Raw genomic sequence first — 288,358 nt, forward strand, 5'->3', positions numbered from 1 at the left:
CTTAGAGTAACGTTTTGATTATCACTTAGAATAATCCATGGTGTAACACATATCAGTACTTGGTTCTGTCTTATTGCCAAATCTCAGTAATATTCCACTGTCTGGATACACCACATTCTATTCATCTATTCATCAGTTGATGGGTATTAAGGTTGTTTCCACTTTGGGGCTATTATTTATGAATGAATAAATAATATGAGTGAGTATTCATGCACAGTTTTTGTGTGGACATATGTTTTCAGTTCTCTCGGGTACATACCTAGGTGTAGAATCTCTGGGTCATATGGTAACTCTATGTTTAACATTCTGAGAAACTTCCAGACTGTTTTCCCAAGGAGCTGCATCATTTTATCTTCCCACCAGCAGTGTATGAGGGTTCCAGTTTCTCCACAGCTTTGCCAATGTTTGTTATTCTGTCTTTTTTTATTAGGTGTTCTTATTTTTAGCTAATTAATTTTTGTGGCTATGCTGATCTTTTTTGAGGTGTACGGGCTCTTTGTTGCACCGTGTGGGCTTTCTCAAACTGCAGCACACAGGCTTCTCTGGTTGTGGCTCAGGCTTAGTCGCCCTGCACCATGTGGGATCTTAGTTCCCCCATCAGGGATCAAGCTTGCGTGCCTTGCATTGCAAAGCAAATTATTAACCACTAGACCACCAGGGAAGTCCTCTGTGTTTTTGATCCTTGCCATCTTAGCATATATCAAGTGGTACTTCATTATGATTTTCATATACATTTCCCTGGAAGTGTTCCCATTTTACAGAAAAGGAAACTGAGACTCAAAGAGGTGAAGAACCTTCCCCGGGGTCCTGAAACAGTCATGGGCAGAGGCAGGATTCTATCCCAGGCACTCTCTCTCCCCTGAGCTGTATTCCCAGAGGAGCAAGAAAACGGCCTCCCAGGAGGAGGGCACTCCCCTAAAGAGTGAGAGGGCTGTAGATGAGACACAGGCTCTTGGGAAGGTAAAAGGAGGTCCCGTGAAGCCTCAGGATTTCCTGTGGAAAAGTCCTCTCCTGGCGCAGTATAGGTGCTCAGGGCCCATGAGAATTGTTACCACGCTAGCACGAGCCTGTACCCCCTAGACCTTCCCAGAGGGACCTGGGCTTTTCAGGCCTGCCTTGCACTTGGGGATTTCTAGAAGGGACCATGTTCATTGACTGCTGGCCTGAAAGGACCATCGGTCACAGACCGTCCAGACCGGGGATCCTGTAACCAGTCCGAGCCCTGCTGGCTTCACAGCCTCATTGATACACATCCTCATCCAGCCAGCCATCCGCCAGCCTGCTCTTCTCTGAACTTCAGCTTCCTCATCTCAAAACTGAGGATACGTGCCTCCCTTTGGGGCTGCTGTGGCGGTCAGCACAGTGCCTGGGGCACACTTAGTGCTCAGCCAACGTCAGTCATCATTCCAGCAGCTCCCAGACCCTGCCCTTGAGGAAGCTCACTCAGTCTGGCTGGCAGGGGAGCTCGGGGACAGGCAGATGCCCCAAGCTCCGTGTGGGTGATGCCAATGGTTTCTGTAGGGGCACAAAGCGGGTGCCATCTGGGCATGCTGGCTACAAAGGCTTGACTGATACACCCCCAGGCAGATTCTCAGCAGGACTGAAGTGGGCAGGACTCTTGGCTGGGATGAGCAAAGGGGAGTCCAGAGCCCAGGGCATGATGGAAGGAACAGTCAAGCTTGGCAAAACAGATTTCAATAGCTTAGCCTCTCTGAGCCCATTTCCTCAACTGTAATATGGGGGTGTTGATACCTGGGGAGAAAATGAGACCCCTAAAGGGATGCCTAAACCTCCCAACTGAGCAGTCCACGTGCTCACATGCAGGGCCATTAATTACAGTGCACCCAGATGGGACCACAGATTCTTGTCAACAGTATTAATGGATGCATAAATTGATAAGTTGTAGGATAGTCGAACGGTAATAAAAATGGACACATTACAGACACATGAAATAATCTAGGTGAATCTCACAAACATAGCAGTGTATGAAAGAACAGATAGGGTATAATTCCATGCGTATAAAGTTCTAAAAATGTAGACAAAACTCAACTATATTATTTAAGATGATATACATATAGGTAGTAACACTGTAAAAAAAAAAAAAAAAAAGAACACTGAGAATGGGATTACCTTAAAAATTAGGGTGGTGGTTCCCTCTGGGAGAGAAGAGGGGGTAATCTGGAAGACACATGGGCAAGGCAGGGGGTTCTTTTCTGGGGTTGCCTGGTGAGCTGGTAACTCACCCTTACTTCATTTATAAGTTATTTATTCACAAAACAGTATAAACATGTTTTTTGTTCGCTTCTGTATGGGTAATGATCTCAAAATCAGAATCATTCGAGCGCCTGGTAATTGGATTGGCGCTGGACGAGAGCTGGTTTTCTTTCTCCTTGAGCCCCCACTGGAGTTCGTTCTGTGCTTGGGGGGCCGAGAGCAGGCGTGAGAAGGGACTGAGTGAGGCGCGGTGTGGGCTGGCCTCCCCCCGCCCCATCTCCCCCTCCCTGGCCGCACTGTTCCCAGAGGTGAATGCCCCAGAAAGACTCTGCCCAGGGTTTTTTTTTTTTTTTAAATCGCTTTATTCAGGTTGGCTGGTAGTCACGGACTGGATCATGTGTACAGGGTAACCCACACCCCCCCAGGCAAAGCCTAGGCCTCTCCCACATCCCCCGCCTCCATCGCTGAGGGGCGGCCAGAGGTTCCAGCCAGTTCTGAGGGGGTGTGGGGCTCAGTAGAAATATTTACAAATCACCAAGGGGGTGGGTGCCCCCCTGCTCAGGAATTGTGAAAGGATTTGGTATGGGGGGGCCCTTGGCTCCCAACAGCGCCAGGCCCTTGAGGGGGGGTTCGGCATGGGTCCTGGGAGGGGGCTGGGATGGTAGGAGCTGGCAGAGGGGGCTCCTGCAGAGCCTCGAAGACCCTCCAAAGGGTCCCGCTGGTGCAAGACTCTGCCTGGGGCCAAGGGGTCAGAAGGGAAAGGCCCTCCTTCTGACCTGCCATGTGAAGGGGCAGATCCAGGGTCCCCCGCCTCCCTGGTGGGTGGGACAAGGGGCTGGTTCTTAGTGGGAGGAGACTGAACATGACTGGAGGCGGTGGGAGCAGTCTCCCTGTCCTCCCAGGGCCCCTGTGAGCCACTTGGCCAAGGGGTCACGGCTCTCCTGGGGGGCTCTGTGCCTCACTCCTTCACCAGAGGCCCTGGTTCTGCTCAGAAGATTCAAGTCCACATTTGGGAGAGGTCACCGTTCCACGCCCCCGGGGTCCAAGCAGGGGATGGGAGGAAGGAGGGAGAATAAGGCTGGGAGGCCCCCGGCTTGGGACGGGATGGGAGACAAGCAAGCAAAGCGAAACACTGGACTCAACCGAAGCTGGTGACAGACGGGGGCGGCTCGGTCCCGGCCTGGTGCCCCAGCCCAGCGTTCCGGGGCGGCTGTCCCCTGGGTGCCCCGGGCCACCTTCTCCGAGCCAGGTCGTGGCGGGGGTCTGAAGGGGGAGGGTTGGGCGGGGCTTACATGCTGAGCTGAGGGGTGGTGGGCGCAGGGCCGAGGAGGGGGCCACGGGCCGTCTCGGGGAGGGGGAGGAGCTGGACCCGGGCAGCCCCGTCCCCGGCGGTCCAGCGGCTCCTCGCACACTCGATACAGCCAGAGGGGCGCAGGGCAGGCCGGCGGCGAGCTGGGCATCAGTCTAGACGCTGCAGGCCTCCTCGTCCACCGAGCGCTTCCGCAGCTCCTTGCCGGGCTTGGGGGGCGGCGGGGCGGGCGCGGCAGGTGGGGCCTCGGGCAGGTGCAGGACGGAGTTCTCCCCCGGCTGCACCCGCAGGTAGGCCTTGACCTTGTGGTGCCGGGCCTTGCCGTCGCTGAAGTCGATGACACGGCACTCGTAGGTGCCTTCGTCCGTGGGCTTCACGCGCGACAGGCGCAACTTGTGGGAGATGTTGCTGCCCACTACCTTGACCACCTGGGGGCGACACAGAGACAGTAACCTTGGCCACTGGAATCCAGGGCCCGCTCCGCGGGTGGGGCCCCAGGGACACTCCCATCAAGGCTTGTGGAATTCAACAGCAGAAAAGCAAAGCAACTTAAGTGTCCATCAACAGATCACATGAACAGGTGCTGGTCAGTTCATTCAGTGGAATATTGCATAGCAGTGAAAAACCATAAGCTAGAACTAGCCGTATTAGAGCTCAGGGATACATGGGGTGAAAAGATCTCATTGCAAAACTCTTGCCCTATGATGTCATTTCTGCAAAGAAAGGCACGAAAACACTCTACACTGGTTTTGGTGACTTGTGTGCAGGCAAGTTTGAAAACAGACACCAGGGAACACAGTGTGGCCTCAAAGCTATGGTTGTTTCTGAAGCAGAGCCCAGGGAAGGGCTGGGGTAGACTGCAAAGTGAATTCTTAGCCTTATTTGTCAAAATAAAATAAAGGCTGATCACAAATATATTAGGATGCTAATAATAGCTCACTCCAGTGGAGGTGGGGTGCAGGAGGAGCAAGACTGTGATATTTGTCTTCATATTTTGGCTTTTTGCTCATTTACTTATTGGATGGGGTTTTTAAATTTTTACTTAAAATTGAAATATAGTTTATATACAATAAGGCACACACAGCTTAATGAAATTTCACATGTATGCTGGGTGTGACCACCATCCAGAGCAAGGCATGGGACGTTTACAGCCTTCTGGAGTGCAGCCTAGTGGCCCCTCCTTGTCAATTCTCACCCCCTTAGGTTACCTAGTACTCTGATTTTTATCACCCTAGACTAGTTTCCCCTGTTCTTGAACTCATTTGTATGTGTCTTCTTTCACACAACATACTATCAGTGAGATTCCTTCATGTTGCCTGGCTCAATTTGTTCCTTTTTATTGCAGTGTAGTATTTCATCACATGGATATACCGCAATCTGTTTATCCAGCCATCTGTTGATGGACATGTGGGTAGCTTTCAGACTAGAGCTCTTCTTAATAAATCTGCCACAACTATAAAGCTGCTGTGAATTTTTTCAATGAAGAGGGAAAAGGCAGTTGGACAGTCATATGAGATACATCACTGGGGAAGCTAGATGAGGACAGGGGACTCTGTGATCTCTTTGTAACTTTCTCTGAGTCTGCAATTCAAAATAAAAAGCTGAAATAAAAGCGAAGTTTGGCCTATAAATTGGGGGTGTTGTAAAAGGGGGCTTCCATCGTTCTTGTCCCCTTCTTCCTTAGAGCCAAAAGAAGCCCCTCCTACAGCCCCCACTCAATCTAGACAGAACAGGGGAAAACAGTCCCTAATAGCCAGCTGCGACCCCCTGCTCAGTGATGTCATTACCAGCTGGCACTGCAGGCTTGCCAGGGCCAGGATGGAGCTGAGTGAGCTTCAGACTGGTGGCCTCAGTCCGGAGCCCAACTGGTCCTTCTCTCCTGGGGGGGTGGTGATGAGGACAGATACCCAGTCTGCCTGTTCTTGCCACAACCCATATTCTGTAGGAGGACACCCTTGCTGATCACCCTTGCAGTGAGGAGGCCAGGGTGAGAAAGAGGATGGTATCTGAGGTGATGTGTTCACCATGCAGCTGGGCCCTCACACACGTGACTTCTAATCATCCTATTAATTGGCTCTGGCTTCTCTGGTTCCTTCCTCCTGGATTCCAGGCTCTTTCTGACCTCACAGCCTTTGCTGGTCTCTCTGCCAGGATGCTGTCTCCCATCACCTCCTTGACTCCCATTCATTCTCACACATCACCTCCTCCAAGAAGCCCTCCATCACATCCTCCTGTCTATTTCTTTCCTAACACTCATCACAACTGGAGAACCAAATATTTGTCTGTTTACTTGATTTTTGTTTTTCTGACTAAACTATAAACTCCACAAGGGCAGGAATGATATCTATCTTTTCCATCTCAGTGACCACTCCAGAGCCTGGTACCCTGTAAATAATAATAATGAAAAAAGAAAATGTATAAGTGTTTAAATGGACTTACTCTAGTCCCTCCTTTCTCCAAATGAAGTGGTACCCAGATATCATGCTTGTTAATTTTGGGTCACATATATATGATCATACCCACTTTACAGATGGTGAAGCTAAGCCTCTGAAAGATGTGGCTTTCCCATGGGCATCAAGTCAGTGAACCCAGGTTGCCTTTGCACACTCTAACCCTTCAAAGGTGTGATGGGCCCACAGAGGGTCACCCAGAGGTAGCAGGGCCACAGGGCACGTCCCAGGCTCCGGAAGGGAAGACAGCACTGGGCAGCTGCTAGGAGCCTGGCTCACCCTCTCTTATTCTGACCTTCCTGGCTGGTCATCATCCCCCACAAAGCAAGAGTACATGGGTTTATGGCACAGCAGGAGGCAGGAGGTGGGACAGAGGCAGAACTGCCCACCTTCCCTGTAGAGCAAGCAGTGAGAGACTCTTCCAGTTGGCCCCCTGGGTGTGGGACACCCCCTCCTCCAAGGTACTGGGGCAGGGCCCAGCTGGAGGCCATCAGCCCTGCTGGTTCCATCACCTCTGACCAAGGACACAGAGAGGTCCTGGGGCCCTGCCACGCTCTCAGGCGAGTTAGGAGATGCCATTGCAAATGCGCAGCGGGGAGTGAATTACCTCAACATCTGTTTCCCTCACGGATATTAATTATCCTTCATTTGTCAACCCTACAAGGCGCTAATGGAGTAATAATGTGAAGCGCTGGGAGGAGCGCTGGGGAGGGAGCACCATGCATGGCCCATCCCTCTGCCTGCACTTTCCCTTCCCTGGACCGGAAGCCCTGGTCACTGGCTCCCTCCTACCCCATCACCCCTGTGTGTGACCTCCCCGACCCAGGGAGGAGAAGGGAGACAAGGAGAACAGCAAACAGTGCTGGGAGGCTGGATCTGACACTGACCTGTCCCGAGCACCCTGGCCTCAGTTTTCTTGGGCTGGATTCATCCTTTCATTCGACAAGACCATGAGCGAGACCCACTCCAAGCCAGGCGCTGGGGGATACAGCTGCGAGCCAGCCAGACCCCTGCAACTCCCACCTAGGCTCCAGATCTAAGGGAGAACCCAGACCTTACATCCGTAACCAAGCACCCAGGGGAGCCGGCTTACACCAGAACGACGGGAGAGGACACACATCAGTCCTGGGGATCTACATCTGTAAGCACCACCCAGAGAAAGCAAATAATAAAAACAGTAACAACAGTTAACAGCAGAGCTGGTAGCTAATATTTATGGAGCGCTTGATCCCTGGGAGATGATGTGCTAGAGTCTACACTTTATTTAAATCCCATAATAAATAACCCCAAGATGTAGGCATTACTGGGATACCAAGATATAGGCACATTGGGATACCCATTGTAAGGGTCAGGAAACAGGGCTCAGAGAGGTAAGGTGACTTGCCCAAGGCCACCTAGCTGGTGACAAGAACCAGGTCCTAATCATATCCCTGGGGATTCTCCCAGGACCAGTAAACAAGTCTGTCTTTCCACCCGCCCTCCCTTGTCTTTCCCTAGGCCTCCAGCCTTCCATGTCTTCGGGCAGCCTGGCCCCTTCCTCAGAAGCATCTCTTACGTGAGAGAGCCATCATCTTACCCAGGCTTCATGGGGATGGTGGAGCAGCCTGTTGGATTTCAACATTCACAGACTGGGCAGAAAAATCCTGCAGCCCAGCCCCCCAGCATGGGGCTGTGAGGCAGAGAGACCCCCACGTGGAGGCCTGGCTGTAAATCATAATCGCCTCGGCCTCGGCCACGGGCATCGACAGGCCTTAGCAGTGCAATTAAGCACCTAATTATGCTGAAAGAGACAAGGTGGCCAGTCCACGCCATGACCAAGCTCAGCCTCCTTCTTGCCTGCCCACGGCCCAGGCCTCGCTGGACACGGCAGGAGCCCACAGACCATCAGGTGGGTGGGCTGGGATCCTTCTCCCGAGCTGTACCAGGAAAAGTGGATGATGGCAAATTAATCCATGGTGCCAGACCTTTCCTCCATGTGTCCTCAGCCTAAGAGTGACTTGGTAACCCTGAGAAGGTGCCGGGTGGGGAGCAGAGGGTCAGGAGGTCCTTTCCCCAGGCCGGGCTCTGAGCTCTGCCACTCCTGAGCTTTCATCAGGAACACCCAGGCAATTCACCAGTGCCCAGCTGGTAAAGAATCCGCCTGCAATGCAGGAGACCTGGGTTCGATCCCTGGGTTGGAAAGATCCCCTGGAGAAGGGAATGACTACTCATTCCAGTATTCTGGCCTGGAGAATTCCATGGACTGTATAGTCCATGGGGTCTCAAAGAGTCAGACACGACGGAGCAACTTTCACTTTCACTTTGGCAAGGCCAGACACCAACTCAGAGTCTCCCCAAATCTGGGCCCCAGAAGGCCTCACCCATTGCAGCCAGACCCTCCCAAGTCATGACCCCCATATCTCCCTTCACACGGGCACAATCTGTCTCTGAATCCCACTGATCTTCCTGCTAAACAACACTGGTCCTTCCTTTCTCTCCGGAACCCAATCCCCACACACTGGCCAGGGCAATATCCCAGCCTCCCCCAGGGTCTCTCCAAAGTGCTTTGCTGCTAAGTCATGTCACTTGTGTCCGACTCTGTGCAACCCCATAGATGGCAGCCCACCAGGCTGCCCTGTCCCTGGGATTCTCCAGACAAGAACACTGAAGTGGGTTGCCATTTCCTTCTCCAGTGCATGAAAGTGAAAAGTGAAAGTGAAGTAGCTCAGTCATGTCCGACTCAGCGACCCCATGGACTGAAGCCTACCAGGCTCCTCCATCCATGGGATTTTCCAGGCAAGAATACTGGAGTGGGCTGCCATTGCCTTCTTTGGCTCCTTCCAATCCATCCCCCTAAGACAGTCAGACATATCTTTCCAAAATGGCTCCAACTTAGAACCCTTCCTGTGGTGGCTCCCCATAGTGGCTGCTGGGGGAATCCTCTCCTTTCCCTCACCCACCAACCTCCAGCAGTTCCTCCAGCACACACACACACACACACACACACACACTCAGAGAAGTTCCCTCTACTCCAAGTCAACCCCCCTACACTCCAGTGCTCACTTCAAAGAACACCTCCTCCAGGAAGCCCTCCAGACCCCTCAGACTAGGTCAGGTCCTCTGTGACTGGCTGCACTCCTTCTTATTTTGATAGTCACAGCTGTAATTTTACTTTTTATCATGTGTGATGGTTGAGTTATCATCCATTTGCCACACCGGCTGGGAGTACCCTGAGAGTGGGGACTGGGTGTGTGTGACCATGGCCTTCACAGAGTAATCTTTGGGGCCTCAGCCAAAGGCCAGCTGCTCTGTGCCTATTTCAAGGGATTCCCAAGATGCATGGAGTGATTTCGACTCCACATGAATCTTGCTTCCCTTTCAGACTGCAGAATTCCATGCCCTTTGTATACCGTGGATCACTGCAAGAATTTTCAAGGAAATATAGAAATGTCTTGTACAGAAAATAAAGTCATAGTACACCATGACCCACTGCTTGGCCTGTTAATCCTTCATGAAGAATGCAGAGCTCGTGTGCTGCTCTCGTCCCCAGCCCCCACTCCCTGCATCAGAAACCATGCAGTATTCATGCATGTATTACATGTATGGGGTGGGCAGGCAAGGCAGGCAGGGGCTTGATCTGACAAATACTGCTGCCTCCTTTTAACCATTTATGCAGATTTGGGGGCCCGGGGTTGGGAGGTGCTGTTTGCTTTCCACAGTTTTTCAAAAATCCAATTAGGTCCCAACAGTTAAAAATCAGGGGCTTCCCTTTGCATTACAGGGGACACTGGTTCGATCTCTGGTCCGGGAAGATCCTACATGCTGTGGGGGCTGCAGCGTGCTTTCTGAGGCCTCTTTGGCTGCCGCTTGGCTTGTAGGGCTTGGCTGGAGAGGAGGCAGGGCTTAGGCTAGCAGGGCAGGAGCACAAGGCCACATGTATACTGGGACCCAGGCTGCCCATGGCTGTTTTGGACTGAAACAGGTTACATGAATCTACAGCACAAACAACTGCAGTTAGACCAAAGAAGGGACTAACAGTAACAAAGGCAGGTGAGCCTCCTGGGAAAGAGGATGCATGTGGAGAATTTCACCTTATTTTCAAATTCAGCAGTTGTGGGCCATCTCTACTTACAAAATTGTTAGTTAAGGGGAAATTAATTCCAAAACACAGCACTTCAGTGAACTCAAAAGAAAGACTTCCAGAACTTGAAAATGGACACAGGCAGAATTTATCTGAGCCCCAGGAATGAGGTCCTGATGAGGGAATCCTCAGCATATACAAGCTCCCAAGCGAGATAATTTTTAAGGCCAGGGGATCCTTCCCCAGGCCTCAAGTTAAATGAGATAAATCACATTGTAAAGTACTCATCATGGTTCCTGACATATGGCAAGCACTCAATAAATGTTAGCTGCCTTGTTATTATTGTTATCAATGCTATTATTACAGGTGCCTGTAATTTAAACGATCTCCTTATGAGATTCTGAGCTCTTTTCATTCCCTCTCCCGTTTTCTGCAAAGCTGGGCCTCCTTTCCCTGCTCCACACCCCTCCACCCCCAATTCTGGGAATAGGAATCATGTGATTTGAAAATTCATATAAAGTTTCCACTCTAGTAACCACTGTCATTTACACGGCCGAATCCAGAGGACTTTACAGTTTCCATAGCGCTGTTCATATATTTGTTAGACAGCAGTGAGCGGGGGAAGAGAGGCCCAGGGAGGGGCAAAGCTGGACGAGGACTCGAGTGGCCCTGGGACATTTGGCGCTGGCCCCACGTGTCCTCCCTGCCCTACCCCTGCATTCAGCGCTGCCGCATCTCAACCTCCCCAGGGCCACCATGGTGAACCCAAGGGGTTACCGCACCCACGATGGAGCCCTGCCTCCACCAAACCCCCGGAGACTCATTTTACTTCCTACTCTGAACCTGGGGCCCCCAAGGTGCTGACGCTGCCCAGCCAGAAGACTGAGCTGTTTGTCTTCCACAGTTTTTCAAAAATCAAATTAGGCCCCAAGAGTTAAAAAATCAGGGACTTCCCTGGTGGTTCAGTGGTTAAGAATCCACCTTGCAATGCAGGGGACTCGGGTTCAGTCCCTGATCCGGGAAGATCCCATATGTCTCAGAGCAAGTAAGTCTGTGTGCCACAACTGCTGAGCAGAGCGCATTCTCTGCACCAAGAGAAGCCACCACAATGAGAAGCAAGTAGGGAGTAGCCCCGCTCACCGCAACTAAAGAAAGCCCGCATGCAGCAACGAAGACCTAGCACAGCCAAAAATAAAATAAATTTTTTAAAAAATTGGGAGATACTTCCTGGAATTTCGGAGTTTTAGGTGACATGGGACTCTGGGGCCAGCACTCCTGCATGGCTCATCTGGCTCCTGCAGGCACAAGGCCTTCGTTCCCAGGCCCCACCTTCCCACATGACCCCTGTACACATACACGCACAGGCACGATGAGTATGGTGTTGGCATGTCCGTGTATCAAAATCTGTGTCTGGCTTTGTGCTGCCATTGGCCTGGGTGTGTGTTTGTGTGTGTGTGGCAGTCACTTGGTAAATATTTATTGGGCGCTGACTACCTGCCAGGCACGGTGCCAGGCTCCAGAAATCAGGCAGGCGCAGTCCCAGCCACACTGTCTTCAGGGAAGACAGGCCTGAAATGTCTTCAGGCAAAAGACAGACAAAAAAAGACAGACAAAAATGTAGCCAGCAAGGAGAAGGAAGGGGCGCCGGCTGAGTCCCAGGGTCCAGGGAGGCTTGATGAGCTGAGTTCTGAAGGAAGAGAAAGGAACTGTTTTCTAGGCCAAGGGACTGGCCTGTGTAAATGTCAGAAGGTAGGAAGGAATGCGAGGCTGGGAGGCAGCCAGGGTTGGGAGGGACAGGGGAACCAGGTCCAACAGATGAGATGGCCCAGAGGGTGAGCAGAGTGAGCTGCACAGAATCTTGAAGGCCATGGAGAAATCTGAGCCTTCTCTCGGGCTGCAGGAACCTAGGGTGTGCTGCTGCTCACAGATGTCCGCTAACTGTGCGTCCATGTACTTAAGAACTATCACAGGAAAGATGCTCTCTGCACATGGAAATGGGTCTGTGTTTGTCTGGGAATCTCCTAACCAGAGCCCCAGCTGGTGCAGGAATCGCCAGGGATTGGGGTGGGGGTGGGCATTGCACGATCATGCTGAGTACATTTATTTTATTTAACTAATTAGCATCTTTGCATGCCCCTCACGTGGGGCCCAGCAGCCTTGAATTCTAATCCTCTAAGTCAATTAGATTATTTTCTCCTTTGCGTTAGATGCTTCTTAAACCCCAAGCAAAATCATCAGTGAGAGAGTTGCCATGAACAGGGTATATTAATGTACACAGAGGTCTCCACCTGGCCAGGCTTAACTGATGGGTGTTTGGACAAGAAACAAGATGTTACACATGGGCGTGCCATTGGCAGAGGATGAGGGTAAGGGGCCAGGGTCGGTGGGCCAGCAGCCGCCCTGAGCCAGAAATGATTTACATTTTCCCAGCTCAGAAAGGGCCTGAGGGTAGATAGCACAAATGATGCTTTGAAGGCCTTTCTTCTGTCATCTGCCCATCTCCTGTCTGAGCCTCCGTGGGAGCCTCCCTCCCAGCCTCCCGGCCTCTGTTCTGCCACCTCCAGGGCCTGGCATGACACCTCACGCCTCCTGGTGCCCACTCTTTACACTGTGAATTCTGCTGTAGGTGATCCTCTGTGTCTAAGTGGCCTTGGGGCCCTGAGCTCCCCAACAAGTCCTTGATGGGCTTGGGAAGGAGCAGCAGAAAAGAGTGAATCTGGAGGTCACTCCCACCAACATGCATCCATACCCCTGTGGGCACCTGCATCTTCTGGGCATGTGTCCAGTTGACTCCCAGCCTCCTGCCAGGCTGATTGCATGCCCCATGCACAAACCCAACCTGGTCCCATGGCCACACGTATCACCAGGTCAGTCCCTTCTCCTCAGCCTCTTCCAGACTCTGCTTGGGGCGCCCTTCTCTATAAAAACTGGCACTCCCTGAGTCCCCTGGGTGCCCTACCTCATGGGGCTCCAGTGTAGCCTGGAGACAAAAGCTCAATGTGGCTCAGCCAAGTCATGACCTCCAGCAAGGCTTTGACCCCTCTAAGCCTCAGCTGCCCCATCTGTAAAATGGGCAAAAGCTTGCCCTTTCCTCGAGAGATGGAGCAATGATAAAAATGAGTCAATGCATTAGAAGGCCCGGCCAGCCCTGAAACCCTTCGGCTATAGTTCCTCTGTCCCGCCTCACGTCCGGAGCCAGATGACCCAAGTGACCGTGAGATGCCGCAGCCGTCATTTGTGATGGGCCGAAAAAAGCCGACTCAGTCTCATTAGTTCCTCGTTGGCTTCCCAAATAAAAAATGCTGCTGAGACAGGCACGAAGCATCAGGCATGCAGAGCCTTGGCCCCGACAGGAGAGAATGCATCTTCTCTCCCCCATCATTTGTTTGTGCCTGTCATTCAATGAACTTGAAAAATCTCTGGCTTTTAAAAAACAGCTGGGCCAATTTTTTCCCCTTCTTTTTTTCTTTTTTCCTTCTCCTCCATCTTCTTGCCAAAGCTCCCTGCTGAACTAGACCAATTTTTTTTTTTTTTAAATTACAGCTGTGTCCTCCATTAGAGCCCTTGTAAGAAGTCATTATCAAAACTCACACTTATTTTGGTGGCGTCCTTCCCTGCGTCTTCCTGCTGAGATGCTTTTAGCTGTTGGGAGCGGGAGGGTAGAAAAAGCAGAGACAAGGCGTTAGCATCACGGGATGGGGATATGGGCCACAGCTAAGATTCTCGAGACAGCAGGTGATGCTCCAAGGACCGCGGGTCTGGAGGCGGGGCTGGGGGGGGTAGTCCTTCAGCTCTGCGTCCACTCAGGGATGGAGGTGAGTTAGAGCAAAGGAAGATAAAGGAGGTATCTGTAAAACTGACTGCACATGCGCTATGCATTCTGATATGGAGGGTACTTGGAGATACACAGGGAGGGTAGGTGTGAACAGGCAAGAATGTAATTCGGGTTTGGCGTGTCTGTAGGACTGTCTGTCTGCACACTTCATCTCTCTCCATCTGTGGATGCGTCCTGTTTTCAGGTTTGTTTGCACAGATGCTGCCAGAGCCCTGCCCACATACTATCCCCTGCAAACTAACCTCAGAGGCTTCCAACTGCAAAGCCCGCAACTCTGTGCCTGAGAGCTTTCTCTGACCACTCGAGTCCTCTAAGCCAGTGTGCTGGGGAGTGGACACCTCCGGGAGCCAGATGATTTTAATATGTATTCGTGAATATGTTAGAAGCCATTTCATGAAACATGCAAGAATGTGTGAGCATGCCTGTGTGTGCATATAAGAGTGTGTCATGTATGTGTTCATATGTGAACAGGTGAGCAGACACATATGTGTTTGCATAATACCTATATACACACAAGCGTAAGAATGAGAGTGTCTTAGTTTGCTCCCCCAGAAGCAGACCTTGAGACAAAGATTCAAGTGCAAATGATTTATTTGGGAGGTGATGCCAGGAAACACCAGGAGGTGAGTGAGTGAGTGATACCAAAGAGCGAAGGAAGTTAAGGTTGGGTATGTCCTCAAGCCAGTTACCACCGTGGGCAACTGAACTTTCTCCCTCTGAGCACCTGGGGATGCTCTTCAGTTATCCCGACTGAAGGGCGAGGGAGCTGGGGTATTTACCCTCCAACTGCTGTCAGCCGTTGATGGAGCCCTTTCCCAGCCTGCCTTCCATGCCGGCAGGCTCTGTGGTCCAGAGAAAACCCACAGGCAGTGTTGCAGGGACTGGCAGTGGGGCTGGTGGTGGTGATAGCGCTGGCCAGGCAGGTGGGCGGGGACACCAGTAGCATATGCCTCCACGGTGTGTGTGTGTGTGTGTGTGAGTGTGCACGTGTGCCGTGACTGGGCTGCCTCGTGTGTCCGCAGGTATGTGGAAGGGCATGCATGCACGTGTGTGTGTGTGGGGGGGGGGACCGAACTGGGCAAAGACTGCCCTGTATTTAGAGGGCTTGCAAGAATCCGCCTGCAACGCGGGGGACCTGGGTTTGATCCCTGGGTTGGAAAGATCCCCTGAAGAAGGGAAAGGTTCAGATCAGATCAGTCCTCAGTCGTGTCCGACTCTTTGCGACCCCATGAATCGTAGCACACCAGGCCTTGGCCTGGAGTGTTCCATGGACCCCATAGTCCATGGTGTTGCAAAGAGTCAGACAGGACTGAGCAACTTTCACTTTCACTACAAAGCAAGTGCCCCCAGGGCTTGGAGAAGGTGAGTCAGGAGACGCGCCTTGCCCAGTAACCTGGAGCCAGCTTCCGTCCCTCTGGCCTCAGTTTCCCCACCTGTACCTGAAGGGCGGGACTCTGCTCCCTGCAGGGCCCTACCAGCTGCGCGCATCCCAGGTACATAGCCTCGCTCCGCTCCCTACTCCGACCCCCCCACCAAGCTTCCATTCCAGGAAGGGAGGGAGACTGCTGGGGGCTGCAGAGGACGAGCACAGCTGGAGCCCGTGCCCCTCAGAGACGATGAGGGGCAGAGACATACCCCCTCCCGGGGAGTGGGGGGGCCAGGATCCTCCCAGCCCCACTCGGATAAGGCTCTCCCGGGCGGTACCTGGTTCGAGGCCCACGCCTGCTTGTCCGTCCAGTCCCTGTGGCTCCGCACGTACCACCACTGGATCTCCAGTGAGTAGGAGGGGGAGCCGCTGCCGCGGAAGGAGCAGGCCATCTCCACGTCCTCGCCCGTCCGCGCCGTCATGTCGTGGGGCGTCTCTGTGAACAGGGCTGTGCGGAGACACCGGGGGAAGGGTAGCCAAGGGCTCAGGAAACCTCAGGGCCTGTGGCGGGGGCGGGCGGAGGGGAGGGGCGGGGGTGGGGCGGGGTGGTCTGGCTGCTGGTGAGGCGCTTGGACCAGCTCTGGGAGGCTGGGCAAGAGCGCTGGGCAGTGGCGGCAGGTGGCAAGACTTGGGGATGAAGGAGGAGGTCGGGGGGCCCCGAATGTCCCACAAGGGCCAGCCCTCGACCCCCGAGACCGCGGGCACCAGATTGTCTGGAGAGGGTAGTGACGGATCCGAGGAGGGCTTGGTTGGAAGGTGTGAGCAAGAAGGCCAGGAGGCCAGGAAGGAAGCTGCTGCTTTCATCAATTCTTCCCAATTTCTCTGCCTGCCCCGCCCTGGCGGGGGGGTCTTCTCAATCCCAGGGCACAGCATTCAGCACTGTCTTTGAGAAACCAGACCAGACCTGAGCCTCCGCCTCAATCAAGGAAACTTGCCGGGGTCCCCTCTGCCCAGGTTGGAGGGCAGGCCACTCCCACCTCCCCTTGGTCTCCATTCTGTCCTGTGAACAGGCCTCACTTTGGTCTCCGCTGTTCCCAGTGCCTGAAGTGTGCTTCCCTTGGTGCCTCTTTGGCCAGGCAGGTCACTCAAAGCTCAGCTGAAACCTGGCCCCCTCAGAAAGACCTTCCCTGACCCACTGGGTCGGTTCCCCTCAACACCCTGGTCATGGTCACACACACCCGCTGGCTGCGGGCACTGCCTGTCGCAGCTGCAGGACAGCAGGGACCAGAGCTCCCTCACTACACATTTCCTGGCACCTGTGAGATGCCCCAAACAGGTGGTACAGTCTCCATCCTCTCAAGGCCCCCAGGGGACGGTGGGAGACCCAGGTGCCTCCCGTCACCCACGCCCCCCACCCCAAGCCAGGTCCAGCTCCCCACCAAAGACGGAGCAGCGGTTCCCCAGGCCCAGCACGAGCCCCACCCTTCGGCCACCCCCACCACGCTAGCAGATAAATGGGAAAACCAGTCCCCACTCGGTGCAGCTCCCACCATATGTTCTGTCTCTTGTCTTTCCAAACAAATACTGTCCTGAGACGTAATTAGAATTCTTTCCTCTTCTCAGGACGGATTATCTCTCCCTGGAAAGATGCCTGGCAGCGGCAGGTCACCCACGGAATGTTGCCTCCGTCGGTCCCCGCCACCCCAGGTCTGTTTTGCTGCTGCCAGGCGCCCCCACCCAGCAGGCAGGCAAGCCCACCTTGCAGCCCCCATGGTCCCTCCTGGCACTGCTTGCCTCGAAGCTGGAGGAAGACAGAGCCTGACTGGAAGCAGGGGTCCTGCTCTGGGGTCACCTGTTGCCACCCCGCTCCCATGATCCCAAGCACTTTGGGAGGGTCAGGATTGATAAAATCCTGCTGTTTCTGCTGTACACACAGGGTTTCCAAATGGAACTTGACTCCAGCAATGAGCCTGCAGGCTAAGAGAATGTCTGTGACATCCTTGACCTCCAAGGTCATGGGTTCAGGCTGCCCATGTTCTCTGAGGTTTGCGAGGGACTGACTGCCGTTGCGTAACAAAGCCAGTTTAATAAGAACGGAGATGTTGTTTGAGTTACTGAACACGTGTCAAGGGTGGTGTGTCAGCAACTGAGAGCTGGGACTGTCCTTGTTTCCAATGGGCAGGAAACACAATGGGCTCCTGGAGGAAGGTACTTGCCCACCCACCTTTGACCTCCAAGTGCCCCGGCCCCCCAAAAACTGTAGGGTCTCCCTTGCCTCCTTTGTTCTTTCCCTTATGCCCCCATTCGGTCTCTGGGGATTTCCATGGGTTCTGTCTCCAGAACATCTCCTGAATCAAGCCCCTTCTCCCCGCTTGTACTGCCCCAGGCTGGGCCAGCCATCACAACCTCTCGCCCATGACAGCGGGGGGAGCCACTGGCCTCCCTGCCACCACCCACCCTCCTCATTCATTTATTTTCAACACAGCAGCCAGAGGAAATTTGGCAAAATACCAATCAGTCCCTCTCTCTCTCAAATCTCCCATAACACCCTCTCCCTAAGACGAAAAACCAAAGCCTTTACAGTGGCTGACAAGCCAGTCCCCTGTGGAGGAAAAGCTTCTGTTTTTCCCCTTGCTCATTCCATTCTTGACACAGTGGCCTCTCTGCTGTTCCTTGGATGTTTAGCTGAGATCCTACCTCAGGACCTTTGCACTTGCTGTTCCCACTGCTTAGCACTCTCTTCACCCAGATTATCACTGGGCTCCTTCCTTCCCCTGCATCAGGGCTCTGCTGAAATGTCACCTCTTCAGTGAGGCCTGAGGCCTTCCCAGGTGGTGCTAGTGGTAAAGAACCTGCCTGCCAATGCAGAAGACGTAAGAGATGAGGGTTCAATCCCTGGGTCAGGAAGATCCCCTGGAGAAGGAAATGGTAACCCACATGAGTATTCTTGCCTGGAGAATCCCATGGACAGTGGAGCCTGGAGGGCTACAGTCCATAGGGTTGCATGGAGTCAGACACGACTGAAGTGACTTAGCATAGCATGCACGTGCAGCGAGGTCTACCCTGACCACTTCACTTAAAGCTGCATCCCTGGGAATTTCCTGGTCCAGTGGTTAGGACTCAGTGCTTCCAGTGCCAGGGCCTGGATTTGATCCTTGTTCAGGGAAATAATATTCCACAAGCTGTGCAGTCAAAACAATTAATTAAAAATTTAAAAAAAAGAAGAGAAATTGCAAAATACAATTTGCATTGAAAAATAAAAAAGAAAACTGCATCTCTTGCCCCAACCCAGAGCTTTGAAACCCTCTTCCCTTCCAACATACTTTCAGTGCTGCCCACTAGAACTTCCTGTGATGAGGAAAATGGTCTGTATCTGAGCTAATACAGTGGCCACCAGCCACATGTGTCTGTTGAGCACCTGAGATATGACTAGTGTGAATAAGGAACTGAATTTTAAGTTTTACGTCATTTAAATTAATTTAACCTAAAATGTAAGGATTTCTGTGGTGGTCCAGGAGAATCGGCCTGCCAATACAGAGAACACGGGTTTGATCCTTGGTCAAGGAACTAAGATCTCATGTGCTGAGGGGCACCTAAGACCATGTGCCACAACCACTGAAGCCCACATGCCCTAGAGCCCATGCTCTTGCAAGAAGAGAAGCCACTGCAATGAGAAGCCTGTGCACCACAATCATATAATAGACCCTGCTTGCTGCAACTAGAGAAAGTCTGTGCAAAGCAACAAAGACCCAGCACAGCCAAAAATAAATATTTTTAAAAAACTTAAATGCAGATGGCCACTTGTAGGGGGTTGTTGTCATCCAGTCACGAAGTCGTGTCCGACTCTTTGCAACCCTATGGACTGCAGCATGCCAGGCTTCCCCATCCTTCACCATCTCCTGGAGTCTGCTCAAACTCATGTCCATTAAATTGTAGATAACAGCTACTGTATTGGACAGCACAGCTAATACACTTATTTTATGTATGTTTATGGTCTGCTTTTTCTTCCAGGAGGTAGGGGTGATGCCTGTCTTGTCTACTGATATATCCCGTTTCTAGAACAGTGCTTGGCACATAGTAGGTGCTCGCTAAATGCTGATGCCGACTCGCCAACTCGGGCAGGACTGAAGGGGGCCGCCGAGGACCTGAGCCACCAGGAGGACTGGGAGGTGCTCAGAGTGAGCCACTGGCCCCTGGCCCTGGGGACAGCCGGATTCTGCTTTGATCCACGCCCCCTACCTGCCCAGCACCTTTGCAGATGGGGGAAGGAGGAGAGTGGTGAGGCTCCCAGTTGGATCTGAGGTAACTGGCAGTGTGACCTTCCTGGCCAAGAGATAGTGGGAGCGACACTGCTGTTGTAACCCCCTCCAGCTGTCCCTGCCTGAGCCATGGGAATCTGAAAGGAACCACCATCTTCCCTCCTGCCAGTGGAGAAAGGAGATCCAGAGCTACTGTGTGGAGAGGGGCTTGCTCCCCCCACCAGGAGCCACCCCCCGCCCCTCACCCAGGATCACAGAGCTAGGAAGGGCAGAGCCAGCCCTGGAACCAGGGCTGTATGACTCAGCCATGGCACTTCTCCTCCTAGGCCTGGGTGAGTCCGTCCCACAGGAGGATGGGAGATGGTACGGTGGGTCTCACGGGTGGAAGGAAGGGCAGCGATGGGTTTCCATCAGGGTGAAAGGAGGGGCTGGCCTCCATCTGCCTTCACTCAGCCTCCCCCTGCCCACAGGCCCCCCAACTGACTGAAAACCCTGACCTTGGTCCACCAGCTCTTCTTATTGATGCAGAAATCTGGCCCAGGGCTACTCAGCAGCCAGGGGTGGGCAAGGTCAGGCCCTCTCCAGCCCCACAACAGCCCCTCTCCCCCAACGCGGATCCCAGTAATCATCCTCTAGAGGGCGCTGTCCAACAGACACAGAATGCGAGCCCCGTGCGAAGACAGAGGGAATTTTCAATTACCTGTCGCCATGTTTTTAAAGTAACCAAAAAAAAAAAAAAATTTAAGAGGTGAAATCAATTTTAATCATTTATTTTATTTAACCCAAGATATCAAAAAATTATTTCAACATGTATAAAATTATTCATGAGAAATTTTACATTCTTTTTTGTGCTAAGTCTTGGAAATCCACATGTATTTTACATGATTACAGCACATCTCAATTTAGGCCAGGTGCCTTCCCAGTGGTCAGTTGTCATGTACAGCAGGCATCCTGGCAGGTGGGGACTCTGCCAGCCTCAGCTCCCCACTGCTCAGAGGCGGCGGCCCAGGCCCAGTGTAGGGCAGTAACCCTTCCAAAGTCACACAGTGGAGCCTGGGTTTGAACCCAGGCCAGGCTTCCCAGATGATGTTAGTGGTTAAGGAACCCGCCTGCCAATGCAGGAGATGCAAGACATGGGTTCAATCCCTGGGTCAGGAAGATTCCCTGGAGGAGGGCCTGGCAACCCACTCCAGTATTCTTGCCTGGAGAATCCCATGGATAGAGGAGCCTGGTGGGCTACAGTTCATGGAGTTGCATGGAGTCAGACACGACTGAAAAGACAGCACACACACACACACATGCACTGTCTGACTCCCAAGGCTGTGCTCTTTCCCACATAACTCAAACTCTTTGGGGTGGTAGGACTCTTTCTTAAAAAGGAACAGTCCCCAGTGGCCAACCTTGTTCTGGAAGGTCCTGAGGAAGCACCGTCCTGTGGGGAGTCTGTTTTATTCTGAGTGTAAAGGCCTAGGCTGGTATCGAGGAGGCGTTTCACCCAGCCTGAGGCAATCAAGGGAGGCTTCCCAGAGAAGGTGCTGCTCCCCACCACCCCTACCAGCCCCAGGTGGGCCAGGCAGTCCTGAGCCAAAGTGGGGAGGGGCCCTGGCTGGGAGGATGGAGGGAGAATCTGCTCTGAGAACTGGGAGCCAGGAGAGTTGGCTGTAGGTGCGGCCACCAGCTCTCCCTCTCCACAGGGGACTCTGGCCCCTCGCTCTTTCTCGCTGATCCCCTCAGACCCTGCCAGGAGCCACATGGTTGGGTGGGTTGAAGGAGGCCCCCTTAGGATCCCATTGGCTCCATCCTCTGTGATGAAGGGGGCAATGCATTCTCAGGACAAGTGGGGAAGCCGAGGCTCTAGGCAATTGATGGCATATCTGAGTCCCCATATTCCAGAAGCAGCAACATGAGGGTTTGTTTGGGGCCCACCCCAGAGAACCCCCTTCCTGAAGGGAGAAACCACACACAGGTGAGTGCCAGGACCTGGAGCCGGGGAGAAGGGACTGAGCCTGTTTCTGCCGTCAGACTTGCTGTGTGACCTTGGGAAAATTCTCCCCCTCTCTGAGCCTCGGTTTACTCCTCTATACAGTAGGTTAGTCCTCACAGTCTGAGACCCCCACCAGCTCAGACAAACCCAAGGGAGCCAGGCCCTGGGCACTGGGAAGGGGAGGGGTCCCTTCCACTTGGGGGAAGAGGAGGTGACCTGGCCCTTCAGCTGCGCCCTGAAGGAGGGGTGAATACCAATAAGCAGAGGTGGAGAAGGATAGTGTGAACCCAGAAGGGAGGAGGGGAAACCCACGGAGCTTTGTTTAAAAAATAATAATCACACCTTTTAAGGAGCATCTACTAGCTTGATGCTGACATTGTCTCTAACAGTTTCTAATCCACTCACTTCCATTTGACAGATGAGGAAAGTGAGGCTCAGAAAGGTGACATCATTTGTCCAAGATACATACACAGCTGGATTTTGAACTTAGGGTCTGATCATCAGGCGTGACCAAGACCCTGGGAGTCCATCAGCTCCCATCAGAATTTGATCTGAATTATCAGGTCAAGTTCAGCCACCAGATTCCACACTTCTGTGTCCCATTTGCACACCTCCAGAGACGGGGAGCTCAGCTCCTCCTGCCTCCACTGAAGGTGGGTGACTCTAGTTGTCAAGAGGTTCTTGCTCCCTCTGCTAATTCTGTGATGAGGACTCAGCATCAGCACCAGAGACCAGAAGCTGAGCCACCTTAATTTTGATGATGACGATGATGATCTCTGACAAATATGGAGTGCTTGTTAGTATTCCATTATTTGTTAGAGATCATCGTCTCTAACAAGGCCCTCTGCCAAGCTCTTTAGGGAGGTGTGATCATTATCATCCCCATTTTTCAGATGGGGAAACTGAGGCTCAGAAGGGTTAAGTGACTTGACCAAGGCCCCAGAGTCAGTGGTTATGTATGAACCCAGCTCTGGAGGACTCAGGAGTGGCAGCCCATAACTTCTAGACCATGCTCCTATAACCCTCTTCTTGGTCCCCTCACCCCACCACCTCCTTCCCTCTAGCCTCTCAGACCCCTCCCCAACCTCCACATCATCCTTGCTGAGCTTGGGACGTTCAAATCCTCTTTCCTCTTTGAATTCCTCCCACCCCTCCCTGTTCAGGTATCTCCTCCCAGCCAGGGAGCTGGTATAATTATAGATGTTTGAGAAGGATATGATTGTCCTCTCCAGCCCCAGCGCCCTGAGCAGGGCTGGGCTCACTGGGAAGACAATTAAAACAGCTGTCCACAAATTAGGATTCAGCAGGAGAAGGAGAAAGGGGCTTGATTGAATGCAACATCTCCTTCCTTTCTGCTTTTAATTGGGGGAGCGATGTATTAATTAACCCCAGGCCTGGTTATCGGGCATCATCTGCAGGAAATAGTTTGTGGCCACAGCCGGAGTCACTAACTTTGGCTCCTGGAAAAGGCAGGAGATGATTTGGAAGATCTCACCTGCCCTTCAAGAGTGGGACCCTGACCTCCTTCCTAACCTTTCAAGCCCTCGTTCAGTACAAACATCTAGCACTTGGCCTCTGGCATGGATCTGAATCCTGTTTCCTTGAGTCCCTAGCTGTGTGACCTGGACAAGCCCCTTTACCTCTCTGAGCTTCAGTTTCTTTAGCTGAAAAAAGGGAAGAATGAGAGGATAAAGAGAGAGTTGCACAAGGCAACATACGCCTCATGCCTGGCACATAGTAGGTGCTCAAGAAAAAGCACTCCCTTCTCTCAGTTTCTAGCTCAAAATCCTACCATCTCCAGGAAGACGTTTAAAGATGCTTCCTTGTAGCTTCATCAGATTATGCAGTGGAGGCAAGATCTGTATTTCACTCACACCTGGACCATGACACCCCTCATCCATCAGTCCTCTACTCTCCTTCCAACATCCATGCCTGCCAAGCCAGGGAGATTCACGCAGGTCCCAAGGAGGCATGTTGACCCAGGCAACCCTAGCCTAGTCCCCACATCCCTCCATCTCTGAGCTCAGGTTCCTCATCCCAGACACTCTGGTCCAGCCCCAGGTCTCCCTCTGCCCAACCCTCTCTGCCTTTCCAGTCTTCAGGTTTCTGGACTAAGACTGCCTCTTCCAGGAAGCCTGCAGGGACTGGTCCCCAGCCCACGCATCAATCTTTGCTGGAGCTTGTATTCCCCCGGGAGACTGGTGGCAGGGGCAGCTCCTCATCAGGGGAACCAAGGCAGAGCTGGAGCTAAAGAGAGACGAAGCGGGCAGAGCAGAGAGAACCAGTGCGGCTCCTGGGGTCCTGAGGTCATCTCTGTCCCAGATCCAATCTCCTGCCAAGAAATACTGAGTCGCTGCTTGCTTAAAACCTTATGAATGGATAAGCAGGATGCGGTCCCTCCATACAATGGAATATTATAGTCTTAAAAAAGGAGATTCTGACATCTGCTCCAACATGGAAAAACCCTGAGGACATTAGGCTAAGTGAAATAAGCCAGTCACAAGAAGATAAATACTGTATGATTCCACTTCCATGAGATTTCTAGAGTAGTCAGACTCATAGAGACAGAAAGCAGAATGGTGGCTGTTGGAGCTGGGGGAGGCAGGCTGGGGGCATCACTGTTTAACGGCTATAGAGTTTCACTTTGGGGTGATGAAACATTTACGTAAGTGGATAGTGGTGATGGTCACAGTAATCTGAATATATTTGATGCCACTGAGCTGTACACTTAGAAATAGTTGAAATGGTAAATTGTACATTATGACTATTTTACAATTGTTTAAAAAAAAGCCCTACCACCTCCTGTGGCTTCCCAGCTCTGCCACAATGGTTTTCATCAACAAAAATTTCCCTGTGCTTGTGTCTAGAAGACTCCCCCTGCCCCCGTATCCATGGGAGCCTCTCACTTCTTTCGTCTTTGCTCCAGTGTCACCTCTTGTATTGTCCCTGGCCTCTTCTCCCTCATATTTTTCCTTACTGCTTACTAATATATTATATTCTCACTTAGCGTCTCTCGTGTACTGTCCCTCTTCCACTCAGGGTGTAAGCCCCTCAAAGGCAGGAGATTTGGGTCTGTTTTGTTTACTGCTGCACCCTGCCAGCTAGAATGATGCCAGACACATAGTAGGTGTTCAACGAATACTCTGCTCTCACACAGAACATATGCAGCAGCTCTGGTGAAAGACCAAGAAAGGATCCCATCCTCCCCGCCCTGGAGGATGAGCAGGGCGCTCCCAAAGGTATTCATGCTTGGGATGCCCCATTGAGAAACCGCCAGCTCTCAGGGTCAAAGTCAGACCCCCAGGTTGAGCATCGAAGGCTCTAGCTCTGGCCCCGCCCAGAACCCAGTTCAGCCCCTCCTGCCCTTGGGCCATGTGTGCATATCTCCCTCAGGGCCCAACCTTGCATGGTTCCTGGAATCCCTGCTCATAAGTGGCCCTCTGCCTGGAGACGCGCCCTCTCCCTGGGCTAGGGCAGAAGCCCTCCTTGATGCTCCCGATGGTCTCCGAGTCCTCCATTTGCTGCCCCACTGGCCTGTGTTACATGGCAGGTATTAATCAGGGTGTCTGTGTTTCCCCCAAACTGGAAGCTCCCCCAGGGCAGGGCTCCATATTGGCCAGGATAGAGGAGGCGCACAGGTGGTACTGCTGGGCATGTACTGAATGAAGTGAGAAAGGAAGGTTAGACAGAAACTTCAGAGACTTAAGTTAGAAACTTGCAAGAAAAAAACGAGACGTAGACATCATCCATTCATTCATTCATCCCGTCATCCACCCGCCCAACATTTACTGGGCATCTACTATGTGCCAGATTAGTGTTTGGGGGGACAGCACCCACGAGCGCAGATGTATGGACACAGGCAGGGAGGTCCTGAGTTGGGCCCCCCCAGACCCACCCTACCTCCCACTGGCCCTCACGACCACCAATGCCCAAGCCCAGTCTGGCCCACTGGGTCCAGCCAAGGGGCTTCCCAGAAAATTGACAAGCTGGAGGCTCCCCATGATGACGCATCAAGTTGTCATGTGAAATGTGACCAAGAGTGAACAGGCCAATAAAGAAAGGCTGAAGCTCCAAGAAGGGCCCTCAGCTCGCCTGCCCTTGAGGCCCAAGGACCAGTGCCATCAACCTTGTGGGGTGACCTTCTGACTGGAGGCCCACTAGGAACCAGAAAGTTGAGATGCGTTTTCCCAGTAATCCTCACACCGACCTGCTGGGCAGGGGTCACTGTCTCTTTATTACAAGTGGGGAAACTGAGGCTCAGATAACCTGGGGGCCATTGGGGACAGTCCCCTGCCCCGGTGTTGAAGGGAACCCCTTGATGTGGCAGACACTCTAAACAGGACCCTACTTCATCCTCCCAGAGAAAAAGGAAAGAAAGAAAGATAGCACTAAGTTGTGTCCGACTCTTGCGATCCTATGAACTATACAGCCTGCCGGGCTCCTCTGTCCATGGGATTCTCCAGGCAAGAATACTGGAGTGGGTTGCCATTTCTTTCTCCAGGGGAACTTCCCAACCCAGGAATTGAACCCAGGTCTCCCACATTGCAAGCAGATACTTTACCGACTGATCTACTTGATGCTAGTCAGATTTCAATCCCAAGGCTGACTGTGGAATTTCCCAACCCAAATCTGAGTCCCTTCTCACCCGCTGTCCTCTTGCAGCTCTAGAAAGTGAGAGTCACTGGGGGCTATTTGCAGAAAGCCTGCTCGGTGACCAGCTTAGCAGAGTGCTGAGGCAGAAAGGGTGTGTGACATGGGGGTCAGAAAAGACCAGAGCCTCCTGAACTCCCTACTGGGAGGCAGAACAGGGAAAAGGACTGCAGAGGGAGTGTTGTTTGGGAAGCTCCATCTCACATGAGACTCTCACAGAGCTCTTGAAATCAGGGGATGTAAAATGTCCATAAGAGGAAAGCCTAAAGAAGTGGGATGAAAAAGCCTCCAGGGAATAAGAAGCCTGGCAGGGATGGGTGTGGGGTGTCTGCTCTGGGATGGGCCTGGGGTCGGGGGGCACCCAAGGGTTCCCTGTTTCCTCCTGGGCAGCCAGCCCCCCACCTTGGGCAGGTGGCCTGAAGCAAGAGGGGTCGAGGTCACAGAGCCTCTTTCATCTTGGAGTGGACAGGTGTCCTCTTCTCAAGAAGTGAAGAGGAGGGTACTTCCCTGGTAGTCCAGTGGCTAAGAGTTCATGCTCCCAATGCAGGGGGCCCGGGTTCAGTCCTTGCTCAGGGACTAGACCTCACATGCATCAACGAAAAGATCCTTAGTGCTGCAACTAAGACTCGGCACAACCAAAGGAATTGATAATAATAATTAAAAGAAGTGACAAGGAGTGCATTTTGTACGAAAGTCTGAGGAACTGAATGTGCCTTCTTGGGATGATAGGGGCCTGGGCATGTGGTAGGGACTCAAGTCCTCCTTGCAGAAGAAATGAGAGATCAGCTTTCACGGATGCCTACCCTGGGCCAGTCCCTGTGCTGGGCTTCCCAAGATGCCCAGGCCAGGCCCTGATCCTCAAGGGGCACACATTCTGCAGGAGCTACAGACACACAGACCAGTAACTATTGTTGGGACTGAGTAACTAGGGCTGGGACTGAGCCTGGATTGGCATGTACGGTTGTTCAGGGTGTGCACCATTCACAGAGCCAGAGACCCTAGTGCGCTGCAGAGACATGCGGCACACAAGGTGTGTGCAGAGGCTCTGGACGGAGGTGCAGGTCCTCGGAGAGGAAAGGCTTCTGGGAAGAGGGGACAGGATTGGACTTGAACACTGATGGGATCTGCACAGCCAGGGTGCTCAGGGGCCAGAAAGGGCATAGGAAAGAGAGTTCTGCAAGCCCAGCCTTTTGGGGTCCACTTTACCATTTCTGCAGGTTCCCTGGACCACCTGCACTATTATTTACTTAATATTTATTTTCAAAGCATCTTTCTCTTTTTTACTTAAATAAATTCCACTTAAAAGGAGACTTTTATTACTGCCATAAATGGAAAATCAGCATCACTTGCCATAAAGAGAGGGTAACAGGAAAAATAAACACTATGAAAACCAAACAGCGTTCGTAAATTCTAGCCAGAGAAGGTTGCCTGCTGAAGGCTACGAGCCTCCGTCCCCATTTCCTCTCATTAACAGGGGAGATGGGTGAGAGATGGGTGTTAAATTCGAGCGGCATCAGGAAGAGACTTCCTTCTTGACCAGAAGGGCTTGGGATGCAGGTCCAGCTGACGTTGCCCATCGGTGGGCAGCTACCTCCACCACTGTCACCAGCTCTGGCTGTCTTGGCCACTGGCCCAGTCCCACGATTCATCTTTAGTTGGCACCTCCGAGATCTTGCTCGCTCTGGCCCATAGACCTGAAATCCCACTCACCTATATGGCACAGCATCCTGTCTGATTTGCCAGAAGGTTCCCTGTGTCTTGCATGTGGGGAGGACTGACATAAATTTCAGTAACGAGGAGGCCTGAATGCGTGCTCGTAGAATGAATGACCAAAGAAATGAATGGAGGGCTCCCTTCTGGCTGTACTGAGGCTTTGGAAGTGACTTTCTGAGGCATCAGTTTCTTTCCCATCCCTCCGCTGCCCCGACAAATGGGAAAAGAACATTACTTTTGTATTAAAACAAACATGAATATATTATGGCATGGAATACAGAACTCATGCATTTTGGATGAAACAGGAGACATCAAAGAAATGTTGCCCTTGGTGGGGAGCTGTTTACTCTCCGGCATGAGGCGAACCCCTTGTCAAGGACCTCCATCCCATCCAATCGGAGGATGCCTTCATCTCTGCAGCCTCAGGCTCTTCAGACCATGCTCTGCGCACTGGAGGGCTGATGTGTTGGCAAAAGGGGCAGAGGACCCAGAGGAAAAAGAGGGACTGGGGGGCAGGTGAAGTCCAGGATTTACAGATGTAGATGCCTTTTCATCCATACAACAGAGCCCTTTTCACAAGTCCAAGCCCAGTGCAGGGCATGATCCATAATCCTCACAACAATCTTATGGTTTTTCACAGATAAAAAATCTAACACTCGGGGACAGAGGACTGTGTATCACAGGGCACAGATCCAGTAAATGGTAGGGCGAGGATGTGAACCCAAGTTCCAGGAAACACCAGAGCCTGTATTATTGTCACACAGCCCCCCTCCCTAGGATGTGGCTCCACTCTTTCTTGCTGTGTGATGCTGTGTAAGTTGCTTCACTTCTCTGGGCTTCGGTTCCCACGTGTGTCATTGGTTAAAGGCTTATTTTTGAGGATTACATGATCTGTGCAGGTGAAGAGTCTGTTTCGGTGTTCTGGACACAGTAGGGCCTCAACATCCACTCACTGCTGAGTTTTAGGGACACACTAGCACATTGACCTAAGTGGGGTCCCTGCCCAGCCCCAGCTGATTGCCCACCCAATAACAATTCAAACCGCTAACACTTAATGTGCCTCGGTTTCCCCATCTGTAAAATGGGGATAATAATAACAACCACTGCAGAGGCTGATGTATGGATCTTTTAAAATTGATTTTTCTTGTAGTTGCTAATGTGGTTAGTTTCTGCTATACAGCAAAGGGAATCAGCTGTTGTTTACATCTACGCCCTTGTTGTAAGGGTTAAATCCATTACTGCTTTGATAAAGTGAGTGTCTGACTCCAAGTATGTGCTTATAAAAACGTTTCCTTTTTATTTATTTAGTGGTAATTGAAGTGAAGTTCACATAACATAAAATTAACCATTTTAAAGTGTACAAGTCAAGGGCATTGAGTCCAGTCATCAAGTTGTGCGACCACCATGCCTATTTAGTCCCACGACATCTTCATCCTCCCACTAAGCAGTCACTCCCCCTCCTCCCAGGCCCTGGCAACCACCAATCTGCCTTCTGTCTCTACGGATTTGCCTATTCTGGATATTTCACATAAATGGAATAATAGAATATGTGGTTTTTGGGGACATGCTTTTTTACACTCAGCATAATGTTTTTGAGGTTCGTCCATATTGTAGCATATTATCAGATTTCATTCCTTTTTACAGAGTTGTTTCTTTAATGAAATATCTCACAGAATCCCTAGCACATCCTGGGAAGCAGCCACTGTCACCCTCCTCTTCTTCAGATGAAGAAACTGAGGCACAGAGAGGGTGGGGACTTGCCCAGGCCCCCTGCCAGGCAGCCCCCATGCAGCAGGGCTGGCAGGCTGGGGACGGGGTGCCTCCCAAGGCCACCAGCACATATTGAAGGAGACAGCCATGGAATTACAAATCTGGGGAGATTTAAAGAGAGTGGAAATGTTCTGGCACTTGCAGGATTGTGGAAGTTGAGCAGGTTTCCCCAGTGGAATTCCCACCTCCTCTTCCCACACATCTAGGCCACAGGGGATGAAAGGGCTTGAGAGGGAGAAACCAAGTGTGGGGACGTGCAGGGAGCCAGGGATGGGATGAAGGCTGACGGCTGTGCAGGTACCATTTCTTTTCATGCTCACCTGTACATCCTGCAAAGCTGGCGGGGTGAGCCACCCACTGCACTGATAGCTAGTGAGGCTCAGAGAGGTTGGCAGGGGAAGAGCGGCCAGGATTTGAGCTTGAGTGTCTGAGCTCAGAGTCCAGGTGTGTACCCATCCTTAATGCTTGTCACAGATTGCAGGGGGTGCGGATGGAGGAAGCACAGGGAGGCTGCATCAGCCATAGAATGAGAGGTAACCCCAAAGCCCCAGAGAAAAGCTTCCGCAGATCCACCAAGAAGGGGAAAAAAAAGTCTGGAAGCATCCAGAGTGGAGTGAGAGAGGCCAGGACCAGAAAGGACAGAGCAAGAGAGCGGCAGAGATGGGAGCACCTGAAAGCCAGGTGCAGAGATCAATAGGAAGAGAGAAACTGAGGCAGCATGCCCAGGGGACGCTTCGGAGCAGAGCTTCTGGGGATGCCCAGAAGGCAAGGGCAGAGAGCAGAGTGGCTATGCTGCCCCCTCCTCCACCCTCTCTCTGACAGGACCCAGTCAAACCCAGCTCCCCTTGGGACCCAGTTCCTGCCTCCAACCCAGTCCCTGCTACTCCTGCCCAACTGTGTCTGAGAAATCCAAGACTGTACCAGTAAACATGTGGGCTCTGGAGTCAAGCTGACCTGGATTTGAAACCCAACTGTACTTCCCAGAGGTCAGCCAAACTCTGAACCCCAGTTTCCTCATCTGTAAAATGGGTATTGTGGGGACTCGAGGGGATCACACATACCTGTAAACGTCTGGCTGCTGCTATTCATGCTGACTCTCTGGGGGGCGGGGGTCTTACTCCAGCCCCGCCTCCCAAAGGCTCCTACCTCCTTTTCCCTCACCTAGAAGACTGGCCTTTAGGGAAGGCTTTTAAGCCCAATGACTATTCTAGAAGCAAATAAGCCCTAGCTGAAAGGGTTCTGCCCTACCCCAGGGCCTTTGCACTTACTGTTCTCTCTGCCTGGAATGGGATTTAATAGAAAGCAGCAGAGCTGGGATGGGGTTGGGGGCACCCAGTGCCTATGTGGAGTTCTGTGACCACTGCTGCAGTGTCTGGGGGACATGAGGAGACCAGCTGATGAGTCTTGGGGCCCCTGCCCCCAGAGCCCCGCCATCAGCCAGCCTGTCCGCCCCTCCCTCTCATCTGCCTGCCCAAGACCATCAGTGCCTTTGTTTTGAGCACTATTTCCACTACTGTTTGCTCTGGCCGCCGGGCCTCCATTAGGGACCCTTTCCTGGGGCCGATGACAGGCGGCAAACAGCTCCCCAGTGAGCCAGCTGTAATTGCTGCCGCCTCTAAGGTCGGAAATGATTTTTTTAAAACCTCACAAAGCAAAACAGACACCCTGCCGCCTGCTCTCTCCCTCCCCGCCCTCAGCTGGGAACCAAGCCTGAGGTTTCTGAGAAAGGGGGGTGCAGTTAAGATTCCCCTCAGCCCAAGAGACATCCTTAACATGCCAGGGTGGGGAAAACAAAGTTTGGAGCTCCCATCCCTCACTTTGAACTTGGTGTGGGGCCCTGGACATCTCTCTAAGCTCCCCTGCCCCCATTTCCTCCTGGGCGAGAGGAGCGTGTTGATGGGTGTCTGGGGTGCCTGCCGGGGTGACTGTGACGGGGCTCTGACAGGAGGTCACGGGCCTCTCCGTGAAGCAGAGAGAACCGCAAGGCAGGAGGGGAAGGAAGAGAGCCTGCCAAGGGGAGAAGATCACTCGGGAAAACGTTCTGAGGAGGAAGGAGTTCGTGTGTTCAAGAAAGGAAGCTAGCATACTTCTACACACGCGCGCACGCGCACACACACACACACACACATGTACACACACACCAGACACCCAGCTCCCATCTCCTTTCAAGCCCATATTCCCAACAATCCTTGGCACTTAAAAACCAGCCCCCGCATCCTATGAGCCCAGAAACTCAGCCCTCTCGCCACAAACAGCCTCTCCTCCTCCATTAGCCCCTCCAGCCTCCAAGGCCTATTTAAGGCCCCCACTTCAACCCAGGGCCAGCCACGCCCTGTGCCTTCACCACTCAGAGATCCTCCAGGCTTGCCCGTGCCCTGGGGATCAAAACCAACCCTCCCCAGCCTAGTCTCAGCCACAGCCTGCTTTTCCAGGTACGCCCGCAGGCCCCTCCAAATGAAGCCCCTGCCAGACCCAGACAGAGCCTCCTCTCAGCCCCGACGGTCCTTGGACGCAGGCAGAGAAGGCGCCCACCAACCCTAGGAGGTCTTCCCTGACTGCACCAGGACACAGTAACCATTCTCACTGGGAACCCCCTACCCCGAGACCTCCCTCCTCTGCGGCTCACCTGCCCTGTTTCTGGGGCTCCCACCTCTGGTTGAATGTCCTCCATTATGTCTCCCTAAACTCAACCCCGCGGACACTCACCAAGGACCTGCGGGGGAAAGGGAGTGAAGCTTCTTCCGAGGCCACCTCAGGTCACAACACGGAACAGTCCCCAGCGGTAGGGGAAGGACTCCAGAGCCTGGCTCTGCTTCACGCCAGCCTTGTGTCCTGGGGCCAGCCTGGAACCTCAGTCACAGGAGGGCTGCTTCCCCCAACGACCACAAGTGGGCTTTGGGGGCCCTCAACAAGCCCCCCTGACACTGGACCAAACCACGAGGTATTTTTCTGAGGAAATAACCCAGTTTTCATCAACCAGTCCAATTCTCAAGAGGATCGTGACCTCCAAAAAAAACTAGGAACCATTAGTCTAGACAAGGTCCAGCGCCCCTGGTAGCTTCCCCATGTGGTCATTCACTCGTTTATTCCTTTAGTTCATTCAACCGGCATTTCCTGGGTGCCTGCTCTGTGTGGGTGTCATTGTGATACACAGAATCCGTGCATGTGTAAGCCTGAGATGTCACCTGAAGAGAGGAGTGTGTGTGTGTGTGTGTGTGTGGTGTGTGTGTGTGTGTACAGAGAGACAGAGGAAAAGGGCAGACCGAGGTGGGAAAGATGAGAAGAGGGAGGAAGGAGATGGAGCAGACACAGGGAAAGGAACAAAGAAAGATGGAGAGTGATCGAAAGACGGAGATAGAGATTGAGAGAGACAAACCCATAGAAAGAGATTCGGAGGAAGAGAAGCAGGTGAGCATGTGGCACTGATGGGCACTGCCAGCCCCCTAATTGATAGCTCTGAACGAGGCCCCCCTCCTGGCTCCAGCTCTAACCTTCCAGATGCTCCCAGAGCCTCCACACCTCACGTCCCAAGGGCACCTGCCTGGAGGGGGCTGGGGAGGCCAGACCTGATGCAAAGGCAGAGGGCACCCGCCTGGCCCCTTAGGCCAGTCCGATAAAGGACCACCCAGGCCCCTTCCTCCCCACTGCCACAGCTCCTCCAGTCACACGTGAGCAAATACCCGAACATTCACTCCAGACTCAGGCTCAGACAAAAACAGCAGCCCCCGTAGAATCCAGGCAGGCATGACCCTACTCCCACCACTCCCCACTGATGATGCCGGACTTGGATCCAGGACCCTAGACTCTCAGCCCTGGGCTCTTTCAGCCAGACTGGGCCTTCTCAGCCTTTTGGCATCATGGACCTTGAGAGAATCCCATGAATCCAGGGCGCGCTGTGGAACAAAACACCGGCCCACAAGCCCAGCTGGTTTGGCAACCAGCAGAGGACAGATGAGCGGGTTAAGAGCTGCAAGCTGGGCTCAGGCCTGGCTCAGCCATCCAACATCTGCGTGTCCTCAGGCAAGTCGCATCACCGCCCACCCCCGCAAGCCTCAGTGTCCTCGTCTGTAAAATGGGAGTGCCCTCTGCACAGAACAGGCGAGGACTGGATGAGAGGAGGTGGAGAAGGGGCAGGCACAGAGAAAATCCCCTGTGATTCCTGGCTGGTGTTTTGGTTCAGAGCCCAGAAGGCCACTGAGAGCTAAGCGCCAGGTGCCAGATGGAATGCCAGGCCACCATCGGCTCCATCCTCACCTGTTGATGGGAGGACAAAGGACAGCACTTGGGAGGATACAGATGGAGGTGTTCTAGATGCTTAGAGCTTAGGAGAACTTGGCGCTGTTCAGGTGGGAAAATGAGGCCCAGAGAGGGGCAAGGACCTGCCAAGCCACCCAGAAGCTGGAGGCAGGGGGAGGGTAGATAAAAACCCAGGTTTGACTCCCTGCCCCAATTCTGGCATTATAAGTGGGAGCAGAACTGGTAAAGGAATCTCTACCCCAACCTCTTAACACTGGGAGCAGCGAAGGCCCCCACCCCCACCGTGTCCCCCGTGTGGGACCAGGCCTCCTCAGTCTTGGGAGCCCTGCCCAACTCAGCCCTTGTCCCAGCCCCATCACCAAACTGCTGGGTGACACATCTCATTAACACCCACTGGCTTCTGCCCACTTCACCAGTCTTTGCTCTTTTGGTAAAGAAGGCAGGCTTCTCCTCTGTGATACCCCCAGCTAATAACTGGTCCAGCTTGCATACCTCCTATGATGGGGAGCTCACTCTTGGTACCTTCACTGCCCCAGGAGGGAGTGCCCTTCTCCAGGCTGAACATCATTCCTGCTCCTTAACTCATCACAATTTACACTTACATAAATTTTACAAATTTAGTTGTCTGAGCAAGAGCCCTATCTGTCTTCTTCACTGGTATGTCCCCAGTGGCTAAAAGAGCCTGCTCCATGGTAGGTTCTCAACTATTGAAGTATTTGTTGAATGAAGGAAGGAAGGAATGAATGATCTTGCAGCCCCTGTTAGGCCAGCAGTTCCCAGTGTGAGGAATAGGAGTATGAGGTGGGAGGGGGTGGCCTGCAGGCCGGCACCCCCAAGTATGGTGACCCGCACACACGAATGCGTCTGTGCACCACCTGTACCATTACATCCATCATGCTTTTCTATAAACGGACTCACTATGTTTTAATATCCCTGTTAGGCTCATTCTAAGCAATCATATCTGTGAAATCGCAGTTTTGATGTGCTGGTTATATTCTTCCAATCCACATTAAAATAAATGCATAACTATTAAAATGTAAGAGGTTTGTCTGTGTTCTGCCTAAAACCATCTCTCAGGTAGGACCCAATCTTGCCGAGAGGGGTCTTCTTGAAGAAGGGGATGGTGGAGCTGAGCCCTCTGCTGGCTTCAAGGAAGGGGAGGGGACACAGCAGTGAACAGGGGGACCTGGAGCAGCAGCAGCCCCTCTGCCCACCCCCCTTCTCCACAGCAGCAGGTATCAGAGTGATCCTGGGGTCACCAGCTGGTAAAGGAGTGGATTTATCCCCCTAGCGAGACCATGGCCCCTTTTTCCATTGGAAGAATCCCACTGGGGGCTGGGAGAAGAGGCTACATCCTGGGACCCCATTACCCTCAGGGCTGAAGCATCTCATATGCACCCCAAGGGGCTGGGCCTAGGGGTCTACCCACTGCAAGAGGGAATCAGCCTTACTCACCCCAGATGCCCATGTCGTGGTCAGTAAAGATAAGGAGGGGGTTCGGGTTTTGTGATTTTTCTACTAATTACATGGATTTCTTATGAAATTAAAATTATGTGAATGTTTAAAATGACACTGATTTGGCATGAACACAAGTTTACATTCAGACCTTAGACGTCTACCTTATCCTCCTTGCCACCCACTCCATCATTCCCTGCCATCTCCCGGGGCTGGGCATTGTGGTGGGTACCAGGACACAAGGGACTCTGACCCGCTCCCACCGTGGAGGCCCAGTCATTACAGTGGGGGTGGTGAGAGTGCCCAGATGCCAGTCCCCATGTGCCCAGTTGGGCCCAAACTCCCTTGAGGCTGAGACACCCTTCCCATAACGCCCTCAACAGCTGGTTCAGTCCCTAAAGTCCAAGGTCATGGCCGAGCACCAGGAGGTGGGCTTGCCTCACGTCCCCTTTCCCTTCTTTCTGACACCTACCTCTCCCAAGGGCGCCAATGTCACTGTTCACACCACGTATCCACTCTCCTTACCCATCTGATTTTCTCAACCTATGACAGAAGCTAGGAAGTCACCAAGGCAGGTTCTGGTCTGGGGATGGCCAGGTCCCCTGCTGCACAGCTCGGGTGTGGAATGTAGAGGTCATCATCATGGGACCAAGGGCCTCTCCCTCCTCTCTGGGACACAACAGCATTGGGAACATGGGCCCCATCTGGGCTCCAATACTTGCTAGGTGCGTGACCTTGGGCAAGCCCTTTTAACCTCATGGAATCTCAGGTTCCTCATGAATACAGGGGAAGTCCCCTCCCCTTAGGATTCTGATGAGGATCAAATGACACAATGCCATTTAAAACCCTGACATGACAATATATGTTTGCTTCCATATAATTCTCACTCTCTCTTTTTAAAAAATATTTATTTATTTGGCTGTGCCAGGTCCGAGTTGTGGCATGCGAACCCTTGACTGTGGCATACAAGCTCTTGGTTGCAGCATGTGGGATGTAGTTCCCTGACCAGGGACTGAACTCAGACCCTCTGCATTGGGAGCTCAGAATCTTAACCACTGGATCACCAGGGAAGTCCTCTCACTCTTTTTGTACCGAGGTGGGTCAGGTGATCCCCAAAGCCAAGCACTAACCTCCCAGGCAATCTGGGTGCATACTCTCTTGCCCAAGGCCTTGGTTTTCCCCTTTGTGAAATGGGTAGAAGATGGTCCCAAAGGCCCTGCTGACTTGGCCTGAGCCTCAGTGATTCTTTTATTCCAAATGCTCATCTCCTGCCCTGATGGTTGGCGAGGACCACTCTCCCTGCACCCCAGACCCTGCCCACTTACTTGTCACCAAGAGACTTCCCCCAACACGCCTGCTGTCACGGTGGCAGCGAGTTGAATTCCCAGTCCTGCTGGCCGCCTGCGGCTCCCCTTGCTTGGGGAAAAGGCTGAGGGAGCCGCTGATAGGCAAAGTGTCAAAAGCAATTGGTGTGAAGGACTTGGGGAAAACTGCTTGCGAGGGCCAATTCCCCACAGGAGGCCAGGAAACCCTCAGCCCAGGGCACAGTGTTTACGGGCGTAATTGATAGAATAATCACCAACACCCGAGACAACGCGAACACATTTTTTAACATCATAACCTTCGGAAGACAGCACTCAATTTTCTCCATCTCCCAACCACCAAACTAGCCAGCTTATTGATGGGGAGATACCAACAGTTCGGGAAGGAACGCAAGAAAGCCTGGGTCATTTTTCAGTGCACGGGCTGATTGCCAAATGGCCCGGCAGCCCCCACCCCCTCCCGCAGCATCCCGCTGCACCCTCCTGGCAACAGAGGAAACCTCAGGACAGGGAATCACTGAATGGACAAAGGCCTGGCCAAGCCAGGATCCTTGTCTGCATTGGGGTGTATTAATAATTGAAGCTGCTGGCCTAGGGGTGCGTGTGTATGAGTGTGTGCGTGTGTGTGTGTATGTGTGTGTGTGTGTCTGTGTGGCAGGGCGAGGGCGGGAGGATGGATGTTTGCTGCAGTGAAGGGCTTCCTGGGGCTCCTCTGAGGGTCCACATATCCGTTCCAGTCGGGACCTCTTCCTCACTGGCAATCCAGCAGCTCCCCCACACCAGGCAATTTCTCATCAGGTTGGGTGAATACTTAAGGCAGTGACTCCAAGACTCCGGGCCTGGGGAGCTTATTAAAATGCAGATTCCAGGGTCCTCTCAACAATCATTTTGGCCAATGTGTCTGCATTTTAACAAACTCCCTGGGTGCTAGCAACGCAGGAGATCCACAAAGATCCTCATTAAAGATCCTGCCTTCTGGGGACTTCTCTGGTGGTCCAACGGTTAGGACTCTGTGCTTCCCCTGTAGGGGACACGGGTTTGATCCCTGGTCAGAGAACTAAGATCCTGTGTGTAGTGTGGCCAAAAAAAATAAAAAGATCCTGCCTTCCAGACCCCTACTGTGAATAAGATCTAGGAAGAGTCCTGGAGAAGAAGTCTAATCCAGTTTCCTGCTTCTAATTTGCACGTGGCTTCAACAAGATCTCATCACCTTTCTGAGCTGCTGGTTCCTCTTGGTGGAACTCACTGTTTTCCCAGTTGTCCGGGGAGCTGGAAAGGAGTCCCTGGGGTAGGGACGAGCAGGGAAAGGAGTTCCATCACATGACTGGCCAAGCCTGCCTCACAGCTGTGCTGGAGGAGGCAGGTTTGGAACTGCCAGACACACTTTTATTGTAGGCTCGCCTTCCCAGCTCTCTGTACAGACTCAGTGACCTTGAGCAAGTCACTGGCCCTCTCTAACCTTTGTTTCCTCCTATTTTGGATGTCAGCCTTAGTGAGTAAACACTGGTCAGGGGTTTGGAAGCACCTACCACACAGTAGGAAGTTCATAAATGTCAGCTCCCTTTCCTCCCACCTGCGCTGTGCTCAGGGCAATGAGCTAACTCTATCTGATCAGAAAAAATCAAATTAGCTGCCATTCATTGAATACCTACTTAGCATAGTTACTGACCATCACCTTCCTTGCCTCCTGTTTCCCGATGTCTCCCTAAGAGACAGGTACCAACCCCTCCCCATCACTCCTCATGTCTTTAAAAACCCCTCTGCGAAGTGGGCTGAGTGGAGGCAGCCGGGAGGTGGGAAGTGAGACCGATGTCCTTGCGGACCCATCTGACCATGGGCTTTCCCTGTGACAAGCCCCGGGGCGAGCAGGTGGAAGGCGTTAGCCTGGTGGCTGGGCTGGGCTGGGCTGGAACTGAGCTGGAGAGCAGCCACCAAGTGGTTGGGGTCAGTGGACTCCTCCCCGGGAGCCCCCTCTTCCAGCCTCCCACCCCCACCCGAGGTACAGAGACACCTCCCTAAGCCAGCCACATTTCCTGAATCAGCTGAGGACACGCAGAGCCCAGGAATAATGGAACGATCGGGCTCCAATCTGCTAAACAGCAATTTCTGGGCTTTTTCAGCACACACAGCTTTTATCAAATTGGTATTCTCCTCCTGAACACAAACGACTTATTAGACATGACCCACTTATCCGTCGCGTCTCACTATCATTAATAACAGTTTCTTTTTGTGATTAAGTGAGTGGCTCTGAGCCCTTCCTGTGGTGTTAGGCGTCTGGCCCGGCAGAGGGGCAGCGGTGGGGGCTCCTTGGCATCAACCACTTGGTGACTTTGAACCTGGTAGTGTTGGGAGCCGGCAGTCTGGACCCTGCAGAGCGGTCCAGCCTCCTCGCTTCTTGAGGGACAGAAAGAGCCCTAGAGGGGTGACTCACTTGCCCAGAACTGCACGATGGGTCAGCAAGAGAAGCCGGGCTCCCCTGGAGCCAGTGCTGTGTCCTTCCCATCCAACCCCTCCTCTGGGCCCTTGGTGGACCTCCCCAGGGTGCAGTGGGGGCAATTACAGCCAGCGGGGCAGAGCTGTGCCCTAAGCACACTTGGCACCAGGGGGCAGGCAGAGACTGCCACACAGGGGTGAACCCTGCTTCCCGATGAGGGGGCCACCTCGGGGCCTCAGGAATGACAGAGTAGCACCCACAGCCTGGGGGTCTGTGTCTGCACCCACAGCTCCAGGGACGGGATTGATGGTAAACCTCACAGCCCCACTCCTTGGGTCTCTCGGGACCAAAAATTCAGGAAAGCCCTTCCTTGGAACATCTTCCTAGTGTGAGTTCCAACCGTGCCAAGGATCTGAGTGGAGCCAGGAGGGGAGCGGGAGGAGGAATCCCTAGTTTCCCTTGAATGGGAGGGAGCCTGACAGGGAGATGAACGTCCTGGAAAAAGCACTGTCTTTGCCCGACAGACTCTGGGGCCAGTCTCCGTGCAACCATTCACTCACTGTGTGACCTTGGGCGAGTCCTTTTACCTCTGAGCCTTGGTTTTCCCATCTGTATACTAAAGATCAAAATAACCCTTCCCCTATTTTAGCACTGCTCCAGCCAGGTTGGTAGAAATTAGATGAGGGATAAGAAAGGTGCGCAAATGGTACAAATAGAGCAGTTACTATTTAACCTGGTCAGGAAGAAGGGTGTAGGGAGTCACAATTCCTCAAAAGCAGAGACCCTGAGAAGGGCTTACTCTCTCAGGCAATTCCAACTCACACGTCACGCCCCAGTAAAGCCTTCTCTGAGCTTCTACCACCACAGCCCTTACTCTTTTCCATCAGAAGAAATCACCCAGTTCTCTGCCCTTTGTGCAAACCTGTCCCCAGTCCTGGGCATACATTGCCCAGCATGGGTGCTGCAGCCTCCCCTGCAAGCTTGGAAATCCTTGTAGGGAAGAGATGGATGAAGTGTCTCCATTTTCATCTGTGCCCTGGTCCTCATACAGGAAGGAGTCCACCTCACGGAGGCAGGGGGAGCCCCTGCAGCTGCCGGCCTCAGACAATCCAACTCTACCGCCAACTTGGGCTCCTCTGGGGCTGGAAGGAGCTTCTGACACTCTGGCAGCCAGTGCTGGGAATGCTCACTTGCTCCCCAGCTCCCACAGTGGCTGAGTTGAGAGGTCCCACCTTTCAGTCCTCCGGGGTCAAAGATGAGGATGAGAGGGGACCCTACAGAAGGATGGCAGGGGGCTTCCTGCCCACCCCTAGAGGCAGACAAAAGCTCCAGGCTTCCCTCTTCCCCTTCCACGCCTCCGACTGGAAGCAGCAATGTCAACTATTCCAGCGTCTTTGAGGGGCTCCCACCAAGCCAAGATGCCACCCACCTGATGGGGTGGCTGCAGTCCAGGCTACCAGTTCTCAAGAAGCGGGCTCGTCTGTCCCCCGGGACCTTTCCCAGTGGGGCAGGTGTGGAGAGGGAAGGGACAAGGACAGCTACAGGGTTAAACCCACAAAGGGGAAAGGCAGATGGGCAGAGAGGGGTGGGTGAGCAAAGTGTGTTCACAAGTGTGTGTATTTTGCCAGTGTGTCTGCAGGAAAGCGGGCAGGCAAGAGTTGTGCTCTGGGGTGCCAGCTGGCAGGGTGTGAGCCCTCCGGCTGCGCCTGCTGTGTGTGTAGTGGGCACAGAAGTGAGGGCGATCGGAGAAGGTGTCTGGAGATGTGTGAGGGTAGGAGTTGTGTGAGAAAGCAGCGAGTGTGGCTGTGTGTCCGTGGCTGGTCGTGAAGGTGTATGTATCCACGCGAGTGTAGAGGGTGGGAAAGGAGCCCTCCGCGAGAGTGGCATGGGGGTGGCACCCGGGGTGCACCCTGGTCCGCAGGAGGTCCGCAGACCCTGCAGGGGGCGCCCCCCCTCGGACTCCCACCACCGGCGCCGCGGGCTCGAGTCCGGGGACCGCCAAGTCGGAGCCGCGCTGCCCAGGGTGGGGTTTGGTGGGGAAGTCCGCGGGGGCGGCGACCCAACTCACCGTGGCCGGAGATGTGATTGTCCCAGGGCGCGTGGCCGGCGGGCCGCGTGGCGCCGCCGAGTTGCAGGAAAAGTGCCAGGTAGTGGAGGGCGCCCAGCGCCACGGCGAGCGGAGCCCCCATGGTGCGCGCTCGGGCCGGAGGGGGCGCCGCCGCCTCACATCGGGGCTCAGAAGACCGCAGACCTCGCGCCCTCCGGCCCCTGCCCGGTGCGGCCTGGCTGCCCGGCTGCGGCTGCTGCCCCTTCGCTCGCGGAACCCGGTCGGGCCCGGTTCCGGCCCCCGCCCGGCTCCGGCCCAGCCCCGGCTGCGGGAAGCGAGCGCACGCCCAGCCGGCCGCCTCCGACTGCGGGACTCTTCCCTTCCGCGGAAGGCCACTCCGCTCGGCGCCGCTGCCGCCGCACCCCCTCCCTCCCGCTCCCCCCGCCCGCCCAGAGGAGGAGGCGGCGGCGGCGGAGGGATCTGCCGCTTGATTTATCATCAAAGTTTTGCCCAGGCTGGGATTTTTAAAGCGGTACCCGCAACTTCTCCCGGCCCGAGAGCGCAAGTCGGGGCGAGATGGGGTGGAGGAAGCCACCCCAGGGACCCGATTCCTGCCAAGCATAACACTACTGGTTTCACGAACTGAAATGCTCTCCAGTGGGATAAAGAGGAAAACCAATAGACCAGACCCAGCGCGCTCAAAAGGGACTCCTCAACTTTGCTAGCTGGGCGGTGCCGAGGTCAGGGAGGCAGGTTGGGGTGGGTGGGTGGATGGATGGAGGTGAGGGGGAGGTGGGAAGAAAACCTGGGCTGAGGCACTGGAGACCTGGTTAGACCTGCCTGCCGCAGGCTGTGTGATCGTGTCCGAGTGTCTAGCCCAGGCTGAGCTTCAAGGTCTTCATCTGAGAAGTGGGAATAAATAGCTGCCTTCAGGGATCCTGGTGAGGATTACAAAATCTTGTGTGTAAAGCGCTAAGCATAAACGCCGCCCTCGTGGTAGAAGCTCAATAGTTATTACTGATGTTGTCCCCCTCTCTGGGACTCAGTTTTCATGTCCGTGTAGTGGGTGTAAGTAAGGCAGGCCAGTGGCTGGGTCTCCTTCTAGCTTAGAGAGGCTGAGCCTTGTGCAGTGGAGTGGATCGCCCCCTTCTGGACTGCAGGGCTCCCTCCCTTGGACAGAGGGGCCTAGAGGTGGTGGTGAACGAAGTCACTTTCATTTCCAGGAGCAGGAATCCTAGGAGATCCTCGATTCCTCCTCTGTTTTACTGGGGCTGTTGAGATAGACCTCCAGAACAGACATAAGGCGGACCTGTGGCTTCATTTAAAAGAAGACTAAGCACGTTAAATCAGAGACAGAGCTTCTCCGAGGACCTCAGCGAGTCTGGGGCCAAGTTCCTGCCTCCCGGGCAGGATCTCTCCTACTCTCATCCCTTGTGCTTCATCAGGCATCGTTCTGGGCACAGCCCTACCCGCCGCGGTTTCAGCACCTCGGAGGAGGACAGCGTCCACCCCGGCACCCATCTTTTCAACCTCACCCACCGCACCTCTTCGGACTCTTAGATGGGAGGGTTCAGCACCATGGACAGACCTTCTGATTGCCTCCCTCACCCCCGCCGAATGGGAGTCAGAACTAGAGAAGGCCCACATCCCTCTCCAGACCACACACAGGTGGATCCAGCATTGTGGACATCACCCCAACTTTGAGAATAAGGTTAGAGCCCGAGGAACAGCTTTCCTCCTCGCCCCCGTCTTTAATTTGTTCTTTCATACCCCTTTCCAATAATATGGCGGACAACACACCCGTTGGGGCCTGTGTTCTCCAGCAACAATACAGTTTATTCGAAACCATGGACAGCACCCTGAAGGGGCGCGCTCTTACGAATACCCAACGGACAGCATTCACAGGACCGGTGGCGCGGCGCCGCCTTCAGCACCGCGGACAAACCCCGTCGTCATCTAGCTCCTTCCCGTCCATATTCTCTGGAGTAAGGGCTTTTTTTTTTTTTTTTTTGGCCTGATTAACTTAATTATCATTTCCCTCCCACGCAGAGGTAGTATTTATTTAGGCTATCCTGGAATGGCCTGGCGTCTTGGACCCTATGAAAGCGTTTCCTTATTCATTAATTCACTTTACCCTCCCTCCCAGTGAAATGGTTTCCATTGCCCCCGTTATAAAGATGGAGAATCTTTTGTTGTTTGGCTGCACTGAGTCTTAGCTGTGGCAGACGGGACCTTTGATCTTCATTGCAGTTGGGGCATGTGGAATCTTTAGTTGCTGGCATGTGGGGTCTAGTTCCCTGACCAGAGATCAAATCCTTGCCCCTCTGCATTTGGAGTGTGAAGTCTTAGCCACTGGACCACCAGGGAAGTCCTGAAGCTGAGAATCTTCAAGATCACATAACGGCTGGTGCTATGACTGAAACCCAGGACTCTTTCAATCCCAGCCTGAAGCCTCTCCAGGAGAATAGAATGCCAGAAATGGGGTGCAAACCCAGGGTTTTTTCCTCTTAAATTTCAATTGGAAGGAAGCAGGCAGAGGCAAGGGCACAGGGAGATAAAGGAGAGAAGAAAGGAGAGAAAACAAGAGACTCTACTTTCAGACTGCAGAGAAACGAGGTCAGAGTGGGACAATGGCCCTGCCCTTACCCACTGACTGACCTGCAGGCAGCCTTTCTTCTCATAGTCTGTGCTTAGTCACGTAGTTGTGTCCAACTCTTCGCAACTCCATGGACAGACTCCTCTGTCTATGGAGATTCTCTGGGATGGGGTTGGATCTTGTAACCCCTGAAGTTCCTTCAAGGACAGATTTCCAGGGATTTAATGAGTTTGAAAAGGCTGTTGCTGTAATGGTTCTGCTCAAAAGCCTCCAATGGTCTTGTTTATTAGATAAATCTGACATCTCTGGTTTACATTTAAGGTCCCAGCCTACCTTCTGCTCCAGGCACCATCCCCTGTCCACGTTGTCTTCCTACACCCATGCTAGCTTCATCGTAGCCTTACCATTCCCTGTGTTTTCCCTCTACACGCATGCCTTCCCCTCTATCTAGCTGAGTCTTCCATTGGCCAAAGTCCCGTCTGAATCCCTCACAGGAAGACATGCCTGCTGGCTTCTCCCAATCTCTGAGCCTCTGTTGGCCCATTACTGTTTACCCAGTGTTATGCTACAAGTTTACTTCTCCGACTTAATCTTCTGAACTACCAAGCCATATAGGGTAGAATAGTGTGATTTTAAGTGTGGAATCTAGTTTTGAATCCTGCCACCCACCCACTAGCTGTGTGACCTTAGATAAGTTACTTAGCTTTTCTGTGCCTGAGCTTCCTTATTTGTAAAATGAAGATAATAAAGCCTCCGTCACAAGGTTATCATAAGGATTAAATGTCTTGCTACATGGAAAGCAGTTAGAACACTGCCTGAAGAAAGTGAAAGTGGAAGTGAAAGTGTGAGTCGCTCAGTCATGTCAGACTCTATTCAACTCCATAGACTGTAGCCCTCCAGGCTCTTCTGTCCATGGGGTTTTCCAAGCAAGAATACTGGAATGGGTTGCCATTCCCTCCTGTAGGGGATCGTCCCGACCCAGGAGTCAAACTTGAGTCTCCTACATTGCAGGCAGATTCTTTACAGTCTGAGCCACCAGGGAAGCCCAGAACACTGCCTGTTAATGTTGTTCAGTTGCTCAGTTGTGTCCAACTCTTTGTCACCCCATGGACTGTAGCCCACCAGGCTTCTCCATCCATGGGACTCTCCAGGCAAGAACAGTGGAGTGGGCTGCCATTTCCTTCTCCAAGAACACTGCCTGGCACAAAGTAAATAGTAACACATAGAAAATACATAGCCATATGCTGCTGCTAAGTCGCTTCAGTCATGTTCGACTCTGTGCGACCCCATAGACGGCAGCCCACCAGGCTCCGCCATCCCTGGGATTCTCCACGCTAGAACACTGGAGTGGGTTGCCATTTCCTTCTCCAATGCATGAAAGTGAAAAGTGAAAGGGAAGTCGCTCAGTCGTGTCCAACTCTTCTCGACTCCATGGACTGTAGCCCTCCAGGCTCCTCTGTCCATGGGATTTTCCAAGCAAGAGTACTGGAGTGGGTTGCCATTGCCTTCTCCGACATAGCCATATACATGCTGGCTATTATTATTATTTATACATAAGTAAACAGGTGTTCAGAGAGGTTAAATATCTTTTCCAATGTCTCACAAGACAATTGCAGAGTGTGGTATTTTGATTCCAGAGCTGATGCTCCTGGCATAATACCTAAGCACATCTAGTTCAATCCACCCAGCTTAGGAAACTAAGACCCAGAGATGATGAATGAATTCCTCAGAGTCACACAGCCAACCACGGCAGAACTAAATCCAAGACTTCTGTCTGTCAGCTCAGGGCTCTCCCACAATACCATATTGTCCTGTCTGCATTTTCTGCAGCACCTCAACTGTACTTTTCAGTTTATAAATCACATTTACACCCATGCTGTCATATAATTTATGCAACAACCCCTGAGGCCACTATTATTACCTTCCTTCTTATTAAAAACTATTTATCTATTCATTTGGCTGTGTTAGGTCTACATTGCGGCACATGGAATCTTTGTCGCATCATGCAGGATCTTTTTTTTCAGCGCATGGACTCTCTAGTTGTGGCACTCAGGCTCTGGAGTGCAGGCTCAATAGTTGTGGCGTGTGGGCTTAGTTGCTCCTCATCATGTAGGATCTTAGTTCCCCCACCAGAGATTGAACCCAAATTCCCTGCACCGCAAGATGGATTCTTAACCACTGGACCACCAGGGAAATCCCTACCTTCCTTCTTTTACAGATAAGGAAACTGAAGCTCAGAGAGATGAAGCAACCTGTTCAACATTGCACGGGGAGGCAGGGCAAAGGCTGAATGTGAAAGGACGAATCCTCAGCCCCCTATTCCTCCTCTGTGAAATTTTGCCTCTTTTCTGCTTTGCGATCCAAGTGCAGACTGCAGACACTGTGGAAGCTAAAAGCCTACAGGAGGCCCAAGGTAAACGAAAACCGTTCCAGGAAACAGTCTCTAGGAATTCGCTAGGGCGGCAGGCTGTTGTCATTCATCTCACTCTGGGGATGCTCCAGGAGACAGTAAGCTTCCCATCCCTGGAGACAATTAAACAAGCATCTCGTGGTCACGTGGACGCCAGGAGGCAAATATCACAGCTATTTCCACCACCCAAATGAGGCTCAGAAGGTGAATATCATGTTAGGTATTTCAGTCAGGAAAGGCAATCTTTTCAAAGTTCGCCCCAAGCAGTGGAACTTGCACTGTCCCCTCCCCCTGGCGCAAGCCCACTAGAGAGTCCCCGGCCTCCCCTTAACTCAAGGAGGCCGCCCTCCCCTTCCTCCTTGAGAGGTGTCACTTGAGCACCACGGCTCTGTCAGTGGTAACAGCCGTAAGATTTGTCCTTTTAATCCAGAATCAATAACAAATTTCATTTAAAAATAAATTAAACCAGGCATTGGAAATCATTCACTGTGTGGGCCAGGGCCCTCTATAGTGCCGTCTAAATGGCTTCCTTCTGCTCATCTATCAATGCCAAGAGGGGGGAAATACCTAAGCTGCCTGATTCATGGAGAAACTACTTGAATGTATCAGCTCCTAACAATGAGCAATTGAGCCCTGAGTTGCACCTTTTAACACACCAATAACATGTGGAACACGAGTTCATGAGAGCTTATCGGAGACCCCATGGTCGCTGGCTTGGAGGGAACCCATTTATAAGGGGGAACAATGGCTTCAGTATGTAGCCACCTAATTTCCAGAATGCATTACTGAGCTCAGAGGAGCAATGAAATTCTATTAAACTCTTATCTGCCATGGGAGGGTATGAAACCGGAGGGGAAATCCAGACTCGGCAAAGACATGGCCAGAAAGGACTGGGACTGACCCTAGGAGGTGGGTGAGCAAACCCGGAGGGGAAGAGGGGCAGGCGGGGCCCTGGATGGGTAAAAATATGTGCATTAATAGAGCTCTGGTTTCCAGCGATTACGTTTACATCAGCGAATAAAACTTGGCAATAAAACATCGGAGCTGCGTCTCAGACAGCATTTCCTTTTACAGTCTGGTGTATTTCATTCATTATAACAGGAGGCAAGGAGCTTGAGGTGTCCCCATTTCTCCCCCTTTAATTAAATTTTTAAATTACTGCCCAAGATTTGGATAAAGGAAAAGACTTACAGCTTTGCGAATCGCCATCCCATCCGATCGCAGCTCCCATCCTATCACAGTGGTGGCCCTGACTGTACCAGGATCCAATATTATTAAAGTGAAATACTGTGGGCATTTCCTGCCTGGGCTCTGGTTTGTAAAAGGAGATGCAAATTTGGGAGAAAAATTGGCTCAGGCTCAGAAAAGAGGCCTGGGTTCTGAGACTGGTTTTTGCCATCCCCTTGCTGTGTGACCTTGGTCAAGTTACTACCCCTCTCTGAGCTTGACAAGTTCTCTTTTCCCTGACACATCCATCTGGAGGCTTTTAGAATTGATTAGGGGCTGGGGGTATTCCCCCCCACCCCCAAGTGCACACTGGGATGTCTTAGGGAGCTTAAAAAAAATAATAATATTCAGTGCACACGTGCTAAGTCACTTCAGTCATGTCCAACTCTTTGCGACCCTATGGATTATAGCTTGCCATGCTCCTCTGTCCATGGGATTCTCCAGGCTATACTGGAGTGGGTTGTCATTTCTTCCTCCAGGGGATCTTCCCAACCCAGGGATCAAACCTGTGTCTCTTAAGTCTCCTGCATTGGTAGGTGCATTCTTTACCACTAGCATCACCTAGGAAGCCATAATAATGTTTAGATCACACACCCAAAATTCTGACCCAAGTGGTTTGGGTGAGGCTAGTCCTGGGTATCCGGTTTTTTTGAAATTCCCCAGGTGATCCCAGTGTACAGCTGGGGTTGAGCACCACTGGCCTAGACACAAAATTATGTAATATTCATGGACTTTAGACTCTCTGGGGAGACTGGTTGTGCCTGTACTGGCCCAGGCCCCACTCCTGGGGCAACCCTCCTAGTCTGGCTGGGGGAGATTTCTGGGGATCTGCCAGCTCACCAAGCCCCAAGTGTACCTTGTGCAGGGATCCAGTGGGCCACAGAGAGGACCCCAACAGGATGGGAGGACTGGGGCTCCTACTCCTGCAGTCTTTGAATTGGGCCCAATCAGCCTCTTGGGGTGAGGAGGCTACCTGCCCCAGCTCTTATCTGCAGGGTAGTGCTGGGTGCTGAGTTGTGACCTCCTCCTCCCACGTCTGGGATGTTCCTCTCCTCTGATGACCGATTTCTTTATCTGTTCCCCAACAAGCTGGCCTCTGCAGTCAGGCCATGTCCCATTCACATGAGCCTCCAGATTCTGAAACTTCTCAAAGACGGCTGGCCATCTTTGAGGCAGACCCAGGTCCTCCTATCAGCATAAATTCTGAGCCTTCATCTTCATTCTGCCTCCCTCAGAACTCGTGGGCCACGTAGGAAGCCCCTAGCTAGGATGAGACCAGGGGCAAGGGGAGGTCAACTGGCCTGGCCCCTGTCCTTTCTAGGCTGAGTAAGCCCATGAAGACCCTTGGGACCACTCTGAGGTTTTCCTTCTAGATGGTAGCCTGGGTGGACCATATAGAGTGAAGATATGATCTGACACTCAGAATTTAAAATAGTTCCATTTTTTAACAGAAAAGGGTCATCAAGGATCAGGAGGGAGGTTCAAGAGGGAGGGGACCTATGCATACCTAAGGCTGATTCATGTTGATGCATGGCAGAAACCAACACAACACTGTAAAGCAATTATCCTCCAATTAAAAAGAAATAAAATTGTCAAAAAGAATCACCCACCGTTGCCACATTGTATAGATGGGGAAGCTGAGACCCAGAGAAGGGTGAAGACAAGCCTAAGACCTCACAGGGAGGAAATGGCAGAGCCAGACCAAGGACTCAGGGCTCCAGGCTCCAACCAGGGCCTTTCCTCCCAATGTTGTGAGACGAGGAACCTCTGCAACCAGGCAGCTCCTCCAGAGGCGTTCCCCTCTGGGGGTTCCCAAAGGGGGCACCACTCTGAGGTCCGGAGAACCCTCCACTTAGGCCTTGGCCCTCTGATTTGAACCCAAGCCTGTAAACTGTGCTCTACCAAGGCCGGTAGAACTCACACTAGATGCGTATCTGTGTTGTCCCAGCAAGGAGCCTGATGATAATCCCCATCAAAGGCAATTAATTGCATCAGAAAGACGGGGTTCCTAGGGCCCTTCACCCTGTGAACCGGGTGCTTATTAAACACGACAGGACAGCAGGGTCTCTGCCAATTTTGAGACTCTGCTTGTGGGAGTGTTTTAAAAATCCTGAAATGACTTTAATGGTGTGGTTAATGCCAGTCTAAATATGCCATGGCTGTGAGTAATTAGCTAGACCAATGCTGTCCAGTAGAAATCAAATTTGAGCTGCATATGAAATTTCAATACTCCCGTTGGTGGTCTCGTGGCTAAGACTCTGCACTTTTAGTGCTGAGAACTCAGGTTCAATTCCTTGTAGGGGAACTAAGATCCCACAAGCTTCATGGTATGGCAAAAAAAAAAAAAAAAAGCGGGTAAAGAACATGTCTGCAAAGCAAGAGACACAGGAGACACAGGTTCGATCCTTGGGTTGGGAAGATCCCCTGGAGAATGAAATGGCAATCCACTCCAGTATCCTTGCCTGGGAAATCCCATGGACAGAGGAGCCTGGAGGGCTATAGTCCAGTGAGTTGAAAAGAGTGGAACACGACTGAGCACACACACATATATGTACATGCGTGTGTGTGTGCCTGCATCCTCAGTCATGTCTGACTCTTTGCGACCCCATGGACTCTAGCCTGCCAGACTCCTCTGTCCATGAAATTCTCCCAGCAGGAACAGTAGAATGGGTTGCCATTTCCTACTCCAAGGGATCTTCCCGACCCAGGGATTGAACCTGTGTCTCCTGCCCTGGGAGGCAGATTCTTCACCACCACATCACCTGGGAAGCCACATACATGACAATAAATAAATAAATAAAAACTTCTAGTAGCCACAATACAGAAAAGTAAAAAGAAACACTGCTCAGCAGTAAGGAATCCACCTGCAATGCAGGAGACTTGTAAGAAATGTGGGTTCAATCCCTGGGTTGGGATGATCCCTTGGAGAAGGAAATGGCAACCCATTCTAGTATTCTTGCCTGGGAAATCCCATGGACAGAGGAGCCTGGTGGCTGCAGTCCGTGGCATTGCAAAGAGTCGGATGCAACTGAGCGACTAAAAAACAACAAAAAGAAACAGGTGAAATTAATAATATATTTCATGTAATACCCAAATGTTATTTCAATGGGCAATCAATATAAAACATTATTCATGAGCTGCTTTACATTCCCTTTACATTTAAGCCGTTAGGATCCAGTGTGTCTCTCACACTGATGGCACACGTCTATTTGGACTGTCCCCATTTCCAGTGTTCAGTAGCCCCCCCAGAACACAGTTATTTCAGACCTTCCAGTCTCTGATCAAATGCCTCCCCAACCATTTAATATAAAACCGCAGCCCCCACCCCTCCGAAGCCCCTGACTTTTCTGTCTTTCTGAACAGTGACCATTATCTGTCACATTACATGTCTATTTCTTGACTCTTTGCTGCCCTCACTACAATGAAAACCCCATGAGAACAAGGGCAGCGGATGTCTTGCTTTCCAGCCTGGGTCCTGGTGCAGAGCGGGTGCTCAAGAACTAATTACTGAATGAACACACAAATGTGCTTTTTGAAACTTGTTCCTGCTGGTCTCCACCATGGACTGGGATGTTTCTGAGGGAGAGGCCAAGCTGCTTTTGCTCATGACTTTGCTCCTGCAGGGCCAAGCACACAGTGGGCCCTCAGCCACTACTGGCTGAATGGACCTGGACACACCACACCCCGGGAAGGGGTATAACTTCTGTGCTATCATGACCTGCAAGCTTTCGTTTGCCGAGGGTCTAGAAGGTGCCAGTTCATATGTCAAGTGCTTACCTGTCTTTCCTTTAAATCCTCCTAATGCTGAAAGATAGATATTTCATACCCATTTCGCAGATGAGGAAACTCAAGGCTTGAGAGGTGCTCTAGGTCTTCTAGCTGACAAGTGTGGATCTGGGATCCCACTCGGCTCTTCCTGGCCTCCAAATAGGAAATAACACTTGCTGTGCAGGTCCTGATGGGCACAGACCATGGTCACTCTCTTCCTCGCAGTCACAGAGACCCTGGGAGGTCCCACCACGGACATCTCTGCTTTTATTTATTTATTTATTTTTGGCTGTGCTAGGTCTTCGTTGCTGCTCGGGCTTTTCTCTAGTTGCAGCGAGCGGGGTCCACTCTTCATTGCGGTCCACGGGCTTCTCATTGCGGTGGCTTCTCTTGTTGCAGAGTCCAGGCTGTAGGCGCGTGCCAGCTTCAGCAGCTGCAGCACAGCACTTGGGCTCAGTAGTTGCGGCACGCTGGCTTAGGTGCTCTGCGGCCTGTGCAGTCTTCCTGGACCAAGAATCAAATCTGTGTCCCTTGCACTGGCATGCAGATTTTTATCCACAGGACCACCAGGAAGTCCTGACATCCCTGCTTAAAGATGAGCAGCCTGAGACTTAGAGTGATCAGACTGTACCAAAAATGTCACAGCTGGTGGCCGAGAGACCTGTCTGTAGGGCCTGAATAGCAAAAAGTTCCTTCAGTTTCAAGAGCATCATTTGAGGCCAAAATCTCTGTTGACTGGAGGGGAGGGGGTCCGCCTGGCCCATTCCTGCTGATCTTGGGGTTGGGTCCCTTCCATCAGGTGGACCTGGGGGTCGAGTGTGCCTGGCCCTTGCCAGGCCCTCTTCCCCTGCATTCTAAGTCACCCCTGGCAGCCATCCTCCTCTCTGCACCACAGTCCTTCCCATCTCGAGAGCAGGAGGGTATAATTCGATCTTCACTACAGAGCCCTTCCAGATCCACACTCTAGAAGGAAATGAGGACTTGTGATTTGACCAAAGCATACATTTCCAACGTAGATTACTTTAGATACCTGGGCTGTTGTTCTCCACGCTGAAGGAAACGCCCTTTAAAGCCAGAACTCTGGTGTTAAACCAAAGGAGTGGCATTCTAATGGTGAAATTTCAGGCAAGGATGGAGGTAGGGACAAGTCTTGACGAACTTGACCCAGGGTCCTGGGGCTGGGACGGGGCAGAGGGGCTTCCTCGGAGGTCCCTGCCAAAGTGGAAGCCTCACCAGGCACCCCGGGTCTCTCATATCAATGATCTATTGGGAGAACCCAGTGGAGGTGCCGGGTAATTCTGTTTAAACGGCTGCAACCTGCTCCAGGGTTTCACGGCACTTGCCAAGGCTTGTAAATCATGCCACAGCAGCTCAGGGAGGGGATAAATTCCCTTCTAATTCAGGAATATCTTTAGCTATGATCTTGAATGCAGCGTAGCATCTAGGGGAGGGGGTGCTTTCAGCGCCTGGTAGACAGTGGCTCAGGCTTAGGCAAGGTGGCAGCGAGGCCCAATTTCCCTCGTGGCTGGTCTGGTTTGGTGGATGTTCTCCAGGTGGGCTCAGCTCAGGTGTGGAGGTGCTGATTGGTGAAGGAAGCTGACAGTCAGGCCTCAAGGCCCTCAGGGGGCTTCCAGCTCCACTGACACCAGAGGTCAGTGGACCAGGCCACGTGGCCGCTGGTAGGGCTGTGAGGAGGGTACAGCCTAGAACTAGGAAGGGGCTGGGCTGCCCTGATCTGTCCAGCCCTGGTCTCCCCCAGCCCTGCCCTGACTCTTCTGCGCCTTTAAAGAGGGACACTGACTCACTGGCAGGGAACAGAGTGTCAGGAGGGGAGCCTGCAGACCACACATTTTCTCCCGGGTGAGTTCATCAGCCTCTGGGGGACACAAATCTGGCTCTGTCAGTCCTGACCCAAGCATTTCCCTGCCTAGAGCCCATCTCCTCTTGAATGGCTCTCAAACCCAGCACGTCCCACCTTCACCAGAATTCCTATCTTCTCCTCAAGTCTTGCCCTCTTCTAAACTTCCCGTCTCAGGAGCAGTCCCCAGCCATCCCTCTATCCTGCCTCTGAGATGGGATCGCTCTCCCCGGGAGGTGGGATCCATCCTAGCTCTCCCAGATGGGATCCATCCCCCCAGAGATGGGATCCTTCTCCCCAAGATGGGATCCATCCCCTTAGAGGGGGAATCCTTCCCCGAGCCCTGCACCCCGAGTGAACATCTTCTGAACCCCTTCCCCTAACTTAAAACTCTAAATGCTTCCCACGTTTAGAATAAAACCCAAGCAGCTTTCTTCTGTGACATCACCACCCGTGGGCTCCCCCTCACTCTCCCTCCTAGCCACTTGGCCTTCTGGAGGTTTCTATAATGTACCTACTCCCTCCTACCACACTTCCCTCTGCCAGGAACACTCCCATATCTCTCCCATTAGTGCTACTCCCAATCTCTGGCATTAGTGCTACTTCCTGGAGGGGTCCATGGTCCCTCTTGAGGCCTCTTCTTAGCCCCTCACTCCTCTTCTTTGCAGCCCTGCCACCCCAAGTGCTCAACTGGGCTTGAGCACCCAAGGGTGTGGTCTGATTCTCCTCACTCATATTCTCTGAGCCTAGCACTTGGTGAATCTCATTGACTGAATAAGTAAGGGAGATAATGGATACATAAATGAAGAGTTGACTCTTTAGCTTGGGGAGCCAAAGACGTGACCATAGATGAGGTGGGGGGCCTGATCGCTGTAGGGGAGCCTGGGCCTTGCACTGACCCCAGCTCACTGTGTCTCTGGGGTATTGGTCCCTCAGTTTCCCTGGAAGAATGAGGAAGTTGGGTGAGGTGACCTCTAAGGTTCCTCCTCACCCTGAGTTGGGGAGGGGGTCTGTGTTCTGGAATATAGAAGGAAGCGGACAAATGACCAAGCCAGGGCCTAGAGGTGGGGCTGGAGGGAGTCAGGTCAGGCCCACTTAAGGACAAATGTTCCCACAGTCAGAGCTGTCCTACCACCAGATGAATAGCCTCAGGAGGAAGTGAGCTCACCATTGCTGGAGGTGTGTAAGCATGGGGTGCTGTGGGGAAGACCCCCATACTGCCTGGGCAGTTGGACACATGACCAGGCGCACAGCCTGGAATTGGGAGAGATGCAGACTCTAGAGGTCAGTCTCAGGTCCATCCTTATTAGCTGTGTGACCTTGGGCGAGTTGGTTAGGTCTCTGAATCTCCCAGAGCACTTAATTTAGAAATACATATAGCCTTGACCTTGCATGGTTTTGAGAAGCTACGTAGAGCCTGGAGCTGTGTAAGTGTTTGGTAAGCGTCAGCATCTTCTCCAGCCCAGCCCGCATATTGAGGATTTGACTTCTGGCTGAACACAGGACAAGCTAGCTTCTTCTTCCTGAGTCCAGCAAGGCCTGGACCCCAGTTCCAGAGTCTCATGGAGTGCTCACTTGGGCCCTCATGCCGGGGGGCCTTGGTCTTGACCCTGGGGCCTAGGAGAAAGGCAGCTTAGACTGGGCACCTCACCTCCCTGGGTGCCCCCTACAAATTCACTGGCCAGTGGATTTTTCCCTCTGCCCTCCTCCTCCGTCCCCTCCCTGCAGGGAGCCCCATCCTTTCCACGCCTCCCAATCACGGCAAACTGCCTCATCAATCATGTTCTCTCTAATTAACTTCTAATTTACCTCTTTAGTCAAATCTATTTACAATCAGAGACAAGAAAACACGCAGCAGCTCAAAGTGCGGACATGGCACCAGCTCTGGAGACCATGGAGGATCCATCAGCCCTAGACCAGGATCAAAGCCCAGTGAGGGCTGAGGGCTCTGAGGGGCAGGGGTGGGGGTACCACCCGGCCCAGTGTCCAGCCCGCAAAAGCCTGGCATCCAGCCCCTGGCATCACCTTGCATCTCCCAGAGGCCTTTCCTGCTGGGCGCCCCCAGCCACAAATCACCAGCCGCCCCTGCCCTCCCAACTCTGTGTTTCCCTCTCTCTGGTTTCCCTGCCTCACTGGATGAGAGCTCCCCGTGGACAGGCATCCGGCTGCTCACTGGCTGCATGGCCTCAGAAAATGACTGGACAGCTCTGAGCTTCTGTCTCCAGTTTTGCACAGTGTGGGGCAAAACCACATCGCCCACCTTGCCGGCGGCAGCCCGGCCAGCAGTGCCTGGACCCTGAGCCCAGGGTGATGGACCACAGACCTTGTTTGCTAGTTTTTGTTTCTGTATTTTGGATGTTTTAAATTTTTAAAATTTTGAACAAATCTCCAACATCCAGAAAGTGAAAGTGTTAGTCGCTCAGTTGTGTCCGACTCTTTGCAACCCCATGGATTGAAGCCCACCATGGCTCGTCTGTCCATGGGATTTCCCAGGCAAGAACACTGGAATGGGTTGCTATTTCCTTCTCCAGGGGACCTTCCCCACCCACGGGTCAAACCCCGGTCTCCTTCCTGCACTGCAGGCAGATTCTTTACCATTGGAACCACCAGAGAAGCCCTTACAGAAAAGCTGCGGGCATGGTTTGTGATATGCCATTACCTCCAAATTTCAGTGTGTGTTTTCTAAAGACATATTCTTACATAACCACAGTATAACCTGAGGAATTGAGAGATTTGTGTGGAAATATCACTGTTGTCTAAGCTCAGCCAGGGCCTGAATTTTAAGCCCACTGTGTCACTCACTGGCTGTGTGACTCTGGCCAAGTCACAGGGCCCCTCTGAGGCCCCTTTCTGCATCTGTAAGTGGGTGGTCATGGTAACAATCTCATCTCTATCTTGCAGGGCTGCTGTGGGTGTGAACTCAACGAGCTGCTGGGTGATGGGTAGAAAATAGCATGGTAGAGGGGGTGGGGGTACTGCCCCATCTCTATGCTCCAGGCAGAAAGGAAAGCTAAGGGGGACCAATAACTTGCTGCAGGTCACAAAGCACGAAAACTGAGGTCACAGCCCTGGAAGATCCTGGCCTGGAAGAGTCAGAACCCTGGGATGGAGGACCGGAGACTCAGAAAGCCCAGTGGCTTCGGCCCTACGATAAGGTGGAAAATGGTGCATTCCCTGATGGTCCAGTGGTTAGGGGGGCTTCCAAGGTGGTGCTGGTGGTAAAGAATTCCCCTGCCAGTGCAGGAGACACAGGTTTGATCCCTGGATCGGAAAGAGCCCCTGGAGTAGGAAATGGCAACCCACTCCAGTATTCTTGCCTGCAAAATTCCATGGACAGAGGAACCTGGCGGGCTGCAGTCCATGGGGTCGCAAAGAGTCAGACACGACTGAGCAGCAGAGAGCGCCAGTGGTTGGGACTCAGCACTATCACTGCCTGGGCTTGCATTCAATCTCTGGTTAGGGCACTAAGATGCCGCAAGCCGAGCAGCCTGGCCAAAAATAAATAATCAAAGGTGGAAAGTGGAAGGCGGAGGGGCAGGTGAGGGGTAATGATTATTAATGGTGCACCAATAATACTAACAGTAACCAATGAGCAAGTCACCTTGGAGAGGTCTCTCCTGGGGCCTTCGGGAGATGAGGGTGGAGGGGAGCTGTCCCAACACTGGGGGCAGCAGGCTGGTTCGTGGGACTCTCGGAGGGGCCTGTGAGCCATATTGGGGGGGACACCTACTTGGCCCTGGCTCCCGGCCTGTTTGCTCACAGAAGACCCCCTCCTCCTCATTCACGTGTACATCCATCCACTGGCTCATTCTGTTCACGCTCCATGTTCCCTCTGCCTGGAACATTCTTCCAGCTCCACCCTTGGCTGCCCCTGCCCACCTCTCAGGTCTCGGCTGGAGTATCACCTCCTCGGAGGGGGCCCTCCAGAACCATCTTATTTCCAGTAGAACCCCCTCCCCCCAGCAACACACTGTCTAATTTGCTCTTTATCTCATTACCTTATTTTGTTCATCGCACCTATTTCTATCTGAAATCATATCATCTCATTCTCTTCTTTTGGTTACTTTGCGCCTGTCTCTTTCCACTCATGAGTTTCTTAAAAGCAGAGACGTTTGAATTCCCCGGCGCTCCAGTGGTTAGGGACCCATGCTGCCACTGCAGGAGGCACTGGTTCCATGCCTGGTCGGGGAACTAAGATCCCACAAACTCCAGTGTGCCAAAAAAAAAAGAGCAGAGATCTTTGTTTTGTTCCTTTCCATCACCTCAGCGCCCAGCCGGGACACAAGGAGATGCTGGATAAATACGGCAGAATGAACTTGGAATTCACCCGATCATTAGTGCCTGCCCTGGTGCCTGTCGATGTGGGGAATGCAGAAATGGAATCAGACTGGGGTTCCGCCCTCACCTGCTCATAACCTGTCCAATGTCTAGTTGGGCAGCAAAGCCCAGCCTCCTGCCCCTAACACTACTGGTGGGGACAAAATCTCCTGGAACAGCCCTCCTGGGGGGTTGGTCAAAGGACAAGCAGTGCTCGATCATATCCAGGACGGAGATTTGGGGCCACGTGAGTGTGGGGTCCAGCGCAAGCTCGGCCCCGATGACCCCAGTTGGCGACCTGAAATGACACCAGTTTTCCATGGGGCTCTGGAGGCTGAGAGAAGGGGCAATGCTCCAGCCCGGTGTGCACAGGCTCCAGTTTGTCTCTTTGTGGGGGTGGTGGTGTATGCAGGGGAGCCCCCTCCTGGGGAGCAGGGATTTTATTCAAGGACTGGGAGAGGCCTGGGGTCTGGAGACCTCGGGGGGATGGGGTGACGGGGAGATGGCCCTGTGGTCTCCCTGCTCTGTTTGTTCACAAGTCTATATTCCTGCCCATGTTCCTCATTTCAGCCTGTGTAATTAGGTGTCCAGGGGTGTCTCCGACTCTGTTTCGATAGAATTTGCCTTGTTTAATAGGTAACAGGATGGCTGCCTCTGACAGCTGTTTTTCCCAGAAAAAAAAAAAAAAAAAAAACAGGGCTATTTGGGATGAGGTGAGTCAGGAAGCAGCAGAAATCGGGCTTCTTGGCTTAAATTCACCTTTGTCACAGTCTTGCAGGCAACACCAGTGCCTGTCCCTTCTTCTCCCTGGGCCTTCAGTTTGCCCGTCTGTAAAACGAGGGGAGTCAGACACTGTGACCCCGCTCAGCTGGGACCCTGAGACATGGAGGCTGGAGGTGGAGTCATAGCGGGGTGGGGGATGGGGGGTGGGCCAAGTTCGCATCACTCGTGGGGAAGCCAGAAGAGAAGAGGCACTTAAATCCAAGGTGGCATTTTTATCTCTGTGTTCTTAATTGTAATTGCCATTTAATTAGATTAATGATAATTAATAACACGAATAATGTACTGTCCTTTGTCTGGGACAATGACAATGCCGATCGACCGTCCCGAAGCAGAGCTGGACTGCACTGAGCCCTCCCCTCTCCTCTCCCTGCCGTCTCCGGGACCCCTCCTCCCAACTTTGTCTCCCTTTTCACACATGCTTGGCACACTGGCTTGTGACCACCTCTGGGCACGGTGTTCTCCCCGTTATGACTGTGAAGTGCTCCAGGGGTCTAGGGACTGGTTCAAGCATCCCAAACCCTCCCTCCACCCTGCAGAACATGGAGGGACCCGTCCAGAGAGGGGACTGATACTTGCTGGATGGAAGGAAGGGTAAGTGAGGGGTTGGGTGGATGGATGGGTGGAGATGGATAAATGCATTAATGGATGGCTTTAGCCTCCAGCCAGGGAGGTGATGGAGCTACCCGACCCCCTAGGGGTCCCACCTCTGCTCTCAACCACCCTTCTCTCTGACCAGCCCACTCTCACTCCATCACACCTTTCGGATATGTCTCCTCTTCTTCATCCTCAAGGTCACCTCCCCTGCCTGAAGCCCCAGCACACTGGCCTAGACAACAGTACCAGCAGGTCCCCTGCCCTCGCAGTCTCCTGACTTAGCCCTTTTCCACCCATCTTGCCCAAAACCGGAAAGTCTTTCAGACTCACGGACATATACGACCTGCTTGTCTTTGGTTGAGAACCCTTCCAGAGCCCCTCTTGGACTTCCAAAAAGAGTACGAGTGCGTGGCCTTGGCCCTGGAGCATTCCTTTTTTTTTTAAAGTATTTATTCATCAGGCTGCACTGGGTCTTAGTGGCGGTATGTGGGGTCTTCGATCCTCGTTGCCATGTGGGATCTAGTTCCCTGACTGGTGGGCCAAAGGACGGGAGGGGGCCCTGGGCTGGGCACGGCAGAGCAGAAATGGGTGAAATGCAGCCTCCGCCCTCAAGCAGCTCACAGGGCACGTGGGGAAATAGGGGGGTGTGGAAGAGGAATGAGGGGGCCCTCAGGGGTGAGGGCAGAGTGTGTGGTTCTCGATCCCACTGCTTACCAGGCTCTTGCTGATGGGCATTGTATCTGCCTCTGTCTCTCCCGTGAGTCCAGGAGCCCCTGAAGGCAGGACTTGTACTCTTGCTTCCAGAGAGGGAGCTAGTCTGGAGGCTCTGCAGGGGTTTGAGACGTGGAAAGCAGGACAGATCATAGAGAAGGAAGGCCGTGGACAAGGGCCTGGGGTGGGCGAGTATCAGTGCAGGCTGTAGGCAGTGGCTGGCCGCTGTTTATTCCCCCTTTGTTCCTAGAGGATCTCTGCTGAAGGCTTCCCTGGTGGTCCAGTGGTTAAGAGTCCACCTTGCAATGCAGGGGACACGGGTTTGATCCCTGGCCTGGGAAGATCCCTCATGCCTCGGAGCAGCTAATCCTGTGCACCGCAACTACTCAGGCCTGTGTGCGTTAGGGTCCTTGCTCCGCAATGAGAGAAGCCACCGCAATGCAAAGGCCCCACTCACCACAACTTGAGAAAGCCCACACGCACCAACAAACCAGCACAGCCAAAAATAACTAACTAAATAAAATTATTAAAAAAAATAATGAATCTTGCCTTGGATGTTTGTTGATGATGGATTGATGCCCTCATGGGTTTGCTCCTTCATTCTGAAAGGCAGAAGCAAAGATGACTCAGCTGCCAGCCAGTCCAGTGGGGAAGGTGAGCAAGAATGCCCAATAAGATGCGGATATAGAGAAGAGTGATACGACCACTGACCAGCACATTACAGCACTTCCTGCGTATCAGTTTGTTGCTGGTCTAGACAGTGAGTTGTATTGTATAGCACGATCATTTTACAGGGGAGGAAACTGAGGCTCTGGCAGGTGAAGTGACCCATCCAGGGTCACAAAGCTGGTGACAAGCAGGGCTAGATTTGAATTCAGTTAGCCTGTCTCTGCTAAATAGCTAAGTGATACAGTAGGCGTTAACCTGGCTTCCCTGGTGGGTCAGTGGTAAAGAATCTGCCTGCCAGTGCAGGAGATGCAGGTTTGATCCCTGGATCAGGAAGATCCCCTGGAGAAGGGAATGGCAGCCCACTCCAGTTCTTACCTGGAGAATCCCATGGACAGAGGAACCTGGTGGGCTACAGTCCATAGGGTCACAAGAGTCGGACATGACTTAGCAACTAAACAGCAAAAGCCTGCCTCTATCGTCCTTGCCCAGTGTGGGTCCACGGGGCCAGCCTGGTGAAATTTGTTTGTACATCTTTACATTTACCCCAGTTATAGAGAGACTTTTGCTTGCAGCTGCTAAGAGCAAGAAGCTGTCCTCAGGCCTTGCTCCCAAGAGGGCCAGAGTAAGGTGGGGGTCAGGGAGAGAAGACAGCCAGCCCAGGTCATGTCCTGCCATGGCTACTTAATGAGCTTAACTGATAACCATGGGCCCAGGCAGGCTGCCAGCTGGGTCTGTGCATTTGGCCAGGCTTCCTGGCCTTACACCCACTGGCTGGGGGAGGGTGGCAGGGGGCCAAGGGAGGGGCCTGAGGAGCTCCATTGTGTGAGCACTGGCAGCCAAGGCCAGCATCAGTGACCTTGGGCAAATTCCTTGAGCTCTCTGAACTTCCTTTCCTTATTTGTAAGACGGAGGTGAGCATGGCCCCTTGGAGGATGCTTCAGGGATGCAGCAAGTTGCAGCATCCCAGTCCTACCACATTTGAATAAAGCAGAAAAAGGTTGCAGTGAGAGACTGGAGACCTGGACTCTCCTGACTGTCACTAACTGAGGGGGTGAACCAGATCCTAGCTCTCTCTGGGCCTCAGTGTTCTCATCTGCAAAATGGTACAATCTCTTTCTCACGGATGTCGGGAGGATTCCAGGAGTCAGGCATTTACTCAGTTCCATCATGCTGACACCAGGGTAGTTTTGGAGGGCTGGGCCTGCAGATCCGGTTAGGTCCTAGGACATTCCCCTACTTTCTGGAGCCTCTGTTTTCTCATTTGTGAAACATCTGACCCCAAAGTCTGCTCTCCCCCAGCTCTGTTGTTCCAGGAGTTCAGCAGTGGATTTTTTGTTTGTTTAATATTTATTTATTTGACAGTACCAAGTCTTCCTAAGTGGTTCACTGGTAAAGAATCCACCTGCAATGTAGAAGACTCAGGTTCAATCCCTGGGTTGGAAAGATCCCCTGGAGAAGGAAATGGCAACCCACTCCAGTATTCTTGCCTGGAGAATCCCATGGACAGAGGAGCCTGGCAGGCTATAGTCCATAGGAGTCGCAAGAGAGTCGGACATGACTTAGTGACTAAACAACAACCACCATGTCTTGGTTGCGGTATGTGGGATGTGGTTCCCTGACCAGGGATGGAACCCAGGCCCCCTGCATTGGGAGGGCAGAGTCTTAGCTGCTGGACCACCGGGGAAGTCCAGCAGTGTTGGTTACTGCTTCCACTGAAACTCAACTCATCTGCATTAGATGCGGATAGAGTAAAATCCTTGTGTCCAGGGGTGAGGGCTTATAGGTGGGGACAGGAATTTTGTGCCTATTTCCCAGGTAAAGAGAGTAAGGCCCCTGGATTTTAGTGGCAGGTCACATAACCCTGCCCGCTGCTGCCTCGTGCCTGTTCAAGTCGTGGGGCTGGCCGGGGAAGGACCAGACTCCCCTGGGCCCCAGGAAGGCCTGAGGAGGAGGACCTGGGTCTGGACCCTCCAGGGAGTGAGGCTGTGTCTGCTCGTTTGGAGGCAGGGCCTGGGGGTTGGGGGGGCAGATTTATTGCAGCCATTCCTCTCCCCCTGCAGCGCCTGCTTCTAATGAAATTTTACGGCAGGTGGAAATGATATGACTCCGCCAGCCCTAAAAGCACTTCTATTTATTCATTAAAGATATTTATATACTGAGCAGCTCTCGGCCGGCCCCACCTGACTCCTGCTGGGCCGGTAAACTTGCTCCCAGTCCTCAGTGCTGGGGGAAGGCTCCACTGGGTGGGGCCCCTCCCTGCAGAGTGACCGGCTGGCTCTGCCTCGGCCACACCCCCAGCCCTTGTCTCTAACCTGCTCCCTCCTCTTGGTCCAAAGCACCAGAATCTCTTCTTGGATCACCTGCCTCCATTCTGGGTTCCGCAGTGTGTCCTCCATCAAACCTTCAAAGGGATCTCTTTGAAACCAGATCACGTCCCTTGCAAGCTCAAAACCCTTCCGTGGCCCTCCAAGAGCACCTGCCCCCTCTCTGGCCTTTTCCCGCACCAGCCTCTGGCTCACACACGGGCCACTGAGACTTCTTCTGGCTGTTTTCTGAAGCATGATGGTGTTCTCTCTCTCTGCCCCAGGACCTTTGCACCTATGTTTTTGCTTAGACCCCTCTTCCCTCAGCTCTTGGGCTGCCCCACTCCTCGGCATCATTCGGAGCTCAGCTCAAAGGCACCTCATCAAAGAGAACTTCTCAGGACACCCGTCCTCAGGATCGCCTGTTATCTAGTCTCCATCACTTTGCACTGAGTTTGCCCCTTGATAATGCTCTGTGATCACTCTGCGTCTTTGTTTACTTGTTTATTGTCTGTCCCTCGAGGACGTGAGCTCCTGGGGCAGGGACAATGTCTGTTTTGTTTCCAGCTATGGTGAGTGTCCAGTAAGTGATGGGGGCGGGTGGTGGTGGCTGATGAACACCCAGGTACCGTGAGCTGGTCACAGATGTGGACTTCCCCAGGCTGGCACCTCAGTCCCCAAATGAAGGAGAGCCAAGATCCCAAGAGGGAGAGGGATGTTCTAAGGTCTCACAGAGGCTGGGCTGGGGGTCCCGGTTTCTGTCCCCTGTCTTCTGGGTGTTTCCTGGATGGGCAGGATTCCTGAGGCCCCTGGAGCTGGAGCCTGGCTGCTGGAACCTTCCTCAGCTGTGACCAGACCATGGCATGGTTTCTGTGGACCCGACTCTGGTGGCTCTTCCCCAGCTGCTCCCTATGGCTTCAAGAGCAAAGCCTCTTCCCAGGGGCTGTGGGCCTCCCACAGCCTTCCCACTGCCCTAGGGGTGGTGGCCTCTTACCCAGGTCCTGGGTGCTTTCTGGATGAACCTGTGAGGTCAGATCTTGCTTGAGGAGTCAGAATGGAGGCTTCATCCCCATCCAGTGGAATCTGCTTCCCTATCACTCAGGAACTGTGGAGACTTGAACTGGAACAAGCTGTGACTCTGGACAAATGTGACCCCTGATCTCCCAGGAAGTCACCCTGCATATGGTTCTGTCAGGTTCTGCAGCAGTGAGGAGCTCATTCACCCCCCAGGGCAGCCAATGAGGTAAACGTGAAACCCCCACATGCCCAAGGGCCCCATCCCATGCAGTTCCCTTGGCTTTGAGTGATGTCCTGCCTCTTGGGCATTGAGACTCATGGCCCTCCTAGGTTCCCGTGAAAGTCACTCAAGACACAGTGATGGTGCCAGTCCCATCTCTCCCCATCTGTCCTGCCAGGTTTGGGGGCCCCTCACCTCTGCTGAAGCCCATCACTGCTCTCTTGTGACACCCTGTTTGGCCACCATGGGGGTGTTCAAACTGCCTTTCAAATTGGAGTGCACGGTTCCAGAGCCCAGCATGGGGCCTGGCACAGAGCAGGTGCTCAGCAGACATCTCCCAGGAGATGACTGGGGGGAGGCAACGTGGGATGAGGAGCGAGGAGCGGGGAGGTACTGGGTGAGGGGTGGACGGGCAGAGGCAGAGATGGTGGGGAAGGCAGGCAAGGAGCCTCACCCAAGGGTGCCTGAAGGTGGCTCCTCCTCCCTGCTGTGGTGGGAAAGCCTAACCTTCCAGACGTTTCTCGATTTCCCTCTTTATGGAAAGGGCAGCCAGGGAGCCTGGCCCCAGGGCTCCGCATGCAGGTGAGTGTTGCAGCCACCACTCAGATGGCACGTGAGAGACACAGGGAGAGAACAAGGGCCTGCAGGGCTTCTGAGGGCTTCAGTCTTGGGGCTGTTTCTCTGGCGTTTCTGCTTCCAGTGGTGCGATAAGGTGGGGCCCTGTCTCTGCCACATGGTTGGGGGCCAGTGTGGCTCTGGGGTTGATGAGTGTCGGCTTTGGAACCACTTTGCTTATGTTCCCTCCCAGCTCTGTCTCTTTGTAAGCCACTGATCCTCTCAATCTGCTTTCCGCATCTGTGAAATGGGTTGATGATAAAAAGTACCTACACCGCAGGAATGATGGTTCCACGTGCTCATCTGAGTAAAGCACTTAGCTCATACATAGCAAGGGCTCCATGAGCACAGCTCACATGGCACTTAATACATCCATCCTTGTGAAACACTGAATGACTTCACTCATAAGAGAAACGCAAATTAAGACAACAAACTCCGTTCCCTGTTCAGACAGGCAGAGCTGAAAATGGCTAACAGGGGCACAGAGACGGTGGGGCTGGGGGTTGGAGTGGCCCTCACGTACACCATTGATGGAAGGAGGGCAACGTGACAATCTATATCACAGTGAAAAACGCACATCCTCTCTGACTTAGCAATTCTGCTTGGGAATTTAAACTCACACATGTGTGAAATGATGTTCTATACAAGGATGTTCACTGCAGCATTGTAATAGCCAAAGATCGAAGACAACCTAAATGTCCATTAACAGGATTAACTAAATTATCGTACAGCTCTGCCATGGAGCTCAGCTATTAAAGGAGTGGGTGGTGGGTGGGATACTCTGTGCATCGGGTGAGTGTAGAGTGAAAAGCGAGGTGCAGAACAGAGAACAGGAGATGCCACCCTTTGTGTTAGCTATGTTTTTATTCACTTGCAAACACCTAAGACCGCCTCTGAAGGGCTACTCCAGCTCACTAGCACTGGCTGCTTGTGGGGAGAGGCTGGGGTGGCCCGGAGACGCAGCTGGTAGGGAGATTTATGTTCTGAATCCCCTTCTGTACCTTCTGAAGTTTATGCTAAGGGCATGTATTAGCTAATCAAGGGAAAGGTGACTGGAGGAGAGCTTGCCATTTTCCTGGCACAGATAACGAAGGCCCACTGCTGCGATACCAACCACTTTCCATGTGTACCAGGGAGCAGGACAGATTGAAAAATGTGGCTCCGCTTTTACCTCTACTGTGGAGTAAGAAAATCTAATCAAGAAGTTTTTGCCTTCAGGAAAGCGAGTCTCGTTTCCCTGTTGACACTAAATCGACGCTCTTGGTAATGGCAGGAGATGCCACCTGGGCACTGGTGCTGCTGTGGGGGTGACTGAAGGATGCCTGCCAGCCTCCCTGACAATGCCTTTTCCCCAGATAAAGAAGGAACGCAGACTGCATGCAAATCTCTCTAAATTAGACACAGCCCATCTCGCTGCCGCTGAATTCAGGCAGACCACCACAAACAGAGCAGCAAGCTGCGAAGGAAGAGGAAAATGAAATCTTCATTCCTTTCATGAAGAAATTCTGGCTAACAGTGAATAAAGTGAAAAAAAAAGTGTTAGTCACGCAGTCATGTCCAACTCTTTGTGATTCCACGGACTGTAGCCCACTAGGCTCCTCTGTCCATGGGATTCTCCAGGCAAGAATACTGGAGTGGTTTGCTATTTCCTACTCTAGGGGATCTTCCCTACCTAGGCAAGGATCAAACCCAGGTCTCATGCTTTGCAGGCAGATTCTTTACCATCTGAATCACTATTTTATTGCCAAGTTTAGATGGGAAAAGGAATACTGCTCACTAGGGTGCAATGTCCTGCACGCAGCTATGAACACAAGATGGACATGAAGGGGCGTTGTTTGAAGGGCGGAGCTTGGGAAGCCTGAGTGGTGGAAACAAGAATCAAGTTCAGAACCATAGGGCAAATGCGGCCTTTATTTGAGCCCAAGAAGCCCTCCTGGAGGGGCGAGGCTGCTCGGTGAGGCAGAGTCTCCGCCGTGAGCAGGCTCCAGAGGTAGAACCAGGCCCCAGGAGCCTAAGGGTGAATAAAATCAGTAATGAGGGGCTTTCCCTTGCTCCTAAGTCTTAGCCCCGAGTGACAGGTTGTTAAAAATAGCCGAGTTTAGAGGTTTCTCCTCATCCCATCTCCTTGTTTCCCCAGCTTCTAGAACTCTACACTCTTTCTGATCTTCAGTTCAGTTCAGTTCAGTCACTCAGTCGTGTCTGACTCTTTGCGACCCCATGAATTGCAGCACGCCAGGCCTCCTTGTCTATCACCAACTCCCGGAGTTCACTCAGACTCACGTCCATCGAGTCAGTGATGCCATCCAGCCATCTCATTCTCCGTCGTCCCTTTCTCCTCCCGCCCCCAATCCCTCCCAGCATCAGAGTCTTTTCCAATGAGTCAACTCTTCACATGAGGTGGCCAAAGTACTGGAGCTTCAGCTTTAGCATCATTCCTTCCAAAGAAATCCCAGGGTTGATCTCCTTCAGAATGGACTGGTTGGATCTCCTTGCAGTCCAAGGGACTCTCGAGAGTCTTCTCCAACACCACAGTTCAAAAGCATCAATTCTTCAGCGCTCAGCCTTCTTCACAGTCCAACTCTCACACCTATACATTCTGATCTTAAGGGATGATAAATCACATTTCCCCCACCCTCCCCCCCACAAAACTGCTGGAGAAGGGGACATTTTCCTCATTTGAAAGTGAAGGTGTGGGTTCAAACTTGATTTTCTTACATGCACTTGTTGGACAAACGAAATCCCAGGAGGCAGTCCAACATAGGAAGCAGGAGGACTGCAGTGGAGGGAGTGAGTGCCTGGAGCCCTACCCGTCTTCTCTTCTTCTTTTAAAATATTTATTCAGCTGTGCCGGGTGGGGCTTGTTTTCGTCACGTGAGATCTTCAGTCTTTGCGGTGGCATGCATGATCTTTAGTTGCAGCATGTAGGATCTAGCTGCCTGACCAGGGATCGAACCTGGGCCCCCAGCATTAGGAGCGTGGAGTCTTAGCCACTGGACCACCAGGGAAGTCCCCACCTTCTCGTCTATGTTGGCTTCTGATGCACTTGTAGCAAGCCTGTGGCTCAGGGTAGAATACAGCAGAAAGCGGCTAGACAGAACCTCTCTGAAAGGATAATCGGGTGACCCCGGTTGCGTCCAGGGGATAGGGAGGAGGCCTGGGGCAGGGGTGGATGGGAGGGGAGACTCCTCACTACGAACGTATTGTTGAAATCTGAACTTCTGTACCATGTACAAGCATTTGCTTGTGCTTGGGCATGCTTAGTTGTATCTGACTCTTTGTGACCCCACAGACTGTAGCCTGCTAGGCTCCTCTGTCCAAGGGATTTTTCAAGCAAGAATACTGGGAGCGGGTTGCCATTTCCTCCTCTAGGGGATCTTCGAGACCCAGGGATCGAACCCGCATCTCCTGTGTCTCCTACATTGCAGGTGTATCCTTTACCACTGAGCCATCAGCAAGTGCCTTTTACAAGCATTACCTGGGTAAAAAGAAAATTTAAAAAGAAAAGCCAAAGGACTAATGATATAAATGAAAACCTTAGTTCAAAAAGTTTAAGATTCTGAACTTATTCATAAAACAGAAACAGACTCACAGATATAAAGAACAGACTTGTGATTGCTGAGGGGGAGGAGGAAGAGGGAAGGATGGACTGGGAGCCAAGAATCAGCAGATGCAAACTATTCCATAAAGGATGGATAAACAAGGCCTGACGGTACAGCACAAGGAACTACATTCAATATCCTGTAATAGACCATAATGGAGGGACTGCCCTGCGGTCCAGTGGTTAAGACCTCCCCTTCCAGTGCAGTGAGTGTGGGTTCAGTTCCTGGTTGGGGAGCTAAGATTCCCCACGCCTTTCAGCCAAAAAACCAAAACACAGAACAAAAGCAATATTGTTACAAATTCAATAAAGACTTTAAAAATGGTCCAATCAAAAAAAGGAGAAAAGAATATGAAAAAAAAAAATATATATATATATACACACACACACACCCTGGTGGCTTGGATGGTAAAGAACCTGCCTGCAGTGTAGGAGACCTGGGTTTGATCCTTGGGTTGGGAAGATCCCCTGGAGAAGGGAACGGCTACCCACTCCAGTATTCTTGCCTGGAGAATCCCATGACAGAGGAGCCTGGCGGGCTACAGTCCATGGGGTCACAAAGAGTAAGACATGACTGAGCAGCTAACTTCACTTGTATAACTGAATCACTTTGCTGTACACCAGAAACTAACATAACATTGTAAACTTATTTCAGTAAAAATAAATTGTAAAAAGTGTAAGATTCCACAGGTTACATTCTGTGTGAATTCATTAAATTCCTTGGACAGTAGAACCGATTGAAGTGGACAGCTTCAGTCAGTGACCTGTGACGGTCTCTTGATGGAGGCTGCTGGGGGAGAGCAGAGCCTGGGCTGTGGAGTTGGACAGACTTCGCTTTGAATGTGGGCTCTGTGTGTACTGGCCCCGGGGCCTCACACAAGTTATTTACCCTCTGGGACCTCAGTCTCGGCTTCAGTAAACCGGGAATAATGACTTCGCCAGCAGTGCTGCTGCACAGGTTAGAAAGCATGGATGTAGAGGGCATGTCAGCTCTGGCCAGATGGCAGCGGCCACCAGGAGCCCCGTCCCTGGGGCCTCACTGAGCAGCCAGAGCACTCTGACTGAATGGTGGCCACAGGCACTGCACGGGGCGGGCGGCGTCCCTTGCAGTCTACCAGCTGACTCTGGGCTAACACTTCATTCTAGGTCGGCTGTCCTACTCCTCATAGTGAGGACTCTATGCTCTGGGACAGACTGAAACCATGCCAAAGGGCTGCTGACTTCCATAAAGGAGGAGACCAACTTTCTCATAGTCTCTGGGAAAGGGGTGAGACTGCAGTTCTGAAGCCACAGACTTGGGAGGGAAGGACGAAAGAAATCCCCACGTGGGGATTATTACCCCCACTTCTCAGATGAAGGAAATGAAATTCAAGAGGGTAAAGTTATTTATCCAGACAGTCCCATCTGGTGAACAATGAAGTTGGGCTCTAAAGCAGTGGCTCTTGGAACTACCTGGGGGCTTAGAACAGCGCCAGCGCCTGGGCCAAACCACAGATTCTGACTTCGTCCTTCTGGGGTGGGGCCAACATGGATACATACTTCTAGGTCCCCTCCCCAACCAGAGCAACTCTGATGTGTGGTTGAGTTCAGACCGCTGCTTGGAGGATGGCACGCTCTGTGGCCAGCCTTGCAGTGCCACGGAAGCCCTTCCACATGAGCCACGTGCCCCGTTACAGGCTCAGCCCCAGAGAGACCCCCAGTCCACGCCTGCACCTTCCCAGCTGCAGGTGGGCAGCCTCCCCACGACCCGCAGGGCAGCAGAGTGGCCACCTCATCACTGATGATCACCTCATCATCTGCTCTCAGAGCCTCTGGTTTCTCACTGGAAGGGTGAGGCCCACCATCCAGCTTCCTTGGCCGTGTCCTGTGAGCGCTGCGGGGAGAGGTGTCGGCTAAAGGTCAGACGGTACAAAGAACACCAGCCCGGGGATACCAAAACTAGCTTTAATTTGTCCAAAAGTCACATTGAGCTCCACAAAGAGTTTCCGGAGGAGCCCCAGGGTGGCCCCGCTGCTGAGCCGGCCTAGAAGTTCTCCAGCAAGGCCAGGATGCGCTTCTGCTCACTCTCCCGGAACTCTGGGCTCCGGCCGTCCCCGATGTTCTCCGCGTACTCTGGGGAGACAAAGGCAGGGTCAGGGGGAGTCTGGGGAGCGGGGGCCATCGTGGCTGGGTCATGTCGCACCTCTCCCTGAACCCTGGCGCCTGGGGGTGTGTGCCTCCAGGGGCACCCACAGCGGTGGCTGTGCCCAGAGTCCTTGGGTCCTGACCGCGAGGTCCATGGTAGACCAACTCCCTGGCCCCTGCTCGCGTTCCTCTCCAGGCCGAGCCTTCCTCCACTTAACACACACAGTGTTAACTATGGGCAGGCACTGCCCCAGAGCCGGTGGTTCTGAGTATGACCCCAACCACCAGCAGCAATGTCATGTGGGAACTTGTTAGAAATGCTGATGTCGGGAGCTCCCCAGTGGTCCAGTGGTGAGGACTCGGCACTTTCACTGCTGAAGCAGGTGTGCAGGGGAGTATGTGGGAGCGAGCGGCAGGGGGCAAGCAGAGCTGGGGCTTCAGTGGGGAGCAGACCTAGTCCCGCTGAAAGGGGAGCAGGCGGGGCGGGCATGGGGCAGGTGGGCCCCTGTCGGCACTTCCCCAGAGATGACAAGTTACGAGAGAGCTGTAAGCAGAGGAATGACATGATCTGTCTGTTCACCAGCGCTCACTCTAGCTGCCGCAAGGAAGACACAGTGAAGGGGCCAAGGGCAGAAAGAAGGGGATGTGATTTGATGGTGGTCTGGCCCAAGGTCATGGTGGAGGAGAGATGTCTTCAGATTTCAGATGTATCCTGACAGTGCCTCCAGCAGGATGGGGTGGGAGAGGAAGAGACGTGGATACTGAAGTCACCAAGAAATACAGCAGGAGAGGTGGAGATGGTGGAGAGGGTGACAGTGAGCTCGAACTCCTCCAAGGGATGAGGGCTTGTCCACACCACAAGGACGGGGGCTGGGGTACAGTCCACTGCTGCTGAGATTCAAACCAATGGGTGTTTTCTGGGAAAAAGGGAGGAGGAATAGTCTAGAGGTGCCCAGGAGAAGCCTGGAAGACCCGTCTCCCATCTTCACCAGCAGACGGCCTGTGAGAGAAAGCAGGTACCACCTGAGTGGGCCCATCCCAGGGAGACAGTTTCAGTCAGACCAGGAAGATACAGGAACTAACGTCTAGAGAGAATGGGAATGCAGGACACGATGCTGATGACAGGACATCATCAGAGCTGTAAGGTGGGAAAACGTATCCAGTTTACCTGTTACCCCAGCACAACACGTAACACTCCTTCATTTTATTCTTGAAAGTGTCCAGGCCCCCGGGTTATGTGGGCAGCTGGTTTTAGGAGGTGGGAGGGAGTGGGATATGGCACAGACATGATGTGCGGAGCTCTGGGACGAGAGGGCAGGGCTGGGTGGTGAGTGGCGCCCCGGGCTTCCTGGGGTGACTCCCACGAGCAGGGGCACAGAGCCCGGTGGACGGCAGTCCTGCTCCTCTGAGCACTGACCGTGCCCTGCCCCTGCCCTCGGGAGATGCTGCGACATCATCAGGTTTGAATCCTGACCCTGACTCACAGTCCCAGGGGGCCTTGCATGGTCTCCCCTCTGAAAATGCATGTAAAAAGCTTAGTGATAACACATGTTTCAGAAACACCGGCTCCCTTCTCCAGCCTGCTTTGCTCAGGCCAGTAACGTCTCTCACTGCTATCCCACACAAGTCCCACCAAGTCACCTCTGACTCCCGCTCCCCTCCTCGGGCCTCTGTCTCCCGTCACAGGCCTGACTTCTGGATGATCCTCTACTTGTCCCTCCATCCAGACTGGCAGCTTTATGAAAGCAGGGGCTTTTGCCTCACTTTCAGCTAAATTCCCAGCAGAGCCGGGTTGACAGCCAACTCCTGGCTGTTTAGTGAATGAACTCCCAGAGCAGTGAATCAGGACGAGTACCTGCGTGTCTGCCCCCAGCCCCCTGTCTGGGGTGGCCAGAGGTGGAACAATAGAAAACTCTCCTGCAAAAGGCATCTGCATAATAAAACATCTGCAGATCCAAGTCTGACAAAGACTGGGGAAAGGAGGAAAGCCTGCAAACCTCCCCCACCCCCTCCCCCCCTCCTTCCCCCAACCTCCTTCCCCCACCGTGCTGGGGCAACCCTCTTGCTCCTGCCACTTTTGCATGTCTCCGTCCTCTTTATGACTCTGGACATGTGCCGGAAGAGGCGATACGGGATTCAGACATGTGCCAGCTGTGTGTCCCTCCTCTCCCGAAATCATCCTCTCCTGTGAGGCCCATCCATCACCTCCAACAGCAAATGGCTGTGATTCCTTCCATGAAGGCTCCTTAAAGGGAGGGCTGGGGTGATGGGAGAACAGGAAGTGGGTGGTGGGAGAAGGCTCTGGCCTGGTATCTTTTTACTCTCATGTGAATGATCTAGCCGCTGCCCCAGGAGAGAGAGAAATGACCATTATAGCATTTAATACCCTCAAAGGCCTGGCCTGAAAGCAAGAATCTTAATGGACTGAACTAACACTTTGTTCTCCTAATGGATTCTCAGACCCAGGAGAGAAGGAAGTGAGACACAGCCTGATCCTTTGGGGCAATGCTTTTCCAAGAAAAGCCAGCTTCCCTGGAGGGACCTTATTGCTTTCCAGGGATGCGGAGAGTACAGCACCAATGTCTGTATCAGTCCCCTTGCTGAATCGCCGCTACCAAGGCTGTAAAAAAAAACGCCTGCCACCACGGTACACAGAACACCCGTCAACGGACAAGTCTCCTTGGATGCTCCACATGCGGAGAAGGAGGAAACAGTCAGATTACCTGCTCTCTGGAGACGGGCTGTGAAGAAGGGAGTAAAATGAGGAAGAGGGGCTGTCCTGCACAGAGTGGAATGGGACCTCACACGTGGGCAACACTGTTGATGTGCCAGGCATTTATATATGTTGTCTCACTGAATCTTTGCAGCAATCCTACAAGGCAAAGAGCACCTTCTCTGTTTACAGATGGGGAAACTGAGGCTTATTTGAGAGCTGAAGCAACCTGCCCAGGTGCAGCATGGCAGAGGGGCTGAGATTCAAACCAAGAACATGTGCGAGAAGTCAAGAGGGCACCTCCAAAGGCACTGGGGGGCGGGGGAGCTGGTCCCGAAAGTGGCATCCTTTTCTCTAGGCAGTACCCTACCCCGCCTGTTCCCCATCCTTTGTGGAAAAAAGTCTCCAAGGCAGTCCAGCTCTGGCAGGGCATCTGGTGTCAATATCCTCATAACAGGTAAGGCTCTGGAGGGGATGTCCCGGGGTCAAGGGGCCTCAGCAATCAGAAGAGACGTGGAGTACTGGCTGGGGCCACGCTCCCTCGTGCCCGGTCACTAAATGTCAGGGCTGACAGGGCTCTCAGAAATGTACAGCAACCCAGAGGGACAGGTGAGCGGCCAGGGGCCCACAGCGAGCCGGCCCTAGAAGCAGACCTGACAAGCCCTGAGTGCTCTCCCACTGGCCCTGGCAGCTGGTACCAGCTGTGCACCTCACATCTCACCCTCCACCCCTGACCCTGACTTGTTCTTTGTTTCCAGAGTGGAATCCTATTTGGAGCAAACCGTGGTGGTGCCAGCTACCTCCGGTTATTATGGCTGCTGCAGCAGTTTATAAATATTGAACAGATCCCTCCCAGAGGTCTTGGGAAAGAGTTCTCTTTGCTGTGTGTGTGTAAGAAAGGGAGAGACTGGAGGGGAAAAAAGAGATGCTAGATGAAGGGACAACTTCGGGGTTAGGGAGAGGGAGGGGGAGAGAGTGAGTCGGTCTAGAGAGTGAGAAAGACGGGGCAGATACATCCACTCCCTTCTCTCCTTCCCCAGCATTTTCAAATGCTCTTATAATAAAGGCTTTGATTGAGCTTAGAAACAGGCAGCAGCGTTGAACGCATACATATTAAAGCAAACTTTAGACAGCAGGTTTACTGTTCAGACATGGAATCTGAGCTATTCTGTTTATGTTAAGAGGGAGAGGGAGGGGTACCCCGACTGGAAGACGGGGAAGAACTGTTGTCCAGGACGCAGACTGGGACCGGCGCTCACAAGCCCGGTTCAGATCCCTGGACCTTCAGCCTTAAATGCTCACCTCTGAAAAAGTGCAGGAGGAAGGGTGAGTGGGGAGAAGAGGAATGTCAGCATTTTTACACTGATAACCCTTGAAGACATAGAAATAATAATGAAATAGAAACTAGGAGAGTAAGGCCCTTGAGGTCTAACAGAGATTCCTCAGCGACAAGGATAGATGCGGAAGGACTAACGTGGCTTCTCTGGAGGAGAATGTTGTGCTGGGGCTGCAAGTGGGGGTGTAAGTTTCATCAGGGACATCATGACAGTGCAACTTACTTAAGGAGAAACAGAAGGAAGCTTATTCTTTGCTTACGATGCTAACAGGGTCACATCCCCATGGACTGTTTTCCCACAGACATTTCAGCTGTCTGGAAAAGCACCACCACCCCGCCTGCCCCACCAGGCCTTGAAGAGTGAGGTCTGGGTTGGGCTTTCCTGACTGCCTCTGAGTCCAGGCTGTTGCCAGCACCGGTGAAAGGATGAGGGCAGGGAAGGGAAGGAAGGAATCTGCATTTACTGAGCAAGTATTCTGTCCCAGGTCCCCAGCTGCATCTCTATCTCAGCCATCCTTGGGGGCAATCTTCACTTTCCGTGTGCTTTTTACAGAGGAGGAAACCCAGGCTCACACATGTTATCTACTAACTTACCCCAAGTTACAGAGAGCCAGAATCCTGCTGGATTGTGCATCTCAGTTCTACCTCTTCCCACGTAAGCTGGGACTCAAGCCACACCAGTAAAGGTAGCTAATGTCATCAGACACTTATCATGTGCCAACATGGAAGCCCTTTACTGCAGAACCTCATCTAATTCTCACAGCAAACTTTGGAGGCGGGTTATCCATCTCCATCTTATAGATGCAGGAACTGCTTGGGGGGAGGGCACGTAGCTGCCCGAGGTTAAAGAGGCCCCTCTTCAGGATCCTTTCCCATCTCCCTAAATCCTAGAGGCTCCAGCAGCAAAGGCCTGGTGGAAGTCACACACACACGAACATGTCATCAAAGAGAAATCCCAGCAGCTTCTGTAGCTTGCAAATCACAGAGGCCAAGCTCAGGTTACCAAGCGCTCCAAATTAATACGGAACACATGTTTAGGAGCTCCTGAGAAAGGACTTCAAGCCATAAGGAACACAAGCAAATCAAAGGGCCAGGAGCCAATCTCTGAAAGCGTTCTGAAGTCTTTGGCTCAGACTTTTCACCACCACTGAGAGTTTTTTGAGTCAGTAATCCTCTAAGCTTTCCTCTGCCAAACAGCCTACCACCACATGGTCTTAACTTTCACCAGTGACTGAAACATTCAAGAGATTCACTGGAGGCTTCCACAGTAAGCCCTGGCACAAGTATTTATACTCAAAGTATTTCCAGGTCACAGGTCCTACTCCACATCCAACGAGGGGACCACTCAGTGTACCCCTGTGTCTACCTATGGAGGTGTCAGGTTTCGAGAAGCCACGTTCTTATTTAGTCATCAGCTTCATGGGGACAGAACATGCAAGGGTGGCTGCCAGAGGCTAGGGGAGGGGGGAATGGGGAGTGAAGGGTTTAATGGGTACAGCCTTTCAATTCTGCTGAAATGAAAGTAAGTTCTGTGGACAGGTGATGGTGATGGCTGCGATGGTTAAGATGGTAACTCCTGTGCATGTTTTACAATTAAAAAACAAAAACAAGCACCTCTTCTTGCAGCCTCTCTGGGTCTTCAGGCTCTCTCTCCATCTCCTGCAGAATTAACTATGCTTTCTTGATTCCCACTCCATCTCTTAGCACTGACTTCAGTCTGCTTTGTGTAGCGATTATTTATTCCTCATGTGATGGGACTGAATCCCCCTGGGGACAGGGTCTCCTTGGTGTGTCTAGGGAGCCCACCGAGTGCCCTGTGATGCCGCTGGGTGCTCTGAAAAGATTGCCACCCTGAATTTTCTTTCTTGAAATGCTTGAGGAGTGTATCAGCCAACTGGTTAGAGCTTTCCTTTCTGCCAGATGGAAAGACCGACTTAGTCTGGATCCAGTTTTCCTGCATTAAGAGCGACTCGGGTAATGCCGCTTAACCTCCGCAGGTCCTGGCTTCCTTGTGGGCACAATGGAGAGTGTAATCCTGCTTTTAGGGCTTTTGTGAGAACCGGAGAACAAACATTAGAAGCCTGGCACAGAGGATGTGCTTGGGAGTGACCACTCTACCTACTGTGACCCTGATTTCAGGAACACCACAAAGAAGCCTGAAGTGCATCCCCAGTAAACACTAGCCGAGCCCCTTCTCTGTGGCATGCGTGGCCTAGGCACCAGAAGATAAAAGGCAGGACCACTGTCACTGCCCGTGTGGAGCACGTGGTCCTTCTCTAGTACGGAGACCGCTGCCCCCCAGGTGGGTGCCACAGGCCTCGGGCCAGAGCGGCTACCCGCTCAGGGAAGGCTGGACTTCAGGAGCACTGAGTATGCAGCCTGCAGACCGAGGCACTTTAATGAGCCATCAATTATTTCTAGCTCTCGTGGCACCCCCAGTACAAAAGGAGGGAGGGAAACTGTGAGAAAGGGGACAGAAATAAAATGGGAAGAGTCCCCTGCCGGGCCTGCCTCATCAGCGTTTTCCTGAGACCCCAAGGGATCCATCAGCTGTCATCCTGCCAGCAAAACTTGGGAAATATGTAGGCCATAAAATCAAAGAAAAAAGCTTGCATCTAATTAGTATGATAAAAAAAAAAAAAGGGAAGCAACCCAAACCGAAAAACAAAATTAAAATCAAAGAGGACAGACTGATGAGCTGGTTTTCTTTATGAGGCTTTGTTTTTTTGTGCATTTTGATGGAATGAAGGCTGGGGGAGGGAGTGAAGGCTTTTAAGAGGTGGGCCTAAAAGCAGAAGCCCAGCCATCGCCCCCGACCTAGTCCCGTGGTAGCCTCACCCCTTTTCAACCTCAGCACTGTCTGGAGAGTGCTTGCTGGACCGCATTCACAGGCTGAGGTGGACCGTGGTACAGCTCTGCCACCCAACACCGCAGACAGACGGGTTCCTGGGGCCAGTGTGAGCCCTTTATTATAACCTTAGCCTTCCATCTGGAGAGAACGCTTTTTTTTTTTGTTTGTTTTTTGTGGTCAGCATCCTCTGAGGACATCTTTGACCTGGGCAGTGGCATCTGATTCCCTGGCTTTAAATATCACCTCCCTTGTAAAGACTTACAGTTGTCCAAACTAGCACTTTTCCTGCCCGAATGAGAATGTCTGCTCTCTGCTGGCCAACAAAGGGGTGCAGGCACTGCCTGTCCCCCCAAACTCACCGTGTACCCAACAGAACTTGAGAGCCTTGTCCAGAAACACTCCCAACCCCACCTGATGCTCCAGCCTCCCGCATCCCTGCGTGGCCTCTCCTGATGGGGGAGACCCTGTATGAAGGCCACTGACGTCCTGTTCCAACTCAGGCCTCTGCTCCCACTGCCTGGGATATGCTTCCCCCTCCCTGGACACCCTTCCCAGTCCTGAGAGCATCCTCTCTCTTCCCTGGGATTCCCGGGCGTGGCCTGTGCCTCCATTACTGCCTCCTTATCACTCCTTTAACACTCTGTTCACAACTTCAACACAGCACTTATCACGTTATAATTAGTTTCAAGTCTTTCTCCCACTAGACCATGAACCCTTAGGACAGGGATCTTGCTGATTCTTCCCTGTCTCTCTAGTCCTGGATACAGAGCCTGGCACCCAGCAATACTGGCTGAGTAGTTGCTGAAGCATGTATTCTGTTTGGCTCAGTGGTAAAGAATCTGCCTACCAAACAGGAGACGTGGGTTCGATCCCTGGGTGGGGAAGACCCCCTGGAGAAGGAAATGGCAACCCACGCCAGCATTCTTGCCCGGATAATCTCATGGACAGAGGAGCCTGGCGGGCTAAGGTTCATGGGGTTGCAGAGAGTCAGACAGGACTTAGCAACTAAACCATGTCCCCCCAAAAGACTAAAAACTCTATGAGGGCAGGAGCTGTGTGACACCTCAGTAGTACAGTATTAGCACTGTGCTGAGCCCTGAGGAGTCTCAGTAAATATCTGCCAATTTAAATGCACACAAGGGTAGGGCTGAATTCAACAACGTTTAAAATATTCCCTGGGTGTCCACTATGCGCCTGGCATTGCTCTAGGTGCTGAGGAGACACGGGGATCAAGCCAATGGCCCTGCATCACGGAGCTTACATTTTAATGCATGAGACACACAGAACAAGTAAACAGAGACATAAATAAAAATAATTACAGACTGTGATAAGGGCTAGGAAAGAAAGAAACACGCCGCTATGATGGGAAATAACAGACGGAGAGAAGTGGATTGATTCCGGATTGAGGCTGGAGGCAGGAATGGCAGATTTACTAAGGGACTGGCTGTGAAGGGGGCTGGAGAGAGAGCTGAAGGGCCGGACCTGGGTCTGGAAGGAGGGACCTGAGAGCCTGGACAGTGGGGGAAAGAAAGCGACTGGGGAGAGGAACAAGAGTGGTGGCATGAACGAAGCATCTGTGTAGGCTGTTCACCTGCTCACCCGGCCAGACAATCAACAAATGTGTACTCAGCACCCAGTATGCGCCCAGCACTTTAACAGGCACTCAGGGAATAAATCGGGCTCTAAGGGGCACTGAGGCTGGCTCGCAACAACTGAAAATCCTGAATAACCTCGGGTACACACGTTAGGATGTCAGGAAGAAAAGCATCCCCCTACTAGCTGTTAAAAACACTCTTCCTTTCTCAGAAGATCACTATTTTGATCGTGGGGATGGAGGTGCAGGGAGAAGCTTAAATGCAAGACAGCGGAGCTGAGAGTCACAAAAAGTTCTAATTGAACGTGTGGGCATTGAAAATGAATGTCCTTTAGAGGCTGGGCTTTCTCATCGCCGCAGCCGCACCTGAGGGAGGAGGCGGCGTGACACCTGAAGCAGTAACTCACGCGACTGTGACACTGACGGGGAGAAGGGAGCACCCAGGATGCCACTACGGGAGACACTAGGTGAGGCTCATGAACGGGTTCCCCCTTTCCTTTTTCTCAGGGGGAAGACAATAAATTCCAGTGCCTCATAGGCTCCATCTGCAAAATGGGCACAAGATTTACCATCCCCACGCGCCGGGAAGTGCAGTGATGATCATGTGGCTTCCAGTCCTAGGTTTTCACCCACACGGTTTCTTTGTTTTGGAATGTCTAAGACCCAGCTCAATGTTCCTACTCCCACACAGCTTCCCATGGGATATTAGTCCTGCCTCACTTGTAACACTGCTGACGATAGTTATCATCACATTTCATAATACTCACAATAGCATTTACCAAGCAAATAGCAAATACTCGGCTAGCATTTACCAAGAACTTATGAACTGGAGATACTTTCCATACATCATCTCATTTAATCCTTTTACCTATGCTAGGAGGTCTCTGAGCAATTGGATATCTTGCCTGATGTAGCACCGCAAACAGAAGGAACAGGATTCACTTCCAGGAGCCAGATCCCAGAACCCAGGGCTCTTAACGTCTCCTCACTCTATTATATATATCATTTATCTTCACATTTCATCTCCCACCTGTAATGGGAGTTATAAGCCACTTATCCGCACACCCTTCAAGTAAATCTAGCCTAATTCCTCAGCTAAGAAGTGGGCAGAACGAGGGTCAGAGAAAGACACGATGTGGCTGCGGTCCCGTCCACCATGACTCTGAACTCTGGTGTTATCAGTAAAGTCCAGCACAGGCTCCCGCTGCCACGTGGGCTGGTCTGTGCTGAGTGGTCCAAGGGCGGGCGCTGCACCACAAAGCTGACTGAGAGCTTGCTCACCGACCAGGGGCCTCCCGGGAGCCGCTCCAGCTGAGTCAGGTCCAGCCAAAGAGGCAACAGTGTTTGAGGGGCCCGCTGGGCAAGGTGAAGGAAATTCACCCGAGCATTTCCTGTGTGCTGGCCACTAGGCTGGATGCTGTCATGTAGCATCTCATGAACTTTTCCAAATTTCTTCTAGATCTCGCTCACACAGCTGGGGGAAGGCAGAGCTAGCACTGGAAAGCACGCATGCTTTTTCTCCTGCCTCAAACTCACTTCTTTCTGCCTTAATTCCAGGTAGTTCTTATTAGTTTTTTTTTTTTTCCCTAAGAAAGCAATTTCCTTTCACTACATGCAGTTTGGACCTGGATTTTTGTGTGTTTGTGTGTGTGTGTGTCTTAATTTCCAATCCCCAGTGCTTCTTGTTTGTGTTTTTAAAATTCTGGAAGTGGAGAATCAGAGGCAGAGATTAACTAGGTTAGTCTTTGGTATTCTGACAGGATGATCTGGACACAGACCGAACTGGACAACACACTTAAGCCTGCAGTGCAGAGAATGCTACGCACCAAATTCCAGGCATATAGACACAGATGGAAAGAAAGCATCATCTAATTAATTCCCTGGAGCCCTAGACACAAGCAACATCCAACTCACCCTTGATGATGTGCCTGACGATTTTGATGGAGCTTCCACGCATATTCAGGATCTGGTGAACCCTCTGGCGAATCTAATAAGGAAAAGAAAGAGTGGACAGAGAAAGAAAGAGCATCGTTTGTCCTGGTAGACATCAGAATACATCACATTGGAAGTATTCAGTTCACCCCCATCCCTGAGAAAGAGGCCCCACGGAGAGTGAAGGAATTCAAGGAGTGTGTGATCCACTTCCTTCTTTGAGAGACTCTCCCCTAAGCCGGTGGCAGGCAAGGAGGCAGGGATGGATGGGCCCACCCAGGGCAGCCCCTCCTACCTGGGGCACGTTGGCATTGCAGATCTCTGCCATGATGTAGCAGATGTGCTGGAGGACAAAGAGCCCAGCATCCAAGCGCCGGAGGTAGAACTCATCCTCGATGTCATTGTCTATGATCTCTCCACGCCGGACCATGTCCTAGAAAGGAATGAACATTGGGGAACAAAAGTCAGACGGTGAGTGGAGGAGGAAAGAATAGGTTTCTAGTCCTCTCACGATTCACAAAAGAATAGTAACGACAACTACAACAACAAAAGAAAACCACTCTGCCTTCATTTGCCTCCTGCTCATCTCCTTATTCTAAAGCATCTTACGTTCTCATTGTTAACGGACTAGAGGCTCACGGAGTCAAGACTAAAGTCCATTATTTTGTCTATACAATGACTCAAGGCCAAAATGATCTCATCCACACACTCAACCTGAAAAAATAAGCTGATGGGGACATAAATCTATATATCTGCTTCTACTCATTCTTTACTCTTTGGTTCCCGCTTCCATCAGTAACCTCTCTACAAGATATACTTAACTCTCTTTTTCTTCCAAATTAAATTAACCTAGGGAGGAGAGGTCCACTTTCTCTATATCTGTTTTGGTGCCCTTCTGACGGTGCAGGTACCCATTCTACGTGTCCCTTTTGGCTTATATTTCGTTAGATACAAAACACCAACCTTTCCGTTTCATTCCACGAGTTCAATACTTCCTCAAGGTCAAAGAGCTAATCTCTTTCCTCTTTAGGGAGTCTCTTTCCTAAAGTTTTGTAACCCAGACGTATCAGACTTGCTCTCCCCATATATATTCTTATATAGTTGATTGTTTAAAAAACAAACCTAGCTTATCCAGATACAATTGATGTACCGTAGTATTCAACCATTTAAAGCAACAGTTCTGCGTGTAGTCAGTTATGCAACCACCACTACAGTCACTGCGGCGTATTTTTATTCCACTCCACCCCAAAGCCCCCCATCCAGAGGATTACCACCTCTGCCAAGATAGCTCTTCTTCCCGTCTCAGGGCATTTATGCCTTGCTTCCTAAGGGTTCTGGGATATCTCTCATGCCAACACTATAAAGCAACCTCTCCTACAGAGCCTTCCCTGATCATTTAAGGATAACAAAATTCCTTTCCAAAATTCCGGACAGCACCCTTGCAGGCCACTCCACGGCACGCTGTCTTCTGGCCCACCATATCCACACTGATTTCAGTTACCATCAGCTCCCTGTTTCTATAACTCCTTCTGTTTCATGAGGGTGGGCTGTGAGCTCTGTGCAAGTGGGGACTGAATTCTGTCTTTACATCCCCGGCTCAGTAAACATCCACGCGGTGAATGAGAGGAAAGAGACATAACTGCTTCAGGCTGTCAAGAGTCGGAACTGGGTGAGGGACTCGTTCTGCACGACTAGCAGATTGGTCTAAGAAGACAGGTGCTTGAATACATGCTTCTGATGACAACAATCCATTTCTTAATTCTGTCAGTGGTTTTACGGCCATGGTTCCCTCTGACAATTCAGGCACCTGTCACTGATGGAAGCCCTGGGGACCCTGCTTTCCACTCTCCCAAATTCGAAGGACTTACCACCGTGGTCATCAATCTCCAACCAGCATCCTTCAGAGACTATTTAGACGCAGATAACGCGCTTCTTTATTTGCCCAGGGGGCCTGCCTGTAGCTACTTTTCATCTTGTTCCTAAAGGCCTCTGTCTGTGAGGCAAAAGAAGGCTCTAGGTTTGCCAGGCCCGGCGCTGCCTGGTAAAGCACTGCCACTAATTCAGAGTGTTGTGTAGTAGCAAGTTCCTTGGTGATCTGGTGATAGTGTTAATAGTCATGAGGTAGTCACGGAGCACCGGACTGATGTCCAAGGAGTTTAAAAATAGAAGGGCCTCTTCAGCTTCTCATTTGTTCATAATCATAGCTTCCTGCTCCACAACTCCTAAGTGTTCAACAGCTGGGGGCACAGGAAGGAAAATTACTCTTTGACTTCCACTCATGCAAAAAGCATTTGCGGCTAATACTTCACATTTCTATAATGTGGTGGAGTTTAAAGTGTTATTATATATATGGTCCTTATTACCAAATTTAAAGCGAGCAGGGAAGGGATATTAATCCCATTGTACAAATTAGAATCCAAGGCACACAGAGGTTAAGTAAGTTGTTCATAATTAAATAATTATCATTTCCTCGAATATGGACTCCCCAGGGACAGGAATCCTGTCTGATTCATCTCTGAGGTGGAAATGATTAACATGAAGCGGTGTGCTCAGATCCGGACCCTGCTTAACTGCCCTGTGGCAAGAACACCATTCCAAGCACTGAGTTAAGGCAGAAAAAGGAGTAAGAATGAAGCTAAGGGGATGTGCTGGTCTTAGTCACCAAGGAGCTGCCAGTCTGACTGGGAAGATCACAGCAACACATCAAATGATCAAAAAGTAAAGGGATACAGTGCGTCTACAAGTTTAAAGTAATTACAAGTGGTGGGTGCTAATCAGGGTTGGTTATAAGACACTGGGAAGAAGTGACTTTTGGATAAGGCTTCAAGGCTTCTGACCGGCAGACGCAGTAGGACAGATGACTTAAGAATGAAGGCAGGGACTCCCCTGGCGGTCCAGGGGCTACGACTCTGTGCTCCCAAGACAGGGGGCCCAGATTTGATCCCTGGTCAGGGAACTAGATCCCACACATGGCAACTAAGAATTTGCATGCCGCAACTAAAGATGCCATGCGCTGCAACTAAGATCGGAGATTCCGTGTGCTGCAACTACGACCCGGTGCAGCCAGAGAAATATATATTTAAAAAAAAACAACTGAAGGCATTTTTGTGGCCTGAAGCCTTATGCAAAATGCATTATGCTGTTCATACTTTCTGCTCGTTGGCCGTCCCCGCCGCAACACACACAGCATAAACAGGCCTGCCCTCCCTTTTCTGGCCCCCTCACGGTTGCTTGTAATGTTGGTACTCTTCCCACATCCCAATCTCTATCATAATATATTTAAAGTCTAAAATGTGATATTCCTTATAAAATTTTTCCTGAGATATTTAAAAACTTGTACCCTACAAAGCACCTTGCATATTACTTTCTGCAAAGCAGACTCTTGAAAAGCATTTGTGAATCTGTCAGCCAGAGAAGTGAGACAGGATGAGCTGCAGACTATGCTGTGCGGGAAAGTGAATGAGGATGTGTGAACACCTGTCTGACGGACACGGTGGCTTCAAGTGTTGAGAGGTAGGCAAAGTGTACAGCTCGTAGGTTGCACAGTGTCAGCCTATATGAGAAGCAGATCAGATGGAGAAGAGAAGAGGGATGGAGGGGGAGAGAGAAGAGAGACCAATCCCTCAGTGCAAACCTGGGAACTTGGGGAGAAACATATTCATCCATCCACTGGTAAAGAACACTAGCTCAGTGTTTCTGAACACTAACTATGAACCAGCTATTATATGATGTGCTGGGGGCAGCAAAGATAAATAGGACAGTCTACAGAATCAAGGAGATTAAAGGCTAATGAGGTTAACAGGTATGAACAAACTTCTTTTTTAAATGTAGTAATGGCCATTATGAAGGACCTTGCAAATTGTACTGAGTGCCAGAAGGAGAGGCTACATTTGTTTTGTTTGGGTTATCAGGAGAGTTCCAGGAAAATATAACATTTGAGCTGGATTCTGAAGAAGCATGACAAGCTGGAAAGCACACTCTAAGCAGAGGGAGCAACAATAGCATGGGTCAGCTTGGCGAGGGTGGAAGTATCCCACAACAGTGGGATACCACTGTTACTAACAGAGATAGAAGGGAGTGTTTCTTTGCTTATTAGATCTTAGCTCCTGGCACATCATAGTTTTTGATTGATTACTAAATACCAGGCATTGTGTGAGGCAGTCTGAATAGTAACCATTGCCACCACCATCTACCTGCCTTGCGGGAGAAGCTTGTGTTTGCTGAGGGCTTAGTATAGTGCCAAGTGCTTTACCTACACCGACTCCATTACTTCCCACAAATACTGTGAATGAGATGCTTAGATAGCATCACTAACTCAATGGACATGACTCTGAGCAAACTCTGGGAGATAGAGGAGCCTGGCATGCTACAGTCCATCAGGACGCAAAGAGTCAAAAACGACTTAGTGGCTGAACAACGACAACAATAGGGATCATCGCCCCTATTTCCAATGAGGAAACTGACTCAGGCCGAACAACCTCCCTAAGGTTAGTGGGAAGGAGGACGGGGGACTCAAATCCAAGTCTGTGCTCTCTCTTCATGCTACCACGTCTGCAGAGGCATGACAGATTTTAGAGCTGTTTGGAGAACAAAGGAAGATACTAAATTAGAGTGGTAGAATGGCTTAGGAACAGAGCTTAGCAAAATTAAATTTCTCCAATTACGTCAGAAGTGCCCTGGTAGTTTTTCCTTTTCACACTCTTCCCGATAATCTGATCCTCTTTTAACCAGACGTACTGTACTTTCCAGTTTCTCCAAATGCTGTCATGTGGAAAGGATGGACCCAAGAGAGCACTGCCAAACCCTATTTTTTCCTCCTTCCCCAGAACTTCAAGACTCCGACAACGTTCACTTCGACATTCTACTTTTAGACATGAGGCCGCATGATTTGAAAGTGAAATTTTCAAATGCAGATCTGAGACAGGATTGCAGTTCATTTCCAGGAGAGGCATCACCATAACTGCACTGAACACACACAAAGATGAAACAGAGATTGGCTTCGAAGATGGGAGTTTCTGCCCTGACAGTTTTAGAAGCATCAGAGAAACCAGCACGGAGAGATGGTGACTGCTGTCACGACAGCACCTAATCTAGCCTGTTACAACTCTGTGGCATGGAATATTTGCTGCTGAGTGGATTCAGGGAAGGTGAGCACAAGTGTGTACCTCATGATTAAAGGGAAATTAAAAAAAAGCAAGGTGATTATGTATTATTCTGATGGAAAATAAAGAAGTTTGAGTAACAGTTGTTTAAGGCACATCTTCTTAAGTTCTGGTCTTTTTAAAAAAGAAGTAGGATGGTATGTCACCTTTATTATCCACGCCTGTCTTACTGTGTGTGAACAGAGCCAACTTCTTATAAATGGATTAATGAATTTCTGGCTCCTTTTCTTGGTTTCTAAGATACTAGATAACAATTTGATCTTGTGATAAGACCTGATACTGTTCTTTGGATTTCTGAGTGTGAGGAAAAAGAGCTAGACATCTGAAAGAACTAAGCAAACAGGATCAGATCTCAACTCAAACTTACTAGGGTCCATAGGCAAGTCATTTACATTTTTTGGCCGCGGCTTCTTTGCTTGGAAACTAGAAGCCTGAACTGTATCTGCGAAGGGAAATAGGGTTCCTGAGCGCCAACTCTAATCCACTAGAATGGCTACAGAGAACCATAGTGGCAAAGTATTGTGAGGCCAAGTTGGAGCTGAGTTGGGGAAGAACACTGAAATCTACAGGCACTGTAAACTCCAGTCTCAGGCTGGGGAGTGTACAGGGCTGACTTTTGTCTTCCCTGATTTCTTTCCCTGATCTTCCTGAAGTGTCTTTTAGCTTTGACAACCTGTGGCAAATCTAGGACTGAAGCACTTTAACAGCCAGAAGCAATGGGTTTTTGCCCACATATGGGTAAATTGATAGACTAGAGCTGTTGACAGGCAGTGCTCCGAGACAGTCAGGAGAGCCACTGGGAAACATGCCTCCAGTAGTCGTCACCTCAACAGCAAGTGCTGAGCACTGACAATGAGCTCATCCTGTCAACAAAGTAACTTCCCTGTAAGAAAGAGACAACTCTTGGATTTGCTGGTATATTAGAGGGGCTATTTTAAAACAGTATGAGTGTGTAAATTGAATGCTCTTAAGTGGGAACATGATTAATAGAGATTAAAGAGAAATTCCCCCAAACCAGTAGCCTCCTTAAGTATGGTAAAGATATTGTACGTTACCCAATTTCTAAGTGAAAATCTATATACATGTCGAACTATATTTGAAATAGGGCATGAGAGTTAAGATTTAAAGGATGTCTTCCACAAGCTAATGCATTCAACTCTCACGTTTGAGAAGACGGGAGGTGACCGTCTTCTCTGTGAAGCAATGACAACTCAACATCCATGTATGGCATTTTTTTACTCTTCAGAGCAGAGGACCTGCATTAACCTCACTTGCTGTAGGTTGTCTGTGCACAGGAAATACCATTTTCAGATTTCACAGATGGAAAAACTGAGATAGACATCAAATGACTGTCACTGAGTTTTGCTTAGAGACTTTAGTGGGATATGATTTCCTAGTCTAAGACCTTTTCCTGTTAGTCCTTTCACTCTGACGAAGGACGGGCTAGGGACTTCTCTGGTGGTCCAGTGGTGAAGAATCCGTCTTGCAATGCAGGGGACATGAGTTCAATCCCCAGTCAGGGAACTAAGATCCCACATGCTATGGAGGAACTAAGCCCACATCACAGCTAGAGAGTCTGTGCACCACAGTGAAAGACTCTGAATGATGCAACAAAGATCCCACATACTGCAACTAAGACACAAACAAATAAATAAATATGGGGGGAGGGAAGGCTGGGCGGGAAAAATGGAATAATAACGGCAAAATTTCCTGGGTCCTCACTGTTTATCAGGCACTGTGCTTAGCACAGTGAATTTCTTGAATTCTCACTTTCATGAATTTCTCACTTTTCCTTAAACCCCAAGAGGTAATAAGAATCATAACTATTTCCACTTTAAATAAGAAATTGAGGTTTAAAGAGGGGAGAATTCTCCCACGGTCACAAAGCTCAGAGCTGAGTAAGTGTTGGAGACAGGATAAAAACCCACATGAGTCTGGCTCCAAGCCTGTGATCACTTCCCTAGTTCAAAATGTCTTTGTTTTATAGACCTTTTCCAGGATTAGCCTATGAGCAAATAGATGGGGTTTTTCTTCATGCTGTATCTGGGAACCACTGCAAATGACCAGCATTAAATGTAAGGTCATCTAGCTCTTTTGCCTTTTTCTTATAAATTGAAGAAACTGAAAAAAACAAAAAACCAAAAACCGAGGAGGGATCTCTAGCTAGACTAGCAAATTCCACGTGTAATTCAGGAGAGTTAAAAAAACAAAAAAAGACAATCTGAAAGGTTTTATTTTGTTCATTCCATAAGGGAGGACTGAATAAAAACTTAGATGGTTATTCAGTGAATAGCGCATTAAGTAGAACAGACTGCAATTCAGGGCAGCATAAGCCTGTTTGGGGGCTGCTAAAATAAACAGATTCATCTCCAAAGACACACACAAGGAGGTGGTGCGTGTGGCATCAAGGTGCCATTGCTGCAGGGCTGTGTGTGTGTTCCCCCCACCCCCCGCCACATCCTCACTTTAAATGTTAATCTGTCTTCAGAGTGCTACCAAATCACTACCTTGCCAGGTGCCTCTATCTCTCTCCGCAGGCAAGTTGCAAGCCTCCAAATGAGCGCGTGGATGCCACGCTCTAATCTGCCCCTGACAGGCGGCCAGCTGCCCCTCGCTGATGGAAGGAGACAGTCATAAAAGAAGCTGCTATGAAGCAATAGGAATCCCTCTTTCCTTAGTAAGTGGGACATGGCTCAGAACCGCAGCGGGGGTCACTGCTACTATGTAGTCACGTGTAGTCATGGACAGGAACTGCCCTGCCACTGAGAACAGGCCAATTTCCCTTTTTCTTCCAGAGTAAAGGGAGAAACAGGAAAGTGGAGAAGGAGGAGGCACAAACAACAGCCAAACAAAATCTTCTTCCAAGAGCTTCTGAAACAGGGCAGACTGAGAGAAGGAGACGAGGGACTGCAAGTCATTTTCAGCAGGGGAAACAGGCTGGAGAATTACTGAAAGGGATTTTTTTCTTTTTTTTTTTCTGAGAATTTACAGCTAACTGATAGCAGCTCTGATAAGAATCCAAGGATATCAGGCCAGAGTTTGCAAAGAGAAAAGAGACTATGTGTTAGGCCAGCCTTAACACATGAGCATGTGCCCCTCTAATAAAGCTACCATGAAAACTAAAACACACACATATACACACCAGGTAAGGCATTTTCCAAAAGAATGGAATTTGTGTGTGGCAGAGCTGGGATTTAAACCTGGGCTATATGATGTCAGGGTTCATGTTCCTTCTATGGTAGCATGACGCCTCCATCACACGTGGCGTCACATCAACCACCTAAATTTAAAAACAAACAAGCAGACTGCTAGACCACTCATTCACTGAATTCTGACAACATATAAGACAGCCTTGTGGCTCTGTGGTAAAATATCTGCCTGCCAATGCAGGAGATGAAATAGATGCAGGTTTGATCCCTGGGTTGGGAAGATCCCCTGGAATAGGAAGTGGCAACCTGCTCCAGTATTCTTGCCTGGAAAATCCCATGGACAGAGGAGCCTCGTGGGCTACAGTCCACGTGGTTGCAAAGAGTTGGACACGACTGAGCACACACACACTCTCCCAAGCCAGCCTCGAGAAAACCAGGGCTTCTGTGAAGTGCTGTGGGAGAGACTGTGAGCCCCCTGAGAGAGGAGGACAGAGAGGATGAGAAAAGTAAAGCAGAGTGCTCAGGGCCAGGGACTTCCCTGGCGGTCCTGTGGTTCAGACTTCACTTTCCAGTGCAGGGGGTACGGGTTCAATCCCTGGTCAGGGAGCTAAGATCCCACAGGCCTCGTGGCCAAAAAAAAACCAACACATAAAACAGAAATAATACTGTAACAAATTCAATAAAGACTTTTAAAATGGTCCACATTAAAAAAAAAATTCTTTAAAAGAATGCTCAAGGCCATACTGCAAGGGAAGAGGCAGAGGAGTTGGGCCAGGACCCAAGTCCCCCAGCTTCTCCTCTAACGGTAGAAAGGATGATTGTGATTGGGAAGGGGGCAAACAGGGAGGGAGGAGAGAGCGGGGAGTGGGCATTTGGCTAAATCTGCCTCTAGGAAAGAGGGAAGCAGGAGGGAGGGGAAAGCACTGCTCCATCCCCTCCCCCACCAGCTCCGGCTTCTACTGCATGTGCTGTAAGCTGTGGTCTGCCAAATTCATAGACTGAGAAGTTTGGGAACCACTGTTCAAGGAACAGCTGAGAGGAGCTCTCAGCAGGATTCCCTTTTTTTTCTGGCTTGCCCAGAAGCTTCCAGCACAGTTAGCAGAAGACCTGACTGCAGTCTCACACTTCCATTATCTACACAGCTCGGTAGGCGTGCTTTATGATCACGGACCCCACCCCTTTGCTCCTGCACTTTTCCTCCTCTGTACAAATCTATACATGAGGGTCAGATGCTAAGGAAATCGTCAAAGTCTCTCTCAGCCATCAAGTCCTGTGGATGCTGTTTCATTACAAGAAGTCCGTCTTTTTCTTTCCAGGATAAAGCCTGGGATGATTTAACTGTGGCAAAATTAGCATGCAATTTGTACGTCATTACGGTGCAAAGTATGTGGCGAGAAGGTTTTATTGAATAAACCTGCTGAGAATAATTTTCCCAGGAACTAAAAAAAGGAAAACCTCTCTCCAAGGCTCTTTCCTTCCTCTTTTAAAATCCCTGCCAGTACCTAAATAATTATCTCTTATTTCTGACATGCAGAAGCCTGGCATCCCTGTACACTGAACCAGCAGAAGCCAGAAGAAGCCAGAGAAGTCAGGACATCTGCCCAACAACAGGGACCTTGGTATTTTCTGGGCTTCTTGTTGCTTGGGGAGTCAGGTGAAATCTGCTGAGACAAGCACCCTGGGTATTTACAGACCACAGAGAACTGCTGCTCACTCCAAGAGTCTCAAGAATTACATGCCCTTTAAAAGTTCAGGTCAAATCTTGTTAACCAGGAAGCCCCAGGGTATGTTCAGATACTCTGTGGCCCTGGAGTCCCACGGACACTGAATATAACATGAGAAAGCAGTGGACAACTGCCCAGGACGTGGAAGTCTTTGCTAGTTAACAGATTCTTGCAGTAACGCGACTGGAACCAAGTCTGTATATAATACAATTATCAGTCTGTCCTGCAGACACTTCTAAATAAGAGTGTTTTAATATAGGTACAGGTATGCCACAGAATGTACACAGTTGTAGAAAATATTTTTTTTGATGATGGGGCTATTCAGAGAAAATACAAATTAGGGTTAACAGTGAGAGTTTAGATATAATGTAGGAAACTCTGGACTCTCTATCTTCCTGATACCCACAGACAAATATTAATTTTAACTCACGAGTAGTTGTCTTTCATTTACCACATGTTAATCACTGAGTAGGTCCTAAGAACATGATGAACAAGAGGGATGAGAGTCACAGAGAGAGAGAGAGTCAGCAAATGTATAAAGTAATCACAGGTCAGGAAGAAGCACTGGCAGCTGGGGGGCGCTGCTTCACACGTGGCAGGGGGGTCACTCTGAGGGTCTGACATTTAGGCTGAGACCTGAAGGCGGAAGGAGGCACCGGCTTGAGAAGAGGCAGGACAGAGGGAGAAGCAAAGACTATGAGACAGGAAGCTAAGGCACAGCAGCAGGAGAGGAAGGAGGAGAAGTGGGGGTGGGGGTGGGTCTGAGATCCCACAAAACCACGCAGCACAAGGGAAGGAAGAAAATACGTGTATGCGGAGGCCTGGTGGTAGAAACAGTCCTCACAGAGAAAAAAGGAAAGGTTCTCTCGCAACTCTCCATGCCAGGACCTGTGAAAGCAGCTTTCACCTGTGTGATATCTATGTCACTGAATTCTGAAATGTGTAATTCCTCACACACCCACAGGTTGAGATGTGCACCTCAAAAAACAGAACACCAGAAAGGAAGAAAAGAAAGCTGGAGAAATGAGGCTGTGTGTCTGCAGTCGGAGAACCCGAAGCTGCCTGGCTCTAAAGTCCATGCTCCCCCATCACACCTTCTGTTCCTGGAATGTAACTTAACAGTGGCCCCCAAACTTAACTTGGCCTCCCACTGCTGCTGCTTCGCTCCTGCTCCTGGAAATGCCCTGTACGCCCCCTGTGAGGTGCAGCTCGGCTTCTGCCTCATCCGCAGGACTGTTCAGGGTGACGCGAGGTGCAGATGGCTCCCCCGCGCCCTGGATTCGTCCAGCCCTCGGCAGCAGTAGCAGTGCTCCCTGGGCCCCTTTTTCTCTCGACACTTGAACCTGCGCTTACCCCAAGCCGGTGTCGAGCTGATAGTGCCTGCACAGAGCAGGTGCCTGAGAAACACGTGCCACATGATGGGATTCTTTTCGGTGCGTCCTGGTCAACTGTAAACCCGTGGACGTCTGCACGGTGCCCTTGGCAGTCTGAAGTCTGCAGGGACAGCGGTGGCTCCGAGACACTCAGACTGTCAATACCTGATCCCCCTTCTCTTGGTCAATTTATTTAAGGTGTTTTTGTTGCAGGCCTGGCACAATATATGAGATATTTATTCCTTACAGATCTGATAGTCAACGTTATCAAGAAAAACAAGGATTCAATTCTGGTCAACAAATATTTGCTGAATTCCTAGTAGGTGTAGAACATTCAAGTTTAAAGGGAGTAGGGTGGAGTGAGGCAACAAACGGTCTGTGACTTGCGGGAGGAGACCGCATGAAGGAGAGACAGGAGAGAGGCTGTTGGTTCCAAGTCCCTTTACGCCTGGGAGGCAGCTTCACCTGGCAGGAGGAGCCTGAGTGCTGGCGGAGCGCGCTGCTCACAAACGCACCCCTCGCCCCCCAGCCCGCCCCGACTCCCTGAGCAACACCAAGGCTGCTGGGCACTGACAGCCTTGGAATGTTTGCCAGGGCCCAGCTGAACGGCCTTGGCATCAAGGAGACAGATGTTTGTCAGGGAATGGCAGGGCCCCACACCTGTGGCACACGGAAGCACTGGGAATGCTGGGGAGAATGGCTGCAGTCGTTTCTCTCCATCAGTGCTAATCAATTTCATACTCTCTTCAGTGCTGATAATAGATAATCTTGTGGGAAGCAGGCCAAGTTTCCTAACAGCTCCATGCAAGCTGCTCCAGAATGCTCAACAGCTTACTCTGGTCTCTCTCAGAAAACAAAACAATACCCCTTCAAAAAAAAAGAAAAAACAACAACAAGCAAAAACCAAAGCTTATTCCAGCTTAGCCTCAGACAAAGCACCGAATGGTGCCAATGCTCTGGTCTGCTAGGACAGCTCCTTCTGGGTTATTTGGGAAGGAGGATGCTCTTAGGAACAGGGGGGCCTGGCTTACTTAACAGTTACACAGGAATTTCAAAGGAAGCTAGGAAAATCTAGTAACAGCAGCAGCTAAGTACTGAGCAAGGTACTGACATACTTTATGCTTGGTCTTCATAACAGCACCGAAAGGGAGGTGTTACATCCATTTTACAGATGAGAACATCAAAGCTCAGAGAGGGGACTTCCCTGTAAGTCCAGTGGTTAAGAAGCTGCCTGCCAACATAGGGGACATGGGTTTGAACCCTGGTTCGGGAAGATCACACATGCCGCGGAGCAACTAAGCCTCTTGAGTCCTAGCTCTGCAACGAGAGAAGCCACTACGATGAGAAGCCCTCACTCTGCAACGGAAACTAACCCCAGTTCACTACAACCAGCCTGTGTGCAGCCAAAAAAAAAAAAAAAGGTTGGAGGAGGTCAACTCATTTGTCCAAGGTCTCAGAGCTAGGAAGCAGCAGAGCTCAAGTTCAAATCCAGGCTTATCTGGCTCCCTACGCCTCACGCTTAACTTTCCACTAGACTGCTGCTCTTCTATACAGAAGACAGCAGCTAATCAACCTCTTACTATGCTTTTCATTTATTCCATTTTCAAAAAATGGCAGAGTTACCAAAGTATGTTCACCTGAACCTGAGGGAAAACATTAAGTTGGAAGGGACTTGAGAGACCCCTTTTGCTGAAGCCATGTTATAGCTAAGAACCCGGGCTACATGAGGCGTGGTGACGAGATGAGGCAAGGGGTGAATTTGAGGTAGGTGCCTGCACTCAAATCCTAGTCCTCGGACTCCCAGGTGTTCCTGCTACCAGCCCTGAAAATCTCCTTCAGCAGATAACTTGGGGGACGCCATCAGAGCTGGAGTTCTAGTTGTCCTGGGGCTGTCTCCCTACAAAAGTCTAGGGAAAGTTCAATCTGTTTCTAATTACCGTTCAGTCTAAGAAAAAGAATACATTACTCTGGCATTTTAACAATCACTCAGTATCGACCATGTACAAGCTGCTGTAAAGGGAAGAAAAGATGGAAGAGGAAAGTTTAAGCAAAGAATAAAACAGAGGGGGTGAATACAGGACTGTGTGTAGAATATGCTGGTATCTGAAGCCCAGCCTCAGAATTTAGTCTCTGCCGCTTGTCTTGTAGTAGTCTCATCATATAAAAGACGACAGTCCCAGTCAATCAATCCAATCAATCAACAAACATCTGAGGATGCACGAGGTTTAGAGAGCACAAGGAAACCACAAGAATGATACACACGGTTACTGTCTCCTGCTATTTATAAACGAAGGTATATTTTGTGAAAGGGAATGGGTAGCTAAGAAGGACACAGACAACAAGGTCACTGTCTTCCCCAAGCTCTAGTCTCTCATCCTGGCCTGAGGCACAGCTTGAGGGAAGATGCTTGTGCGATTCCCAATGCACACAGCTCTGCCTCATGGCTGGCTTGCCCCAACAACACAGAAGTGGGGGCTGCGGAGGCGCACGCTCCCACCAGTGAGGCTCCAAAGCCTCAAGTGTGTCTTTAAGGCAAGAAGAGTGAAAAAAGAGAGTGAAACAGCAAACCAAGATCACAAAGAAAACGACTCTGAAAAAAGCAAGAAAAGGATCATTTTGTAGCCTGACCAAAGACTGAGGAATGTCTTGTAGGGAAGAGAATACAAATCGGACATTAACCAACAGATATGAGAACCTGTCCTGATTAAAGAGACAGATGAGAAAGCTACCGAGGCCAGAGACGGCAGAGAACAAAACAGAAGGAGGTGAAAATACAGGAGGTAGGGTATCATCCCTGCTAAGTCCGGCCCCTCAGGAAAGACAGCCTGCAGGTTTCACCTCTCCCAGCAACCATCGCATCAGACAGTGCGGCTCAGTCACTGTGACCCGGTGTGCGGGCCAGGCGGCACAGCTCTGAGTTCCCTTCTCTAGGTCTCCAGGTTCCATCTGCAAATGCAGGAAGTGGATTCAATGACCTCCCAGTTTCCTTCCAGTGCCTCCCTGTGACTACTGAAGCCAGCAAGTGCGTGTGCCAAGACACACTCTGCCAGGGTGGTACCAAGTCACAGCACTGTGCCTTGGTCAGGTTTTCAAGGAGGAGCTCTTGTCAGGGGTACTTGCGCTACCACCCAGACTCCCAGGTCAGCCCTGGCTCGACCGTACACATCCGCCCTCTTTAGGGACTTCAATCCTGTTAGAAGAGCAGTTATAACCACTGGCAGACCACCCCCTGCTCAGGATGACATGCTAACTGGCACATGAGGGCAGGTGGCATCTTTGTCCTGGCCTGTCCAGTGAGAAGACACGGGGTGCACAGGGACCCAAATGGAGTGCAAGTCAAGAAGAGCTGGCAAGAGACAGGCAGGGATACATACGTGCTTTTCCCCTTCAATCTTCTTGTCGGCCACCTGCACTGCATCCAGATATTTAAAATGCAATTCCATCAGCCTGTCAACCTGAAAGAGAGGTGTTTCACAGGCGTGAGTGAGAAGGGAAGAGAATACCAGGGCAAGAGAACAGCAGAGCTCCTATTCATCTCACTGTCGCTCTACACAAAGGGAGAGCCCCTCTACCAGTTCTCACTCTGGATCTGAGCTTTGCCTTGGAATGGATCAGGAATGGATCAAACAGCTGGGGCAGAACAAAGCAAATGCTTAGCATGGATACTGAACACACATCCATTCCCGAAGGACATCATGTGTTCCCAGCCCTCCTTGGACTCCCCTGAATTCAAGCTGTTAAAAACAAATAAATCCATAAAAATTCAAGACCCTTCTTGCAAAGAAGAGGAGCTTGAAGTTACATACTTGATATTCACTCAGAACTTTACTGAAACTTCTTTTTTTCAAACTGAAACCTTTCATGTTCGGATTCTGCCCCAGAGCTAATCTTTTTTTAAAAAGGTCTGAGTAAAATCTCTTTAGTTGCTTTTGAGTGAGAACAGAGTGCAAGAAAAACTCCTTCAGCAACTTAAAAAAAGCCCTGACTTTTGCTTAGCAGTAACCTAAAAACCAGTTTCAAACTTCACAAAAGTCGCTTCAAATATGGCCCAAGGAACACTCAGTAGGTTTGAAAAAGTTTCTGTTTTTTTTTTTCCCCCTTAGACTTCCAAGAGATTGAAGGAACACTGTGAAGCCAGCCTAGACTTCTGACCTCTTTTTACTGGGTTGGCACCACCACGGCTGTTGGTAACCCTGGAATTTACCCAGTGTGTCTTGTGTGTGTGTGTCCGTGTGCATGCATGAGCACTCCATCACTTAGCTGTGTCCAGCTCTTTGCGACCCCATGGACTGTAGCCCACCAGGCTCCTCTGTTCATGGGATTCTCCTGGCAAGAATACTGGAGTGGGTTGCCATTTTCTCCTCCAGGGGATCTTCCTGCCCAGGGACTGAAACAGCATCTCTTGTGTCTCCTGTATTGGCAGGTGGATTCTTTTATCACTGAGCCACTTGGGAAGCCTGTTTACCCATGGGCTGGTATTAATAATAGATGTTGCTTCAACATGGCATCAGACAGGAAGACTGTGCCCACACCTTCCCTGGTTAACAAGGAAGACCCTTAAATCTTAAAGGTTTCAGTTTACCAAGTATTCTCATATCCACTATTTCCTTAAACATTAGAAAAACCTGATAAGGTAGGCAGGGAAGCTAGAGAGCAATCCTAATTTTAAAGATGAGGAAACTAACACACAGACATTAGATGGTGTCACCAGGGTGACACGACTGCTAAGATGTTCTCTGTCCTAACCTGATGGCCTTTTTCTTTTTTTTCAGACAACAGTTGCATTTATTTCTATTACTTATATGGGAGCAAATGGTTTCACTGCATGTTAAGAATTTTTAAAGCACTGACTTCATCTTTTCCTCCTCGTCTTAATGATCCATAATGGTACATTAGTGCATACAGAAATGGTTTCAAAATATTTGGGGATGGGGAAATTGCATTTGGAAATGAGAGGCAGGACAACCAGAAAACTCTCTGAGACCCAGAGCAATGGGGCCCAGATGCTGGAGAGGACATTTTAGGACAGGATCACTCTACCCAGCACTCCTCAGATCGCATTGGGGAGACAGCCCTTTTTTCCCCTTGGGTCCTGGCCCCATCGTACAGTCCACCAAGCACCTACCTTCTCACTGTCATTTTCAGTGAATTTATTCAGAAGCCGGGTCCGCTGCTGCCCTCTCAGGTTCCGCAGGAGGGAAGCAAGGATCGAACAGACATGCTCTGGGTTGGGAAGGAGAAAAGAGAACATGCTGTGATCAGAGCAGTAATTATTACCTCTCTTCAAGCCTGATCTGGTTCTATTGAAGGAGGAATAAGTAGGCCTTCCCTGACTGCTGCTATTGATTAATAAGACAAGAACCTAAACTGTGTCAATGGAAAACTAAACTGATTTTCACAGACAGCACAAGAAATATATTCAAAGGGGATTACATCCCCAAGGACAACTTGAGCAACTGAATCAAAACTAAGTTAGAATTTCTGTTCTGCCTGGAATTAATTGAGTTCTATTGTCCACAACAGAACCTCAAACTAATCTCCCCATTTACAGAAATAACCTGTGAACAGTGTATGAATACTAACCATGAGGGGAGCACACGATGAACAAATAAGACACGTTCTATCATATTCTCAAATCATCTTAAAACTTTCCCAAGCAAATATCCCAGAATTAAATCAGAAATATGATGGGGTCCCAGAGCTATCACTTACATTCTGGTGCAGCTATAATCCTTACCTGTTTAAAGACAGCTGGATAGTAAGTACTTCAAAACGATAACTGTTTTTTTTCAGTTCACATAACCTATGGGCTTCTATTATGAGATACTATTATTCTAGCCAGGGCAGAAGAGGGTAATTGAAGGGTATATTATAGGCTTCAGCTGTTAAGAGGTTCTTTTCTTTAAAAAGAATTTTTAAAAATCAAGAATAATGACCTTGAAATGGAGATGGCAGAAAAACGTTTATTTTGAAATAAAATGCCCACAGTGTGGGCAACAAACATTCTGTTTTGAAAATGGAATGAAGAACACCTTCATGTGCAAATTTACCGTGAGTTCTCAAAAAGTCACTTGATTATTAAAGTCACAAGGAAGAATTCTTATGGTAGCACGGATACAATTTTGTATTTGTTTTTTTCCTCACTTATATCAGAAGCATTCCTCACTACTTCATTTCCCCAGTCTCCTAATGTGAGAGTTATTCACCTTCTTCTAGCCACATTCACCTCCCTGGGGATCTCATCTAGTCCTGTAGCTTTAAAGACCAGTTGCATGCGTGTGTGCCCAGTTGTGTCCGACTTTTTGTGATCCCATGAACTGTAGCCTGCCAGGCTCCTCTGTCCATGGGATTTTCCTAGGCAATAATACTGGAGTGGGTTGCCACTTCCTACTCCAGGGGATCTTCCTGACTCAGGGATCGAACCAGCCTCTCTTGTGTCTCTTGTGTTGGCAGGAGGACTCTTTACCACTGTGCCACTTACATGCTGACTACTCCCCAACTCTACAGGTCAGTTCTGTTCTCTGAACACAGGTTCATGCATTCATCTGTCTACCTGCTCTCTCCATCTGGTTGTCTAACAGGTCCTTTAAACTGAACATGTCCAAAAACAAGCTCCTGACCTTTCTCCTTAGACCTGTGCCCACAGTCTTATCTGCTGAGTTAACGGCAACCATGCTCTCCAGTTTCTCAAGTCAAACACAGTGGCGATACCCCTGATTCTCCTCTTTCTCACACATCCCACAGAAACCTTGTCAGCGGTACCTTCAGTTACATCCAGAATTCCATCTCTTCTTGCTGCTGCCCCCCAACGCCCTTCATAACTCTGGCACGCAGTAGTGGGAATACTCAACAGCCTGCTGTGGGACTCTGCATCCACCCTTGCCCCCTTCGCCTTGATCTCCATAGAGCGGTCAGTTAAAACCCAAGTCACACCCTATCACTGCTCTGTGTAAAACCCTCTACTGAGCCCCAACTCACTCAGACTAAATGCTGTTTTCTAACGCCAGACACGCTCCTGTCCTGGGGCCTCTGTGCCTACTGTTCTCCCTGCCTGAGACACTCCTCACCAGGATATCTGCGTGGCTCAATCCTCAGACCCAGTCCTACTCAACTGTCCTCTTCTCAGTGAGGCTTATCTTTGGCCACCCTATTTAAAAATGAAAAGCCCCAGTGCTGCCTAGTTCCAAGTCTTACCTGCTTTATTTTTCCCTTCAGCATGCATTATCTTCTAACATGCTGTGCAAGTTACTTATTTGTTTTGTTTACTGCTGCCTATCAATTAGAATGTAAGCTCCTTGAAGGAAGGGATTTTAGTCTGCTTTGTTCACTTATATATCCCTGGCCTCACAACAATGCCTGGCACATAGTAGGTGTTTCAGAAATACTTGCTGAATGTATGGGAAGAAAGCAGGTTTTCAGTGCAAGTTTTTGGTGGTAGTGGTGGGAGGTGGGGAGAACGAGACAAACAAACCACTCTTGAATTCTTGGTATTTTTCAAATGCCTTTGTATAGCTTTCACCTCTTGTACACAGTGCCTATCCCAAGTTCAGAGTAAGAGCACCTCTGCGTTGGTAATATACTCATCAGTTACAAAATGGTCCTTAAAGATATTCTGCATTTGGGAATGAGTGGATGACTTTTTCCTAGGGAGCCATGAGTTTGAATAAAAGATCTCTAATTAGTAGATTCACTTTTTTAAGTATAAAGTTTTTCATAAAATACGCTGTAGACAGAGAGGTATCAAACAGCTTCTCAAGGTGACTCCTGAGTCACCACAGTATCTTTCTGCTAACTTTTGTCGTGAAGCTGGGATTGAGGTGCTTTAATCTCCATCCTGAACAAAAAGGAAGGGAAAGGGAACAGGAGTGGGGCGAGATGAAAAAAACATCCTGAACTTAAGGTAAGGACAGTGAACCAAGACGGCTCAGCTCAGGGTGACAAAGTAGAACAAGAAACGATGTCTCTGGAGGCTCATGGCAGAAGGAAAAAAAAACAAAACACCAACGACTTCTGTGTATATCAAGGGGAAAAGATTACAGGAAGGAAGACGGGGGTATATAATCAGTTCTGTAATCTTGTGCCAAACAACCGGATGTGCCTCTGATCTCTTCAGCTGGTGAACAGATGTGGGACAGGTCATAATAAAAGTAGTGAATTTTAACAAGCTTAGTTCTGAAACTTTGAAATTACTCAGCCTGACGACTGTTAACAACCTCCATGTGTGTGTGTGTGTGTGTGTGTGTGTGTGTGTGTATATGTATGTATGTATGTATGTACGACAATCTGACAACCATAGAGGGAGGAAAAACAAGATCAGCCCAGAGATCTCACAGATTATCCGGGCCAAATCTCTCATTGTACTGATAGAAAAATTGAGGTTCAGAGAGAAGTGACTTGTCCACACAGCTAACTGGTGAAAGAGGTAGAACTCAAACTTCAGATGACTCACTCAGTCATTCACTGACCACTTATCTCTGTGCTTGACAAGCACTTGGTGATCAGAGCTTCCAAACAACACAGTATCCCTAACCTTAAGGACGTGCTTATATCATGGGGAAAACAAAACAAGAACTACAGTGCAGTGTGCCAAGTTTCATCACTGAGGTAGGCAGAGGGGAAGCGAGGAGCACAGACAAAGCACAGTGGACCTAGAGGGATTCCCACTGGAGGTAAGGAACAGCTGAAAATCATAAAAGCACACAAAACAAACAAGTCATGGCTGACAACTAGGTAGAGAAGATAGAGCACTCCGGGAAGAAGGAGCCATATATGCAAAGGCCAGTTTGGATGGAGTGTTACATACACATGAGGGAGGCGAGGCCAGTCAGGTGGGGAAGAGTCTGGAGAGAAAAGTCACAAAAATCCACAAATGAATTTTAAGCTGGAGACAGACAACTAGATAAGAGTTTAGCCCAATCCTTGGCTGCTAGATTCCTTTCAGAGATCAAGATCAGGAAAATAAGTCTCTTTCCTGATGAGTTTTTTGTTTACCTGAGTTCCTGCTTTGCCTTGGCTACCAGGAAGCTCAAAGATGAGTCTATATTCACTTACAGGAATCAATTTTTAAAAATTGCTTAACTATTGATTCCTTCTGTCCTCCACCAATGAATTTTTAAAATCAAAGCGATGGATGCATCATTAATGGTTATATACTTATGGTTAAAAATGAAACTATACAAAAAGGTATAAATGTCCTTAACAGTTATTCACTGAGCATGTACTAATATATTCCACCCCCCTACTCCTTTCACTACCCTGTTCATCTCTTCCAAATGACAAAAAACTACTAAGTATCTTGTGTATACTTACAGGGGAGGGGAAAAAATGTATCTACACACACACACACGTTTTCTCTTCTATATCTTTCCGTATCAACACATTTTTTATTTTAAATGGTTATGCAGAATTTCACTTAACTTATTTATCATAATTTAACTAATGTCCCCAATCGTGGTTATTTCACATGGTTTCCAGTTTTGGGTTGTTTTGTTTTTGCTGTGAGAAATAATGCCACAATGAACATCCATAAACACACATTCTGGCGCTTATACCTTTTATTTCTGGCATGGATACACTTTTGCATGCGCCCGTGTTCTTGCCTGGAGAATCCCAGGGACGGGGGAGCCTGGTGGGCTACCATCTATGGGGTCGCACAGTCAGACACGACTGAAGTGACTTAGCAGCAGCAGCAGCAGCAGCAGCACTGGAAGTGGGTGAGGCAAAAGCTACTGACACATAATGTTGAAAAACTAAAAGCAAGCACAGGTGGACTGACCTAGGGCCCGTGCGATTACAGCAGGAAGAGACATCACTTCTACATGCACAAGGTTGCGGTGGTGGGTGGGTGGAGGAAGGGGATACTGAAGACAGAAACACACTGGTCTGTTTTTACTGTATATATTGTTTACTAGAAGCTGGAGATAACTTGGTCTACAAAATAGTTCAAAAAGAAGCCCAAACTATTACCAAGCCAATTCAACTAAGGTATAGAGATTTGCCTATAGTAAATAAAGGACTGAGGAACCCAGAAAAAAAACTGTTTTTGGAAAGACACTGACAACTGGTCTTCCAAGAAGGCTGTACCAACTGACTCTCACTCTCAGTGTGTGTATGTATGCACCATACACATATAAGCAGCTTGGATGATTGCCTTTATTGTGCGGGAAGCATGTAACTTAGTAGGAAAAGCTTACGTTTTGGAGTCGGACAACATGGTTCACATCTAAGCTGCCACCACTTGCTCAAGAACGTGGCCTTAAGTAAGTTAATCAACCAGGATGTGCACGTGGGCATGTGCTGTGTAACATGAACACACACATATCACATATACACACCGAGAATGGAAGGATATTGTAAAAGAGTATCTGTTTTCTCATATCCTCACTCAGATTGGGTATTGTCCAACTTAGAAATTATGACAACCCGGTAGGTGAAAAATGGAATCTTCTTTTGATTAGCACGTTTTTGTTCTTGTTATGAATAAGGTCAAACTCCTTTGCTGATGTTTACTGACCATTTGTATTGCTCTCTGGGTGAAGTGCCTGGCCTTACATCCTTTGCCAATTTTGATTTCTATGAGCTCTTTATGAATTAAGAATATTACCCTTTTGTCTTTTACACTGCAAATGTTTCCCCCAGTTTGACATCTGTCTTGACAAATTCTTACTCAAAGACAAGATTTAGCATCGCCACATTGTTTTGCTGTAACTTGCTTCAAAATCCTATCTGAAAGTAAAAGCAAGCAGGGTGCAATAATAACTGTCACCAGTTGACTGTGTATCTGTAACAGTAGGATTGAGTCTGTATACAATATTTTCAATGACTCTTCACTAGTAAGCTATGAGAAAGGTACTACTCCTATTTCTCTATCATAATGCAGAATCCAAATGTCACTGCAATTAATCAACTTACTTAAGGTCATGTCCTTCAGAGAGCGGTGGGAGCTTAGATTTGAGCTCATGTTGTCTGACTCCAAAATGTAAACTTTTCCTAATAGGTTACATGCTTCCCACATGTAAAAGGTAATCCAAAGCTTTTAAAGAAGGAAAATAAGAGATCAGAAACTAAACTGTGCAAAGCCCAAAAATGTGCTTCATGAGGGGCTCACTGAGTCCAAAAGGTAGGCACTATGCAACCGTGGATGAAGAAAAAACTCAGCAGTTCCAACGAGAGGAAAACGAAGTGAAAGGCCATCTGGAGGTAGACATGACTAACAACCTCTTTTCTTTTTACTGAATCACTTTCCAGAAGTAATTTCTGCTGCTGCTGCTGCTAAGTCGCTTCAGTCGTGTCCGACTCTGTGCAACCCCAGAGACGGCAGCCCACCAGGCTCCTCTGTCCCTGGAATTCTCCAGGCAAGAACACTGGAGTGGGTTGCCATTTCCTTCTCCAATGCATGAAAGTGAAAAGTGAAAGTGAAGTCGCTCAGTCGTGTCTGACTCCTAACAACCCCATGGACTGCAGCCTACCAGGCTCCTCCGTCCAAGGGATTTTCCAGGCAAGAATACTGGAGTGGGGTGTCACTGCCTTCTCCGGAAGTAATTTCTAGTAGAGTCCAAGTAAAGAATGGAGCAGTTCTACAAAATACTGAACCAGAACTTCTCAGTAATTCCCTTGTTTCATCTTCCTGATTAAGATGGATGAGGAACTGTAAGTAAATGTTCCTCTTCTTGGGTGGGCCTAGCGGCCTGCAGGATCTTAGTTCTCTGACCAGGGATCAAACTCGGGGCCTTGTTAGCAGAATCCTAAGTTCCAAAGACTAGCAAGGAGAGATAAGAAAGCCTTCCTCAGCGATCAATGTAAAGAAATAGAGGAAACAATAGAATGGGAAAGACTAGAGATCTCTTCAAGAAAATTAGAGATACCAAGGGAACATTTCATGCAAAGATGGGCTCGATAAAGGACAGAAATGGAATGGACCTAACAGAACCAGAAGATATTAAGAAGAGGTGGCAAGAATCACAGAACTGTACAAAAAAGATCTTCACGACCCAGATAATCACGATGGTGTGATCACTCACCTAGAGCCAGAAATCCTGGAATGTGAAGTCAAGTGCACCTTAGGAAGCATCACTATGAACAAAGCTAGTGCAGGTGACAGAATTCCAGTTGAGCTATTTCAAAGTCTAAAAGATGATGCTGTGAAAGTGCTGCACTCAATATGCCAGCAATTTTGGAAAACTCAGCAGTGGCCACAGGACTGGAAAAGGTCAGCTTTCATTCCAGTCCCAAAGAAAGGCAATGCCAAAGAATGTTCAAATTACTGCACAATTGCACTCATCTCACACGCTAGCAAAACAATGCTCAAAAGTCTCCAAGCCAGGCTTCAACAGTACCATGAACCGTGAACTTCCAAATGTTCAAGCTGTTTTAGAAAAGGCAGAGGAACCAGAGATCAAATTGCCAACATTTGCTGGATTATCGAAAAAGCAAGAGAGTTCCAGAAAAACATCTATTTCTGCTTTATTGACTATGCCAAAGCCTTTGACTGTGTGGATCACAACAAACTGTGGAAAATTCTGAAAGAGATGGGAATACCAGATCACCTGACCTGCCTCTTGAGAAACCTGTTTGCAGGTCAGGAAGCAACAGTTAGAACTGGACATGGAAAAACAGACTGGTTCCAAATAGGGAAAGGGTTATGTCAAGGCTGTATATTGTCACCCTGCTTATTTAACTTATATGCAGAGTACATCATGAGAAACGCTGGGCTGGATGAAGCACAAGCTGGAATCAAGACTGCTGGAGAAATATCAATAACCTCAGATATGCAGATGACACCACCCATATGGCAGAAAGTGAAGAACTGAAGAACCTCTTGATGAAAGTGAAAGAGGAGAGTGAAAAATATGGGTTAAAGTTCAACAGTCAGAAAACTAAGATCATGGCATCGGGTCCCATCACTTCATGGCAAATAGATGGGGAAACAGTGGAAAGAGTGGCAGACTTTGTGTTTTGGGGCTCCAAAATCACTGTAGATGATGATTGCAGCCATGAAATTAAATGATGCTTACTCCTTGGAAGGAAAGTTATGACCAACCTAGATAGCATGTTGAAAAGCAGAGACATTACTTTGCCAACAAAGGTCCGTCTAGTCAAGGCTATGGTTTTTCCAGTGGTCATGTATGGATGTGAGAGGTGGACTATAAAGAAAGCTGAGCGCCAAAGAATTGATGCTTTTGAACTGTGCTGTTGGAGAAGACTTTTGAGAGACCCTTGGACTGCAAGGAGATCCAACCAGTCGATCCTAAAGGAGATCAGTCCTGAGTGTTCATTCGAAGGACTGATGTTGAAGCTGAAACTCCAATACTTTGGCCACCTGATGCAAAGAACTGACTTACTGGAAAAGACTCTAATGCTGGGAAAGATTAAAGACAGGAGGAAAAGGGGACGACAGAGGATGAGATGGTTGGATGGCATCACCAACTCAATGGATATGAGTTTGGGTAGACTCTGGGAGTTGGTGATGGACAGGGAGGCCTGGCGTGCTGTAGTCCATGGCGTTGCAAAGAGTCAGACATGACTAAGCGACTGAACTGAACTGAACTGAACTGACCCACTGGATGGTCAAGGAATTCCCAAGAGAATGTTCTTTGTATGTCTCAACAAGATGAGGTGTGGGGTGCTGGTGGCACAGACAAAGTATCAGGAGCTGTAATTTTCACAAAAGAAAATGTAATAAACAGAAGAATCATTTTTTCTGGAACTAGATAATATTAACATGCATTTCCATAACTCATCACAGCCTGGAGCAGCAGATACCTTGACCAATCGCAGTGGTGCACTAAGAACAAATGACATATACCTGTTGGCTTGGGATTTTTACATAAAGGACAGGTTGCCCATTTCAGGAGACCTGAATCTGTCTATGTTCTTTCTGTCTCTCTCTTTCTCTGAGTGTTGTGGTTGGCTATAGGTCACTGGTGCCTGCCAGATAGGAAAATACTTCATCCACCCCAAGTTTTGTGCCTGTACATGAGCACAAACACACACACATGGTTTCATTAGCCACTAATAAATGTAGCTTCCCTAGGAATAGATTTCAGCCCAAGGTGGTGTCAATTTTTCATGGACCAAGGAGATGGGGAGAGCTGCTGGCACAGAAAGCAGGGGAGATAACAGGTTTATCTGCTGGCCAACACCGCTCAGCTGCTCTGTCATTTTGACAGGATAAAATGGAGGTGAAGGATGGCTATGGAGCTGTCAACACGGACAGGGCAGATGTGGTGGCTCCACTGCAGAGAACAATCTATACGGCAGGGCCCAGGAAGAAAAGAACGTATGATTTAGAGGGGTGGCTCTGGCCCATTCTTCCCCTAGATCAACTCTTCAGGGTCTCTCAAGAGTTATTAGCAATGAGTTAGATGCCCCCTGGGTATAGTAAAAAAAAAAAAAGTCACTCAGTTGTGTCCGACTCTTTGAGACCCTATGGACTATAGCCTGCCAGGCTCCTCTGTCCATGGAATTCTCCAGGTAAGAATACTGGAGTGGGTTGTCATTCCCTTCTCCAGGGGACCTTCCAGACCCAGGGATTGAACCCAGGTCTCCTGCATAGCAGGCGGATTCTTCATCAGCTGAGTCACCAGGGAAGCTCTGGTGCATATACAAGGTATCAGTTCAGTTCAGTTCAGTCACTCAGTCGTGTCCAACTCTTTGAGACCTCATGAATCGCAGCACGCTAGGCCTCCCTGTCCATCACCAACTCCCAGAGTTCACCCAAACTCATGTCCATTGAGTCGGTGATACCATCCAGCCATCTCATCCTCTGTCATCCCCTTCTCCTCCTGCTCCCAATCCCTCCCAGCATCAGAGTCTTTTCCAATGAGTCAACTCTTCCCATGACGTGGCCAAAGTATTGGAGTTTCAGCTTCAGCATCAATCCTTCCAATGAACACCCAGGACTGATTTCCTTTAGAATGGACTGGTTGGATCTCCTTGCAGTCCAAGGGACTCTCAAGAGTCTTCTCCAATACCACAGTTCAAAAGCATCAATTCTTCAGCGCTCAGCTTTCTTCACAGTCCAACTCTCACATCCATACATGACCACTGGAAAAACCATGACCTTGACTAGATGGACCTTAAATAACTCCAGAAAGAATGAAGGGATGGAGCAAAAACAATACCCAGTTGTGGATGTGGCTGGTAATAGAAGCAAGGGTCCGATGCTGTAAAGAGCAATATTGCATACGAACCTGGAATGTTGGGTCCATGAATCAAGGCAAATTGGAAGTGGTCAAACAGGAGATGGCAAGGGTGAACATCGACATTCTCGGAATCAGCGAACTAAAATGGACTGGAATGGGTGAATTTAACTGAGATGACCATTATATCTACTACTGTGGGCAGGAATCCCTTAGAAGAAATGCAGGAGCCATCATGGTCAACAAAAGAGTCTGAAATGCAGTACTTGGATGCAATCTCAAAAACGACAGAATGATCTCTGTTCGTTTCCAAGGCAAACCATTCAGTATCACAGTAATCCAAGCCTATGCCCCAATCAGTAATGCTGAAGAAGTTGAAGTTGAACAGTTCTATGAAGACCTACAAGACCTTTTAGAACTAACACCCAAAAAAGATGTCCTTTTCATTATAGGGGACTAGAATGCAAAAGTAGGAAGTCAAGAAACACCTGGGGTAACAGGCAAATTTGGCCTTGGAATACGGAATGAAGCAGGGCAAAGGCTAGTAGAGTTTTGCTAAGAGAACGCACTGGTCATAGCAAACACCCTCTTCCAACAATACAAGAGAAGACTCTACACATGGACTTCACCAGATGGTCAACACTGAAATCAGATTGATTATATTCTTTGCAGCCAAAGATGGAGAAGCTCTATATAGTTAGCAAAAATAAGACTGGGAGCTGACTGTGGCTCAGATCATGAACTCCTTATTGCCAAATTCAGACTTAAATTGAAGAAAGTAGGGAAAACCACTAGACCATTCAGGTATGACCTAAATCAAATGCCTTATGATTATACAGTGGAAGTGAGAAATAGATTTAAGGGCCTAGATCTGATAGATAGAGTGCCTGATGAACTATGGACGGAGGTTCGTGACATTGTACAGGAGACAGGGATTGAGACCATCCCCATGGAAAAGAAATGCAAGGTATAAGCCTTGGTATATGCAAGGGGGCTAAAAGTTTGATTCTCTAGGGTCAGTTAGAATTCTGTAATTTTCAGAGCTGAAAGGAGAATCAGAAATCTTCAGTTCAATTCCTCTCGGATTTCGAGTATAGAAACAATAGCCTAGATAAAGGATGTGATTTGCTTCTGGTCAAAAGTCATTTGGCAAAACCAATACAATAGTGTAAAGTTTAAAAATAAAATAAAATAAAATAAAAAAGGAAAAAAAAAAAAGTCACTTTCCAGGCCACTGAAATCTAGATCTGCAATTTGAGGCACCCCCCCCCCCAACTCCCACCACATTTTTTTCTTCTTAAAATCATGATAAACACTTTTGAGAATCTGATGAACCCTTATGTATGCTATTGTCTGACTCTCACTCTCTCTCACACACACACACACACGTCAGAGTGTTCTCATCTCTTAGGGTTGACTCTTTGGGTTAAGAACCCAGATAAGAAGTCTTTCCAGAATGGCACAGACTGTGGCCATCGCTCTAACCAGCCTCTTACATGCTGCTGCTGCTGCTAAGTCACTTCAGTCATGTCCGACTCTGTGCGACCCCGTAGATAGCAGCCCATTAGGCTCCCCCATCCCTGGGATTCTCCAGGCAAGAACACTGGAGTGGGCTGCCATTTCCTTCTTTACTCTTACATGCAGTGTGTGCCAATTTTGTAGAGAGTAAGATGGAACTGCATTTCCCACCCTTATTCTTAAAGAAGAATGGTCCAAACCCCAACAGGCCAACATCAGCTCTCTCTGTGCGGACAGCTGCTCAGCCACCCAGGCCTGTACACAAGTCAGTCTATCAGCGTCTACTGCCGAGAGGGATGCTGAGGGGACTAACTTCTGGGACCTCCCCCAGAAACGTCAAGTGAATGAACGAACAACTGATGTGGAGCTTTATGATCACACGGACTTGGATTCAAATCTTGTCTCTGGCACTCACTAGCTGGTTAAACTAAACCATGGGCATGTTGTCTAATTTCTGAGCCTCAGTTCTCTTATTTGTAAAATGGGGCTGTACCTTCTATCTATTAAGTCCATTGTATCAGATGAGCCATGTGCACAGTAGGCACTCAACAGACATCGGTTTGAGACCCGCTGCACTGAAAAAGAGCATCACAAGAGATTCTCTCACCTAGGCACCTGCCAAAATTGTCACCTTGCTCCTTCCATGTTGCATCCTGATCACATGTTGGCCTCTGAACGTGTTTCAGTCAGCCTGGGTTATTCTAACTAGCTCCTGCTGAGAAAAATAGGAACTTGAATCACTTGACTTTCTCAGCTGGTAGGGCTATTTTCTACAACTCGAGATTTGTTCTAACCCTACAATGGAACAGGGCCAACTTCACTCAGACTCTTTAATCCCACAATAAATTAAAATAAAGAGCTTTATGTGTGGTTGCCTTTATAGAAGCCAAATAATACATGATTATGGGAGACCTGTGGGCAGCCCTGAGGTGCGTAGTGGCTATTTACCAGTAGGCTGAAGGACACGGCACATCTAAGCAGAGATGGTCCTTTCTTTTAATAAAACTAAACATACTTTGCCATGGTAATCATTTGCCTTTTGATCTTGCTGCAAGAGCTGAAAACACAACACATGATCTGCAGAGGAAATGAAAAAGATGTTCTCCTTTATGAGTTTCATAATCACAGACAACTAATCACAGGGCACAAAGTAGTACACACACCAACCATTCCTTTACTCACACTTCTGAGTGCCCACTATGTGCCAGGCAATGTACTAAACACTGGGACTGCAGAGATGAAGGAAGATGGTCCCCTCTAGAGAAGCTGTTCTGCATCGTCTTATGAGCAAGGCCGGGTGTATTACATGGCAAGGAAACGTCTGTGAGCTCACAGCTCCAAGTGTTCTGTGCTAAAGTTGGTAGACCGAAGCTGGGATCTTGGGTTCTAGGAGCACATTTAATTCCTTAAGCACAGATCTGGACCACATTCTCGAATCCTGGGACAAATGGACTATGATTTACATTAACGAGTCTCCCAAGGTGGGGACTGGGGTGGGAAGGGAAAACAGGGAAGGAGGTGACAAGGTGAACAGTAACAATCTCCAAGGATGACTTCCTCCTCTCTCCATGACTCTGGATTTCGCGCGGGCCCTGCTTGCATCTCTGTTGGCGTTTTGGTTCCAGGAGGCAGGGGAAGATCATATTCACCAGAAAGGAAGAGAAGGCACTAACCAGCTGAGCTGGGCCACACGACGGTCTTTGGCATAGGAACGGACACGAATTCATTTATTCATAAGACAGACTCCTACAACGTACAAGATGTAGAGTTTGGGGACCGAGACAATCAGACAAGAATTCTGCCCTCTAGGTGACTCAGGTATATTACGTCTAAAATTACTTGACAGAAAGTGACAGTGAAGGGGAAAGGGGCAGAAACTACTAGTGAGGCAAATACTCTGCCAGCGAGGATACCTGGGGCAACTGGTAGGCACGACGGCACTTGGGCTGAGCCTTGAAGAGAAGCAGGAAAGAGAAGAGCAATGGGAGCAGTGGTATTCCGAGCAGATGGCCAAGCATGATGCAAAGGCATGAAGCTGGAGTGCACGGGGTACAGGCCAAGAACTGGGACGAGATCAGCGTGGGGGGAGCGAAGGGGGATGAAAGGTAATGAGTGTGGCAGCCTGGGTGGGAGCGGGGTCAGGGAGAGGATGGATACATGTGTATGTTTGGCTGAGTCCCTTTGCTGCTCACCTGAAACTCTCACGACATCGTTAATCGGCTATACACCAATAAAAAAAAGTCGGAAAAAAAAAAAGAGGTAATCAGGTTGGCAAGGTCAGGGAGGGGTGCAGATCAAGGATAAATAGACATACTGGACCATGGAAAGCGGACCCTAACCAATATTCTGATGGCCTGGCATTTAAATGTTGGCCTAGCATGGCTCATGGGAGAATAAATTCAGGGCTGCTCTGCCTACCCAGCTTCAGAGCCTGCATCTTCTTCCAGCAGCCCAAATGGTTAAGAATGATATGGGTCAGCCAGAGTTCTATTCTTAGCATGGAAATGGTCCCTGGACTTCAACCATCAGGCCCATGTCAAGGCAAGATTCTGCAGGGCCAGTTTAAAATTCCAGGCCATGCTGCAGAGCTGCCTTTGTTTCCATGGAACATTTGAGGCCATTAGCTCTTTTGTTTTAAGGAAATCACACCGAAGTGGTCTTCCCTCATTTCTAAAATTAAAACCATCTCTGTTTTATTGCTGAACCTTGCTGCCCACCTCCCCTCTGAGCTCCCCAAGATGGAGAGACATCCTGCTTTCTGGTAAGACTCTAGATGCAAACAGGATGTTTAAAATACCCTAATTAGATCGATCTTGATTTCAGTAGGGGTGTGCTGGAATACAGATTAATCTGTTCCATGCCTGGCACTGGCAGCTGAAGTAGCAGGAGGCCCTGTCAAATCAAGCCATAACATCACACTCCTCTGTCTCTGTTATTATTTTTTTCCCTTTTTACATTTCATTATAATGGACATCTGCCTAGCAGGGGATGTGGTAACCCTAGAAGAGTCACGCGTGTGTGCTCAGCCACTCCAGTTGAATATTGATGCAAGTCAAATCGAACACTTTTCTCAAGACAGATGGATCTGTGTTAGCATCTATATATAGTCCCTTTTAACGCATACACAAAATACATACATTCCTATTCTTCACAAACTTTTGCTGAATCCTGGCAGGCACTGGGCTAGAGACTGGGGACTTAAACAGGCAACATTTACTGTAAACCTACTATGTGCCTCTGTGTGCTCTGCATGTATTACTTTATTTAATCCTCACAACAATCCTTTGAAACATGTTTATTATTCTCCCCATTTTACAGGTATGAAACTAGAGACTCAGGAAAAAAAAAATTGGTCTCCCAGAGTTTCTCAGCTATTAATAACTAGGAAGTGACCTCATTAGTTCCACTATAATACAACTTGATTATTTTCCTCAAGAGTTAAAAAAAAATACCCAGTAAGAATACTAAAAAAGCACTCAGCTTTCTTAGCAGTACCAATAAAATCATGAGACAGTTTCATTTGATAAAGTTTTCAAAATACCTGACGCCTGGAAGGCTGTGGGGAGGGGAGCCCCCTGCGCTGCTGGCCCACGAATACTGTGGACACAGGACTGAAACCACTCTTGCTGTGTGCATCTCCCCAACAGATGGTGCACTCCTCCAGGGCAGGGACCACATCTTATTCACTGCCACACCTTCAGTGCCTAGCCTCATGCTAGGCATTCAACTAATACTGAATTTGACATCCTAACTAAACAGCATGGTAAGAGTTAGCTATCAGAGATATATCTGTATAAAAAAGAAATAATAACTGACTCCCTGACAGGGTCTGGATGAGCCAAACTGAAGGATGAGAAGGAATTTATCAGAGAGACAAAGGCGGGAACGGCATTCCAGACAAGAGATTTAAAGGCATGGAGACAGAAATGAACATGACACAGGACAGGCTGCAGGGGGTGGGTGAGGAAATGGCAGGTGAGGGAAGAGAGGTGAGCAAGACCCTCGCAGACTCAACTAGAGTCTGGACTTTATCCTGCAGGACCTACAGAACTGACAGAAAACAGGCAGCATGACCAGTTTTCTGTCCCAGAAAGATCATCCTGGAAGAGATGTAGGAATGTACACTGGAGGAGAAGCAGGATCGGATCCAGATTATCACAGAAACATATGTAATAAACACAATATATTGCATTTGGGTATATCTAACAGGTAATTCTCCCTAAGCAAAACCTGAAATAGTTAATGATCTTTCAGAAAGAAGCCCAATTTCCCTGCCCCCTTTCTGGGGGAAGAAAGGAGGTGCAACATAAAGATCACCAGAGTAAAGAGATATAGGTTTCCAGTCTATACTCAGAGGAAAATCTTCTATGTGCCTCTAACGAGGTCTCTTGTCCACCTACTCTCTGGGCCTCAATCTCCGTGACTGTAAAACGAAAGAAGTAGCTTGGAAGATATACAAGGTTCTCCCTCAATTCAATGACAAGATTCTAGTTATCAAAAAAACCATGAATGATTACCAAATGACCCAGCAATTCCACTCCTTGGTATCTTCCCAAGAGAGAATGAAAACATACGACTAGAAAGACTTGCACAAGAATGCTCATCGTAGCTCTATTCATCATCGCCCCACTCTTGAAACAGTCTGTCAACAGGAAGAATGGAAAAAGACATCCATCGTGTGTTTGGGTGGCTCTCAAACACAGTGCTGAGGGAAAGCTTTGCCCTGAAGAGAATACACTGCCTGAGGCCATGGATACGAGGTTCCAGATGAGGTTATTTGATGGTGAAAAACTCAGAACAGATACCTTTGTGAAGTGGGGGAAGGGATCTGACTGGAAAAGGGCATGAGGGAACTTTCTGGTGTGGTGGTAAAGTCCTGTACCTTGACAAGAGTATAAGGAAGGAAGGAAGTGTCAGTCGCTCAGTGGTGTCCGACCCTTTGCGACGCCATGCACTGTAGGCCGCCAGGCTCCTCAGTCCATGGGATTTCCCAGGCAAGAATACTGGAGTGAGTTGTTGCTATTTCCTTCTCCAGGGGAACTTCCCGACCCAGGGATTGAACCGGGGTCTCCCGCATCACAGGCAGGTTCTTTACCATTTGAGTCACCAGAGAAGCCCTGACAGAGTATGTATTTGCTCAAATCTATCAAATGCTGTGTTCAAGATAGGGGCGTTTCACTCTATGCAATTTTATTAAAAAACAAACAAAATGCCTGAACTCTAGGTTACTGATACTCATACTGAAGAGCTAAGCATGAACTGTACTGATGTCTGCAATTTACTTCATGCATCAAAAAGTCAAATGGATGGATGGGAGACAGAGATGGACAGACACATGACAAAGCGAATACAACAGAATGTAAACTGTACAATCTAGGTGCTGGGGACGTGAGCATCTGCTGTACCGTTCTTTCAACTTTTCTGTATACTTGAAAATTTCCTTTAGGAACTGTTGGGAGAAAGGAGGCAAGAAAAAAAAGAGAGATGTGAACTTGGAATATATTATAAATGATGAGATCCCTAAAGGCCATTTTTCCAAAAAGTGGCCTTTTAATATGTCTGTTGTTTGAGATTTTGAATGCATTTTCCACTGATACAGGCCCACTGAAACCCATTTAACCTGAAATATGGCCAAAATTAATTCAGTATTCTCATTTTCCAGTTGCAGTGAGATTCTACAAAGTGTCTAAGCATCTACTGAGTGCAAAGCAATATGACAGGTGTTGCTTTTTAAAAACTTACGTCCACTTTCCCATGGGATTTCTTTCCTGCCTTTCAGGGTTCCAGTAGCACTACAGATTTAAGAAAGTGTTTAGGTGCTAGCTTAACTAATTTACAGACTTGCATCTGTGGGAAAATGGGCCTTACAGCAGGAAAGGGCTATACGTATGCCCAAGAAATGCTTCTTTCTACTATACATTCTCACTACATATTCTCCAAGGACTCAGAGTGGGAAAAAAACCCAAAAAAAACCCCGAAGGATGTGGCATCTAACACTCCTACTCAGGGCTTAAGCTGAAAGCATGAAAGCTCCCAAAGTCTGAGGTTCATCTGTCAGGGAAGGTCCATATCTCAGATGAGCTGAAGGAGAGGGCCATGAAGCTCTAAGTGCCTGCCACGTGAGTAAGCGACTATCTCCTGTGGAAATGACTCGGTCTGTCGTTCTCTATGGCTCCCACAAGGTGCTCTGTCAGTGGACCAGCCCTATCACTCCAGCAGCGGCAGTGTGGTCCGGGAAGGCAGCTGGTTCTGGGGAGCACCATGAAGGATGAGCTGGGCACCTGTGGCCTCAGACCTCTGGGGCGGCCTGGACAAGCTCTGCCCAAGACAGATGCTCTGTACCAAGCGGCAGCAACCTGACTGGTTGAGACTGCCAGCTGCCTAGCCGATTTCTCCTCTTATTTCGTACTAATAGAACCTGTATTTATTTGGTAATATGCCCAGCTTAAAGAAACAAACCACCTCTTCCCTTATAGCTAGGTATGACTGTGTGACTAACTTTGGGTTAAGACTTAAGGTGAACTAGTACTTGGGACTTCCAGGAGGGGACATGCCCCCTTCTGCCTGTTCCCTCCTCTTTTTGCTCTCCTGCGGTATGGGATACACAGTAATCAGAACTCTAGGAACCATCTGAGACCAGGAGGCAACCTTGGAAACAGAAGCCAGGCATTTTATAAAACAAGGAGTTTGGGGCACATGAACAAGCAAACAAGCCCGGCCCTGTGATGCGGGAATAGAAAGACAGAAGGCTGGGCTCCGGACGGCACTGTGAGGGTGCAGCCAGTCCTGCTGACCTCTGAGCTGACTTTACGAGAAATAAAGCCCCGTGTGTTCTGCAACTGCAGTTCCTAACTGATATACTGGTCCTTTTCCAGGAAGCCCAAAGACAGACTGCATTCTGGATCTACCCCAAGAAGCTGAGTAGACAGTCTCACTCATTTTTGGAGCCAGCCATACAAGCCAGTGGGGAAAGTCCTAGAACAAGGACTAACTGCTGGTAAAAAGGTACATTTCCTTCTTTTCACTTCACTGTCTTGAAGAACCTCCTTAAGACACTTTCCTATTCTGAAGAACCTGGCTGGCAGGACTGATACAACTTACAGAATTTTTTTTTATATATTAAAAAAATTAACCCTCATCCATATAATGGCAGAAATAAATGCCTAGAGTTCCAGCACCTCTGTTTTCTCTGCATTCCCCGCAATGCTCACGGAAGCAGCACTCACACCTGGCAATATTCTGAAGAACTGGGATGCGATGGAGCTCAGATGCGTGGTTTCTGACTCACAAGCCTGAGTCCTTCGCTGATCCCACTCGATGAAGCCATCTGAACCTCAGGGGTGGCTGGTTACAGTTTCCTTTCCTTTAGCACATCACTTAGAAGTATTTCATCTAAATTAAACGGACTCTGTGGCCAAGAAGCTCTTCCGGGGTTAAAAGGGTAAATTACAGAGTTCCCACTCCTCTCTCCACCCACGCCCTGCTAAAAAACCTTTAGATCCAAAAATGAGACAATCTCTGTGGATATTTGTGCTGCGACTGTTTTTTTAGAGTCCTTTCCAACGCTCAGCTTACTGTATTCTCAGATAGGCCTAGAAGGTTAGGCGAGCCCAGCAGAACCCTGTCCCCTGTCCCAGCATGGACACACGAGGGTGAGTACAAGTGCCAGAACTCTCTCCCACTCTCCCCCCCTTCCTTCATCAGCGGTTTCTTCCCTATCCCAGTTCCCCGCTTTCCAAGTATCAACCTGCCCTGGCGCAGGAGAGCTGATCAACACAGCCCCAAAGCAAGGGAAGTGTTTTCACACTGCTCTCAGAGCCATCCCTGGATGCCTGCTTTAGATCAGAAATTCAGTTCAGAAAAAAAAAAGAAAGAAAGAAAGAAAGAAAGACCTGTTTTCAGGGCCTTCAGGGAATGATCTAAACCTACGTCTGTGCTACTTTGATCTTATTCACCAGTCCTGCCTTTGCACTCTTCAAACAGCCACCGGCTCCTCCTCCCATTCTTCCCACATTTTAGCAGCAGAGTCCTCCTTTAAGCTGCTGCAGCCTCACCAACTGTTGGGCTCCACACACTCTACCTTCAGACTCCAGGGCTTCGGCGGATTGCCACAGAAACCAGAAAAAACCTGCTCACAGACCCAAGGTGGCCTTATGTTCATTTTCTTGAAGTCTGACTTCTTAACCCTTCTTCCATCAGCCAGTAATACAGCAGTGCAAGTACAGAAGGAATTTCAGAGCTGCACTAACACAGCTCTTTCATTTCCAGTGTGAGACTAAGGAACTGAACCATTCTGCAATCTTGCACAGACCAAAAACCACTGGGAAAACATGCAGTCATCTCTGCAAAAATGCTTCAGAACCATATTCTAACTGGTATTAGACTCAAAACAGGGAGGTGATAAAGGAACCTGACTAATCCTAAAAAACAGTGCCATTTGTGAAGACTGATTCCATGTTGTTTTACGATTAAGACATAATCAACAATTGGCAGATATATGGAGTACTTTGCCATCATCATTTTCTCAAAAGTTAATTTTTCCAGATACTCAGTGCAACCATTTTGGTGGTGGTGGTTTAGTTGCTAAGTCGTGTCCGACTCATGAGACCCACTCAGTGTAACCACTTTGGTGGTGGTGGTGGTTTAGTTGCTAAGTCGTGTCCGACTCATGAGACCCCACGGACTGTAGCCCGCCAGGCTTCCCTGTCCATGGGATTCCTCAGGCAAGAATGCTGGAATGGGTTGCCGTTGTCGGACAAGTAAAGAACTAAGGGCCTGAGAGATCTACGTCCCTTTCCTAACGGATCATTTTTATTTTGGCCATGTGGTTTGCAGGTTCTCAGTTCCCAACCAGGGACTGAACCTGGGCCACCGCTGTGAAAGCCTGGAGCCCTAGCCCCTATGGCACCAGGGAACTCCCCAAGGAGTCTTTCTTACAAGGAAAAAACACATTTATCAGCATCACATGCCTCGTTACTGCACTAGGTGCTTTGCATACTCTTTCTTACTTCATGTTCATAACCACACTGGAATGAATTATTCTCCTCATTTTATAGATGAGGAGAAAAAAAAAAAAAAAGGCCCAGAGAGGTTATATGTCCTATTCAAGTTCTCAGAGATACTAAGAGCCAGAGACTGATCAGACCAGTTTTTTTTCCCTCACTACTCCTAATCTGCCTTTTTAGTGGTGAACTGAATTTTGCAGCACCCAAATTTCTGAGATACTGCTTAGCAAACTGAGTTGTGAGAAATAAGCAGGGAGCCCATTTTGAACAAAGCTACTAACTGAATGCCAGTGTCCCTTTTGCTTTATACAAAGCAGAAGGCTTCTGGGGAAAAAAATAAACTGACTTCAAAGTAATTTCTGTGAAGCAAATCCTACTTGTTTACCACTACAGAACCCAAGATGCATTCCCAAGGAAAGAATCTCCCGGGCTGCTTCGTCATAAATATTTGGTAAAGGGGAACGATGGGCGCCTTGGCAGATGCTGGGCACGGCTACAGATTAGCAGCAGCGTGTCCTTGCCAGATCTCCTGGCAGCCGGGCTCTGTGGCCCTCCTGCTCAGTGAGACGCCCCCACCAGGACCACAGGGAGTCTTCCTGAGCTTGGGGGGCCTCTGACCTCACTCTGGTGGCTTCTAGAAACTGTGTGTAAGAGAGTAGGATGCATGCTGGCGTGGGGATTGGAAAACAGCTTTTCTTCTCCAGCTTGGCACGAATAAGCACAGTAATACTCAGAAAGGCATGCTTCCTTTCCGGGACTCAGTTTCCCAACTGTCCACTGAATAGTCAGTCCTCTGAGCTCTCAACATCTCTCAAATTCTTCCCTCTTTGTCAGCGGTTCTCAATAGAGGGGTGGACTGGGAGGAAGATTCTATTGTCTGAGGTATTTGGCAGGTTTTCTGTGGGTGTTTCCCCTGGAAGAAGAAATGGCAACCCATTTTAGTATTCTTGCCCGGAAAATCCCAAGGACAGAGGAGCCTGGTGGGCTATAGTTCATGGGGTCACAGTGAGTCGGAAACAACTGAGAGACTAAATAACAACAAAAGACTGGGGCGGGGGGGAAGGTCCTACTGGCATTTAATGGGAAGAAGCCAGGGATGCTGCTAAACAACGTACAGTGCTGGAAGGACACCTCCCCTCCACTCCCGGGCAACAGAGTTATCTGGTCCCAAGTGGTAAGAGTGCCAAGGTTGAAAAACCTGGATATTAGCTACTTCTGCCTTCTAATGGTTATGAGGCTGAACTATCAACAAATATTTATATATATACATATATATATATATATGTATATATATTCTAGCTTGAAAAATGCCTAAATCCAAGGCTCTCATTCATATAAATTATTTTGTAAATTAAACATTCCATATCCGAGGTAAAATTACATGATATCTAGGGTTGCCTTAAAATATTTCAGGAAAAAAAAAAAGGGACCTGCTCCCCCCACCACCTGCCAACACACACACACACAAAGCATAAGACACACTCCTTGACCTGGCAGAGCTCACAGCTGAGTGGAAACAAGCCAGCCAACAACCTCCACACACAAGGGATGCTATTTGGGAGCATAAGAAAGAAGTGAAAAGTGAAGTGAAAGTGAAAGTCGCTCAGTCGTGTCCAACTCTTTGCGACCCCTTGGACTATACAGTCCATGGAATTCTCCAGCCTTCTCCAGGGGATCTTCCCAACCCAGGGATCAAACCAAGGTCTCCAGCATTGCAGGCGTATTCTTTACTGTCTGAACTACTAGAGAAGCCTGAAGAAGCATAAGAAAGGGACCACTCTAAAAACAGAAGTGGAAAAGCCAGGAAGGGATTCAAGAAGGAAGCAAGATGGGAGGAAAGTCCAGAGAAAAACTAGTCAGTCTCACAGAGACGGGAGTAAAGAAGTGTCTCAGTTAAACAAAGCAAGAGGTGTCAACACATGTGCATGCCAAGTTGCTTCAGTCGTGTCCAACTCTCTATGGACTGCAGCCTGCCAGCCTCCTCTGTCCATGGGATTCTCCAGGCAAGAATACTGGAGTGGGTTGCCATGCCCTCCTCCAGGGGATCTTCCCCATCCAGGGTTCAATCCCACATCTCCTCTGTCTCCTGTGCTGGCAGGCAGGTTCTTTACCACTTAGCGCCACCTGAGACACAGAGAGACCGCACTAGCTCAGGCTAAGGGCAGGTAATTTCAAGAGGGGGACAGCAAGAGAAGGCCAAATGGCCAGGTCTTCTACATCATACTACGGAGTCTAGATGCCTCCCTTGACTTGTATTAAGAAGCTCTTAAAAGACTGAGCAGCAGAGTCACATGATCATATTTTAAAGGAACTTGAGGCAGTTTATCTGTGTGTTTCAAGATTCGGGAAGAAAAGGGACTGGAGAGAGGCGAGAATTCCAGTAGTGAGTCAGGGAAGAAAAATGGTGCAACCATTTGAGAAAGGAACTAAAAGGAATGAGGGTTAGTAGGGATGATAGGAATGACAAGAAGATTAAATTCAAGAGATAATTTATGATTATAACTGATGTCATCGAAAGAACTCCAAAGTAGAGATCAGAGAAGTTTGCCTATGGAGACCAAAATTGGGATTATCAGAGAAGAATGTACAAAAGGACTTAAAAAAAAATCAAATGAATTTAGTAGATTTATAGATGATGGCCAAGGAAGAGGCTGAAGCTCCTTCCATTCTCAGATTTTGAAGATTTTAGGCACGTATGATAGATATGATACTGTAGCTGGGAGTGTCTGCTGGGCTGCTGTAGGAGAAGGCTGCCCTGGTCCAGCTGTCTTGGTTATCCCTACTGGCCTTGACAAATACAGTCAGCAGTCTGGCTCACTAAGCTTAGTCTCTAACCACAACGCTGTAATTCTTGCCTTTTCCAGAGTTCCATCAAATTCTCAGTTGCCATTCTATATGCCGTTCTCTCTGGCTAAGAGTTCTTCTCTTTCTTGTTCATTTTGGACATTCCTACTCACTTCAATCTTTCTAGTCCCCTCAAGGAAGATTTCCAAGTGGACTGGAAGCCTGTTTCTTCCTTCAATGCCTCCATCTGCAACCTGTACCCACCTCCTTTATAATCTTCACAGTATTATACTGTAATCATCATGTGCATGTCGCCTGGAAGCTGAGCTGCCGCCAGGGCACACATGTTCCCAGGATCTGACACCCTGTCTGATACTATCAGGTATTCAACAAATACTGGCTACAGAACTGTAGAGCGAATGAATTCGCGGAAGAGGTCAGGGGAGGATTCCTTTGGGCCACCTTACAAAGGTTTGCACAGAGTTCCTAAGTGACTCCTAGCTCTGGGCAAACACCTCAAGATGACCTCCTAAGTCACCAAGCTATATTCACATGTGATTAAGCTCATTTCAAAGCTTAATCCTGAGCTTATTACTTGTGACATGTCTTCTGTAGCCTGGAACTTTTGACAGAGATAAGACAGGCTGGGAATACATGTTTCCAGAAGTACATCTTAAACAAAGGCCATGTTGGAAGGAAAAGGCAAAAGGGCTAACATTTGTTAAGCACCTACTATAAGCCACAATGAATCCGAGAGGCAGACACCTTAGTGAGCTCGCTGGGCAGGACGTCGGTCTCATGTCCCCATTGTTCTAGTGTTTTGGAGCGTGTCTGTGTTTCTGCTGTGTGACTTTGTTGTGAAGCAAGCCTGCTTGATTTTGTGGTTAAGCAAACCTGCTTTCTTGAGTGGATCATTACAGGGGTCTTCCATACTTCCCTCTCTACTTACAATCCCCTAGTGTGATTAACTAATCAATCACCTACTTTGCCCCTTTACTCTGTCCCTATCGGTGTTATAGGGCTTCCTTGGTGGCTCAGATGGTAAAGAATCCTTCCGCAATGTTGGAGACCTGTGTTTGATCCCTGGGTTGGGAAAATCCCCTGGAGAAGGGAACAGCTACCCACTCCAGTATTCTGGCCTGGAGAATTCCATGGACTGTATAGTCAATGGGGTTGCAAAGAGTTGGACTTGACTGAGTGACTTTCGCTTTCACTTTTGGAACTGTGAGAGAATACATTTCTGATATTAGGGTTTCCCTGGTGGCTCAGATGGTAGAGTCTGCCTGCGATGTGGGAGACCCAGGGTCGATCCCTGGGTCAGGAAGATCCCCTGGAGAAGGAAATGGCAACCCACTCCAGTGGTCTTGCCAGGAAAATCCCTTGCATGGAGAAGCCTGGCAGGCTACAGTCCATGGGTCACAAAGAGTCGGACATGACTGAGCGACATCGCTTTTCACTTTCATCAGTATTATAGACTCCTGCTCCTTGAAGTGTGGTCAGAGGGCCACGAGCAGCAGCGCCACCTGGGAGCTGGTTATAAATACCCAATGTCAGGCCTCACCCGCACCTACCGAAGCAGACAGTGTTTTTAAAAGATCCCCAGGTCATCTGTCTGCAATATAAACACTGAGAAGCACTGTTGTAGATGCAGTATATCTGGGATCAGTGAAGTTAATTAATGTGCCTAAGGTTACTGTGATATTGTGATTTATAATAAGAATTATTATATTTGGTCTTTGTCCCAGTTTCTGGCAAAGAACTCCTAAAACCCTTGGAATTTCCTAAGTGATGAAAGTCATAATGGTGTCTCTTGTTATGTTAATATTATGTTGCTAACAGAACCAACCAAGATATTAGAGCGATGAGAGGGTTTCAACTTTCAGTCCCAACAACAGACCTGCGAGGGGAGAGGGGCTATAGATTTAATCAGTCACAAACAGCCAATGATGTAATCAATCACACTTTGGTAATAATGGCTCCATAAAACCCCAAAGGATGGGTTTGGAGAGCTTTCCAAGTGCCGAGAGAGTGGCGTGCCCGGAGACGGCATGGAAGCTATGTGCCCTCTCCCCACACTTTTCCTTCACACCTTATGTTCGGCTGTTCCTGAGTTACATCTTTTTATAATATACCAGTGTGAGTGTGTGCTAAGTCACTCAGTCATGTCTGACTCTGTGGACCCTATGGACTGTAGCCTGCCAGGCTCCTCTGTCCATGGGATTCTCCTAAGAATACTGGAGTGGGTCGCCATGCCCTCCTCTAGGGGATCTTCCTGACCCAGGGATCAGGCCTGCATGGCAGACAGGTTCTTCACCACCAGCACCACCTGGGAACCCGATTTCAGGTAAGTAAGACGTTTCACTGAGCTCTGTGAGCTGCTCCAGCAAATTGATTGAACCCAAGGAATAGGTCTTGGAAACTTCTGATTTATAACTAGTTGGTCCGAAGCACGGGTGACAACCTGGACTTTAGAGTGGTGTCAGAAGGGAACGGGGTGGTCTTGTGAGACAAAGCCCTCAACCTGTGGAAATCTGTTGTCTCCAGGTCTACGGAGTCAGAACTCCGGTGAATTCTAGGACGGCCTTCTGGTGTTCCCGAACTCCTTGGTGGTATGAGGAAACCACCCCACCTCTGCCTTGGAAACTGAGCCTCAAAGCACCTAGTTTAGTTACACAACTGGTATAAGCTGGGATTTGAACTCACGCCTGCATGTTCTATAAGCTTTCCCCATACACTGCTATTAAGATCTATGCCAAGCTTACGACTTAGAAAAACACGTCTAACTTACTAGAAAATATATAGAAAAAACCTTAGGATAACAAGATTCATCGTTTCAAAAATTTAGGTTGACATTATAAAAAAATTTTCACATCCCACAATGCAGAAATGCTCCCCCTCCCACCACTCACCTTCTACTTAATACAAAAAAACTTAGTAATAGAACTTTTCTGCCTTGCCCTGCCATGCCAATATTATAAATTTTCCTATTTATTTCTAGAAATAACTAAAGGTTGCTTTGATGATTAAAAGTCACTTAACTCTGGCTTTCAGATGTCTCCTTGAGAGACTTAAAGCACAGGATCACAAACATGGGCTTTGGGTTCTGCTGCTAAGTCGCTTCAGTCGTGTCTGACTCTGTGCGACCCCATAGACGGCAGCCCACCAGGCTCCCCCGTCCCTGGGAATCTCCAGGCAAGAACACTGGAGTGGGTTGCCATTTCCTTCTCCAGTGCATGAAAGTGAAAAGTGAAAGTGAAGTCGCTCAGTCACGTCTGACTCTTAGCGACCCCATGGACTGCAGCCTACCAGGGTCCTCCATCCATGGGATTTTCCAGGCAAGAGTACTGGAGTGGGGTGCCATTGCCTTCTCCGCAGACGTTCGTTTAAACTGTGCATGATTTGAGAAAGTACTTTACTTCTTGGGGGCTGTTTCCTCAGCAATAAAGCAGGCTAATGATACGCCACATGGAGCTGATGGCAGGGATAATGACATCATGGATAAACTGAACACAGCAAACACTTAATAAATGTGAGGCACCATGGCAGCCATCATTGTCCATGGTAACCTCAGACTGGCTGGTACATCATCAGGAGAATCAGCCTGCTAACGAGGCAAGCAAACATTGTTATTCCACAAGTTCGCCAGCCAGCAGGCATGCTTAACAGAGACATGATTTATTAGTAATCAATACATTTAAGAAAGTTGTAGGCATATTTTTAGTGATTATCAAAATGATACGCTTAATTTATTTTATGGTAACCCTGCAGCAAATATGGAATAAATTAACCATCATTTTCTTTCTATTTTGGAGCCAGAGACAAGGGAGAAAAATGTTACAAGGGGGAAGAAAATGTAAGGGATGTAGAAGAGACAAGGGAGAAACACTGATTGTAATATATACCACCATGGCCATATTGTACAGGGGCAAAATCTTCCAGTATACGAAGCACTTCCCCACGCCTTATCTTATCCAGTTCTCACACACTGTGAAATAGTGTAATCTCCCTCTTTAAAGGTGGGGAAACTGAGGTTCAGAGCGTAAATGACTTGCCAAAGTCACAGAGCTGTGGTATAAACACCCATCTAGACCTTGTGAACCCAGCCCAGGGCTCCTTTGTAATAGGCTATGCAGACAGAGGTGCTTAGCCTCAGAAAATTACCCCATGATGGTTCACTGCAAGGCTGTCTGTCCAGCCCCAACCCCAGGCTGACCTCCCCAGCTCAACACAGAGATCCTTTAATAAACCCACATCTTAAAGAGAAAAGATCTGCTTCTCTATAACCTGATACCTGAGAATAATTTGTGTTTGGGGATCCTTTGTTTGGCTACCAGAAAAGAATATTCAACATCTTTTCAACCTCCTTCTTATGCTAATTACAGCTCATCAGCATCTGGACACCCACAAGCAAAAGCAATCTGACTATAAAAGAAGCCAAAGACATTTTCTTACCATAAAGAAAACAAACAAGTAAGGCTGCAACATGATTAAATACACAGAGCCATTTCCCCAGCAACCTGCAAGCTGCTGTGTATAAAAATCACATCCAATATCACAAGAATCCAGGAAGGTGGACACTAACAAACATTTCACATGTGTATTCTTTATGAGCAGTGAAATGTATACGGGTCTATTTTCAGTTTATCTCCTTCTACACTATATCCGCTGTTAGATGCCAACATGTATAACACCTTAAAATACTCATATGTTTAAAAAAACATTTGAAAGGCATCTTCACTTCTCTGAGAACCAAGTGAACTGAGATGCATTAGCCTTTAGTCCGCCCCTCCTTTCCGTGCCATACTGAAGTCCCAGCACATTCACAACTTGGAAGAGCCAGCCTCACCATCCAAGCCCAGCTCACCCCTTCCAAAACGCTATCACCTCTATAGCCTAATCATTTCACCTGAAATCTATCCTGCCTTCTAAAAATATACAGTCCAGTTTCCTAATTGTATTAAAAGACACCCCTGTCAAGTATGCCCAAGACACACTGAGTAAAAACAGGTTACAAAATAGCATATACACCATGCTTCCAATTATACAAAATTATATTCACATATATTCAAGCCCCATCCCTAATGCAGAAGTTTGAATGGAGAGTGTCCACGATACTTCTAGTGATTAACTCTGGGTGGTGAAATTGGGAGCAGATTTTTACTTTCCCTCCTTTCTTTTCCACAATGCTTGACCTTTCTACACTAGGTTAATTATTCATACTCAGAAAAAGTATTAAGATATATCTAACAAGCCTTCCCCTAAGATCCACCATGTCAAGGATCTTCTCTTGGCCCAAAGAGAAAGTCAAAATATGCTCACCAAGGCTTATGCTCTGAACATTTTAGCCAGTGAGTCTCAGCACTAACTGAGCAACAGGCTCTGGAGCTTCTAAAAATTTCAGAGGTTTGGAGTTTTGATCCTTAGAATTCCTGGGGGTGGGGCCCAGGCATGTGTATTCTGTTAAAGCTCTTCAAGCCTTACTCACCATCGGTGAGGGCTGAAAACTACACATTCATGTCTCTTTCTCCAGGAGTCAACAGAGGGAGAAAACAGGCCAGAGTGCTGAGTGAAGGGTTCAAGGGCAGACAACTGCAAAGGAAGCAGATTGCAATGTGTAGGAACAGAAACTGAAGGCTGAAGCGGTGCTGAGCTTCAGGCCTGAGAGGCCTGAAGAGAAGACACTATCAGGGGACAAATACCCCCGAAAACTGGAAGCCAAGAAGAGGTGAACAAAGTGTGGCAGGACGAAATGTTTGGAATTGACAGAGTTTATGCAGTACTGGATGCAGGACTACTGATGACTGAGAAGAAATCAAATAGGCAAAGATACCACAGAGCAGTTTAAATCAGGCCCACTACTACTGGGTAAGTTCTGATTTATGATTAAAAGAAGAATTAGAAGAGCACTGCATAGGATTCAATTTTCAGAAACCATGGAAAAATCTTAGCTTAAAATCCTAGTAAGGCCATGTACTAGCTGTGTCTTTGGAAAATGACAACTTCCTTATGCCTCAGTGTTCTCACTTGTAAAATGTAGGTAATAATACATGGCTCACAGGGCTCTTGTGAGATTAGGTAAAACGATATAATGAATTGTTTTTACCTGATAGGCTTTTGCCTATCAGAGCACTCAACAAAAAAAGCCCCCAAATAGTAAGATTAAGAAGCATATCATGGTAAAGATGTGAAGAGCAAACTCATTGGAAGAGACCCTCTCTGATGCTGGGAAAGATTGAAGGCAAAAGAAGAGGGCAGCAGAAGATGAAATGGTTAGAGAGCATCACCTTTCAATGGACACACTGTTGTTGTTCAGTCACTCAGTCGTGTCTGATGTTTTGTGACCCCATGGACTGCAGCACTCCAGGCTTCCCTGTCCTTCACTACGTCCCGGAGTTTGCTCAAACTCATGTCCATGGAGTCAGTGATGCCACCCAACCATCTCATCCTCTGTTGCCCACTTCTCCTCCTACCCTCAGTCTTTCCCAGTATTGGGGTCTTTTCCAATGAGTTGGCTCTTTGCATCAGGTGGCCAAAGTACTGGAACTTTAACTTCAGCATCAGTCCTTCCACTGAATATTCAGGGTTGATTTCCTTTAGGATTGACTGATTTGATCTCCTTGCTGTCCAAGGGACTCTCAAGAGTCTTCTCCAGCACCACAGCTCGAAAGCATCAATTCTTTGGTGCTCAGCCTTCTTTATGGTCCAAATTTCACATCTGTACATGACTACTGTAAAAATTATAGCTATGACTATACAGACCTTTGGTGGCAAAGTGATGTCTCCGCTTTTTAATACACTATCTAGGTTTGTTATATCTTTTCTTCCAATGGATATGAATTTGAGCAATCTCCGGGAGAAAGTGGAGGACAGAGCAGCCTGGCGTGCTACAGTCCATGGGGTTGCAGACAGTCATACACGACTTAGCAACTGAACAACACAGAAAAGATTATGTGTTGAATTTTAATAAACCAGGTTATTATAAGCCAGGTTTAACAAACCACTTAATTACTGTCTAGCTCCTAAGTTATTCCTCATTTTGGCACCACCCAACGCTAAAGAAATAACCTATAAAGGTTTGGCTGTTTCTTGACTGCTGTTTCCACATTCCTGGTATTGGTTTTACTTCTATAAAGGAGATATGCTGCATACTAAACTATTTCTATAAAATTTAATCAAGATAATAAATGAAAACTAACAGAGTCATATTGACAAAATAATAAATGTACCAGTGGAAAATTCTATATCTAAAATAAGAATTCAGCTAATGCTGCCACTGAAGAACTAAGTTTCTCCCTGGCAAAATGAAAACGCAGAAGAAAAATAGTGATAAATGTTTCTCCTTCATTCTTTCCACCCAGGCCCTCAATATCAAAATTGAGTTTATGCTAAATTAGCTGAAATAGTCAAAATAATTAAAATTAGTACTATACCTATGACATATAAAAATTTGGAGGAGGCTTTTTTTTATCATAATATAAGAACAGCAATAACTATCAATATTAATGAATGCTTACCATGTGCCAAGTACTGTCTTAAGCACTGTACATGTATTAACTCAGTCAGTCCTCACAACAGCTCTGCAGAGTCCTCCAAGGTCTGGCTTCTGTTTAACTAGTCTAATCTTCTGCTCCATGCTCTTCTTACCAAGGGCTGGTGCCAGACTGGTCTCAGAGGGTACTCGTGGTAAGCTTAACAAAGTACAGATCCATCAATATAATGTAGACTGTTGGAATCAGAAACTCTGAAACATGTCCCAGAAGGCTACATTTTAAACAAGTTTCCATGTGATTCTGAGGGGGGGTGAGGTTTAAGGCTCACTATAGCCTGTGCCTCCCATCTTTTATTTTATATATGGTGCTTTTTTTCATTTAACATTCCTTCACCTGGCTAACTCAGATCTAAGGTTTGGCTCAAGAGCCACACTGCTAAGGTAGAGCTGTTTCTAACCTTCATCTGTTCTTCCACTGCCTAGGAGCCCCTGATCTGTGCTCTCTTCTATCATTTTCCCTTGTACTATAAACACATGTTTCCATGTCTCCCTAACTGGACTGTGAGCTTATTCACCTTCCATCTACAGCACCAAGCCTGGCGCAAAGAAGAGCTAGTGGCTTGTTTGATAAAAGAATGAAGCCTCACTCATCTGCCTTTAGGGCTCTTATCCACAGAGCATCAGATGGAAATAGAAAGGTCTGGTACTTCATTCAAGGTGTGATACATTTTGACAGGAGCAGCACAACCAGGATTATACCTAAGGGCCCTGATTGCCAGGCCATCACGATAAACTGGCCTTCTCATCTCTTGGTAGCTCTTGTTATAACCCAGCCTCCCCACATATGGAGTCCTGGTCCACAACTGGGCTTCAAACCCACAAAAGTCAAGGAGACTGCACTCGACATGTAAATATAAATGTGAAATCAGAGAGGTAAGGATGACTATTTTTGAAAGGAAGCGGAGACACAGTAACTATTTGACCATTTAGTAAATGTCTACTTGCTAGAGACTATATAGGACGCTCATGATCATTATTGTTCCCACAGCAATTTGAGGAAGGTTTTTATCTGGCTTGTTGACCGAAGAGGAATGGAAGTCCTAGAAAGAATAACTTCCCTAAGGCCACCAGCTAGTTTGGGGGCAGAGCTGGGATGTGAAGCCAGGTTGTCTCACAAAGACAGTCCTCCTTTTCCCTTCGCTCTGTTGCCTCTGGGTACCAACCAGAAGACCACTGGAGCCACCCTGGTGTTAGAAGAAGCTTTAGAAGCAGACTGGGCTCAAATCCTGCTTTGCCACTCACTTGTTGAAAGGTATTTGGTAATTAACAAACTCCCTGAGACTCATCTATAAAAAGATGATAGAAATGCCTAATTCATAAAGTATATACACCTATAACACCCTTGGTATATCAGTACAAGGGCTTCCTAGGTGGCTCAGAGGTAAAGAATCTACCTGCCAATGCAGGAGACCTGGGTTCAATCCCTGAGTCGGGAAGATCAGATGCCCAATAAAATGAGAGCTGGCCATGACCTTCTTCCCACAAAAGGGCAGGAGCAGTTTCCAGGATACTAAATACATCCACTGCTTTACTGTCTTCCTCAGTGGCAAGCTACTACGCTGTGCTCTACTTGAGAAAGGCCTGTGGGTTGTTACTCCTTCATATGACTGGAACCAGTTAGCAAACCAGCTGTGCAACAATCAGAATCATTCCCTGAAGCCTGATGAGGAAGCCTGAAGAGGAACCCCTTAAGTCCAAACACATTGCTTATTTCAGCATCCTTATGTTTTGTCATCTGAGGTCAGCAATGAGACAAGTAGCTGGAGGGAGAGAAAAGAAATGGATCGAGGAACTATTCAGTTAGAAGGTTTTCGGATGGCAAAAAAAAAAAACAACAGCCAGACATTTCCATCCTTGTTTAACATAAAAGTGCCTGTTAGTAGATGGCTTAATGCTACTCTTAAAATTAAATACCATTTACTCTTCACTTGCTCATTGTTCTGATCACTATAATCAACTCTGGGATTTTCAAGCTTAAGGAACACACAAAAAAGTGTGTGTGGGGGGAATCTTTGAATTCTCTGTTTACATGATATGGAGCAGTGGGGGTCTGGGGCTCCCCAGTCATACCCTCTGTGGGGGAGGTCTTGTCTCATCAAGACTGGGATGTTTACATCTATTCCTTAAATGGCAGACTCAGGGGGAAAAGGATTTCAGCTGGAGGGTACTTTTAATTAAAACTACCAAGAGAGGGGAGTTTTCTGGTGGTCCAGTGGCTAAGACTCCAAGCTCCCAATGCAGGAGGCCTGGGTTTGATCCCTGGTCAGGGAACTAGATCTCACATGCCGCAACTAAAGATGTCGTGTGCCACCATTAAGACCTGGCGCGGTCAAAATAAACAAAACAAAAAAAACTACCAACAGTGTAGAAAGAAGAGGAACACAAAGAGGAAACCTACCCGCATCCCAGCCACTAGTATTAGTGAAGCAGGCACAGTGTTAAGCAGTTGATCAGTATTATTTCACTTAATCCTCGCATAGCAACCTCATAAAAAGATAGATTTCAATATTATCCCAATTTTACAGTTGAGGAAATTCAGACTCAGGGAGGTCAAGGAACATTCCCAAAGTCATAAAGCTAGTAAAATGACAGGACCAAGACACCAACGCAAGTCTTGTTGTGTACATGTGGGGAATATTAAGAATTAAGCGTGGTGTGTTGCTTTCTGCCTTGGGTGGTGGAGTAGAAGTGGTGCCATTTACCAGTATAGGAAAAGCAGAAGAGACTTGGAAGGAATGAGTATGGTTTTGAATGAGCTGAGTTTGAGTACCTGGGGCAGCTGTCTTCTGGTTAACTAGCTGTGTTGATTACAGCCTGGGAAAGAGACAAGGCTGAAGACTTGGAAATCAGTGGCAAACAGATAGAGGTTAAAGCTGCAGGTAGTAGATGAGATCAAGGAGAGTGTGAGGAACTGAAAAACAAGAAAAAGAATTGGGGACGACACCACCAATGCATGTGAGGGACAGGCTGAAGCAAAGAATCTGGAGATGGAGCCTGGGAAACCCTATTATCCTGTCACATAATAGGCCTGTTAAATTTTGGACATAGTATGAGGCCCTATAAAATTAAAAGTCAGCCCTAAACAATGCCATGTCATTACCACAGCTCACCATGGACACGATACAAATTTTTTTTGCCTGTGTTGGCTAAGCTCCCTTCTTTTCTGACTGCAGGAAAGCTTTTGCTATTTCCCTCTTCTAACCCTGGTAGGTGGTGGGAGCTCTGGTCTGCAGGTCCTCACTGTCAGGACCCTGTAAGTACCAGGCAACTGCATACCTCCTGACTTGAGGAGTCCCCCAGAATCACTTAGAATTCTTTGCAGATGACAGAAAAGTATTCTTTAAAGCAGTGACCTGTGCTCAACTGCTGTCATTGTTGATGAGCTAAAAGGTGCACATACACGTACCATGCACACCGCACACCTACACACTGCTTGGTAGCTCCCCCCTGAAAGCCGCTAATAGCCTCCAGGGGACCATGTTAAAACAGCGCAATTAACTAGAACTGCTATCAACTCAATAACTCACCTACCTAATGAAGCAATACATGGAAAACTGGACCTATTTTAATAAGAATTTTTAAAAGAGACAAGAAGTAAAGGTCAAATGCCATTTCTGGATCCCAGCTCTGTTCTTCTTCCCTCATATTCTGAAGCAGTTAATTCCAAGGAGACAATACATGCTGTGCTATTCTCTATAAAACCAAGGCGGCAGCCAATCATGCTGTTGTACCCAAGGGCAAATTTTTTCTTCCCAACCCGTCCCCCAAGCTAAGTGCCTCCCCTGATCTATTTCAGAAGGTTTTATTATGTGAACCTGAATGTGTTTCAATTACAATAATTCTTTTCCCTCTTCATCCCAACTCACAAAAGAAGAACTACATTCCCAGCAATTCTAGGTTATAAGAGTGGTCTCTGCTTCTTCCCTTCTCTCTCTAGAGTCAGCTTAATCTAGAGACTGTCCTCTCTCAACCCCTTCTGTTGGCTTGGGGAACATAAAACATGGTTGTTTTTATGCCACTCCTCTATTTAGCATATCATGACTCCTGACAGTCCCGTCAAGAATGAGTCTGCCTATTCTCTAGAAGCTATCACGTGGCAATTAGACTGCAGGCCAATAAAACCCACACTCTCCCAACCTGGGGTGTGGGCAAGTCTCTTTACCTGGCTTCCCAGTGACCTCCTAGAAGAATGAGTATGTGTGACTAAGGCCAGGTTGGGCAGAACCGGAGACAGATTTAGTGGAGAACTTACACTTCCTGAAGCGCCCACCATATTCTAGAGTCCACGCTACGCTTGTATTTGTCACTTCACCTGACCCTCACAACCACCCTCAGTGGTAGACCTAGCATTTTACATATGGGGCAAGAATTCACTGGAAAAGACCCTGATGCTGGGAAAGACTGAAGGCAAAAGGAGAAGACGGCAGCAGAGGATGAGATGATTAGACAGCATCACTGACTCAATGGACTTGAATGTGAGCAAACTCAGGGAAATAGTGAAGGACAGAGAAACCCGGAGTGCTGCAGTCCATGGGGTTGCACAGAGTCAAACACAACTTAACAACAAGGCTCGGAGAGTTTAAAAATTAACCCCATGGATAAGCAGTGGATCCTTCTGTACCACACCAGGCTATATTGCTATCGTATGAGTTTGGGAAAGTTTTGAGAAGTGACAGGGGCTGAGACTGGACCAGGATGAACTTAATCCTGAATTTGACAAGAAAGGGAAGCTTACAGGGCAGCCGTTCAGAGGTTCTGGACAGGCAAGCTGACTCCCAGCCCACAGTGCTTTATTAGGAGTTGCTAGATTACCAAAAGGAGTTTGTCATAGGGTGGCCTCACCTCTAGGGAAGTTCTATCCATGACAGGGCTCTGAAAGAAACAGCTCTAAAGTAGAGAAGAGAAGTTCTGCCATAATTTCTAAGCACACACTGCTGCTGCTGCTGCTGCTAAGTCGCTTCAGTCGTGTTCGACTCTGTGCGACCTCATAGATGGCAGCCCACCAGGCTCCTCTGTCCCTGGGATTCACCAGGCAAGAACACTGGAATGGGTTGCCTTTTCCTTCTCCAATGCATGAAAGTGAAAAGTGAAAGTGAAGTCGCTCAGTCGTGTCCGACTCCTAGCGATGCCATGGACTGTAGCCCACCAGGCCCCTCCGTCCATGGGATCTTCCAGGCAAGAGTACTGGAGTGGGTTGCCATTTCCTTCTCCATCTAAGCACGAGACAAAGAAAAACTTAAGGCTAGGAACCCTCTTGGTTTTGCTTCCAAACAAGCTGGGAGAAAAACCACTCACCCCAGGGGCATGATCAACAACCATCAACTGTACTGACTCAACCCTGCAAGGTTCTGGAGAGCCCCAAATCCATGTTTGTCTTTAATGAGCAGTCTTTTAGGGAAGCAATTATCCATTCACACGGTCCATGAACATACACTGTGCATCCACCACATGCCAAAAACAGGGCTAGGCCCTGGGATCCAGAATTGACAACGTTATTAGTTCCATAATCTTCAGGGCTATGAAGTCAAAGTCCAGGGTTCAAGAGTTCACTTCAGAAGAGGTTCTATTCTAGCCCCGGGGCTCATGTTATGTTTCCCTGAGCAAGTGACATCAAAACTGAGGACTTGAAGGATGACTAAAAGGCAGTCAAGTGCACAGGTCAGAGAAAATTGTTAAGACGGAGGCAAGAGCATGGTCGAAACCTGGGGCTGGGCATGTTCGCAAACACTCCTGATGCTGGAGGCTGCTGTGCTCCAGCTTACCACACACACCTGGTCCACTTGCTTCAGAAGGGTGAGCATGTGCACAGGGACCCAGAAGACAGGACAGAGAAACCTTGCACAAGGCGCCCATGCTCCGCCCTGCCTGCCTTCTCACCCTACTGCTCACGACCAGGAGCAGAGGCAGCTAGGCGGGGTGGGAGAAGGGCCGGGGCTGTGTTTCCTCCTCGGGGTTCACTGCTCTTTGGGTGCCGGTGTATTCAGGATGCAGAGCTCATCCTCCCCAGCCCATTATAGTCCAAACATGCCTTCCAGGAGCTGTCTTCCCAAGCCATTGCCCTCACTAACACAATGTTATCAAATTCCTAATGCGGGTACTCTAAAGCAAATGTACTGTTACCAGCACGCCACCGGGCACATTTTTCAGAAGGAAAACAGCTGCTCACTGAATCTGTCACTTGTCTTCTCAGCGTCACGCACACAAGGCAAGAGCCCGCGAAGGGCTTGTTTTCCTTCATTTTCTTCACGCATGCTCATGGTGCAGGAAGCACCAAGCCTCTCTGTACAACCCAGCAGGTCAGCCACACACAGTCCTTGAGGAGTTTCCTGGATTACAGGACAGAGCCTTGACAACCAGGGCCTGCGCCTCAGGACCTAAGGTACCGATATCAGAGCTTCTATTTCACTACTCCAGTTTCCGCATCTTACAGAACAGGAAGGAAAATGCAGTCCAGAGAAGTTAAGTAAAGTGTCTAAAGTCACACAGCTACTTAGCTGTAGAATCACAGCTTGGTTCCTTCCTCAGTTGATCTCCTCATCTAAAGAACAAGGATACCACCATCTATTTCATGGGCTGTGAGGTCCAAATGGGGCTTCCCAGGTAGAGCTAGTGGTGAAGAACCCGCCTGCCAATGCAGGAGATGTAAGAGACATGGGTTTGATCCCTGGATTAGGAAGATCCCCTGGAGGAGGGGATGACAACTCACTCCAGTATTTCTTGCCTGGAGAATCCCATGGACAGAGAAGCCTGCTAGGCTATAGTCCATAGGGTCACAAAGAGCCAGACACAAATCAAGTGACTGAGCACGCACTCGTAAGGCCCAAATAAGGTAGCACATAATGCAGCCGTGCTAGGAATGTGGCAGGATTTCAGTGAATGGTGACAGTCTCCTAAATTTTATTTCCAAGATCTTCAAGACCATCCATTCTCTCTCCCATGCATAAATTTCCATTGAGGAAAGAAAAAAGACCAGCAATGGGGTTAACATGCTCACAGCTGGTGTTTCAACAGCTGGGGTTTCAGTCAGTACCTGGTTTGAGGTGACCTGAACTTTCTATGTGTTGTCAGACCTCCAGCCTGTAGTTCTTCCCTGCCAGACTTTTTGCTGGGTCTGGAGAGGAGATTCCGTCAAAGAAGGTATCCCTGGTGATAACCACTGAAGACATGCCACACCACCTTCCTTTTAGCCATTTCAAGTTGGTAGAGACTAAGTCAAGTCAAGATGAAAAGAGACAGACAGGAACTCTCAAACTTTTATCTAGGAGGGTATGGAATAAAAAAGATTTTGCAGACATCTATGCTATTCTACTAATCACTGATAAAAAAGAAAAATCAAATCATGGGACAGATGTTAACTTCTGATAAGATGACTAAATTAGCCAGTCAGCCAGCCCAGGTCCTCCTCTTTTGCACACACCACCACCTCATCGCCCCTGTAGCCCTTTCTCCATACTTTAAAATAACCACCCAACCATGTAAATTTCCTCTGCAAGTGTTTGTTAGCCTCCAGCAGAACCGTCAGTGCTCATAAATCCGGGGCCCTCCAGATTGCGCTGCCGTCATTTCTTGGGAGAGGGAAGCAGCAGGCCTCTAGACAATAGCAGGGCAGGACTGGTCTAGCAGCAACTACTCTGCTTCCAGCACCGCGATTCATGGCACTTTGCTGGGAGTGCGCACCATCAGGGAGGAGAAACATAAAAAGGGGCACCTGGGCTGTAAATAGTTTATTTCGGCAATTCCTGATGTTGGCTGAATCATACTTTAATACAGAAATACATGAAAGCGCTACTCCGGAGGTGACATGTGTTGCTACCTCATTACTCTTTTCAAAAGGGTCTTCCATCAGAGAGACACCTCGCTACAAATTATAGTGAAGAAAACAAAACCCTCACGCACCAGCTTATTAACAGGCCAGCAGGGAATGGAACCACCAGAAGCAGCGTGACAAAGGCCATCTGTGACCAGGGGTCACTGGGTTGCTTTTCCAGGCACAGAAAATACGCAGATAAAAAAGAAAAAGGTAGCACACTTCCACCTGAGAGTCGACTCCTCAGCTGCACAGCACTTCGCCAAAGCAGCTCTCATCTCCCCCATTTCTCCTAACACCTTTAAGTGAGGCTGACTTCTCCAGCGAACCCTACCTTCATGCTCCTTCTCAGTGGTTCCCACTTTCTTGATCTTCCTGGGAGACTTCATAAAAAGGGGGAAGATGGTCCGTAAGCCAAGAATGTCAACAAACTTGTGGCAGTTGTCTGTGCCCTCGGGCCCGATCATGGCGTGGTCCAGCACTTTCAGGGCACTGCTCCGGGAGATCTTCTTTTCTCTGGGAACAAAAGAGGCTTTACATAAGGCGTTTCAGGAGCATGGTCTAGTCTTAAAAAAGAAAAAGTGTATTTTCTACAAAATTCATTACAATGGAAAAAAGAAAAATAAAAGCAAAAACAATTTAAAGGTCCACCAGTCAAAATATTATTACATTATAGTATATCTACATGCAATATTACACACTTATTAACAATCAGGAGAGTAGGTGTTAGAATCAACAAGTTCTTAAGATCAGAATGGTAAGCATGAAAACTAATATTCAAAATTCCATATGAAGCATTACCTCATGTAAAAATATGTAAAAAATATGCATTAGAAGACACTGAAAAGAAACAGATCAAAATACTAACAGGTCATTTCAAGGTGGTAGGATTATGGATCACCTATTCTTCCTTTTTCTTTCTCTTTAACAGCTTTATCAAGATATAGTTGACACACCATACAATTCACCCATTTAAAATGTACAATTCAATGGATCTTAGAATATTCAGAAATGTGCTACCATCACCTTAGGCAATTATAGAACACTGTCATCGTTGCCAAATCCAACGTCATGAAGATGTAAACCTATGTTTTCTTCTAAGAGTGTACTAGTTTTAGTTCTTACATTTAGATCTTTATTTTTGAACTAATCTGTGTATGTGGTATTAGTTAAGGATCCAACTGCATCCATTTGCACGTGGGTATCCAATTGTGACATCTGAACTGAGTCTGAAGTATGATTACTTGCCAGGCAGAGAAGAGAAAGCCATGATATTGGTGGCAGTAAGCAGCATATGCAAAGGTACAGGAGGTCTGTAAGAGCGTGTCACTTGGAGGGATTGGAAGTAGCTTTGAATGATGGGGGGTGGGGGAGACGACTGAGGGGAAGTGGGCAGGAACAGGTCACGACAGGCCCTGGCTGTGTTGCCCAAGGGACCTGGGCTCCATGCCACTGATGCTGAAGAAGCCGTGATATGTTTAAGAAAAGGAGGGCGCTACATAAATAGATTTTTGAAAGCTTAATCTGGCAATAGTGTGATGAAGGGCCTGGAGGGACAGAGCTTGGGGTCAGGAGGCACCTTTAAGAGACTACGACAAGAGTGCAAGTGAAAACAAGAGCTCTGATTATGGCAGGGCATCAAAAAGGCCTATTTGTGAGACATGGAATCTTAAATATCAGGAGTAGGGTAAATAAGATTTCTAAATTCAGCAGGGAGGGGTTTTTCTGCATCAAAATAAAATTCTGAAAGGAAACTAGACAAACAATATATTTGTTTTCACTGAAGCTGGACTTCAGCATCCCACTCTACAAACTTAAATTTACAAAGGTTATGACTAGGGCATGTAACCATGTGAGGAGAAATTAGGAAACTGAAATACAACATCCTTACTGTTTAGCCACTCAGAAAAAGTCCTCTTGAAATGAATGACGGTCATGTAACAGGGCACCTTCCAGTTACCATTCCGCATACATTCAAACCATTTCACATATAACAGAATTGTTTGAAATGCTAAAGGTAAAGGATGCTGCTTTAGCCAAGTCTCTCTTTTTTCCCTGCCTAAGCAAATTCAACAAACAAAAGATTTTAAAAGTAAAATCCTTTTCCAGGTAGGCAGTGTAAGACGCCTTTAAAGGGGGCAGTAATTGCATATTGATCACCATTTAGGCAAGCTGCACGGAGGTGAACTTTGGAATATTCACTGGGCTCAAGTTCAGGCTTTTAGCAATCAATAGCTGTTTGGCCTGAGTTTCTTGGGTTGGCTTTATTTGAAATATTTATTCTACTTGAGGACAAGTAGTTTATCTTAGTCTTGGCTGGGTTCATCAGGTTGTCGGTCATGCCAGGCCCAATGTGGATGCTGGCTGCTAGAAAATGGGAGCTGGTGGGAAAGGACTGAGTCATCTACTCTTCTACCAAGTGAACCTTCTGAGGAGGCAGAAAGGGGAAGACAGGGAAGTTTCCACTTAGGCTTAAGTAGACAGAAACTCTTTCTTTTTTTTTTTTACACAGAAACACTTTCATAATAAACATGCATTCTGAGTATGTTCTTTCATCAAATATTTATGAAGCACCTAACAAGTGCCAGATATTAAGCTGAGATGTACAGAGAGGCACAGCTCATGCTTCTGAGGAGTGCGGTTCACAAGGGAGAAAGATGTGCAGACCATGGTATACTGAGAAGAAGAGCCATGTGCTACAGTGGAGGTGTGTGCAGAGGAGAAAGTGAATGCAGGGAGGAGGGCGAGGAGTCAGGGAGGCCTCACAACGGGGATGATGCCTGAACCAAGGTGCACGGGATGGCTTTCTCAGATCGGCAAAAAAGATAAGGGTATTTCGAGCAGAAGGAAACAGCCAAGGCATGAATAAGCATGCTACATTCAGGAGAGTGGTGCATGGTCCTGTGAGAACATTAAGAGCCAGAGAGGCAGCAGGAAAAAAATGAAGCCAGTTGATTCTGTGTATTAGAAAGATCATACTTGCCACAGTGGGTTGGACTGTATCAAGGGAGGGGGAGAGGAAGAAGTAGAAGAAAGAGTGGAAATACATGGAAGGCAGAGAAACTGGTAAAAAACGAAGTAACAAGAGACTATGGGTGAAAAGAGGTGAGTTCAGATTGATCCTGAGTGTTGGTGAGACACCAGCTTAGACTTACCGGTCTGCAGTCCAGGAATGAGATTAAAAATAGAGGGAAATGGACTTCCCTGGTGGTACAGTGGATGGCAGACTGCCTGCCAATGCACGGGACATGGGTTTGATCCCTGGTCTGGGAGGATTCCACATGTTGCAGAGCAACTGGGCCCAGGAGCCACAACCACTGAGCCCTGCATGCTGCACTGCTGAAGCCAGAGCCCCCAGAGCCTGTGCTTCACAGGAGAAGCCACCACAGTGAGAAGCCTGTGCACCGCAGCTAGAGAATAGTCCTGGCTCTCAGCAACTATGAAAGCCCATGTGCAGCAACGAAGACCAAGCGCAACCAAACACAAATTAATAAATAAATAAAGTTATTTTTTAAAAATGGAGGGAAATGCACGTGCTCAGTCACTTCCAACTCTTTTGTGACCCCATGTGTAAGAATGATTAAATCTATGGCTAGTAATTGAATCAATGATGTGAAGATTACCCTAAGAGGGTGAACAAAATATGCAGAAAAGAGGGATTAAACCCCGAAGGAAACTTATTCGAAAGACAAGTAAAAGAGTTAAAGTCCACTCCCTTCTCAACCAGAAGACTGTGAGGAATCAAGAAAAAAAAGTGATAGGCAGTGACAGTCTTCTTTAAAAGACACTGTGAACCATAAACTTATTTCTGCAAAAAAACGTGGATAATGACATATGAGATCATTTTTGTTTGCTTTAAAATGTACATGATTACGTTCATTTCCCTTTAGCTCTCCAAATATATCACTTTCCGGGATCCAGGATTCCTATGAATTAGACATAAGATCAACATGACTAAGTTCACAGGTGCTCTCAAAGTACAGTGCCGAAGAACACTAGTGCTGTGGCAGACGCTAAGAGATATTCCACCTCTAAAACAGAACAGTGGCAGTCTTCTATATCACTAGATTCATTTTTTTCAATTTCTACTCCCATTCATTTTTTATAAACTACTAGTACCAACCATTTCTTGACTGCCTGTGCCAGAAAATGAAACAAATATGTAGAAAACAAAGGTAAGATTTTTGTTTCTAGCACTATAGTAGACATAAAAAAACACAGTAAAAATAAAAAACAGAAAGACATGTGGGAGACTTCTCCAGCAGTCCAGTGATTGACTCCATGCTTCCCCTGCACAGCAATGAAGACCCAGCACAGCCAAAAACAAACAAATAAAATTACATATATATATATACATATATATATATATATATATAAGGATTCTACCCTTCCAACACAAGGGATGAGGGTTTGATCCTTGCTCGGGGAACTAAGATCCCCCCCCATGCTATGAAGTATGGCCAAAAGAAAAAAAAAAGGGAGGAAATTCCCAAATATTTTAAAACTAAATAATACACTTCTAAATATATCATGAGTCAAAGATGAAGTATGGAATAGTCTTATGGACTCTGTGGGAGAGGGAGAGGGTGGGAAGATTTGGGAGAATGGCATTGAAACATGTAAAATATCATGTATGAAACGAGATGCCAGTCCAGGTTCAATGCACGATACTGGATGCTTGAGGCTAGTGCACTGGGACGACCCAGAGGGATGGTATGGGGAGGGAGGACGGAGGAGGGTTCAGGATGGGGAGCACATGTATACCTGTGATGGATTCATTTTGATATTTGGCAAAACTAATACAATTATGTAAAGTTTAAAAATAAAATAAAATTAAAAATAATAATAATACTAAAACTCAACATTCAGAAAACGAAAAAAAAAAAAAGAGAGAATTGGAAGGTGTTTTGAACTGAAAATACAACATATTAAAATGTGTGTAACATGGTTTAAAGCAGCAATTAGAGGGAAATTTATACCATTAAATATATATTAGAAAATTCAAGAAAGATGTCAGGTCAGCGATCTCGAATTCCCTTCTTGAGGAATCAGAAGAATAGCATATTAAACCCCAAGCAATCAGAAGAAAAGAAATAAGATCAGAGTAGAAATCACTGAAACAGAAAACAAACAAAAAACCAGTAGAAATCAATGACAACAAAAACTGATTCTTTGAAAAGATGACACAAATGACTAACATTAGAAATAGCAGAAGGCATATCTCCCTGCAGATTATATAGGAGTTAAAAGGATAATAAGGGGATATTCAAGAACAACTTTATGCCAAAAAATTGTACCACTTAGATAAAATGAAGTCCTTAAAAGACACAAACTACCCAAGTTTACTTAAAGAGAAAAAAAGAAAAAGAAAAAAGATCACTGGAACAAGTGAAAAAATTTTACTTTATCAAAATTTAAAACTTCTCTGGGAATTCCCTGGAAGTCCAGTGGTTAGGACTTGGGGATTTCACTGTGGTGACCTGGGTTCAATTCCTGGTTGGGGAACTAAAATCCTGTAAGATGCATGGTGTGGTGACTGCCACCCCCCCCAATCCCCAATTAAAACATTTTTTTAAATACAAATTTATTTATTTTAATTGGAGGCTAATTACTTTACAATATTGTATTGGTTTTGCCACACATCAACATGAATCCGCCACAGGTATACATATGTTCCTTATCCTGAACCCCCCTCACACCTCCCTCCCTGTACCATCCCTCTGGGTCATCCCAGTGCACCAGGCCCAAGTATCCTGTATCATGCATTGAACCTGGACTGGCGATTTGTTTCATATATGATATTATACATGTTTCAATGCCCAATTAAAACTTTTCAAAAGACTATGCTATGAAAATGAAAAGGTAACCTATGGACTGGAAGAAAATATCTGTAAAACAAATATCTGACATGAGAGTATCTATGACACAGAAAGAAATGTTAATAATAAGACAACCACTCTTACCCCTGCTCAAAATGGGCAAAAGATTTGATCATACACTACCAAAGAAGATATGTAGATGGCAAATAAGCACATGAAAAGACACTCAATATCACTAGCCATGAGGGAAATTCAAATTAAAACCACAAGACACCTATATACACGCACTAGAATGGCTAAAATACAAAACACTATATACACCTATCATATGATCCAGATATGATAGGATCAACTATTATACTGATCCTAGATATGATTCAACTCATAGATATCTATCCAAAAGAAATGAAAAATGTTGTTTACTCAAAGATTTTATTCATGAATATTAACAGTAGCTTTGTTCTTAAAAGCAAAAAAGTGAAAATCTAAATGTCCATCAACAAATGAATGAACAAACTGATGTATTCTTAAATGGAATACTATCCAGCAAAGAAAAAGGGACAATTGTTACATGTGGCAGAATCTCAAAATAATTATAGTGAGTTAAACAGTTAAACTGAAAGAAAAAAAAAACACTCAAGATTAAAAAAAAAAATTGATGGTTCCTAAAATGGATGTATGAATGAATGTACCCTTCTCTTTCCTTTTTTTTTTTTCCCCTTTTGGCCTATACAGTTAATAATCAGCATGGGTTCACTGTATTTCTGCTACACAACCCCAAGCTGCAATTGTACACATCCCTTGGGATCACGGTGGTCTCTTCTTTTTCTAAGTGGAACAGAGTTTTACAACAGAAGTAATAAGCTTCATGTCAACGTTTTCAAGGAAACTGACAATGTAATTCTTCTGTCTCCCACTGGCTTTGTTGTTTCTCAGAGAACACTGAACCATTTGATAAAAGGACATACTGTTAAAAAGTGCTCTGTGGAGGCAAGAAGCAAACGCTTCGGAGCACAGTCTGTAATTAAACCCGGTATATTGAAATCTTAAATTTGCAGCAACAGCTTACCAAAGACAGACTTCTGTAACCAAGCACAAAGAAATGGCAAACCAGTCTCCATCCAGGGGCAATGATGCCGTCTTTACAGCTCCACCCTCATTTTCTGCTAAATTCTAAGATGGCCATGGCCCCATAGGTATAATTTAGTCTTATTTCTGTGAATTGGACCCTATAAATCTCATCACCTTGTTAAACTGCACGATAAACTGTAACTCTCCCAAATTTTATTTTTCTCTCAACTATTCCTGACTACCAAAATACCACTTGGTTTATGTTCCTATCTTAACTCTCTGGCTGCCAGCCAAGGATCACCCAAATATCCTCTTTGTACCCTAGTTCTTCCCAGGTGGCTCAGATGTAAAGAATCTGGCTGCTGATGTGGGAGATGAGAGTTTGATCCCAGGCTCAGGAAGATCCCCTGGAAAAGGGAAATGCCAACCCACTCTAGTATTCTTCCCTGGAAAATCTCATGGTCAGAGGAGCCTGGCGGGCTACAGTCCAGGGGGTCACAAAAGAGTCAGACACGACTTAGTGACTAGACAACAACCACCACCCTAACTCTTGACTACCAAGCCAAAAGAATGAGGGAAGATAGCCGAAATTCAGGGCCTCTGGTTTTCTCTTCCTTTCAGAAGAGTTCTCCACCACCCAAGGGGCTCTGTGGGTCCCACCCTCACCTCATATTCTCTCTTTCCTTATCAAAAAACAACGGCCAAATGAGAAATCCTTTTTTTTTGAGTTCTTATACTCTAGGATGGCTACCTGCTGTTTCTTTCACAGCATGAGTTCCAGTTTTAAATATCACCTCAGCAATCCCTTTTCTTCTTTTTCAAAATGTCTTCATCTATTCTTTGGCAGAGAGAGAAAAAAACAAACAAAAAATAGCCTTTTTTCCCTTATTGATTCTGTCAAGCACTGTGAAATCCAGACACTCTCAACACAGGAATGAAAAAGTCATCTGACAACTAAACTAACAGTGGGATGGAGGGGAAAGAAGAGGGCAAAGGCCTGTGAGGGAAGGGCTAAGAGGTCCCAGACCTCCAAACAGGGCTCAGAAACAAAAGCTGAAACTCAGCTACAAATCTACACGAAGGGCTTCTTTGAACCTTGAGTAGAAAGGCTGTAAGAAATAAATACCTAAACCATAACCCTAAAATATCTAGGAGGAGGATGGAAGAAGAGAGCTGAGAGGGTCAAGTGTTCCAAGGGGGGATAAACTGAAGTGTAGACACTTGCATTGGCTTTGCTCTGGAGCCCAGCACGGCACAAGCCAAACCGGGCAGTGAGCCCAGGACTACAGCTGATGCCTGGCTTTCCTGGAGTCTTGAAGATCAGGTTCACCACCACCCTATTTTATATTCCTCACACACCAAAAAATTTCACACGGGCAAACAGGACTAAATGTCTCTTGACGGGAGACTACATTCTCAGCTACATGGCTTTTAATAAATCATTCCTCATTCTTTGGGTCTATCTACAGGATCTGCCGGCAATTCTATGACCCAATGATTCTAAAAAGCAAAAATATTTCTCAAGACGTTCCTTATTCATTTAGAAAATATTTACTGAGCGCCTAATAGGTATTATTGCTAGATTCTGGGGATACAGAGAGGAAAACCTGGTTCCTGCTCTCAAGAGTCTTATAGTACAGCCAGGGACAAAGAGGTGCTTGCCACACAGGATGGTAAGTGCTCCCACAGCGGGGGATGCCCGAACCTAATCTCCGAAATCAAGAGGGGGTGTGTGGGTGTAAGGACAGGGCAAGGGGAAGTGATATAGGGACAGAGGCTTCTTAAAAGAACTTTAGCCTAAGTATCAAGGGTGAGGTACCCAGAGAAAATAAAGAAATGTGTTAAGGAATCTAAAATAGTTTGGTTTAGAGAACAGAAAGTACATGTGTGGGAAAAGGAGAATGAGCGGAGATGGCCACAGGAGAATTAGGCAGAGGACAGATCCTGAAGGGACTTGGTACCACTCCAAATGTTCATAAACAAATAAATCAAGCTTCATTTTTCAAAAAGTAAATTACACTAACAGAAAAGAAATGGAATAAATTGCTTAGTTTCCCGCAGAAGGAAAATGAAAGAACTAAAAGACAAAGCAAAATAAAATCTTCAAGAAAACCACTGGAACAAAATAGAGAGAAGGAAAGGGCCAAACACAATAGTCACTGTAATAGAAACAAGTACATTAAATTCATCTGCTTAAAAACAAACTCTCACATTGGACTAAAAATCCAAAAAAACAGCTACATGCTCTTAATAGGAGTCACATATAATATAAAATGACATAAAAAGTTAAAACAAAACCATAGGAGGGGATACGATAGATAAATACAAAATTATAAAAGAATTCAAAACCAATTCATTACATGCAACAAAGAGGACTATTTAATACTAACAAAGATATACAATTCAAAATTAAAATAAAAGAGTTAGCATTTATTTCCTGAATAAACAATGTAGAATATAACGAGCAAAAGAGTCAAGAATAAAAGGAAAAAAAAAAGCCAGTTATATTAAGATATCAATATTACTCTCTAAGTTTGACAGATTAGTTTTTTTATTTTTATTTATTTATTTTTTATTTTTTTTTATTACCTATTTTGTATGTGTGTGTGTGTATTCTTTTTTTTTTTTTTAATTTTATTTTTAAACTTTACATAATTGTATTAGTTTTGCCAAATATCAAAATGAATCCGCCACAGGTATATATGTGTTCCCCATCCTGAACCCTCCTCCCTCCTCCCTCCCCATACCATCCCTCTGGGTCGTCCCAGTGCACTAGCCCCAAGCATCCAGTATCGTGCATTGAACCTGGACTGGCAACTTGTTTCTTACATGATATTTTACATGTTTCAATGCCATTCTCCCAAATCTTCCCACCCTCTCCCTCTCCCACAGAGTCCATAAGACTGTTCTATACATCAGTGTCTCTTTGGCTGTCTCGTACACAGGGTTATTGTTACCATCTTTCTAAATTCCATATATATGCGTTAGTATACTGTATTTATGTTTTTCCTTCTGGCTTACTTCACTCTGTATAATAGGCTCCAGTTTCATCCACCTCATTAGAACTGATTCAAATGTATTCTTTTTAATGGCTGAGTAATACTCCATTGTGTATATGTACCACAGATTTCTTATCCATTCATCTGCTGATGGACATCTAGGTTGCTTCCATGTCCTGGCTATTATAAACAGTGCTGCGATGAACATTGGGGTACACGTGTCTCTTTCCCTTCTGGTTTCCTCAGTGTGTAGGCCCAGCAGTGGGATTGCTGGATCATAAGGCAGTTCTATTTCCAGTTTTTTAAGGAATCACCACACTGTTCTCCATAGTGGCTGTACTAGTTTGCATTCCCACCAACAGTGTAAGAGGGTTCCCTTTTCTCCACTCCCTCTCCAGCATTTATTATTTGTAGACTTTTGGATCGCAGCCATTCTGACTGATGTGAAATGGTACCTCATAGTGGTTTTGATTTGCATTTCTCTGATAATGAGTGATGTTGAGCATCTTTTCATGTGTTTGTTAGCCATCTGTATGTCTTCTTTGGAGAAATGTCTATTTAGTTCTTTGGCCCATTTTTTGATTGGGTCGTTTATTTTTCTGGAGTTGAGCTGTAAGAGTTGCTTGTATATTTTTGAGATTAGTTGTTTTAAGTGAATATGGAAGAGTTAAAATATATTTTAAAAATTGATTTAGGAGTTATGTACAGCACTTTATACTCTAGGAACACAAACTCTAAGTGTCCATGGAATATACACAAAAACTAGCCATCTACAAGGCCACAAATAAAGTTTGAAATTAGAAAAGCAGATACTATTCAGCCTATATTTTCTATTAAGGTAGTAAGAAAACAAGACTTAACCACTTGAAACTGTGTGATGAGGCTAAGCCATTTTAAGAGGAAAATTTTAACCTTAAAGTTTGTTTGTTTGTTGTTGACGTTTTCCCCTTTGTCTGTGCCACAAGGCTTGTGGGATCTTAATTCCCTGACCAGGGACTGAACCCAGGCCCTTGGCAGTGAGAGCACAGAGTCCTAACCACTGGCCCGCCAGGGAATTCCTGAATGTTTTTATTTTCAAATAAAAGGATTATTTTTAAAAGCATTAACCATTCAACTCAGGTATTTAGAAAAGGGCAACACAATAAATGGAAATAAAGAAGAAAATAGGAATTAAAGACAAACAAATTTGTGAGAAGGCAAAAAGTATACAAACAAACAAAATGCCAAACCAAAAGCAAAGACAATTTCAATCACTTTTAACAAAGTTGACTGAGTAAGAAAGCAGGGAAATTTAAATAGATAACATTAGCAGTTATAAAGAAGACATAATGAGCAGAAAATGAAAAAGATGAAATGGAAGATATAGAACAGAATTACACAAATACAAGGACAACTTCTATCAATAAACTTGGAAGTCTATGAAACTGAAAATTTCTAAGAAAATACAAAATATCAAGTTGTCTTTAAAAATCAGAACACCGATGAAAGAATAAAAGACCTAAATAAATGGAGAAATATACCATGTGCATGGATTGGGAGTCTCACTGTGGCAAAGATGTGCATCCTCCCCAGAAGAATCTAGAATCATTAGAATGCCAATTAAAACCCTAGCAGTTTTTCTAGAAATTTATATACGAAGAAACTATAGAACTAGAATAGTTAAGTCTTTAAAAAGACATTAAGACAATTCACATCACATAATTTCAAGACTCAACTGTACAGTCAGAACAGGGTTGTGTTGGCAAAAAGACAGACACGTAGATCAATGAGGCAGAATAGAAAGCACAAAAAGTAGACCCACACATGTAAGATAATTAATTTCTGACAAACGTGTAAAGGTGATTAACTGGAAAGGGCACAATCTTTGTAATAAATGGTGCCAGAATTGGATATATGGGTTTGGGTGAACTCCGGGAGTTGGTGATGGACAGGGAGGCCTGGCGTGCTGCGGTTCATGGGGTTGCAAAGAGTCTGACACGACTGAGTGACTGAACTGAACTGCTGCAAAAATAATAAATAAAACCAAGAACCTCAATTCATACCTAATACCAAATATGAAAATTAATTTAAAATCGATCACAGATCTATAAATGTAAAACATAAAACTGAAAATTCTAAAAAAAAAGATGAAAGAAACACTTTGAGACCCTGCTTAGGGAAACACAGTCTATATGTCATACCAAAAGCACAATTAAATATATATATATATATATATATTTTAAAATTAGACTTTATCAGTAAAACTTTTGCTCTTTAAAAAGACACTGCTAAAAAATGAAAAGGCAAGCCACAGACTAGGAAAAACATGTTTCCAAAACATGTCTCTGACAAAAACTTCTTTCTAGAATAAAGAACACTTAAAACTCAATAACACAACCCAAATAAAATTTAGACAATAAGTCTGAACAAAGGGTTGACTAAACAAAAGATGTGAGAACCGTCAACATGAAAAGATGTTTAACAGCCTTGTGCACGCCTATGTGCTAAATTGCTGCAGTCGTGCACGACTCTTTGCGACCCTGTGGACTGTAGCTCACCAGGCTCCTCTGTCAGTGGGATTCTTCAGGCAAGAATACTGGAGTGGGTTGCCATTTCCTCCTCCAGGGGACCTTCAGCAATACGTGAAGATCCACAATACATCAGGCTTCAGCAATACGTGAACTGTGAACTTCCAGATGTTCAAGCTGGTTTTAGAAAAGGCAGAGGAACCAGAGATCAAATTGCCAACATCTGCTGGATACTTCTCCTTTATTGACTATGCCAAAGCCTTTGACTGTGTGGATCACAACAAACTGTGGAAAATTCTTCAAGAGATTGGAATACCAGACCCCCTGACCTGCCTCTTCAGAAACCTGTATGCAGGTCAGGAAGCAACAGTTAGAACTGGACATGGAACAACAGACTGGTTCCAAATAGGAAAAGGAGTATGTCAAGGCTGTATATTGTCACCCTGCTTATTTAACTTATATGCAGAATACATCATGAGAAACACTGGGCTGGATGAAGCACAAGCTGGAATCAAGATTGCTGGGAGAAATATCAATAGCCTCAGATATGCAGATGACACCACCCTTATGGCAGAAAGTGAAGAGGAACTAAAAAGCCTCTTGATGAAAGTGAAAGAGGAGAGTGAAAAAGTTGGCTTAAAACTCAACATTCAGAAAATGAAGATCATGGCATCCAGTCTCATCACTTCATGGGAGATGGATGGGGAAACAGTGGAAACAGTGAGAGACTTTATTTTTCTGGGCTCCAAAATCACTACAGATGGTGACTGCAGCCATGAAATTAAAAGACACTTACTCCTTGGAAGGAAAGTTATGACCAACCTAGACAGCATATTAAAAGGCAGAGACATTACTTTGTCAACAAAGGTCCATCTAGTCAAGGCTATGGTTTTTCCAGTGGTCATGTATGGATGTGAGAGTTGGGCTATAAAGAAAGCTGAGCGCTGAAGAATTGATGCTTTTAAAGTGTGGTGTTGGAGAAGGCTCTCGAGAGTCCCTTGGACTGCAAGGAGATCCAACCAGTCCATCCTAAAGCAGATCAGTCCTGGGTGTTCATTGGTAGGACTGATGTTGAAGCTGAAACTCCAATACTTTGGCCACCTGATGCGAAGAGCTGACTCATTGGAAAAGACCCTGATGCTGGGAAAGATTGAGGGCAGGAGGAAAAGGGGACGACAGAGAATGAGATGGTTGTATGGCATCACTGTCTCAATGGACATGGGTTTGGATGGACTCCGGGAGTTGGTGATGGACAGGGAGGCCTGGTGTGCTGCGGTTCATGGGGTTGCAAAGAGTCAGACACAACTGAACAACTGAACTGAACTGAACTAAGCATAAGAAAGAAACACACTACTGATACATGCAAAGTAAATGAACCTCAAAAACAACCTATTGAGTTAAATAAGCTAAACAAAACACATACTGTATGACTTATTTATATGAAATTCTAGAAAGATAATGGTTGACTGGGGCCAAAGCTGGATTGATGGGAATTGATTGTAAAAGGGATCAAATCAATTTCAGAGGGTGATAAAAATGATCTATACATGCGTTATCCAATATGGTAGCCACTAGCCACATACAGCCATGGAATATTTGAAATACAGCTGAATTTCAGATTTAAGTTTAAAAATTGATACTTGATTCAGTTATTGGGAAATATTTAAGTATGTTTGGAATAAGTATATTTAAGTATGGGAATCTACTTTTTCAACTGTAAATTGTATGAAATCTAAATAAAAACCAAGTACTTTAATGAAAACCTAGCATTGAATTCAGATGTAAATGTAAAATGCACACTGGATTTTAAAGAGTTAGTACAAAAAATGAATGTAAAATAGATTAATAATATTTTTTATTGATAAATAATATTGGTTACTTTTCCCCTTTGGTAACCATATGCTCATTTTCTATGTCTGTGAGTCCATTTCTATGTTGTAAATAAGTTCATTTGTTTCATTTTTTTAAGATTCTACACATAAGTGACTTAATGTAATTGTCTTTGACTTCACTTAGAATGATAATCTCTAGGTTCACCCATGTTGCTGCAAATGACAATATTTTATTCTCTTTTATGAGAGAGAATATGGCTCTATCATTATTTTTATGGAAGAGTAATATTCCATTGTATGTATATATAACCACATCTTCTTTATCCATTCATCTGTTGATGGACACAAGTGGCTTCCATGTCTTGGTTATTGTTTAAGTAATGTGGCTAAGAAACACCGTGCTGCGTGCATCTTTTCAGATTACAGTTTTCGTCTTTTCCAGATATATGCCCAAAAGTTTTGGATTGCCGGATCATATGGTAACTCTATTTTTAGTTTTTTAAGCAACCTCTATCTTGTTGGGCCTGCACCAATTTATATTCCCACTAGCTTCCCACTGTGCTTCCCGGGTGGCGTTAGCGGTAAAGAACCTGACTGCCAACGCAGGAGACATAAGAGATGCGGTTTTGATCGCTGTGTCAGGAAGATCCCCTAGCGAATGAAATGGCTACCCACTCCAGTATTCTTACCTGAAGAATCCCATGGACAGAGAAGGCGGGCAGGCTACGGTTCATAGCGTCACAAAGAGCTGGACACGACGGAAGGGACTGAGCACACACATACCAGCATTGTAGGAGGGCTCCCTTTTTTCCACACCTTCTCAGCATTTATTACTTGTAGACTTTCTGACAATGGCCATTCTGACTGGTGTGAGGTGGTACCTCACTTCAGCTTTGACTTGCATTTCTATAATAATTAGTAATGTTGAAGATCTTTTCACGCACCTGTTGACTATCTTGGCTATCTCTACTGTATGTCTTCTTTGGAAAAGTGCCTATATAGGTCTTCTGCCCAGTTTCTGACTGGGTTGTTTTTTTTTTTTTTTTGACATTGAGCAGTAAGAGCTGTTTGTATATTTTGGAAATTAAGCCCTTGTCTGCTGCATCATTTGCAAATATTTTCTCCCATTCTGGAGGCTGTCCCTTCGTTTTATTTCCTTTGCTGTGCAAAAGCTTTTTTGCTTGATTAGGTCCCATTTGTTTATTTTTGCTTTTATTTCTTTTGCATTGGGAAACTGACCTAAGAAAACACTGCTATGATTTATGTCACAGTGCTCTGCCTGTGTTCTCTCCTAGGAGTTCTATGGTGTCATGTCTTTATTAATGTCTTTAAGCCATTTTTGTGTATGGTGTGAGGACAGGAGAAGATTTTCTGGGCCTAATTTCTTGCATCCTCTCCTATCTAGGAAAGCAATAAAATCATTAATGGAGACATCTGCTCCTCATGATTAGCAGCAACACCATGCCAAAATGGTACACATATCTCCCTTCACCAAAATTACACATAAACTGACTTCCCCACTTCCTCTTCAGAGCAGTTCCTCAGAGCTACGTGAGAGGCTGTCTCCCAGGCAATAGTCCTCATTTTGCCCCAAATAAAACCTAACTCACAGCTCTCATGTTGAGCGTGTTTTTCAGTCGACAGTATCTTACATCTTCCTTGTGGTGAAAATAAAGGTATACACATTTGTCAAAATTAAAACTCTATACTTAAAATGAGTGTCTGATTATATATCACTTATGCCTTGATAAAGCGACTTCACTTTCACTTTTCACTTTCATGCACTGGAGAAGGAAATGACAACCCACTCCAGTGTTCTTGCCTGGAGAATCCCAGGGACGGGGAGCCTGGTGGGCTGCCATCTATGGGGTCACACAGAGTCGGACACAACTGAAGCGACTTAGCAGCAGCAGCAGCAGCAAAGATAATAAAAATATTAAAATTGAATCATATATATGTATGTGTGATAATGTGTGTACATAAATGTATAAATGACTATCTTGTTGGTGATCGTTCCTTATCAATAATCAGAAACATAAAAAAACTCACAGGCTGTGGACATGCAAAATTCACCGTTACTCTTAACAGTCAATACATTAAATTATATTAGAGTTATTTACTGTCGGCCTCCATCACGACCTATTGAGTTTCTTGAAGGCAAGAATCCTGTCTTGTTCATGTCTGTGATAAGCCTAGCACTTAACATAGTAAGTGAACATAGCACTTTATCAATGTTTTAATAACTGCAGAGCTGTCCCAGACAATTTGTAGTCTAATTTCCACAAAATCCCTGGAAATTTGGAAATGGAAATCCCTTCCATTTTTCAGATGTAAAAAGGGAGAATCAGAGGACAGAAAGGTTAGAATAACTCACCAAACATCCAAAACTAGTCATTGAAAGAGCTGTGTTCCAAATCCACATCTCCCTTAACTCTAAACCCCATTCTTTAACACTACCCCATACTGCTACCTCTCCAGGTGGGCATTTCATTAACTGTTTGATGAATGCTTGAAATCAAATAAAAATAAGTATTTAGGGGCAATGGAACCAGAGGAATTTTCCTGAACTTCTAGTGTTATAGCTGCAGTTTTTAAATGGGTTCCCTTGAGACAGAGAGCAACTTGGCAGCTCTTGCTAGAAGATCAGGAAGGATGGATCTACTAGGGAGAAACAACTCCCTCCCAATTAAACTTCTCATTTGGGAGTCTGAAGAAAAAAAATTACACAGAACAAAGAGCATGGGAAAGGAAAAAAAAAAAAAAAGAAACGCTGAATCTGCTGATATAGCTAATTAATGTTAAAAGAATTAATTTAACAGTAACTTCAGCATTCAAAAATGAAAAGTTAGGAGATCCTAGAAAGGTGCTATTTCTACATCTTTTAGAGCTCCTTTTTAAATTAGGCTCCCAGAACCTCAGCATTCCTGCTTGAATAATCCATACTTCTGGTTATTTATTCAGCTCCCCACTGCTGCACATTTCCAAGCCATATGCTACAGGAATACATCACCTCATATTTGCACTCAAACATCCAAAGACACTGGCGGTTCAGACCTTTAAGACGCTTAGAAGAAAGTCCGTATAGCATATAGTTTTAAGGTTAAAAGGCCCAGGAAGCCAAATGCATCTTCTTTATATGCTATGTGCTTGAGAGAAGGTGGGTCATTTCAACAAAAGGACAGGCAATTAGAAGGGTAAAGGAAATAAACAAAAGACTCAAGAGAGTAAAGCCAGCAAAAATCAGCTGAACACTAAAGGCCTCTGAATAATTACAATGCCCCTCTCTGTACTTTAAAATCAATTTTTTAAAACAATTCCACCAAGGAAGATTTTTCAATCAATCCAAGGTCTGGTACACACTGGACAAAGCAAGAAGTCTACTGTGCCCCTGGGCCTACACAAGCCTTTAAAGAGAAGGTGTTTTCAAAACACATACCCTGACGATCTTAAGTACAAACATAGCTTTAAGCACAAAAATCTGTAGAATCTGTCACTGGAGAATTTTTTATAACAACAAAACATTGGAAATAACTACAATATCAATAACAAAGAAAGACCAAGTAAGTCATATTCCCTTAGAGTCACCATTATTCAATTATTGAAAACTGTCATGAAGATTATGTCACAACATGGGAAACAGCACGTTAAGTTAAAAAAAATAACAGGACAGAAACAGAAACTTTGGTAGGCCCAAAAAGCTGTTAAAAATAAGAAAACAATTATGGGGGAAAAGACTCCAGGGAATCTGCATTCAAAGATGGATTGTGTTTTTAGCTTCTAAAACTAAAAATACAGGAGACAGGAATCCTACCATTCATTTCTGTACAAGCCAAGCACTTAACACATTACAGTGCTTTAACAGTTTTGTATGTCTATATTCTAAGTTATATTTAAGAGGTATGTATCAAATTTATTAAAAATTTTTTTCACTGAAATTTTCAATCTATCCAGATATGTTTCCAAACAGCAGACTTGGGCTCAGTTTCATAAAGAATAATCCCATAATGCTCAGACCTCCAACCAATCAAACATGCTCTTACATCTCTCAATTTAAAAAACTGACCATTGTCAACTAAACACCCGACTCTGGTTACCCCTTCACCCTATATCTCTAATCCGCTTCCAAGCCAGATTTCTCAAGAGTTATCAATTACAAGCTATCTCCCATTTACTTCCAGATTCTGTGAATTACACTAATATGAAACCTACTTTAAGTATTTTAAGAAATGAACGTACAAATAATAAGATATGAAAGTGAACGGAAAGTGACAGTCACTCAGTCATGTCCGACTCTTTGCAACCCCATGGACTGTAGCCTGCCAGGCTCCTCTTCCATGGAATTCTCCAGGCAAGAATACTGGAGTGGGTTGCCATTCCCTTCTCCAGGGGATCTTACTGACCCAGGGATCAAACCAAGGTCTCCCGCACTGCAGGCACATTGTTTACTATTTGAGCTTTAAATTAGACCTAGATATTGCCAGGAGAAATATCAATAACCTCAGATATGCAGATGACACCACCCTTATGGCAGAAAGTGAAGAGGAACTAAAAAGCCTCTTGATTAAAGTGAAAGAAGAGAGTGAAAAGTTGGCTTAAAGCTCAACATTCAGAAAACAAAGATCACGGCATCTGGTCCCATCACTTCATGGTAAATAGATGGGGAAGCAGTGGACACAGGGTCAGACTTTATTTTTTTGGGCTCCAAAATCACTGCAGATGGTGATTGCAGCCATGAAATTAAAAGACGCTTATTCCTTGGAAGGAAAGTTATGACCAACCTAGATGGCATATTCAAAAGCAGAGACAATACTTTGCCAACAAAGGTTTGTCTAGTCAAGGCTATGGTTTTTCTGTGGTCATGTATGGATGTGAGAGCTGGACTCTCACATCCATACAGTGAAGAAAGCTGAGCACCGAAGAATTGATGCTTTGAACTTTGGTGTTGGAGAAGACTCTTGAGAGTCCCTTGGACTGCAAGGAGATCCAACCAGTCCATTCTAAAGGAGATCAGTCCTGGGTGTTCTTTGGAAGGAATGATGCTAAAGCTGAAACTCCAGTACTTTGGCCACCTCATGTGAAGAGCTGACTCATTGGAAAAGACTCTGATGCTGGGAGGGATTGGGGGCAGGAGGAGAAGGGGACGACAGAGGATGAGATGGCTGGATGGCATCAACTCGATGCCATCGTCCATTGATGACCGACTTGATGGACGTGAGTTTGAGTGAACTCCGGGAGTTGGTGATGGACAGGGAGGCCTGGCGTGCTGTGATTCATGGGGTCACAAAGAGTTGGACACGACTGAGTGACTGAACTGAACTGATACAAGGAAGGAATTATGAAGAAAGTTCTAGCACTGTCTTGCACATTTTCGTATCTCCTATGCTAGCCACATGGCAAGGTACAACTCGTTACTGAAAATAATATATAATGAAAAGTATGTATAAATGAAAAATAGGAATTACATTCTGCTGTCAATAGTAAAGTATGTTAGTCGCTCAGTCATGTCTGACTCTGCTATCCCATGGACTGTAGCCTGCTAGGCTCCTTTGTCCATGAAATTCTCCAGGCAAGAATACTGGAGTGGGTTGTCATTTCCTTCTCCAGGGGATCTTCCTGACCCAGGGATCGAACCTGGTCCTCCCGCCTTGTAGGCAGATTCTTTACCATCTGAGCCACCAGATTTTTGTCAATAGTAAAAATATGGACAAACATATGGCATAGATAGGTCTACATAAGATAAAAAGAAAATTGGGCTAAGTTTAGAAATTAACATAGGGTATGTTTAGAAATTAATGACCAGATTTCCCCAAACCAACACACTATGAGAAGGAACAACAACAAAAAAATTTCCCTTCGATGGAGTGGTCCTATTTCCAAATGACATAACAACAGGGTACAAACAGACCAAAACATACTCTGTATTCATCCAAACGAACTTCAGGAAAGACTACACACTCACCTTAAGACTGCTGTTTCACATATCCAGGAAACTCAACGGAATAAAAGACCATAGCTAGCTACGTTCTCAAATCCAGGCTAACAGTGAGGAGTTGGACAAAAAAAGATGGACAGCTAGAACATGATAGGAGATGAGAAGCATACCTTAGCATGAGATTCATCAGCTGAAGACCCTCGCCTTTCAGGAAGCGCTCACGATTGGAACTCAGCATTAGGCAGGAACAGAGGGAATCAAACAGATTTTCCATCATCTCCTGCTCCTCGGCCGTGCTAGGATTGTGTCTTTTAAATACCTGTCAAGCAAAAATATCAGAAGGCACAGAATCATAAGAGAAGGTCTTTTCATCAACCAGCATTCAACAATTTCCGAAGCCTGTCTACTCCAATAACCCTACAACTGAAGAAGCAGAGCCTTATCAAACAAAATTCTCATCTGTTTCCATTTTAGAGAAACTGGGCTGATTCACAGGTACTAAATAAATGGCTATCGTGCAAAAACAAAAAACAAACAAAAACCCCCACAAAAACAATAACAACAGAAAACCACTCAACTGACCATTAGGTCCAGGAGTGATTCACAGTTCCAAGGAGGCAGATTTAACAAAAACCAACAAAATCTTTTTATTATGAAACATATTCACCTACAGAAAACTCTATAACATGTACAGCTAAATGAGTAAGGTGAACACCCCTGAAACCATCACCCAGATCAAGAAACAACTTTGCCAGCTACCCCCACCCCAAAGCTCTCTCCACTTGGCCCAACCGACCACAACACGTTTCTTCCCCTTCTAAAACAACCACAGTTCTGAAGGGCAAATCCTGGCCCAAAATAAGGAACAGTTTCCTAGTTATCAGGGTTAATGAACTGCCTTATAGACCATTTGTGGCTCTAAGTCGTGGGAATGGCTTCAAGCAGCTTTTATCTTTGCCAGAAATACATGGCATGTTAAGAGGAAAGCTTCTTAACAGTGTATGCATACCCATACAGTCTGCTACAAAATGATCAATCTTACAGGAGCAGGACTAAGCACTTTCCCAGAACTGGGAAGAGATTCACATTTCAAAGCTCTATTTTTTGGGGTGAAGGCCAAACCACTCAGGCTGTTGGCACCAGGATGGAAGCTGTATGCAAACTGACATCTCAGACACTCCCAACACTCTAAAGATTTTATCCAAATGATCTATTTTCAGTCTTGGTTTTGGAATAGCACAGATGAGACTGGTTAGGGAAAAAAAATCTTAACAGTATTTTCAGAATGCCAGCAGAACATTTCGATGGGATTTACATTTCTTACACTGAGCAAATGGCAACTTCTAATTTCTTTTTCCAGCCTCCAGTGCCACATCCTCCCCCTATCCTCCTCTTTGACCTCTATCCTGTTGCACTGGAACTTGTACACATGAAGCTTACCTGGATCCTAAATGAACGGACTCCAATTTAGTGGCAGACTGACAGAAAAGAAAGTGAATAATCTTGGGAGTGGGTCAACTGAAAATAATGTGGCATTCTTGGCTCAAAAATATATACTTAAGTGGAAAGCACATGTCTTTGGGACTGACAAACATCAGGAGCCTGAGAAAGTCCACACCAGATACATGGTGCTATCTGGTCATAAAGAGCAAACGAACTACGAAAGGAGGCAAACCATGTGCCTCCAGTGTGACCTGAAGCCTGCCAACACACCCCATATGGCTTGCATCACATGGTTGATTCCTTCCCACAATCTCCAGCTCCACCTCCCATTTAAAGATACAAGCCATGTATCTTCATGGCAGACAGGAAGCATAAGAATTACTCACGGATAACTGCTGAAGAAGCACATCGATTCCATCCAGCTCCCCAAGCAATTCCCTGTTTTCTAAAAGGGGGAAAAAAATAGAAGAAGAAAAAAAAAATGAAGCTAACTGTCAGATTTTACAGCCGTCTAACACTGATACATCAGCAAACAAAATCAATACAGCTTGACAGAGTACAAAAGCTGCACAGAGAGCGAGAGGGAGAGCAAGGGGATGCCAAAGGCAAGAGAGCTTGCTGTCATGATCTGAAACAAGCCTGGCTCCTATCCTAACAGAATGTCAATACCGAGAGGGAGCCTCACCATCGTTGTCCTGGAGCAATATGGCCAGCACTTCACTACAATACAGTTTGTTGGCATCGAAAGGCATCTTTGCCTGTGGGAAAACAGGAGAAAGGAGAAATATGTTAAGGGCCCTTGTTTCTTTCCCCAGGACAATTTTTTCCACAAGTATTAGGATCTGAGCTGGAGAGATGGAGAAGTGAGAACAGGAAAAGGTAGGTTATGGGTAAAAAAAAGTCTGCCTCTGCTCTCAAGAGACCAGACTCAAGTACAATGTAGGAAAACCATAAACAGTATTATGTACACAGCAGTCCTCACCCTTCTAATGCCCAGATACAAATGTCACCTCCTCTGTGAAGCCATCCTAGATTCCCCATTGTGAGTCTAGGGACTATGATCGAGCACATAATATGTACTCAAATGCAAAGTAGATGAATGAAAGTTTTTAAGACTAAAATCTATCATGAAGCTTCAGTCACGAGTGACGGTCATAAAATTAGGCTGTAAATTAGCCTATGGACAGATGATCAGAGAAGCTGAAAAGAAAGCCAGTTCTTATTTAGATTAGCTGAATGTCTTTGTAACAAAGTAGTTCCTTTTTGGATTTTTAAATTTTTTTTAATGCTTAAAATTTAATTTGAAACCATAAACCTATCTGCTCATGGGCCATAATCTGCCTACTATTTAAAAAGGAAACCACATTAAATATGCAGAAATGTGTTAATATTTTAACACCCAAATTACTACCCACAATTCTTTCCCTGCTGCATGCTCTGCTACTTGGAGTCGCAGAGGGGACACACGCACTGCAGAGCCCATCTTTCACGGTCACCCACATTGTTGCTCCTGAGCGAGACTCAAGTGCCTCACCATTAACGATACCCCGTGGATAAAGGGACACAGAGAGGAGCGTGAGCCTCATCGATGTGTTTTTATTTACTGGACCCTCGATCCTTAAAATGCAGGCACAATAACAGCTGTTAATCAGCAGCAACCCTGCTACCTATCCAGGTTTTTGAACTGAGAAATAATTACTGTACCTGGAAAGGACAGGAGAGGTGTTTATCTTGAAGCTAATACCGCCATCCCCTTAGCACCATTCACACTTCTGTTTGGACATTGATTTTGCACTTAAGAACGAAGACTGGCCCCTAATGAAGCAACACCCAGCGTCTTTTCAGCTCTCTCTGCACGTCTTCCTCATCGAGCCTATGTGCACCCCACAGGGCTCCAGGAGGCTGACCAGGTATGACCCATCTCAGGTTAAAAGATCTGTAAATACAAGGTCTTACGTGTGCTGACTGCAAGGTATGCTCCCTGGGCAAGCTTAAGGTCTTGTTTCAGGAAATTCAGTACAACAGCCAGTGTTTAAATGCAAACTGTGGTATTTTTCACTTTAAGAAAAACAGTTTTATACAAATCAAAACACAAAAGTGAAAAGCCAAGGGGTGAGTATATCTATCAGAATGAAGAATCTGCTAATCAAATCACTCAAATTATTTAAGTTATGAGTATTGCTAGTTTGCTGACAAAAGTCCGTTGAGTCAAAGCTATGGTTTTTCCAGTAGTCACATATGGATGTGAGAGTTGGACAGTAAAGAAAGCTGAGCAAGGAAGAATTGATGCTTTTGCACTGTGGTGTTGGAGAAGACTCTTGAGAGTCCCTTGGACTGCAAGGAGATCCAACCAGTCAATCCTCAAGGAAATCAGTCCTGAATATTCAGTGAAAGGACTGAGGCTGAACCTGAAGTTCCAGTACTCTGGCCACCTGATGCAAAGAACTGACTCATTGGAAAAGATCCTGATGCTGGGGAAGATTGAAGGCAGAAGGAGAAGGGGATGACAGAGGATGAGATGGTTGGATGGTATCACTGACTCAATGGACACGAGTTTGAGCAAGCTCTGGGAGTTCACGGTGGACAGGGAAACCTGGTGCACTGCAGTCCATGGGGTTACAAAGAATCAGACATGACTGAGTGATGGATTTATATATTTATTGCTAGTTGAAGTGATTTAAGCCATACCAACTTACTGCAGCTTTTTAAGGGTCAAGGTTCTTAGTTCAAACAAGATACACTCAACTGAAAGAAGCCAAAAGATATCAGGCCCTTGGAGCAATAGCCTTTCTGTGATTCCAATGACTCTTGGCTTTTACTTGATTGTATAAAATTCTATCTCCAAGGTAGGGGGGAAGGTTTCCCTCTTTTCCCAACAAGTTATTTAGTAGGCACTTGCTAAATGTAAGACAAAAAATTAAACATGACAGCAAACAGAGGTGAATTTGCATGAACCTGATCCACTTATATCATTTAAAGATTACACTGAATTAAAATTAATTTTATCAAGTAATACATGTATATTAAAAAAAAAAAGGACATAAATCTAGGATCAGACACACCTAGATTTCACTCAGAAGCATGCACTATGTATGTAACCCAAAGTCTGCAGTTCCCAAACTGTGTGCCATGGGACACCATACTGAATCCACAGGGGATTCCAAGGATTCACAGTATTTCCAAGAAAAGCACAGTGACATCTGACATCTGTGGAATAGTGAATGCATCAACCATTAGCTCCAGGTACTGTTTTCTTTTGATGACATCCTTTCTTTGACAGGCTGGCTTTGGGTGGTTACTATGATAAAAGAGCTGTGTGAAAATCAACGTGGAGAAGAAACAAAGATGGTGGTGTTCAATCTGATTAAAAGGTTTTAGAAGTTGTGCAGTACTCAAAAGGCACACACATCTATCGGAAAGTAGTTGTGGTATTTAAAAATGAAATAAAAAATATATTTTAATCCAAGCATTTCATTTTTTCAAATGGCTACTAAATTCTTAGGACATAAATACGTATGAAATTGTTTGCACCTAACTGCCTTAAATGGGACTATTAGGTCCTTTTTGGCATAGGACCTTATAAAAAAATTACTGAGATATTGATGGCACCATAAATTAAGAATGGTCATCTATGACTGAAGTAATATTCCTGGTCTCAAGTTGCTTTATCTGTAAAATGGAGACAATAAAATAACATCTTCTCTGGAGGGTTACTATAAGAATTAATATGGAAGTTGCTGTTGTTTAGTCACTAAGTTGTGTCTGACTCTTTTGCAACCACATCGATTATAGCCTGCCAGGCTCCCCTGTCCACGGGATTTCCCAGGCAAGAATACCAGAGTGGGTTGCCATTTCCTAATCCAGGGAATCTTCCCGACCCAGGGATTAAACCCAGGTCTCCTGCATTGGCAGGCAGATTCTTTATCACTGAGCCATTAGGGAAGCCCAATATGGAAGTACTTAACACAATATGGAAGTATCAATAACCACAGATATGCGGATGACACCAACCTTATGGGAGAAAGTGAGAGGAACTAAAGAGCCTCTTTATGAAAATGAAAGAAGAAAGTGAAAAGTTGGCTTAAAACTCAACATTCAGAAAGCTAAGATCATGGCATCTGGTCCCATCACTTCATGGCAAATAGATGGGGAAACAGTGGAAACAGTGAGAGACTTTATTTTGGGGGGCTCCAAAATCACTGCAGATGGTGACTGCAGCCATGAAATTAAAAGATGCTTGCTCCTTGGAAGAAAAGTTATGACCAACCTAGACAGCATATTAAAAAGCAGAGACATTACTTTGTCAACAACGGTCTGTCTAGTCAAGGATATGGTTTTTCCAGTAGTCATGTATGGATATGAGAGTTGGACTATAAAGAAAGCTGAGCACCGAAGAATTGATGCTTTTGAACTGCGGTATTGGAGAAGACTCTTGAGAGTCCCTTGGACTGCAAAGAGATCCAACCAATCCATCCTAAAAGAAACCAGTCCTGAATATTCATTGGAAGGACTGATGCTGAAGCTGAAACTCCAATACTTTGGCCACCTGATGCAAAGAACTGACTCATTGAAAAAGACCCTGACGCTGGGAAAGATTGGAGGTGGGAGGAGAAGGGGACAACAGAGGATGAGATGGCTGGATGGCATTACCGACTCAATGGACATGAGTCAGAGTAAACTCCAGGAGTTGGTTATGGACAGGGAGGCCTGGCGTGCTGCAGTCCATGGGGTTGCAAAGAGTCGGATATGACTGAGAGACTGAACTGAACTGAACACATAGTAGGTGCTACATGTTTTTCAGATGACTGGGATCAGAAATACCCAGGTTAGAATCTCAGTTCTACACATTAGTTACTACCTATGTGATCTTCACAAAATTACTCTGCCTCTCTAACCTGCCTGATATCTCCTACGTTGAGTGAAACCGTGGGCTTGATGGGAAAAAAGGAGACTAATCTTTCATGTCTAGCCAAAGACAAAAGTCACCAAGGAAGTTTTATTTCTGTTTAAATCTCACTCAGAGATGACAGTCTCCAAGCCTGCAAAATACCAAACTGCCAAATTACAAGGACATTTAGTCAAAATCCGGAGGAGAGAGAATTCATTTACCAGGTATCTTCTCTTGGATTTTGCAAAGTTACCCAATGGGAGTTGGAGCTTCTGGGGCTCTCCTCCATCCAGGAGCCTGGTGATCCTAAATCTTTCAGCTGTCAGAGTAATTACAGAGTCGAGCATAGGTTTGTACTCAGCACATGCCAGCCCTGAATAAAATTAAACTTCACCTTTTGGGGAGCTGCTGCTTTTTTGGAAAGTACAAGACAATTATGCTACTGCCTGCAGCCAAAAGCTGCAAATTATTTCTGCAGCTTACCTCTGGTACCTGGGGCAGGTTCAGACATGGCTCCAGCCCTGTACAATCGTCAAAGCAACCTGTGCCCTACAAAAATCCCAACTCCTGGTCATAAGAGGCCAAGGACTTAGCGTCAACCGGTTGTACATGTAGTACACTGTAGCCAATTCTCAACTCATGAGCTCAATGCTGAATATTGCAACTGTTTTTGAAGCAGTGATTTCATTGGGAAACAAAAAGGAATCTTAATTTTGTTTCTTTAAAAAAGAAAAAAGTTTTGGTATTATTTTCCATAGTACACAGTATCCTAATAAGTTTCTATTCCCCATCAAAAAGTGAACTATGGTGCAGCGTCTCTCACACTACAGTTATCTGCTTACTTGTTAAACCTTTTAATGCAATCCTATGAAATGGGTTTTATCCCCATTAGCAGCACAAATTAGTAAGGTTTCATTTAGTGAATGAAAAAATCCGTAAGTATCTCTGTATACTGCTAGCGAGGCTACTAGTACCAAAAGGAGACTGACTAATGTGCCATTCACTTAGGGGTTACTCAAGGACTAGTGAATAAACAATGGGATGATCAGTTAGGTAGCAAGGTTTTATAAAGCAATGTAAATATAAAAGGGGTTCTCAGACTTCAGCATACATCAGGATCTCCTGGAGGGCTTGTTAAAACACAGATTGCTGGCTCCACTCCAAGCTGGGCAGATTTAGTGAGTCTGGGGTGGGTTCAAGAATGTACATTTCCAATAAGTGGCCAGGCAATTTTGACGCTCCTCGTTGGGAATCACATTCAGAGAACAACGGGGAAGAGATGCACATATGATGGAGTCCTAGTCCTTGCTGTTAAGGAGTTTAAGGATATTTGGAGAAAGACCAGGAGCACACATAATAATATGGAAGTCTCCCAGGTGATGAAGAAAAGATACTCCATGAGGGTATGTTTCACACAGCTATAGGCATATGTTAGAACCCAGATCTGCTAACTCCCAGAAGAGAACCAACATGAAAAAAAAAAAGATTGACATTCAGAAAAGAAAGAGGGCAGTATGGGCAAAGCAGTGCTATGCAAAGAGTACATGAAGAAAGTCTGGAAACTTAGGTTTTAATTCTAGTTCTACCTCTAGCTACATGAATTTGGGCAATCTTAATTGTCTTAATCTCTATACGTCTTGATTTTTAATTTTTTATAGAACTTATAAGATTCCTTCCAGTTCAAAAAATGGTGGTGGCAATATGGAAGAGTAGGGGTTTAAGTTGGTTTAAGAAGGTTATGTACAATTTAGAAATACATAAGGCAGGAGTCATTCCTGGTGGAGGGAGGAACAGGAAGAAAGACATAGAGGTCAACAATGTTGACCTTTGCAAAGGTAGAGGGGCATGTCTGAAAACTAAAAGGCCAATGTTTCGAAACTGAGAGATGGAAGGGTCAGATCAGGCCAGGTTAAGGGGCCTTAAAAAGTAGGCAGAGATGGTGGGATCTGATGCAGAGGGCATTAGTATCACTGTAGGAAGGTTCCTGAACAGGGAATGGTATAATGAAAGTGAAGTTTTAAATTAGTTTTGGAGTAGTACTGAACAAAAACAGGTAACAAAAATGCTCACATTTCTAGAAACCAGTGCATCTTACACCACTGTACATTTATAACCACACGTGGAACGTGTCTAAAATACACTGAAGACAGAGACTGAGAAAGTACGTCTGGGAATTTGTATTTTTTTAAAGTCCTACCTGTGAAAGTAAGGATCTGGGTCCATCATTCAATCTGATTCACCAAGATGATTATGATGGTGAAGACTACAGTAAGCACTTCTCCAGATTATGAGAAATAAGAGCAAGGAATTGCTTTTAAAGACATGCCTTCTTGCTGGCCTCACCCTGAAGCAAAACTTTCCTTTATGTCTGGTCAGCACAGAATTTTCTAAGAATTTTCACTTACTAGTAAAATAACCAAATAGCATTTTAATGGTTAGATACCCCCAAATTTTGAAAAACTGTTTTAGAGATAACATGGCTATTTGTGCCCCGAGGATCGCATAAACACTACGCCTGAAAGGCAAGAGTCAACAGCTTGCAAGACAGCCAAATGGGCCTCTTTATTACTCTCATAAGAGTAACAGAATCCAACCAAACACCCAAAGGTCTCAATTTCCCCTCCTGTTACCAATTCATAAAAAGACCGGCAAGTTTCAACACCTTTCAAAAGGCAGAAGAGGCCGGATATTCTAGTTTAATGAAGATCCTTGATTCAGTACCAAGCCTCAAGCAACTGGGAAAGATTGGTCCTGACCTCACAAAGACAAAAATTATCGGATTATTTGTATACAATTGTGGCCCCAATCCATTAAGGCCATCCCATTAAGACTCAGGTCCCTGCCATCTAGCCCATCACCTTAGCTCTGTGTTTTACTTTCCTCTCCCCTACTCCTCACCCCCAAAATGTCTCACAGCTTGGCAGAATAAAGTTTTGTTGAATATCAAGGAACGAAGAAACTGAGGGAGATGTGAGTGTAATTCCACGGGGAAACCAAAGGACATAAAGATTCATGAGAGGAGGTCAAAAGGAAGCTGCAAACATGACAATGAGTGAGTTAACCAGACCTGACTCTTTCCGGAAAGGAAAGGTGAGGGTGTGTGTGTGTGGATAGGCGGTTGCCATGCGCTGAACTACGCACCAAGTTTATCCTTATACCAGCAAGTGCGCCCCTACCCACCGATGAGAACATACAGGCTAGCTGAGTGTCCTCAAGCCATGCTATGAAAGTCTATGTTACAGATTTAATGGCAACAAAGGGTTAAATAAGAAGGATTTGGGAAGACCTAAATTGTCAGAAAGAGAGGGAACCATGTGGACATATGATATCTTAAGCAGAATCTTCCTCCTCACCCCGGCCAAGACAGTGGGAACAGGGGAGGGGGGAAGGCGGGGGAGAGGGGGAGGCAGGGGTGGGGATAAATTGGACCTGATGCACCTCAGAGTTTCTGCATCTCTATGACCCTCCGGAGCTCAGCAAGGCCAGGACTACCTAAAGAATCATTGCAGCCACAGACAAGCTTTCTCACTGAAAAGCTGGGAATCCTTGCTTGCCCAGAATATTTCAGTACTACAGTATTAAGTAGTTCCAAACCTCCTCCCAGCATGTCTTTGGTTAACACTATCCTGAGAGAAGCCCTGACCTCTCCCTTTCCTATTTCACTCTACGGTACAGGCACTAAATGGTCAAAAGATGATCAAAGGACTATGCTAACAAGAAAAGTGAATGAATGATCCAACAGATCAATGAGCCAACAGATCAACAGATCAATGAATGATCCAACAGAAATATGAACAAAGCACATAAACAGGAAGCTAGAAGAGATGAATACAACTGGCTAATAAACAGGTGAAAGCCAGCACCTGTACTTGATTTTAAAATTCCAAATTAAAATAAAATACCAGTTTTCACTTATCAAATTAACAAAATTTTAAGTTTGACAATGCCCAATATCGCTAGGGGAAATAGACATCTCAACTCAGTGGAGCAACTGATAGAGGACAATTCTGCAAAATTTACCAAAAATGTTAATGTGCATACCCTTTAACATTACAATTCTATTTCTAGGAATTTATCCTACAGATAAACTGACACAAGTGTGCAAAAAAAAAAAAAAAAAGAAAACAAAACAGTGTGTGTGTACATGGGGATACTCACTATTGTGCTGTTTTAAGAGTAAAAAACTGTTACGAACAGGGGAATGGTTACATTAATTTGGCACAACCATAAAACAGAATACTAGGCAGCCACTAGTTCAGTGAAAAAAAATCAACTTGCAAAAGAAAATAATGTATGATTCTATTTGTGAAACACATATAAACACACACATACACTCCTATTTACAGAGACAATTTCTGGAAGGATAGATAAAACATTGTTAACAGTGGCTGTCTCTGAGAAGTGGAACTAGAAGGAATCAGCAGAGGAGAGCTTCTATTTCCGGTATAAACCTTCTGTACTATGTGAATTTGTGTTGACAACATGTTTATATTATTTTCAGGGCTATTAAAGGCTATTTTTAAAACAAATGTAAGAAGAGAAGCAAAGAAAGAGGCAACATTTGCCAAAAGATTCCCAAATGGGATCACACAGCACAGGAATAACAACCTGTGCCAATGACCCAGCATGAGCCAGGCACACTGCAAAGATTTACCTTCAGCCTCTTCAACAGCCACTGCAGAAGACCCTGCTGCGCGGCCTCTGTGCACATCTCCGGCCGGAACTCGGCCATGTTTTCCACAATAGCTGCAGAGAGACAGACACCAGTCATTTGGGAGGGCAACTTTGTTTCCATCTGTAGCCTGCTTCCCATGCCAGACATTATATTCCTCTTCCCACTTGCCTGTATTCCTCCCAGCCAGATGCTGTGTTGTCATTCTTAGATTAACTAGGGACATGCTATGTTGTTTTTTTTTCCCTTCAAGTTATGTTACAAGTAAAACTCATAACTGAACTTGTCAGAATTCACTAAAGGAATAGTGAATGGTTTTCTGCTGTGTAGAACACCAGCAGAATACACAAAGTGTGAGTATCTGCCTAACAAGGCCCTCTTACTGTCACAGTACTACGGTCCCTGAGACCTGTGACGGAAGACACAGGGGGCTAGGCAGAAGCCTTACAGGGAAAAATCAGTGGAAGAATTCAGAGCCTCTTCCTCTCCTGATTCACCCACGTTCAGATCTCTTTCTTCAGATACTACAAGGGAAGCAAGCATGATCTTCTTAATTGAACAAAACAAGGTGCATAGACAGGAAAGGCCATGCTGGCAGAGGTAACTGTCAGGTACTCAGAAGCAAATATACTTGGTCCTGCTACCTCCTACAACAAGCACATTGCCATTTAATAGAAAAATTTTAAATAAGCAGGCCAAAAAAAAAAAAAAAAAAGTGATTGTATGATTATGAGACTAAAAAAAAGGCCATTTAAAAAAAAAAAACAAAAACTACAGACTTCCCTCATGGTCCAGTGGTTAGGAGTTGACTTTCTAATGCAGGGGATGCAGGTTCAATCCCTGGCTGGGGAACTAAGACCCCCACACACCACAGGGCAACTAAGCCTGCTTGCTGCAACTAGAGTCTGTGCTGCAGGCAGGGAAGCACCTTTGCACTGTCGAGAAGAGCCCACGTGCCACTACGAAGACCTAGCACAGCCAAGAACAAACGCAACTATACAAACCAAACCCTCATTCGAATACGTTCAGTGCTTTCCTTTCCCTCAGGCCCCTGCTGCTCCCCATGCCCGGATATGTTACTACCAGAGAGCAGATGGAGCTCTGAGCTCTCTAAGCACAACGCCCAGAGCCTTTAGGAAAAAGAGCTGAAGGAAGCAATACACCTCTTTTCTCCTCACTCTTCAGCCCATGTCGGCCTCGCCAATGGCTACTTAAAGGATGTCCAGGCAGCCCCCCGGGGAGTAGACACAAAGCTGTGAGAGCAGAGTAGCAACGAGACCACTGAGAGATGGAGACCATTTGAATACCTTAAATTACTTTTGACGTTTTCTAAGAAATTGGCTCATTCTTTTTAATCTCCGAAGCCCTTATCTTACTCTGCTTACCCTCTGCTTACCCTTTAGGTGGCTTTCTATTGAACACTAGAATCAAATCCAAACATCTTGCCAAGGTTTAGAAGGTCTTTCATAGTCTGGATGAACTTACTCCTCTGGTCCCATCTCCTACCATCTTCACCTCTCGCTGCCATAGCACATTTCTAGTCTTTCCCCAAGGCCCTTGCCCATTCATGACTTGACAAACGATACTGCCCTGCCTGAGGGTCTGGCTCACATTTCTCCATCAAAATGCACCTCTCTTCATATTCAGCCTCAATCAGCTACCTGCTCCTACCCAGCCACTTGGAGACCCTTCCTCTTCTCTTCCATAGGGCTCCCCACTGACTCCTATTATACTCCTATTGCAATATCCTGTATTATCCCTTCTTTCTATTCAAGACTTTCCCATCAGTCTGATTCTTAAAAGGAACTGTGCCTAATTCATCTTTAATGTACCCAGTGGCCTAGAACAGTGCCTGACAAACATCACATGCTTAGTAGGGAAGAGAGGGATGAATCTCTTGAGCTGCTGGTAAGGGACCAAGATGAAACTACACAGATCTTCACAGATTGACAGGCTGGTGCTTTTCCCATTACATCAGGCTCTTTTTATAAACAGTCCGTTAAGACTTCTGATAAGCCTTCTATTCAGCGAAATTCAGCATTAGGCTAACAGATGGCAATGCCAAATTCTGGCTCTAGGCTACAGCCAACCCCCAGATCACAGACTGTTGTGTTCTCTCTTCTCTTACTCCCTAGGTGCTATGTCTTCCTCCTTCTTTATGATAATTTCCCAGGAGAGAGTATAAAACTACAACGGAAATATGTGGTAGACACAAAGGAGCTGGGAGAAAATCTAACCTCATCAAAATTTCTACTTCTGCTGGGCCTTGTTCATTTCTTAAGCTCTGCTTACAGATACGTCACCTTTGGTTTTATAAGACAGCAAATGGTGATAAACAGAGCTACCCCAAACTATTTTTAAACAGACTATTGGTTAATCAACTTTGCAGAGGGAAAGACTGGGGAGACTTGAGGAGGAGGAGGGGAAATACTGCAGAAGAATCTACTTAAATGAACATATGATAAAGGGACAGCCAAGTTAACAGCAATATTTCAACTCACAGTTTACACGGCAAAGTACACATAAGAAGGGAAGGAAATACTAACTATTTTTCAAATAAAATGTCCTATAAAGGCCTGGTGTACCTTGGAGATATTGTGGGTTTGGTTCCAGACCATTGCAATAAAGTGAATATCACAATAAAGTGAGAATCACATGAATTTTTTGGTTTCCAAGTGCATATAAAAGTTATACTATATTGTAATTGACTAAGTGTGCAATAGCATTATGTCTAAAAAACAATGTGCATACCTTAATTTTAAAAATATCATATTAGTAAATAATGCTATCTATCATCTGACAATGCAGGGTTGCCACACATTTTCAATTTGTAAAAATGTAACATCTGCAAAGCACAATAAAGCACACACACACAAAATGAGGTATGCCTATGCACAGTGGTTCAAAAGTTTGTAGTTCCACTGAAGAGAAATGGGAAGAAAAACCAATAGAAGGGGATTCAAAAATCCTAAAATACATACTTTCCAAAGGAAAAAAAAAAAAAAATTCATCCTGCATAGACTTTATCCTGACTTTCAGAGGCAGAGGCAAAAGGCCTATTCAGAGAAGCCAGCCGTTTTTGTCCAGGAAGGTCACCTACTTAGTGGATTTCTGCTTTTATTACCTGCAAGCCCAACCAAAGCAGCAGTTATATGAAATTTACACAAGGGTCTTCATTTCTGAACAGGCAGTTTGGGAGCAGAAAAAAGGAAAACCCTCTGGCTGTTGACTCTATTATAAAGGAAGAAGGAAATGAATGCCAACCTCCAAAACAAACAAAAACTCAGGAAATGCTGGCCACTCTCCCCCTTACCCAGAGTGTTGTGGACGCCGTCCGCCTCTTCCTTCACAGACTCGTCCAGACGCTCCAGATTTTGCACAAGCAATGCGACCACCTGCCCGTCCACCTGTGCATCGGGGTGGCAAGAGAAAGGGGTACATGTCACAGGATGGTCCCCAAAACGTTCCCACTCCTGTGCCCCCTTCTCTACTGAATGAGCAAAGTAAACAGCCTCCACTTGTGGTCTGAAGGGTGCTTTCCCATCCCAAGATCTCTTTTGAGTTGTGCAGTGACCCAGAGGCAAAGAAACAGCAGGCCTCATTATCCCTCATTGAAGCTTAAGGGGACAAGGTAAAATCCAAGGTAACAGTGAGTGAGTTACATGCTAGCACTTGAACCTAGGCCTTCTGAAATCAAGTCGTGTGCTCCTTCTTCTAGAGAGTATGAAACACCTTACGAAAATGCCTTCTCGAGTCACAAGTTCGTTCAAGTGAGAAGCACATTTCTCAACTACAGCACCAAGAGATATTCAGTAGGAAAGTTTACTTGCTGTATTTGACACTGATCTCAAAACTTCAGGTTAAACTCAAACCGTTTCTAAGTTTGCATAACCAAGCTTTTATGAAACTATTACCTTTGATGAACTTCTGACCCCTTCTCAAAAAGAATCTTAACATAATAAAATGTCTTATGTTTTATTACATATAATGCCTAAAAAGCAATTTTATTTCTCTCATTTGATTCATATAACCACATATCACTTACAAGAAATTTTCAGTAGCCATGTCATACCGATGATATTCAAGAGATTAGTGACCTGGCCAAGACCACAGGTTTACTAAGCAGTGGCAGCAGAAGCAAAAACCAAGCTTCCTTCTTAGATGAAACAATGTTTCCACCACTCCATGCTACCTTCTGACACAATGTGTGCCCTACACAGACTGCCACTGGGGAGCCCAGGAGCACCCCGAGGAAGGTAAGTAAGGAAACAGAAACACCTAATAATCAAGAAGTGATTATCTGCCTGGTAATAAATTTCCAAGTCGCAGCCAATAAGGAAACCTATACCGGTCGACAAGATCTGCTGCGTACCCACGGTGCTCCTTTCTCTCACTGCCCCAGCTTCTTCACTTAGGAAATGGGAATGAGTTAAGAGTAAATGAAACTATACGGGCATGCCTTACCCTGGGTCTGGTTCAAAAATTAAGCAGATAGCCCTTTCCTTCTTCTGATACCTGATTATTCACTGTTCCATCTCTTGCACGGGCTAAGAAAACTCAAATTTTCTGAAGGCAGACGCTGCACCCTCACTTATCTTGGTACACTCTTCAAAGTCAAGTGCAACACTACACATACCAGACATTCGGTAATTTTGCTAAATTTAAATAAACTGACAAAACATTTACTTTGTGTACTGTAATCGTATTTCTACATACACTGCTTCATTTACTCTCAAGTATCCCTCACAGCTTTTACGTGTGAGAATACATAGGTCCAGAAGGGTTAATCAGCCTGGTCAAAGTCACAGAGCTTGTGGCAGAAGTGACCAACTCCAAGACTTTTTTCATCACATCCTGTCACTTCTAGTGAGGAGAAAAAGAGGAGAGAAAGGACAGGAAAGAAATGATCTCATCGACTGATGCTTCCTGAACACTTCTGCACAAGGCACTCTACAGACAATTCAAACTGAGCCTGAGGATGGAACAATGGCAAGAGAGACACATCTTGAAATAAGGCCTCTACTCTTTCTGGGCAAGACTTGAGGGAAGCATCCAGATGGGGGAGAGTTGAAACTATTGACTAACTGGGGATACCTGCATCACCAAGGAAGCAGATTTGCTAGGCTCTCCTTTCTGCCCCGCTGTGAGGACCCTAGCTGCAGACTGGAGGAGATACTGATGCCAGAATTGAGAGCTCCTATAAATAGGAGAAAGAGCTGTTTCCCCCTCTTATATATCAAGGAGATATACAATCTTGCTCTCAAATCTCACAGCCAGCAAAAGCTTCAAAGAAATCCACTGCAGTGTTTTCCTTAATTAATTGGACAATTTGGGTGTGTGAGAGAAAACAGAAAAACATCTGGGGGAAAACGTGAACCATGTCACAGTTTGTTTTCCCCTAAATCACCCTGATTGACTTGTAATCTCCCTGAATCCTACAGCAGCAGACACTGCAACTCCGCCGGGTATCACACTGCTTGTCAGTTCTGTGAACTGCCTCGCCACTCTCAATTGCTTACCGCTGCCGTGTCTGCATTATTTTCCCTCCCTTTCCTCGATTCTTAATTCTGTTACCAGAGTCGGCTGTCTGGAAGGTTGTGGGGACAACGCGTGCATGCTCAGTTGCTCAGTCGTACCCGACTCTTTGCAACACCATGGACTGTAGCCCGCCAGGCTCTTCTGTCTGTGGGAGTTTTCAGGCAAGAATACTGGAGTGGGTTGCCATTTCCTCCTCTGGGGGATCTTCCCGACCCAGGGGTCAAACCTGTGTCTCCTCCGTTTCCTGCACTGGCAGGTGGATTCTTTACCACTGAGCCAGGCAGTAAGCAACACACTCAAATTCCAGAACTAGATGGTTATTGGTAATGGGTCTGGCTGGAGAAAATCTTTTTTCCTTGCTACAAAAATCTAACTTCTAACAAACAGCCTTATTAAGCTTGCAAAGTGTGAAACTTTATGTTTAGCTGGGTTAAATGCAATTTTATCTGATTGCAGGAGGGTCAAAGCAGTCAAAATACATTTAGCTGAGAAAACCCTCGGAAAAATATTTATATTATGCATAGCTCCGGATATCATCTAGTAAGAAGCACAGATTAGCATTCTGTCCCTCTACACTCTTGGGTCTACCGCCTTCATGCCTATTTTTTTGGACCTGTGACTAACTCTGAAACTAAAAACAAATTCTTCTTAGGGATTAAAGCATCAGCTACAGCAACACTGCCCTTGGAAATCGTGACTGTCTTAAGTCTGATGTTTTCTGATAAGTCATTGGGTATTTCCACTTGTTAGCATACCTGCCAAACAATATTCCACCAGATTCTACCAAGACAAAGTTCAGGGGCAAAAATCAGTCGTATTTTTCCGCTTGTGCAGAGACAGTAGATACACGAGAAAAGGAGGAAATAAGAAAGGGACAGATGAGCGGAGATGAGAGGGTTTGAAGGATTCTTTTTCTATCTTCCACAATCTGCCAACAAGGTTTCTTGAGTTTGGGGTTTTTCTACCTACTATGAGTTCTGGAAATTTCATATTAAAAAAACAATAATAAACCCTCTCCCCGACCCCTACATACACACCCACACCCACTGAATCTTGACCAAGCAATAAGTTTTGAAAATACACATGGTAATATGGTTATAATGCAAAACGTAGGCCTGCTGGAACCTCTCTCATATACAGACCTACTACTGTTCTTCCCACTTTACAGAAGGAGCTGAGCGCAGAGAGGTTAGGTAACCTTTCCAAGGTTACACACTGGTAAGTGACAAAGCACCACTTTGGCCCCTCCCCTGCTGGGGAGCACATCTCAGGAAAGACAAGCTTCTAACAAGATGTCTATAAGCCAATGTGACGAGTGCCAGGATGTACCATGAAGCAGAGGAACACAAATTCTGCTGAGGTGATGAGTCTGAAATAAGACTCAGGAGAGATGACGTTTAAGTGAGGCTTTAAAGGATGAATAGGAGTATTCCAAATAGCCCAGGGGAAGCCAGGCTTGCCAAGCTGAAGGGAGATGTGAGCAAAGACATGGGATTGCCAAGTGCGTGGCAAATTTTGGGGACTAGTAAGTGGGGAAATGACTGTAATTTAATCATGACTCTCAAGGACTCTTCTTTAGAGAGGCATGCCAGAGGAACTGCCATCCAAGCAAATAATCTGTGTTTCCACTCTCCAGAAAAGAGTCTATTTTCCAGGCTACCAAGTCAACTTGTTACAAAGCACAAATATTCGCCTCTGTGTAAGTAATAGCAGTGGAAGTAAACCAAATTTTAAACCCCGAAGATCCCTGAGAATGCCAGGACCGCACTCTCTCTCCACAAATGTGCTGTTCTATTGCCTAGGACCTCCAGCTGGGAAAAAGACCAAGGCAATAACTGCAAACTGCACATCACAATAAATTCTGCTATATGCCCTCTAGCCTCCGCTCGTGCAATTCCAGGCCTCCGATATTGGCCCCAAATTAAAACTACGAGGACAACTCAACCCTTATAATATGAGAATATTTATCAAACTTCTTCTTGAATACAGCACAAGGGTAGGAAGACACAGATGAAGACCACCTACCAGTTCTGCTGTCTGACATTTACTGATGGCTGCTGACTGGCTGCAGATCAGCAAACAATATATGGGAGTCTAGAAATGTTCACTTGTTTGTGATTCATGCCAGCCCCACCAGTATAAAGCTGTAAGAGTCAAAACTTTAAAATAATATAATAAAACAGAAACTAAACAAAACAAACAGAAAACCCCGTACAGCAGCTACTTAATGGTTCCCCGGACTGAGGATGAACCGTTTCTTCCGAAACAAACAATAAAATCTGCAAGATCCAGCTTTTGTCGGTGGGCCTGGCAACACAGAAGACACAAAGGGGGCTTTTGTGTGAACTGCTGTTTCTAGGTACGCTTTACAGGCAGCAGACCAGCTAGCTGATCCTTTCGTCTCCTCTATTCACACAGGCAGAGGATGATAATTAAAATCGGTCTAGGGACCAGGCAGGAAGGCTCATTCAGGGCCACTGTAATTAACCTCTGGAAGGCAAGACGACACAGATGACACTGTGGGGACATGAGAAGGAGCAAGTGCCACAGCCTTCCTTCAGATGCTGCTCAGAACAAAAGACCCCCACGCCATCCTTTCCTTTCTGCACGGCGGTTCAAAGGGAAAATAAAGGTCCTGGATTTGACAAAAGTGGCAGTTCGCTCCAGGAAGGAGCTTGAAAGAAAAATGGCCATAGAAATTTTCATCATACTCAGTCACAAATGGCCCTGCTGGACTCCAGCCTCTCTCTCTGTAAGAGACAGTCCTTCATATCCAGTGGGTTCACAACCCCTTCATGCACACCAAATGCCAGCTGCGAGCATGGCACATGGGAAATTTCTCGTGTCAAGAAGCTTGAAAGAGAAGGGTGAGGAGGGGCTGGGCAGTGTAGCAATGGGGTCTCAGAATCATCTGGGGTCCCAGCCCCAGCCATTCTAATTCAGCAGGTCTTGGATGGGGCCAGAAAGTAGCCTAACCAAGCACCTCAGGTGCTTCTAATCCAAGGAGCTATACCGATCTTTGATGAACTCTGCACACTGCAACAAAACCAGTGCTTAGGGCTTCCCTGGTGGCTCAGTGGTAAAGAACACGCCTGCCAGTGCAGGAGACGTGGGTTTCGATCCCTGATCCGAGAGGATCCCACGTGACACAGAGCAACTAAATCTGTGTGCCAGAACTGCTGAGCCTGAGCTCTAGAGGCCAGGAACTGCAACTGCTGACCCTATGGGCTAGGGAACCCACGCCCCAAAACAAGAGAAATCACCACAATGAGAAGCCTGAGCACCGCAACTAGAGAGTAGCCCCCACTCTCCACAACTAGAGAAAAGCCTGCGCAGCAATGAAGAACCCAGCACAGTACAAAATAAGTAAATAAATAAACTTATTATTAAAAAAAAAATAAAACACCCAAAAAACAAAACCGAAAACCCCGTACTTACTAACATTCTTAACCAGAGAGAAAAGATCAGACAGTAGAAGACAAGAGAAACGACGGAAACTTGAGGATGAGATAGCTTGATGGGTTAGATAAGAGGTTGATAGGTGGTATCAGGGTAAGAGGCTGGACTAGCCCTGCCACCGGCCCTCTGGCGAGAGAGGGAAGCTGGTGTCATGGGCCAGGATGGTAGAGGGGACCGCAACATGCAGGAGCCCATCTTTGCTATTACAGGGGCTGGCTGAGTGACGTGGGGGAAGGCTTCCCTTCTGCAGCTGGGCTTCCTCATGGGTAGAGTGGGCTGATGAGACGACATCAGTTCACCTCACATATAAACTCTTGCAAGTGGCTGCTGCCTGGAATAACAGCCTAGGCTCCAAAAAACGGGACACAGAAATCAGCTGACCCTGACTTCTGCAGTCAAGGGCTGCTCCTCGGGCCGGGGTAAGCTAGAAAGTTTGTTCTTGCTTTTAACATTCTCTGATTCTCTATCTGTAAAACAAGTAATAATGATACCTGTCCTCACCAGCACTTGAGAGTACAAAGCCTAGAGCCCAGAGCAGAAAAGAAACTCTTTTCTGCAAAAACTCCTCGTAAAAGAGGTTAGAAGCAGCATGGTGAAGGTGGGCGAGCTGGAATTGGAGTCAAAGAGAACAGAGGTTCAAATCCCAGCCGTGGGACCACAGGCAGGTTTGTTTTGTCTCTCAAAGCCTCAGCTCCATGGCTAAGTGGGAATAGTAGCAGTAACACCCTTCTGAGGGGACACGGTGAAGAGCAAATAAAGTGTAAAGGCCTGCCTAGAGCAGATAGTCAACAAATGCCAGGACTCTATGCCCCCTGCCCTAATACAGTTCCACAGAATAAGGTACCCCAAGGTTGCATTCTACTTTCATATCCTCCTTATTCAGTCCAGCCTTTTGCCACAGAGCTCTCTGTCTCCGATACCACTCACAGAGACAACGGTGGGGATGGTGTGGACACCATATGCACAGCTGCAAAACCCCAGAGGGCCGCGCGACTTACCAGAGCATCAGTGAGCACTTCCGCTCCTTCTTCACTCTCATGGAGAGTGTCTATGTCTGTTAATTCCTGAAGCAAATCAACCACTGCTATGGACACATGTGAAGAATGTTAAGGGTAACACGCACATATGAAAACCCTAGTGACATTTTATTAAAATATTTGGCTCCCGGCCACTTCCTGGTCAATTGCTTCACCACCGTTTACCTTTAATACACTCTAGTTTTATAAACATCTCTTCAATAAGGTTCTAATCACAGTGGCTGTTCAATACATGTTGGTAACTGCTTCACTTAGGCTATTTCCCTTATGCCGCCTTCCTGGCAACTTATTCCATAGGTTCACTACATCTTCATAAATTTCACAGCTTCAAGTAGATCACTTGGGTGGTCGCTTTTCCAGTGAGAAATAGGCCAACACCCTTAACCTTACCTCATAATTTAAATTCTTGGAACTGAGTAAGGATAATCTTAAGTACCTTGTGTACTTTACCTTCAAAGACAGTAATGATTTTTTCTGAGATTAGATGGCTGGTGTTCACCAAGGAGTCTTCAGAAATCAGGGCATGACAAACAGATTTAGATTGTAGAGGGAAGGATTTATGTTGGACTGTGCTAGAGTCCACCAACCTCCCTTCCCCTTAAATATGCTTCTGCTTTGGACACAAAAGGAAAGTAAACAATGATGATTACAGACTAGGCAAAAAGAGGGGGGGGGGGGACACGTAAGAGAAAGGACACACAAAGAAGAGAAAAAAGGAGTTATGTTTGGTAACTGGTAAACTGGTAGCCCGACCTAAGGGCTTCCCTAGTAGCTCAGTGGTAAAGAATCCACCTGAAAAGAGACACGAGTTTGATCCCTAGGTCAGGAAGATCCCCTGGAGGAGGAAATGGCAACACATTCCAATATTCTTGCCTGGGAAATCCCATGGACAGAGGATCCTGGCAGCTACAGTCCATGGGGTCTCAGAGTTGGAAATGACTTAGTGACTAAACAACAACAAGAAGCCTGAACTAAACTAAATTTCCCATACATACAGACACACACATACACACGAACACACACCACTTGCTGTCAGTCAGCATCTACTGAATGCTTACGATGAATAAAGCATTGTGATAGAGACAAAGGCAAATCCATTCACTCTGGGCCTCAGTTTCCTCATCAATAAAATGAGGAAGTTAAGGTAATTAAAGACATTTAAACAATTATCCAGGCTTGCTAGTGGCTGAGATGGTAAAGAATCTGCCTGCAATGTGGGAGCCCTGGGTTTGATCCCTGGGTTGGGAAGATCCCCCGGAGAAAGGAATGGCTACCCACTCCACCATCCTTGCCTGGAGAATTTCATGGACAGAGGAGCCTGGCAAGCTACAGTTCAAGGCATCACAAAGAGTCGGGCACAACTGAGTGACTAACACTTTCACTTTCACACAATTATACACCACAGGCAATTATCAATGTGTAACAAATGAGGAATACGGACAACTTGAACCGCAGACATCCTTAAAAAACGGAGCAATCAAATTGAACTGGGAAATCAGGAAAGATTTGCTAGAAGAAGACTGGTCAGAAAAGAGGCAACTAAAAAGATGAGGGAAGGTAAACTAGAAAGCAAAACATCAGGAGTATAGGCAGAGAGATTCGAACGTAAGAGGGTATATGAAGAGGAGAAGAAAGAGGACTGGGGAAGCAGGGAGGGGAGAAAATTAGAATCATATGAAGAAAATAATGTCTTGGAAGAATAACCTAACAGCTATGTGCAGGAAGCACTAAACAGCACTGTGAGGGTTGGGAGTCGGCAGACGTGGGGTGCGGGGAAACGTCAAGCCTGAAGGAGCAAAACCTGTTCTGAAGCTACCACACACATAAGGGTCCAGAAGCAAGATGATGAAGGTCTTATCAGGGCAGGGCAGTTTCAGTACAAACTGGAAAGAAAAAGATAATAAGAAAGATACAGGACCTGTTAACAAGAATGACAGGACTTGCTCACTGCCAACTGATGTTACAGATATCTTATGAACACCTTTTGCTAAAAGAAAAATTATTCAGAGCTTTGTTTTTATCTATAACTGACCAGTTGGCTATCATGAATAAGCTTTCTGTGTTTTATTCTCTCGCACTTTAAAGTAATATTTGTGCAAAACATGGGTGTGCTATGAAACTCAATGTGTATGAAAAGAGAAAAGGTCTCTGGACAAAATTCCTTCATGCTTATACAGTCTTTACTAACAAAGTAACTAGAAAGCTTTTGACATAACAGACCAGGTATCATAAGTGACATATAGTAAACCAAAATACATAAACTGAATTAATTTTTTTTAAAAAGGGCTAATCAAACTAACCTCTAGAAATGCTGAGCATTAGGAATTAGTAGTTCTCCCTTTCTAAACACTGCAGTAGATACCATCATAATCACTAGCATTTTTTAAGTCATCATTATGCCAAGCACTGTGCTGCTGAATTCTCACAACGACATGATCCCTATTTTACAGACAGGAAAGTGAAAGCTCAGAGTGGTTAAGTAACTTACCTAAAGGTCACTGCAACGGTAAGGGAGAATGTTATGTTCGCATGATTCTAAAAACAGTATCTCTGCCACTACTCTTCATATTAATGCAGAGGGGAATATACACCAGCTTTAACTACAACTAAATCCTAGCTAATGACCCTACTATAATAACAGAGAAAAGAACTGTCATTTATTTCCATTATAAATTATTAAAGTTCCAGGAAAAAGGACAAAATGCTGACAACACCCCCGTCATTCTCCTCATCTAAAAAGCTCCCATACTGATTCTCTTGAACAGTTTTTACATATGAGATGTAAAAATACTATTATTTATCCATCTGTTTATTTAATAAGCATGACGACATTTCATCCATCCATCCATCCAACCACGGTGGAGTCAAATGTCTATAGGACAAGGATGTGAATCAGGCATGCAATAGGTACTATCCTTACATTCCCAACATCATGCCCCACTAAGTACTTACTAACCTGATATGTGATGATTATTAATTAAACATTAACCTCAACAAACATGTGGGATATATGTGAAATAACAGATGAAGAGTCACAGCAAACTCAAGGATGGGGCCACATCATATTTATCTTTGATTCCTATCTTTAGTGAACCAAACTATTGCCAAATTATTAATACTATGGAATCTTGCTCAAGCTTCTTTATTTCCATATAGCTTATATGCCTCATCTGAATAAGGTGGTAATGATCTCTGCCCAGCCTATCTCACACAGTAACTATAAGGAATAAATGACATCATAAGGTCAAAGGGCAATTAAATCAAAGTACTGAGAAAACAAGACAGCACTATAACAAACGTTGTTACTCAATTCTTCCCACAGAATGGTCACACCTTCACTATTGCCTTCATTTTTCTAAAACTTCTAAAATCTAAAATTTAAGCTAACAACAACACAATCCTCCCCTTTTGGGTTACATTGGGTTGAAAATCTAATTTTATATTTCAGCTATGCCACAGAAATTCAGATTGATCAAGTCCTTTTTCGGCCTCTAAGGTTTCATGGGACAGGCAGGTATCATATTTTTCTTTGATTATTCTTATACCATGCTTACAAATGGGTCATAGTAAACCTGGAGAAAAAAGGAAAAGAAAATTTGATAATGGTGGTGGTTTTATTTAGGAACAGAACAAATGTCTAACTCTTATCGAGAGCAGGTATTTCTTCTAATGGGCCAGTGGATAACTCCTTGCCTACATTCCTGCCTCAGTTGAGAAATCAAACAAGAAACAAGTTACCAGCTACCAGGTCTGGCAAACAACTCAGCAATTCTAGCACTAACTGATTTTATGTAAATTCTCAACTTTCACCAAATAGCATTTCAGCAAGGCAGTAAATGAGTCCATAATTGTAATCGACTCCTGAGTAATATAATATGACCCATAAGATGGAGGTCATTTGAGGACCAGAAAGAAGAATAAGAAGCAAACTAAAGACAGACAGATGAACTCTCAATCTTGATGAGAAAATTCAGCATGGTCTGCCACCCATCCAGCATTTTTTCACAAGCAGACTCTGGGCATGGGTGATAGGTTTTTCCACTGTAGTTACAATTTCATTTCACAAGGTAAAAGGCTCTCCCATCCAAGTGTAATAGGAAAACAGAGAGCCTGTCTCTCTGCGAATTACTGAAACACAGTTTGTGACAGCCTATTCTGCCAAGTCAGAGAAAGGCCACCCCATTCACTCCCTCAGCACCTGCCCACTAGGGGGGCAATAAGCTAGTATAATAAGAAGTGAAGTAGAAAAGACCAGCTGGGCACAAAATGGTCCACAACCCAGTGGCTTTTTACAAAAAGAGGGGTGTTGGCTTTTATTTTTTGGTTCTAGATACTTGTTTTTGGCCTGATCTCATGGAGAGTCTTAGGACAGAAACAGAGTGTTAATTTCATTAATCTCCAATGAAATATGGCCATAGGAACAAAATTATTAAAAAAAAAAAGATAAAGACGAATAAAATATATTAAGCAGATGGCTTTTTTAAAAAAGTCATTTCAATAACGTGTCTTAAGAAAAATGACCAGTCTAGAGTCACAGTATATAACTGATTTAATGGAACAAATCTGGGTGGGTTTTTTTTTTAAGTCTTTTTAAAATTTTATTCCTAGGACAATGCTTAGATATAGCTCATCTAATGTAGATGAATTTCTAAACAGACAAAATGGTCTTTTCCTCCTTTTCTAGCAGTTGAAAGAGAACTACCTAGAATGAATCTAGGCCTTTAATTTTATCCCAATCCTTAATCTAAATAACATGAGTGGGGGAAATGCTCTCATTCTTCATTTACTAGGTACCCAATAAATGTTAGTGGGCACTACTACAGCACAGGGGAAATGTCCCAAGCAGGCCACAACCACCCTAACCTTCCAAAGACATGGAATTCACCTAAAACTCATAAGCAAGATCAAAAGTTACATTAAGAGATGCTTTTCCTAGACCGCCATTTTGGTACTTTTCATCTGATCTGATTTATTTCAGAGCATATTGAAACAGCTCCAAAAAATGAGTGTTTGGTTTATCAGTACAGATTATCAGGGAAGTTGGATGATGAATGAGGAAAAGAAGTAAATTCTTTTCCATATAATTTTGATTCTAGAAATATCAAGATGAGAATAGCTCCCAGCAAAACAACAGCTTGAGATACAGAAGTCTTGTTAGACAGTGCTTGCAGGAAAGTACTGGAGCAATAACCAACTCCCTTCCAGTCCAACTAGAAGAAAGTCCTGAGGAGGTGCAAACCCTTCCCAGCCCTATTCCTGCTCATCAGCATGGAGGCTCAAACACGAGGCACTCCTTGTACACACCTTCTGGAATAATATGCTATGTCACACTCACAGACTCAGATTGCTCAAGTTCAACAATCCCTGCTGGTCTTTATTAAAAAACAAAACAAAACAAAAAAACAAAAAACTCCACCTGCTCTTTATTTTCCAGTTCCCACAGCAATTTTTCACAAAATCCAACAGGATAACTTCACGCAAGTTTTCCTGGCTTTCTAGGGTCTGAGAAAACTAAGCAGTAATTTAGAAAAGAATAGTGCTAACGACCACTCCCTATTTCAGACCAAGTAGCACTGCCCCATCAGCACCAATAATCCACTCTGCAACTAACAAAACGAAACCCCCCTTCCTAGGAGCACACAACCTACTGTACTGACGCCCCGAGTCAACAGTACAACGTGTGCTGAGTGCTACGTGGCTGCAGTCATGTTGGACTCTTTGCGACCTCATGGGCCGTAGCCCTCCAGGCTCCTCTGTCGGTGATATTCTCCAGGCAAGAATACTGGAGTGGTTGCCATGCCCTCCTCCAGGGGATCTTCCTGATTCAAGATGGAACCCACATCTCTATGTCTTCTCCATTAGCAAGTGGGATCTTAACCACTAGCACCACCTGAGAAGCTCACTCAGAAGTATAATGAGACCTTATTTTTCTGAATCACAAATGGGTGGAGAGAAAGCAGATTTGAAAAAAAATTTTTTTGGTTTGGATTACTCAATAGTTTTTAAATTAAAGAAGAGGGTATTTAGATGGGGGCAGTTGTCACGACTCTAAAAATAAATAAAGCCACGGACCTGATATCCATGTAAATCTGGGGTGACTACATGGCCACATCAGCTCCCAGCACGTGAGGAATGGCAATCTCCATTGCCAAGGTAGACACTGTAAAAATACACTTAAAATGCATACTAATCCCTAATCTATCAAAAGCTTATGCATCTCCAATGCCCAATTCTCTAATCACTGCCAAGCCAGAGATGATGTGTGTTTTCTCAGAACTCCAGTGGTATTTTCTGTGCAAAACACTCCAAGGGTACTTACCACACAGCAAGGTGAGTGTTTTTGCTATCAACTGGAGTTATTATTTCTTGCCACCCTAATAGCACCCAACAGGGCTTATCATACAAAGGAGGAACCCAGTAAATGCCATGATCTGTCACAGAACTTTAGAAAGGATTCCACTGACTCGTCCCTCAAGTTGAGAACACAGCAGATGACATGCGAAAATCAGATATTTATGGATTTTGTGCCTAGATTTTTTTTTTCCTTTGGTCACAGCAGCAGAGGTAGCCATCATCTGGGGTTCTATCTTCCTCTTGTTTTAGTCCTCCTTGTTCCTTTAGGCAAATGGAGTAAACCTGGGCCACAGAACTGATTGTTTAGCACTACCTTAAGAAAATATTGATATCTTTAAATGTACCTTTGATTTCATTTTTCTGTAGAAACACTCCAAAAGGTTCACCAAAAGGGCTCTAAACATGTTTAAATGATTTACTTTAAAGGAAAAATTGTTTTTAAAAGCCCGATTTCTGAAAGGCAACAGCTGTTGGATCCCACCTCGTGTTCCCTCCTAATGCATTCAGAGTGACTCTTCAGTACTGCGTGAGGGGTGTGCTCCCCCTCCCCCGCACCCCCAGAGGTGCTCTTCACAGACCAGAATTCCTCTCCGCAGCCAACCAACCGACGGCTGAGCTGCAGCCTCTCGAGGCGGGGAGATGAGGCCCAGAAGCGCTGACAAGCCCTCCCCAGCAGCAGTGATGCAGAGCGCCAGAATAAACTCTGAAGCGGCTTCTCACGGTTGAAAGGACAAGACTCAAGCTGTTTTCTCACATCCTCTGCCTCTTAAGGTTACAACAGACCAGCCTCTGATCCAATTAAAATCCCTATAGTTTATGTTTTCGCAAAGAAGGACAAAGCAAAAATGACCTGTGCTTGCTGGCAACATAACCAGCCATGTATGGCTGTGGTTGATAAATGAAGAGTTAAAAAAGATTAAAAATTTAAGTCATGACTGCCACGAAATTGTTTATTCATGGTAAGGTGTTTTGGGCAGTTACAGCTGTACAACAGTAAATTGTTAACAACCGTTTCCTGAAGAAAAATTTCCATTATAGATCACAGATAAGACAAGAAACAGAGTGCAGTGCCACTGGGAGATCAACGCTCCAACAGATCGAGAATGTGTTAGATGCAAGTCAAGAGGGCTGACTCTTCCCTGAAACCACGCCCAAGAAAAATGGTACTAGGAGGAAGATGACATTTACCCTAGTTGCTGCATCTGATTAAAATTAGGTAATTTTTAAAATTTCAAGTGCACTTTAAATTTGATGTAAGGCGTAATTAAAAAATCAGATTAAAAAAATATAATTAGGGCAGCAGGGTGAAGATTAGCAGCAAGAGGGGAAAAAACAGTTTAGCTTGGAGAAAACAGGAGGGAAATGGCAGCCTGTCAAAGTTATTACAGGGGGACTTGTTTTTTTTTCCTTTTTAAAGACCAGAACTTAACAACTTGGAACATCTGTGCCCTTGCCTTTCCCAAGTATGCCATGTCGAGCACACTTCTTGCGTCAGTCTTCTCCCCAGCAGGAACCAGGCTGGTGAATCAGCAAAATGTCAGTATCTTCAGAAAGCTGCCACTATTATTTTGAGTTGGCAGGAACAGAAAAAAGAAATCAGAGTTCTGTTTCCAGAAACAAAAGAGGTGATGGCTGTATCGACACACAAGGTAATGGGTGACACTGCAACTCTGTCAGGGGTGCAGTGAGTCCTATAGGGAAAGACTCAGGGTGTGCTAGAAAAGGACACTGGACTGGAAACCCCCCACCGCAACAGCCAGTGGTTCAACATCTGGACCTCAGACATACTACTAACTAAACAAATACGGCTCTGGATGAAGTCATCTCTAAAGTCCGTTTGGATTCTGAAAATCTACCCTTCTATAGTTAAGCTGAAATGTGAAGTCACAATTAGAACTCTTGGTTGCTAACTCTGGGAGGGCCAGTTACCTTAAATAGGTATCCTGAAGTCCAGTATCCTAAATAGGACTTATGCTAGACATCCACTATGTTTACTGACGGATGCTGCTTGAGCATCACTGCAGCCTGCGGTTCCTGGGGGTTGAGCACAGAGCCTGATAAGCACTCAGAGCCATGCTTCTCAAATGAATTCACGAGACCCATATCGAGCTCACTCAAAATAAGCTAACTGACTGGGGTTCTCGTACCACCCAGAACCACCCAGTGAATCCTGGGGAATATTCTCATCAATCCGGATACTGACAGAGAGATTCTCCAGACTGTCTAACATTACATGAAGTATCAGAAACGGCTTAAGATCACCCTTCAAGAAGCCTGAGTTAAAATTATTCACTGATTTATTTCTATGAGAATTATCAGGCAGGAAAGAACCTAGTCAGACATGCTCTCAGGAGAGAGATTACCAGAAAGATGAAAATAACATGAAGCAGCAGCAGATCTCCCATGAATATCACTCAAGCAGACGAACTACATGTCTCTTACCTTCGGAAATCTGGATTCAAACAGAACAACTACTGAAGAGAATTTGTTTTAATGACCATGACCACGACCACAGGCACATCAAACACCTTTTCCACTAAAGCGGTTTTGAATCTGATAACAAAGTGTAGAAAGGTTTTGGAAGTCATGATTCAGCTTCAGTTAAAAGCATTATTTACTAAATACCTACTGTGAAGTTGCTCAGTCGTGTCCGACTCTTAGTGACCCCATGGACTGCAGCCTACCAGGCTCCTCGGATTTTCCAGGCAAGAGTACTGGAGTGGGTTGCCATTGCCTTCTCCTTACATATGATGCTGCTGCTACTGCTAAGTCACTTCAGTCATGTCCAACTCTGTTCGACCCCATAGACTGCAGCCCACCAGGCTCCCCTGTCCCTGGGATTCTCCAGGCAAAAACACTGGAGTGGGTCGCCATTTCCTTCTCCAATGCATGAAAGTGAAAAGTGAAAGTGAAGTTGCTCAGTCGTGTCCGACTCTTAGCGACCCCATGGACCACAGCCTACCAGGCTGGTGGGCTGCTGTCTATGGGGGACTTAGCAGCAGCAGCAGCATATGAACTCCCTTAATCCTCTCAACAACACTGAAAGGCAAATGTTTATACACACACACACACACATACACACACAGGATAGGATGTGAGTTTGAGCAAACTCAGAGCAACAATGAAGGATAGGGAAGCCTGGAGTGCCTCAGTTCATGGGGTCTCAAAGAGTCAGACAGACTGAGCGACTGAACAACAACACAGAGGAGCCTGGTGGGCTACAGCCCAGGGAGACACAAAGATTCAGACACGGCTGAGTGAGCGCACGCACGCACACACGCACATACACACACATATATTTTTAAATGCCATCTATGAATATACACAGTATCATACCCACAGAACAGTCTATAGCATTTAAGTCTTGAAATCAAGCTGAGAAACTAAATTCACAATTTTTAGATCCTTCAATGATTTAATGTTCTATGCCCTTAAGACTGTTAGACCTTAAGGCACCCAAGTCTGGTTATGTCCCAGTGACATAACTCATCTACTTTTGCAGATGAGAATACTAAGGGCCAGAGGTGGGGGGAGGGCACCAAATTTCATACTAGAAATAAAGCTGGGAGTCAAACCTAGATTGCCTATTTATGTCTAATGACCAGTTAACAAACATTAAATGTCATGTGCACTCAGTCCTCTGTAAAGGAACTGGGACTATAGCAGTAGACAAAGTAGATAAAAATCCCTGTCTTCCTGGACAATAAATGTGAAGCTAAAGGAAGGTTCATGGTCTCCTCTAGGCTCGGCTCCACTGGGCCATCTGTTAACAAAATGATGTCTAGATCAACAGATGCAAATCCTGCCTGGTCTTGCCTATATAATGGGCCCCCAAATCAAGATCCTAAAAAATTAATGCTGTTAATATAAGAACAGATACATCACGATGAATTCTAATACTAATAAGAGCAAATAGGACAATTAAGGGTTGCCCAAGATTTGTTAATAGATTAAAAACCAGACTTCCGAATGAGTAAAAAGCACCGTGTGTTTCAAGAAGGGAGATAATTAGAATGGAAATAGAACACCAGACGTGACAGCAGACATCAGCAGAGACAAACAGGAGAAGAGAGTAAACAGCACTCCCCCACCACATCCGTCCGCCTTCCCATTGAGGACAGATCTGAAAGGATATCTGTGTTATCATGTCCAAGCAGCCCGAGAAGAGACTGAACAGCATTCAGCTCTACCAGAAGGTGGTACAGGTCTGGCATGGTGGCCACCACGTGCATCTCCTGAATGATGTCATTGAGGTCCAGCTCGGATTCCATAAACCTAGGAAGGGAAAACAAGACAGTGTCACTGCAGGGGAAGGGGTGCAATCAGTGGTGAGGAACAGACAGCAACATAATCCAGACAGAGACAATCTGTCAAAGCATCTTCAACAGACCAACCAAGAAGAATGCTCATCCAAACATCACAGTGTCACACAACTTCCCTGGGAAATCGATTTCCTCATTACAAAAATCAATTCTGGATTCAGACCTCGTTACAGGGTTCCCCTTACCCTTGCAGTCACAAGTTCCCTTTGAGAGGCTCTGAAAGCATTCTGCCGCATTCAGTGATCTATCTGCCCACCAGTTCTGTGGATTAGTTACCATTACTCCTTGGAATGGCAATTCACTTTGTTGCCCTGAAGGTAGGCATCTTGCTAATCCAAAAAGGACTTCTCTTTCCTGTCACTTCAGATCAAGGGCCAATTATCCCCTTACCCAAAGGAAAATACAGATTCTGCTACCATCCAGAAATACCTTCCCCTCCCCACCCCCTTTCCAATGAGCTGTTGAAGAGGAACATCCCAAAGTAAAGCAGGTAAAGTCTGGCATTCCATAACCCCATACCTTAAGTAGCATAATACTTCACTCACATTTCCACACCTGAACCTTTCAGCCAACCTACACCCCGGCCCTTTCAGCCAACCTACACCCCGGCACTAAGAAAGAACTGCTTTGCATTCACCCCTGCATGCCCTTCCCAAGTGTCTGACATTGAAGAAATGCCCACTAAGCTTTTGATGAGCAGGACAGGAAAGTTTGTTCTGAGAACACAATGCGGGATCCATGTAGAGCAACTGAACAATACCTGACTGAGGAATCAGTGGTTAAACAGACTGGAGCCAGACGGCCTGGCTCTGAACCTCACTTACCCACTTACTTAGCCTCTCTATGCCTCAGTTTCTTCATCTGTATAATAAATAGAATAATAAAGTTACCTATCTCACAGGCTACTGTAAAAAGTTAATGAACACACACATAAAGCACTTTAAAAGTGTTTGCCATGCAAAAAGCACAATATGTGTGCTCTCATTTCCATTACTACAATTATTATTTATAATATGTCTACCTTCCCTTCTAGGATGTAAGCTTCTTAAAAACAGGAATTATAAGAATGGATACATGTATATGTATGGCTGAGTCTCTTTGCTGTTCACCTGAAACCATCACAACATTGTTAATCAGCTATACTCCAATACAAAATAAAGAGTTTAATAAAAAATAAATACAACACACCAAATAAAGCAGAAATTAGATCTTTTGTCTCTACATATCCACTGCTGCTGCTGCTGCTAAGTCACTTCAGTCGTGTCCGACTCTGTGTGACCCCATAGACGGCAGCCCACCAGGCTCCTCCATCCATGGGATTTTCCAGGCAGGAGTACTGGAGTGGGGTGCCATTGCCTTCTCCCTACATATCCACAGATGCCTGCTAAAGAAAAGGAACACAAGTAGGGATTCTTGAAGTCATTGACTCATCAACAATAGATACCGAGGAGCTGGGCAAACACTGTCTCTCCAGAACTTGGGAGATCGTGCAAGAACAAAATCTAGAGACTACCATTTTTAAAAACATGTCCATATTTTATACAATATCTTACCACTGTTTCTCTCCATTACTATTTTTAACCATAACATTTATATATATATATATATATATATATATACACACATACATATATGTTTTCTGATGATAAAACATTACTTTTCGTAAAAAACTGGGGAAAGATAAGCCCTCAAAAAGTAAACAGAGATCTTAAAAGTGACAAAAATAAAGAAAAGTAAACAGAAATCATCTATAACCTTATTAGCCAGAAATAACCACTGATAATACTCTGGTAAGTTTAAGTCATTGTTCTCAACTTTTGGCCTTCCCCCTACCCAAAAGTAGCCTACATAGTATATAGTTCTAAGCACGATTTTTGCTTATTGTTGTCAGCAGAGGCTGAACAATTTCTCTTATCGTTAAACATTCCACAACAGGAAAAGTCAGTGTCCAGCACACCTCCCAGTCCTTCTTCTCCCAGGGCAAAATTCCACACTGAGCACAGCATCGCCCCTGCGGAGCCCAGACAAGACTTCAGAATCCTTCTCAACACAGCATTTCAGTGACAACAAATGATATTAAGATACATGTGTTCATATTTTTGTGTTAAGATAACTCCCAGGAAGGAAAAGTACCAAGTCAAAGAATATGCATAACTTAACAGGTTTTGATATATCCTGCCAGAAAGGTACCAACAGTGTATAAGTTTATTTCCCCTCATCCTGTTCAAAACAAGTATTATCTATTTAAAATCTCCAATTTGAGATGGGAAATGCAGCTTTTTAAAATTTTGCATTTCTGATATCACAATGGTTAAAATTAAATTGCTGTTTACTAGCTATCTGTATTTCTTCTTTGCCCATTTTTCTATCAGGGTGTTCATCTTATTTATTGATTTATAAGTACTCTATATATTAAAGAAATTAATCTCTGTCACACATTGCAAAAAAAAAAAAACAGAGAAAAATATTTGCCCTTTACTTTGTACATTGTGCTTTTTGATACAAAGGTTTTTAATTAGGGAAATTTTTGCCTCACGAATTCTATTTTACATGTATTCTGAGCAAGGTTTTCTCTATGCTAAGATCAGATATATTTTATGGTGTGCTTTTATGTTTATACATTTTTAAATGTTTAAGAGTAATAAAACTAAGATTTATTTCAGAGTATAATATAGGACAAAGATCTAACTTTATTTCTGCAAATGTCTGGCCCATTGCCCCAGTACCATAATCTATCTTTTATCCACAGATTTGAAGAAATGCCACCTCTATCGTACACTAAATTTTAATGCATACTCTAATCTGTTTATGGGCTTTCACTCCATTTCATTGATTTGTCTGCAAATTCCTGAGCCAGGACCACACTTTCCATAGTGTTACAGTATATTTTATGTCTGTTACTGCAAAACACTCCCATACTAGCCTTCTTTTTAAATGCTCCCTGTCTGTTCTCAATTGTTTATTATTCCAAGTAAATTTTAAAATTATTTTTGTCAAGGTCCCCCGATACCACTTTTTCTAAAAAAGTCTCCTTCCACAGTGCTTACAAACAGATTACCTTTTAAATCACTAGCTCCCCATCACTTCAAGTGTGGAAGCCAAATCAGAATCATGACTTGGAAGAGCTGGTGCAGAATTCAAATATTCTATGGGGCAGCAGATCTATATAATCTTTGAATCTAATGGGCTCAGCAAACCTCTAAGGCTTCTTTGCCTTATGTGGGTAATTACAAAAAAAAAAATCTGATTTCTTGAGACTAACTTGACAAAAGATTTTTACAGCTCACCAGGAAGAATTAGCAAGGGAGACTGGGCAGCAACTAGTAATAAACAAATCATGCTGGATACAAGGAAGCGATCGGGGGACTTGAGTGATAATCAATGAATGAATGTCAGCCTGGAGAGAGGCTTCTGGTGGTACCCTTCAGGGCTCCATCCTTAAGTCTGTTTAAGTATTTTACTGTTATTTTTTGACCCACGACTCAGGTGAAGATACATAAAAGGCAAACTTAACAAATGTCATATAACACAAAGCTTATAGTGAACACAGCAGCTGACAGAATCAATTCAGAAAGTTCCTGACAGGCAATGATGACAGGCCAAATCTAACAGGAGGAAAATTACCTAGGATCCACATGGAGAATAATGCACTGAACCAGAAAGGCAAGAATACATGGATCAGGAAAGACAGTATAATAAGTGGAAAAAAGTGAAAGTCACTCAGTCGTGTCCGACTCTTTGCAATCCCATGAATTGTAGTCTACCAGGCTCCTCTGTCGATAGTAAGTAGACATGTGTGGAAAGGACTTGATGATTTTAAGTCAACAGTAACCACAATACAAATCAGACCATGAGACAGCTCTGCCAGGACACAGACTGCTTCTCAGTCCTCTCTGGACACCTAGCACTGGACACACCCCCTGTCCACTGCAGAAATTCCAAAGGTGCCTGTCAAAGGGAGAAGTGGAAAATTGCTGCCTCAAATGCTACCATGGTTTTAGGCTGCTTAAAAGAAGACAATAAGATAAGAGAAATGCTGACTATATGGCCTAAAAGTTTGTGACATCTGTTATGGGAATCTACTTTGTGAGGGATGAAAGTGAAAGTGAAAGTCGCTCAGTCATGTCCAACTCTTTTCGACCCCAGGGACTACACACAGTCCATGGAATTCTCCAGGCCAGAATACTGGAGTGGAGTTATGGAAACTAAATAACTTGGGGAAGCAACTGAAATCATAAGGAGTCTAACTACCCTCTTCCATGAGGATCTGTTGAAATTCTTTTTCATTCTGAGTTGAAATCTAAAGAGTCAGAGCTGTCAAATGATGAAATAAGTTTCTTTGGAAAGTTATACCCTTGTCACTGGGGGTAATTAATAAAGGGTGATATTTTAAAAAATCAATAATTAGAAGGGAGAAATAGACTTGTACTTTCCAGTCCCTTCCAACTTTGAAATTCCTCTTTCACATATGCAATCCTAACCAAGTATCTTTAAGTTTAGAAACTCAGAAAATTATCAAAACAAAATAAAACCAGCAGAAGTCAACTGTGAGCAGGGATATAGCATAAAAATACCACTGGGGTCCCATGTTACAAGAGTAGCGTGATATGGTGAGAAATGCCTGGACTTGGGAATGAGATTGACCTGGGTCACATCCAGCCTGTGTAACCATTAGCAGTTTGTTACTAAGTATTTATGGGCACATACTAGGTGTCCATATAACAGACAACAATCCCAGTTCTGTCCTCACTGAACTACCCTAGCACAAATATAAATAATCTATTGCATCCAATTAGTAGCAAGAATATCCAGCACTGCCCAAGAAAACTGCCCCTGGAACACAGAGCACCAGACTCCAACCTTGTCAAGGGAGACAGAGAATATTAACTAACCTACTTCTAAAACTCAACTTCCTTCATCTTTCTCTCTGAATTAAAGTGAGGATTAAAAGAGATAAAAAGAAGTTCCTAACAATTGTTGGTAGATAGCAGGCAATCAATGAATCTAGATTCCATCAAGTTTGCTATGCTATAACAAAGAAAATTCTCTTTTTGCTGACAGAAGTACAAGCTGACTCATTTTTAAGCACACGCTACACTGTTTGCAGATGGCTGTCTAGGGATTAGGCATACCTTCAGCAACAGATGACTCACAGCTGGGGGAGAGGATCAAGTTAGAGGTCAATGGGAAAGCAATAGAGCAACATATTAAAACAGTACCCCAGGCTGAGATGGGGTCACTGATTCCATCTGGTATGACGGAGAATATTCCGCTAGCCTGCTTATGTACATTTGCTTCGTATCAGCAGGATGCCCTCCTTCAACCACAAAAGTGAATTTTAGCAAGTGACCAGCAGTGTTCAAAAACACTATAAAAGCACCAGAAACCAGTACATGCTCCTGCAATCACAAAACCAGCTATAAGTGCACAGAGAACATGGTGCTTTCTTCACTTGCTTAAAAGCATGGTCCTGAGATTGAAGGGTCAGCGTAGGTGGTGGCTGGGGATCCTTTCAGGGGTCTATAACATCAAAACTATTTTTAGACTAACTCCAAAACATTATTTGCTTCTTTTACTCTCTTTCTCTCGGGAGTATACAGTGGAGTTTTTCAGAGGACTATACAACGTGTGATGCTACCACTGCTCTAATGGCGAATGATATGTGTGCTTGAATATTCTAGAATCTTCTAAGATAAGCACTTTGGGGTACTCAACAATTTATGTGTACAAAAGATGCCTGAGATTAAAAAATTTGAGGGCCACTGAACTAAATAATTCTGCCCCTGCAAAAATGAAGAGAAAAACTACTAAAGGACTTACTGGGGAAATAGCACACTCCACTCTATGTGCTGTTTGGGAGAAAGATCACACAGTGCAGAGCAGAGGCTGCATAAGGAGAATTGTCAATTGAATCTGAAACGCAGCCAAATGAAGAGAGGCATTTTTTGGTATGCAATCAAAATGACAATTGCATATATGGGAAAATAAATTTGAATGTTTCTGATCTCAACCGGAAAGTTTCATTCAAATATGCTCTAGCAATTTTCATCTTAATTGCACCTCGCTGGTCTAGAGAATTATAAAAGACCCTGCACCAGTAAGAATTCAAGAACTCAAGGTTAAAACACAATGTAGTTTCCTGACTGCTTTTGGACATAAAAAAAAAATGTTCTTTATGCATGATTTCAATTTGCAAATGTTCAGATTTAAAAACTAAAATAGTATATATATTGTCTGAATGACAAACACTGTTGATATTTTTAAATAAAATAACATTTCCTTAAAACCACTTCATGAATTGTAACAATGAATTCATGTAGTACCTACGACGTAGATGGTGAACAAAAGCTGCAGAAACCCACTGCTTAAAAGTATACCCACCAAATGGGCAAAGGCAATACTGGCATTTCAATAAGTAAACTGAGTTTCTTAAATTTCCACTGTCATCCATCTATGGCATAGCTGCCTCATAATGTAGCCTGAAGTTCCAAGAAATGGGGATATAGTAAATATGACGTCAACTACGTAAGACCTCTCACGCGTACTGAGTACCTACAGTATGGCAGGCACTGTGCTAGGTACTACAGAGACAAGCAACACACAGTCCACCGAAAAGGAGCACAGAGTTGAATGCAGAAAAACCACTGAGTAAAGAAACAACAATAAAACAAATGGCACAGATGTTAAGGCAGATCAAATTCATTATGGGCAAGAATGCAGGGAAAGAGACCTGCTGATGGAAGAACTAAAGGAGACAGTGGAGAATTTGGCAGTAGCTATCACCCAGGTGGCTCAGTGGTAACGAATTTGCCTGCCGTGCTGGAAATGCAGGAGATGCGGGTGTGATCCCCAGGTTGGGAAGAACCCCTGGAGGAGGAAATGTCTCCGGTCTTCTTGCCTGGAGAATCCCATGGAGAGAGCCTGGCGGGCTACAGTCCATGGCGTCACAAAGAGTTAGACACGACTGAGCACCCATGCACGCATCAAAGTTTAAAATGTTCATGCTTTCAATCTGGGAATTCAGTATTTAGATATGTATCCTATGGATACATATCCATACATATATGGATACCAAGACAAATGTACATACAGGTTCGCTACAGTATTACTCATAAAATCAGTATTACAAATAACATTGTAAATCAACTATGCTTCAATAAAAAAGGGAGACTAAAAAAATAACCAAATGTCCATCTAGAAAAACGTAACAAATAAATCATGGTTATCTCCAAACTACAAAATACTATGCAAACAGCCACAAAGCATAAGGTAAATATGCATATAGTAACATTGAAAGATACTCTGTTTCATGACCAAAAAGTAAAGGTGCAAGATAAGTACAGTATGACTTAGGTGGGAAAAAAATTTTGCATACCTATATATATATGTAAATCAGTGTACAGAAAATAATGAAAAAGGATACTCACAGAAGTGTTCACAGGTGCTATCTCTAAGTAGGGGAATGGAAAGGGGGTCAGTGCAGGGAAAGAAAGCTTCCATCTTTCACATTTTTCATTCTACTTATGCACTGTTGGTATTTTTTATGACGACAGTCTATTTGCGTATTACTTATATAACCAAACACACACACATGCGGAATGACAAGTACAATTACTGCTGTATGGTAGTGCTGGTGGTGCTCAGCTGCTCAGTCGTATCCGACTCTTTGTGACCTTAGAGACTGTAGCCTGTTGTCCATGGATTTTTCCAGGCAAGAATACTGGAGTGGGTTGCCATTCCTCCTCCAGGGGATCTTCCCAATCCAGGGATCGAATCTGCATCTCTTGCATCTTCTGCATTGGCAGGTGGATTTTTTACCACGGAGCCATCAGGGAAGCCCATGTCATTCGGTGGAGGTCAGTGCAAAACCTAACGGGACTCTGGCGCTGGGAAAGCCGAGCTCTGATCCAGCCACTCCTACCATCAAAGGGGGCTGTGGCCTGAGGTCCAGTAACCAGGTTCTCCTCTCTCCACCTCCTCATCTACCATACAGACAGAATGCAGTGGACACCAGCCTTTCCAGGTTGACGTGAGGATAGAAGGCCCTCTGATACCCCTGTGCCTCTGTTCCTGCTGGTCACACTGCCTGGCGTGCCTTTCCCTGTTCTTTTCGACCTAACTAAAATCAAAATCAGCTCAAATACCACTTCTGCTGTGAAGCTCTCAATAAGCTCCAACTATTCACTGCTTCTTCCTCTTGTATTTCTTTTAAAGTATACTTTGTTCTACCATGTATTTACAGTCAGTCTCCCTAGTAATTTTGTTTGTCCATTTGTTTTTAAACCGTTTATTTTATATTGGAATGGAATACCAGACCACCTGACCTGCCTCTTGAAAAACCTGTATGCAGGTCAGGAAGCAACAGTTAGAACTGGACATGAAACAACAGACTGGTTCCAAATAGGAAAAGGAGTACGTCAAGGCTGTATATTGTCACCCTGCTTATTTAACTTATATGCAGAGAAGGTGATGGCACCCCACTCCAGTACTCTTGCCTGGAAAATCATGGATGGAGGAGCCTGGTAGGCTGCTGTCTGTGGGGTCACACAGAGTCGGACAAAACTGAAGTGACTTAGCAGCAGCAGCAGCAGCAGCAGAGTACATCATGAGAAACGCTGGGCTGGAAGAAGCACAAGCTGGAATCAAGATTGCCGGGAGAAATATCAATAACCTCAGATATGCAGATGACACCACCCTTATGGCAGAAAGAAGAGGAACTAAAAAGCCTCTTGATGAATGTGAAAGTGGAGAGTGAAAAAGTTGGCTTAAAGCTCAACATTCAGAAAACGAAGATCATGGCATCTGGTCCCATCCCTTCATGGGAAATAGATGGGGAAACAGTGGAAACAGTGTCAGACTTTATTTTTCTGGGCTCCAAAATCATTGCAGATGGTGACTGCAGCCATGAAATTAAAAGACACTCCTTGGAAGGAAAGTTATGACCAACCTAGATAGCATATTCAAAAGCAGAGATATTACTTTGCCAACAAAGGTCTGTCTAGTCAAGGCTATGGTTTTTCCTGTGGTCATGTATGGATATGAGAGTTGAACCGTGAAGAAAGCTGAGTGCCAAAGAATTGATGCTTTTGAACTGTGGTGTTGGAGAAGACTCTCGAGAGTCCCTTGGACTGCAAGGAGATCCAACCAGTTCATCCTAAAGGAGACCAGTCCTGGGTGTTCGTTCATTGGAAGGACTGATGCTGAGGCTGAAACTCCAATCCTTTGGCCACCTTATGCGAAGAGCTGACTCATTGGAAAAGACTCTGATGCTGGGAGGGACTGGGGCAGGAGGAGAAGGGGACAACAGAGGATGAGATGGCTGGATGGCATCACCGACTCGATGCACATGAGTTTGGGTGAACTCTGGGAGTTGGTGATGGACAGGGAGGCCTGGCGTGCTGCGATTCATGGGGTTGCAGAGTCGGACACGAATGAGCGACTGAACTGAACTGAACTGATAGCCAATTAACAATGCTGTAACAGATTCAAGGGGACAGCAAAGGGACTCAGCCATACATACACATGAATCCATTCTCCCCAATCTCTCCTCCCATTCAGGCTGCCACATAACATTGAGCAGAGTTCTTTGTCCCCTAGTAACCTTTAAACTTGAGTGCAAAGACTGTACTATTCAACTCCTCATTGCCTAGGGACAATATTAAGATTCATTAAAAGTGTATGTCCTGGAAGGGAGGAAGGGAGAGAAAGAGAGATTTAGGACATTAAAATCTGTATAAATACGAAAATCTACTTAGGATTCAAAACCGATTGAAAGCTATCAGAGTCTTCATAACAGCACTTCCTAGTGCACTGAGGAGCAATCAGATAACCATCAGTTCATGAGCACTTACTACATACCGGACACTGAGCTAAACCCTTGCCATTATTCTCATTTATTTCTCACAACAACCCTGTGGAGGAGGTACTATTTCTTTATACAGATGAGACACCTGGGGCTAAGAAAGAAGACCTGACTTGCTGAAGGTCATGTGGGAGTCACACCCATATCTGTCTAACCCCAAAGCCTTTGACATTTTCTCGGTAGTAAAGCTATCGCTAGTGGCAGCCATGGTTAGTTTTCTAGGGGCCTGGAAGAGAAATGCAAAAAAGAGTAAACAGATCCTAGGGTGGCATCTGGGAACCTGGCTTTTGAAACAGTTCCTAAGAGATAAGGTTTGCTTTACCCATCTGGGGCACTGAACATCTGCTTTCCGTCTGTGAGTCTGCAATTTTAGTAGTTGTTGCTGGCAGAGAATGCCATGGTCTGTCTTCAATAAATATCCTGGTCTCAGTCTCAAATGGGCTTCCCTAATAGAAACAGGGCACACGCGATGAGGTATTGCATTGCTGGAAGAAGGAGCCTGTCTGCTGACCCCTCCCAGGGGGCGGGAGAAAACACAGGAAGCCTGTTTGTGAATGTCTCCAAACTGCCTGATGTGTCTTTTCCCCTTGCTGATCCTACTGTGTACCCGAGTACCACTGATTCTGAGTCCCGAGAGAACTTCTAGTGATTTCCCAAACATGTGAGTCATCCTGGGACTCCCGACCCAAAGCACAGAAACCAAAGCAGACAAAACACACAAAGAGCAAAACAAAAACCAGCAACAAAGCATCTCAGAGGAGAAGGGGCAAAAAACAGCAAAACGAGCCTTACTTCTCTGGGTTGTCTGGAAACTTGATCCGCAACTCTTGGTTTTTGTATGATCTTTTCTCAAATGTCAGGATCATTTTCTTCACTGAGCTTTCATCCAATGGTTCTTCCTGGTGTAAAGAGACAACAATTCAGTCCAAAGGGACTGTTTCTTATTCACTAATCACTACTTCCTTCCCATGGCTTTTACTATGCCACTCTGCCACTCACCTTTCTGGATTAAGTGTACAATACACACATACTCCCCTCCACCCCCTATTAGAATGAGGGTTAAGAGTCTACATCATGTGCTACTTAGTATCATTACCCTGTGTGTCTCACATTTAGCCCAGGAAGTTCAGCTTAAGGTGTTAAAGATTCACTCATTCAACAAATACTTGAGTATACTGTATGGCATTGGAGTAAGCAACAGTAGTAAATGAATATTATATAATATTTATCTCATCCTTCTCTTCTTTCATACAGATAAGATAACCTTCAGAGTTTTAAAAGAACTTGTTCAAGGTCAAACCCTGAGTCAGTGACAGTGGCCCTCAATCTTCTCCCCACACCAGGGGTCAGGAAATTGTGGTCCACATGTCAAATTCAACTTAGAGCCTATTTTTGTATGCCCGCCCGCAACGTGGGAGACCTGGGTTCAATCCCTGGGTTGGGAAGATCCCCTGGAGGAGGAAATGGCAACCCCCTCCAGTATTCTTGCCTGGAGAATCCCCATGGAAAGAGGAGCCTGATGGGCTATAGTTCACTGTGTCACAAAGAGTCAGTCATGATTGAGTGACTAAGCACACACACACACACACACACACACACACAAGATAAGAATGGTTATTAAGCAGCAACAGTCACTGCTTTGTGTTTCTTATACATTACATTACATTTCTTATACATTACTGTATCTAGCCCATCCTAGCTGCTGAGAAGGGAATCAAACAGGGACCTGGAATCCTGATACAGCAACAAGAATTTAGTAATCTCGCTCAGAGTAAGCATAAAAAACACCCCAGCAGGCCACATAGTTTTCTCACTTCTCATATACTGGAATAATACCTACAAAGGTAAATAAAATGAGTTTTTGAAAACAGAATCATTTCCTCCAAAAAAAAAAATCTACACTAAAATTTCAGAAATGCTTTTTCTTCAGTTTATTTCCCAGTTTAATCTGCTGCAGTTCACTCTGCCTCTCCAACACTCTCCCAACTCCTAGCTTCACAGCTTGATAGTCACTGACCATAACTCACACCGAATGCCATTAAGAGAACCAGAAATAGATCCTTTTGGAAAGCACTGAATCATCTCATAATTCTTTTAAGTTCCCAAAAATGTTAGCTATTATTTTATTAAATTTAGATTCTGACATATTGAGTTTTAAATGGGAGATACCTGTAACATTCATTTGTGCATGACACATTCCTTAGATTTTTAATCAATGACTCCTGGACCCAGAGGGACTCTGTTGGAACCACCCACAACCTGCTTCCCAGTGTCTATGGCTTTACAGAGAAGTTCCCTGACTTGGTAAAAACTGAAGTCAGTGCTCTGGCCCAGTCAGGACTCAGAGCTGTAGCTTCACTACTTACTACTCACGTAGCAATGTCACTTTGCTGAATGTATTATCTTCAAACCCTCACCAAGTCTCATTGATTCTACCTCATATGTGAGTCCATCCACTTGCATTTTGAATAAAATTCCATATTGTTCACATGACCTATATAAGGATGGTCTGGCAGGATCTGGCCCAGTAATCTCCCCAACCCCCAATCCCCGTTGGTGGCCCGTGTCCACTTGTTCACTGTTGACTCTCCAGCACCCAGGACAGGGCCTGGCATACAGGAGGCATCCAGTGAAGATCTGCTGAAGGAAGGAAGGAAGGAAGGTAAGCAGAGAGGGGAAAACTATCACCTTTATCTTTCAAGGTCATAGAGATGACCTAAAGACATGAAGCACATAAATCTGTTTCATAAACTACATGACACTATACTAATGTAAGCTATTATTGTAACTCGTTGTAGCTTGGTTAGTCGCTAAGTCATGTCTGACTCTTTTGTGACCCCATGGACTGTAGCCCGCCAGGTTCCTCTATTCCTGGTATTTCCCAGGCAAGAATACTGGAGTGGGTTGCCATTTCCATCTCCAGGGGATCTTCTTGACCCAGGGATCAAACCTGTGTCACCTGCTTTGCAGGTGAATTCTTTATCAGTGAGAGACCTGGGAGGCCCTTATTGTAACACTTAGCATGAGTGTTAATGTACCCAACTTATCACTGGGATTTAACTAAAAAATAATTTAAATTTCTAGGAAAGGGTTAAATCACTTTTAAGCAACTTCAATACCCACGGCTCTTCTTTCCCTTAGCTAACATCCTGCCCACCCTGTAGAAGAAAACTTTATTAGTGTTAATAATACAGCTCTCACAGGATTCCCAAAGTCTTAGCCTCTTCAGGGTTTGGCCTTCCCTCCTTTAATCTGTCTCCAACACTGGGGGAAAACTGAATTATCAGTCTTAGTCATCGGCCACAGCAGTATCTCCAATAGCTCAACGTCAGAAACCAGAGGGAGATTTCAGAAAGATGAATGCTGGTGATGTAGCACAAAAAGGACAATCATATTTTACAAGTTCACGTGACTTTACAGGGGCAAACATCACTTGTTTTTCATCAGATGGGACTTTGGTGGCAGAGAGAAAATAACTCCTGGACTTGTAGCCCTCCATGTGTCATTTTTACAAAGTGATCTCTCTTTCCCTGTCCCTTCCCGGAAGGGCTGGTCCCACACTGCATTTCTGTCTCCCAGGCTAGAAACCATTTACCCATGACAGCTACTAGCCTAATCCCCCAGTACCAGCAGTGCCCGACACGGGAATTATACCTGCCAATTAACTGCTGCTGCAGGGCTAACAGATTGAGCAGAAGCTAGTGAGGAGGGAGGGCGAGAGGGAAAATGTGCTACACACACTGTTTGTCTAAGGCTGGCAGGACTGCTGTCCTCAGAGAGGAGATTCAGGACTGTCTCCCACCACAGATTTCCAAAGTGTCACCACCTTTTAGGGGCAGACCCCCAAATTAGCACTGGTAGAAATCCTAATGAGGAGAGGGCTACTGTCATAACACAGTAAGGACCTTTTTCAGAATATGAATCAATTTTTTTTTTCCTTCTCAGATTCACACTCCAGCTTCATTTTTTAAAATCCAAACTTAGCATCATGTCTTTGAGGGAACCAAAAAACAGCTGGCTCTTAAGAATCTATTTCCATAATTCATATTGAACAAAATGCCAGGGTGAAATAATATACAAGTTAACACTTCAAGATTTCAAAAGACACAAAGGCAAGGTCATTTGATTTTTAATCGCTGATATTTTACCTCTATTCTTTTCAGCTTCATTCATTTATTCATTCAATAAATATTGGTTAAGGGCTTACACCAAGAGCTAGGCATTGCTTGGAATGCTAGAGATACAGCTGTGAACAAAACCCAGCCCGTCCCCATTTTCAGAGGAGATTGGGGAGAGGACAACAAATGAGTAAAATAACAAATAGGAAGACAGTATGTAAAATAAAGTGGTAAGAGAGTAAGAGAATGATTACTCTCAAGAGGGCACAGAAGGGAGAAGGTTCAGAGGCAGCAGTGAGTGCAAAGGCCCGGAGGCCACCTGAGGAACAGCAGATAGAAAGGCTTGGCCAGCTCTTTCCCTAAACAGCATTTTTTCAATCACATATAAACACCCAATCCCTTACCTCCTCCTGTAATTTCTTCAACTTTGTTGCTTTGGTAAGGCTGTTTTAACTGCCTGAAAGGCCCTTCTTTCACTCGTTTGATAAAATTCTATTCCTCTTTCAAAGACTATTGACTGTGCTTAAAAATGAGTGCCATCTATGTGCCCTCAGTATGGGCTAGGAAACCACCGTGATCCTCCTCAGTCCATACCAACAGCCCCACAGTTCAGTGCTTGGGCCTCAGTTATAATATATAATCCAGAATAATTTAAAAACTCTATCTGTAATGTTCTTCACACTTTGCAAAATGCCTTCCAAACTCCACTTAACCTTCATACCAACACTGTGAAACAAATATTCTTAACCCCATTTTACAGATTAAGCTGGGAAGCTCAGAGAAACTAAGCATTTAATCCCAAATCATGCTCTACAGACACTGCATCAAGGCTGAGCATCTCAGCCCCCAGCCCATCTCTGCCACCTTACCTCTTCCTCTTCCTCCTCACCCTCTCTGTCGATAATTTGAAGCAGCCGTTTTTTGTCATCATCTGCTTCTTCCACCACAGTCATCTCCTCCTCCCGATAGCGGCCACGCTCTCGAGTACCAGCTTGTCTCCGACGCATCTTCAGCTCTTCCTCTTCGTCATCCCGGGGACGTTTTGTGCCCCTGTTGGGCTAAGAAAGACAAAAAAGAAACACAGGATTTTAGAGCTGGAAAATATGTAGAAGGGAGTACACACCAAATATTCCAAAAGTGTTCAAAAATTCCACAACCGAAAAGCACCATAGCACACAATTTCTACCACAAAATGAAGTAAAGCTCTAAGTCATTATTTTTCAGGCCCTTAGTGATTCTATACATACAGGGTTACAGTCACCTACAAGATGCTGCTGCTGCTAAGTCGCTTCAGTCATGTTCGACTCTGTGTAACCCCATAGACGGAAGCCCACCAGGCTTCCCCGTCCTTGGGATTCTCCAGGCAAGAACACTGGAGTAGGTTGCCATTTCCTTCTCCAATGCATGAAAGTGAAAAATGAAAGTGAAGTCACTCAGTCATGTCTGACTCTTAGCGACCCCATGGACTGCAGCCCACCAGGCTCCTCCGTCCATGGGATTTTCCAGGCAAGAGTACTGGAGTGGGGTGCCATTGCCTTCTCCGACCTACAAGATAGTTGGCTTTTATTTGTTACAGAATTTTTTCAAGACACAAAGGTTAGCCCTTCACAAAAGTTCTCGTTTATACAGAAACCACAGGGAACAGTGTCACTTTGAGCTAATTAAGCTCTATTTAATAGTTAGGATTCAGTCGCCAACATCAATCCCTTAGCACATGGTTTTAATTCAGGTCTGAGACAGATTATAGTCACTCACAAGCAGCTCAAACAAAGAATACTACATATATAACTTCCAAGGGTCCACAACACTTTAAATTCCTACTTTACAGGCAAGTATAGTAAGGCCAAAGGTCAATGATTACCCACGGTCACAAAACAGCAGTTTTTACAACTGCTTGACATTCAATTGGAATAAAACAGGGCACTTCGGAAATGGGCTTCAGAACTGAGGGTAATCTTTCTCCTCAGCACTCTACAGCCCTGCAGTAGACACCCAACAGCCCGATGCCTCCATTCAGCTCCAAGTGCTACTGTACAACTTCAGGCACCTCATTTAATGTCTCTAAGCTTTAGTTTTCTCATCTGAAAATGGATATTACAACCCTTTTCTCCCTGTGTAGTTAAAAAAAAAAATGTTTGTGTATCTGAACCATTTTTTTCAGCTTTATTGAGATATAACTGACATTATGTCAGTTAATATAAACTGACATTAAAAACTTAATCACTGTGCAAGTTTAAAGTGTACAAAGTGTACACATGACAACATGATGTGATTCACACACATATTGTGAATAATACCACAATAAGGTGAGTTAACAACTGTATCACCTCACATAATTACATTTTCCCCCCACCCCCGATGGCAAGGACATTTAAGATCTTAGTAACTTTCAAGTACTAATACAGTATTATTAACTATAATCACTCTGTTATACATTAGATTCCCAGAACTTATTTATCTCATAACTGGAAGTTTGTACCAAATGGCTGCAAACATTAGTGAAAGAATTCTAAATTATTCATATAACAGTACTAGACAAATTAAAATTATTTTTATTGTTTAGTTTCTAAGTCATGTAAGACTCTCTTGAGACCCCATGGACTGTAGCCTGCCAGGCTCCTCTGTCCAGGGGACTTCCCAGGCAAGAATACTGGACCGGGTTGCCATTTCCTTCTCCCGGAGATCTTCCCAACCCAGGGATCGAACCCACGTCTCCTGCTTAGCAGGTGGATTCTTTACCACTGAGCCACCTGGGAAGCATATAAAATTATTTCTGTGAGTTAATTCATCAAATGATTGTGTCTTCCCCAACACAAAACACTTAAGAGTGTTAGACTCTTCAATGAGCTTTTCTTTATCTGTGATACTAACTGCACACACCAAAAGTGTGCTGGGTGCAATGTGGTATGTTATTAGCAAAGTGAGGAAAACGCTGCATTCACTGCCATCCTGCTAAGTTGTTTGGTGATAACAGACAAATTTCTCTTCTACATGTTACACATGTCCTCTTGTGACTTATAAGCCACACTGTTACTGAACTCCTCCACCCCAGTGGTGCAAAGTCATTCCCCTCTATACTCAAGTACCCTGCTGGGCCCACATACCAGGTGCTTCAGTAAGTCTCAGCATACGACACAGCTTAGAAAACTCACATTACACAATTTGGTTTGTGGGATACCACCTGCTATTTTTCGCTCTGCTCCTGAGTCTCCCTGGGATAGATTATAATTTCATATGATCACACTCTATTTCCATAAATATAAAAATTACCAAAATTGCTGCCATTATTACCTGTCGACATTTTAAAAACGAGAAGAAAAAGGAAATCAACATGGCAGTAACCACAGAGCACAAGGAAAAGGAGGTGGTGGTTTTCATGTGAGAAGGAGAAGGAGGTAGTTAGCTCTGAAAGGAGGGCAGGCTCTAAACTGGAAATCTGCAGCTCCCCAGCAGGTAAGGAACTTCAGCCCTCCCGGGAGCACTAATTCTTTCAGGCTCATAAAATAAGCCCTGCTGTGGTTCTGATTAGCGTGAGCCTATTGCAGCAGCCAAGTCAAAGCATGAACTCCATAGTTCTCCACGGAGAGGAGATTTCTGGATTGTTTATCTCAGAGCAGAGAGCAAAGGCAGTGGACCACAGTTAAAGGGGAAAGCTAAATCCAGCCACAGTTAAAAAATGCAAAAAAAAGAATACTGGCAATGGCTCTTTTGAACACATCTTCTAATCCACTTCTGTGAAACAAACGTTTCAGAGGTCAGGGAGGAGTTTCATTTTTACCACTGATAATAATAATTTCCAGTGAAATAGCACTTTCCTTCTGCAGAGCTTAAAGCGCTCCTTTTCATCTTCACCCCATCTCTGGGGACGAGAAGTAATTAACAGTTTCATTTTATAAGCAGGGAGACAGGATGCCTGAGATCCTTTAATAAACTCTTGTAACAACAACCTGGCGCCTTCTAAAAGTTGAAACTGATCTCTGGCTAGTTTGCCAATTTCCATGATTCCAGAACCCTAATTGAGACAGATTTGAGGGACTTTCAGGCGAGAACAAATACCCATGAACCTAAGTCATACAAGACCTCGGCCAAGTTAAAATAGTATTTGCTAGGCCATTCATTCAACAAATAACTTATTAAAGAACTCCAAAGCTTGAAGGATCCTCGAGTCATCAGCCTGGCCTAGTACCGGTCCCAGGCTTCCATTAGGGTAATGTCTAAATGGGGACCTGGGATAGACTGTGAGAATGGATTTTAGAGACAAGAATAGCTTTGCTAATCTTCATGAAGAGTTTTAAGCACATTCCTGAGAGGGCAACCTTTAGGTTTACCCACTGCGTCTCCAATTTCCTTCCTGTTCACACAGGGTATTCAGCTTTACCTCCTCTCATGGAGGACAACTCTATGACAGAACAGACACAGGAAAACCCACCGGGATAGTTCAACATGGCTCCTTCACCAACATACCAGCTTCCCATCCCACTCTCCAACAGATGGATAAGTTGTTCAAAGGCCTGGATATGTTTTATTTCAGCACTTTTCTCTCCCAAGGCAAAATTTTAAGAACTTCTGTCCTTCATTTCTCTTCTCAACTCTCAATTCTCTCTTTTTCAGATACTGATAACCCTCTAAATAGAGAAATTTCTGTTCATTTCTGAAATCTGACCACTCTAAGTAATAAAGGTTAAAAATTCATTTCTTTAACAAATATATAATAAACGCCAACTCCATGTAAGGCACTGTGCTGGGGACTAGCAACACATGTGAAAATAAGACAAACACTGCTTTGCTCTCAAGGGGCTTAAAAGTCTAGGCCACAGCAGTCAGTCAAAATACACTGTAAGCCAAAGACGTAATTTAAAATTTTTTAGCTGCCAAATTTTAAAAAGTAAAAAGAAATACACAAAATTAATTTTAATATATTTTATCTAATCCAATATATCTAAAATATTATCATTTCAACATGCAATGAACATAAAAAATTACTCATGATGTATTTCACTTTTTTTTGTAAGTACTAAGTCTTTGGAATTTGGTGGATGTATTTGACACTCGTGATGCAGCTCAAACAGACCTGGCCCCATTTCAGTGCCCAACAGACATATGCAGCTAGTGGCTACCTTACTGACATCCCAGGTCTAAGGAATTTTCATCTGAGGGGTTCCTGTTCCCTGATAATGTCAAAATAAAATTGGGTTTCTGACAATGAAATAGGCACTCATATTTATGAAATATGAAAGATCACCCATTAAAACCTATGAAGCTAACAACACCCTGACCCAGAAATAAACTTCTAGATTATATTTACCCATATTCACCACTGAGGGAGTGCTCAGTTGCATAAAACAAAGCAAGAATATGCAGGCAGAGAAGAACCGAGGAGCTGTCAAACTGATTTCACTACGGAAGAGCCAACGGGCTCTGGATCCAGAAGGGAAACAGAGCACTCACAGCCTGTCAGAGAGAGGTCAGCAGCTCAGGCCTGAGGTCTCCTTGTGTCTCACACAACCAGTCCCAAGAAGATCAAGCTATTCTTACCAGTCACCTTTGGAGATTAATTTGGGTATCTGAAAGGTGTTTGGAATCCCTCAAGATGAAGGAATGACAAAAGAAACTGTTCTTAATAAAGTCATTTCTCGGCTGCTGCTGCCCACAGCAAAAAAAATGATTAACTTCTAACTTCCGATGTACTAGAACATCAGCCTTTGAGGATTTTTACAGTCTTCTATAATTCCCTGCTTACTCCCAATAGGTGGTGAGTGGAATAAATGCTCACTAAGCGTTTGCCACCAGCCAACTACAGGATACAGCTGGTATCCTTTCTAGGCTACACAAAGGGTTCCCACATGCTCAAAGCCAATAGGAAGCTCCAAGAATACATATTACATATATGTATATATATATATGCATATATAAATATATATTTTTAACTTTCCAAAAATCTTAAAAGCCTTGTGTGTTTGTGTATGATGGATGAGAAATATATATACCCATCTGACTAGAAATAAAAATCAAGACATCTTCATGAAAGCTTTGAAAGCATTAAAAAAATTAAATAAGCAATCTGCTTAGAATACTCCCTGCATACCCAGACAATATCCAACCTAAAGCTTTAGGTTTCATTTTTCCCCCTCTCTCTTTCTCTGTCTCTCTCTCTCTTTTTAATTAAAAAGCAATGAGAAGCTGTAGCTATAATGAGGGGCTGTGGGAAAATGCAGTTATATTGGGCTCAAAGTAATGTACCATAGGAAGAGGCTACCTCACCAGAACGAATCCTAAATTAAAACTCCACTATGAAACCAACTCCATTTCCTCTGAGCATGCAATCTATATTATCACATTTATGGTCTGTCTCGACCTCAATTAGACTTGGGGATGGGGGGGGGAGAAAGGGGACTTCTATAATAAGCAATAATGGTATCATTATGATAAATTATGAAAACACACAGTGCAATTATTAATTGGAAGAGCACATTTGTACTAGGATATAATGTAGATGCGCATTTGTGGGGGGAACATCTAAATGTAGCTCAATATTCCGAGTTACCTGGCTAAGAAATGGAGTAATTTTCACAAAATGTACTTTGTTGTTAATGGCAGAAAAAATATGTTCAATTTTATTAAGGAAATGGAAAACTCAAAAGGAAATCTGTTAACTTTATAATAAACCAGGAATTCTTCACCTAGCACCAAGCAGGTCACATATCTTCAGAATATGGGCCTTCCAAGTGGGGGCACAAAGGGCCGTTTCCTAAATATCAAACAGTAGGAAAGACTCAGAAATCTGAGCTGAAAGAGATAATCTAGTTTCTCCCGCTTTTTATAGAAATAGGGACATCTGAGCTCAGTGTGTTTAAGCACCTTGTCTGTGGTAGGTAATAACATAAGGCTTCTAATTCCCAATATAGTTCGTTTCCTCCTTTGCCATACTAATCAGTCATTCCTAACCTGTGTGCAGTGGTGATATCCTGTTTGGAGAAGGAATTTTGGAGTCAGATTTTCCTAAATTCAGATCCTGGTCCCTTTACTTAGCAGCCCTGGAAAGTAACTTACTCATTCCAGGTTTGTGTTTTTTCAATCTACAAACTAGGAACAACAACCGCTTTCACACAGACATTTGTGTATAGATGTATGTATACAGATAAAGGCCAGTCTTTCTAAAGTGCTAATCACAGTTTAGCCCGCAGAAGACAATACATGTGTCTCTCTTGGACACACCTGACTCAAAATCAAAGAAATTCAAGGTTGGAAAGGGTATTGACCATTATCAATTTTTAAAATAAGGATCCCAAAATTCAAGGTTGGAAAGGGTATTGACCATTATCAGTTTTTAAAATAAGGATCCCATTTTTTTTTAATTTAAATTTATTTATTTTAATTGGAGGCTAATTACTTTACAATATTATATTGGTTTTGCCATACATCAACATGAATCCGCCACGGGTGTACACGTGTTCCCCATCCTGAACCCCCCTCCCACTTCCCTCCCCGAACCATCCCTCTGGGTCATCCCAGTGCACCAGCCCCAAGCATCCTGTATCATGCATTGAACCAGGACTGGGGATTCGTTTCTTATATGATATTATACATATTTTAATGCCATTCTCCCAAATCATCCCCCCCCTCCCTCTCCCACAGAGTCCAAAAGACTGTTCTATACATCGGTGTCTCTTTTGCTATCTCGCATACAGGGTTATCATTACCATCTTTCTAAATTCCATATATATGCGTTAGTATACTGTACTGGATCCCATTTTTAATGTCAACATATTTGACAGACCCCATACCCAGCTGCATTTTTTAGTATCCAATGAGTGAGAAAATGCACAATGACAACAGATAGTTTCTACGTATCTGGTAATACTTTTCCACTGAATTTGTGTTTTTAACTCCCACATTTCTGAGAGAGAGAAGAGCAGAGCTGACAGAAATAGAGAGAGAGTGATCAATTTTCAGAGAGATTTTGAGAGACTGAGATTCATTCTACAGAAAATGCTTGTATACATCTGGATTCGAAACCTTGTGGCATAATTCTGAGCGCTAGAGACAATCCAGACTTCAGGAACCCTTCATCTAACTGGATTATCTTTCTGAGGTGTGAAGACCCTTTAAAACATTGTGGTATAGGCTGGGGCTTTCCTAACACTTTTGGTGACCAGAAACTTAACCTTCTCCCTAAACTGCACCCCCTCCATCTCCGGATCACTCAGAGAGTTCATTCAATTAAGGAGAAACCTTTCAACTTATAATTTTCTTCCCCAGTCCATAATCTTTCTCCTTAAAGCAATATAAAATTGGTTTAGTCTCACTCTCACATTAAAAAAAAAAAAAAAAAAAAACTTTAGATTTTAAGACAGTAATCCTATTTCATTCTGCCTCTCCCACTGCCTTTTCTTTTCAAAATAAACACTTTCAATATGAGAGGGGAAGAGTATATGCAACAGGTATGGGAGGTATATACATAATTAAATTCCTTCCTACCTTTATTTTGGGATTTCATCATTTTAAAGCTTTCCGATACCTCTTCAGATATTAGACATATGGAATGCCACAAACCCAAGATTGTGGACGGATTGCTCTAACCAGTTCGAAGTGCTCAGAAATCATCTGCTGTTAACCTCGCCTGATTACATTTTGTCAGAATAAAAAGGAGTTTTCAAACATTCATTTTGACCAGATGGTAGTGAGTGGCCTGACCCAGAAGTTACAGATGAGCTGCGGTAATGAGTTTTCCCTTGCCTTTGCTGGCTGCACATTCACTGGTGACATTTTACAACTAGGGCTTCTGGCTCAATCAATATTTGCAGGCATGAAACCTGCCAAAGTTAACATCAGGGCTCCCTTGCAAATTTGCTTGAGGCACCAGAACTGAAAAAGCTCACAATCTCTAATGCCGCAAGTATCATCAGCCAGAGTTCATAATTAGGGATCAAAGTCATCCGAGACAGAAAATTCTACCCACTCAAAGGGTTGTTGTGATGATTAAAACATCTTACAAAGGGGCTTTGTGTAAACCATAAAGCACTATTATCAACATAAGGGATTATCATAATCACATTTTTAAGAAATATCTCAGTGGCAATTCCAGATATTCACATATAATTATATATTATGCCTTTGCAAGAATCATGGCAATATGCCACCTTTTCTTCTGAAGAAAAACCAGGTACCAAAAACTCCTCAAAATCTCAAAGCAAAGTCAATGCAAATATTAAACAGAACCCTCATTTATTTAACTCCCAATTTAAAAGATTACAGATACTAATTGCTCGAGAATGTGGGTTTTACCAATGTCCACAAGGGGTGGGGGTGGGGGGAAAATCAATGTATCAGAAAGAAACATCACCAAAGTTCTCACATATGATCTGGAATCTGATTGGCTGACAAGCAACATGGATGTGATTTATGATTTAAATCACCAGTCATGAAGACCCTACTTAACAATTTTTCCTACCAAAAGAATTTTTACTCTTTGTTAAAGCCTGAATATATGTTCATCTCGCTTCCAAAGAGTGTGCATAATTCCTTTTTTGGAAGTACGAACTACTCTTTAGCGTTTGTGATTTACTTTGACATCTTCTCTGATTAATTCTGCAGTTGCATCAGAAAGCCGAATGTTGATTTGGTTTCTTTATTTATCAAGCCTAACAGAGGCAGATACTTGTAAAATCATTGTAAGGTAAACCACCTCCATTTTAACAGACAATATGAATGTTTTGTTAGCTACACCAGAACCATGATCATTCATTCATTCACTCAGAAAGTATTTACTGAGCTAATAAAACCTGAATATCACTCTATTAGGTGCTGGAGGGAATATCAGATATCAAACCAAGAACAACCACCATAGTAGAACTGCACTGAACTAAAAGAAGCAACAGAGTACAATGCAGAGAGGAGACCAATAATCCAAAAAATCTGGGTGCTAGTGAATCACTTAAAAGTCACATGACTTTAGATTAGTCATTGAACCTACTAGCCCTGCATTTATAAAAATGCTCTGCCCTTGCTCTGTTACCTCACGGGATTGTCTTTAATCAGGCAAGGGAGAGTAAGAGTAAGTAAAATAAAGATACAGCACTTTGAAAAGAAAACAGAGCCTAGGATTCAATTTCTTTTAATGACAGCTAACCGCAAAGTCCTACATATACAACAGACTTTTACAATTACTTTTGACGCAGAATATAATCACAATTATATTTCTCTGTCTGCCCAAGTGAGTGACTTTGTGAAAGGTTTTGTTGAGATAAAGATACTCTGTAGTATTGTAAACCCTTAGCCTTAGTCAGGAGTAACAGTATCAAGGGACTACAACCAGTTGGGCGTGACTTGTTCTGCAGGATTCCCTGCTAGCTTCTCCTTCCCCCTCCCCCAATTGTGTGCACAACCGTACCATTTTGCCAAATTTATTTCAGATCTCTTTTTTAAGCATAAAATATTATACAATTAAAGTGTCCTATGTACCCTTCTCTAATCCCATGTCACTGTGTACCCCTCCTTAATCTGGGTTCCTTATCCCCCTTCTTAGAAGTGATCATTATCCTAAACTAGGTGAGTGGTAGTACAGACAGGTAGAATCCTAACTGGTTGAACAGAAAGAGTATGAGCAGGCTCAAGTCCTCTGTTTAAATTCAAAATAGTAAATACATAAAGTCCCTGCCAGGGGATATATGACTTCAGAGCTGACAGTTTTAGCAAACGTCTTTTTCAACAGGATGGCCAACTTAAATTTTTTAAAAACTGAATGCACATTAAGGGTGCACTATTAGAAGTAAACATCCAATTTGGCTACAGTCCCATAGAACAGAGTTAGCCACCACATTTTAAAAGAGGCACTGTAATCTCAATATTGCATAAGCAGGGTAACACAGGGTCTGAACCCTTGCTACAGAAAAACAAACAATAAGGGAGTGAGAGAAGAATCTGGAAGGGATCCAGGAGTCACCTTCAGGTATTCAAATGATGCCTTGGAATGGATACATAGTGCTACCATGAAGAACAGATCACCCTCCTTTCTCCTTTTATTCCAGCTAGAGAAATCCTACTCAGCCTTAAACCCCAACTCAAAGGTCACCCGCTCTAAAGTCATCCAAATGCTGCCCAGGAAGACCTCTGAGCTTCCTCAGCACTGTATCATATCATACCTCTATCAGTACACAACATGTGCATTAATAAATCTCCTTCTCCACCACTAAATCATAGGCTAGGTCCTCTAGGGTAGGTGTCCTGAGATCTAACATTGCTGCTAACACACTCAGCATCCAACAGCATCCAGCTCATAGCAGGTACTTAACCCATGTTGCTAAATCAATGAGAGATGACAAGGGAAGGAGACCTAAACCAATGTACTACTCAAGAATCGTAATTCACTACTGGCAATCCTAAAGGAAATCAATCCTGAATATTCATGGGAAGGACTAATGCTGAAATTGAAGCTCTAATATCTTGGCCACCTGATGAGAAGAGCTGATTCATTAGAAAAGAGCCTGATGCTGGGAAAGATTGAAGGCAGAAGGGGACGACAGAGGATGAGACTGTTGGATGGCATCACTGACTCGATGCACGTTGAGTTTGAGCAAACTCCGGGAGATGGTGAAGGACACGAAAGAGCCTGGCATGCTGCATGCAGTCCATGAGGTCACAGAGAGTCAGACATGACTGAGCAACTGAACAACAATAATTAGCAAATGTATACAATGTATGCATATTCTCAGAATTACCTGGATCATTAGATAACAGCAACCAGGCAGAATTCGTCTATTCTGTATTTACATCTTTAATCATTTTATGCCCCTCTGGGCCACAGCTTAGCAAATTTTCTCATGGTAGTACCAAGTGGTATTCAGAGGGTAAGAACAGTAAAGTGTCTGTGTAACCTCATAATTTACAGATGAATAAACTATGACTCAAGGAAGTGACAAGACTTGAGCCTGAAGCCATAGATCTGGGTCTGAACTCTAACTCCCACTTTGACAGCAGCAGTATACACAACCCCTCAATCCACTTTCCTTAGTCACAACTTCAGAAACTATTACCTCAAAGGTAGTAATTTGCATCATCTTTCCCTGCTGCCATCATCATTCAACTAACACTAAGATCTCTTCTGTCACTTTCCTGCCCATGCCTCTAGCCAGGAAAGCTCTTTTCTATAGTTGCTCCTTGCCTGTTTGAAAGCTCACTGACCAGAAGAGCTTACTGTCATCTGTCTATATGGAGATTTCTGTAAAACTCCTTCCCCTAGATCATCTGGGCAACCAACACTGAGCCCAGTGGGTACCTACTATGAACATCAGTCCACTCTTAATCTTTAAACATTAAATAACAAATTAATATAGCAATGTTCAAATTATTCATAGTTTTAGACCCAAGGCTCAGATATAAGACTCAAAATTGCGTTCCTCTTTCAAACAGAAAGAGTGGTTGCGATGTGGGGGGAGAGGATATACTAGCAGAAAGACAGATAGGAATGAAAAAGTGAAGATATTTTTAGAAAATGGGGAGGGGGAAATATTCAGAGTATACTGAATGGCCTGAGACTGACTGAGTGAGAACCAGATCATAAGTGAGAAATGTCATGTTATTCATTTACGAAGTCTAACTCTTTCACAACTGCTTATTATTTCCTTAAGGGTTTTGACATGATTTTGATCTCTGGAGTCCAGGACATCAGATATTACCATTATTTCTTTTAAAGCTTAAAATTTATCCACACAAATCTGTTACACAATGGCTGCTGCATTTATTTGAAGGAAGACAGAACTCACGTGAAACTTTACCCTGAGCATCTTGTGAAAGATATTGGCTTAAAACTCAACATTCAAAATAAGATCATGGCATCTGGTCCCATCATTTCATGGCAAATAGATGGGGAAACAATGGAAACAGTGACACATTTTATTTTCTTGGGCTCCATAATCACTGCAGATGGTGAATGCAGCCATGAAATTAAAAGACACTTGCTCCTTAGAAGAAAAGCTATGACCAACCTAGACAGCATACTAAAAAGCAGAGACATTACTTTGCCAACAAAGGTCCATCTAGTAAAAGCTATGGTTTTTCCAGTAGTCACGTATGGATGTGAGAGTTGGAGTATGAAGAAAGCTTAGTGCAGAAGAATTGATGCTTTTGAACTGTGGTGTTGGGGAAGACTCTTGAGCGTCTTGGACTGCAAGGAGATCCAACCAGTCAATCCTCAAGGAAATCAGTCTTGAATATTCATTGGAAGGACTGATGCTGAAGCTCCAATACTTTGGCCACCTGATGAGAAGAACTAACTCACTGCAAAAGATCCTGATGCTGGGAAAGACTGAGGGCAGGAGGAGAAAGGGACGACAGACAATGAGACGGTTGGATAGCATGACCAACTCAATGGACATGAGTTTGAGCAAGCTCTGGGAGTTGGTGATGGACAGGGGGCCTGGCGTGCTGCAGTCCACGGGGTCACAAAGAGTTGGACACGACTGAGCGACTGAACCGGAGAAGGCAATGGCACCCCACTCCAGCACTCTTGCCTGGAAAATCCTATGGACGGAGAAGCCTGGTAGGCTGCAGTCCATGGGGTCGCTAAGAGTCGGATACGACTGAGCGACTTGACTTTCACTTTTCACTTTCATGCATTGGAGAAGGAAATGGCAACCCACTCCAGTGTTCTTGCCTGGAGAATCCCAGGGACGGGGGAGCCTGGTGGGCTGCCGTCTATGGGGTTGCACAGAGTTGGACACAACTGAAGTGACTTAGCAGCAGAGCAGCTGAACTATCTTGTCAAAGAGTATTTTTCAACATTATGAATAACATTTTGAAGTCTGCAAATGTAGCACGATTTTACAATACACTTTCCTGCACTGGAGTGCCAATTTACCTTTCACTCTCGGCTTGAATGAAGTATCTGGTATTATGGCCTCAACACATGCCTGTTGATGAGTCCATCAAAAACAACGAAAAGAGACGGCTTCATGTCTGCTTTTGTCTAGGATGCACTTTATTTTCCTCAACTCAAAGGTTTTACTATTTCTAGAAGCTTTACAGACCACTAAAGTTAGCAAAATACCTCCATTCCCAATAAAGACAAGGATGGTAAGTGAGTTCGAGTCAGAAACATTTCTTATACCCAGAAAACAGAGGGAACCAATGACCGTGTGGAAAACGATCGAACGGAATTCTTTGGTAACCTGGGTGAATGCCTCCTGGGAACCTACAAATTCCCCCTACAAGCTCTATCCCCACCAGCACAATGCTCTCAGAAAGAATATAAAAGTGGCTTCAAGGTGATTTTAAACTAGTAACTACTCACCTCAAAAACAGTTTAGGATACTTAAGTTTCCTAGCAGTACTGTCTAGTAAACTAGATAAGGCAAAATGCATACCTTATTGTGCAGGAAAAAACTACACCAAGGATCAAGATAATTAAATAATGTTTTATACAGAAAAAAAATTAAATACATGGCAGAATAAAATAACTGTTTTGAACCGTCTCTCTCCTTTTTAAAGTTTTCTTGGAAGCTTGGTAGGCTTTTAGCATTTAAAAAAAAACAACTTAATTGAGCTCCTTTAAAAAAAGTGAAAGTTGCTCAGTCGTATCCAACTCTTTGCAACCCCATGGACTATTTATTCAGTCCATGGAATTCTCCAGGCCAGAATACTGGAGTGGGTAGCCTTTCCCTTTTCCAGGGAATCTTCCAACCCAGGTCTCCCGCATTACAGGAGGATTCTTTACCAGCTAAGGCACAAGGGAAGCCCAAGAATACTGGAGTGGGTAGCCTATCCCTTCTCCAGCGGATCTTCCCGACCCAGGAATCAAACCGGGGTCTCCGGCGTTGCAGGCGGATTCTTTACCAACTGAGCTATCAGGGAAGTCTTTAAAAAAAGCTTTACCTTAAAACAGTGCAAAGACACTGTTTTTGTTTGTGTGTGTGTGTGTGTTTATTTTTTGCATCATGTAAAGACATCATTACAAGTTATAATAGCTTTATTTTTTTTATAAAGGAAAGTAAAGTGAATTTTCATAAGAAGGTTTCCTCTGTGGGTGAATCTCTAGCTGGTTACAACCAACTCAGAGAGAGCTATCAAGGCAAACTACCCATTAGCTGTCAATTTAGAATGACTCCAGGAAGCTAGCCCTGGAGCTCCACTGATATCTTTTCAACAACCTCTTAATCTTGTTTATAACACCTGTGTTAAAGCAGCCTGACATCAATCCTACTCTCTTGTCTCAGACTGAAATTACTTAGAAACTTGAGAATTCCAGTAAACATATCAAAAAAACAGAGAGACACTGGCTGAGAAACCTATACACAAGGGAATTCGGCCCCCTCCTTTAAACAAAGCTGCCTAAGTAAGCCAGGACAGGCCTCAATAGGCCAAGTTGGATATAAACCTTACCAAGAGCTTCTCAAGGAGGCACTGAGGTCAGAGAATCACGGGGTTTACAGAAACCATAAAGAATTCCTCCTCCAGATCCCTCACCAAGTGATTATCCAAGCTACAGAACAGTGACCATTAACCGTGTGCTTATTATATACCCAGAACTTGACATTTCATTATTTTTTCAATCATCACACAACCCTGCCAGGTAGGTAAGACCATTCCCCGTTTCTTCAAGTGAGGAAACCAAAGCTCGGGGGGTGGCTTGCATAACAAGCTGCTCAAGGTCAAGGAGCTGGGAAATAGTGGAGACAGGATTCAAGCAGTCAATCTAAGCCCCAAGCTCTCACTCCTGCCAGGGTACCACACTCCTACCATGTGATGGGGAAATTTTCCCACCTTAACTGACTTCTGTGCTTGCTACAGATCTGTGTCCCAAGGCTACTGAAGTGAACTTTTAGCAACTCTACCACCTCCTGTTTCAGAAACCCATGTTTGTCCTCAGCCTGTATAAAATATACGGTACATTCAAAATGCTGCTGCTGCTGCTGCTAAGTCGCTTCAGTCGTGTCTGACTCTGTGCAACACCATAGATGGCAGCCCACCAGGCTCTCCCGTCCCTGGGATTCTCCAGGCAAGAACAATGGAGTGGGTTGCCACTGCCTTCTCCAATGCATGAAAGTGAAAAGTGAAAGTGAAGTCGCTCAGTCATGTCCGACTCCTAGCAACCCCATGGACTGCAGCCTACCAGGCTCCTCCATCCATAGGATTTGCCAAAGTAGTCCAATTTATAGAGGGGGAATAGTGCAGGCAGAAGAGAATGGATTCTAGTGGTCAGACACCTAACTTTGTTGTTACTAGTGTGTGACCTTGCTTGGGCAAATTGCTACGTGTCATCCTTGAAAAAGCTCCCACAGCAAGGAAGTGCCTAACCCAGAAAAATAATAAATGTTTAAGGGATAAAAAGTCAAATGGAAATGGATGTGCCAGATATAATCAACATGAAATAAATATTAACCTTGCTGTATTGTTTCCTATCTTTTGCCTATAAGGCTGGGTAAAGAGAAAACAGCAATTACAACCCAAAGTCGCATTGGTATAAATCTTTGGATGGAAAAGGTCAGTTTTCATTCCAATCCCAAAGAAAGGCAATGCCAAAGAATGCTCAAACTACTACACAATTGCATTCATCTCACACGCTACTAAAGTAATGCTCAAAATTCTCCAAGCCAGGCTTCAGCAATACGTGAACCATGAACTTCCAGATGTTCAAGCTGGTTTTAGAAAAGACAGAGGAACCAGAGATCAAATTGCCAACATCCACTGGATCATCGAAAAAGCAAGAGAGTTCCAGAAAAACATCTATTTCTGCTTTATTGACTATGCCAAAGTCTTTGACTGTGTGGATCACAACAAACTGTGGAAAATTCTGAAAGAGATGGGAATACCAGACCACCTGACCTGCCTCTTCAGAAACCTGTATGCAGTCAGGAAGCAACAGTTAGAACTGGACATAGAACAACAGACTGGTTCCAAATAGGAAAAGGAGTATGTCAAGGCTGTATATCGTCACCCTGCTTATTTAACTTCTATGCAGAGTACATCATGAGAAACGCTGGGCTGGAAGAAGCACAAGCTGGAATCAAGATTGCCGGGAAAATATCAATAACCTCAGATATGCAGATGACACCACCCTTATGGCAGAAAGTGAAGAAGAACTCAAGAGCCTCTTAATGACAGTGAAAGTGGAGAGTGAAAAAGTTGGCTTAAAGCTCAACATTCAGAAAACGAAGATCATGGCATCCGGTCCCATCACTTCATGGGAAATAGATGGGGAAACAGTGGAAACAGTGACTGACTTTATTTTTCTGGACTCCAAAAGCACTGCAGATGGTGACTGCAGCCATGAAATTAAAAGACGCTAACTCCTTGGAAGGAAAGTTATGACCAACCTAGACAGCATGTTCAAAAGCAGAGACATTACTTTGCCAACAAAGGTCCGTCTAGTCAAGGTTATGGTTTTTCCAGTGGTCATGTATGGATGTCAGAATTCGACTGTGAAGAAAGCTGAGTGCTGAAGAATTGATGCTTTTGAACTGTGGTGTTGGAGAAGACTCTTGAGAGTCCCTTGGACTGCAAGGAGATCCAACCAGTCCATCCTAAAGGGGATCAGCCCTGGGTGTTCATTGGAAGGTCTGATGTTGAAGGTGAAACTCCAATACTTTGGCCACCTGATGTGAAGAGCTGACTCATTTGAAAAGACCGTTATGCTGGGAAAGATTGAGGAGAAGGGGACGACAGAGGATGAGATGGTTGGATGGCATCACTGACTCGAAGGACATGGGCTTGTGTGGACTCTGGGAGTTGGTGATGGACAGGGAGGCCTGGCATGCCGCGGTTCATGGGGTCGCAAAGAGTCGGACACAACTGAGCAACTGAACTGAACTGAACTGTACTGAAACAAATGATTAGTTTAATCTCTTGTTTTGGAGTAAGAGACAGCGCTGATCTTTGAAAAAAAAAAAAAAAAATTCCAGCCAACTCTCAGGTTATTACAGTATTGAAATCAGACTTTTATCAAGATCATCAACTGTTAAGTTTCACCCAACCCAGTGAGTCCTATGACCAGGGCCACTAACAATCACAAACTCAGCTTAATCTTCTCTCCATCAAGAAATGAGAGACAAGAAAGAGAAGGCAACTGAGAGGGTGCCAAGTCTTCACATAAAAAGATACCTGGAAGAAACCCAAATTCAGCCACCTGATCACTGATTCACTGCTTCATTCATTCACCTTCATTCTTTTTTTTTCTTCAGTCAAGACACATTCACTGAGTATTTATTATACAGTAGGTACAGTATAGTCACTGCCCTGGAGGAAATCAAAGTCCAGTGGGAAGAAAGAGGTAATCAAGTAATTTCAATAAAGAACTGTTGGGAAAGGCAGCTTCATGCATGCAGTATTTCAAATCCCACTCAGTCACATAAAAATGGGCCTTGGGCCTGGAATACTTCTTTACAAGAGATAAGGAACCCAAATGGCCAATGCCTGGTTTGTCACTTTGTACGGGAATATCTTTCCCTGTCTGAGGCTCAGCAAGTGTTCCTTTGTCCTGCTTAAGTATGACTACCAACGGCCCTGAGTCGTACCACACCTTTCAGGTCTGGGTCCTTCTGCTGCTCTAAGAAAGAGGGTTGCACACAGGCCAGCCGTCCATCATGGGAGTTGGGGGGGGACCCTGCTGGCCACCAGGGACTGATGCGCACCACCGGAGCTGATCCTCTCTGTCTCTCTTCTTTGTGAGCAAAGCATTGCTCCATCCAGTGCTTGACTGTGTTGTGCCTTCCTTGGCAGCTCCAATACCAAGATGCCAGGGCAGCATTTGAAGTCTTCCCCGGGGACTGCTAACTGATGAAAGGTGTTCTTCCGCCCTGGATTTGATAACCAGTGTGTGGCGCTCTACTGGGCAGGAATGATACACGTGGCCGAGCACAGGTGAATACAAGGCAGGGTGATGGCAGCATTCTGCTGCATTCTCGTCTTTAGGGTGTTTCTTTTTTTAAGCTACCTCCATCCACTGAAGCCCTCAATTAGGAAAAAGATTCTACCACCTACTTCTTGGCTATCTTTGAGCAAGTCACTAAACCTCTGTGAACTTTCTTTCCTCACCTATGTAATAGAAATAAGAATACTATCTTCCTGGACTTGCCTTTAGGATGTGACAGAATGACAAATCAAATAGCTCAATGCCTGGCTCTTCAATACGTTGTGGTTCCCAATCTTCTATCTTGTTCTTTTCCTTGGTGACACAGGAAGGAGAAAACACATATTCTTTTATTTCATTGAAAGTACGACAGTTTCTACAAGCTCCTCTATGAGCTGTTTTTCATTCGCTTCAAATCAGGAACATACTAACCCTTTAAGTGACCCCCTTCTCCGACAGACACAAAGGTAATCTGTCAACTGAAGGCAACTCTGCCTCTAATGTAGAGGCAGTACTTCCAGACCAGCTGCACACCACCTCCTGATGTTATCCTGTTAGATTTGGTGTCAAGCTCCTAAAACAAGGTATACTCCCCATACTCAGCAATCAAAGTGCCTCCACCTCACACAACATGAACCACAGCTAAAAACTGCTTCTTTTTTTTTTTTTCCAATTAAAATAAGAATTCATCAACATCTTGCCAACAGCACAACTAGAATATGGAGCCCAATATCAGACTGTTAACCAGTCTCCATCTTGCTCTAATGGTGGTTTTAAGCACACAGAAAAGTAAGGGGGAAAATTACTCATTTAAACATAATGTTTAAACCTCTAATTATGGGGCAGGTACCAAGAAGATGGAAAGCGATTTGCAATCTTCATTATGGAATCCGACCACTCGTACAAGTCACGTCAGCCAGAAGGCAGACACCATCTCTTTCCCCCCCACTGAGCCCTCTGTGTCCTTTTAAGTTCTGTGGGGATGGAAGAAGAAATCTTTGGAAAAAGAGAAAAATGAGGGACAAGAATCAGAATTTCTGTCTCCTTAAGTTCATTATGCTGAATGAGGTATAAGGATCCCCAGTGAGAAGCCAGGAAGATAATATTCAGGGACTACATTGGCAGGCTAAGCAGCCTGAGGGTCTTTGAAACTCTCAAGTCTTGTAAAAACTGCCCAGCTCGGGTGGTGCTTAAGCAATTCTTTTTATTTGCAGAAAAGTCCTGTCATCAGTGGTAAGAGATGCACAGAAAATTAGATGGTGCCCACCAACAGCACCTCTGGTCAGAAGGAAATCTGTTCCTCTGCAGATAGGCCTGTACCATTGCTAATTTGTGTTATCTCTGCCCGTTCAGATCTCTACGTGCTAACTCAGGAAAAAAAGTCCTTGCCAACTAACTGTGACAAGTCTGATGGCAGAACTCCCACTGGAAGAAATCAGCAGAGACGGCAAAGTCAGGCAATTATTCCCCCTTGTTAGAGAGAGTTCTTTTCAAGTTGTGTTTTCAGTTTTGTTTTTTGTTTTTTGTTTTTTTTTAAATTTTGAAAACAAAGAGTAGCCATTCACAACCACTGCTCACAGCAGTCAGTCATAAAACTGGCAGAAACTGAAACTCCCCTCAAGCCAAGTGAAAAAGATGTCCTGAAAGTAACCAGAAAGGCGGTGCCCCTTAATTACTCACTGTAATGTAAAACCAGACATGGAGAGGATGGCCACAGCAGAGCAGATCTGGGCAAAACAGTGGTGATATTTAATCATCCGTCCAGACCATCTGCAACTGTTTTGCAGAGGCACATAAAGTTTATGGATTCCAAAGCTTCCTACAAGTACCAGGTGCTGAGGGTCACCTGCATTGTCCTCAGGTCCACCAGAGGCTGCTTTCTTCATTCTCTCCAGGCCAGGGTGCTCAACACAAGGCACCATGCCCACATTTTCCCTGCCAAGCCTGGCACTAGGAAAAGTGCTGCTTCTTGATTAAGCCAGAACACAGATTAAATGTTTAGAATTGGGAGATTCTGAAAACAACCTAGGCGGGAAAGCAATTATTCTAGTGAGAGCACAGCTTCAGCTGCGGCCCTCTGAAGCACAAAGGTGAATTCCACCCTCTGAACAATGAAGCCAGCCAGATTGCTCCCCAACAATCCAGCCTCCATTCCACAGATGTAGTGGCCTTTTAAAACATAATCATATTGTATCACTCCACAGCTTCAATCCCCCAATCGCTTCCCGATGTACTGACAATAACATCTGAACATTTTAGGGTTTCCCATCCTCCCCAGGAGAACTGCTTTTGAACTGCAGTGTTGGAGAAGTCTCTTGGACTGCAAGGAGATCAAACCAGTCAATCCTGAAGGAAATTAGTCCTGAATATTCATTGGAAGGACTGACGCTGAAGCTGAAACTCCAATATTTTGGCCACCTGATGCAAAGAGCCGACTCATTGGAAAAGACCCTGATGCTGGGAAAGATTGAAGGCAGGAGGAGAAAGGGACGACAGAGGACAAGATGGTTGGATGGTGTTACCGACTCGATGCATGTGAGTTTGAGCAAGCTCTGGGAGTTGGTGATGGACAGGAAGGCCTGGTGTGTTGCAGTCCATGGAGTCACAAAGAGTCTGACTGAGCGAATGAACTGAACTGATCCTCCCCAGAGCAGACCGCTCCGTCCTTACCCTCCTCACTCACCATGCTCTACCTATACTGCCTCAAACATGACAAGCTTGTTCCCACCTTAGGGCTTTTGTAGTGGTTTTCCCCTTGGCTTACGTTGCTATTCCCACAGCTCTTCATGTGGTTGGATCCTGCTCGTTATTCATATTCAGTCTCAACGTTATCTCCTTAGAGAGCCCTTCTGGAACTTATGGTGGTCCCCCATCACTCCATTACATCAGCCCTTTTCCCCCTTCATATCTCTATTTAAAGTTATCTTGTTTTTATTTCACTAGCATTATTTGTTTGCATGTTTAGGTGCTCTTATTTATATTTGTTTCTCTTTATTTTCTGTCTTGGTTCCCTGGGTATAAGTTCTCTAAAGACTAGAGACTGCAACTGTCTCATGTATCACTCCATTCCTGGTGTCTACAAAAACATCCTGCATTTAGTAGGCATTTCATAAATGTGTTGAATAATTCAAACATGAAAGGCTCAATAAGGATTCAGTTCAGTTCAGTTCAGTCGCTCAGTCGTGTCCAACTCTTTGTGACCCCATGAATCGCAGCATGCCAGGCCTCCCTGTCCATCCCCAACTCCCAGAGTTCACCCAGACTCATGTCCATCGAGTCAGTGATGCCATCCAGCCATCTCATCCTCTGTCGTCCCCTTCTCCTCCTGCCCTCAATCCCTCCCAGCATCAGAGTCTTTTCCAATGAGTCAACTCTTCGCATGAGGTGGCCAAAGTACTGGAGTTTCAGCTTTAACATCATTCCCTCCAAAGAAATCCTAGCGCTGATCTCCTTCAGAATGGACTGGTTGGATCTCCTTGCAGTCCAAGGGACTCTCAAGAGTCTTCTCCAACACCACAGTTCAAAAGCATCAATTCTTTGGCACTCAGCTTTCTTCACAGTTCAACTCTCATATCCATACATGACCACAGGAAAAACCATAGCCTTGACTAGACGAATCTTTGTTGGCAAAGTAACGTCTCTGCTTTTGAATATGCTATCTAGGTTGGTCATAACTTTCCTTCCAAGGAGTAAGCGTCTTTTAATTTCATGGCTGCAGTCACCATCTGCAGTGATTTTGGAGCCCCCCAAAATAAAGTCTAACACTGTTTCCACTGTTTCCCCATCTATTTCCCATGAAGTGATGGGACCGGATGCCATGATCTTCGTTTTCTGAATGTTGAGCTTTAAGCAAACTTTTTCACTCTCCTCTTTCACTTTCATCAAGAGGCTTTTGAGTTCCTCTTCACTTTCTGCCATAAGGGTGGTGTCATCTGCATATCTGAGGTTATTGATATTTCTCCCAGCAATCTTGATTCCAGCTTGTGCTTCTTCCAGCGTTTCTCATGATGTACTCTGCATACAAGTTAAATAAGCAGGGTGACAATATGCAGCCTTGACATACTCCTTTTCCTATTTGGAAGCAGTCTGTTGTTCCATGTCCAGTTCTAACTGTTGCTTCCTGACCGGCGTACAGATTTCTCAAGAGGCAGGTCAGGTGGTCTGGTATTCCCATCTCTTTCAGAATTTTCCACAGTTTATTGTAATCCGTGCAGTCAAAGGCTTTGGCATAGTCAATAAAGCAGAAATAGATGTTTTTCTGGAATTCTCTTGCTTTTTTGATGATCCAGCAGATGTTGGCAATTTGATCTCTGGTTCCTCTGCCTTTTCTAAAACCTTACCAATTCGAACAAAATTTAGGTATTAAATCACTTCAGTCATGTCCGACTCTTTGTGACCCTATGGACTGTAGCCTGCCAGGCTCCTCTGTCCATGGGATTCTCTAGGCAAGAATACTGGGGTGGGTTGCCATTTCCTCCTCCAGGTGATCTTCCCGACCCAGGGATCGAACCTGAGTCTCTTGCATCTCTTGTGTTGGCAGGCAAGTTCTTTACCACTAGCGCCACCTGGGAAGCCCCAATGAAATTTACCAGCCCTCAAAAATCTGGATTGGCTCACAGCCTGACTGTGAGCGTGTGTCATAATACCCTAAAAACATACAATACACCAGCAGAGGGCTGATGGACTGTTAATGGTTAAGTCTATTGAAGATTGAATCCAAAAGTGATTCTAAACTTAGTTGCTCTTAACTGGAGCAGGGATGTCAAATAAAAATGTAATCAATCCTCAATATTATGTACTAACAGAATGAGCCCATGAATAATGCCAAAGTGTTCAATAATTGATCATACCTGTCTTTGGAATACAGCCAGACACAGTCAGAGAGAAGCATCATAATACTCTGTGCTCTATTTCAAATCCTTCTCAGTTCAGTCCCTGACTTTGGACACCGATGGGTACTTGAAGGAAAGTCTGAGGAGCCAAAGTAGACAATCTGCTTACAGGCAACTGATCATCTAAAATGAGTTAAGAGATGAAATTGTGCTGCGGCAGTCTTACTAGACCTTTCACTGAACTCACAAGGAAGGTAATCCAGTTTCTATTTACCAACTCACAATGGAGCTGGGATTCCAAAGTTTAGGCCAACAGGCTCCAGGAACTCCGTGGAAAAGAAAATGTTCTTTAATTATTCAGCTGAAATACTAGAATCAAATGGCTGGTCTTGGAGAAGGTAAGAGAACCTGCTGTATCTCCTCCTGATTCCATTTTTTCTACAGCTGTACAAGACTCAGACCAAAACCAATTTTCCTTCAGGAACATTAAGGGGAAAAAAGAAAGGAATAATTTGTAAATGAGATTCCTGGCACTAGAAAAGAGGAAAGCTGAGATATCTTAGTAATATTAAAGAGACATGGGAAAAAGAATTACTGTGTTGATGATATAATTCTTGATATCAGTGGCTGCTAACTGTGGTAGAATAGGGTTATACTTTAATCTATTGAGAACAGTTCTACACGTTGGCATGTGTGTGTGACAAACTGTTCCCATTTCCTTTTATAGCATTCTAAACCTTAATCTCCAAGGGACTGGTGACCTTGGGAATTCTAAGGCAGCTTTGCAGAATTCGAGAAAAACATTTTTTCCTTCTGCTATACCATCGGTGTTTATAATTATATCAATCATAAAACTAACAGCTAGCATGTACTGGACACTTTACCATATGCCAGGCACTATACTACTTAGCACTTCCCACACTGTCTCATTTGATCCTGTATCTTCAAAAAAGATGGTGAAGTGGAGCTTTTTAAAAAGATGGTGGGGCAGAGACAGACTCTATTATATAATCTGTATTTTAAAGATGAAGACCTGAGGCTTAACGAGATTAATTAAAGTCACATAGCTATCAAGTAGCAGAGGTGGAATTCAAATACAGGCAGTCTGTCTAACCCAGAGTGAAGGTTCACCCACCACACTAAACATTAAAAGATGTCTAAAATGAGCACATTCAGAAGGGCATGTGTTTGAACTATTTTCTCCAACAGAGCTATTTTGAACCATCCACATTCTCCAAAGCAGTCATTTTTACGTGTGGCAACTTCTCTATCCGGGTCTTATAAATGCAATCCCCCAATTTAAAGTGACATCTAGTGAAAGACTGCAGAAAGCTATGGCTTCCTTAAGTTCACCTCCAAAATTAGGCATCTCAATAAGACCTATCTCCAAGGAAGTGGAAATAGGTAGGGCTGGCAGCCATGATCAGAGCAGGCTCATGGAGGAAACAAACCAACATTTATCATGCCAGTATAAGATCTATTAGAACAAAACTTTTTTGACAAAGTCCCAAGAGTCTAAACTAAGATGGTGGTGACTGAAATAGAAAGGATAGAGAGAAGGCTCCTAAAGAAGCCACAACTCCCTTGCAAAGCCTTCCCAACTTCCCAGTGGCAGGACTGCTCCTGCCTCTTTGCCCCGACTTCCTGTTCACTCAGTGGTACTGCATACTGTTTGCTGTTGTTCAGTTACTCAGTCATGTCCAATTCTCTGTGACCCCATGGACTGCAGCCCGCCAGACACCTCTGTTATCAATTCTCAAATCTGTGAGGCGCTTCCCTTTAGACTGTAAGCTCCATGACAGCTGGTCGTTGTCGTGTCGTGAAGTCACTCAGTCATGTCCGACTCTTTGTGACCCCATGGACTATAGCCCACCAGGCTCCTCTATCCATGGAATTTTCTAGGCAAGAGTACTGGAGTGGATTGCCATGACAGCCAGAACAGTGGCTTAAGCATTTTCAGATCCTAGCACCCTCCTGACTCCTGAGAGAGGAGCTAGCCCCCCAATTGAAAATTCATGTTTTCCATACAAAAAAGAACCTTGTCTTTCATCTTTGAGAAATAGGTCCAGGGCTTTTCTCAAGTCAGCCGGAGGCAGCTACACCCTTGATTGAAATGCAGAACCGGGGGTAGGTGATAAGGGGGCTGGTGGAGAGACGCAGGGGATTATGTGATACCAGAGCATCTGGTTAGAAGGTTCAGCAGACACATGAAAGCTAAATCAGGGCTAGTGCGCCAAGAGTTTATATAATGCTGCTGAAGGACAAAAGACTGGATGAGTTCCTCTAAACTGAGGAACCGGATTACAGAATCAAATTCTAGTGAAGAGTCAAGACTAATGAGGCTCTAGAGGTTATCATACTAAGTGAAGTAAGTCAGAAGGGGAAAGACAAATACCACATGACAGCACTTACACGTGGAGTCTCAAATACGATACAAATGAACTTATTTACAAAACAGACTCACAGACAGAAAACAAATTTAAGGTTACCAAAGGGGAAAGGGGGTGGGAAGGGATAAATGAGAAGTTTGGGATTAGCAGGTACAAACTACTATACCTAAAATAGATAAACAACAAGGTTCTACTATATAGCACAGGGAACTATATTCAGGGTCCTATAATAAACCACGATGGAAAATATACACATGTACACATACACATGTTTTAACTGAATCACTTTGCTGTAAACCAGAAACTACAACAATATTGTAAATCATCCATACTTCAATAAAAAAATAATTAAAAAAGAAAGCATTTACAAGATATGTTAGAAAACAAAACAAACAAAACTGGTGACATTTAAGACTGTATGTTTGTCATCAGTATACAAATGTTAATTTCCTGATTTTGACCACTGTGCTCTGGTTGTATAACTTTAAGGGAAGTTATTTGAGGAGCATATGGGAACTCTCCATACTATTTTTGCAAAACTTCTGTAAGTTTAAAGTTAGATCAAAATTAAAAGTTTTGTTTTTTTTTTTCTTAAAAAAGAATGTAGGTTTTGTAGCAAGAGGAGCAAGACATGATAAGGAAGCAGAGGACAATTTAGTAACTGAAGTAATGGATTTAAAACAAACTTTCTCGAAGTCTAACATGAAAGCAAAGAGATACAAGCCAGCAAGCAGACAAGATATTAGAACAAAAGCTTTCCAAAAGGCATATTTAAAGCCACGTACTAGTTCATTCACTCCATCGTTAGATGATCATTTATTAGGTATCAATTATGAGTGAGACACTCTGGCACTGGTCCCTGCCTCTCCGTTCACTGCCTAGTGTGCAAGGAGGCACATAAAAACAATGTATTTTATGAGTATAAAAGGAACTCACCAGGGTAAAGAGAGAAGGTAAGATCACAAAGGGAGGGAGGGAGCATTAACAAAAAAGTGACCCAGAAGATGAAACAGAAAACACCTTGAAATGGGAATATCAATACCAATAGCAATTTGTTATTTATAGTCCCACCAACAATGAGTAACTTCGAAAAGCACTAGTCTCAACCGTCATGCAAAAAGAGCCTATTTCACGATGCTGTAAGAGACATCATGATTAGGATAATATTCTCAGAGTTCTTGGGTAAAATGGGGCTACCAAAGAAAAGATACATTTGAGCAGTGTCCAGTCTTCTGAAATTTTTTCATCAACAAAAAACACAATAGAAAAGCACAGTTATAAACTACAACTCTAGGAAAAAGAAGCAGATGATAAGAAGTACAAATGATAAACAAAGGGAAAAAATGCTTATTAAAGCAAATGAACTAACACTTTATATACTTACTAGATTAATGAGAAAAAATAAATTATGACAACTAGTAGTTGTCAAGATTGCAGTAAAACTGGAACACACACCACTGATGTCAACTGATAAGGGATTAATCCCACATGAGCGCTGTGTCCTGCTTGAACTTCTGCAGCTGAGGCAAACCCGTCATTTCCCGCCACTCCTCTTGAGTTGCTCAACGCTCTGTACATTTCACTGAGGGCTTTTGTACTCCCTAATCATAGTCAAGAATGACTCCTTAGCCCCCTTCACTCATCAGGGCTGAGATTCCAATATCTTCTCCTTTTCCTCAACAACCAAACCAAATCCATTTCCAGCATCCCCTCTCCAGGCATATCCAATCATTTGATAATTACTACAGCAGATGTGAGGGGGAAATGCTACCTGAATACAGAAGTTCACAGCAATATTATCTCCAAGAACAAAACCTGGAAACCACCTAAGTACTCGATTATAGAAGACAATTTAGGAGAAAATGGTTTGCCTATGACTTGAGCAAAAAAAAAAAAAAAAGTTTGCAGACATTAAAAATAACATGCAGAAACAAAAAATATTTCTGGCAATGTTAAAACATAGAACACAAAACAGTATATATTCAATAGATATAGTCATGAAAAACACAAAAGTCCTCTGGGAATATGAAAATATTTATAGGATTAGGGGTAATAGTTTCCTTTTTCTTGAACACTTTCTTTTAATACTACTCCTGTCAAATTACTGTCATTAAAATTTTTTATTTCAAAAGAAAGAAATAAGGGTGAAGGAGAAAGATGCTAGATTCCAACAAGCCATTGCAATCTCAGGAACTGTTATATTACTGACTGATAAGTAACAAGAGGAGTGGGTGTCTGCAACACTGCCAAAACCAAGGGTCCTCGACCCCAATCTGCCTCAAAGAGAATACTCTCATGTCACAAAGCGAGTCATTCCCACTGAGCCAAACTGCACTAAACGAGAATTCTTTATTGGAAAACTTCAGAGGTAAGAACTTTTTCCAGACATCTGTGGAATTAGTATTAATGAGAATGCCCTGGAGTTCATACACGCGTCTATGCAGCAGAAACTTCTCAGCCAAGGAACTGCTGGGCACACTTCTTGATGAGATGTCTAAGCCTGAAGGCATCAAAAAAGTACATTTCCATATTGGGAACATAACTAGTTTCCTCTTTAAGACTTTTTCCACCACCTCCTGTCCACATTGTAATTCTCCTGTCTTCTCAAATGAATAGTTAACATATGTCAAGGATATAAGGCATATACTGAGGCGCTCGCTGCCTAACTCTATTATTAGAAGAACCAATCTCAGTAGAAAATTGCAATCTTCCCACCAAGCTGCCCCAAAAGTGAGACTTTGTAAGCACTCAAAAAATGTCAAATACTTTTAATAAACATCTTGACATTACAGATTTTCTTTATTTACCTTAGTCTTTGAATTTTAGGAAAGGAAAGAATGAGAAGTCATAGAGCTCAATCTCATTGTGTATTAATCATGATTTAAAAAAAAAATGATGTACAGAGAAGAAAGCGACTTATCCTGAGTCACTCGGATAAATAATGATAAAGGTAGGATTAAAACTCAAGTCTCCCAGATTTTCAGCCCCAGTTCATCCTTCTATGTCAAGCTTTTTTTATCCCTTGAAATCTCTGGCACTCTTGGCCTAAATAATTAGTTATCACAGAATTTTAAAGCTAGAAGGGAGCTCAGAGGAACTTACTTAATCTTCCCTCATTAGTCATATGAGGAAACTGAGGCCCAGAAAGATTAACTGATTTGTTCTCAATATCTTAGATGGCAGGGGGAAAAGTACAGCTTACACTCAAAATACTGCAAACTAATGGCCATGAAAAGGGAGGTGAAATGTCTCAGTTGAAGAAAATTTTAAGAGGAATGTAGATCATTCTAGGCCGGGGGGGTCTCAAAGTGGGGTCCCTGGCCCCACAGCTTAAGCATCACCTGGCATCTTGTTAGAAATGCAAATGCTAAGGTCTCATGGGAGACTTACTGAATCAAACTCTGGGGGTGGGGATGTTCAAATCAGACCGCTTTGTCCCTGAGAAATGAACACTAGTGGTCATGCTCAGTCTATTTTGTAAATGACAACTAAAATCAAAAGCACTTAAGATTCGCGCATTCGTCTATACGTGTACCATAGTTCAATTTTAAAAGTTTTTTTTTTTAATTGGAAAACTAGATTTGGGTATTCAATTGGTTCCAGTTCTAGCTCTGCTCCTTACTGTTTCATCTTGGGCAGGTAACTGACCCCTCCAGCTTGAGTTTCCTTTTCTATAAAACGGGCTTGCCACCTACCTCAAAGAGCATGTTGAGAATTAATGTAAGGACGTATCTAAAAGCAGGTTAGTTCAGCCCAGCACCGTGGGTAGGAGCTCCAGCTCTGGGGCAGGCACCTTTTTGTACCTCAGTTCTCTCATCTGTATAGCAGAGATTTAAAACAGCCCTCCACACAGGGTTGTTATATTTAGAGATAGGATGCAAGCATGCAATCCATCTTTCATGTCTATAAAAACTTCCCGTTTTCAAAGAGCTTTTGCAGCTGTTAACTTGGGTGATCCTCATGACTTTCCACAAGAGGATGGGTGCGTCTGATTTATCATGGACTGGATTCCAGACCGACCATCTTTTAGGAACAGGAGGAGTGGACACTGATCTTACAGAAAGAAAACTGCATGAACAGTGCCATGTAGAGAATGAACAGAGCTGGAAATAAGATCAGGATTCTGGTTTTGACTCCGGCCACTACCTTGGCCCACAACCTTTGGGAAGTCCCTTTACCAAAATGGGGTTCACTTTTCATTTGTACACATGTGGGTTGAATGAGGGTGTCTGTAACAACTCTCAAAATGGAATTCAAACTCCTTATTATGGCCCACAGCAAGGCCTCCATAGCTGGTCATCTGCCTACATCTCCAATTTCATCGCTTTTCATTCCCCTGCTCATTTACCAAGTTCCAGCTACATCAGTCCTCTTCCTGATCCTCTAACAGGTTGCACCACCTTCTACTTCAGAGTCTATGTACTTACTATTCCCTCTGTTTTGATTATTCTGTGCTTTTCACATGATTGATTCCTTCTCAACCATCTTACCATGTCCATTCTTCAAAGTCTTTCCCAGACCATATTATCTAAAAATAATAGGTCCTGTCTCCCACTTCCGTGGGTTATTTTCTTTAATGGTGCTGTCTGGGGCTTCCCTGGTGTCCAGTGGTTAGGACTCTGCACTTCCACTGCAGAGGGTGCAGGTTCAAAATCTGGTCGGGCAACTCTAAGATTTCACATGCTGTGCAGTGCAGCCCAACAATTTAAAAAATAAATAAATAAAGACAAAAAAAACCATCGCTGTCCAACAAAAATATATTGAAAGCCATAAGATTATATATAACTTTATGCATATATAACTTTAAATTTTCTAGTAGCCACATTTTAAATATGGCAAATATAACTTTAAATATATATATGACTTTTGCATATGATGCATATATAACTTTAAATTTTCCAGTAGCCACATTTTAAATTTAAAAACATTTTAAATGTTTTTAAGACGATAATACTAGTTTTAATAATTTTCTTTAAGTCAATATACCCTAAGCATCATTTCAGCATGGAATCAATATAAAAATAATATACTTTAGTCACCTTTTCATCACTTCCTTCACACTAAATCTTGAAAATCCAGTGTATACTTTACATGGGTAGCGGACCTCAACTCAAACTAGCCACATTTCAAGAGTTCACTAGTAACATGTCACCAGTGGCTGTATCAGACAGCCCAGTTCCATAGTATATCCTGTGTATCCTTCAAAGCACTTACCATGACCTGAACTTCTCATTCATTTACTCTTATCTTGCTACTTCCCCACCAGATTATAAGCTCCACAAAGCAAGAACCTTGTCTGTTTTGTTCAGTGCTGTATATCAATGGATACAGTGCCTTGCAAAGTACATACTCAATAAATATTTGTTGAGCAAATAAATGAACCTTTTCAAGCTTTAATGTTCTATGAGTGCTCTGCCACCTTAGTTGTGTCCAGCTCTTTGGAACCCATGGACTGCAGCCCACCAGGCTTCTCTGTCCACGGGATTATCCCAGCAAGAATACTGGAATGAGTTGTCAATTTCCTCTTCCAAAGGATCTTCCAGACCCAGGGATTGAACCTGAGTCTCCTGTGTCTCCTGCATTGGCAGGCACATCCTTTACCACTTGAGCCACCTGGGAAGCCCATTTTATGAGTAGTGTGCTCATGTGTAGGCCAAACAGGCATCAGAGTGAAAGAGTTAGTTGCTCAGTCATGTCCAACTCTTTGGGACTCAATGGACTGCCTTAGTTGTGTCCAACTCTTTGGAACCCATGGACTGCAGCCCACCAGGCTTCTCTGCCCATGGGATCCTCCAGGCAAGAATACTGGAATGGGTTGCCACTCCTTTCTCTAGAGGATCTTCCCGACCCAGGGATTGAATCCAGTTCTCCAACATTGCAGGCAGATTCTTTACCATCTGAGCTACCAGAGATATAACCACTCATTCAACCCACCTATCTCCATTCTTCTTTCACATCCAATTACTGTCTTAAAAAGGAAATCTCTTGGCTATATACTTCCTATTGCTTACAAGTTCTTTCTCATGATGTCCGAGTCTCCAAGGTCAGTACTATGTACAATATATTGGCTGAGGGAATTGCATGAATATAATTGCTAACATTCTTCAAACGTTTATTCTGTGACAAGCATTGCTCCAAACACTTCACATTTCACAACAGCTTCACAACAGACTTTTATGATAGATACTTTCATTGCCCTCACTTATAAAGATGAGGAAACCAAGGCAGAGAGAAGTTAAATATTTTGTTCCAGGTCACAGCAGTCAGGGAGCAGCAAAACAGGGATGCCAAGCAACAGAGCTCCAGACACATGGTTCCTAGTCCCCTATTCTCTACTGCAGAGCTGTCCAAGGAAAATGAAAAGCCAGCTATATATGTAATTTTAGTAGCCACACTAAAAGGCCAGTAGCAACATTTAAAGTCAACAGAAATAGGTACAATTTATTTTGAATATATTTTATTTTGCCCATTACCCATATACGATTATTTAATCAATATGATCAATAGTCAAAGTAATTGATATGATCATGTAATCAATATTAAAATTTTACTTTTTTATACTGATTATTCTAAGAGTCAGTCAGTTCAGTTCAGTTGCTCAGTCATGTCCGACTCTTTGCGACCCCATGAATTGCAGCACGCCAGGCCTCCCTGTCCATCACTATCTCCTGGAGTTTACCCAAACTCATGTCCATTGAGTTGGTGATGCCATCCAACCATCTCATCCTCTGTCGTCCCCTTCTCCTCCTGCCTTCAATCTTTGCCAACATCAGGGTCTTTTCAAATGAGTCAGCTCTTAGCATCAGGTGGCCAAAGTATTGGAGCCTCTGCTTCAACAACAGTCCTTCCAATGAACACCCAGGACTGATCTCCTTTAGGACGGACTGGTTGGATCTCCTTGTAGTCCAAGGGACTCTCAAGAGTCTTCTCCAACACCACAATTCAAAAGCATCAATTTATCGGCGCTCAGCTTTCTTCACAGCACAACTCTCACATCCATACATGACTACTGGAAAAACCATAGCCTTGACTAGACGGATCTTTGTTGGCAAAGTAATGTCTCTGCTTTTTAATACACTATCTAGGTTGGTCATAACTTTCCTTCCAAGGAATAAGCGTCTTCTAATTTCATGGCTGCAATCACCATCTGCGGTGATTTTGGAGCCCCAAAAAAATAAAGTCTGACACTGTGTCCACTGTTTCCCCATCTATTTGCCATAAAGTGATGGGACCGGATGCCATGATCTTAGTTTTCTGAACGTTGAGCTTTAAGCCAACTTTTCCACTCTCCTCTTTCACTTTAATCAAGAGGCTTTTTAGTTCCTCTTCACTTTCTGCCATAGGGGTGGTGTCATCTGCATATCTGAGGTTATTAATATTTCTCCCAGCACAGTAAACTGTGGAAAATTCTGAAAAAGATGGAAATACCAGACCACCTGACCTTCCTCTTCAGAAACCTATATGCAGGTCAGGAAGCAACAGTTAGAACTTGACATGGAACAAGAGACTGGTTCCAAATAGGAAAAGGAGTACGTCAAGGCTGTATATTGTCACCCTGCTTATTTAACTTATATGCAGAGTACGTCATGAGAAACACTGGAAGAAGCACAAGCTGGAATCAAGATTGCCGGGAGAAATATCAATAACCTCAGATATGCAGATGACACCACCTTACCTTACGGCAGAAAGTGTAATTTAACACAATTCAGACTAGTCTCATTTCAAGTGTTCAACAGCTGTATGTGGCTAGTGGCTACCATACTGGACATTTAAGAAGACCAAAGAAAGGTAAAACGGTTGAGCTGGGAGCCAAAAGACCTCACCTCTAATCAAAGCTCTTATTGAGTGACTTTGGAAAAGTCTTTTTTTACCCTCTGGGTCAGTTTCCCCACATGTATTCTGAGCAAATGGGACAAGAAGAGTCCTAGGGATCCATCACATGTGAGAAAGTCAAACATCTGCCAACAACTGCAATTAACATGTGTCCAACTTTCTGCACTTTAAAATCAGCTTTCATACTCATTGATTACAGTCCTCAAACTACCCTGCTGCTAAGTCACTTCAGTCGTGTCCCACTCTGTGCAACCCCATAGACGGCAGCCCACCAGGGTCCCCCGTCCCTGGGATTCTCCAGGCAAGAACACTGGAGTGTTCTTCTCCAATGCATGAAAGTGAAAAGTGAAAGTGAAGTCGCTCAGTCCTGTTCGATCCTCAGCGACCCCATGGACTGCAGCCTTCCAGGCTTCTCCGTCCATGGGATTTTCCAGGCAAGAGTACTGGAGTGGGGTGCCATTGCCTTCCCCGCAAACTACCCTAATAGGTAGCTATTACTGTCTCTGTTCTATACATACAGAAGTTGAGGCTCCAAGAAGACAACAGAACTTGTCCCAAAGCCACAGAGTCGATCAGTAGAGAAGCTGATACTCAAATGCAAGAAAGGCCAATGCTCTCCCACCACGATCATCAACTCAGTGACTTGAAGAAGAGAATTAAAGGGGAATGGTTGTGAAGATAGTCTGGGGCCTTCAGAAAAGTGAAAGGCAGTCAAGTCTCAGGGTAGGGTGAGAAGAGGCCCAGACTGAAGTTAAGAAGAGGTCCGGGCCTTGAGGATCGTAATGAATTGAAAGAACCCAGGAGAAATTCGAGGGAGGGACCCGGTTGACACGAGAAGTGAGAGGACCCAGGCCCAGGGAAGAGATGGGAGAAAGTGATATGAAGGAACTCTGGTCCTGCGATTCCTGCCTGGGTGAGAGGACGGTCCCCCCAGCCCTCCTCGACCCTCATACCTGGTAGCTCAGAAGTTCCCCAACGTCCATGATTGCAGTCTCAGTCAACACTGGCTACTCGGATTCCCTCCACTCACGACCAAACCGCGGCCCCCAGAGCAGCAGCTCCAGCCACACTGCCGTAAAGCGCCTGGAGCAGGGGCCGCAGAGCCAATGAAGCAGAAGTGCGCGCGACAAGCAAGCCGGCCACACTGCAGTAAAATGCAGCGATACTGCAAAGCGCCCTGCTTTTAACAGCACTACTTCCGCCCGGAACCTGAAGGGGGCGGGGAAAGGGGCGGAGACTTGAAGGGGGCGGTGCGTTAAGAGAAAAGAGTAAAGGAAGCAAGATTATTGCGCGCCCCCTACGTGCTGGGCGGAGCGCAGGGCAGAATGCACGGTGTTTCCCTTGTCCTCTCTTAATCCATTCAGTGACCTAGGCAGTTTTATTCCTCATTTTATTCTCAGTTCACAGAGAAAACTGAGGCATTGAACTGCACTGTCCAGTACTCTACCTACTAACCACATGTGGTTACTGAGGGCTTGAACTATGGCTAGTCTGAATTAAAATGTTCTTTAAGTGTAAAGAAAATACCCATCTGATTTCTAAGACTTGAGTTGATTACATGTTGAAGTTATACTTAGGGTCAAATAAAATATAAAATTTAATTTCACTTTACTATTTACTTCACCATTTCTGTTTACTTTTTAAAATGTGGTTAGTAGAAAATGTAAAGTACTCGTGTGGCTCTCTTTGTGGCTTCCATTCCATTTCTGTTGGACAGCACTGGCTCAGAAAGTGTAGTGTCCAAGACCAGACAGTTGTTAGTGCCTGCGAAACAGTTGGTGATGACATTTCCTTCTCTGGGCTTCTGTTTATTCATCTATGCAAAGGCCAGTGGAAACTGGATAATCCTGTTTCTACTTAAGTGGTGTAAATAGGTTTTCTGTAGGTGAAAGTTGCCCATCATTGGAAAAGAACTATTCAGAGAGTGCATCTGAGCTCCTGGGATTTAAATGTTTCTGTATTCAAAGAGAGCTAAGCCTCTCTGCTAGTTCCCTTGGCTATTAGTCTGGTGCTTTTCATGTTCATGCTGTCTGTTTTAGTCCTTTCAGGCTGCTATGGAAAAAAAAATACAGTGGCTGGCTTATAAACACCAGAAACTTATTTCTCGCAACTCTAGGGGCTGAGAAGTCCTAGATCAAGGCACTGGCAGTTTCCTTGTCTGGTGAGGGCCTGCTTTAGGATTCACAGAAGTGCCTTCTTACTATATCTTCACATGGCAGAAGGGGGTGAGGGATTTTTCTCCCACCTCTTTTACGAAACTAATCAGGAGGGCTCCACTCTTTTGATCTAATCCGTTCATCAAAGCCTCACTTCCTAATACCATCATCTCGGGAGTTAAAATGTCAAATTATGGGTTTCTTGGGGAGACACAAACATTCTGACCATCACAATATTGATAACCATCCTTCTCATCTTACCTTCACTGTCTCCAATTGTACAGAAATTATTTTTATTCCTCAAACTACCAAATCCTCTCCTCTTCTGCCTAGCCACTAGCCCCACACCTCAACCAACTGTTTCTCATCTTTCAGACCTCCAATGTCACTGTCTTAGCATAATCTTCCGCTACTCACCTTGGGTCCAAGTAGGCAAACCCTCCTCACGATTCTCTTTCCTAGCACCTTCTCTACTTCACTGTCTGTCCTTAATGGCTGATTACTTGTTTATTGACAGCCTCATTTACTGGACACAGGCTGCATGGGAGCAGGAATTGTGGATGTCATGTTAACCACTATATCCTATGACAAAAACCCTGATACAGTGTTCGGTACAGGAGGAGGAGTTTCCACAAAAGGGCCTTGTGGGTCATGATAAGGAGATTGGATTTTCTGCTAAGAGCATTAGGAAGATATTGAAAAGGTTTTAAGCAGGGGGGTTGGGGGGGGGGGCGGGTTTTGATTGGGTTTATGGTTTTTAACAATCACCTATGCAATCTGCTTTGAACTGAGTTATCTGAGTGTCTTTTCCTCTCCTACTCAGCTGTGGGGGTAGACTGTGCCTCATTCAGGGATGCAGGACAGAGTAATGGTGGGAGTGTGTACTTTGGAATTGTGTACTCTTTAGAACTATGTCCCAGTTCTTGGTATCTGGAACCAGCTTATATAGACAGGCTTGCAAGACCCTGGGGTTAAACTTTAAGGAAATTTACAAGCCAGTTGACATCAGGTTGGTTCCTTCAAATCCACCTCAGTGGGCGTATTTACAGCATGGAAATCAACATATGCTACAAATCATGACTCTTGGTTTTTCAGTGAGCTGACTGTTAAACCTTTACCAACACATCACTAATTTTGGTTCTAGCCAAAGTTCCACCACAATCACCTCTGTGCTTTTAGACAAGTTACTTTCTCTCTGTCAAAGTTGCAGTCTTCTCATATGTAAGGTGACTCATTTATTTATTCAGGAATTCACTGAGTGCCTGGTCAATGCCAGACACAATTTTAGGCTCTGAGGATATCGAAGTTTGTAAGGAGATAAGTTCCTGCCCTTTTGGGACCTACATCCTAGTTGGGGAGAAAACGTAACAAGGAAGATGAGGATGTAAAATCATCCTCATTTTACAGGTGTAGAGACAGAGGCAAGTGGCTGTGTACCTGATTGCCTTCTCCGAAAAGTGGAGATCCAACTGAATTTACATCATAAGATTATGGGGAATTTACAAGAGATGCTGCATGCAAAGCACTTAGCTTGGTGCCTGGCACAGTAAAGTACTCAATCAATATTTGACTAAGAGTTGAGTGGGAATTGGGGGAGAGGGAGTAGGGCGGGGAAAATGAGCTCATTTCTTATATCCTTTCCTTTTAAGGTATTCAGTCAAGTCTGTGTATTTTTAGAAACCAGGCCTTAAAATATAAAATCATAAGGCAAAATCATATGAGAACCATGTTTGGGAAGCACCCTGAAATTAGGATAATATACCTTCCAGGGCGGAGAAGGCAATGGCACCCCACTCCAGTACTTTTGCCTAGAAAATCCCATGGACGGAGGAGCCTGGTAGGCTGCAATCAATGGGGTCACTAGAGTCGGACATGACTAAGCGACTTCACTTTCACTTTTCACTTTCATGCATTGGAGAAGGAAATGGCAACCCACTCCAGTGTTCTTGCCTGGAGAATCCCAGGGACAAGGAAGCCTGGTGGGCTGACATCTATGGAGTCGCACAGAGTCGGACACGACTGAAGTGACTTAGCAGTAGCAGTAGCAATACCTTCCAGGGAAGGTTTTCCAGAGAAGGTGCCATTTGGACTAGGGCTTAAAGGATGAGAAGAGTTTGCCAAGAGGACGTGGGGAAAGATGGGTGACCTGGACAGAAGAAACAGCATGGACATAGACAAGGAACTGGACAGGGAATATTGTGTGTGGAGGGAATGGTAAGAAGTAATAGAGGAGAGGGCAGCTGAGCTGAGGAAGAGCACAGAGAGAATTAAGGGATTTAACACATAAAAACATGACACCTGCCGGGGGCCAGCCCAGGCTGATCCAGGGTATTCGAAGGGGAGACGGCTTCGGCGAGGATCAGGATACAATAGCTTCAATTAGATATTAATTAGAGATATAAAGAGTAATAGAATGAGGATAGCTCAGCAGGAAAATTCGGTGGAGAAAAGAGGCTGAGTAGCTTGGTTTACGCGGGAGACCAATAAAACTTCAAGACAAGAAGCTTGCACCACTTACATAGGCCGCAGGCGTCCTTCCGTTCTCCCGAAGGAGAGGAGACACTGAGGCCTCCCCGGTCAGATCTTAGAAGCCCAGGCATAATAAGTAAGCTTGGTGGGTTCCGCGCTCCAGATGGAGACTCAGCCAGAGTTTGAGAGAGAGAGCGACATGGGGAGACCAGTATTTCGAGAAACTGATCCCCATTCTTTATTTTCCAGAGTCTGTTTTTATACACTGACATGTTATACAAAAGTCACGCGGGGACAGCAGTCCTGACTTTTGTTAAAGTCAGGTGCTTCATACAAATGTATACAGAGGTCTTAGGGGTGTTACATCATCTTCTGGCCAGGGGGCCTGCTGACAATTTATGACCCTCTCCTTGTGACAGCGGTCAGTCAACCAGAACACTTATTTCTCCAAGGGTGATTATTCTTAAAACAGACGCCACCTTCTGAAGGTACCAGATAAAGTTACATTCCTGTAGGGTGAGGGTGTAGTGGGTTTTAATTAAAGAAGGAATTTGCTTAGCCTAAGGTCTAATGTGATTAATATCAAAGGTTAATACTTATTTCTTCTATATATTCATTAATGTGTATAAGGGCAGGGGATGTGGAGACTTAGCAATAAACATTGGCTCAACAAATGAAAAACCCTTCACCAATACAATTTCTAATCAGCCCACTATACTTGTACTAATGGTTTTCTAACTTTTCTAAAGAACCTGTTTTTAGAAGGTTTAAAGCATCTCATGCCTCTCACAGTTGGGAGGCTGTGAGCAATCACATGTGGCCGGACAAGCCTGTCAGGCAGGCTAGAGAACCTTCAGAGGAGTTTGTAGGTTAAAACACTCTTGTCACGCCCAGGAGTTTTTATTAACTGGAGCTCTAAGTTAACTCCTTCTCCGAAAGAGGTGGTGGGGGACAGCCCCCCGTAAAGTCAGAGGTGTAGGTGAGAGCACAAAGTAGCAAAGTAGGCAGGCTCTGGTTATGGGAGTAGATGCTTGAGAATTTCCAGGGGGACTCCTGAGGCTCGATCCCACCTTTTCGTATGTCAAGCCTCCTTCCTCATGACCTTTGCCACGGGCGGAGTGCCTCACGCCAGCCCCCAACTGACACCCAAACATGTCTGAATTTCAGTTAAATGATAAAAAAGGTTTTAGTATAAATATGTTCCAGAAACTTTCCTGGTGGTCCAGTGGTTAAGACTCTGCATTCCCAATGCAGGGGGCCTGGGTTAGAGCCTTGGTCAGGGAACTAGATCCCACATGTCACAATTAAGAGTTTGCATGCTGCAACTAAAGATCCTGCATGCCACAACTAAGCCCAAGTGCAGACAAATAAATAAATATTTTAATAAATAAGTAAATATATAAATATGTTCCATGGAATATGTAGTAACATACCAAAAGCTTTTTGTTGCTTATCTGAAATCCAAGTTTAGCTGGGCATCCTGTATTTTATCTAGCAATCCTCATCATGGAGGATCTTGAATATCACATTGTGATATTTCAATTTTATCTTGATGGGAAGGTCCATTAATAATTCCTTAGGAACCTCCCCAGGGATAAAGGTTGGGGCCCCCATTCTTCAGGTCTCAGCTTAATGTCACCACATCACAGGCATCTTCCTTGACTATGAGATCTATAATAGTCCCTCCCTCCCCTGAAGATTCTCCATCAGGAACTTCTCTGGTGGTCCTGTGGTTAAGAATTTGCCTTGCAATGCAGAGGACACAAGTTTGATCCCTGATCAGGGAACTAAGATCCCACATGCTGTGGAGTAACCAGGCCCTGTGCACTGCAACTCCTGAGACTGCACGTCACAACTAGAGAGTCTGTGTGCCCCAACAAAAGACCCTGCTTGGTAAATCAGCAGCCAAATAAATAAAGACACAAGTAAATTTTTACGAGAAGATTCTCCATCAGCATTCCTGACCATTATCTTCAGAACACTTGTGATTTGTGTTTCTGTATTTATCTTCTTTTCACTCATTGGGGAGGGTCTGTTTTCTCTTTCATACGCTATGCTCCACAAGGCCAGGGATTGCTGCATTGCTCACCACAGCAACCTCAGAACCTAATACAACACCTAGCACTTAACTCGGAGAAGGCAATGGCACCCCACTCCAGTACTCTTGCCTGGAAAATCCCATGGATGGAGGAGCCTGGTAGGTTACACTCCATGGGGTCGCTAAGAGTCGGACACGACTGAGCGACTTCACTTACACTTTTCACTTTCATGCATTGGAGAAGGAAATGGCAACCCACTCCAGTGTTCTTGCCTGGAGAATCCCAGGGACGGGGAAGCCTGGTGGGCTGCCGTCTATGGGGTCGCAGAGAGTCAGACACAACTGAAGCAAAGCAGCAGCAGCAACAGCACTCAACTGGCACTCCCTACAGTTGCTGATTTAATAGATGAACCAATCAATCTACTGAAAAATTGATACAATCCTGGCAATAATACTATCAAATACTTTCAAATCCCTACCCCAAACCCTAACAAAATGCTATTCCAATGTTAAAGATGAGGAAAGTTCAGAAAAGCTGTGTATATGCTAAGTGAACTAAGTCCAACAGAAAAAGCTTAATACCATATGATTTCACTTAGATGTGAAATCTAAAACAAAAGAAAAAAATGGGCTCATGAATACAGGGAACAGATTGATGACTGCCTGACGTGGAGGGGTGGGGAGTGGGCAAAATGGGTGAAGGGGGTCAGAAGGTACACATCTCCAGTTTTAAGATGAATTACTCATGTATTATAGTATATAGCCTGGTGGGTATAATTAATAATACTGTGTGCATATTTGAAAGTAGCTAGATGAACGGATCCTGAATGTTCTCATTACTAGAATAAATAATTTTTGTAATGATGTAGGATGGACTTCCCAAGTGGTTCAGTGGTAAAGAATAAGTCTGCCAATGCAGTAGACATGGCTTTGATCCCTGGGTTAGAAAGATCCCCTGGAGAAGGAAATGGCAACCCACTCCCGTAGTCTTGCCTGGGAAATCTCATGGACAGAGGAGCCTGGCGGGCTATAATCCACAGGGTGACCAAACTGTCAGACGGGCTTAGTAACTAAACAACAAAGATGTTACCTGGACTTATGTGGTGATTGTTTTGCAATATATACAGATGTAGAACATTACATGGTACACTAATATGATTTATGTAAAGTATACATAGAAAAACTAACAAAGGAAAAAAAAAAGAAGAAGAGCTATGGGTTATGCACCAAACAGTCCAAAAACATGTGATAATGATGATGATTTGAGCGTGGCTTCCACAAGAGAGACGGGAGAAGGGCACCACTCTGGAGACCAGCTGCTGGGCTGTAACCTTTTAAAAAATCTAATGTGGAAGAATGATTCCTTCTGGAAAATTTCAAGTAGCTGTGGGCCTCCTAGTTTTCCTTAAACTTCAAGCTTTAGGTGCTCCAAGATGTAATCAGAGTCTCCTCCTCCATCTTTTATTGCCACAATAAATTATTTGTTGGAACAGCCTTTAAGAAAATATCCTCCGAAAAAACACTCATAAAGTGTATTTATCACCAATATTGAGCTCCTACCCTGCCATTATGGACTGATTGGAAACATATGACAGTGTCGAAGAACTCCAGACGCCTCCATTCAGGCACTGAATGAGCGGGGAAGAGTCGCAGGGTAGGCAGTGGAAAGGGGATCTGTATTTCCTGGGGAGTAGAATGCAGTTTCTGGGCTTCAAGAGAAGTCTTTGTTCCCTCTGCCTCTCACTCCCCAAGTCCAGGTTCTCAGATCCTGTCTACTCTAGTATTTTAATTTTTTATTTTGGATTTTCTGTTTGCTATCTTTTTTAAAAGATTTGTTTGTTTACTTACTTATTTACTCTTGTCTGTACTGGGTCTTCGTTGTCGAGCTCAGGCTGCTCTCTAGTTGGGATGCGTGGGGCTCTCACTGCAATGGTTTCTTCTGTTGCAGAGCAGGGGCTCCAGGCACAGGGGCTTCAGTGGTTGTGGTGCAGGGGCTTAGTTGCCCAATGGCATGTGGAATCTTCCCGGACCAGGGATCAAACTCGTATCCCCTGCATTGGCAGGCAGATTGTTAACCATTGGACCACCAGGGAAATCCTACTCCAATATTTTTAAATAGTGAAAGCTGAAATGTAGAAGGTTTAGTCACTTGCCCACAGCCATAGTATGAGTCATTGGCAGTACTCCAATCCAAGCCTGTCTGACTATGCACTGCACAGTAGGGATTTGAGCTCAGTGAACCTCCCAAACGGTGCTGACACTTATGATCCAAGCACAGATGATTACTGAATGCTGAAGAGTAATTATCTCTCCCAGTAGGCACAGGTCTCAATTAGATACAAGGAGAGTTTGCTTTCTTAGATACACTGGGAGCCAAGTAATAACTCTAACAGTCAGGGAGGTGCAACACAAAGGAATTATTTGGGGGCTTTATTATTGTTAAAGTATGATAATAGAATTGAATTACATTGTCCTAATCTTTGAGAGATACATACTGAAATCTCTGTATGAAATAATGTGATGACAGGAATTTGCTTCAAAATAATCCAAGGGGGGGGGGGTAGGTGTGGGGGTGAGTGTGGGGGATGGATGCAGGTGTGGGTGGAAGCCAGGATGAGAAGTTTATTGGTGAGCTGTTAGTTGCTGAAGCTAGGTAATGGATGCATGGGAGCTCATTTTCTTACTCTCCTGGCAACCGAATGGCAGCGGCAGTTCCAGCCACAATAACATCAAAAAGAATAAAAAGGATCATCTTTTCTTGAGGCTTTCTCTTAGGAGGGAGGGAGAAGGAAGAAAGGACGTGGGTAGGGACCAACTGTGTCTATTGCACAAGAAAGGATTCCCTGGTCAAGTGTGTAGGGCTGGGAAAGCCATGAGTGCCAGTACACACAACAGCTCCTAACAGTGTAACAAGTCTCATAAACCCCTAATTCTGAGGGGCTCCCCATCAATGCCTCATACCAATGGTCCCAGTGAGTCAGACCTTGCTGAGAGGCTCTCATAAAAAGGAATGGAGGGACTTCCCTGGTGGTCCAATGGCTAAGACTCCATGCTACCGATGCAGGAGGCCAGGTTCAATCTCTGTTTAGGGAACAAAAGATTTTCATGCTGCAACCAAAGACCTGATTCAGCCAAATAAATAAATAGACATTTCTTTAAAAAATCAACTTTATATTAAAAAAAAAAGGAGTAGAGAGAATTCTTAATGCAATCAATATTTGGGGTCAGTGAAAGGACCACTTCTAACTTAGGAAGTAAGCAAGTTCCATAGCCAGTGAGCTGAAGCAGCTGTTTATTACCTACCTTAACACTAAGGGGGCTTCCCAGGTGGCACTAGTGGTAAAAAACCTACCTGCCAATGCAGGAGATGTAGGAGTCATGGGTTCGATCCCTGGGTCAGGAAGAATCCCTGGAGGAACACATGGCAATCCATTTCAGCATTCTCCCTTGGAGAATCCCATGGACAGAGCACCCTGGTGGGCTACGGTCCATAGGGCTGCACAGAGTCGGACACAACTGAATCGACTTAGCATGCATGCATAGCACCAAGGAGATGGATTAGCTATCTACTGTTGTGTAACAAGTTACCTAAAAGCATAGTGGCTTAAAACAACAATGAACCTTTATTATCTCACACAGTTTCTGTGGATCAGGAATTTGGAAGCAGTTTTAGCAGGATCAAGGTCTTTCTTGAGATTAAAGTCAAGATGTCAATCATTTCCAGGATGGGTCAGTCCCACGCCCAGCAGGTTGATGGTGCCTGATGGCCAGAGACCTCCATTCCTGATCACATGGATCCATCTGACCACCCATGTGTTCTCATAACACGACAGCTGGCATCCCCCAGAGCAAGTGATCCAAGAGAGATCAAGGTGGAAGCTCCAACGTTTTTTGTGACTTCATCCTAGAAGTTATAGTCCATCATTTCTGCAACATCCTATGGGCTGCACAGGTCAGACCAGTTCTTTGTGGGAGAGGATTACACAGGGTGTGAATGTCAGGAAGCGAGTCATTGGGTTCATCTTGGAAGTGGAGCCTCCAGTGCAGTCAAGCTTTCAGGTGGTGCAACCCTGGCTGACATCTTCACTGCAGCCTCTTGAGACACGGGGCACCAGAATCATCCATCTATGCCAGTCCTGACTTCCTCGTCCACAGAAACACCAAGATAATAAATGCTTTGGTATTTTAACCTCCTGAGTTTTTCAGTAATTTGCTATCACCAATGGATATAAAAAATCGAAGAAGTAGGTGAGGTGCCAAAGAGTGACATTCCCATCATTGGCTGCCACCGTGACCTATTGATAAACTGAGCATCTGATTAATACCCCTTTAGACTCCCTGAACCATTCCTGGTAGACATCAATGAGGGCAGAGAATGGACCTGCACACCAGGTCGACATGGAGGGGCAGCTGCTAAGTGTACATCTTCTCTTAGAGGATCACGATGCATGTCAGTATATTAAAAAGCTCCAAGCAGTCTTGTAGGGGAAAACCTGTTTAACTGCTTTACTCAATGCTTTCCAGTCTATTTGACCACAGAAGCCATTTTTCATGCAACATCGGTGGAAGCAGTATTCTGAGAAACACACCTTAAGAAAAACCGCTCTACGTCAACCTCCACAGAAGTTTCAGCAAATCCTCTACTCAGAGTGAGATCTCAAATTTTTGCTTAGGAAAAAAAAAATCTGTGCATATCCATGTATACATTTAAAAGACCTAAATTTTTCCAAGCCTGACCTCCTGAGCACACAAATGATGTCCCATTGACATTATTTAATATTCTCTGACACAGAGCTTCTTCCTACACCAGTCAAAGCAACCCCACCTCACCCAGCCTAATTCTCATAAACAACTGAGTTCTTTCTGAGCGTGCACATACCCACGTACACCCCTGGTTGGTCCTCTCAAAGGACTGACCTCTTAGACTACTCTGGTGGTCCAGGGTTAAGAATCTTCCTGCCAATGCAGGGGACACAGGTTCCAACCCTGATCCAGGAAGATCCCACATGCTGCAGGGCAACAAAGCCTGTGTGCCACAGCCAAGTCCTCTCTCTAGAGGTCACATGCCGCAACTACTGAAGCCGGTGTACTCTAGAGCCCATGCTCTGCAACAAGAGAAGCCACTGCAATGAGAAGCCCACGCACCGCAACTAGAGTAGCCACAACTAGAGAAAGTCCACGTGTTAACAACGAAGACCCAGAGCAGCCATAAATACATAAATGAAATTCAGAAAGAAAGAAAGAAAGGACTGACTGCCTCATTAGCAGCTGTTGCCCCCAAGTAACTTGAAGGGAAGCCTCACCCTCGCCATTGGTACGCTCCTCAGGGTGTTGCTCCCTGGCGCTCCAGAAACTGCAGGACCTGGAGGTGTCACGGGCTCCTGGTTGGGTCCTCAGAGCAGCAGAGCTGGAGTGTGTCCTGCAGAGTTGTAGGGAGTGGGCATCTCTCCTCAGTCTAGGTGGGACTTGCCCTTTGGACGCCAAAGCAGTACCTCGAATCTCACTTCCTCTTTCCATAGCATCTCTCTATAAGAGGGTCAGGCTCCATCCCTGAATGAGACCAAGTGGTAGACAATACCCTGTTCTCCCAACTCCCCATCTACCCTCAGATGCCCACAAAACCTCAAAAGATTCTTTTCTTTCCCATTGCTCCCTTCCCTACTTCTCTTCCTCCTGTTCTTTTCTTCTTGTTCCTCTTCTTCATCACCCTCATCACCTGGTTGGGGGCGTTAATTAGTCCATCAGATTCTATTAGAATCTAAAGTCCTATTAGATCAGCTGGGACCCCCTTCTCTGAATCTTACATACATGTGTGCATGTGTGCTAAGTCGCTTCAGTTGTGTCCGATTCTGTGCGACCCTGTGGACCATAGCCCACCAGGATCCTCTGTCCATGGGATTCTCCAGGCAAGAATACTGGCATGGGTTGCCATCCTCTCCTCCAGGTGATCTTTCCAATCCAGGGATCAAACCCATGTCCCTTATGTCTCCTTCACTGGCAAGTGGGTTCTTTACCACCAGCGCCACCCGGGAAGTCCGGATCTTACATGAAGAAGATGCAAAGGCTATGTGATGTCAGTGGTGATGCTCTCTGAGGAGTGGGCTATGAGTGGCTTTAATTTTCTTCTTTTTGTTTTTGTTGTTTATTTGCATTTTCTCAATTTCTATCCTTAACAAGTATTATAGAAGTAAATAATAAATATATAAAATATATAAGTATTTACAAAGGCAATAAAATAAAACTGTTTTTTATGTCCATGCCATGTGTTAGTTATTTGTAATGCCACACCTTAAGCTTTGTAAAATGACATGGTTTCTATTCTCTTTGGATGCTCCCCTCCCCCAATGCACCTCTAACCATCCTATTTCTCTCCATGATAAATAACCACTGTTGGTATTTTTGGAATAGGTTTTTATGGAGCTTATTACATTTTCTATTTATGTGTTTTTGCTTATACCATCACCTTATTCCTGGTGATTTAGGAAGAAAGGATTTAAAGTGACTTAAGAAGATACATAGCTTCCCTGGTAGCTCAGCTGGTAAAGAATCCGCCTGCAATGCGCGAGACCTGGGTTTGATCCCTCGATTGGGAAGATTCCCTGGAGAAGGGCATGGCAACCCACTCCAGTATTCTGGCCTGGAGAATCCCCATGGACAGAGGAGCCTGGCGGGCTACAGTCCATGGGGTCGCAAAGAGTTGGACATGACTGAGCAACTAAGCACAAGAAGATACATAAAACACAACAAGGTAGCCCAAATTAAAAGAAGGTTTAAGAAAAAGGAAAAAAACACGGAGAAGAGCATACAACAGAGATAAAAAATGAAGCTAATACAAAAACACACAGAGTCCTATTGGCTTGCTCCAGGGAGGCCACTAGTTGGTTTTAAGTAACTAGCAAATACAGGAAGAGCAACTTGCCCATTAATTGGTCTCTCCTACTCCAGCCACTCATCTAGTGGTTTTCAAATTATGGTCCTATGGAACCCTTTCATGAACTGCTCCCAGCTGTTCCAAAATCCAGTTGTAGAAAACTGGCAGTTATAGGCCGACTCGTGGAGGGAAGGGTTAACGGGTAGAATTACCTTCATTGGTCATTTTCTCTCAGTGCATGTCCCCCAGCTGTAGCACCTGCCTTCACTTCTTATGGCAGAGCCCTATACAAGATAGTATTTGATTTTAGCATAAAATTATATATTTACTCATTAAAAAAAATTAATTTGCCACCATTTCACGCTATTTTGCAAGAAGGACAATGATTTCAAGGTGTTGCTCTACCACCTAAAAAAGCTGGGGAAAGCCCAGTTAGGGGAAGGTGCTATATATAAGGGCTTCCCAGGGCTTCCTCCTGCCAATGCAGGAGACGCAGGAGACACGGGTTCTATCCCTGGATCAGGAAAATCCCCTGGAGGAGGAAATGGCAACCCATTTCAGGATTCTTGCCTGGAGAATCCCATGCACAGGGGAGCTGAGCAGGCTACATACAATCCATGGGGTCAAAAGGAGTTGGACACGACTGAATGACCGAGCACACAGGCACACTATCTACAAGAATTCAGTTGAGCAGCCTTGCTCTGGCCACTGGAACATGCTTTGACTGTCTGTGGAGCAGGTCAGAGGTGTCAGAGAATTAACAGTCCACCCTATCCTCCCACTCCAGAGCAGCTCTCAGCCTGATAGAACTTAGTACATAAATGCCCAGCTCCCTCACTCCTCAGGTGGGGTAACTCTGAGCTATGGTGTTGTTCACTGGCTCCCAGAGGTCTGGCCAGTGTTCCCTGGGGTCATATTCCAAATAAACTCTGTATATATGAATTCTTATCTCAGGCTTTGGAGAGATCCCAAATAAGATAGTGTGTCATAAGGACAACAGGTTTGAGTATTGCAGGGGAGGATGGGTAGACCAGTTGTCCAGGCAGGAGGTGCTTGGGGCTTGAACTGGGTGTGCTAGGGGTGGGCAAAAGCTGGAGAAAAATCAGCAGAGCCAAGATACACACTGGATGTGCTGGAAAAGGAAGAAGGTGATGTGAAGGCTGCCTCCTGGGCTTTGTCCTCCCTGGAAGGGAGGGCAAGGGGAAAGGTCAAGAATACATATGTTAATAATTTTGTGCATGTCACAGAACAGCTTGTAATCACCAGATTTTCTGGAACTCTCTGCTGTCTTCTTGCCCTGCCCCGACTCATCAGACTCTAGAACAACCTAGCTGCCATTGTCAGGGGAAGTCTGCATTTTCTCCTGCAGGGCAGGATCCAATAACAGTGTTCTCATCCAATAAAGGTGGCTGGCGCACAGGGACAAAATATTGAATTAAAAACAATACCAGTGCTGCTGAGCTCGCGCCACCCCTGAACTGCCTGTGCGTGCCTTTGCTCTGCAAATTGGTAATGGGAGCCCCAGGGAAATACTGTCCAGGAGAGCGAGGAGGAGGGAAGGTGGGGGAGACGGGGAAGCAAAGTCAACTCTTAGCCTCAGTTGGCAGAGCCAGCGCTCAGGAGCAAGGAGTCAGCTGCCCGAAAACCAGCCCTGAGCTGGTGCCCTGGCCTTGGTCCTGTCTCCGTAAAGCCACCTTCAGTGAGAAACTTGGATCCTCTGGGATCAGGTATTCTTGGCTTTGAAGCCTGCCTCCACCTTATTGCATCTCTACTAACTCTGGTGATTCAGACAGTAAAGAATCTGCCTGCAATGCGGGAGACCCAGGTTTGATCCCTGGATCGAGAAGATTCCCTAGAGGAGGAAATGGCAACCCACTCCAGTATTCTTGTCTGGAGAATTTCAAGAACAGAGGAGTCTGGTGGTCTACAGTCCATGGGGTTGCAGAGTCTCAGACATGACTGAGGGATTAACACTTCCACTTTCTTTCCACCCTATTGCTTGACTCTGTGACCTTGGGTTAAATCCTTAGATAACTCTGACTTCAGTTTTCTGGTGGCATTATTTCAAGGCCCAGCACATGCCAGCACTGTGCTTAACATTTATTTAATCCTAACAAGGACTCTATTTCCATTTTACAGTTGATGGAACCAAAGCTCAAAGGAGTCAGGTAACTTACCCAGGGTCACATAGCCAGGTATAGCCAGATTTCAGATAAAGTGGTGTAAACACTGCATGGGCCCTGTTAACCATTACAGACTACTCCTCTTCAGATAGGAAATCTCCTATTTTCAAGCTGTTGGGGGCATCCCCATGCCATTAGAGGGAGGGGCTCTCTCTGTAATACAGAATCTAGTCTCATAGCTTGCTGTATTCTCTTTCACCCTCCCCCTCTCCCCACTCCCAAGTCTTCTTATTTTTTTCCTCCAACCTTTTCCTAGCCCAGATTACAAATTCCGCCCTTTGGTTCTTGGCCAGCAGTTTACCACAACCATATCATCACCTTTTAGCCACCACACTTGGCATCTTAGCACCTGCTCACATCCATGCCCAAATGGGCCTCACCTGTCTCCAAGGAAGCTTATCAAAGTATTCCCCCAACCCAAACAGTTGTTTTCAGGAAGAATCCTGATGCCCACTGTTACAGTGATCAATATGTCTCCACCATGCTTCAAAGCCTGAAGCTCAGATGGGGTCCTAGGGGTCCTAGGTCTGTCCTCAGAACAGACCTAGGGGTTTGGACATAGTAAGTACACTGGGGTTGTTGAGGCTGAGCTGCGGAAGTGAACAGGGCTGCCCAGGGAGAGTGAGTGGAGTAAGAAGGGCACCCTTGTCCCTTTCCTTCTCCTCCTCCAGATTCAGGAATGCAATTCCAGGACCTTGAAATCTACATAACCACCGGCATTATGGGAACTGGATTTGGTAATTAGAGATCAGATGAGTCCAGTCATAGGGTAAGTTTGGGGTGAGTGTAGAGGCTTCCACAGAGGCAAAAAAAAAAAATCAGTGATGACCATAGCAACAACCAGAACTGGTATGAAATAGTGAGTACTTACTATACACCCTGCACAGTCCAAAGCAGCCCTTTCCGTGTATTACTTTATGTTATTGTCAAAGTCCTATGGTATGAGTTTTCTCCTCCCCAGGAACTGACTCTCACAGGCATTAACTGAGACATTAACATTACAACTTGTCCAAGGTCGCAGTTAGGAAGCAGTTAGCTGGGACTTGAATCGGCTCTGTCTGACTGCAAAGCCAGCACCTTAAGCCCTCCCAGGCCTGAGCAATGAAGACAACCACTTGGCTTGGCATCCTTTTATCCTCTTGTATCAGTCAGAATGCTTTGGGCTGCAAAAATGGAACCACCAACTTAGTTGATTAACAATGAGAAAAATGTATCAACTCAAAGATTAAGTTTCAAGGTTTAATGGCTGCAGGAGTCATTAATTCAGCAGCTCAATGAAGTCCCTTCCAACTTCCCATGATGTCATCATTAATGTGTTTGTTCACCTTCCTGGTCACAAAATAGCTGCTACATCTCCAGATATCACGTACAAAACACGACCACATCCTGCAAAAGAAGAGGGATTTTTTTTTTTTGCAGCAAGAAAACCTTTCCCAGAAGTACTTGAGAAAATATTTCTTTTACTTTATTGGCCGGAATTGTTCCTATTCCTGTTTCCAAACCAATCAGCCACAGGGCAAATAGAAAGTTCATGAATGGCTTAATTTTTGTTCACGTTCATTTGTAGGAGGATGGATTATCCCCCAAATTGAGTTTCTATTAGAAAGGAGAAAGAAGGCAATGACAGCTTTTGAGTAAACAAACAAAAATGTACGCTATTCTTCTCTTTTCTCTTCCCAACCCCCAATGTCCTCTTTCTCTATCAGTTAACATTTTATTCACCCTTCAAGAATCAACTCAAATATTTCTGCTGGGCAGTCTTCCCTGATTTTTTCCCCATCAGATTAATTACTCTCTTTACTGTGCTTCCAAGGAGTTTGGCACATGCTACTTACGTGGTCTTCACTACATCCTCATGGAGAGAGCCAGGCTTTGGAGTAACTAGACTCAAGTTTGAATCCCAGGTCTGCCACTTCCTTCACAGAGGACTTTAGGTATACCACTTTCTTCCTTTAAGCCTCAGCTTCCTCATCTGTATAGTCTGCATTCCTTTTTAGGCAGTTTTGAGGACTAAGGCAGATAATATGTCTGGGATTATTCAATGATCTCCTTGGAACAAAGAAAGGGAGGAAGGAAAGACACTATCAGGCTGGACTAGGCAAAACGGAACTTTTAGCAAGAAAAGCAAAAGTCATTCCAAGGTGCCGACCGCACGGCCCCCTTCCTGTGAAGTTCCCCTCCCCCCGGTTCTCCCAAGAAAGTCATTTTTCATCCCCAAAGCCATTTGGTCTAGAGAGAAGGGGGAGATGCAGTGGAAGGGTCTGTATTGTGCCTGCCCTGGCACCATCCATCACCCAGCCGACAGGAACTCACCTCCCACAAATAAAGTTATGACAAGCGTCCCCAACCCATTCTTTCAGCCGTTGCCTCCCTGTTTCCATCATCTCTGACATTATAAGCCATCAGCCAAGCTGTTTGTCATGCCTCTGACAGGGCCTTGGCATCACAAGCAGGAGAGGCTGTGCTAAGGTACAGCTGGATTCAAGGGTGGGTGTCCCACCCCCAGCCCCACCTGCCATTGGTGATCTTGAGTTATTCCACATGGGCTCTCAGAAAGCATTTCTCCCCCGAGGGGCAGGGGTCCAGAAGTGGAGCAGAACTGGAGGGGACTATGCATCCATTTATCCGCTTGGTGAACAGGAGTGAATATTCTACTGTCCTGACCCTGTGTTAGGCACAGCTGCAGCCACAGAGAGAAATTAAAACACATGCCTTGCCCTTGAGGCGTGCCCAGTATAGGGAGAGTGGAAAACAAGTCATTTCAACAGACAGTGCCAGCACAACTGTGGCAGCGTCAGTCTAAGGGTTATGGGAGCACAGAGAAGGGTAGGAACATAGGGAAGGCTTACTGGAGGAGGTGACATTTGAGCTGAGATCTACAGGAGAAAGAAAAAAAAGACATGCGATGGGGCAGAGTGAGTGATACCTTGAAAGTTTCCCTTTCTTCTCTGCAGATTTATCTACTTATAAGCCCTAAAGGGCAGAGTGGAGCGGAGATACGAGAGAGAGAATCATATTCCATGGAAGCCGATGACATCAGCAAGGTCCCTTCCCTTTTGCTTCCAGTAGGGTCTGGCCAATGGGAAGCAAGAGCAAGCAATCAGAAGGAGGGAGTAGAGACAGGTAGATTGTTTCTTTCCCAGGTCCCTCCCTGTAAGCTCCCTCCACCAAAGGCCCCAGTTCCTGCCAGGCAGAAGCCTCTTGGAGCCACAGCTACTCTCCCTGGATTCCAGTAACCATATCTGGCTCTTGCCCTTCAGACTAGGGGTGCCAAAGGCTCCATTGTCTAGCCCAGAGGAGCTGCATCATCCTTTGTTGGATTCCCGAGGCTATCGTAATTCCCTAAACACAATAGCTCCTTTATTATAGTCTCCTGAAATTACAGCTCCAGTGCCTCTGTCTCCTTCAAGGACCCTGCCTGTTACACCCCGGCAGCTCAAGGCTCTGCTTGACCCTCTTCTGGTGGTAAGTCAGTCCCATGTGGTGGCCCTCAGTGATCCACATCTGCCATTATTTGTGCCCTTGGGCGTCCCCTCCTACAGCGAACACTGGACTTGGCCATGTGATTGGCTTTGAGCAATGGAATGTTAGCATAGATGAGGCAAGAAGAGGCTTCAGAAGCACTTGAGCATCTGTGCTTGACGTTTTGGAATGCTCCCTCTTGGAATCCCACTGCCGTACTGAAAGGAATACTGGGGTATCTTGATGTAGAGTGGAAACCTCGTGGAAAGTTCCAGGAAGATGACCTGCCATATGAGAAAAAAGGCAACACAGGGCAGAACTGAGGTTCCCCAACTAATAGTCATCACAGAGGTTCCAGACCCTAAGCGAGAGACTTTGTCAAAGGGGGGATGGCAGTCTGCCCTAGAAGTGTGGGTGTTTAACTCAAACATTGTTTAAAATTGTCAGCATTGGGTGGTAAAAAGCAGACTGACTTTTAACCAATGTTAACTATCATTTTGGGACTTCCCAGGTGGTTGAGAGGTAAAGGACCTGCCTGCCAATGCAGGAGACTTGAATTCAATCCCTGGTCTAGAATGATCCCACTAGAGAAGGGAACAGCAATCCACTCCAGTATTCTTGCCTGGAAAACCCCATAGACAGAGGAGCCTGGTGGGCTACAGTCCATGGGTCTCAAAAGACTCAGATACAACTTAGAGACTAAAATGGCAACAACAACAATGATTATTAAACTTTTTGCAAAAACTGCTTTTCCTTTTTGTCAGCACCTAGCGTGGACCACCTCCCACCCCCAACTCATCTCCCCACTCCCACTCTATTGGTCCTGGGCCTTTCTAGTACAGTCACAGCTGAATGCAGCCACATGAGTGACCCCAGCCAACATCATGTGCAGCAGAAGCACCACTGTCACCCTACAGAATCTTGGGAAATAATAAATCATTGCTGCTTCACTCCCAAGTTTTGGGGTGGTTTGTTACACACCAATGAATAACTGAAACATACTGGCAGCTCCAGTTCTATTGCAAGTTCAAGGGCAACAAGAACTTTTCTGGCAGCTCCCCTAAGAGTCAGAGTCCTGGAATCACTTTGATTGGTTTCCCCTGGGTCATATGCCAGCTACGAACTGATGGCCTGGCCTGCTGCTGCTGCTAAGTTGCTTCAGTCGTGTGTCCGACTCTATGGGAGCCCATCAGGCTCCCCCGTCCCTGGGATTCTCCAGGCAAGAACACTGGAGTGGGTTGCCATTGCCTTCTCCAATGGCCTGGCCAGGGGAACATCATACACTGATTGGCTCCTCCTTTATTCTGGTGCAGGAGGTGGAGCCCCACTTGGACCTCTGGACTGACTGACAGTGGGGAGGGGATTCCTAAAGGAAGATGGGGGAAAAGAAGTCTGGCTGCAAAAGACACTTGATGGAGGCAAAATTTGGGGAAGATTATCTTTGGTGTTCCCCATCCAGTTACTGTTCGTGCCTGTAAGAAATGGATAGGGAAATTCCCTGGTGGTCCAGTGGTTAACACTCGGCGCTATTTCTGCTGTGGGTCCAGGTTTCATCCCTGGTTGGAGAACTGAGGTCACACAAGCTGCACTGCATGGCAAAAAAAAAAAAACAACCAAGAATGTATATATGGATGGCTGAGTCCCTTCACTATTCGTCTGAAACTACCACACCATTGTTAATCACTATACCCTAATTCAAAATGAAAAGTTTAAAGTTAAATAAAGAAAAGGGTAAAAATGGATCCCCAATATAAAAATGTAAAAGACCCCTATGATGTGATAAGCAAAAGTGTTAGTCACTCAGTCATGTCAGACTCTTTGCAATCCCATGGACTATAGTCCACCAATCTCCACTGTCCATGGAATTATCCAGGCAAGAATACTGGAGTGGGTTGCCACACCCTTCTCCAGGGGATCTTCCCAACCCAGGGATCAAACCCAGGTCTCCTGCATTATAGGTAGATTCTTTACCATCTGAGCCACCAGGGAAGCCCATGATGTGATAAGACCATAAGACTTTGGCCATGGACAGACCTGGTTTCTAACTCTCACTTTCTTTTTAGAAGTTGCTTTGGGCAAGCTGCTCAACCTCTATGAACTCATCTATAAAATAAGCTAGTTAATTCCTGCACTAGCATAGAGCAGGCGGTGGGGGTGGGGGAGGTTTCAATTAGATTATGGCAGTGAAGTGAAAGTCACTCAGTTGTGTTTCTTTGTGACCCCATGGACTATAGTCCATGGAATTCTCCAGGCCAGCATACTGGAGTGGACAGCCTTTTCCTTCTCCAGGGACCCTCCCAACCCAGGAATCGAAACCATGTCTCCCGCATCGCAGGCAGATTCTTTACCAGCTGAGCCACCAGGGAAGCCCAAGAATACTGGAGTGGGTAGCCTATCCCTTCTCCAGCAGATCTTCCCAACCCAGGAATCGAACCAGAGTCTCCTGCATTGCAAGCGGATTCTTTACCAACTGAGCTATCAGGGAAGCCCTATTATGGCAGAGGTGGTGGACAAAGAGAGAGGCTGCCCAGATACCCGCTTTAAGAAAGGGCTTGCTGCCCAGTGTGGGGAGTATGGCAGCAAACAGCTGTCAGCCCTTCCAGGTCTGCCTCAGCCGCAGCGAGCCACCTGGCCTGCGGTCACACCCTTCCCGGGACAGCCTGCATCTGGTCACTGGGTGAGCCAGGGTTTTAAGGCCTGACGAAGAGCCACACTGCCAGGCAATGCTCATTCCAGAGCTCCCTGCTGGGCCGCCTGAGGCTTTGTAGAATCTGCATCAGTTGACTTCTCCCCACATCCAACCCTGCTGTCTCCTCTTCCTTTCACAGGTGTTAATCTCTAATAAATACCTCGCATCCGAACTCTGCTTCTGGAAATCCCAATCTGTGAAGCAACGCTCAGCACTTAGTATCTTCTTTTTTTAATTAGTGAATATATTTTTAAATTATTTATTTATTTGGTTGTGCCCAGTCTTAGTTGCAGCAGGTGGGATCTAGTTCCCTGACCAGGGATCAAAGAAGTGTCCCCTGCATTGGCAGCCTCTGGAGTGCCACACAAGTCCCAGGAGCCTGTTGATAAAGGATTGCCGAGTGAAAACTGGCTCCTTGCTCAGGAGAATGAGAAATGGGAAACAGTTGGTGCGGGCGACAGAGGCTGGCACAGGGACTGCCAGGCATTAAATAGCTGTTGTGGAGGAAGGGGCTGGGGGGCTGGCAGAGGCAATTGCTTCCTCAAATGGGAGAGGAGGGTCTCTCCAGGGCACCCCCTCCCCGCTCCACCCCTACGCATCTGCAGCCCCCTGCTCACCAAGCAACTGGATCAATTATGAACGAGACCGCACATGTGCTGGTAGATGGGAAGACAGGCAAGTCAGGGCTCTCCTCCAGGCTGGGCCTGGCCTCAAGTGGTCTGTCTGGGGTCCTGCGGCCTGGGGGCCCTTGGCAAGGTAGCAGAGACTGCTCAAGTCCTAAAGCAAAAGCTTCCTCCTCTTTTTGTAGAATCTTAAGTGTTCCAGAATCTTAGAAGGAGAGATTCAATATTCCAGGACGATCATCATCATCCAGCTGGAAACGGCTCTAGACGGTCTTGGGACACAGGACTGTCCCAAGGGACAGTCTTGGGACACTCACTCTTTGCGACTCCATGGACTGTAGCTCTCCAAGGTCCTCCGTCCATAGGATTCTCCAGGCAAGAATATTGGAGTGGGTAGCCATTCTCTTCCCCAAGGGATCTTCCTGACCCAGGGATCTAACCCAGGTCTCCTGCATTGCAGGTAGATTCTTTACCATCTGAGCCACCAGGGAAGTCCCTGGAACAAAAGAGTCCCTGGTTTAAAGGATCCTGGTATTTGCAGGCTAGAAGGGGCCAGGCAGCCTCTTCATTTGAGCATTTCTCTCTGAGCATTTCTCTGAGTGCAGACCCTAATTGCATGGTGTGGTCTGGAAGCACTTACCACATTCCTCTAAGTGCACAGGAGCAGGTGGTGGTCCAGTGGTTGACTCTGCACTTCCACAGCAGGGGATGCAGGTTTGATCCCTAGTTGGGGAACTAAGATCCCACATGCTGCTTGGCATGGCCAAAAATTTAAAAATAATAATAGTAAAATGCATTTAAGTGCACAGGAGAAGAAACAGACCCTACAGGAGCGGGGTGGGGACGGTAACTGAGACCAGAAGGAGGGTGTCATAGATGGAAAAAAAACCAGTGTGTAAGGATGGGATGAGGAACAGCAGTTGTGTGGGAGGGACTGTCTTTATGAAAGTGAGGGCTTCAGATGAAACAACACATGTAAAGCATCTGAACAGCACATAATAAATGTTACTTCACTTGCCTTTTTCTTCTGCTAACAATTCTCTGTTCCCTATATTTCTGAATTATCCACATTCACAGTGAGGAGTTTGGGGAAAATGCAAGGTTCTCTGAAAGGAAGACTGAACTGACTCCCCCCCACCCAGAAAGAATCCTCCATCACAACGTATGGGGACAGGTGCTCAGTACAGGCCAGGACTTTCTGCAACAGGAACAGGAGGATGGATGACTGATCACAGAGAGTAATCCAGGAAGGGGATATTTGAACAGGGTTTTGAGAGTAAAAGAGGAATTCACTGTGCAGAGAGGATGGGGGGGGTGTGGATTCCACATACTTTCTGTGCTTTCAAAATGAATTGCTAAGGCCTCCCCCTTTCTAATCCACACCTTAGGTACAAATTCAAGCAGCTACCCACTCTGACTTTACAGATGGAAAAATTGCTGAATATGGACAGATCAAAGCAATCCTCACCTTTCTTTCCTGTTTCTAAAATCCCTGAGGCAGAAATACAAGGAAATAACAGTGTGTCCTAAAACCCAAGTTAGCCCTTGAGATGGAGAGATGTTTTCAAGAGTAAGGGCCAATATGAGGGCATTTTTGATACAACTAAGTTTATTTCACTTAAAGGTCAGTCTTTATTCCAAGATCATGGCCTTCCTACTTTAACGGTGTTTAAGATGGCTTTATGTTTATGAAATTAGGGTGATAGTAAATGATCTTTGTAAGTCAGATTTTGTGTGTGTGTTTTTACTTGGCAAAATAAGAAGTTAATAACCCTACATTGGTTCTCACAACAAAAAAGTTTTATATCATGCCACTTTCTGAAACCTCAGTTTCAGAACCGCGGAGTGAGAAGCCATTGGTGGTAGGAGGTCCCATCTCATTGTTTGGGCTCTGCTTTATATCACCGCCCAGAGGGACCCTCCCTGGCAATCCTGAGATGGCTTCTCTCTCCCTCCCCAGGTTTTCTCTCTGCTCCTTGTTTCTTCCATTCAGAACACTTCCTCTCTGAAAGCATCCTCTTGTTCATTTGCACATACACTTATTTATAGCATTTTCTCTATTTGAATACATGCTGTCAGGTCAGGAACCATGTCTATCTTTTTCACCCACTCTTCCTAGCACCTAGCACTGTTTTTAGTGTATAAAAACTGGGGGAGTGTTTGTGGAACAAATGAGGGGAAAATGAAAGGGAGAAAGAGAGGATGAAAGGAAGAAAGGAGGAAGGAAGGGAGAAAAGGCCATGGAGCTTGGACACTCAGGCTGGAGAACATCAGGGGCAGTAGAGGGCGGAAGATGCTGTGGGTACCCCATGTCAGAGCCCCTCACCCCACCTTTCAGCCGCAGCCCTGGTGAACAGCACCCATGCACACTGGCAGTATCTTCCCACAAGTACCCACCCAGTCTCTTAATTTTTCCACCCAAGGCTTTCTTGGGAGCCCTGAGCCCTTGGTCAACCCACCCATAGGCACAGTCCAGAGGTACAAAGGGGTTCATGCCCCCTGCAGAGATGCTTAACTCCTGGGGGAATGTAAGTTGGTGGATAAGAGCCCCTGCCTCCCATCCTTGGGGTGAATGATTGTGCCTGGTATTCAGAGGGTCCTCCGGGGTCTGAGTCCCAGGTACCCACAGCAGCAACCAACTCCTTCCCCATCTCCCCACTCTCTCACCCCTGCTTGCCATGCTCACCTCGCAAGGAAATTACATGCCCTAAGTCCTCGTCTCAGGCTCTGCTTTGGGAGAGAATCTAGTCTTAAGACAGGCTGGGTCACTCCCCTGCACCTCAGAAATTCCCTTTCTCCTCTCTGAACCCCAAGTTCCACCTGCTCTGCTGGTCCCGGGTGACTCCTAGAGAGCCACCCCCCTCCCCCGCCAGGCAGGTCAGCTGGCAGGTCTTGACCATCTTCCAACCCAGTCTCTGTTCTGAGAAATTTCAATGAAGGGACCTGGCACAGCACATGGGGGTCCAGGTGCTTTGGAGACAGTCAGGGAGGAAAAGGCCTCTCTAAATGAGCCTGTGATGATTAAATCATCGGCTGTTCCTGTGCTCCGCCCCACCTCTTGTGCTTTGGTTGAGACGTTATCTCTAATCCATTATCTTTCTTTTCTTCTCTCAGCCTCCCCAGTCTGCAGCCACCTCTGCGGGAAGGCTGAGCAGCTCTGAAACAGAACAGCCAGATCTGGCGGGCAGGAACTTTATAGTTTACAAAGAACTTTACAGGCTTAGAGGTGTTTATAAAGTCTTTTCTATTCACAAGACAATTCATTAGCATTATTGAGGTTGTTTTTCCCCCCCATAAAGAGAAGCCTTTTCCTTTTTTTTTAAATTTATTTTTAATTGCTTTACAATGTTACTTTAGTTTCTGCTGTACAACATGAATCAGCTGTAAGAATACATATATCCCCACCCTCTTGAGCCTCCCTCCTGCTCCATCCCGCCACATCCCACCCTGCTAGGTCATCACAGAGCACCAAGTCGAGCTCCCCATGTTATACAGCAGCTTCCCACTAGCTGTCTGTTACACATAAAAAGTGAAAGTGTTAGGGGCTCAGCTGTGTCTGACTCTTTGTGACCCCAGGAACTGTAGCCCATCAGGCTCCCCTGTCCATGGAATTCTCCAGGCAAAAATACTGGAGTGGATTGCCATTTCCTTCCCCAGGGGATCTTCCTGACCCAGGGATCGAACCCAGGTTCTCCTACATTGCAGGCAGATTCTTTACCATCTGAGCCACCAGGGAAGCATATATGTCAATGCTACTCTATCAACATGTCTCACCTTCTTTCCCCACTGTGACCACAAGTCCATTCTCCACACCTCTATCTTTATTCTTGCCCTGCAAAGAGGTTCATCGACGAAATTCACTCATTCATTCTCCTTTTGGTTTCTTCTCTGTGTCCAGGCCCTGGGGATACAAGACGGTGACCTTCCCACCAGGAGCTTGGAGCCCTGGTAGGGGAGTACTTGAGTCTGTGTCTAAGCAGGAAACACTTGAATATTAACAAAATAGGAACTCTAATCCAGGAAATGAAAGGTGATGGAAGAGCTGAGAAGCCAACTGGACGCAGTGAAGGAGCCCAAAAAGGAGTAACAGCCAGTGGCTGCCACCACCCACAGACCTGAGGGACAGAGGGAGATGAGGTGCCAAAAAATATTTGTAGAGCATTTCCTCTGTGCTGGCCATTCTAGATGCTGAGTATAAAGGATGACCAGGACAGCCATGGGACTTGCTGCCATGGAGCTGACAGTCTAGGAGAAACAGACCCTAAAAAACTTACTAGAAACGATTGTGTGAACACCCATAGTGGGTTAGGTGCTATGACCAAGCCCATCCTGGTTGTAAAAGGATAACCTAACTTAGTCTGGTGTGGGTAGGGGGGAGTCAAGGAAGGCTTCCTGGAGGAGGTGACAGTTAAGCTGAGAGTGAATGATGAACAGGCATTATTTAGATCCCATGTCACAAACTTTAGCTTCTACAGGGGACTGCAATCAAGTGCTTGACCATGCTGCATGTCCAGCTTGGACCAAACCCCCAGTATCCCCCAGAGGCCCCACCTCTGGCCAGACACGCTTGGACACCCTCTTGGCTGGATGGTAGCCTAGCCCACTACTGGGCTTGGCATTACCTCCTAGACCACCGTTGATGAGGGATTCCTGCCAGGGCTAGAGCACCTGGAATGCATTGGAGCTCAGCACAAGCCAGTGCCTTCAGGAAGAGCCTGATCAGCACTGAGGCTTGTCCTCCAGGCCTTACCGGCTGCCTGGAGCCTTGGCAGACAGTCAGGAGGAGGTGGCTGGGAGGGAAAGACAAAGAGAATTCGATTTCCATTTTGCTCCTGGTTCCCTGTTTTCAGTCCAGATGCCTCCAGATCTAATTCCAAATAAATAATTGTACTGAGTTACCCGGGTCCCTTGGTGATTAAGTAAACACGCCGAGGCGGTGGAAATTGAATTAGTGCGGTGTGCTCAGCCATTATTACCCGCCCCTTCTCATGAATATTAATGAGTGGTTATTAAGAAATGTAAATGCTGCCTCAGGGGGTGGGAAGATGGTGGGGGAGGTCAGGGCGAGAGGACAGACCGTTCAGAAGGCAGCGTGATTGAAGGCATTTTAAAAATTATGTCGGATCTTTCTCTTCAGCACCGTGGCAATGTTTCCGGACCCTTCATTTTTATTAAAACAAGGATAAAGGAACAAATTTTAATTGGAGGATAAAATTAGCGTTTTCCAAGCAATGTTGGCGGCAGCAAGAACATATTTTGCCAGAAAATGGACATTTGGGGTGGGAGGTGCGGGTTTGGGGGAGCAGTGGCTGATGGACGATTACTTCTCTCAGTTCATCTCCAGGCAAGGGAGTAAACAAATTAATCTCTGAACGAGGAGCAGCCTGGAAAATGATGGAAGCCTGGAGGATCCAGCAGTGTCTTTGCTGGGAAGCCAGAAAGTGCCAAGGCCTCAGATCTTTGTTACTGCTGGTTCAGAGAGGTTAGGCACTTGTGTGAGGTCACACAGCGAGGGAGGGTGCTCTGGCTGGGTTCTTTGGGCAAGTTGGGAATGAACTGCCTCTGAGGGCAGCCCCTCCTCTCACCCTTATCCCTTGATCTCCAGGACCCCCTCTGGTTGTCCCACCTCTATGGCTCCAGCTTCTACCCTCACCATTCCTTCCCAGTCTGTACTGTCAGATTCATGTCCCCACTTTCACTATATTCTGCTTCTGCTCTACAACCTTCAATAGCTTACTATTGCCCTCCGGCTGAAGGTTACGTTCCTACCTTTCACAGAGAAGTCCCTCCAGGATCTGACCACAAATCCACTTTTCCAATTTAAGTATCCACTGCCCCTCACAGCTGCAATCAGATGCATCTAGGAAAATGGAGAAGGCCCAATGGCACCCCACTCCAGTACTCTTGCCTGGAAAATCCCATGGACGGAGGAGCCTGGGAGGCTGCAGTCCGTGGGGTCGCTAAGAGTCTCACACGACTGAGCGACTTCACTTTCACTTTTCACTTTCATGCATTGGAGAAGGAAATGGCAACCCACTCCACTGTTCTTGCCTGGAGAATCCCAGGGACGGGGGAGCCTGGTGGGCTGCCGTCTATGGGGTTGCACAGAATCGGACACGACTGAAGTGACTTAGCAGCAGCAGCAGGAAGGAGAGAAAGTGAAAAGAAAGGAGAAGAAAAGAAGGTGGGAAGACAGAAAAGAAGGGAGAAAGGAAGTGAGGGAAAGAGGAAGGAAGAAGAAACTAATATCAAGTTTCAAAATATTCCAGGTTTGCAGGACTTCCCTGGTGGTCCAGTGACAGACTCTACCCCCCAGTGCAAGGGGCCCGGGTCCCATTCCTGGTCAGGGAACTAGATCCCACATGCCGCAATGAATATTGAAGATCCCGAATGTCGCAACTAACACCCACTGCAGCCAAATATATTGAAAAGAAAAATAGTTTAAAAAAATATATTCTAGGTTTGCTAAATATTTTACATAAGAATAATGGTGATGATGAGGATATCTGTAGTAACTGCTGTCATCTATTGAGTTCTCCCGCTAAGCCAGCCCCCAGTTTTACACCACTTAATCCTCCCATTGTCACTGTGAGGTGGGTATTGTTATCTCCATTCTACAGAGGAGGAAACAGACATCACACACTTTGTAAATGACAGAAACAGCCTGTTGGACACTGAAATCTGAATTCTCGACTATTGCACCTCCCACCTCACATAGCAGACGTTATCAGCCCCATTTTGCAGATGGAGACAGGAGGCTCAGTGAAGTTAAGTGATTTGTCCTACAAATACCTGAAAGAAACAAACAGAAATGAGAGGATTCAAAAGTCTCTGAGCCAGCCTTGCCCCATCGTCGTGAGCACAGTTCCTGGAGAATCCAGGTAAAATGCACTGAACAGCCTGGCCCCCGCTTCCCACAGTCAATGTCACCAGGCACTCTGGAGGAAACTCAAAAGCTTGCAAAGACCTAGTTGAGCTGTGCCCCCAACTATGTCCACCAGGTGAGGCCTGCAAGCCGGGTCTGTTGGTTCCCGGAGGTGTCCTCACCCAGGTCTGTGAACCCCAGACCGGTGGAACGAAGTCCAGATGCTGGTTCAAGCATTCAGCCCCCTATGCTCTGCTCTGCACAGGAAAGAGTGAATACGATCAAACTCATGCATTTTAACAACTTCTTCAGCCTGCTTCACTCCATGCGCTCACAGGAATAAAGGCTGACAGGTGCAGCTGAGTTAATCAGAGTGGATAATAGAGGAAAAGACAGGAATCACTGGCCAAATTGCAGTGAGAAAAATGGGGTGAAATCATAAGACACAAGTCAAAGGTATCCAATTAAAGTGTGATGATGTTTAAAGGGCAAGAACCCCATTCTCAGTCCCTTGGAAGTTCTTACCATGAAGATGCATGGAACAGTGGCACATGAGATAATTTCTGGTGGTACACAGATGAACAATTTTTTAATTTGAATAATTTCTGGCAGTACACAGATGAACAATTTTGTAATTTGAATAAGGATGTTTGATGTGTGTTAGAAAAAATACAACTAGAACATAAAACTCATAACTAGCACATAAAATTTGATGTCTAGAATGAATCTAAACCTCACCCAAAGAAGTCATTTAATTGCTAGCCAATTAAAAGAAAAAATATTTTTTAAATAGTATAGATGGAAAAAGAATATAACAAAAAATATGAAGGGGGCAGTTATGGGACTGAAGTTTGGGAAGTAATATAATAGTTCTTTATCACTCGAAGTGGAGTCCATGGATCAGTAGCAGCACAATCAAGTCTGTGAGAAATGTAGAATCTCAAGAACCTCCTTAGACCAATGGAAGCAGCACCTGCATTTTAATGAGATTCCCTGATGATTTGCATACCTTGTTCATGTATACTTTGTTTAAAAAGGGCTGATCTGTCTTATTTATCACTGGGGACAATGAAGATCTTTTCAGATTTGGTCCTAGGGAAAGAGCACTGGACTGGGATTCCATTCTAGCCATGACACTCTTTGACTCTAAGAGTTTAAAATTTTGTAATTATAGAAGAGGAGACTGAGATCTAGAAAAGGCTGCAGTGTGTGATTTTTGTCAATTTTGGAGCCAGTCCGGGTCCCCAAACATCTTGTCTTGTGCAGGAGGAAATGGTTGACATCAGAATTGCTGTCAACAATGTGATGTGACTTTTAAAAAATTGATTGTTAAAGATGTCTGCTGCTGCTGCTAAGTCGCTTCAGTTGTGTCCGACTCTGTGCGACCCCAAAGATGGCAGCCCACCAGGCTCCCCCGTCCCTGGGATTCTCCAGGCAAGAACAGTGGAGTGGGTTGCCATTTCCTTCTCCAATGTATGAAAGTGAAAAGTGAAAGTGAAGTCGCTCAGTCGTGTCCGATTCTTAGCGACCCCATGGACTGTAGCCCACCAGGCTCCTCCGTTCATGGGATTTTCCAGGCAAGAGTACTGGAGTGGGGTGCCATTGTCTTCTCCAGTTAAAGACATTACAAGGAAAAGAAAACTATAGAACAATGTATGAATGAATACTGATATAAAAATCTCAATAAAATACTAGCAAAGCAAATATAGCAACATACAAAAAAGATTATATGATATGACCAAGTGGAATTTATTCCAGGAGTACAAGGTTGGGTTAACATGAAAATCAATTAATACAATACACCATAGCAATAGAATAAAGGACAAAACCCACATGATCATCTCTATATATGCAGGAAAAGCATTCAACAAAATCCAACACCCTTGCATTATAAGGAACACTCAACAAAATAGGAAAAGAAGAGAACTTCCTCAATCCACTAAAGGCCATCTAAAAAAAAACACCTAATATATTCAATGTGGTCAAACCCATTTTCTTCCTAAGATGAGTGACAAGCAAAGATACTTGCTCTCACCCAGTCTATTCAAAATTATACTGGAGGTTCTAGCCATGGCACTTAGGCAAGAAAAAGAAACAAAACCTTCCAGACTGGAAAGGAAAAGTGAAACTGTTTCTAATTGTAGATGACATGATCTTATATAGAGAAAATCCTAGGAAATCCCTATTAAAAAAAAAAAAGAAAACTATTAGAATAAATGAATTCAGCAAGGTCATGGGATAAAAGATTTTCAAAAATTAATTGTGTTTGTATACACTGGCAATGAACAATCCAAAAATGAAATTAATAAAACAATTCCACTTACAATAGCAGCAAAAAGAATAAAATTCTTAGGAATAACTTTAACAAAAGAAGAGTAAAGCTTGCACTCTGAAAACTACAACATATTGTTGAAGTATATTAAAGAAGGTTTAAATAAATGGAAAGACATCACATGCTCATGGATCAGAAGATTTAATATTGTTAAGATGGCAGTACCGCCTAAACTGAAATACAGACTCGATGCAACTTCTACCAGAATTACAGCTGGATTTATTTACTAATTTTTTTTTTTTTGCACAAAATGGAAAGGTGATTCTAAAAATCATATGGGATTACAGGGAGCTTCAAATAGCCAAAACAACTTTGGAAAAGAATGAAATGAAAGGAGTCACATTTCCTGATTTCAAAACTTCTGATAAAGCTGCAGTAATCAAGACAGCATGACAGTGGAAAGATGTATAGATCAATGGAACAAAACTGGGAGTTCAGAAAGAAACCCTTACATTTACAGTAAATTGACGTTCCACAAAGTGCCAATAGGAAGGAGTAGTCTTTCTAACAAATGGTGCTGTAACTGGATAACCACACCCCTAACTCACACCATATGCAAAAACTAACTCACAATGGATTATAGAGCTAAGTATATGAGCTAAAACTATAAAACTTTTAGAATAAGTGAACAATAAGAGCAAATTTTCATCACTTTGAGTTGGTCTCTAAGAGCACCGAAAGCACAAGTGACTAAGAAAAACTAGTTAAATTTCTTCAAAACCGAAAACGTTTGTGCTGCACATGATACCATCACGAAAGTAAAAAGACAGCCCAAAGAATGGGAGAAAATATTTGCAAATCTTGCGTCTGATAAGGGACTTGGAACCAGACTATATCAAGAACTCTTCTAACTCAATAATAAAATGATAACTCAAGTTTTTTAAATGGACAAAAAATCTGAATAGGCATTTCACTAAAGATATATAAATGGCTCAGAGCACATAAAAAGATGCCCAACATCATTAACCACTATGAAAACACAAATGAAAACCAGGAGATAACCACTTTATACCTACTAGATAGTTACTGAAAAAAAAAAAAAGACAGAAAACAACAAGTGTTGGTGAGGATGTGGAGAAACCGGAACCCTCATTCACCACTAGTGGGGATGTAAGATGGTACAGCTGCTTTGGAAAATAGTCCGGTGATTCCTCAAATCTTAAGTTGTCATACGATGCATTAATTCCAACTCTATGTATATAACTAAGAGAAATATAAGCATGTTCACACAAAAATGTGCTCTCGAATGTTTATAGCAGCATGATTTATAGTAGTGAAAAAAGTGGAAACAACCCATACGTCTATTACATAATGGAATGATGAATGGATAAATAAAATGTGATATAATGCCTGCAATGGAATATCATTTGACAGTAAAAAGGAGTAAAATAGTGATGCCTGTACAATACTATGCTAAGTGAAAGAAGCCAGTCTCAGAGTACTGCGTATTATTTGATTCCATTTATATGAAATGTTCCATCGGCAAATCTATCATGGCAGAAAATAGACTAATGGTTGCCTGGGGCTGGAGAAGGGGAGGATCTGTGTGGAACTAGGAGGAAATGGGGTGACTGTTAATAGGTTTAGTTTGTCTTTTGGGGGTTATGAAAAATGTTCAAAAATTGAAGTGGTGATGGTCTCCAGGTATTCTGTGAATATAGTAAAAAACCATTGAGTTGTATACTTTAAATGGTGAATTGTATGGTACAGGGCCCCTAAAAGGTGTCTGCGCCCTAGTCCCTGGAACCTCTGAATATGGTAGGTTACGTGGCAAACAAGAATTAAGAATGCAGGTGGTGGAATTCCTTGGCCATCCAGCAGTTGGACTTTGCCTTCCAATTCAGGGGGTGCAGGTTCCATCCCTGGTCAGGAAGCTAAGATCCCACATGCCTCACAGTCAAGGGACCAAAGCATAAAACAGAAGCAATATTGTAACAAAGCCAATAAAGGATTTTAAAATGGCCCACATCAAAAAAAGAAGAAGAATGAGAGTGGGATTAAAGTTGTTGATTACCTGACTTCGCTGCTGCTGCTGCTGCTGCTAAGTCGCTTCAGTCGTGTCCGACTCTGTGCGACCCCATAGACGGCAGCCCACCAGGCTCCCCCATCCCTGGGATTATCCAGGCAAGAACAGTGGAGTGGGTTGCCATTTCCTTCTCCAATGCATGAAAGTGAAAAGTGAAAGTGAAGTTGCTCAGTCGTGTCCGACTCTAGCGACCCCATGGACTGCAGCCTCCCAGGCTCCTCCGTCCGTGGGATTTTCTAGGCAAAAGTACTGGAGTGGTGTGCCATTGCCTTCTCCGGATCACCTGACTTTAGAATAGAATAAAAATAAACCAGGGAGATTATCCTATATTATCCAGTGGGCCCAATGTAACCTCAAGGGACTTTAAACAATGGAAGAGGGACTCTGAGAAGAGAACCAGAGAGATGGCATTGTGAGAAGGAGTCATCCCAACATTGCTGGCTTTGAAGATGGAAGAAGGGAACCACAATCCAAGGAATGCAGGCAAGCTCCAGAAGGTAGAAAACGTAAGAAAACGGATTCTCCCCTAGACAGCTTAGGAAACACAGCCCTGCTGATACCTTAATCCTAGCCTAGTGAGATGTACATCAGATTTCTGATCTACAGACGTATAAGATAATGCATTTTTATTATTTAAATTTGTGACAATGTGTTGCAGCAGCAGTACAAAACGAATACATATGATATATCAGTTATATCTCAATAAAACTGTTTTTAGAATGATTACTGTCTTAGACTACATAAATAGAAGCATGGTGTCTAGAGGGAGGAAATGATGGTCTGCTTGCAATCTAAGTGAGACCGACTGGAGCTCAGCATCAATGTCACCCTGGAGGAGGGATGTGGGAAAAGCAGGGTGGGTCCACAGAAAGGTCACTGTGTTAGTGAAGACTCAAGATGATGTTGGATGAGGAATTCACTAAGGTGGGATGAGGTTAGTGGGGATGAGAAGACAGATCCGGGAGCAATGGGGTATGTGACCTACAGGCAGGGTTCAGCTTGAGAAGAAGATGAGTTTTCTTTTTCTTTGCTTTTATCCTCTGTTTGTCTTTTTGTTTGTTTGTTCTTTTGGCTACACCATGCAGCATGCAGGGTCTTATTTCCCTGACCAGGGATGGAACCTGCACCCCTGGCATTAGAAGCATGGAGTCTTAACCACTGGACCACCAGGGAAGTCCCCTCTTCTTTGTTTTAAAAAATATTTTATTTAACCCCAATACATGTTTGGATTTCCCTGGTGGCTCAGGCTATAAAGAATCTGCCTGCAACCCAGGAGACCTGGGTTCGATCCCTGAGTTGTAAAGATCCCCTGGAGAAGGAAATGGCTACCCACTCCAGTATTCTTGCCTGGAGAATCCCATGGACAGAGGAGCCTGGCAGGCTATAGTTCATGGGGTCAAAAAGAGACAAGACCAGGCAACTAATACTTTCAGTACATGTTTTACCTAGAAAAACTAGAAAATACAGTTAAGTAAGAAGGAAAAATGAATAACCAAATAGTCACATGCCATTTTGTTGCAAGTTATTAATGCTTCCAGCACTGGGAAGGTAAAACCAAGTCTTTTATTGTTATGTTCCCAGAATCTGGCTCAAGGTAGACGATCATGGAACGCTTATTGAATGAATACATAATGCACACACACATTTTTAACTTACAAAAATAAAACCCTACTGTATATATTGCTTTATAACCTTCTTTTCCTCCATTACTGATATATTATGGGCTTCTTTCCAGTTCAATAAATATACATTTACATTAGGGATGTAATAGATACTGCCAGACTGCAAATAGAATTCAGGGGGTCTGTGAATTTGAATGGGGAAAAAATTATGTCCTTATTTTCCCTAACCTCTAACTGAAATTTCTCATTTCCTTCAACTTGAACGTAGGCAACAAGCCAGAGTAGTATTAGCAGTATTCTTGCCATCAGAAGTGATCATAGATGTTTTCATAGTAAATTACCATTGTTGCTTGAAATATTGTTTATACTCATCTTTCTTTTGAAACGCCAACAGTTATTATACTGGCTGCAAGCACTTGTTAGTGAATATAATAAAGAAGCATGAGTCCTACTCTATCAGAAATTTTAAAATATTTAAATAACTGTATTTTAATATAATTAGTCTTCTTGGAAAGATTCAACATCTTATTTTACATGTTTAAAGTCATTATTCTTGCAAAAGTGGCCATGGGCCTCACCTTAAAGGTCTATGGCACAGCAAGGGTTAAGAAGGAACTCTGACCTACACTCACCTTTTTTCTTAATTTTTATTCTGGAATAATTTTAAATTTACAGAAACATTGCAAAAATAGTACACACACTCCTCACCCAGCTTTCTCTAACGTTAACACATTAGGGGCTTCCCTGGTGGTCCAATGGTTAAGACTTCACCTTCCAATGTAGGGTGTGTGGGTTCGACTCCTGGTCAGGGAGCTAAGATGCCACATGCCTTGCAGCCAAAAAACCAAAACAGAAACAATATCATAACAAATTCAATAAAGACTTTAAGAATTGTGCACATTAAAAAAAAATCTTAAAAGAAACAAGTTACATAATCGTAAAATAATTGTTGAAAGCAGGAAATTAACATTGATAACATTATTATAAAGCAATCTTCAAACTGAATTTGAATTTTGCCTGTATTTCCACTGTCTTTTTTCTGTTCCAAGATCTTCCGTTGTATATAGTGGTCAGGCCTCCTTGGTCTCCTCCAGTCTGTTGTAATTTCTCAGTCTTTCCTTGTTTTTCATGATCTTAACACTTTCTAAAAACTGTTGGTCAGTTAATTTGCAGACTGTCCATCAATTTGGATTTGTCTGATAGCTTCTCACGATTCGATGGAGAGCGTGCATTTTTTGTAGGAATCGCACAGGAGGGATGCTGTGACCTCTGCCGGCATCACATCAGAGGAGCATGATGTAGGCATGTGTTATTCCTGTACATAGTGGCTGCAGCATGTTCATTATGTATTTAATTGTATATAACATACAATTTACTTAATTGGTCCCCTTCCAATGGACTTTTGGCATATTTTCAATTTAGGGCAGTTACAAATAGCGCCATGATGGAAAAAGAAGTACAGGGCAGGGCAGCCTGAAGGAGCAGCCAGCAGCCAGGAGTGGAGATGAGTATCCTGTCCCTGGAGGCATGCAACAGCAGAGTGGCACCAGACACCATTTCCATTTCCCCAGAAAGAGCATCTGGTGGCCCAGAAGACTAGTAAAATGCACAGGGACAATAAGAAAGGATGCTCTCCTCCCCTGGGTCTGCATTCATTAGCAAGGTGAGGCCTCAGCCCAGGTGGAGGGTAAGAAATGCTCCCTACAATAGACGACGACGACTAGTTAGTATTCTGAGCTCCCTGCTCCACTGACGGCTAATTGCCCCTAAGAGCTGAGATCACTGGAGGGGAAAATGCAAGGTGGCCTAACCTTTGCTGGGCTCAGAGAGCCAGCCAGCCTCCCAGCAGAAAGGTCTGCCCTGCCACTCAGCTCAGTAGCTCCTTTCTCTGCCCTGATTGCTAATGTTGGAGGGTGGCTGCCACAGGGTAGCTCTGGGGCCCAGCCCCCAGCAGTGGAGTAGCTTTGTGACTTAACCAATCTCAGGAGGTTTGGAGGCGGCAGGGGAGACAGTGCTGAAACTTCCAGCTGCTGGGTTCCTAAAATGTATGAGTTACAACTGTTTTGGAACAGTGTTTGTCAGTATCTGGGAAAGCTAACTGCATATGTAGTCTGCTCCTAGATACGTGTTGTGCTAAGTCACTTTAGTCATGTCCCACTCTTTGTGACTCTATGGACTGCAGCCTGCCAGGCTCCTCTGTCCATGGGGACTCTCCAGGCAAGAATACTAGAGTGGGTTGCCATGTCCTCCTCTAGGGGATCTTCCCGACCCAGGGATTGAACCCTTGTCTCTTATGTCTCCTGCACTGGCAGGCAGGTTCTTTACCACTAGGGCCACCTGGGACACTCCTAGGTATATACCCAACAAAATAAATGCTTACATCTACCAAAGAATGTTTATATAAGCTCTATGCACAATCACCAAAACCTGGAAACAACTCAAATGCCTATCAGCAGTTCAGTTCAGTTCAGTTCATTTGCTCAGTCATGTCCGACTCTTCGTGACCCCATGGACTGCAGCATGCCAGGTTTCCCTGTCTATCACTAACTCCTGGAGCTTGCTCAAACTCTTGCCCATCGAGTCAGTGATGCCATCCAACCATCTCATCCTCTTTTGTCCCCTTGTCCTCCCACCTTCAATCTTCCCCAGCAGAAGAGAAAAACAAATCATGATCTAGTCACATAATGGAATCATACATGGCAATAAAGTCAAAAAACAAGCTATTGCTAAATGCAATAGCATGGATGAATTGCCAGATAATGTGTTGAGTGAGACAAATGAGGTCATAGTGTATGAGTCCTTTATGCAAACTATGGTGATAGAATTGAGACTAGGGTTCCCCTTGGAAGGGGGGTGGTGTTGACTAGGAAGGGGTCCACTGTGAGGGGGCTTCTAGTATGCTGTTCTACAACTCAGTAGGGGTAGGGGTTCTGTGAGTGTGAAAGAAACTGAAAGTGAAGTCGCTCAGTCGTGTCTGATTCTTTGTGACCTCATGTACTATAGCCTCATAGGCTTCTCCGTCCATGGGATTTTTCCAGGTGAGAGTACTGGAGTGGGTTGCCATTTCCTTCTCCAGGGGATCTTCCCAACCCAGGGATCACACCCGGGTCTCCCACATTGCAGGCAGATGCTTTACTGTCTGAGCCACCAGGAAAGCCCTCTCTGAGTGTATACCTAAGTAAAAATTCATCAAGAGTACACTTACATTTTTATGGCATATAAATTATGCTTTAATTTAACAACAACATTAACAAAGAAATGGGTGCAGGCCAGAGCAGGCTCTGCTGGCCCAGAGAGGTGAGAAAGAGGGCAAAGAGGAAGTGACAGATCCCAGCCCTCTTAGGACTCGCTTCGTGACCTGGGCCACCAGATTAAGTGCTTCAGGTTCTTCTGCTGGGGAGATGCTGATACTGCCTACTGCCCCTGCCATGTTATTGGGAAGAGAATTTGGGGAGGTGTATCAGAAACCAGCTTCTAAATAAAAAACTGATGCATAAGGACTTCCCTGGTGGTCCAGGGGCTACGATTCCACGCTCCCAATGTAGGGGGGCCAGGTTCAATCCCTGTTCAGGGAAGTAGATCCCACGTGCCACAACTAAAGATTCTGAATGCCACAATTAAGACCTATTGGAAGGACTGATGTTGAAGCTGAAACTCCAAAACTTTGGCCACCTGATGCGAAGAGCTGACTCATTGGAAAAGAGCCTGATGCTGGGAAAGATTGAGGGCAGGAGGAGAAGGGGAGACGACAGAGGATGAGATGGTTGGATGGCATCACTGACTCAATGGACATGAGTTTGGGCAGGCTCCAGGAGTTGGTGATGGACAGGGAGGCCTGGCGTGCTGCGGTTCATGGGGTTGCAAAGAGTCAGACACAACTGAGCAACTGAACTAAACTGAACTGAATAGCCAAATAAAAACATAAACATATATGTTTTAAAGTGATGCCTGTATTGACTCCTTCAGTATGTATTAAGCACCTCAGTCATGCAGGCGGATTAGACTCAGTCCCGGCCCTGGCAGGAAGTCTCAGACTAAGCAGGGATAAAGGCCACCAACCCCTAAACAAACAATTATAAGCCATGATGAGTTACAGAAAGGCCAGTGGGTATGGAGATGGTAAATAACCGAGCAGTGGGATAAGGAATTCATTAGTGTGGGGAGATGGGGATGACCTCTCAGAAGAGATGACTCAGAAGCAGAGACTTTAAAGGACAGGAAGGAGCCAGGCCTGCAGAAGGACATTTCAGGCAGAGGAATCTGAGAGGGCAGAGATAGAATTCACAGCTGGAAAGTGTCATGTGTGGCCAGAGAGGGCGAGCCAGAGATGGGTTCCTGGAGGGGCAGACCATGCACAGCCTGGTGGGCAGGGTAAGGGTTTGAGGTTTTTATCAGAAGCTTATTAGAAAGGGGCCAGGGGTCTTTTAATCAAGAAATGATGTGATCTGATTTGTGACTTTAAAAGATGACTTCAATAACTAATGATTCTTTGTGACCCCATGGACTGTAGCTCACCAGACTCCTCTGTTCGTGGAATTCTCCAGGCAAGAATACTGGAGTGGGTAGCCATTCCCTTCACCAGGGGACCTTCCTGACCCAGGGAGCAAACCTGAGTCTCCTGCAATGCAGCCAGATTTTTTACCATCTGAGCCACCAGGGAAGCCCAACCAGAGAGGAGCCAAACACAGAAGATTATATACTTGATAATTCTATTTATGTGAAATTCAGAGATCTCCCCAAACTAACCAGAAGTGATGGAAATCAAAATAGTGGTCAGCTTTGAGAACTGTGGTCTTGGAGCTGAAGGGTTGGAAATGTCCCTTATCCTGATGTATCAATAGATGGGAGGTACAAAAATGTAAAAAGTTGTCACAATATACACATAAGATCGGTACACTTCATGGAGTAACTAGACTATTTGTGCACCATACACCTCAACGAAAAAGCAAAATAAAATTTAAAATCACTAACATTTTTATTGGCTAACATTTTTTAAAGTGAGGATTATCGAGATATAATCTTCATGCAATCACACCTCCCCCTTTAAAGTACATAGCTGGATGAGTTTTGACAGATGCATACGCCAGCTTAACTGCCACAAACAAGATATAGGACATTTCCAGCCCCCTCCTAAAGGTGCCTTGTGCCCCTCTGCAATTGATTCCCACCTGTCCTCCCCGTCCCTGCGCTCTAGCTCCTGGCAACCACTGGTTTCATTTCTGTGCTTAGAGTCTGGCCTTTTCCAAACTGTCATTAAATGGAATCATTTAGCATTTAACCTTTTGAGTCATCTGCTTCTTTCACGAAGCAGAATACTTTTGAGATTTAACATGCTGTTGGGGACAAGTTATTTCTTTATTATTCTTTATTTATTTTTGGCTGTACTGGGTCTTTGTTGCTGCACGCGGGCTTTCCCTAGTTGGCAAGCAGGGGCTACTCTCTAATTGCAGTGCACAGGTTTCTCATTGCCGTGACTTTTCTTGTTGGAGAGCATGGGCTCCAATAGTTTGCTTCTTTTTACGGCCGAGGCATTTGCCTAGTATGGATGTACTGTGATTCATTTACCCATTTACCAACTGATGAACCTTTGGGTTGCTTCCAGTTTGGGACAGTTTCCCAGTTTGGACAAACACTTGCAGATGGGTCTTTGGTATACCAGGGTTTTTGTTTCTCTCAAAGAAATACATTAGTATTGGGATGATCAGGATATATGATAAGCACACTTTAATGTTGTAAGACACTGCCACAGTGGTTTTCGAAGTCGTTTCCAGGTACTAAATACATTATCTCATTTTCTTCTCAGAATAGGTGAGGAAAGTGAGGGTCAGAGAGGCTGAGCTATTTGCCCAGGGCTTCCCTGGTGACTCAGATGGTAAGGAATCTGCCTGCAGTGCAGGAGACCAGGGTTTGATCCCTGAGTTGAGAAGATTCCAGGGAGAAGGGAATGGCAACCCACTCCCATATTCTTGCCTGGAGAATTTCATGGAAAAAGGAGCCTAACATGCTACAGTCCAGACTGAGAGACTAATATTTCCTTTTTCATTTCCCAGGTAGTGCTAACGGTAAAGAACCCAAAGCAGGAGACTAAGAGATGCCAGGTTTGATCCCTGGGTAGGGAAGATCTCCTGGAGGAGGAAACGGCAACCCCACTCCACTATTCTTGCCTGGAGAATCCCATGGACAGAGGAGCCTGGCCGGCTACAGTCCATAGGTCACAAAGACTTGGACACGACTGAAGTGACTCAGCACACACGCGTGCAAGCTATCTGCCCAAGGCCCCACAGTAAGGAGGTGACAGTGCTGGATCCCCAGGTCCCCACAGGGAAACCCTGCTCTCAAGCTCTTCCAAAGGGGCTGCCCTCATGAGCAGGGCTGGTTCGCCCAGAGCCAAACTCAGACAAGGTCCAGACTAAAACTTAGAAGCATGACAGAGGAGATGGCAGCAGACCGTGTAACCCCTCCAAGTAAGAAAATAATGAAAGAAGAAGGAAGAGCCAGGCAACATGAAAGCGGAGAAAATTGTCAGCTACAAGCCAAGCATTAATTCATTTGAAGTCAGACATTCGCCTCTGCTTCCAAGTCCCTTGGTCCTCTGGCAAGTTTTCAAATTAAAGCACCGAAGATTCCCTCCCTCCCCTGACCCCCCAGATGATGAGGGCTGGCAGGGCAGGGGGTTGGGGCCAGAATATTGTCTGGAACTAGCAAACCAGAACCCCCACCCTACTCCCAACCTCAGATAGAACCTGGACCCCCGCTGGCTGGGAGGTGGCCTCCCCAAGCCCAAGACAGCTCTGACCCCCGCAGGGCCACAGGGGGAATGGAGGTTAATGAGATTTTGATGAACCTGCAGTTTCCATTTTGCGAGGGAAAAGGCTCAGACCCTTGCTAATTAAAGGGAACTGACCTGTAAAATGAGTCTGGGGATGAATGACAGGGCAGGAGGGCCAGCTGAGGGAGGAAGGGAGGAGAAGCGAGACCCCAACAGCTTTGTCAACACAATCCAGTTTGATGGGGGGAGCAGGCCCAGAGACTGAAAGGGATTTGCCCAAAGACACACAGCAAATCAGACTACACTTGGATCCTGAAATAGATGAGAATGGAGGGGGGGAAACTAAAAACATGGAGACAGACAAAGAAACAGACTGAAAGAGACCAAAAGGCTGCATCTTCAATGATAATATCTAACCTTCCTTGCAGCCCATCATCTCATTTAATCCTTACAACTCCAGATTGTGCTCAGTCGCTCAGTTATGTCCAACTCTGCAACCCCAAGGACTGTAGCCTGCCAGGCTCCTCTGTTCATGGGATTCTCCAGGCAAGCATGCTGGAGTGGGTTACCATTTCCTTCTCCAAGGGTTCTTCCCGACTTAGGGATCAAACAAACCCATGTTTCTTGTGTCTCCTGCATTGGTAGGCGGGTTCTGTACTACTAGGGCCACCTGGAACTCCAGGAGATAGACATTATTATGCCCATATGTGGAAACTGAGGTTCAGAGAAGTGAAGCAACTGGCTCAAGAGCACGCAGCCAGCCAAATCTACCCAACTCAATACCCTTATTCCCATCCCCTATGCTTGGGGTGGCCCTGGGTCCCAGTTTACACATGCTGTTCCAGTTTTAGTATTAAAACACCCCTTTCACTGTCCAAAGTGACTCAGTTTAAGCCAAATATTATATAACCTCTGTACCTAGGCTACATCTTATAAGTTGCTTCCTATGTGACATGCATAGCCCAGGATCTGACACACAAACAGTCAAACCTAGGCACAGAGTCATGTCTCAGTATGTCTCAGCAATGAGGCAGAGAGCACAGTGGTAAGAAACCAGCTCTGGAGCTAGCCAAACTGAGGCTCAAACCCAGCGGTATGACTTTGGGTTAGTCACTTGACCTCTCTGGGCCTCAGTTTGTTCTTCTGGAAAGTGGGGATAACCATGGTTACTCCCCCAAGTTATGGAGATGATATGAAGAGAGAAGTATAAAGTACCAGTGCACGTTTGCTATAATTTCATGGTACATCTACAGTTTCAGCCTGCCCCCTTTCTGCTACACCCTGTGCATTTCCATAGCGTGTACTTGGTTTGTGTTTGCTGGGCTTGTTTATAGACCTTTCTCTCCTGACTCACCTGGCAGTTCCCTGCCCCAGGACCTTTGCACATACTGGGGTTTTCATTTGCCTGTTTAACTTAAAATCGTGTGCTAGCCACCATGCTAAGCATATTGCATATGTTAACTTACTTCATCCTCACAATAATCCTGTGTTTATAAATGAGGAATCTGAGGCATGGAGGGGCCAATCACCTTGTCCACAATCACACAGCTAGTTAGCAGCAGAACTGGGATTCAAACCCAATCAGCCTGACTTAAGGATCAACCCTATATAGTACCTTCCTCTGTCCAGAAGGTGCTCCCCTACTCCGACCACTGACCCCTCCACTGCCTGTGCCTGAATAACTCCTACCCACCCTGCCTTTGCTGGAATATCACTTTCTCCAGGAGACACACTGATTGCTCAGCCTAAATCACATTTCCCACCCCTGCCCGTGGAATAGTCACTCATCCCATTCTTTCCCTTCTTTCAAAGCTGAATTCAGTTTGTTATTCTCTATTTATGTGCTCATTTGTCTTCCTCACTAGACAGTTGCATTCCAGGAGGGCAAAGACCATTTTTGTGCCCCAAGCATCGAGCAACAGACATATGGTAGGTCTTCAATAAATATCGGTTGAAGGGAGGAATAAAGGAAAGGAAGAAGGAAGGAGGAATTAGAAACCCCCTAAGGACAGGAGCTGTTCCTGATGGTGTTTTATTGTCCCAGGAGCCCGTCCCAGGGTCTCCAAGCACACAGGAGGGCTCTCAGTCTTTGCTGACCCCAACTATATCGGCCACCGTGGCCGATCCCCCCCCCCACCCCTTTGGGCCCCGGGGCTGTGGGCGGCCAGATGCAGCAGGGCTGGCACCCAGCCCTCTTTAGACACCAGCGTTTCCCCTCTGACTACACCCACCTCCCCAGACACCCAACCCCTCCCTTCTCCCTTCTCCCTTCTTCTTCGCCTTTCTGAGATGAAGCGGTGAAATGATTTTTCTACTTGAGCAGTTTTCAATTTAGATTAAGAAAAATGTGGTCTGCAGTCACTCGGCAAAAGGCCGTGGCAGCCCTGTCCCTTCTGGGACCAGGGGTTTCTCAGCTGTTGACAGCAGAGCTGGTTCTGGGGAGGGGCGATTGTGGAGGGGACTTCCCAGCCCCTCTGCGTCCCCTCAACACTCATCCTCGTCACTTGGCCTCCTCCTGTCTTCTTGGGTAAGAGACCAGGGTCCGGAATCAAACAGAACTGGGTGGGTTCAGGCTCTAACCCATGCATACTGTGTGACCTTAGGCAGGTTCTGCACCTCTCTGAGTCTTCTTGTTCCATCCATAATGTGGGTCGACGGTAAACCCTCTAATTTGGTCCCTGCCTATTAGATCAAAAGGCTCCCTCTTAGCCTTCCAGATTGTGGAAGAATAAATAGCAAGAACAACATGAGGACGTTTAGCTGGGCTATGCCAAGGTGGACAGAGCCTCAGAAACCCCAGGGCCAGAGCACACAACAGGTGAAACATGCTGATGGCAAGGGAGGCTTGAGCAGCACAAGAATAGATGGAAGTTTCTAAAGAGGCCCCCAAGGAGCCAGAGGTAAACTAGGGCCAGAGACAAGGGTGGGTCGGCCGGCAGAGGAGGAAGGAGGCCGAACTCTGGGACCACTTAACTCCTTCCTAATTCTGAAATCTTGATGCCTGGGATAAATTTTGTGCTGCTTGTTAATGTCGCCTTTTGAAATGGAAATACTTTTGTTCATCTGGGTAAATAAAGGGCATATATTAACCCTAGTTAATGGCACCAATTCTGGAGTCAAGAATACCAGGGTCTCATCTCCCTCTCCTCCTTTCAGTAGCTGTGTGATCTTAGGCAAGTTACTGAACTTCTCTGAACCTCTCCAAAATATGTAATTTTCACACTGGTCTGTTTCTTAGGTTTGGTTTTTTGGTAAATCAACTTTACAAAAATGATGTAACTTACAAATGATAAAATGTATGCATTTTAAGTGTACATTTCAATGAGTTTTGACAAATGAATATCGATGTATTACACTCAGGTAACTGCCACTGTGATCAAGAAACTGAACATCTTGATTATACTAAAAAGTTCTCTTGTGCCTCCTTCTGAGTCCTGTTGTTTTTAATGTAAAAATAATAGGTTCTGCAGGCCCCATGATAACACATCTTGGCATCAAAATAAACATCCTAGGACGTCCCTGGTGGTCCAGTGGTAAAGAATCTGCTTGCCAAAGCAGGGGACACAGGTTCCATCCCTGGCCCAGGAAGATCCCACATGCCACGGGGCAACTAAAGCCTGTGCACCACAGCTACTGAAGCCTGCACGCCTAGAGCTTGGGCTCTGCAACAAGAGAAGCCATTGGAATGAGAAGCCTGTGCACTGCAACTAGACAGTAGCCCCCGCTCCACAAAACCAGAGAAAGCTCAAGCGCAGCCATAAACAAATAAATTTTAAAGAAAATAAACATCCTAAGAAGGTGTGTGGTGTTTACACTGTGATTCTGCCTCTCTGCTCCCCACCCCCGCCTTCACACACACACACACACACACACACACACACACACATACACACACACTGTCAGGGAGACCCAGAGGCGCTCAATTCAAGCCCAGCATCACAGGATTCAAGGTGGACTCCCCCATGCCAACTGCCAGTGGTGAGCTACTAGACAGCCCAGCCCTCCCTCCACAGACGGCCAACTGACAACTGGCCTCCCCGGGGCCACTCGCCACGTGTCTTTGTATCTGACACCTGCAGGAGCTGAGAGCTGCTCCAGGGAGGGCACCTGGCTGTCGCCTGTCATCGACCACTGTGTATTCAGTGCCCCAAAGGGGCCTGGTGCACAGTAGGTGCTCCATAACTAGGAGTAGAATGAATGAATGAAGAGAGGGACGGCCAGCCTGAGGACCCCTGACAAGCAGTGAGGATCTTTGTACACCTACCTGAGCGTTGCCCAAACATCTGCCCTTCAAGTCCGACTTTCACAAGAACCAGGCACTATTATTTAATATTCTTTAAATTGGCTCAATTAGTTTTTACTCTCTCTGTGTTTGCTTTGCCTTAAGCAACCATGAAATCATGGTTTGATTTGATTTGTATATAGAACTTTCCATTTTAATATAATTTTTTTTTTGACTGTGCCTTGGGACTTGCGGGATCTTAGTTACCTGACCAAGGATGGAACCCCGGGCCCTCAGCAGTGAAAGCACAGTCTTAACCACTGGACTGCCAGGGCATTCCCTAATACGATTTTAAACTTTACAGAAAAGTTGCAAAGAACATCCATACAGATGTTTTTTCACCAAGATTCACCAGTAATACACATTTTTCCCCATTTGATTTATCTTTATATCTCTCTCTAACTTACGTCTGCATCATGTGTGTTAGTTGCTCAATCGTGTCCAACTCTTCGCAACCCCCTGGACTGTAGCCCACCAGGCTCTTCTGTCCATAGAGTTCTCTAGGCAAGAATACTGGAGTGGGTGGCCATTTCCTTCTCCAGGGGATCTTCCCACCCAGGGATCAAACCCAGATCTCCTGCATTGCACACAGATTCTTTACCGTCTGAGCCACCAGGAAAGCTCTACATCTGCATAGTTCTATTTTTTTCTAGTACACCTTAACATAAACACTATACAACATTACCATAAAAAAATAAAATAAAACTTATGGGACTTCCCTGCTGGTCCAGTGGTTCAGAATTCTCCTTGCGATGCATGACACGTGGGTGTGATCCCCGGTCAGGGAGCTAAGATGCCACACGCTGTGGGGCAACTAAGCCTGTGAGCCACAACTAGGGAAGCCTCCATGCCACAACAAAGACCCACTGCCGCCAAAAAATAAACAAAATAAAATTTAAAGAAACAACAACATGTTTAAAAGAACAATACTTGTTGCCCTCCTTACCAGGTCCCTCCCTGCAAAGGACTGTAGCTCCTACCTCCCGGCCACCAGGTTTGGCCACGTGGCCTGCTTTGCCTCGTGAATTGTAAGCAGAGCTGTGTGTGTCACCTCTGCGTGGAAGCTCTCACGCCATCACGTGCTTCCGCCACTGGTCCTCTCTTGCTGCCACCCAACCAGCAGCGTTGTGGGCAGGGGCTGCCCCTTTAGCTTCATCCTCAGCATGATGTTACGGAGTAGAATCAGAGCGGACCCGTGGCGGACACGCAGTGTGAACAAGAAATAAAACCCTATTGTTGAAAGCTATTGAGATTTGGGGGAGGGTCATTTGTCACCACAGTATAACATTATTTAAGCTGACTGATATAAATGCATCACTATTAAAATGAAAAATGTTTCTACACCACCTGCAAATACACGGCAAATTTGAAAAACGTGGAGTTGGCCACGGTGGCCCCGAAAGGTATGGCTTAATAACCCACGTGATGAAGAAGGAAACTGAGGCTCACGGTGACCATGTTGTTTGCTCAAAGCCTCTCAGTCAGGGAAGACGGCAGAGACGATTATTCTGGGTACTGCCGTCCGGCCTCGGTTGAAGGAGAGGCAATGGAATTGTCCTTTGGCAAGTCAATTCTGTCAGGGATCTTTCTTCTGCACAATCATCTCTCCTTTCAGAGCCCCTTTCTTCTGCCCATGGTTCCCCAAGACCAGCAGGAAGCACTCCTGACCCCATCTTCTTGAAGCCAAATGCCAGGTGATCCCCTTGAAGGAGTTAGCTGCTAACTAAAGGTGTTAACTGCTAATGAAAGTGCCAGCACTAACTAAGGTATTAGCTAATAAGCATTAACACCTCTCAAGGTGTTGGCATATTAATAAGGAACTTCAGAAAAATCCAAACAATTTCAAGAATCAGAGGAACAAAGCTCAAAAGGTGGCAGAATAATTCAGTTCCACAATTCTTCTTGCCCCTATTACAAGCTGAGCCCTGAGCTAAGACCTACATCTAATACAGTGCATACATATAAAGCTTTGCAGTATGCATGATATTCAATAGTCTGCAAAGCACTTCAGTTTACAGGCCACTTTCTTATTCATCGTCTCCCTGCTCTTCCCATCAACCCAGTGAGGGAAGTTTTGCTATCTCCAATCTGCCAATGAGGGAGCTGAGGTCCAGAGAGCGGGAGTGACTTATTCAAGGTTACAGGCTAGGGAGTAAGGGACTGGAGTCGTCTCCTGCACTGTCAGACTCTCAGCCTGGTGCTCCTCCCGTGGACCCCAAACCCCTAACACAAGTGAAGAAGTAACGAACGGGGACCAGAGCATTTCAGTTCACATCTGCCTTCCTCCTGGGCCTAAAGTGGACTGTGCCCCCCCCAAGGAGTCAGAGCCAAGGCCAGGCTAGTCCAGGCTAGTTCTAGGGAGACTCATGCCTGTAGGCCCCCTCTTTTCTGCTAACTCTTGTTCATCTTTCCAAGCTCAACTCCTTTCTCAGGCATCACCTCCTCCTGGACACCTTCCCAGATGGTCATGGGCCATCTCTCTTTGAGCTCCCAACACACAGGGCATATCTTGATCCTACAGATTGCACTGGAATGGTGCCTTTACAGGTTGGAGAAATCGGTGTCCCTGTGCCAGGCATGCGGCACAGAACAGAGGAAGCAGCTATAAATGCTTGTTGAGTGAATGAATGAACAATGCCCATGGTTGGTACAGAGAACTCATGAAAGTGAACCACATTGCCAGCCCTCCCAGGAACAGATTTGAACAAACTGTAGTCATTTAAAAGTAAGAGATGAGCTGTTTCAATTTCTTAAAGCCCGATTAATATTTTACTATACAGCAGTAGTAGTTATTTGTATCGTTGTTTATCTCTCTATCTCTGTGTGAGCATGTATACAAGCCATCGGGGGAAAAAAGAGGGAAGTTTCAAGACCAAATAAGTTTGGAAAGCTCTGGGTTTAAGAGGGGTGTACTGTAGGACTTTTCAGAGCCTTTAAGAGTAGCATTTATGGAGCATTTACTATATGCCAGGCACTACGCTAAGTGCTTTACATTTATTGCCTTATTCCTTTATAGTTCAATCAACCCATTAACTTATATTCTACTAGATTATAAGTTCCGTGAGGACAGAAGCGTATTAGTTAATTAGTATGCCCAATTGATAGATGAAGGAACTGACTATAACCTTGCTGCTAGTCTTCAATATAGTAACTAGTGAGCCTGGCAGATCTGCAGGGCAGAGTGCTTGCACTTAGCATTTCTAGTCTTTATTTGGCTCTGAGCATGTTTTTCAAGAAGGATCTGGAAGGACAGTACCTTGAGGAACATACTCAATGAAATGATACTCTAGGCTCTGCAGGCTCTAATGGCAGACTCTGTCTTCTTTTGTCTCCTCAGACCATAGCACATGAAGACTGGAGGGAGAAAGGAAGGAGAAGTCAGGGTATTCTTTCTGTTCTTTGTACTCTTTTTAGGAAGTAAGGGGAGAGAAAGGGGGGTGAGGAAGAAAAAAAGAGAAAGGAATGAGGAAGGAAGGGAAAGGAAAGAGAGAAAGAAGGAAAGGGGAAAAAAGAAAGAAGATAAATGGATAAGGAGGAGCAGGGCTAGACATATGGGTGAATGGATGGATAGATGGATGAAGAATGGGTGGATTAGAAGATGGATAGATAGAAGGATGGATAGATGGATGGATGGAAGGATGGATGGATGGGTGGATGGATGGAAGGATGGATGGATGGATGGGAGGATGGATAGTAAACAAATAAGGGGCTGGATGAATGGATGTGTAGATAGATAAGAGTACACAGGGACAATGAGATATTGACGCCCAGCAATTTCTATGTGGGTGCAATCCACCAGTTGGAAGGGAGGCTTGACATTATATTTGCAGAACATGTTACAAAAGATTCAGAAACTATCAGTTGTCCATGCAAAAGAAACAAGGAAGAGGTGGCAGAAATTATAGAGTTAGATTTAAATTAAAGCCCCCCTAAGCCACCCCTTCGTATTCCCTCTGCAGGTGTGACTTTAATAGTCTATAACAGTGAGCTGAAAATCCATGTCCCTTAGAAGATTCAAAGGTTTCGAGGTTCTATGTCTCTAAGACCGAAAATGTAAGACTCTGTGTCCTTAAGGGCTCTTTATCTCTGCTCACATAGTGAGAGAAGTACTCTGTGCCAGGGAGTGTTCTAAGTACTCTATAAAGAGCAGCTCCTTTCATCTGCCACCCATGGAGTAGACATTACTATCGTCCTCAAAATGAGACACAGCGATATGAAGTAATTTGCCTTCGATCACACAGCTGGTAAGCATCAGGACTGGGACCGGAAGCCAAGAAGGCTAGGTAGCATCCACAGTCCATGCTTTCAACCACCACGTGTCTTGCCTCAAGGCAGTGAGGATTCTGTCTGCATCTAATTTTCGAAGATTCGGTGCTCGAAGCTTGAGGAGTCTGCAATTCTAGGACTCTGAGTGTCTCCATGCTTAGGCAAGAAGGAGCCTTCAAAGGCGGAGGGAAAAAGGAGGCGGGGGTGGGGATGGTGCCTGGCTGGCTCCTGTAAGCACCAGCCCCGCTGATGTCAGGCACCTGGCTGTCACTCTTTCTGTTAACCCTGGGGGGAAAACACATTTGTGGCAGATAACAGGCACGAGGGTGTGTCAGCCCTCCGCCCGCTCCTGGGCCTGATGGATGGGCTACACGGGGCCCCCCTGACCTGTCTGTGTACCGTTATCTGCTCGGCCAAGGGAGGCTGTTCATCATGCCGACAGCTTGGCAAGGCACACCTGCTGGGCCTGCGTCAGCTAGAGCTGCCAGCGTCCCAGGAGGAGCGAGGAGAGATAATGGGAGGGGTGGGGCAGGAGAGACACAGAGAGGATAACCAAGGACCCCATGACGGCAGCATCCCTAGGTCCAGGATTGGCCCAGAGGGTGGCACTGATTGCCGGGCGTGATGCTGTTTCTGGTGGTACTGTGGATATTGTGTGTGACTTTGGACTAGTCACTTAACCTCTCTGGGCTATAAAATAACATTAAGATTTGCCAGAGGAGGGGAGAAAGGACAGGGTGGGATGTTTGGAGAGAGTAACATGGAAAATACATTACCATATGTAAAACAGATAGCCAATGGGAATTTGCTGTATGACTCAGGGAACTCAAACCAGGGCTCTGTAATGACCTAGAAGGGTGGGATGGGGAGGGAGGTGGGAAGAAGGTTCAAGAGGGAGGGGACATGGATATACCTACAGCTGATTCATATTGATATCTGGCAGAAACCAACACAATACAGTTAAGCAGTTATCTTTCAATTAAAAATAAATTTTTAAAAATAGAGTACTGGAGTGGGGTGCCATTGCCTTCTCCAAAATAGATAACAAAGAAAGAAATAGGCAGTACTTAATAAATCATTTAAAAAGTAAAAAACAAAAAGATTTGCCAGATACCAGAGGGCCCTCTTTTCTTCTCCTTCTCTTCATGTTCCACATCCAGTCACTAGGTCTTATTGGTTTTACCTCTGAGTCTGTCCATTTTTCATCATCATCTCCACTGGGACCACCTTGGTCCAGGCCACCACCATCATCTCTTGTCTGAGCTCCTGCTTTCCCTTCCTGACCCTGCACTCCACTGTACACCCAGCAGCAGGAGAATCTTTACTATAGAATCAGGTCAGATCACTCCCCTGTTTCAGACCCACCAGTGATGCCCTGCACAGTGAGAAATGAACCCAAACTCCAGGGCTCTGCAAAAGCTGGCCTTCTCTCCCTGCCTATCATCACCTTGTACCTTCTTGTCCATTTGCTTACCACCTTCCAACTACACTGCCAAGTCCTTTTCTGTCTCCTAGTCTTTGCATATGCTGTTTCTTCTGATGCAAAAGCTCTCTTCTCAGTTCCTTGCATGACCAGCCAACTCTTTCTCAACCACAGATCTCAGCTATAAATGGTCACTTCCTCAAAGAGGTCTTCCCAGCCTGAAATAATACCCCACCCTCCCTCTAAGCTCACTTTATCAAAGCACCAATGTATGCCCTTCCCAGCCCTTATTACAACCACAAATTAGGCTGTTTATTTATTTGTGCATTTACTTATTGTCTGTCTTCTCCACTAGAAAGTGAGCTCTAAAAAGTCATGGGTGTGGAGGCCATCCCTGGTCATCCAGTCATTGGGACTCTGAGCTCCCAATGCAGGGGCACAGATTTGACCCCTGGTCCGGGAGCTAAGATCCTGCATGCCACGTGGTGTGGCCAAAACAAACAAACAATCAAAAACAACAACCAAAAAGGTCACAGGTTTTTGTCTTATTCACCACTGTGTCCCTGAATGTTTCCCCACTGCCAGGCTAGATGGTCCTCCCCACCCCAGGGTCTTTGCACCAACCATCCCTCTGCTTAGAATCCTCTTCCCTCTCTCCTTGCCCTATTTAATGCCTACTCATCTTTCAGATCTATGGGAGACTGCATTTTCCAAGGATGGTCGCATCCTTCGTGTTGTTCATCAGATATAACCTTGACATCCTCCCGCTCCACTTGAGGGTGGGCTCACAACTTGACTTTAACCGATAGGATGCAACAGAGGCAACAATGGAACACTTCTGCGTTGAGGTTGAAGACACTGACTCTGGAGCCCTGAGCTGCCGACTAAGCAGCATGACTGTCTGGAGGACACCATGCTATGAGAAAAGCCAAGCTAACCACACAGAGAAACCCTGAGAGCA

The 288,358-nt window shown here is 45.8% G+C and overlaps 2 protein-coding genes and 1 long non-coding RNA gene across 3 annotated transcripts; all 3 read right to left on the bottom strand.

Annotated features, from left to right (window-relative positions):
• Positions 1-2,552: 2,552 nt before the first annotated feature.
• On the bottom strand, positions 2,553-41,552 carry VSTM2L (V-set and transmembrane domain containing 2 like). Its single transcript, XM_086330881.1, has 4 exons — positions 41,147-41,552; positions 15,573-15,742; positions 13,625-13,675; positions 2,553-3,951 (listed from the first exon to the last, which is right to left on the bottom strand). The coding sequence occupies exons 1-4, from the start codon at positions 41,265-41,267 to the stop codon at positions 3,679-3,681; spliced, it is 615 nt and encodes a 204-aa protein (XP_086187007.1). The 5' UTR covers positions 41,268-41,552; the 3' UTR covers positions 2,553-3,678.
• A 28,189-nt stretch (positions 41,553-69,741) lies between these two features.
• CTNNBL1 (catenin beta like 1) lies at positions 69,742-236,402 on the bottom strand. The gene is made up of 16 exons (XM_086330882.1): positions 236,275-236,402; positions 202,295-202,483; positions 198,100-198,206; positions 187,257-187,398; positions 176,731-176,826; positions 170,049-170,142; positions 166,718-166,809; positions 157,861-157,933; positions 157,562-157,620; positions 155,903-156,051; positions 135,907-136,088; positions 96,895-96,992; positions 95,144-95,224; positions 80,657-80,794; positions 80,344-80,416; positions 69,742-69,923 (listed from the first exon to the last, which is right to left on the bottom strand). Exons 1-16 carry the CDS (start codon positions 236,302-236,304, stop codon positions 69,835-69,837), a joined length of 1,692 nt encoding a protein of 563 aa, XP_086187008.1. The 5' UTR covers positions 236,305-236,402; the 3' UTR covers positions 69,742-69,834.
• A 15,861-nt stretch (positions 236,403-252,263) lies between these two features.
• Positions 252,264-253,124, bottom strand: LOC147360275 (uncharacterized). Its single transcript, XR_015138643.1, has 2 exons — positions 252,874-253,124; positions 252,264-252,424 (listed from the first exon to the last, which is right to left on the bottom strand). It is a non-coding gene; the product is annotated as an uncharacterized LOC147360275 (long non-coding RNA).
• Between the last annotated feature and the right edge of the window lie 35,234 nt (positions 253,125-288,358).

The sequence above is a fragment of the Bos grunniens genome, chromosome 13 (assembly GCF_055505025.1).
Source record: "Bos grunniens cultivar Pamir isolate PY7600 chromosome 13, Bosgru_T2T1.0, whole genome shotgun sequence".
Classification (NCBI taxonomy): domain Eukaryota; kingdom Metazoa; phylum Chordata; class Mammalia; order Artiodactyla; family Bovidae; genus Bos; species Bos grunniens.

Coding starts and splice junctions, on each gene's coding strand:
- CTNNBL1 (XM_086330882.1), bottom strand. CDS start 236,304: ATGGACGTTGGGGAACTTCTGAGCTACCAG. Junction 157,621..157,860: donor ATTGCTCCAGGACAACGATG/GTGAGGCTCCCT, acceptor TCCCCCTTTTAG/AAAACAGGGAATTGCTTGGG. Junction 80,795..95,143: donor AGATTGAAGGGGAAAAGCAC/GTATGTATCCCT, acceptor ATTCCTTTCTAG/GACATGGTCCGGCGTGGAGA.
- VSTM2L (XM_086330881.1), bottom strand. CDS start 41,267: ATGGGGGCTCCGCTCGCCGTGGCGCTGGGCGCCCTCCACTACCTGGCA. Junction 13,676..15,572: donor AGGCGTGGGCCTCGAACCAG/GTACCGCCCGGG, acceptor CGCTCCCAACAG/CTAAAAGCATCTCAGCAGGA. Junction 3,952..13,624: donor AGGACGCCACCAAAATAAGT/GTGAGTTTTGAT, acceptor TGTCGCCCCCAG/GTGGTCAAGGTAGTGGGCAG.